General features: G+C 45.8%; 2 protein-coding genes and 2 pseudogenes across 4 annotated transcripts in view; 2 read left to right on the top strand and 2 right to left on the bottom strand.

Moving 5' to 3' along the window:
• Window positions 1-52,922: 52,922 nt before the first annotated feature.
• Window positions 52,923-180,228, top strand: LOC137536195 (transmembrane protein 176B-like). The gene is made up of 6 exons (XM_068258292.1): window positions 52,923-53,141; window positions 57,574-57,687; window positions 75,318-75,374; window positions 88,370-88,624; window positions 134,875-134,991; window positions 179,963-180,228. The coding sequence occupies exons 1-6, from the start codon at window positions 52,935-52,937 to the stop codon at window positions 180,038-180,040; spliced, it is 828 nt and encodes a 275-aa protein (XP_068114393.1). The 5' UTR covers window positions 52,923-52,934; the 3' UTR covers window positions 180,041-180,228.
• On the bottom strand, window positions 173,631-174,807 carry LOC137535788 (zinc finger protein 572-like; annotated as a pseudogene).
• A 67,498-nt stretch (window positions 180,229-247,726) lies between the features above and the next one.
• The window catches only part of LOC137534226 (transmembrane protein 176B-like), a 171,334-nt gene continuing 130,702 nt past the window's right edge, over window positions 247,727-288,358 (top strand). For 2 of the 3 annotated variants that reach the window (XM_068255632.1, XM_068255630.1), the window contains exon 1: window positions 271,565-271,625. The gene's annotated coding sequence lies outside the window, so the exon portion shown is untranslated. Of the gene's footprint in view, window positions 247,804-271,564; window positions 271,626-288,358 lie in introns of those variants that run through there. The other variant, XM_068255631.1, reaches the window with a different exon arrangement.
• Window positions 248,675-265,069, bottom strand: LOC137536775 (piwi-like protein 2; annotated as a pseudogene).

Raw genomic sequence — 288,358 nt, 5'->3', positions numbered from 1 at the left:
TTTATACTGAGGTCATCCAATGGGAGCAGACATGCAGATTCCCACACAGGTGAATAATAATCAGTCACAAGCTGACAGCAGGGAAAGGCAGACAAAGCTATGCAGCTTGCATGGAAAGAGATCAGAACTACCTGAGCTGCAGCACTACTACTTCCAGCAATACCTGCTGCAGCAGCGATCATGACACTTAAACTTTTGTATGGGGAAGCGGGCAGAGGGGGGAGCGCTAGCGGAGGGGGTGGGGGGAATTTCCGACCCCCCCGCGATCGGGGCATGCTCCCCCCTTATGCCTGCGACCCCATAGGGGGGCCGTATTGCGGCATGTTCGGGCGAACAGGGCCCTGTTCGGCCGAACAGGGGCCCTGTTCGGCCCTGTTCGGCGGCCATTCAGTAGTTCGGGGCGAACCCGAACTTAAAAGGCCGAACACCATCAGGTGTTCGGCCGAACTCGAACATCACCCGAACAGGGTGATGTTCTGCAGAACCCGAACAGTGGCGAACACTGTTCGCCCAACACTAACCTCTATCCCCCTGATCACCTGTCAATCACCTGTCAATCACCTGTCAATCACCCGTCAATCACCCATCAATCACCCCCTGTTACTGCCACCCATCAATCAGCCCCTAACCTGCCCCTTGCGGGCAATCTGATCACCCACCCACACCAATAGATCGCCCGCAGATCCGACGTCAGATCACCTCCCAAGTGCAGTGTTTACATCTGTTCTCTACCCTAAACACCCACTAATTACCCATCAATCACCCCCTATCACCACCTGTCACTGTTACCCATCAGATCAGACCCTAATCTGCCCCTTGCGGGCACCCAATCACCCGCCTACACGCTCAGATTGCCCTCAGACCCCCTTATCAATTCGCCAGTGCATTAGTTACATCTGTTCTTCCCTGTAATAACCCACTGATCACCTGTCAATCACCCATCAATCACCCCCTGTCACTGCCACCCATCAATCACCCCCTGGCACTGCCACCCATCAATCAGCCCCTAACCTGCCCCTTGCGGGCAATCTGATCACCCACCCACACCAATAGATCGCCCGCAGATCCGACGTCAGATCACCTCCCAAGTGCAGTGTTTACATCTGTTCTCTACCCTAAACACCCACTATTTACCCATCAATCACCCCCTATCACCACCTGTCACTGTTACCCATCAGATCAGACCCTAATCTGCCCCTTGCGGGCACCCAATCACCCGCCTACATGCTCAGATTGCCCTCAGACCCCCCCTTATCAATTCGCCAGTGCATTAGTTACATCTGCTCTTCCCTGTAATAACCCACTGATCACCTGTCAATCACCCATCAATCACCCCCTGTCACTGCCACCCATCAATCACCCCCTGGCACTGCCACCCATCAATCAGCCCTAACCTGCCCCTTGCGGGCAATCTGATCACCCACCCACACCAATAGATCGCCCGCAGATCCGACGTCAGATCACCTCCCAAGTGCAGTGTTTACATCTGTTCTCTCCTCCAAACACCCACTAATTACCCATCAATCACCCCCTGTCACTGCTATCCATCAGATTAAATCCCTATCTGCCCCTAGGGCACTCAATCACCCGCCCACACCCTCAGAACGCCCTCAGACCCCAGCCCTGATCACCTCGCCAGTGCACTGCTTGCATCTATTCCCCCCTCTAATCACACCTTGAGACACCCATCAATCACCTCCTGTCACCCCCTAGCACTCCTATCCATCAGATCAGGCCCAATACAACCTGTCATCTAAAAGGCCACCCTGCTTATGACCGGTTCCACAAAATTCGCCCCCTTATACACCACCTGTCATCAAAATTTGCAGATGCTTATACCCCTGAACAGTCATTTTGAGACATTTAGTTTCCAGACTACTCACGGTTTTGGGCCCGTAAAATGCCAGGGCGTTATAGGAACCCCACAAGTGACCCCATTTTAGAAAAAAGACACCCCAATGTATTCTGTTAGGTGTATGACGAGTTCATAGAAGATTTTATTTTTTGTCAAAAGTTAGCGAAAATTGATTTTTATTGGTTTTTTTTTCACAAAGTGTCATTTTTCACTAACTTGTGACAAAAAATAAAATCTTCTATGAACTCGCCATACACCTAACGGAATACCTTGGGGTGTCTTCTTTCTAAAATGGGGTCACTTGGGGGGTTCCTATACTGCCCTGGCATTTTAAGGGCCCTAAACCGTGAGGAGTAGTCTAGAAAACAAATGCCTCAAAATGACCTGTGAATAGGACGTTGGGCCCCTTAGCACCTAGGCTGCAAAAAAGTGTCACACATGTGGTATCGCCGTACTCAGGAGAAGTAGTATAATCTCTCTGTAAATGGACAATTGTGTGTAAAAAAAATCAAACAATTGTCATTTACAGAGATATTTCTCCCACCCAGCATGGGTATGTGTAAACATACACCCTAAAACACATTATACTACTTCTCCTGAGTATGGCGGTACCACATGTGTGGCACTTTTTTACACCCTAAGCTAAGGGGCCCAAAGTCCAATGAGTACCTTTAGGATTTGACAGGTCATTTTGCGACATTTGGTTTCAAGACTACTCCTCACGGTTTAGGGCCCCTAAAATGCCAGGGCAGTGTAGGAACCGCACAAATGACCCCATTCTAGAAAGAAGACACCCAAAGGTATTCTGTTAGGAGCATGGTGAGTTCATAGAAGATTTTATTTTTTGTCACAAGTTAGCGGAAAATGACACTTTGTGAAAAAAAAACAATTAAAATCAATTTCCGCTAACTTGTGACAAAAAAATAAAAACTTCTATGAACTCACCATACTCCTAACGGAATACCTTGGGGTGTCTTCTTTCTAAAATGGGGTCATTAGTGGGGTTCCTATACTGCCCTGGCATTTTAGGGGCCCTAAACCGTGAGGAGTAGTCTTGAAACAAAAATGACCTGTGAAATCCTAAAGGTACTCATTGGACTTTGGGCCCCTTAGCGCAGTTAGGGTGCAAAAAAGTGCCACACATGTGGTATCGCCGTACTCGGGAGAAGTAGTATAATGTGTTTTGGGGTGTATTTTTACACATACCCATGCTGGGTGGGAGAAATATCTCTGTAAATGACAATCTTTTGATTTTTTTACACACAATTGTCCATTTACAGAGTTATTTCTCCCACCCAGCATGGGTATGTGTAAAAATACACCCCAAAACACATTGTACTACTTCTCCTGAGTACGGCGATACCACATGTGTGGCACTTTTTTGCACCCTAACTGCGCTAAGGGGCCCAAAGTCCAATGAGTACCTTTAGGATTTCACAGGTCATTTTGAGAAATTTTGTTTCAAGACTACTCCTCACAGTTTAGGGCCCCTAAAATGCCAGGACAGTATAGGAACACCACAAATGACTCCATTTTAGAAAGAAGACACCCCAAGGTATTCTGTTAGTAGTACAGTGAGTTCATAGAAGATTTTATTTTTTGTCACAAGTTAGCGGAAATTGATTTTTATTGTTTTTTTTCACAAGTGTCATTTTCCGCTAACTTGTGACAAAAAATAAAATCTTCTATGAACTCACCGTACTACTAACAGAATACCTTGGGGTGTCTTCTTTCTAAAATGGGGTCATTTGTGGGGTTCCTATACTGTCCTGGCATTTTAGGGGCCCTAAACCGTGAGTAGTAGTCTTGAAACGAAATTTCTAAAAATGACCTGTGAAATCATAAAGGTACTCATTGGACTTTGGGCCCCTTAGCGCAGTTAGGGTGCAAAAAAGTGCCACACATGTGGTATCGCCGTACTCAGGAGAAGTAGTATAATGTGTTTTGGGGTGTATTTTTACACATACCCATGCTGAGTGGGAGAAATCTCTCTGTAAATGGACAATTGTGTGTAAAGAAAATTAAAAAATTGTCATTTACAGAGATATTTCTCCCACCCAGCATCGGTATGTGTAAAAATACACCCCAAAACACATTATACTACTTCTACTGAGTACGGCAATACCACATGTGTGGCACGTTTTTGCACCCTAACTGCGCTAAGGGGCCCAAAGTCCAATGAGCACCTTTAGGCTTTACAGGGGTGCTTACAAATTAGCACCCCCCAAAATTCGAGGACAGTAAACACACCCCACAAATGACCCCATTTTGGAAAGTAGACACTTCAAGGTATTCAGAGAGAGGCATGGTGAGTCCGTGGCAGATTTAATTTTTTTTTTGTCGCAAGTTAGAAGAAATGGAAACTTTTTTTTTTGTCACAAAGTGTCATTTTCCGCTTACTTGTGACAAAAAATAATACCTTCTATGAACTCACTATGCCTCTCAGTGAATACTTTGGGATGTCTTCTTTCCAAAATGGGGTCATTTAGGGGGTATTTATACTATCCTGGAATTCTAGCCCCTCATGAAACATGACAGGGGGTCAGAAAAGTCATAGATGCTTGAAAATGGGAAAATTCACTTTTTGCACCATAGTTTGTAAACGCTATAACTTTTACCCAAACCAATAAATATACACTGAATGGGTTTTTTTTTAATCAAAAACATGTTTGTCCACATTTTTCGCGCTGCATGTATACAGAAATTTTACTTTATTTGAAAAATGTCAGCATAGAAAGTTAAAAAAAATCATTTTTTTGCCAAAATTCATGTCTTTTTTTGATGAATATAATAAAAAGTAAAAATCGTAGCAGCAATCAAATAGCACCAAAAGAAATCTTTATTAGTGACAAGAAAAGGAGCCAAAATTCATTTAGGTGGTAGGTTGTATGAGCGAGCAATAAACCGTGAAAGCTGCAGTGGTCTGAATGGAAAAAAAGTGCCTGGTCCTTAAAGGACTTACGAGGTGACATGTGACATGATGAGATAGACGTGTATGTACAGTGCCTAGCACACAAATAACTATGCTGTGTTCCTTTTTTTCTTTCTTTGCCTGAAAAAGTTAAACATCAAGAATGCAAGTGACAGTTTCTGTCTGGGTCGGGACCGGGTCGGACTGGGTCAGACTATAGCATAACCCTCCCTGATAAGTAATTACAACCATAAAACATTTTTCTGTCAGTAAATGGCTTTTAAGAGCAGAAAAGAGATAAAAAGGATCAATAATTCATAGATTTGAGCTCTAGCATACTTCAATAAAGGTGTCATTGAGCAGAGACAATGGAACAGTAAAAACTTAAAAACTAGGTTTAAATATAAAATAAAACTGTGGGATATCTAAAAACGTCATTTTTAGGAGAAGTAGGATAGATATAATTGTTTTTCTCAAAAGTTTATTTTCACCTCGTAAGTCCTTTAAGGGGGGTAAAGCCCATGGGTGGGGTGGGTTTGGATGCAGTAACGCACAGCATGCTGTCCATTAACCAGGTAACACGTGTCTTTACCGTGGCAGTGAGGCAAAGTTTCATTGTGCTGTATGCCTTACTGTGGTCGCACTGCTGTGGTAAAGTGTGATCCGACTATTCAGCTACGATGTAATCTTGTTCCAATGCAACTGACTTGGTGTGATAAGGCACTAAATGGTATAAACAGGGTTATAGGAGTTATCAGGGAAAGAAAAAAAAGCTTTACTCGCCTGGGGCTTTCTCCAGCCCCTTGCAGCCGATTGTCCCACCGCTCCGCTCTCCGCCGCCATCCCATTCTCCACGCACGGTGCAGAGGCGACCCCAAGGTCATCCTTACTGGCTGCGCCTGCGTGATAGTTCTGCATCTGCGCAGTATGCCGTGGGTAACGTGGCCACGATTGACAGCAGCGCTTCGCGCAGGCGCAGTAAGGACGACCTCGGGGTCGGCCTCTGCACCGTGCATGGAGACCGGGACGGCGGCAGAGAGCGGAGCGGTCAGCGTGGGACAGTTAGCTGCAAGGGGCTGGAGAAAGCCCCAGGTAAGTAAAGCTTTTTTTTTCCCCTGATAACTCCTTTACAGGAGTCATCAAGCAATATTTCCTATTCCCCAATCTACTTACCTGGGGCTTCCTCCAGCCTCTTTTAGCTGACATCTCCCACGCAGCAGCTCTGCTCTCAGCCGCCGGCCTGGGGTCCCTGCACGGTCTCGCCAGGTGTCATCAACTGCACCTGCGCGAGCGCCACTGTCAATCAAGTCCACGTTGGCCAGACTGTACTGCGTGGGCATAGAACTACTGCGCTTGCACAGTACACCCCGTACACGTGGACTTGATTGACAGTGGCACTCACACCGGTGCAGTAGAGGATGACCTTGAGGTTGCTGTCTGCACCGTGCAGGGCCCCCGGGCCAGCAGCTGGGAGCAGAGCTGTGGCGTGGGACAAGTCAGCTTCACGGGGCTGGAGGAAGCCCCAGGTAAGTAGATCAGGGGGTAGGGAATATTGCCTGATAACTTCTTTAAAGGATACCAGAGCTGAAACATAGTAAAAACAGGGGGAGCAGGCATGTATGTTAAGCAGTTCCCTTCTGCATTCTTGATCGCATGCACGGGAGTTATCTGCACATGTGCACAACATAATGGTGACATCATGAGAGGTGAAACATTTGCATCAGGTGCAGAGATTACAGGGTCAGCATGTTTGTTCTGTGTTCACACTAACAGCATGCAGTCAGAGTAGGAAGAGAAGGGAGAGGAGAGCGAGGTGAAGAGGTCATCATTGGGAAAAAAGCAGCCTATTGTGCCGTGGGAGGAGTCTAACAGTGAGTGAGGAGGGGGGAGGCATGAGAGCAGCAGCGTGGGGGAGGGGGGGGCGCATCCTCCCAAGTTTGTCTCAGACAGCAAACCCTAGAGTCTAGAACTGGCCCTGGTTAGGGGCCTTAATGCTATATAGAGGATTTACTAGTCTCCAAGCTAGAGATGCGTTCTGTTGCTATAGAGGGAGGAGGATAGACAGCACACAAGAAGTAAGGATGAAGAACAATGGAGTTGTCTAGTGCTCAGACAAAATGATCTAGCAGTCTAGCAGTGTTTCTCTTGCCCACGCATCAGGGAGGGTCGGGGCTGCTGCACAAACACTAGATCCTCGGCAGAGGGTGGCTTCCTATGGTTGCCTTAGCCAAGAACCATCTAAGGACATAGGGCCCAACCGTCCCGTTTTCGTCGGGACTGTCACGATTTTGGGGGGCTCTCCCGCTATCACGGTATGAGCCCCCCAAGTCCCGGGCAGCAGTGGGCAGTGAGGGTGGGAAAAAAAGTGATCGAGGCGCCAGCCGCTGGTAAGCGGGATGCGGGACGCGTGCATCCCATTACTACCTCCCTCCCTCCCTTGGAATCTGCACCCCCCCGTGTCTCCCCTCTGCTTGCAGAGTGCGCAGCTAAGCGGAGCGTGCTGTGAGCTTACCGGTATCCATGGACACGTACCGATGTCCGGCTTCAATCTGCTTCCTGTGACGTCACAGGAAGCAGGAAGCCAGATGCTGGTACGTGTCCATGGATACCGGTAAGCTGACAGCCCGCTCCGTTTAGCTGCGCACTCTGCAAGCAGAGGGGAGACACAGGGGGGGGGGGGGCAGATTCCAAGGGAGGGAGGGAGGTAGTAATTGGATGCACGCGTCCCGCATACCATTTACCCGCGGCTGGCGCCTCGATCATTTTTTTCTTGCATTGGCACCCTCCTCCCCACTCTCATGGCCATCATCACCCTCCTCTCCACCCACCCACCCACGGACACCCTCCTCCCCACCCACGGACACCCTCCTCCCCATCATATATGGGGGAAATATGTATTAAAAAATCTTTTTTTTTTAATGGTAGGTGTGATTGGGGGGGGGGGGGGGGGCGTGGTTAGGGGTGTGGCCTAAGTGTCCCGATTCCCAGCTTTAAAATGTTGGGAGGTATGTCTAAGGAGTGTACAAGGTTTGAAGCCTAGTAGACTAAAGAGCCTTGCCCCATCATGTCAGAAGATTTAAGGAGGGTTTACACTTGGATAAGGGACAATTGGCCACAATCATACTTAGCAATTTACCCCAGTCATACCCACGTACATACATGGAGTTCTTCCTTCAAAAATGAAAAGATTAAGGAAATGGTATTCCTATTGTCCTTATTCTTTTAAAAGGTAGGCCAAATCAGTTCAGGTCAATTTCTGCATAAGCTGATAGTTCATAGAAGGAGAAATAGTTCACCTTAGTCCATGCAGCACACAGTGTTCAATACTTGAATCCACAGGACCAATGACCGCTTAGTAGATTTCACAACAGTGAGGTCCTCACCAGTGGCGTAACTACAAATTATGGAGCCCGCCAGCGAAACTTTGATGAGGCCGCCTCAATTTTCACACCCTTCCCTTGGTACCCTTCATGGCCTTGGGGCCCATCTCACAAGGGTCATAAAACAAGTGTGGCCATCATGATCTTCACAGCCACAAAAACACCTGATCTGAAGGATGGACCCTGTATCGGAGGAAGGGAAGGTTAGTAGTTGGGGCCCCCTTACAGCTTTGGACCCCCCTGCAATCGCAGAGACTGTTCCCCTGTAGTTACGCCCCTGGTCCTCTCTTTTAGCCATATAGTCAATATGATGACAGTACCTGATACAATCAGGTTCCGGACGGTAGCCTGTATACTCACAAGTTCTTTTAGGTTGGAGCTATAGGTATATTTATATATTTATTTTATGCAAGTGCTGTATATTTCAATGCAATTGATTCTACATTAAGCTATGCTGAAGATGCCTGACATTATAACAAACTACACAAGCCATGAATCACATGATACAGGAAGTGCTATTTAAACCTTCCGCCAACAGAATGACAGCATCCTGAGGAACATAGCCGCTGCTACGGAAACGTGTAAATGCTGCTGTCAAGACATGGGGCCTGATTCACAAAGCGGTGCAAACTGTTTAGCACGGGTGTGCTAAACAGTTAGCACGTGAAGTGCATTTCGCGGACTTTTGCTCGCGCAAAGTGCCGCGATTCGCGCAATCGCGGACTTTTGTGCACGCAATTTGCGCAAAAGTCCGTGAAATGCCCTTCACGTGCTAACTGTTTAGCACACCCGTGCTAAACAGTTTGCACCGCTTTGTGAATCAGGCCCTTGGTGTTCTTACGTTAGTGGGAGTGGGTGGCGCTATCTACAGGATCCAGAGGCTTCCCTCTTCTTAGGTAAGTATGTGTTTTTTGAGACGAGGTCCTCCTCAGGTTCACTTTAACTGTTCCAGCACTCCTCACAGATCTCCATTGTCCCCAGCACCCCCCTCACCTCTCAGGGGCTCTGCAGACTCATATCAACTCCCAGCAGTGGCGTAGCTAAGGAGCTATGTGCCCCGGTGCAAGTTTTTCATTGCGCCCCCCAAGCATTCTACATAACAACTGATAAGGTACACCAAAACTTGCCAAGGACATCCACAGTGTCAGAGTTGCAAGAAGGGGATGGGGAACAGTTTGTTAATGATTATATTCAAAGCATCTATAGAAGTGATTATTACCAGCAAAGGACCAATAGAGAGCTAATACTATGGTTGAGGGTGGGCCCCTCTAGCCAAAGGGTTCCGGTGCGGTCACAACCTCTGCATCCCCTATAGCTATGCCACTGGCCATTACACACCTTAATTCTTCAAAGTAAACAAAGGCTGGCACACCGTGTAAAATATAGCTCTTTATACAACAAATATTTGAAAAAATTACATTTTTTTATTTTTTAAAATAGTTTTTTTAATTTTTTTTAATAAAGAGCTATATTTTTCATGGTGGTACCAGCCTTTGTGGACTTTGTTGCTTGGAAGTCACATTGTACTGTGGTTTGAGGCGTTGGCACACCACACGTCTGTTGTTCATGGCTGCTCCCTTATGTGTGTATCCAGTTCTTCAAAGTAAACCTGAGATGCAAAAGGATACCTACCTGAGGCTTCCTCCAGCCCCCTGTAGTCCATCAGCTCCCTCACCATACTCCCGGACAAATCTGCTGTGCTCCTGTGAAGTCGCTGGGCCACTATACATGTGGAGTCCCAGCTGTGCACTTTACCCAATCGCGCTGTTAAGGTTAGGAGTGTTACAGTCTTAATGAACTACGTAAACCCAAAATACTCCTGGCAGTGAGAGCTTGATTGTGTGGTGTGGGCGGCCAGGAGCACACATCTGCAGTAGGCCCGAATATGGACACCCGTATTGGCCATGGCCAGCTGCTGGACCTGAGCATATAAGTAACTGTGATAGGCGTGACAATACTTTTGGCAGTGTCATAAGTAACCAAGGAGCTTGGGGCCCCAGTGCTAGGTTTACATGGGGCCCCAAGCACTCTATTGTTGTGGAGACCAAAAACCTACCAAGGACAGCTGCAGTATCAGAGAGGTGTAAGTTAGGCCTCTTTTCCACGGACTGTTGATAGGCAGTGAAATGCCTCTCAAACTCTCACAACTGCTTGCTGCTGCCTGGCAACTGCTTGCTGCTGCCTGGTAACTGCTGACTTGCTGCTGCCTGGTAACTGCTCTCTGTTGCCTGGCAACTGCTTGCTGAGCACACAGCCTGTGGAAAAGAGGCCCTGGGAAACAGTTTGTTAAGGATTACCACAATTCAGTGCACATATAGAGGTGTTCATTACCAGCATAGCACCAATAAAAAGCTAATAAGATGGATTACGGAGGGCCCCTAGTGGGCTCCTCTGGTTCAGAGACCCCAGTGCAGTCGCAACCTCCGAATCCCCTATTACTACGTCACGGAGTTTTGGCAATATATGGTGTGTTCAGTACCGTCTATGTACTCCCTTCTAGCCATCTCAGCTGGAGACACAAGACTACATGTTCTAGCAGGAAGACTTCCTCATCAGGCCTGTACATATTAGCAGTAAGTCAGGGCAATTTTTGGGTTCCTGGAGTTGTGAAATAATGCACCAATACACTCCAACTCTTTATAAATTTGAACTATAATTAAAAGAGCAAATACGATCAAATGTACTATTTCTCAGATAATAGTCATAATAAATAAATTGTATATACAGTAATAGCAGTGCTTAGTCCACAAAAAATGAAATAATAAACCAATAAAAAAACAACTTCTTTGTGCTGCTGCAATAAAGCAGTCAATGTATTTTTAACATCTGATTGTGACTGATGTGTACACAAGAATCTTTTATATATAAGCCTGATGTGTAGTTGTTTCACTAGTAGGGATGGTTATTGAGATGCAAATAATTCTGTGTGGATGCAGGTTTATGCAAATTTTGTATGTAAATGTATGCACTCCTTTTACTCTTGAAATCAGTTCATTTGATATATTGTTAAATTTGTGGTTGGTGATTACAAATTAAGTTACACAGTAGAACTATACATATGCACAATGCAGAGCTGTTGTGAATCCACTGAGAATGTTGTGCCTGTTCTGAGGGGCGGGGCTTGAGGCATCATAACTTCTGTGCCTATAGGCTCCCGAGCTGTAAATCCAGCCCTGCCTGCGCTCAAGTCTCCCGCTCGTACTCATAGCAAGTATGTTAAACCGGTCCTACAAGGGCGGAGGTCCTCAAACATTTTTGACACAGCTCAATGGGGTGTGGTCCATCAGGTAGAACACATTCCTCTCATTCTCAGTACATCCTAAACACTAGCATGGATCTGACCCTCCAGGCCTGGAGTTCAACATATGTGAGCTATAGCCTACGTTTAGTTAAAGTGTAATTGTTGGGCATAAAATCAAAAATCGATTCTTTATTTTTATCTGGTAAACAAGTAAAAAGGATGCTAACCAGGCAATCCAAAAGTTAAAATCACTATTACTTTTCTTGTTGATAAATGATCATTCCCCAGTTTACCTGACTCTTATTTGGTACACACAACATTTGGTACACACAAAGGAAGTTGCAGGGCATGCTGGGTTGTCCTTTTTGCTTCTGTACTTTCCCCTCAGACTTAACTAATGCAGCCTGATTGGCTGAAGCCTCTTTCCCTCCTGTTTTGCCCTCTCACACCTCTGTTCCTCTCTGACTGGCCAATATTTATCATGCTGAGACAATGCACTTTCTATAGTGAAGGGCAGGCAATGCATACAAAATCCAGCAGAGGAGAGTAAGGGAGGAAATTACATCAGGATTGGTTTCAAAATAGCCACAGTTAAAATGGGAAATGCTAAGAAGGATTTTCTCTTTTTTATACTGTAGAAAAATCACTAAATCAAAACGTGGAAGTGCAATACATACGTTATGTAAGTAGAGAACGCATTTATCTACTTACTGTATATACTGTATGTGTTTTTTCTGAGATAGTATGGCTGACAGCTCCCCTTTAAAGGGCATTTCTGGTTAGGGTCGGACTGGGACATTAAGGCCCCACCAGGTAAGCTGTAGCCTGGGGCCCCCCACCTGATCCCTTCTCCCCCCCCCCATTTTGGGCTCACATACACATGTAATGTAATGTCAGTTTTGCACTATATATATACATAATTTGGTAGGACATTATATTATGGTAGGGAATAGATTGTGAGCACTTCTGAGGACTGTCCTCAACGGGGGGATGTCCACATGCGGCGCAGCAAACTGGCTGACTGGCAGTTTGCGGACTATATATAAGTGGCAGAGTGCTGTCTGAGAGCGAGCATTCCTTTTGTGTTTGGTAAGTTGAAGGAGTGGTGGGGGGCGAGTGTCATGGAAGAGCTGTGAGAAAAGAGAACTCAATCGCAATCGGTTTGCTGCACCGATTGCCATTGACGTGCCAGATCCGAATCTTATGTTGTGGATACCAGGCAGTCAAGCCTGGGGGTCTCTGTTGTCTTAATAGGTGTTAACAGAGTTCTTTTCATAAGAGCCAAGTATGCTTTCTGATAAGGCCTGTGTGGTTAATTAACTGGAACAAAAGAGTCCCTTGCTAGGGACACTGAGGTGTGAAAGCTCCAGCAGTAAGCCCCAAATGGCAAGTGTTACTGCCTTTTGAAGAGACAGGATAAACTCAGCATGAGACCAGACTGCCTGACTCTGTCAGAAGCAGAGATTAATTGAATGCTGTCTATGATTTTTTTTGCCTATTTACGGAATATAGTATCTAGGATAGTTATGAGAGTTGTATCATTGGGTTTGTAGTGTCTGGCTGAATCTTTTGATACCAGTCTTGAGGGGCAAGGGGTACGCTACAACCAAGTTATTAAACTTCTCAGGAACTGGACCCTCTACCCAAATAAAGTCTGATGTCATAGGAATTGTCATAATCTGAGGAAAATTAATCTGTTATCAGCGCAAATGTGGCATTTATTGGTTTTGAATTACAGCATTTTATATGTTTAAACCTAAATCTCTCTCCAAGGGAATGAACTGTGATTGGTTTGTAAACCGGAGGGGGCTGGCTTTGTTCCACCCCCAAGACTAGCTTCCATAAAACCAGGGTGCATACAGGAAGGGGCAGTCCTCTAAATCCCATCTTTACAAGAGCATGCTGCTGCTAGCCAGAGGACCATGTGGTTAGCGGCCATCTTGTCTGAACTTTGCTCCTGAACTGAAACAAAGGAACTTTACAAGTTTTCCCAGATAGGACATATTTCCATGAACTTAAGTATTTTCTCCCTTTTCATTTTTTTACTGCGCTACTAATGTCTCTATAATTGTTGATTTTAATGATTTTCTGTATATATTAATTATTTATATTGCATTTTTAATAAACGACGCTAACGTCATTTATTTGGTCGGCTACACCTATTATTCAGCAACACAAAACTGAACCCTGGCTTCCGAAGAGTCGCTACTATTGTATATAGCTAGATAAAATAGAGTGTGTTTAACTGTTTTCTATTTGCAGGTCTAGAGTCAGCCAGTCAGTGGGTTGCTCTGTCCCATGGTAACAGAGGTGGTGGCAGTTATACCCTGAAATAGTGTGTTATTTGTATTACCGTAACTCCCAGCCAGGCTCCCTTCTAGTCCCAGCGGTTTCTGCGCACCAATTGCGACCACAGATTACATGGTCTATGTGCTGAAACCGAGTGGAAGGCATTGTGCAGTCTGGCCACTAGGGGGCCTGTGACAGCGAGTTCCTGGTGGTGGCAGCTCCGTGGCTTGCCTGCACCCCCCTATTGTGTTAGATGCTGGTTTGGGGGTCCGAGTACTAGTGGCAGTGCTTGGGACCCCCGCCTGCCATGTGCACTAGTGTTTGCTCAGTGCTGTTACCACACTGCATTCCCTAACAAATTAATTGCACAAAGAATAAGGAATGAAACTCCTGCTGCCCAATACCCAGAAACAGGCCATCAACATCACTTGCCACTCAGTACCTACAAACACAGGCCAGCAACAATTCCTACCACCCAGTACCCACAAACACATGCCAGCTACAACGTCTGCCACCCAGTACCCACAAACAAAGACCAGCAGCAGCTTCCAGTACCCACAAATGCATGCCAGCAACAACTCTTACCACTCAGTAACCACAAACACAGGCCAGCAATAGTTTCTATCACCCAGTACCCAAAAACACAGGCCAGTGGCAGCTCCTACCTCCCAGTACCCACAAACACAGACCAGCAGCAACTCCTGCCCCCCAGTTCGCACAAACACAGGCCAACTGCAACTCCTACCTCCCAGTACCTACAAACACAGGCTAGCAACAACTCCTACCGCCCAGTAGAGATGGCCCAATCGGTTTGCCGACAGACAGTTCCCAGCGGATATCAGCTGTTCGCGTCCACGAGGGGACACAAACACATAGCGCGTTCGACCCTCCTCCTATACCTCATCATTGGGCTAAACCTTGACCCCCTACATCACATTCAGCAGACACATGGCAGCCAATCAGGCTGCACTTACCCACGAACCCCCGCCCCCACATAAAAACACAGCAGCATGTTCTCAGTCTCCGGCTGCTGCTGTAGTGAGAGGAAGGGAGATATTGCTGCAGAGACAGGGACAGTTAGCTAGGCGGTTATTTATTGCTGAAAGCACCCCAAAACAAAAGCCCTTTTGAGGGCTCATATTGTTCTATTGTGATTTTGGGTTTTTTGTGTGTGTGAGACATTGAATAAAGATCAGGCCACAGTCATTGCCGGGCCTTGCAGTTCTACTATCCTGTTTTATCTATTACAAGCCAGCACACTGTCTATCATAAGCTGTGCTTAGCTTGCAACTGTATTTGTGATTAAACATACTATAGGATATCTGTCTGTGTGGGTAAAACACTGCATACATGCCAGGCCACAGTCATTGCTGGGCCTTGCAGTTCTCTTATCCTCTTATATCTATTACAAGCCAGCACACTGTCTATCATAAGCTCTGCTTAGCTTGCAACTGTATTTGTGATTGAATGTACTATAGGTTATCTGTCTGTGTGTGTTAATGTACATAGCCCAGTGATACACACACAGCTTCTGTGTATTTGACACTGATTGTGTGCCTCTTTGTGATTACACACACTGTCTACCACTATTAAATATTGTTAGTAGTACTGCATACCCCCAGTATGGAAAAAATAACAGGCAGAGGCAGAGGAAGAGGAAGGCCACCCCACAGGTCTTTTCGAGGTCGTGCTGGTGTGATTTTGTGCGGCTCTCGACAAAGGCACGTACCCTCAACCCCCAAAATTCTGAAGACATAGTTGACTGGTTAACACAGCGCAACACCTCATCTTCCTCAGCTTCCAGATGGAACCGTGACATATCTTCCTCCTCCTGCTGTGATTCGGGCACCCCACAACTACTTACCACTCAGCCGGCAGCCACCACCACCATCACTACTACTAGTACCACAGCCGCTCCACTTGAGATGTCGCAGGAGTTATTCACACATGTTTGTGGTGAATTTACTGATGCACGAGCATTATTGGTACAAGATGAAGGCGCTAAGGATGTTACACCACCTCATATTTCTCAGTTAGGCGTCACTACACACGTGGATGTGTGTACTTTTTTTTGTAAAAGACATTGACATTTTTTTTTTTTGCAAAAAAAAAATACTTTTTTTAAAATAAATAACAATGCCCAAGCTGGTCCGTTCAGTTGAACGCACATGCAGCACTGGCACAGCTAAGGGCCTTACAGACCTGTTACTGCCCAATCTCGCGTGGCTGCATGGTCGCATAACTATTTAGCATGGTGGAGCTCCAGGGCCTCTGTTATCACTGTATTGTGTTTTCACTATTGCATAGCTCTGTGTCTCTGTGATACTCCACAGACAGACCACTGTCACCGAGGGACTAGGGGGAAGAGGAGACCTTTTTTGTAAACTCAGTGAGGAAGAGGAGATGGCTATCCATCCTTATTCAAATAGAGTCTTTGAGGGAGGGACCCCCATATAAAAATGGTTAAAGGAGAACGACCTGTACTGGGTGGCAATGCTACTGGACCCTCACTGTAAGCAGGAAGTGGCAGAACTGTTAGCGGAGGTCTCACCACTTTTAAACCCCTTAGCTCCTCTTGATGTTTGTATGCCCCTCTTAGTAAGCATACTGTGATGCCCAAGCCCGGTTGAGTGGGATACTCCCACTCAACACATTAACTGTTGCTTGGTTTATTTTATATCGTTATATATAAATCAGTTCTGGAAGAGATGTAGAGCATGATCCCTGGACAGAACAATAAAAACAAAAGGGAAGCCTATTCAAAGCAAGGTAATTGTGTGGGCAATGGGCAAAAAACAATGCCTGTTGTTCCCAACACTTAAAGAAAGATGAGCTTACAATACACACGTATCTGTTTAATAAATCTCTATGCTCCCCCAGAAGCCCCTATCCAAGTAGTTAAAAAAGTCCTGACTCACCTAACTAACTTAAGAGAAGCACAAATCGTTTGGGCAGGTGACTTTAATGTGGCCCCCAACCCATCTTTAGATCGATCCAATAAAGTGAACTCTCACCATCAAACGTGGCACACGCCAGCGCTGCCCCCATCCCCTGCCCTTTTTGCTCTAGTAATAGAGCCATTAGCAGAGAAAATATGAAATTATGTTAATATACAAGGTATCAAAATTGCGGGACATGAATATTAGGCAAATCTTTTTGCGGACGATTTACTCCTGACTCTTGCATCCCCACACACCTCACTACCGAACCTTCTCAACCTGGTTAAACAATTTGGACAACTCTCTGGACTACAACTTAACATTAACAAAACAGAGATACTTCCCATTAATCTTTCAACACCTGTAGCCTCCTTTTTGACTTCCTCACTAGGAGTTTAGCTACAACTAAATTACCTCACCTACCTGGGTATAAAATGTTGTCTAATCCCTCAGAATTTTTTGACCTAAACATAAAACCTATGATAAATAATTTAAAGCTAGACCTGACTAGATGGACCTCCCCCTCGATATCCTGGACAGGACACATCCATGCTATTTGCATGACCCTGTTACCACGAATACTATACCTCTTCCGATCTCTACCTATACCCATTACACAAGCCTCACTAAAGGACATCCAACATGTGTCCAAAGTTATGCAGCCCTCCTGTGCACATAGGCTGCGGAATACGCGCGCGCGCGGCAAGACAGGAGCTTTATGGGAAGCAGAGAGGGATCAGCTGACCCCGCCGGTCAGCTGATCCAGGGCTGGATGCAGATTGGCTGGAGGGGACTGGGCGGCGCTAGCCAGCGCTGCACTATATAACCACTTGTCCCTCAGTCTCACATTGTCTGCCGTTGCAAATGCTTACGTGTTAGCACACAGACCTCAGTCAGATCCTACAGTGTGGTTGAACCAGGACGGACCTGGGAATCCACACTGAGCTAGATTACCTTCTCATGCTATGCAGTTCTATGTTATGCTTTAGACCAGTTCCAGGGTGTTGTGACTACGGACCTCACACCCAAGACTAGGATACTGTGTCAGTTCTATGTTATGCTTTAGACCAGTTCCAGGGTGTTGTGACTACGGACCTCACACCCAAGACTAGGATACTGTGTCAGTTCTATGTTATGCTTTAGACTAGTTCCGGGGTGTTGTAACTACGGACTACACACCCAAGACTAGCACTGTATACCTGTACTTCCTTGGTTCGCCACTAGGCTGTAGTGAGATAGGATCTCACAACCAGATAGGGCAAATCTGTTCATATTAGCAGCAGGGCTTCCTGCAACCAGGCCTAGGTCCCTCTCCTAGGGAGCCTTTGGCCTAAAGGAATTCACCCACGACAAGGGGTGAATTTCCTTCTCCTCACTGCCTCCAGTCTTCCTGGCAGTTCCCTCTCAAAGTGTTACTGTTATCCTGTACACTCGCGTCTCAGGTGTCCAGAGGTTAGACATACCTGGATTATTAGTGATTCTGCAGATCATTCATAATCCGGTGTATATCTGCATTATTGGTGAGTCTGCAGCCCACCAATAATCAGATTCTCTCTGCGTGTTGACACCGATCGTTAAAAAAAACAGCTGAAATCACTCCTTCCTCAACGAACTCCTATATTTGGGAACCCAGATTTTCCCGAGGGTCTGGAGCGGAACTCGTTTCATTGGTGGAAAAGTAATGGCTACTTCCTCCTCAAACACTTTCTGATTGACAACAAGTGCCCATCCTGGCCACAATTCAAAGAAAAGACCTCCTTCCCCCATCAGAGTTTTTCTCAGCAACTCAGCTCTTTCATTTCCTGAGGGCGTTACCTACGCCACTAGCTGGAACTCCTCCAAGGACCCAATTTGAACTCTGGTGTTTATACAAACCCCTTGAAGGAGGCTTAATCTCTTACCTATATTCCATTTTTTTCTCAGCCCTTAGAACCTTCAAAATTAGATGTCATGACAAAATGGGAAACTGACTTGGGCATGACACTTTCCTTAAAACAATGGTCAAATTGTTGCCTATCACTCACAAAAGGAAGTAGCTATTACTCCCACACATCTAAAAATACTACACCGCTCCTACCAAGTCCCAAACAAAAGCCACCATTTTGACTCATCTAAATCTAAATACTGCTTTCGAAACTGTGGTAAGATTGGTACACTTGCTCATACATGGTGGTTTTGCCTGGTCGCTCGGGACTTCTGGGCCCAAATATCAGCCCTTATAAACTCAGCACTTGAAAAGGCACTACCTTCCGATCCACTCCTTCTCCTGCTAGGCCATAAGCCTAAAGGCTGGAAATATCCCCAGCACCGACATGCCCAACACATAGCCAAAGCTGCCAGAATCCATTTAGCCAGGCAATGGCTTCAACTGACTCTTTCTTTAGCCCAAACTAAGGAAATTATTAATGATATACTGTACTTATAAACTAGTGTCTTATTGCAATTGTTAACAACACTACTATACCCTTTACTAATACTTGGCAACCCTGGCTATCCTTGGCCGAAACCCAGAACATAAGACACACGGTATTAACCATATAGTTCTATTTCCATAAGAATTTATGCGCTACCTGGTTGAAGAAACCTCAATTCTGTTTTTTTTTGTTCTCTAAGCATATCATTTTATACCTGGTCCCACTGGGGCAATGTAACGATTGTGGAACTTTCTCTGTGATGAGCGCACAACGCGTGCGCTGATACGGCGGAAATCCTCCACAAGCGTATAATTGCAGGCACCCAGCAAAAGGTGCTACGCACCCGTAGAGGGAAATTCCTGTCGGCAGATGGCGCTGGGGAGTGCAGAGGAACCAATCCTCTGTACCTCCACAAATGCCAGACAGGAATTGTATGAAGCGCAGAACGCAATCGCAAGAGAAGCGATTGCGAATGAGAACGAGCAAAGGGACAGGTTGTATGTGTGTGCGCCAATCTAGTCGCCACCCCGCGACCGCGCACACACAACAGCAGATACGAAACAGAAACGCAACCACAAGAACGGCGATTGCCAGAAGTGACACAAGGCAGATCAGAACAAAAAACGAGGATAGCAAAGGCACAGCAAATCATACAATGAGGAGATACGGAAAATAACAAACGCTAGCTAACCGCGAACACCGCACTCATTCGCAACAGTGCACGCGGTTATGCGCGGTCTCCACGTGATAAGCACAATAGAGACAAGCACGCCTAACTAACCATCGACAGACAAACATGAAACAGAGGACGCGAACGCTTGCTTAACGGTTACCTCACCGAGCGTTCGTAGCAGACAAGACAGACACACGAAAACAGGAACAAGCGAGAGACAGGATCCACAGCACTAGCGAAAAGAGACTAGTTCGATCCAGAGAGGCAGAACAGAAGGATCCACAGCACTAGCACGAAGCGAGTGCGATCCAGGGACAGAGTAACAGAACAGAAGGATCCACAGCACTAGCGCAGGATGCTAGTGCGATCCAGAGAGGCAGAACAGAAGGATCCACAGTACTAGCGCGAAGAGAGTTACGATCCAGGGACAGAGTAACAGAACAGAAGGATCCACAGCACTAGCGCAGGATGCTAGTGCGATCCAGAGAGGCAGAACAGAAGGATCCACAGCACTAGCATGAAGCGAGTGCGATCCAGGGACAGAGTAACAGAACAGAAGGATCCACAGCACTAGCGCAGGATGCTAGTGTGATCCAGAGAGGCAGAACAGAAGAGATAGCTGGTAGCAACCGCTGCACCAGCTATGCTCCAAGAACAGAGATCAGAACGATTTCCGGTCGACCACCGCTGGGACAGGACAATCGCAACAGACAAACAAAACAGATAAACAATCCTAACTGCACTAGGGAAATCTGCCTAGCACAGTTTCCAGGAATTACTCTAAGCTGATCTTCAAACAAAGAGCATGGCTGACACTCTCCAGAGTGTTTCACAGGAAGACTCCTTATGACCAGCCAAGCATTGTGGGACACACATAGTACTTACAGTACACGCCTCCAATGAATGTGGCCAGGCAATTTGCATGACAACGTATGCAAATTCCTCAGCAAGCACAAGCTGCAAAACTGACAGAAGCTCTTCTTTCCAGAGTCCTGCAGCATGCAAACCTAAACAATGGACAAAAAGCTGCCTGCCTGCACAGGCAGCTGAGCAAATCATCACAGTACCCCCCCCCCCCTCCAGGGTCGAATTCCAGACGACCCTCAAAACTGCTATTAGCAACAGACTCAAACTAAAGACTCAAGAAGGTCGGGACAGCCCGACAAGGTCCAATTCCAGAGTCAGTCCACCCGAAACCGACCTCATCGGAAACAGAAGCCACCGAAACATGCCCATCAGTACTACCAGTCTCAGTATAACACCCATCAGGACTGTGAACGCCAGAGAAGAAGCCATCGACACCCTCCAGACAATACCCACCACCTTCCAAGGAACGTCCAAAAATACCAAACCTGCCGCAATACCTGTTCGAAGTGTCCCTTACAACACAAAAGCCACCGTTGATCTTATCTAGGGTACCAAGCAAAATCTCTCCCGGAATCTCCCAAAACCCTTTGGAGCTCTGCAGAGATCCCAAGAGGCCAGAACGCTCACCAGGCTCACATGGAGAACCGCCAAGAACCCCTATGGAACCAATGATTATCCTGGATTCAGAATTACCCAGACACCCATCAAGATCAAGACTTTCCGGGACCACTTCTGGGCATGCGACCAGGCAGGCCATATCAGAGCATGTCTCCACTGAGGAAGCATCTGAGTATGCTGGTAACCGAGGCACACTTGGGCTTTCTGGGTCACAGCGCACATTGGGGTACACCAGCACAGGAGAAACCTCAGGACATGTTGGGGAACTGCCAACCTCAGAGTCCGACACGAGGAAACCAAAACCAGGACCGGGCAGAGAATCATCATTGACTACACATGCATGAAGCTCCATCAGAGCTGCAAAGGTAGTCAGCACAACAGCAATGCCTACTGAAGGGGGCAACACCTCAGAAGGGCTTGGGGGGCAGGAGACATCTCCTACAAGTTCTGCTCCCTTTGGGAGAAACTCGGAGACCTCCAGAACATCAAACAAGACTTCAGGAACATCATTTTTCAAGTTTTCTAAGAAGGATTCTGTACTATCCATGTTACAGGGCAAAACTGGAACTTTATTTTGTGAACAGGGCAGATGTCCCAGGGAAGGTTCCACCATAAACTGAGACTGAATTTCATCATCATGAGCGGAACGTACAGGCATATTTACTGGAACACACACTGACTCCCTAACTTCATTCTCACTGTACCCAGAATTCTGTGTGGCAGTCAAACTAGCTTGTAACTCCAAAAATGCAGAAAAACAGGTGAGTATAGTGGCAATACCTAGACGAGTCTCTAGGGACACTGCAGGAGACTCTAAACAAGGCCATCTTAACTCATCCAGAGTACAGGGTGCAGAATCAGCACTTTCCTCAGAACAAGAAAGGGACTCACAAATGTCAGTGTGATTGGACATCATATTGTTATTCATGGTACAGGGCAGGTTCAGAGAAAGCGTCTCTGAACAAGGCAAAGATGGTTCAGCATCAGATTCGCAAAACCGAAGCGCTGTCTCACTCTTAGATTCGGCTAACAATGTCGAATCCGAGGAATCAGAACGCAAAACCTGCGAATCAAAAATCACTTTAGGTTGTGAAACTGACGCTTCTATAGCGCAAACCTCCGCGATCTGCGGAGCAGACTGCAAGGCATCTAGGACCGAAACGCTGCAGCAACTGTCCCCAGGCAACGGGCCCTTACAGGTGTGAACAGGGTGAGACAGAGACTCATTTGCAGAAGAAATAGCGACATCAACAGGATAAACTTTATTAGGCATATTAATTTTACTTTTGACGCTGCATAGTCGAGAAATTTTCCCCATAGCAGGGTCACAGACGGAAGATCTCAAAGATCTGTTTCTAAATGAAAAAGGATCCCACACATCCTTGAGGAAACCGGCAGACTCATGCCGATCACAATCTGCAGGAACATCCGAGAAACAGGCATCAGATCGCACAGATTCAAAATGCACACTGTCAGGAGAGAATCCTTCAGGATTCGCACAGGAATCAACCACAGCGGCACACTCATTCATTTCAGATTGCACAAAATCAAGACTCTCATGCTTTACCCCAGAAAGGCAGGAACAATCATCCGACAACGATGTCTCTTTATTGGAATCAATTGGTTGGTGTGTGTGCAACTCATCCAAAATCGTTTGCCATACATAGATCACCAGATCCACATCATCCTTGTCACATTCATCGGAATCAATCAGAAGGTACATAGAATCGAGACAAGCATTCAAGACATCTTCGCTTTTTGCGATGTAAATATCACAAAAGGCTTTCCAATCAAAATCAAATTCCTCCAATAAGGCCCCGACATCCCATGAGGCAAATGGAGGTACAAACAGACCAGTATCCAGATAATCTCCATATGGGTGGAGTTCAGGAACAAGAACAGATTTTTTAACTGCTTTAATATAGTGTGCGATCCTACCTATAATAGGATCCACATAAGTTTTGGATTGGGGCAAAAAACCTGGAAACTGAGTAACATCATTATAAACATCATTAGGGAGTGTTTTATTCAGATGCTTGCGTCTTTTAGTTTTTCCCTTTTTTGCAACTTTGCATGTCTGCTGTTTAAAACCTGAAGTGGCAACAGACACATTGAACTGATTGTCACTCTGAAAGGTTTTGCATGGAAGGGAAAGATCAGCTGACTTATCAGCAGCTACACACTCAATCAGAACAGGTGGTAAACCAGGCAGTTTAAACCAGTGAGAGAATATCACTGCAAGAAACTGATACAGATTATCATTCCAGGAATTGATTTTTAACAGATCATACGCCCAGGTGAACAAATCGTCTTTTAAGAGCACATAGGCAAACAGAAGAGCCGACGTGGACGGATCAGAAATCTGAAAGGTGGGATTCAGGCAAAACCTCACACATTCAGAAAGAAATTCCGCCTTGGTCTCTGAATTTAGCCTTTTAAAGCTCTTAAAGACACAGGACCCAAACTCGACAAAATCGTACAACTCAGAAATTCCGTCTACACTGGGGTTTTGGGTTGGGCTGGTCATACTGTAACGATTGTGGAACTTTCTCCGTGATCAGCGCACAACGCGTGCGCTGATACGGCGGAAATCCTCCACAAGTGTATAATTGCAGGCACCCAGAAAAGGTGCTACGCACCCGTAGAGGGAATTTCCTGTCGGCAGATGGCGCTGGGGAGTGCAGAGGAACCAATCCTCTGTACCTCCACAAATGCCAGACAGGAATTGTACGAAGCGCAGAACGCAATCGCAAGAGAAGCGATTGCGAATGAGAACGAGCAAAGGGACAGGTTGTATGTGTGTGCGCCAATCTAGTCGCCACCCCGCGACCGCGCACACACAACAGCAGATACGAAACAGAAACGCAACCGCAAGAACGGCGATTGCCAGAAGTGACACAAGGCAGATCAGAACAGAATACGAGGATAGCAAAGGCACAGCAAATCATACAATGAGGAGATACGGAAAATAACAAACGCTAGCTAACCGCGAACACCACACTCATTCGCAACAGTGCACGCGGTTATGCGCGGTCTCCACGTGATAAGCACAATAGAGACAAGCACGCCTAACTAACCATCGACAGACAAACATGAAACAGAGGATGCGAACGCTTGCTTAACGGTTACTTCACCGAGCGTTCGTAGCAGACAAGACAGACACACGAAAACAGGAACAAGCGAGAGACAGGATCCACAGCACTAGCGAAAAGAGACTAGTGCGATCCAGAGAGGCAGAACAGAAGGATCCACAGCACTAGCGCGAAGCGAGTGCGATCCAGGGACAGAGTAACAGAACAGAAGGATCCACAGCACTAGCGCAGGATGCTAGTGCGATCCAGAGAGGCAGAACAGAAGGATCCACAGCACTAGCGCAAAGCGAGTGCGATCCAGGGACAGAGTAACAGAACAGAAGGATCCACAGCACTAGCGCAGGATGCTAGTGCGATCCAGAGAGGCAGAACAGAAGGATCCACAGCACTAGCGCGAAGCGAGTGCGATCCAGGGACAGAGTAACAGAACAGAAGGCTCCACAGCACTAGCGCAGGATGCTTGTGCGATCCAGAGAGGCAGAACAGAAGAGATAGCTGGTAGCAACCACTGCACCAGCTATGCTCCAAGAACAGAGATCAGAACGATTTCCGGTCGACCACCGCTGGGACAGGACAATTGCAACAGACAAACAAAACAGATAAACAATCCTAACTGCACTAGGGAAATCTGCCTAGCACAGTTTCCAGGAATTACTCTAAGCTGATCTTCAAACAAAGAGCATGGCTGACACTCTCCAGAGTGTTTCACAGGAAGACTCCTTATGACCAGCCAAGCATTGTGGGACACACATAGTACTTATAGTACACGCCTCCAATGAATGTGGCCAGGCAATTTGCATGACAACGTATGCAAATTCCTCAGCAAGCACAAGCTGCAAAACTGACAGAAGCTCTTCTTTCCAGAGTCCTGCAGCATGCAAACCTAAACAATGGTCCAAAAGCTGCCTGCCTGCACAGGCAGCTGAGCAAATCATCACAGGCAAATATAATGCTAGTTATGCATTGTTACTTGCTAAAACTTTAATAGAAGATTTTGAAACTAAAGAAAGATGAGCTTATCACACAGCTGAATGGAAGGCTTATGGTGAAGGAACTGCCCGGACAGGAAAGCCAGCTTGTGTGCATATTTAAATTCAATTCAATTCAAGCACTTTATTGTCATTGTGTAACACAACAAAATTACTTTTTTAAAAAATAATCTTTATTTTCAATCATTTTATAAAATTTTACAAACATTAAAGGATCATAGTTTCAAGTATTAATATACTGTACATGTCCATCAAACAAGAAAAAATTATACAATAGCCGGAAAGCCCCCAAAAAGAGAATAATTAAACGGATAAATTAAAGTTTCCCCCCTTCCCCATGCTTTTAACTCCAAGCTTATAAATTCTTCATATACATAGGGGAGCCTCGACAAAACCTTCTCCTCTCCTCTTCTTCCCTTGATCCTCACATACTCTCTCCTTTCTCAAATGATACTAAGAGAGAGTTCTTTACCGCTGTTATCATACATTCCTCCCCCATCCACCCTTTCATACATCTAACTCCCTTCCATTCTACTCACTTGGCCACACCCATACACACAAGAAAAAAGAAAAAAAACAGCCCGCCAACCCGACACATCCATGCCCTGCTATATCGCTCCCCGGACCTCACCCCCTCCCGCCCCCCCACCAGGCCGTCCGCCCGCTCCCTACCCAGGCCAGAGCCAGGCACGAGCCCGCTCAAAGAAGGTCAAAGCCCAGTCCCCATGCCGGGGGATCTTTCTCCTTTCTCTTCTCTTACCCCCCCCCCCCCCTCATTATAGTATTGTATTGTATTGTATTATTTTCCTAAGATTCTCTAATGGTGGTTTTATATTGGGGTTTCTCTCTAAAATCTAACCATGGAGCCCATGTACTCCTAAATTTATCCACTTGATTATGTATGACATGAGTGAGGTCCTTCATCTCTATTGTCTCCTCTACTTCTCTGATCCAATCCCCAACTGTCGGGGGTGAAGTCGATCTCCATCTCCTAGTGATCAGTATTTTAATAGCATTCAACAGATGTCTTAAGAATGAGTTCTTATATTTCTTAATGCTCCAGCCCGTCTCTTGGAGCAACAGGAAAGCAGGGACTTCTGGAATCTCCCTTCCCACAAGGTCCCCTATAAGCCTTATTATCCCTCTCCAAAAATCCCTTAGAACCTCACATTCCCAGGAGATATGCAATATCGTGCCCCTCTTATGTTTGCACCGCCAGCAGCTAGAGTCGACATTCTGGAAAACTCTATTTAATTTATCCGGGGTCCAACACCATCTGGTAAAAAATGTATAATTGGATTCATGCATTTTAGTTGCAATTGAGGACTTATGTGCAAATAGAGCAATCCTCTTCCAATGCTCCTCTGAGAAGGTCCTAGTCATATCTCTCTCCCATCTAGCTCTAATATCTTCCGCTAGGTCTCGCTTTCCATTCAGCATTTTATAGAATTTGGAGATTATCCCCTTACCTGCTTCCTTCTTTAAACACAAATCCTCAAAGGGAGTAATCTCCCTCGAGAATTCGCTTTTTTTCCCATATGATAACAAGAAGTGGCGAAACCGTATCAACATCCATTCATCCAGTCGCCCTCCTTCTACTTGTGCTGCGACCTCTTGCAGGGGTATCCACTTCCCATCACTAATCAGATGTGAAGCTCTTACCTTCCCCATCTCTCCTCTTCCTGGAGCCCCTCCACCAGAAGAGGCACAGGGTAAATTTGGGTTAACTATTAAAGGGAGAAGTGGAGTTGGCCATGGGGAGAACTTCCCTCTCTCTCTGTATCTATAAAGAATCTCCAAGGTCTTAGCTATAATTGCCCCCACTGGATGCTCTATTTTCCTGCGTCTCTCTATTCATGGGGCATGTCGAAAGGGATATTTCAGGAGTTCCTGCTCCATACTCACCCACTGTTTTGTGTCCCAGAAGTATTATAACCTCCATTTATCGTTCTTCTCCAATCTACACAAATAACAACTCTTCCCACCCCCTAGCCTCTCCTTTAACATAAATACACTGTGAAAAAGAATCCCCAAAATTCAGAAATCCATCTTCTTGTTCTTGACTTCCTCATGTGTATATATTCCAAAACTCAACCAGACTCGTGGATACCTTCCCACCCCCATGCCCCCCCCCCCCCCCGACCAAACCGCCCTCAGCCATAAACCATGAGCGGTTCGGCCAGAGGGGCAGAGAGGGGTAGGAGGACAGCAATCACTTTGCATACCCTCACTTTTAGTGCCCCTCCCCATCCCACCTCAAAAAGTACCCCCATATCCCAATATCCCATCACCCCTCGTTTACAATTATACACATTAATGAAATTATCTTTGTGATTCACTTCTAACTTATTTATTCTCTGCATCTGTGTGTGTGCGTGCAGCATAGCTACCCGCACACACACCGATCCCCCCACCATCTATTAAGACAAAGAAGTCTGGTATGAACCAACACAATAGCATACCCTCACTTATAGTGCCCCTCCCCATCCCACCTTAAAAAATACATCCATATCCCAAACATACACATTGATGAAATTATCCTCGTGATTCACTTCTATCTTATTTATTCTCTGCACCTGTGCATGTGCGTGCAGCATAGTTACCCGCACGTGCACAGATCCCCCAACATCTTTAGGACAAGGAAGTCCATAACACCATAGCGCAAAAAAAAAGAAAAAAAAGGGGGGGGGGGAGGGGAAAGAAGCCGGGGAAAAGGGGAGGGAGAAGGAAAAAAAAAAGGGGGGGGGGACCGCTAGGCTATAACGATAATCAGCAACACCTTTACTAATGGAGATTGTGGCTATTGGCTAAATTATCGCATCTCTTTTTCTTTAAGTACACTACTTTTCCTTCGCCTTCTGAGGCAAACCGGCATATATATTGTCCTGGTTCCAATCTGGGAGGTCAACTTTTCCCAGTTCAAAAGTGTGCAAAAAATATGGCAAGTCTCTAGGGGACCTTAGGCTTGCATGCAATTGTCCCTTCCTCGCCAACAATTGAAATGGGTATCTCCATTTATATATAACCTCTTTTTCCCTCAGAATCGTTAGCAGGGGCCTCAAGGCCTTTCTTTGCACCAAAGTAGTCATTGCCAGGTCCTCCTGATACAATTGAATATGACCTTCTTCATAGTCCAATACTCCAAAATTCCTAGCAGCTCTCATAATCTCTTCCTTCTCTCTGAGGTAATGGATTTTACATATTACATCTTTAGGGAATTCTGAGTCTTTTTTGCCTGCCCTCCCTAATCGGTGGGCCCGGTCAATACATATCTGTGACCCGTCCCTGCCCAAAAGCTTGCCAAATATTGCTTGCAATCACAAACAATGGTCCACATGACAGCCCAGGGGCCCCAGGTCTCTCTCACTCACTGGGGCCCCCAAACCACCATGCGACACCTAGAGGGAAGTGCGGGCCAGCCCTGGACCTCTCACCTCCAGGGAACTCACCCCACCACCTCTAAACTGAATGCTAACTGCAACAAACACAATTGCTAACTTCCAGCTAGAGCAATATCCTGCCTCTACCTGGCCAGCAGACGCCAGTCAGCCAATCAGGTGCACTGTCATACACCCTTTGCCTGCTGTACCATACCTAGCAGGAATTACATAGATTAGCATTCAGGTGGGAGGCTTCGGTTGGACGCAATCGTGAATTGCGTCGTTTACAGGGACGCCCCGTGTAGGCACATCTCCCACACGGTCCCCTCCCTAACCACTCACCTGTCAACCGCATCCTAGAAGCTGCAAAAAATAAATTTAAAATCACAAACACTGGTCCACATGACAGCCCAATATTGCTTGCAGTCAATTCTTCTGCCTTAATTGTCTCCGGCAGGCCCTGTATTCTAGCATTATTTCGCCTACTCCAATTCTGTAAGTCCTCCACTTGGCTCCTAAGGATATAATGCAACCCTTGCTGCTCTTTTGTCCGATCTCTTTCCAATTCCGATTGGCTGATGAGTGTGGGCGTGGCCGAGGGGTCTCCTCCGCTTCTTAAGCCTCCAGGAGTCACTTGCAAACTGTCTGCTGTTGCCATTGCTTCGTGTGAGCACTCAGACCTTAGATAGTTCCGGTGTGCTTTGATCTGGGAGGAAACCGGGGATTTCACACAAGACTAGGATTTATTATTACTATTGTTATTATATTGCTTGATTACCTGTCTATGACTCTGGCTCTCTTCTGACTTCCCTTTCGCTAAACGATTCTGTACTTTAGCCCATCTGATCCTGTTGCTGACTCTGCCTGAAATATCTCTATCCTTTTGCCTGCCGATTTTGTACTGTATCCTCCTGTCTGTTGCCGAACCGATCTGTCTGACCACTCCACTCACCAGTGACCCCTTGTCACTGGTGGGGTTCATTACTGATAGTACCCACCAGCTCCTCTGGTGAGGTTCTGCCAAACTGATCAGTATTACAGTTGCACCAAGCACTATACACTTGCAATTACCGTGTTAGCTATACTTGCATTATTGGTGATTCTGCAGATCACCATATGATCAGGTATAGTGTCTGATTTATTGGTGATACTGCAGATCACACAATAACCAGACTCCTGTTTGCTACACCAATCGTTACAGACAGTCCCTCTTTGGGAACCAAATGACTCTGTCCCTCTTTCCTCCTCATTTTCCCCTTTTTCAGGACTGATGTAAAGGTTTAGGTAAATATATGTATTATATTGTATTCTATTGAAAAATGTGCTTTATTGACTCTAAACTTTTACCCCATCCTTTTAGATTTTTATTTTCCTTATTTTCAAATGTTAATATGAGGATAAATGAATCAGGATAGAAAGGACCAGTGTGGTTTAAATGGTAGCCAGGGGGCTACCACACTTAAAGGGGCACTATGGCTAATGTCTTCTATTTTAATCACTTTAACATAAATATTTGTTTGTGCAGCAATATTATTGACATTTAATGTGGCTGAGTGCTTTTTATTTTTACACTGGTAATATCCATATATTGCTAATGGCACAGCTACAGACACCTATTGTCCGCAGAGTGCGCACTTGAAAAAACGATTGCTGGTTAACACAGCAACGGACAACAATAGGTGTCCGTAGCTGTGCCAGCTTCAACTAAGGGGTCCTCAGCGGGCAGCATGAAAGTATAGAGCCGTGCAGCGCTGGTCTGCGCTGTACGGTGGCTGCACAGGTATCAGTAACTGCACAAAGTGTGCAGTCACAGTTGGAATAACCCTCACTGAGCGGACCAGAGGGGGGGACGGGGACGGCTAAACAGACAAACGTCAGATGCCTCCTACAACATAATAGATTGTGCTGATCTGGCGTCAGTAAGGAAATCTCCCGACGTGACTCATTAGCAATATATGGATATTACCAGTGTAAAAATAAAAAGCACTCAGCCACATTAAATGTCAATAATATTGCTGCACAAACAAATATTTATGTTAAAGTGATTAAAATAGAAGACATCAGCCATAGTGCCCCTCTAAAGAGAATCCAAGGCGGCATGAAAAAAGTACAAAAAAAACATACTACCTGCTCCACGCCACCTCCCGGATGAATCTGCGCCGCTCCCTGCTGCTCTCTATGGCCCCGTTCATCCTCCACAGCTGGTGTAACATCCGATCACCGGTGGAAGAAATCCAAGATGGCCGCGACCTGGAAGTACTTCCTGGGTCACAGCCAGCTTAGCTGCTGACTGGAGGAAGCAAGGTGGAGGTGGGGGAGTAAGGTGGTGGAGGCAGGGGAGCGAGCTGACGGAGACGGGGAGAAAGGTGATTGATGGCTGGAAGGGCAGAAGGAGGGTAGCGACAATCAGATTGTCGCTAGATTGTCTCTAGCTTTGAGGGGGAAACAGCAGAGCCCAGGGGGGACTGACACTAGAAGGACACAGAGGTATGTCATTGGGCAGAGAACATACCTGTGTGTGCTATAATCTATTTACAATCCACCTCGGGTACTCTTTAAAGGAATACTTAAGTCAGCAAAAAAAAATGACTTCTACTCACCCGGGGCTCTCCTCAGCCCCCTGCAGCTGAACGCTGCCCTCGCCGTGTCACTCCGATGCGCCTGGACTCGCCGGTGGGCACTTCTGGTTTGGCCGTCACCGGCCGACAGGCTGGGAACGCGGCTGATTATCCGTGTCCCCGGCCGCAATAGCATTATAGAGGGTGCTATTGCGGCTGGGAACGCGGCTAATCAGCCTCGTTCCCAGCCTGTCGGCCGGTGACGGCCAAACCGGAAGTGCCCGCCGGCGAGTCCAGGCACATCGGAGGGACACGGCGAGGGCATGGTTCAGCTGCAGTGGCTGAGGAGAGCCCCGGGTGAGTAAAAGTCATTTTTTTAGATGACTTAAGTATTGCTTTAAGTGTCCCTCTTTCTGATCTCAAAAAGTTGGGAGGTATGATTACAGATTGTATTAATAAATGAAACTGATTACCGTATATACTCGAGTATAAGCCGACCCGAGTATAAGTCGCCCCCCAACTTTTACCTTAAAAAAACAAGAAAAAATTAGTGTCCCGAGTATAAGCCGAGGGTAGGAAATGCAGGAGCTATAATAAGGTGTAATCAGAGTAGGGAAACAGTTTAAGGAGTATCACTATGCAATGCACATATAGGGGTGGTCATTGGCAGCATAGCATCAACTAAAAGCTAACAAGATGGATGAAGGACTGGTCCAGGGGGCCCATTGCGGTCTCAGTCTCTGCATCCCCTATTGCTAGTTAAATTGGACCTGACTTCTTGCACAGGACAGAAGGAAAACAGAGAAGTGCACATAGTATTTAGAGAGTTTAGCCTTTTTATTTCCCCCCTCATTAGTGTCTAATCACAAGTTGTAAGTTGTCTGTTCCTTGGGTCCTCTGGCTGCCACAGCAGATATGGCAGGTAAGCTCCTTTCCAAGCACAGGCTGTTAGCAATATAGCTGCTTCCATGCATCAGGAAGTAGAAACAGTACAGATAGAAATGACATGCTGAATCCTCAACTCCCCCCCCCCCCCCGCCCCATCCCGCCGGAGTCTTAACTCAGTGCCAGTGTCAACCCCCTCCCCGAGTGCCACCCCTTCATCAAATGCTGGTCAGCTAGTGCAGGCAATTGGTACATTGTGCCAGCGAATTCACCGCAATTGATGTCTCGGATCCCCGTGTCTCCAAACCTCATCCCCTTCGTTGGCATATGCTGCGTGGTGTACAGCCTTCACTCACCCATCCTCCCCGGCAGAGCGGAGCAGCGAAGTATCTGCCTGCTCTCTGTTTCCCCCCTTAGAACGCGCTGATCGGAAATAGCAGGAGCGGGAGCTTTTCACTCACCGTTCCTTGCCGGCAGAATTCCCCTGCATGCCTCTAATGGACTCGCTCCTATGACGTCAGGCAGTGGCGTCTCGCCACTAGAGGGCTTCATAAGAGCGAGTCCATTAGAGGCATGCAGGGGAATTCTGCCGGTGAGGAACGGTGAGTTAAAAAGCTCCCGCTCCTTCTATTTCCGATCAGCGCGTGCTAATGGGGGAAACAGAGAGCAGGCAGATACTTCGCTGCTCCGCTCTGCCGGGGAGAGCGGGTGATTGAAGGCTGTACACCACGCAGCATATGCCAACGAGGGGGATGAGGTTTGGAGACACGGGGATCCGAGACATCAATTGCAGTGCATTTGCCGGCACAATGTACAAATTGCCCGCACTAGCTGACCGGCATTTGATAGAGGGGGCACTCGGGGAGGGGGGGGCACACTGGCACTAAGTTAAGACTCGAGTATAAGCCGAGACCCCCACTTTTGGGACAATTTTTTGGTCCCAAAATTTCGGCTTATACTCGAGTATATACGGTATATACTTACTGTGTGGAGATGTTACCTGGGGGTGAATGGTAGCACATAGGGATGAATGCGTAGATTTTAGCATTCCGACTTCCACATCAGAATTTTGCAATTTCGAGTTGAATGTCAGAATTTGTAATTCACGAACTTCTAACACAAAAATTCTGTGGGTGAAACAATATGAGGTTTGTGTAACGCACAAACATTTTTGTCTAAATTACGGAAAATATCTATTTAGCATATTCAAGAGACATGAGTAACCGATTCTGAATATATTTTGCAAATTGCACTGTAATTGTGGTTAATTTTATGGTAAGTGTGAAAATACTGTATATTCGCAGCAATTTACAATTTTGCAATGCAAACTCAGAATCTGCAAAATTTAGAATTTGTTCAGAATTCTGTGCAGAATTTAGTCAGATTTTGAATTTTGCCATCCCTAGCGGCACACTGATAGCCACAGCAGGAGGCTGAGGTTCTGCCTCTGCCTTGCTATATGGACAGGTTTGTGATTAAGTTGGTGAATGTCAACATTCACAGGTGAGGTAAGAACCAACAAGAAGGTACTGATAGGGACCCAGCAGGGAACCCCAAAATAAACATGCATATAAATTGTAAAATTGTATACCAGGACCCTCACCCACACATCAGCTGCTGGACTTTGGGCACAGTGCTTACATTAGCTATTGCCTTAGCTTGCGCAACTTTACTAAACCTATTAAGTTGGTGACATGGAGTAGTTTTTCCTGCTGGGACCCGATTTCTAACAAGTTAGTGGTCGTGACCAAATTGCCACAAGCAAGGAGTGGCTGTTTGCCTATGAGGCTTCATGGAAAGAGAGAGTGTTACCTGTGTAAATGTATGGCATGTTGGGAAATGCAGTGCACCACCCACATTGTCCTCTCCAGCAGTTTATGAGGGATAGATGTATAGTGCAGGTATCAGCCTCAGGTATACACTGTATAGTGTATAGGGATGTACATTATGGGTGGGGTAGGGTCTAGGGGGGATGTGCATGCGAGTAAGCATCAATAACATATAGGGCTTCATTCATGAAACCGTGATAACTTATATCATGGCCGTTTTTGCATGTATTTTCGCGTTTGCGCGCAATTGAAAATTTGCGCACGCACTTGCGCGTTTTCGTGCACAAACGCGAATTTTCGCACGCAAACAATATCATTTTTACACGCAAACGCAAATTTTAAAGCGAAAACGGTATCGCAAATTCCTGATCGAGCACAAACGCGAAAATGCATGCGAAAATGCCCATGATATGAGTTATCACGGTTTAGTGAATCAAGCCCATAGTGTGAGGTACAGTAAAATAGCACAAGTGTGGCAGTTCGTAAATTATGTTGGCTCGTTACTGGTGCATTAAATGTTGTTTGCTATAGTTTTGGCTTGCTGTGTAGATTGTATGCAATGTCAACCAACCTGCAATAGTGTCACTCAAGCTACTGGACTTAATTAGATCTGTTTTAGGCAATGGAAATTTACATAGAGAGTCAAAAGAGAAGCTCGTCATTACCAACTAATCATATACGGTAACTAATGTGTTTTGTTTTCCGTATTGTTATCCTCCCTGGTGGTATGATTACTTCCAGATTTTAGAGTCTAAAAGCGGTGCAATTGTATCACAAGCTTTTAGACCCTAAAAGTGGGGAAAAAATGAGTTCCAATGAGTTCCGGGCAGCGCTATGGGCTGGATCGGAGACGTCTGACGTCAGGACGTCGGCTGACGTCCATGACGTCATTCCGATCGTCGCCATGGCGACAGGAGAAGCCAATCAGGGGAGCGCGTTATATACGCGTTCCCCTGTTTGCTATTTTTGCCGGCGACGATCGAACTAGAGGGACACATGCGCCCTCTAGTGGAGTTTCATGTAGTTACCACTCTGGTAGCTTTACATGAAAAATAATTTATTTTTTTTTAAAAAATTGGATTTCTGCAATTTTTGCAGAAAAAAATAACCGCCAAGGAGGTTAATGGGTAAAAACATCTTGCAGGCTTACAGTTTGTAGGTTACGGCTCCACCGCGGACAAACAGATCAGCTCGCTCCCACTCTATCTCCCTGCTTCTGGGTGACGTCAATGCAATAGAGCAAGACGCTCTTTTGGTGAGTGTAAGCATGGAGGGGGGGACCTGCTGAACTTCCCCTATAAGGTGGTGGCACTACCCCCAGGTGTGCGACACTGGGTGTTAACCATAGCTTGATCTTAGCAGTATTGGGCACTATGTGCTTTTTATGATTTTACAGGGTAAAGAAGCATGCGCAGTGATTGATGTAAGTATTCTGATAGAGGTGGATTGAACCTCATGTAACTGCGATCCCCTGAGTTTGTGAGTCTGTTATTCCATTGGAGCGCAGTATTTCCCTGGAAAATTTGATACGACTATGGTAGGGATTAGATTGTGAGCTCCTCTGAGGGACAGTTAGTGACAACACTATATTCTCTGTACAACGCTGTGTAAGATGTCGGCGCTATATAAATACTAAGTAATAATAATGTAGGCCAGGTCTGTTTGCTAGTCAAATCAAGTAATCCAGCATCTGTACACTGCTTACTACGCGTCTTTACACGGCTTTAGACTGATCTCCATCAATTTTATCAGCATGTGGGTCTCGTAAAAAAATTTCAGTGAGAAAAAAGTTGCCCATACATAACTCAATTTTTTTGTTCAATTCGATCGTTTTTGGAGCATTGGGAAATCCATTATGTTCCATTCTGCTTGATCGAGCAGGATGCAAAATATTGGTTGATCGGACAATATTTACATGTTTAGATTGACACAGAATGGATTTTTGGTTTCAGAATATGGAGGCACATCATTCAGATCGATTAGTGAAGAAGACTCGCCAGGTTCTCGCTTACAATGTGTGGCCAACTAGTCGATTTACTTTTGATCGTCCACACTGTTTTCAATCACTCATTAAAGTCGATGCCTCAATCTCTTGATGGAAAATCAAGTAATGTATGAGCAACTGAAGTATCAGACTGCATTGTTCTTTTTGGAATAAAAGCTTATCCCCCCCAAAAAACCAAAAAAAACAAATAAAATAAAAAAAAGATGATATGTGTATGAACATAGAAACCATTGCTATTATTACAACAAAACCTTTAAGCCCGGTACACACGTTCAATAATGATTGGCCAACCACTGATCAATTTTACCACCTCCATGTACTATAAGGGTGAACACACCTTGACCAGACGTCCTGCTTTACCCAGGACACGTCCCAAATTCGGGGTTCAGGCAGGGCCGAGGCAGAGGTGAGAGAGGCTCCAGTCTCAGGGCAAAGTGTAGGAGGGGGCGCACAACTCACTCAGCTATCATTCCCCTATTGTGTTTGAAGCAGAGAGAAATAAGAAAAGTGGATACATGGCAGTGACTGCAAGCCAGATAACTAGAGGTTAAGGTGTTGGTGGCCCTGGGGCACCTCTTAGTCTAATAGCAATCAGTGTGTGATGGCTGGGGTGGGAGGGTTGGAGGGGCGCACTTTGGTGTCTCAGCCTTGGGTGCTGGAGGACCTTGTCCTGGCTCTGGGTCCAGGTCCCGCTTTTGTGTGCTGGACATCCCAGACACAGGACTCTGAATCAATGGTCATGTGCCCCGCCTCCCCCACCCTCTTGCTGGGAATACAGTACACGGCTCGATTCTGAGCCATTTAGATGGCTCAATAGATAATTTCCGACATGTCCGATCTCCTGCCCGATCATTTCCCCGCTCGATTCCGCATTGAACACAATGGAAAAAAATAAGAAAAATGAGCGGAAGATAAGAGAATCGCCTGCGGAATTCGAGCGGGGGAATCGATCGAGCGGCAAAATCAAGCCTCGTATGCCCAGCATTAGATTTGCCTCACAAATAGTCAAGCTGCCCGGCACCTTCACTGATGCCGTCACCCGCAACAAGCCAGGCCAGCCACAAGGCAAGTGAAGGAACCTGCTAAGGAGTACAACCGTTGGGCTGCCAGCCCGCCACATGGACACATCCAGCCCAGGGGCAGCAGCCAGAAAGCATGGTACTCAGGTATCCTTTTTGACCTGGCTCACTATCACGGTGAGAGACGTCTCCCCCGGTCCCCCCAACCTCTCATCAATCCCCCACCTAGTGTCACCCCACCTCCCCTCCCAGTGTTACCCTCCCACTCCACTTAGCAGCTCCATCCCACCCCACCAGCACCCAGTGGGGTAAATATTTAAAGGGAAGGTTCAGGGACTATCCGAAAAAAATAAAAATCCGCATCCACTTACCTGGGGCTTCCTCCAGCCCGTGGCAGGCAGGAGGTGCCCTCGGCGCCGCTCCGCAGGCTCCCAGTGGTCTCCGGTGGGGCGCCCGACCTGGCCAGGCCGGCGGCCAGGTCGGGCTCTTCTGCGCTCCAAGGCCCGGGCACTTCTGCGTCCCACGCCGGCGCGCTGACGTCATCGGACGTCCTCCGGGCTGTACTGCGCAGGCGCAGAACTACTGCGCCTGCGCAGTACAGCCCGGAGGACGTCCGATGACGTCAGCGCGCCGGCGTGGGACGCAGAAGTGCCCGACCTGGCCGCCGGCCTGGCCAGGTCGGGCACCCCACCGGAGACCACCGGGAGCCTGCGGAGCGGCGCCGAGGGCACCTCCTGCCTGCCACGGGCTGGAGGAAGCCCCAGGTAAGTGGATGGGGATTTTTATTTTTTTCGGATAGTCCCTGAACCTTCCCTTTAATGCATTTATGTCTGAGGTAACATTATTAGCATTTATTATTATTTTCTATTGTACTTATTAAGCACCAATATATTATGCAGCTCTTAAGATGAGATGATATGTCTCTCCCCTCCTCCTCCTCCACATCTGTGTTTTATATACAGTATGTGGGGTAATGTATGTGCATTTCACATGTGTCGGAGGCACCATTTGCTGCATTTCACATGTTGCTGCATTTCATGTGTGGGAGGTAACATTTACTGGATTTTAACATGTGTGGGAGGTAATGTTTGCCGCCTTTGCTGTTTGCAACATTTCATGTGTCAGAAGTAATGTTTGCCACATTGCATGTGTAGGGGGAATCGTTTGCTGCATTTCATTTTTCGGAGGTAATGTTTGCTTCATTACATGTGTGGGAGGTAACAGTTGTTGCATTTCATGTGTCAGGGTAACAGTTGCTGTATCTACAGTATTATTTGATGGTCATAGTGGCTGAATCATATGCTAATAAATAAATAGTATCACACAGTATACTATCAATAGTAACTCAGATTTATCGTCTGCACATCCATGATTCGAATCTCCCATTTCACCACATCATGGAGAAAACACTGCTTTCTTAAGTGTTTGGGGAACGTTATCTAATTACCTTTAGGGCCCGTTTCCACTAGCCACCACGCGCGGCTGCGAGACGCGCGGTGGCACTTCCTGCTCTCCGGGAAAGCAGACGAATCCCATTAACCGTGCCATGGGATTCGCAGCCTCCCGCGCGAAAACTGTGGCCAGTGTCGGCCGAATCGCTAGGGTAAGCGATTCGGCCGATGGCGCCATAGTTGCCTATGGGAGAGTTTCCCCGCGCGATTTGCCTGCGGGGAAACTCTCCGAATTCGGCCCGGTTTCCGTGCTAGTGGAAACGGGCCCTTAGGGTCACTTTGTCTAATTGTGTTTTGGGAGGAAAATGGTTCACTGCCTTAGGGTTACACCACACTGCACTGACATAACCACCCCTTCCCGTCCCAGGTTGGGCCCCTGAAAAATCTGGTCATGGTGAACAGTGAACAAATATTGAATACTATGAGCAGATTGTCTATGTAAGCTCGCATACCACATGGAGGTAGTAAAATTGGTCAGTGATTAACCAATCATAATTGAAAATGTGTACTACTAAGCTTTAGAATCTTTTAAAATACAAGACACCAAAATTATTGATTTCTGCTGCTAGTTACTTGTCAGCAGCTGTGAGATTGTAAATAGAATTGTTTACAGTCATAGCATAAACTCGAACAACCACATATTTTCCAGGACATAAAATGCAGAGGACGGCTTGATGCTAGGCCGTTTACTTCCTGCTCTTATTGTTATATTCTGAGAGAAGTATTTGATATTGCGGCGCTCCTCCCCTTTTTTCTCTGCTTGTTATTTTATTCGCAGAGCTTGATATCACACAGCCTACAGCACAGACACAGAGGCGTACGTTAAAAAAGGGCGCTGGGAAAAAAGGGCGCGGGGTTTTAAACGATAAACATGGATAACGTTTAAAAATATAATGTACTATATTTCGTTTAAAAATAATGTTTTATAAAGTTATAAATCATTACCATATTTCGCGCCGTATAAGACGCTCCGGAATATAAGACGCACCCAGGTTTAGAGGGCAAAATCCAGGGAAAAAAATAAATAAACTAAACCTGGTGCGTCCATATTTCAGGAGCGTCTTGTACATGACCTCCCCCAAATGGTGTCCTCCTGTCTGCCCCCAGTGTGCTGCTGTCTGCCCCCAGTGTCCTGCTGTCTGCCCCCAGTGTGCTGCTGTCTGCCCCCAGTGTGCTGCTGTCTGTCCCCAGTGTGCTGCTGTCTGCCCCCAGTGTGCTGCTGTCTGCCCCCAGTGTGCTGCTGTCTGCCCCCAGTGTGCTGCTGTCTGCCCCCAGTGTGCTGCTGTCTGCCCCCATGTGTCCTGCTGTCTGCCGGGTCCCCCCTGTGTTTGCTCGCCAGGTCCCCCCTGTGTTTGCTCGCCAGGTCCCCCCTGTGTTTGCTCGCCAGGTCCCCCCTGTGTTTGCTCGCCGGGTCCCCCTGTGTGTGCTCGCCGGGTCCCGCCTGCTTGCCCCCCTCCTCGTGTCCCCCCGTGTGTGTGCCCGGGCCCCCCCTAATTGAGAAGCGGCAGCTGCTTACCTCCTACATCTTGCCCGCGGCGATTGAAAACATCCGGCTTCTGTGGGCGGCTTCCTCTAGTGCCGGCTTGTAATGACGCGTCATCGATGATGCGTCATTACAAGCCGGCACTAGAGGAAGCCGCCCACAGAAGCCGGATGTCTTCAATCGCCACGGGCAAGATGGAGGAGGTAAGAGCTGCCGCTTCTCAATCACAGGGGGGCCCGGGCACACACACGGGGGACACGAGGAGGGGGGCAAGCAGGCGGGAAGGGGGAGACGGCCACAGGAGGATGCACAGGCAGGGAATCCCCGACGGCGGGTTGCGGATCGTATCGGCGGGTGTTTGTAAGTCGGGGATTCCCTGCCTTTGCCGTATAAGACGCAGGGACTTTTTCTCCCCATTTTTTGGGGAGAAAAAGTGCGTCTTATACGGCGAAAAGTACGGTAAATAATGTGCATGAAATTGGCAATTGTGAAAACGTTAATCTTCCGTTTAAAAAGTGAAACGTATAATAACGTTTAAAAAAAAATAGTAAGTAACCCTCCCTGTACCTACCCCTAACCCCTAGACCCCCGTGTTGGTGCCTAAACCTAAGACCCACCTGGTGGTGCCTAAACCTAAGACTCCCCTGGTGGTGCCTAAACCTAAGACCCCCCTGTTGATGCCTAAACCTAAGACCCCCGTGTTGGTGCCTAAACCTAAGACCCCCCTGGTGGTGCCTAAACCTAAGACTCCCCTGGTGGTGCCTAAACCTAAGACCCCCCTGTTGATGCCTAAACCTAAGACCCCCCTGTTGGTGCCTAAACCTAAGACCCCCCTGTTGGTGCCTAAACCTAAGACCCCCCTGGTGGTGCCTAAACCTAAGACCCCCCTGGTGGTGCCTAAACCTAAGACCCCCCTGGTGTTGCCTAAACCTAAGACCCCCCTGGTGGTGCCTAAACCTAAGACCCTCTGTGATAAGCATTAATAATGTGTGAAAAAAATATTGTGCTGTTTTTCGTTTAAAAATAATGTTTTAAAAAAGATTGTACTGTTTTTCGTTTAAAAATAATGTTTAAAAAATGATAAATCATAAAATAATGTGTAATCATGAGAAGCAGTTATAAAACAGTAAAAGTCCCTGGGCGCCGCTTATAAAACGTTATTTTTCTCCGGCGCCCTTTTTTCCTGTCGGGCGCCCATTAAACGATATTTATTATGGGAGTGAATGGCGGCGCCCGATTTGTCCACTTGCCTCAGGCGCCCGAATTTACTGTTACCGACACAGAGCCACAGAGGTAACTGCGTGTGCTAAGAGGTGAGAGTACTTTATGCTGCTATCTGCTCAGTCTTCACTGGAAACCTTATTTGTATTCACTGCTTACTACTCATCCCAGAAGCTACATTGATCTTAGAAGTTGATGTGTGCCTAGCATTGACATCTTTTACTACAAATGTTAGGAAATGATATACACTAATGTATAATTATTGTGTTTAGACTTAATTTGGGCATTTTTAGAATACTAGGCTTAGCTTGGTTTCATATTTCCCCTTTTCAAGGCCATGAATTATTCTGACCAGCTAAATTATTTGTTTCTTAGGGCTGGGACAAGCTAGAGCATTTTTTGCAGCATTTTGGGATCGCTTGGGATCGCTTTCAGTTTGCTAGCGATTTCCCAAATTGCTTTGCCAATGTAAGTGGATGGAGCAGATCCCACCATAGCGATTGCAATTAGGGAAATCGCAAACACAGGACATGCAGCATTTTGGAGTGTTTCCACCCTAATGTATTATTACAATGTAATCGCTTACAAAGCGCGACCACAAATTGCTAGCAATTCCTCCTTCAAAAATCAAAAAGATTAAGAAAATGGTATTCCTATTGTCCTTATTGTTTCAAAAGGTAGGCCAAATCAATTCAGTTCAGTTGTTGCATAAGCAGATACTTTGTAGAGGGAGAAATAGTTCACCTTAATCCAAACAGTGTTCAATACTTCAATCCACCGGACTGATGACCGCTTCGTAGATTTCACAACAGTGAGGTCCTCACCAGTGGCGTAACTACAATTCATAGGGCACACCAGCGAAACTTTGATGAGGCGCCCTCAATGTTCACAACCCGTCCCTTGGTACCCGTCACAAAACAAGTGTGGCCATCATGATCTTCACACCCATGTAACCACAAAAACACCTGATCTGAAGGATGGACCCGTTTAACGGATCAAGTGAAAGTTTGGAGTTGGGGCTCCCCTACAGCTCTGGGACCCCCTGCAGTCACAGGGGCTGCTCCCCTGTTGTTACACACCTGGTCCTCACTTTTAGTCATATAGTTAATATGATGATAGTACCTGCTTAAAAGAAAATAAATATGGCAGCCTCCATATCACTCTTACCTCGGGTGCACTTTAAAAAGGTCAGACCAAGCTGTGATTAAGTCTCTATTAAGATTCTCTGAAGCTAGAGAACCTAAGGTGTCTCTTACACATGGGCTGTCCTGGCGGTTATCACGACTTAGGTTACGTCTGCTTATTATCTTTTATTTGTTTGTTTGTTTTTTTTCCACCATTCACGCATCATTTCTCCAGTGTTCTGAACCATACTGCAACTGCAAAAGTGAAGACGTCAAACTTACAGCTGGAAACCACCTAAAAATCTGTGTTGTATAAAAATGTGCATTTAGGTGTTTCCTGTTACTGAGATACTGGCTACACTGCTTTTTCATGGTTTTTCAGCTTAGGAGAAGCTATAGAACTCCAGACAATTCACCTGGGTTCCTCAGTAGACAAAAGCAGGGTCATACTGGGCCACTGGATTACCGGGTTTTCCCTGGTAGGCCCCGCCCAATGGCGTAGGGATCACCATAGCAATTGCTATGGGGCCTGGATCCCTTAGCCACAACTGGAGGCCCACCTGTCCTGCTGCCTATTTGCTTTTTGTGTCCCAGGCCCAGGCAGGATTGCCAGAGTTACCTCCCCCTCCGGGCCCCCCTCCATTGCAGAGAGGCTGGCAGGTGGAATCGGACTGTTTTTCCATCCGCTGCCTCTGTGCACATTTCCTCAACACTTAGTCTATAGTTCCGGCCTGGCCGAGAATCCTAAATACAAAGAGCAGCACTGGTTGTGGCCACGCCCCTCCCACACATAGCCCCGCCACCTCCTGAGCGGCTGTGTGTAACTCCGCCCCCTTCCTGCCTGTCTTCCCGGTCACAGAATCAGAAGAGCGGGCAGTGGGCCCGAGAATCCAGAATCTCCTCCACCTCATATTCTGGTTCCCCATCAATAACCACATGGGGGTGGGGGGGGGGAGGAATCTGCATAAACCACTGGCTTAATCAAAGTGACATGAAATGATTTTACCCCTTTCATCGTAGCTGGAAGCGCCACCCTATAAGCTACCTCGTTGAACTTTTCAGCAATAGGGTATGGCCCAATGTATTTAGGCCCCAATTTAGCAGAAGGTTGTCTCAGAGCGATGTGCCCTGTAGAGACCCACACCATGTCCCTGGGAGAAAAGCTCCACTCCGTTGAACGTTTCCGATCAGCCTGTCTCTTTTGAACATCAAAGGCCTTTTCCTGATTGATTCTTACCAATGCCCAAATTCTCTTACATGCGTCCTGCCAGGTCTCCAAAGCAGGGAAAAGAGAATTGGTCGTTGGTAATGGACAAAATTTGGGTGATTTCCCCTTAACCACCTGAAACGGAGAAAAACCTGAAGAGGCATTCCGGAGGTTGTTATGAGCAAATTCAGCGAAGGGAAGAAACCTGGCCTATTCATGTTGGGACTCAGCCACATAACAACGCAGGAATTGCTCCAAAGACTGGTTCATCCTCTCGGACTGGCCATTGGTCTGAGGGTGGTAGCCTGAGGAGAAGGACAGGGTCATGCCTAGATGTTGACAGAAAGCTTGCCAGAATTTAGACACAAACTGCACTCCCCTATCCGAAACTATATTAATAGGTATTCCGTGAATACGAAAAATGTGATTAACAAAAAGATCTGCTAACTCCTGAGCTGAAGGGAACTTTTTAAAGGCACGAAATGTACCATTTTACTAAAACGGTCCACGACCACCCAAATCACCGTGTACCCATCAGAAACAGGGAGTTCCCCTACAAAGTCCATGGATATATAGGTCCATGGCTCTGTGGGCATAAGCAGGGATTGCAGAGTTCCTGCTGGTGCCTGTCTCGAGGCCTTGCTACAAGCACAGACCGTGCAGGAACCTACAAACTCCTTGCAATCATTTTTTAACGAAGACCACCATACACTACGAGACAACAACTCTTCAGTCCTACCAATACCAGGATGGCCAGCGTTCTTATGATTATGGAACATATGTAAAATCTGAAGACGCAGATGCAGAGTAACAAATAATACCCCCCCCCCCGGCCTACCCTCAGGAGCATCAGTCTGATAAGACTGCAGTGTGGCAGTCAAGTCTTCCAAGGGTTCAGTAGCAGCAACCACTATTTTGTCTGGCAGGATGTTCACTGGGAGCGAGGGTTGAACTGTCTCAGGTTCAAAACACCGGGATAATGCGTCGGCTTTAATGTTTTTATGCCCAGGTTTGTAAGTAATTATGAACCGGAATCGTGAAAAGAAAAGTGCCCATCTGGCTTGTCTTGGCCTGGGTTGAGCCTCTTTGCTCCTTCGATATATTCCAAATTTTTATAGTCAATGTACACTGTAATTAAGTGTTCTGCCCCCTCCAGCCAATGTCGCCACTCCTCAAATGCCATCTTTATAGCCAACAGCTCTCTGTTACCGATGTCATAGTTCTTTTCTGCTGGCGAGAATTTGCGAGAAAAGAACGCGCATGGATGCAACCGACCCTGTGAACCTGAATACTGAGACAGTACAGCCCCCACTCCAACCTCGGAGGCGTCTACCTCTACAATAAAAGGATGGGTCACGTCCACGTGATGTAAAATGGGAGCGGCACAAAATAGCGTTTTGAGCTGTACAAATGCTCTGCAGGCCTCCTCTGACCAATTGTAAGTATCCGCCCCTTTTTTAGTGAGGTTGGTAAGAGGCGACACCACAGTAGAAAAACCTTTAATACATTTTCTATAATAATTTGCGAATCCTAAAAAACACTGCAAAGCCTTCAACCCCATGGGTTGTGGCCAATACAGAACAGCAGCAACTTTCTTGGGATCCATAGAGAGACCATTTACAGAGATAATGTATCCCAGAAAAGCAACCTCTGACACCTCGAATAAACACTTTTCGAGTTTAGCGTAGAGATGATTCTGTCTCAATTTTTCCAAAACATATTTGACATGCTCTCTATGTTCCCTGAGGTTCTCGGAGAAGCTCAGTATATCATCTAGATATACGACAACAAAGCGACCCAGGACTTCTCTAAATATTTCATTGACAAAGTCTTGAAAGACTGCGGGGGCGTTGCACAACCCTAAGGGCATTACCAAGTATTCATAATGCCCATCGAGTGTGTTGAAGGACGTCTTCCATTCGTCCCCCTGTCTAATTTGAATCAAGTTATATGCCCCTCTCAGGTCCAGTTTGGAGAATATTTGCACCCCAGAAACTTGTGCGAACAAATCATCAATTAGAGGCAAAGGGTAACGGTTAGGAATGGTTATCTTATTCAAGGCTCTATAATCAATACATGGCCTGAGACCACCATCTTTTTTTTGTACAAAAAAGAATCCTGCTCCTGCTGGGGATTTGGACGGATGGATAAACCCTTTATCCAAGTTCTCTTTAATATATTCTTTCATAGCTACCTGCTCTGGACCAGAGAGGTTGTACAGATGCCCCCGGGGAGGCATGGTACCTGGTCTTAAATCAATGGGACAATCAAACTCCCGATGAGGAGGAAGTTTGTCGGCGGCCTTGGGACAAAATACATCGGAAAAATTTACATATGGAGAGGGAACCCCTTCTACCTGAGCCTCAGTGGAGCACAGGGTGACTTTCTCCAAACAAGTATCGTGACAGGCAGGAGACCAAGACAATAAATGCCCAGTGTTCCAATCAATTTGTGGCGAGTGCTGGCGCAACCAAGGGAGCCCCAACACTATTATAGAGGTAGACATCTTTAAAACATAAAATGTCATTTCCTCCTTATGTAATACCCCGATATGACAAGTGAGAGGAGGAGTTTGTGAGAGAGGTTGTTTATTCTGAAGTGGAGAATCATCGATTGCTGTAACATAAATCTGTCTCTTAATGGGAAGAATGGGGATTCCCCACTTAGAGACCAGGTCAAAGTTGATAAAATTAGCGGCAGAGCCAGAGTCAATGAAGGCCTGGGCAGAAAAATCTTGATCCTTCCACGAAATTGTGCATGGCAACAGAATTTTCAAAATTTTAGGAGGTAAAACAGGTTCGCTTACAGTAGTACCTCCGACTAACCCTAGGCAGAGAAGTTTTCCGCCTTCTTGCTGCAGCTCTGCACAAAATGACCTTTCTCCCCACACTATAAACAAAGCCCCTCTTCCCTCCTCTTAGATCTTTCAGCCTCTGACAATCTTGAATGACCAATTTGCATGGGTTCATCCGAGGTAGTCGAAGTCGAGGGACCTGAGGAAACTGTTCTGGAGACAGTACGAGACCTGTTCTGTTTATGGTAACGTACCCTGCGGTCTATCTTAACAGCTAAAGAAATGGCCTCATCAAGTGTTTTGGGTTCAAGGTGGCGAAGCATAATATCCATAACTGACTCAGATAACCCCAAGAGAAAACAATCCAGTAAGGCGTAATGTTCCCACCTAGAAGAAACCGCCCACTTCCGAAACTCAGATGCGTAATCCACTACCGTACCATGTCCCTGACGGAGCCTCTTTAATTTTTTTTCCGCTGTGGCGGCCACATCAGGGTCGTCGTATATGACCGCCATTGCATCAAAGAAAGCCTATACTGTCCCTAAGGCCTCATGATCTACAGGAAGACTGTAGGCCCGGGTTTGTGAGTCCCCACTCAATAGTGTTTTTATGAGGGTTACCAAATGCGTCTCAGAACCTGACGAGACGGGTCTCATTTCAAAATACGAAAAACATCGATTTCTAAAATTACGGAAATAGGACTTATGACCAGAAAAATTTTCAGGTAGAGCCATCTTCGGCTCACGGACCGGTAAGGGAGGCAATAAAGGTACGTCCCTCTGGGATCTAACAGCCTCAGACAGAGTGTTTATCTGAGCCTGCTGAGATTCCATTGCGGCGGTTAACTGCTCAACAGCTACAGTTAACGCCTGGACCTGTGCCTCCATATATATTTTAGGTCTGCTGTTATGTAATGATTGGTAACAGCTCACTAGCACAGGTATCAGAACGGAGGTAACAGCTCAGTAGCACAATGTCAGTGCTTTAATAAGAGTGTGATCACATGTGTTTTAGTGCACAGTAATACAGGAGTACTCCTATGTGATAGCCCTTGATAGTAGGGACTATCACGGGTAGAATGGTCGTACAGGCTAGGTCAAATAACAATACGGTCAGAGGCAGTACCAAATCAACAGACAAGAGAGTAGTGAGGACAAGCCAGAGTCGGTAACAGATCAGATGGACAAAAGTACAGAATCAGGAAGCGAGATCGGAGTTGAGGTCGGACTGAGGTTGGCAACAAACAGATAAGCAAGGTACAGAATCGATAGGCAGTGAGTAGATTCAAGAATACAGGCAAATAGTCATACACAATAATAACAATGGTATTGAATGCTACTGATTACAGCTATCAAAGGTCTGAGCGCTAACACGAAGTATTCGCAACAGCAGACAAAGAAGGACTGACAGATCACTGCTTAAATACCAGTAGGTATTGTCCGGCTCCGCCCGGTGGCTATCCACCAATCAGGAGCGGAGATCCATCCAGCACTGTCAGCTGACCGGCAGGTCAGCTGACTCGCCTGGGCAAAGCGTAAAGGTCCTGTCTCCCTGCGCGCGCATTTGTGTGTTTGGCACTGTGCATATACGTGTCTATCGCATCATGTCACCTTGGGCGTCCTTTAAAGGGCACTTTCTCCTGGTTTCTAATAGCTATAGGAGCTGCCATGTCATTAATACTGAGGTTCCTCTAGCTACCTAATACTTTGGGGCACCAATAGCTACTTAATATTGAGGGTACTAATACTAAGTGGCAAACGTGGCTACCTATGACAGGCAAGGAAAGTAAGGGAAAAGTGACAGCTGGGACAGCCAGCACAGCAGTTTTGTGAGGCTTTGTAGGTTCGTGGAGGGTAAAGTCTAAGGTGGCAGGACATCTGTGCCTATAGGCTCCTGTGAGGTAAATCCGGGACTGTAGATGTACCAGTCTAGCCCTCTCCTCTGCTTCATCTCTGCACTGTCTTACCTGGGAAGAAATCCAGAGAATTGTTGGGCACTGATGAATATGTAGAACGCCAGCATTGCTGGCCCAAACCAGCAAGTTTCCAGCAGGGCCGGGCCGAGGCATAGGCTGGAGAGGCTCCAGCCTCAGGGCGCAGTGTAGGAGGGGGCGCACAATTCATTCAGCTGTCATTCCTAATTGTGTTTGAAGCAGAAATAAATAAAAAAAAGGGGATACATGGCAGTGACTGCCTGTCAGATAACTAGATATTAAGGTGTTGGGGATGTTGTGGGCCCTGTGGCACCTCTTAGTCTAACAGCAATCAGTGTGTGACGGTTGGGGTGGGAGGGATGGAGGGGCGCACTTTGGTGTCTCAGCCATGGGTGCTGGAGGACTTTGTCCCAGCTCTGGTTTCCAGGTATGATGAATAGTCGCTGGATTGTGCCTGAACATGGAGAAGATGTGTACTTCACAAGCTGGGAAGGTGAAGGCCACTCACTGAGCAAACATCCTGTGCAGATGACACTAACCATGTCCATTTATCTTAATTTTCAAGGTGTACTAAACCATAGGGATGGTCGGAATGCCAATTTCCGATTCCGCGGTAAATCCGCATTCCGTCATGTACCGATTACCGATTCCGCATTCCGCTACCAATTTCCGCATTACAAGGCGGAATTTCCGCCGGAAATCGCGGAAATTCCGCCCGATTTTAACATCGATTTTCTCAAAAACTATAAGGTCTTTTTGAAAACTTTATTTTGCATCTTGTTCAGGAGATTCTGTTTAATAAACCCTGAAAATTTGGTGTTTCTAGGACTTACTGGGGATTTGCTATTAACTGCTAAAGTCGGCGGATTTTTACTGTAATGTAAAATGCAGAAAATAGCCAGATGCAGGTTTTCTGCATTTTACATTACAGTAAAAATCCGCCGACTTTAGCGGTTAATAGCAAAGCCCCCTTGAGTCCTAGAAACACCAAATGTTCAGGGTTTATAAAACCGAATCTTGTGAACAAGATGCAAAAAAAAGTTTTCAAAAAGACCTTATAGTTTTTGAGAAAATCGATGTTAAAGTCGGGTGGAATTTCCGCGATTTCCGGCGGAAATTTCCGTGATTTCCGGCGGAAATCCACCTACGGCACTTGCATTACCGATTTCCGCATTCCGATGCGGAAATGCAATTTCCGATCGGAATTTCGGAAATTGCATTTCCGTGGAATCCGAATGAGCATCCCTACTAAACCACTGACTGTCAGCTGGAAGTCAGCTGAGAGGGTTTAGACTTTGCCTTCACTAGTATCATGTGCAATTGACTGCTATGGTAGAATGTCAATAATTTGTGTGCTATCCAATGGTGTATAGAATTTACATGCAATGCCGTAGTGCTTAGCATCGGTGTGTAATGGCGGAGTGTGCAGTGGCACATTGTTTAGATATTATGTGCAACAGCATTGTTAGAATTTGCATAGTGTTTGCATGTTCTGTGTAATAGAACTGCGAGCATCTGCATAGTGTTTGAATTTGTGTTCAATGGCATTTACAGTTTTGTGCACGGTGCCATTGGGATGGCAGTGCTAGTTTTGTTTGATATGGAGAATGTTTATGACTGCATTATGTGTGAAGACAGACATGGCGCAACGTATTACTGTATGTACTAGAATGCAAACTGAGCTTTTTCTTTGTTTATTCTTTTCTCTACAAAATGCCACAAACAAACAGACTCTTGCGTGTTTTCCTTGCAACATCTTGCTACCTGCAATGTCCCCATGACATAAGTTCTGTGACTGGCTCCTCCCCTCTTGCACAGGCAGGCACCACAGAGACATGATGGGTATATTATGGTAGCTTTGGCCTCCGGCTCCCTGCTTTTACTCTTCACACTCCCTGATTTTGTGCATAAGTGCTCTGGCTGCTCTTCCCCATCATGGATGAGCGTATTTAAACTAGCAAGGGTCATGCATGCCTTGTAGAATGAAGTGCCCATGCACAGAGGAATAAGCCATGCATGAGTGGATTGTTCTGCTGGGCATGCGTGGACCTTACTAGTGCATGCCTAGTAGACATGCACTTGTCCACAGCCAGGAGCTCTGCAAGAAGAACAGGGTCCTGTGCCAGAACAGTGGGCACAATAAGGAGCCCGGAAGCCTCTGGACAACCCAAAGAAAGGCTTCCAACTACTGAAGTAAGTATCAACATTTTACTCTCTTCTCCATCACAAGTTTGTTTAAAATATGTTTCTTTCCAGTGACTAGCAGCGTGTGTGGGTCTGTGAAAGCGGCACAGTTTAGTCCGTTTAGACAGGGGTGCTGCCAAGGTTTTTGTCTCCCCAAGCAGCACATAATTTGTGTTGTGCCATCATTCCCCTCCCCCCCCCCCCTTTCACCGAAAGGGAGCAGCAGAGTAATGGGCGTGTCCATGTCATGATGTGAGAGGAGCCAACTGCATCATGCTGTCATGTCAATATGGACCAAAAGTCTCAGGAATAGCATTAAGAATTCAGGCAGTTCTGATAGCAAAAGAAAGGTTATACTCAGTACTAGAAAGACATCTTAATAAAGTTGTGGCAAAAAGCACAAACTACATCCATTTTCTGGTCAGTGTGCTTCTTTTGTTTCATGTATTAGCCCCATCCTAATGTAGGTAGTCTGTACGATCCAGCGCTAAGTCACACTGCTCTCCTCTTAAGCTTAGTGTCTAGTTACCATGGTTCTGGCCCACGCCTAACATGATGACATCATCATGAGAGGCGCTGGCCGGAACTCTGGTAACCAGAAGCTAAGTGGCAGAGGAGACAGGAGCAGTGGGACTCCCACTATGCTCCGCAAATCTGCAGGACAGGAGGGGGCCACAGAGCATCAAGCATAGCCCAATACAGGAGGACCGAGGTCCCTTCAGAGGGTGAAGCCCAAAACAATTGCATAGGTCGCTTGTACCCTTGCACTAGCCCCGTGTTTAGCAGTGCAGCATGCCTCACTACCTGGAAGGGAGCTAGGGAGCATAGAGCTTCCACTTGCCCGGCAACTTTTTTTCTTTCCCAGTAATAAGTGCAGGATCAACCAGGTACTTGTGTTGATACTCTTATTAATGTAAATTTGATGTTTTTAAAGTTTGTGCGGGGTGGGGGGGCTTATTTAAAATCATATTTAGATTACCTAGGAATAGGTAGAAGTGTAGTAGCGAATGTTTCATCTCATTTTGAAAACAAATGTGGCACCACAGTCCATTAGTGATCCTGACATGTATAGCAAATTTGGTGATGGCGGCATGTTTGGAGACTTCAAAGTTAACCCAAGTCAGTGCCATACACTTTCATTAAAAACTTGAACCCACATTTTTTAATATTTTTTTTTCAGCTTTCCAGATCCTGGGCGGTAGCTGAAAAATGTGACGGAAATCAGGAATACTAGAATTCGACCAGTCATTTCTAATTATATATATTGTTTTTTGCTCATTCTCATATGTTTTCCTAGTAGAAAGCTATAATTATCTGGCTTCTTAAGGCTGCCATACACTGGACGATTGCCACCAGATTGACCAACAGATAAATCCCTCTCTGATCGAATCTGATCACAAAGGGATCTATTGGCTGCCCATCTGTAAGGCTTATATTCGAATTGTGCATTGAACTTCACAGGCAGTTTTGTCTGCAAGACCTGCAACCAATGAAAGTGTCACTGCTCAGGAAATTACTGAAATACTGAGACAAGGCATAAATGAATAATCAGAGTTTATTAACCAAGAACAAAAGGAATGTGACCAGCAATGTTAATGGCAACAATATGCAATGATAATTCTCATGCACAGCAATGGCAATAATATGCAATGGTAAAGCTCATGCACAGCAATAGCAAGAATATGCAATGATAATCTCGAACATATACACAAGATGACTCTACAGGCAAATGTATTCAACTTGACATACACATGCCATCTGGAGTATATATAAATAGATCTCCCTGCATAAGGAGTAATGCAGAGCAACCCAGTGTATATATATTATTGTGTGCACAGAGATCCCGGAACTTGGTTTATATATATATATCTATACAGTGGATATTTACAAGAGATAATTTGCAGTACAGAAGGAGCAAGCGAATGGACAGTCATACAGGCAAACATTAACCAGGATATCAAACCAAACAGTGTAGTTGCTAGGCAAAGAATTGTCGAGAGCAAGGATAGAGGTCATACACAGGAAATCAAGAACACAGGATCACAGGATACAAGATACAAGGGCCAGAACTCAGACTAGGAGGGCCAGGTCACAGATACGATGAGCTAGCTCTGGAGTAGTGCTCAGGCTTGGCTTATATCCTTGTGCAAAGCCATCAGGTGATCATCCGAATCTCCTCCCAACAATAGTCTGTAGAGAGCAAGTTCTGGAGGAGTGAGCCCTCTGCTGGCAGGCAGGGAAGCAACATGCTTCAAAGGCTAGTTCATACTGACATCTGCTGGTGAAGAGAGGAAGTTCATGAAGCACTTTCACAGAGATGTCACCAGCAGAGGCAGAGCCTGACACCATCACTGCACACAGTTCTGCCACGGGAATGCAGCGAATCCAAGAAAAATGTAATGCTGAACAGGACTAAATAAGAAAAGCAGGTCAAAAAAGAGACTTCAGAGTTCCTTTAAAAGACATCCAGTGTTTCAATGGTCATAAACACAATAGAAATAAACATGTCTGATTCTGTAGACCACTCCCTACATGCATGCTTTCATATATATTTGTTTTTTACTTTGTTTTGTTGATCCTAGCTCCGTACAAGATGGTGGCGATTAGTACTGTGAATAGTGAGGGCGGAAAGATCTCCTGTGAGACGCCTGAAGGAACGGTCATCAACATCAACATCAATCAGCGCTCCTTCCTGGATTGCATGCTGGATGCTATAAAGACAGTTAAAGTACAGAATAAAGCAAGTGCAGAGAGCAAACCAGCCAGACAGACCGGTTCCGGAATAGCCTTGGGAGTTGGGGTAACTATACTGCTTTTTTTTCATTTCACTTACATTAGTATATTTTTTCCCTGGTTTTTGCCTTCTAAACCTACGTGTCTTATAGTCCAGAGCGTCTTATAGTTATGGCCGGATTTGTACTCTTTACCACCCAAGGCCACTGTCAGCAGCTGCTCACCTCCAGTATAGGTAGCCAGATGACCCCCCCCCCCCCACCTCCAGTATAGGTAGCCAGATGACCCTTCCCCCTCCATCCTCCAATTTAGATAGCCTGTTGCCCGTTGACCATTCCCTCCAGTATAGATAGCCAAATGACCTTTCCACCCCCCCTCTTCAAGTTTAGATAGCCTGATGACCCCTCTTTCTTTCCAGTATAGGTATCCTGATGAACCCTCCTCTCCTTCCCTATAGTGTAAGAAGCCAGATGAGCCTCCTACCCCTTCCGTATAGATAGCCTGATGACCCCCCTCCCTTCAGTATAGGCAGCAAGGTGACCCTTCCCTTCCCCCTAGTATAGCCTGCTGCCCACCCGTCCTTGATCTTGTGGTGTCCTAGGCCATGGCCTATGTGGCCTTGGCTTAAATCCGACCCTGCTTATAGTCTGAAAAATATGGTACACTGAGCAAGGTGAGAAGGCTGTAGTGCTAGTGTGCTGGCCACAAATAAATAATCTCTGAAACCCAGGGGGGGGGGGGGCAGAGTCAGGTGATCAGCTCAGATTAGCTTGTCTTTCTTCCCAGCTTCTCTTTGGCTATGTTTTGTGGGTGATGATGGAATGGGGGAAGAGTTTGGATCTGGGGCGTTTCTAGGGTCCCTGGAGATCGGGGGCACCTGTGGGCACAAGGCGAGAGGGGTATGCGCCGCGGCAAAAAATGGGCGTGGCCATACAGTGAGTGGGCGTAGCCGTGGGTGGGGCCAAATTTACATGAACTTAGCAGCGGTTTAAGCTACAGATAACGGGCCTGCCCATCAAAATATTGGATGGAGCCCCATGTCCTTTATTTAAATAATTGACAATCAGTATAGGCATAGATCAAAGATGTATACGCACATACAATTTTGAATGGTCAATCACTGACCAATTTTACCACCCCCATGCAGTAAGTGGGCCAACAGACAATTAATTTGATGAACAGAGCTAAAATTGGCTAATCAAAATTGTATGTGTGTACCAGGCTTTACAGCTAATACTGTACATACTGAAAGTAGCAGGGATAAGCACACTGCAACTAGTTTACTATCAGTACAGGCACAGAGTAACAGCTTATACAGTACATACTGGAGGTAGCAAAGATCAGCACACACTGCAGCTAGTTTACTATCAGTACAGGCACAGAGTAACAGCGTATACTGTACATACTGGAGGTAGCAAAGATCAGCACATACTGCAGCTAGTTTACTATCAATACAGGGACACAGTAACAGCTTATACTGTACATACTGGAGGCAGCAGAGATCAGCACACACTGCAGCTAGTTTACTATCAGTACAGACACAAAATAACAGCTTATACTGGAGGTAGCAGAGATCAGCACACACTGCAGCTAGTTTACTATCAGTACAGGTACAGAGTAACAGCTTATACTGTACATACTGGAGGTAACAGAGATCAGCACACACTGCAGCTAGTTTAGTATCAGTACAGGCACAGAGTAACAGCTTATACTGTACATACTGGAGGTAGCAGAGATCAGCACACACTGCAGCTAGTTTACTATCAGTACAGGTACAGAGTAACAGCTTATACTGTACATACTGGAGGCAGCAGAGATCAGCACACACTGCAGCTAGTTTATTATCAGTACATGTACAGAGTAACAGCTTATACTGTACATACTGGAGGCAGCAGAGATCAGCACACACTGCAGCTAGTTTAGTATCAGTACAGGCACAGAGTAACAGCTTATACTGTACATACTGGAGGTAGCAGAGATCAGCACACACTGCAGCTAGTTTACTATCAGTAAAGGTACAGAGTAACGGCTTATACTGTACATACTGGAGGTAACAGAGATCAGCACACACTGCAGCTAGTTTAGTATCAGTACAGGTACAGAGTAACGGCTTATACTGTACATACTGGAGGTAACAGAGATCAGCACACACTGCAGCTAGTTTAGTATCAGTACAGGCACAGAGTAACAGCTTATACTGTACATACTGGAGGTAGCAGAGATCAGCACACACTGCAGCTAGTTTACTATCAGTTCAGGCACAGAGTAACAGCTTATACTGTACATACTGGAGGTAGCAGAGATCAGCACACACTGCAGCTATCAGTACAGGCACATAGTAACAGCCTAGGCTGTAATGGGACATGGAGGATGGGGTTCAGGCACAGACACACACAATGGGGCACAGACACACACAATAAGGAATAGAGGATGAAGCGCACGCACACACACACACACACACACATACATACATGGTACATACATACACAATGGGGCACAGAGGCTGGGGCACTGACAGACAGACAGACAGACAGACACACTATACACACACATGCACACACTATACACACACAATATACACACACACACACGCACACACACATACTCACACCACACACATTACACAGAGAACAAGCCTGGCAGAGTAAACAGTACATTACTACCTCCTCCCTGGTCTGGAGTCTGCAGTCTGCCTCGCACGGGGTTAACTAGCTGCCGCTGTCGCGGCTGCATCCTGCCTGTTTCCGGAGTCCGACCTCCAGGCTGGCTCTGACAGTTCTCCCCCTCACTCTCTGCAGCAGAGGCTTCTTCTCAGTCCCTCTCGGTGGCATGCGGATGAACAGCGAGGGTCAGCGGGCACCGGGCGGGCAATTTAAAACTGGCTCCTCCGAGATGTCTCCACTACACGTGCAGGGGGCGGAGCTACTCACGCTCTCTCCAGCCCCCTGCCTATTCATTCAATCTCACGCCCCCTGCCTGGTGCTCCTGATTGGGCAGGACAAGGGGACCAGCAGTGCTTCTGAGCGGCGAGCACCGCCCACAACATGGCGGCTGCCGTATTGTGTAAACGGCGGCCGCGCAAAGTAAAAACATTCGTGGCACTCCTGTTGGGCACCCCAGAGCAGTCATTAGGGGCACCCCAAAGCCATATCCGTGGCACGTGCCACCGATATGTGATATGTGACGCTAGCGACGCGCCTGGTTTGGATAGCTCACAGATTGCTGCTAAATCTATCCAAACTTCATCTGACATTCACACAGAAGTCGGTATTGAAATAAAACAGGTTAAACAAACAAAAAAAAAACCAAGAAAAACCATTAATAATGCTAAAAAGTTTTATGTATAATGCAAATAAAAACTTTGTGCATTGCAAAGCATGACATGGGACTAGGAGGACAGTGTGAGCACAGGGAAAGTGAACTGGTTAAAGGGAACCTGAGATGGGCCATGTGGGTGTATTTGTACTTACCTGGGGCTTCCACCAGCCCCATGAGGTACGTGTGGTCCCTCGCTATGTTCTACGGCCGTTCCTCTCTCTTGTAAATCCCCCCCGGTAATCCAGCAGGCCGCACTCTTCTGCGCATGCACGGCTCGAAACTGTTAAGCCTGATACACACATCCAACTTTGATTGGCCATTCACTGACCAATTTTACCACTTTCATGTAGTATGAGAGCTTACCTACACAACCTGTTCATAAAATTCAAAATCTGTTGACCCTCATTCTACATGGAGGTGGTAAAATTGGCCAGTCATTGGCTAATAAAAATCGGATGTGTGTACCAGGCTTTAGTGTCGGGGTCCTGCAAGGGTCAGTACTAGGTCCAATCCTTGTCAATTCATGTACTAATGATATAGTAGTTGGAGACAGAGTAAGGTTGCCATCTTCGTAGATGGTACAAAATTATTAAGAATTATAAACATTAAGCATGATAGTGACATTTTACAACAGACTGTCAGTATGGCCCTATTAGATAGGGCTTGGACTGGGACTACGGAACCAGATAGCTCATGGTGAATCAGATGGTTTTGGTGCAGGGCAGAGATGCCAGACAGCCGTTTCATGCTATGCACTTCTACGGAGGCTGTAACAGCTGTATCCAGGATCCAGCCTTCGTAGATGCGCATAGCGAGAAACGGCATCTGTGCAGCACACCCACCCACCAAGATCGTACATTGAGCACTTGTATTGGTATGTTTGTGATGTACATTCTTTCACCAGTTTATGATGTAACACAGCAAAAATAAATTTGAATAAATGTGTATTTATGGCTACTTGTCACTGGGAGGCAGTGTGAGACAATAACTGCTTTCAGTTTCTATATCCTCTGCTCTGCAGAGAGAGATCAAAGCATTCCAAAGAATTTACAGCACAATGAGATCTACTGACTGAAGTCAAAAGCAGTGCTCTTATCTCAAACGAACAAACTTTAGCTGCTACAGTAATTGTTCCATTTATGTGAATAATAATGGTATATATTGTATTTATTTTGCTTTAGGCCTCCTTCATCACTTTGGGCTGCATATGTGTTACCCTTTCCACGATACTTGCTGTTACTTCTCCAAACCTGAAAATCGCATATGCAGGGGTTCACTTTTGGGTGGGATTTCCGGTAAGTATCATGTATGGCCAAAGAAAGTAATATAAGCGAGAACAAGAAACCTACACATGTGACTTTCTATGCACTGCAATAACTAAACAGATTTTATGATGCGTCATCGAACTGGCAGTGGCGGCGCCAGGGGGGTGCTTTGGGGTGCTGAAGCACCTCCTAAAAATGTCCAAGCACCCCCCAGCGTGAACTGACTTTCGGCGTCTAATAGACGCCATGTCAGTTCACCGGCAGCAGCAGCCCGCAGCTCCGGCAGCGGCAGAGCAGGGCTACAGTAAAATGGCATCCGAAGCCCTGCTCTGGAGACTTCGAGTCTGCAGTGCAGGGCTTCGGGCACTATTTTCCCGTAGCCCTGCTGCAGAGGATCGTGGGAGCTTTTTTATTTATTAGCAGGTGTATTTTCTGGGCAAATCTGCCACATGATTGAAGTGTTTTCTGGTGAAATCTGCCACATGATTGTGCTTTCTGCAGTGTTGCTCAAATTCGATCCGGATGAAATCCGGATAGTAGCTATTCGGATTTCATCAGGTTAAACTAAAATCACCTGTGCGGGCTGGGCGGGGGCTTAATCTTACCTATCATTACGTCTTTTTCGTCGGTCCCTCGGCACCTCCCACGATGCGCTCCAATCCGGCGTCACGTGACTAAAAACACTTCCTCCTTCCGGGTTGAAGGAGGAAGTGTATAGTCATGTGACGCCGGATTGGACCGCATCGTGGGAGATGCCGAGGGACGGACAAAGAAGACGTCACGATAGGTAAGATTAAACCACCCGCCCAGCCCGCACAGGGGATTGTAGTTTAACCTGATGAAATCCGAATAGCTACTATCCGGATTTCATCCGGATCGGATTTGAGCAACACTGGTTTTCTGGTCAAATCTGCCACATGATTGAAGTGTTTTCTGGTCAAATCTGCCACATAATTGAACGTATGTTCTGGTCAAGTCTGCCACATGATTGTGTTTTCTGGTCAAATCTGCCGACATGATTGAACATGTTTACTGGTCAAATCTGCCACATGATTGAAGTGTTTTCTGGTCAAATATGCCACATGATTGTGTTTTCTGGTCAAATCTGCCACATGATTGAAGTGTTTTCTGGTCAAATCTGCCACATGATTGAACGTATTTTCTGGTCAAGTCATGTGATGCCGGATTGGACCGCATTGTGGGAGGCGCCGAGGGACGGACAAAGAAGACGTCACGATAGGTAAGATTAAACCATCCACCCAGCCCGCACAGGTGATTGTAGTTTAACCTGATGAAATCCGAATAGCTACTATCCGGATTTCATCCGGATCGGATTTGAGCAACACTGGTTTTCTGGTCAAATCTGCTACATGATTGAAGTGTTTTCTGGTCAAATCTGCCACATGATTGAACGTATGTTCTGGTCAAGTCTGCCACATGATTGTGTTTTCTGGTTTTCTGGTCAAATCTGCCGACATGATTGAACGTGTTTACTGGTCAAATCTGCCACATGATTGAAGTGTTTTCTGGTCAAATATGCCACATGATTGTGTTTTCTGGTCAAATCTGCCACGTGATTGAACGTATTTTCTGGTCAAGTCTGCCACATGATTGTGTTTTCTGGCCAAATCTGCCGACATGATTGAACGTGTTTTCTGGTCAAGTCTGACACATGATTGAAGTGTTTTCTGGTCACATCTGCCACATGATTGAACGTGTTTTCTGGTCAAACCTGCCATATGATTGAATGTGTTTTCTGGTCAAATCTGCCCACATTGAACGTGTTTTCTGGTCAAATCTGCCACATGATTGAACGTGTTTTCTGGGCAAATCTGCCGACATGATTGAACGTATTTTCTGGTCAAATCTGCCACATGATTGAGCAGGTTTTCTGGGCAAATCTGCCAACATGGTTGAACGTATTTTCTGGGCAAATCTGCTCACATTACGTGTATTTTCTTGCGAAAACTTGCACAATTATGTGAATTTTCTGGGTAAAGGGTAACCAAAACTTGGGACCACTGTCTTTGTGTTGCACTTTTAAATTACAGTGAGTTCCGCCCTCATCCGGTCATGGCCACACCCATTTTTTTGCCATCGGCTACCCCAGAAGTTGGTACAACACCTGCATAGCACCCCCCCCCCCCCCCAAAAAAAAACCTGGAGCCGCCACTGGAACTGAGCATTGATTAACATTTTTCATTTATCTATCTAAAGATTAACTTATTGAATGTTTTCAAACTCTGAGCTGCAAAAAGGGTGAGTCATCCTGAGGAACAATATAATGTTCTGCCAGGGGGAGCCTGCCTATCTTTAACACAGCAGGAGTGCCTCAAAGGTAACCTGAGATGGTTCACTAGCCTGTATTTATACTTAGATGGGGCTTCCTCCAGCCCCATGAACACTGTAACACTGCAGTAGTACTGCGCAGGTGCAGAACGCTCCAGGGGACGAGAGCATGGCAGGGGCACACGTGTGGCCGAGCCAGGCATGTACAGAAGCCGACGACTGGTGGCGGCTGACCGGATTACCGGGAGTCGTAGCGCCAGTACAGAGGGGCCGAAGAGGGCGGCAAGAGAAGCCACAATGCTCATGAAGCTGGAGGGAGCCCCAGGCAAGTATAAATACGGGCCAGTGCACCACCTCTGGTACACTATAAAGGTTACCTGACCTGAGAGGGATATGGAGGCTGCCATATTTATTTCCTTTTAAACAATAACAGTTGCCTGGTAGAGTTGGGCCGAACCTCCGATTTTAGGTTCGCGAACCGGGTTCGCGAACTTTCGCGGAACGTTCGGTTCGCGTTAAAGTTCGCGAACCGCAATAGACTTCAATGGGGATGCGAACTTTGAAAAAAAAAATTTATGCTGGCCACAAAAGTGATGGAAAAGATGTTTCAAGGGGTCTAACACCTGGAGGGGGGCATGGCGGAGTGGGATACACGCCAAAAGTCCCCGGGAAAAATCTGGATTTGACGCAAAGCAGCGTTTTAAGGGCAGAAATCACATTGAATGCTAAATGACAGGCCTAAAGTGCTTTAAAACATCTTGCATGTGTATACATCAATCAGGTAGTGTAATTAAGGTACTGCTTCACACTGACACACCAAACTCACCGTGTAACGCACCGCAAACAGCTGTTTGTGTAGTGACGGCCGTGCTGGACTGGTGCGCACCATGGCGAGAGTGCAGGTTTTGGTGGCTTTACAGCCCATATGGTCGCCTGGCTGATGTAGCTGAATGACAGAACAGTGACTGTCCAGCTGATCAAATTTGGTCTGACCACAATGAAGCAACGACCTTATTATCTTTTGTGTGCCCCCCGAGACACTCATCTAGGCGCCGGTCATTGCTTCATTGTGATACGCAAGCCCCTTCACCACGGCAAGGTAATGATCACGAAGGGGAATGGGCGCATGTACATGCCTTTTCTTTTGTTGTCGCAGCTGCCCGCAGTGCAGCCAGAAAAATTAGGCAGTCATGTACACGCACCAGAAAAATTATTACAGCGGCCGCTGCTAGCAGCGGCCTAAAAAATTCAGCAATCCGCCTGGAGTCCCGGACCCTGTTGGTGGTGGCGGAGAAGGTAGTCAAGCGGCCTGCAGGCAGACATGCTGTGTGGAGGGACTGGGAGTGACTTAGTCTTCTTGGGGCAGGCCAGGCAGACAGTCACACGGCGTGCAGGCAGAGATGCTGTGTGTGCGGGGACTGACTTAGTCTTGGGGCGGGCAGCAGCCCTCCGGGATCCATGCCTCATTCATTTTGATAAAGGTGAGGTACTTAACACTTTTGTGACTTAGGCGACTTCTCTTCTCAGTGACAATGCCTCCAGCTGCGCTGAAGGTCCTTTCTGACAGGACGCTTGCGGCAGGGCAGGAGAGAAGTTGGATGGCAAATTGGGACAGCTCTGGCCACAGGTCAAGCCTGCGCACCCAGTAGTTCAAGGGTTCCTCATCGCTGTTCACAGCAGTGTCTACATCCACACTTAAGGCCAGGTAGTCGGCTACCTGCCGTTCCAGGCATTGGTGGAGGGTGGATCCGGAAGGGCTACGGCGAGGCGTTGGACTAAAGAACGTCCGCATGTCCGACATCACAATGAGATCGCTGGAGCGTCCTGTCTTTGACTGCGTGGACACGGGAGGAGGATTAGTGGCAGTGGTACCTTGCTGGCGTTGTGCTGTCACATCACCCTTAAAGGCATTGTAAAGCATAGTTGACAGCTGGTTCTGCATGTGCTGCATCCTTTCCACCTTCAGGTGAGTTGGTAACAGGTCCGCCACTTTGTGCCTGTACCGAGGGTTTAGTAGTGTGGCCACCCAGTACAGCTCATTCCCCTTGAGGTTTTTTATACGGGGGTCCCTCAACAGGCAGGACAGCATAAAAGACGAAATCTGCACAAAGTCGGATCCAGTACCCTCCATCTCCTCTTGCTCTTCCTCAGTGACGTCACGTAAGTCAACCTCCTCCCCCCAGCCGCGAACAATACCACGGGAAGGTTGAGCAGCACAAGCCCCCTGCGACGCCTGCTGCGGGTGTTCTCCTGCCGCCGTCCCCTCCTCCTACTTCTCCCCCAAAGAAACACCTTGCTCATCATCCTCTGAGTCTGACTCCTCTTCTGCACATGACTTCTCTTCTTCCTCCTCCTCCCCCCTCTGTGCTGCCGCAGGTGTTGAGGAAACAGCTGGGTCTGATGAAAATTGGTCCCATGCCTGTTCCTGCCGTAACGGTTCCTGGTCACGCTCATTCGCAGCTTCATCCGCCACTCTACGCACAGCACGCTCCAAGAAGTAAGCGTAGGGAATTAAGTCGCTGATGGTGCCCTCACTGCGGCTCACCAGGTTGGTCACCTCCTCAAACGGCCGCATGAGCCTGCATGCATTTTTCATCAGTGTCCAGTTGTCGGGCCAGAACATCCCCATCTTCCCAGACTGTTTCATTCTACTGTAGTTGTAGAGGTACTGGGTGACGGCTTTCTTCTGTTCTAGCAGGCGGGAGAACATGAGCAGGGTCGAATTCCAGCGAGTCGGGCTATCGCAAATGAGGCGTCTCACCAGCATGTTGTTTTTCCGCTGAATTTCCGCAAAGCGTGCCATGGCTGTGTAAGACCGCCTCAAATGCCCACAGAACTTCCTGGCCTGCTTCAGGACATCCGCTAAGCCAGGGTACTTTGCCACAAATCTTTGAACAACTAGATTCATGACATGTGCCATGCAGGGTATGTGTGTCAGCTTCCCCATATGCAAAGCGGCAAGCAGATTGCTGCCGTTGTCGCACACCACGTTGCCTATCTCCAGGTGGTGCGGGGACAGCCACTCATCCACCTGTTTCTTAAGAGCAGCCAGGAGAGCTGCTCCAGTGTGACTCTCCGCTTTGAGACAAGACATGTCTAAGATGGCGTGACACCGTCGTACCTGGCATGCAGCATAGGCCCTGCAGAGCTGGGGCTGTGTAGCTGGAGAGGAGAACTGCCACTCAGCCAAGGAGGAGGAGGACAGCGAAGAGCATGTAGCAGGAGAGGAGGTGGCAGGAGGCCTGCCTGCAAGCCGTGGAGGTGTCACAATTTGGTCCGCTGCGCCCTGCTTGCCATCGTTCACCACCAGGTTGACCCAATGGGCTGTGTACGTAATGTAGCGGCCCTGCCCGTGCTTGGCAGACCAGGCATCCGTGGTCAGGTGTACCCTTGACCCAACGCTCTTCGCAAGAGATGACACCACTTGCCTCTCAACTTCACGGTGCAGTTGGGGTATGGCCTTTCTCGAAAAATAAGTGCGGCCTGGCATCTTCCACTGCGGTGTTCCGATGGCCACAAATTTTCGGAAGGCCTCAGAGTCCACCAGCCGGTATGGTAACAGCTGGCCAGCTAACAGTTCCGCCACGCCAGCTGTCAGACGCCGGGCAAGGGGGTGACTGGCCGAAATTGGCTTCTTCCGCTCAAACATTTCCTTCACGGACACCTGACTGCTGCTGTGGGCAGAGGAGCAGGAAGCGCTCAAGGGCAGAGTCGGAGTGGAGGAGGGTGCCTGTGAAGGTGGAAGGGAGAAAGCGGCAGAAGCAGATGATGCACCTGAAGGAGGAAGAGGAGAAGGAGGGTGACTTTTCTTTTGTGTGCTGCTGCTGCTTTTGCTCAGGTGGCCATCCCATTGCTGTTTGTGCCTTTTCTCCAGGTGCCTTCGTAAGGCACTTGTCCCTACGTGAGTGTTGGCCTTTCCACGGCTCAATTTTTGTTGGCAGAGCGAACAGATGGCTTTGGTCCGATCTGAGGCACACACATTAAAAAATTTCCACACCGCTGAGCCACCCTGGGATGTGGGCACTATGGGGACCTCAGCAGCTGATGCTGAAGGGCAAGTTGGCTGGCTGTACATAGGTGGCGATACATGGTACCGGACACTGCCACCAGCTGTTTCTGACGAAGAGCTGCCCCAGCTTCTTTCAGAAACTTCTCTCCTCCTACTACTCTCTGACTCCCCCTCTGAACTGTCCCCCTCTTCATCTCCTCTATTGGGAACATACAGAGGATCCCTATTATCGTCATCATCGTAATCATCCTGCCCAGCTTCGCTTGCCTCAGACAAATCCAAACATACACCATCAGTAGGTCCTTCATCCTCCTTACATGTTACATCCATAATGTTGCCGCGTAACTCAGACATATGAGCTGGTGAAAATTCATCTGGCTGTAACAACAATGGCTGTGCATCAGTGATTTCAACACTAAATAATTCTTGCGAAGTGTCAAATGCAGCGGAAGTGGTGCTAGTAGTAGCGCTGGTGGCTGAGCAAGATGAGGTGTTCTGTGTCGTTAAATACTCAACCACGTCCTGACAATCTTGGGAGGTGATGGGACGTGCCTTCTTCCGAGCACTGTACTGTGGGCCAGGTCCACACGAAATTACATTTACCCGACCTCGCACAGACCTGCCGGGTGGCCTTCCTCTGGCTCTGGCACTACCTCTTCCTATACCTGTTTTGTCCATATCGGGTATGCACGGAGTGGTATATCACACTGCGTGCACTCACGTAGGTAGGTGGGTTCACTTAACTGCACAGGTATGCGCACTGATGTGGTGGGTTCACTGAACAGAACAGGTATACAGTGGCAGGTTCACAGAACAGGTATGCAGTGGCAGGTTCGCTGAACAGAACAGGTATGCAGTGGCGGGTTCACTGAACAGTACAGGTATACAGTGGCGGGTTCACTGAACACAACAGGTATGCAGTGGCGGGTTCACTGAACAGAACAGGTATACAGTAGCGGGTCCACTGAACAGAACAGGTATGCAGTGGCGGGTTCACTGAACAGTACAGGTATACAGTGGCGGGTTCACTGAACACAACAGGTATGCAGTGGCGGGTTCACTGAACAGAACAGGTATACAGTAGCGGGTCCACTGAACAGAACAGGTATACAGTGGCGGGTTCACTGAACAGAACAGGTATACAGTGGCGGGTTCACTGAACAGAACAGGTATACAGTGGCGGGTTCACTGAACAGAACAGGTATACAGTAGCGGGTCCACTGAACAGAACAGGTATACAGTGGTGGGTTCACAGAACAGGTATGCAGTGGCAGGTTCACTGAACAGAACAGGTATGCAGTGGCGGGTTCACTGAACAGAACAGGTATGCAGTGGCGGGTTCACTGAACAGTACAGGTATACAGTGGCGGGTTCACTGAACACAACAGGTATGCAGTGGCGGGTTCACTGAACAGAACAGGTATACAGTAGCGGGTCCACTGAACAGAACAGGTATGCAGTGGCGGGTTCACTGAACAGTACAGGTATACAGTGGCGGGTTCACTGAACACAACAGGTATGCAGTGGCGGGTTCACTGAACAGAACAGGTATACAGTAGCGGGTCCACTGAACAGAACAGGTATACAGTGGCGGGTTCACTGAACACAACAGGTATACAGTGGCGGGTTCACTGAACAGAACAGGTATACAGTAGCGGGTTCACTGAACAGAACAGGTATACAGTGGCAGGTTCACTGAACAGAACAGGTATGCAGTGGCGGGTTCACTGAACAGTACAGGTATACAGTGGCGGGTTCACTGAACACAACAGGTATACAGTGGCGGGTTCACTGAACACAACAGGTATGCAGTGGCGGGTTCACTGAACACAACAGGTATACAGTGGCGGGTTCACTGAACACAACAGGTATGCAGTGGCGGGTTCACTGAACAGGTATACAGTGGCGGGTTCACTGAACAGAACAGGTATGCAGTGGCGGGTTCACTGAACAGGTATACAGTGGTGGGTTCACTGAACAGAACAGGTATACAGTGGCGGGTTCACTGAACACAACAGGTATGCAGTGGCGGGTTCACTGAACAGGTATACAGTGGCGGGTTCACTGAACAGAACAGGTATACAGTGGCGGGTTTACTGAACACAACAGGTATGCAGTGGCGGGTTCACTGAACAGGTATACAGTGGCGGGTTCACTGAACAGAACAGGTATACAGTGGCGGTTTACTGAACACAACAGGTATGCAGTGGCGGGTTCACTGAACAGGTATACAGTGGCGGGTTCACTGAACAGAACAGGTATACAGTGGCGGGTCCACTGAACAGAACAGGTATGCAGTGGCGGGTTCACAGAACAAGTATGCAGTGGCAGGTTCACTGAACACAACAGGTATGCAGTGGCGGGTTCACTGAACAGGTATACAGTGGCGGGTCCACTGAACATAAAAGGTATGCAGTGGTGGGTTCACTGAACACAACAGGTATGCAGTGGTGGGTTCACTGAACAGGTATGCAGTGGTGGGTTCACAGAACAGGTATGCAGTGGTGGGTTCACAGAACAGGTATGCAGTGGTGGGTTCACAGTACAGGTATGCAGTGGTGGGTTCACAGAACAGGTATGCAGTGGTGGGTTCACAGAACAGGTATACAGTGGCAGGTTCACTGAACAGGTATGCAGTGGGCTCACTGAACAGAACAGGTATGCAGCCAGGAACAAGCTAAGCCTAACTAATCTTTCCCTATGAGAGACAGTCTGCAGCAGCTCGCCCTACTCTCACTAATGCAGGCACACAAGTGACCGTAATGGCCGCCGCTGCCTGCCTTATATAAGGGGGGTGGGGCTCCAGGGGCTAGTGTAGCCTAATTGGCTACACTGGGCCTGCTGACTGTGATGTAGAGGGTCAAAGTTGACCCTCCATGGTGCATTATGGGGCGAACCGAACTTCCGCAAAGGTTCGCCTGCGGGACACGAACGCGAACCATGTATGTTCGCATGGAACCGTTCGCAGGCGAACCGTTCGGCCCAACTCTATTGCCTGGCAGGCCTGCTGATCTTTCATGCATCAGTAGTGTCTGACTCGCAAAAATGCAAGAATGCTTCAAATGCAGTCACACTTCATTCAAACATCGGATCTGCATGCTTGTTCGGGGTCTATATCTAAAGGTGTTTGAGGCAAAAGATCAGAAGAAGCCGTGCAATTTTCATTGTTTAAAAGGAAATAAATATGGAAGCCTTTCAAGTCAGTTGTCCTTTAAAGCAGACCTGTAACTTTAAAGGATACTCTAAAGTCTGTATTAAAATATTGTGATTGGAAGTCTGTTGGAAACAAGACACAAAATGGGGCCTTATATTACAGAAGACATGTCAATCCATTTTATAGAAAAGGAAAAAATCTATTTTCCTTGGGAGTTTGGGAAGCCTAGGTGTGCAATCAGTCTTCCAAAGTGTCTCCTCTGAACTCCAACCAATGTCATTCCTCAGGAGGTAGCTTTCCAAAGCCAGAGGGGTCCCTGATTTCTGATAAGCTTAAATTTCCTTCCACAGCCAGGATTAGACCTATTCTGTAAGGGTAAAGTTTATTTCTGTTTATTCCCTTTATTTTTAAAAGTAAGGGCCTGTGTTATTGTTAATTCTTGTTCTGTTACATAGTAACATACTTAGATGGGTTGAAAAAAGCCATCCGTCCATCAAGTTCAACCAGAAAAAAACACCATTGTGAACCCACACATATTCCAATTTACTATTTTGGTGTACAGTATACTCTTTTATGCCCTGTTCCACCTTTTGAAATATTGTATTTAATAAGTTAGACTTCTGTGTACTAAGTCAAGAATTTGTATTTCCTAGAGAGCGTAGTGTATTGTGATACCGGTGCCTGTATTGTATGCTCAGTTGTGTTTCATTGTTACCTGTGTGAGATTGCATCGTGTGGTCTGTTCTGTGCTCACGTTCTCTAGATCAGCCTTGTACTTCAAATCAGAGTATGTGACCGACTAGTATGTGCCGGAGTGCATACGGTTTGGGGTCAGTGTATGAAATTGTTGTAACTGTCATTTGTGTATGAGGCCGTTGTAACTTCCTCTTTTTAAATTAAAAAAGGCCCATTGGCAGTACTAAAATTGCAGATTTGCCAAAGCAATTTATAAATAAAAAGTTTAAGAAATATGGCAATATCTAAGCATAATGATTATAAAAGCGTTGGGTGGAGCATTGTGATTATTATAGGGTGGCTGATGAGACCTAGTTGTAGTAAACAATACAGTACAATACAATAACATTTGTAAATGCTTTTCTCCCATAGGACTCAAGGACATGTAGTCAGAGGTGGCCTTAGAGTACGCGGGGCCTGGGGCGAGTGTCATATGTGGGGCCTAGAGACATATGCTGTGGATACACACACACACACACACACACACACACACACACACACACACACACACACGCTGTGGAAGCACACACTCTGTATAGGTTAGATAGGTAGGTGCCTCCAGTATAGGTTAGATAGTTAGGTGCCCCACAGTATAGATTAGATAGGTAGGTGCCCTGCAGTATAGATTAGATAGGTGCCTGCAGTAAAGGTTAGATAGGTAGGTGCCCTGCAGTATAGATTAGATAGGTAGGTAGGTGCCCTGCAGTATAGATTAGATAAATCCCTGCAGTATAGATTAGTTAGGTAGGTACCCCGCAGTATATATTAGATAGGTGCCTGCAGTATAGATTAGATAGGTAGGTGCCCTGCAGTACAGATTAGATAGGTGTCTGCAGTATAAATAAGATAGATAGGTGCCAGCCTGCAGTATAGATTAGATAGGAAGGTGCCTGCAGTACAGATTAGCTAGGTAGGTGCCAGCCTGCAGTATAGATTAGATAGGTGCCTGCAGTATAGATTAGATAGGTAGGTGCCCCGCAGTATAGATTAGATAGGTAGGTGCCTGCAGTATAGATTAGATAGGTAGGTGCCTGCAGTATAGATTAGATAGGTAGGTGCCCTGCAGTACAGATTAGATAGGTTGCTGCAGTATAAATTAGATAGATAGGTGCCAGCCTGCAGTATAGATTAGATAGGTGCCTGCAGTATAAATTAGATAGACAGGTGCCAGCCTGCAGTATAGATTAGATAGGAAGGTGCCTGCAGTATAGATTAGATAGGTAGGTTCCCCGCAGTACAGGTTAGATATGAAGGTGGCTGCAGCGGTGGGGAGAGCGGGCATAGTAGTTAAAACTCACGTGTCTTCCTCCGATCCTCACAGCTACCATCTATTTCCTCTCCCAGCATCTGTGTATTGGTAACAGCGCCCCCTGTGGTGAAATGCGGTCACATCATCATAGGGGGCGCTGTTACCAATACACAGATGTTGGGAGAGGAAATAGATCGTAGCTGTGAGGATCGGAAGAAGACACGTGAGTTTTAACTACTATGCCCGCTCTCCCCACCGCTGCAGAGGGTGCGGGGCCTCTTCAGGCGCGGGGCCTGGGGCGGTTGCCCCACTTGCCACCCACAAAGGCCGGCTCTGCATGTAGTGGTTTGCAAAAGTATTCAGCCCCCTTGAAGTTTTCCATATTTTGTCATATTACTGCCACAAACATGAATCAATTTTATTGGAATTCCACGTGAAAGACCAATACAAAGTGGTGTACACGTAAGAAGTGGAACGAAAATCATACATGATTCCAAACATATTTAAAAAAGAATATCTGCAAAGTGGGGTGTGCGTAATTATTATTCAGCCCCCTGAGTCAATACAGCTGCCAGTCTTTTAGAGTATGTCTCTACCAGCTTTGCACATCTAGAGACTGAAATCCTTGCCCATTCTTCTTTGCAAAACAGCTCCAGCTCAGTCAGATTAGATGGACAGCGTTTGTGAACAGCAGTTTTCAGATCTTGCCACAGATTCTCGATTGGATTTAGATCTGGATTTTGACTGGGCCATTCTAACACATGGATATGTTTTGTTTTAAACCATTCCATTGTTGCCCTGGCTTTATGTTTAGGGTCATTGTCCTGCTGGAAGGTGAACCTCCGTCCCAGTCTCAAGTCTTTTGCAGACTCCAAGAGGTTTTCTTCCAACATTGCCCTGTATTTGGCTCCATCCATCTTCCCATCAACTCTGACCAGCTTCCCTGACCCTGCTGAAGAGAAGCACCCCCAGAGCATGATGCGGCCACCACCATATTTGACAGTGGGGATGGTGTGCTCAGAGTGATGTGCAGTGTTAGTTTTCCACCACACATAGCATTTTGCATTTTGGCCAAAAAGTTCCATTTTGCTCTCATCTGACCAGAGCACTTTCTTCCACATGTTTGCTGTGTCCCCCACATGGCTTGTGGCAAACTGTAAACAGGACTTCTTATGCTTTTCTGTTAACAATGGCTTTCTTCTTGTCACTCTTCCATAAAGGCCAACTTTGTGCAGTGCACGACAAATAGTTGTCCTATGGACAGGCTCCCCCACCTAAGCTGTAGATCTCTGCAGCTCATCCAGAGTCACCATGTGTTCTTTGGACTTCATGGTGTTGTTGCTCCCAATATTCTCTTAGACAGCCCCTGAGGCCGTCACAGAGCAGCTGTATTTGTACTGACATTAGATTAAACACAGGTGCACTCTATTTATTCATTAGCACTCATCAGGCAATGCCTATGGGCAACTGACTGCACTCAGACCAAAGGGGGCTAAATAATTACGCACACCCCACTTTGCAGTTATTTATTTGTAAAAAATGTTTGGAATCATGTATGATTAATTTCGTTCCACTTCTCACATGTACCCCACTTTGTATTGGTCTTTCACATGGAATTCCAATAAAATTGATTCATGTTTGTGGCAGTAATATGACAAAATGTGGAAAACTTCAAGGGGGCTGAATACTTTTGCAAACCACTGTAGATATGTCTCAGATTAATGCAAGTTTGCAGGCTGAACTGTGTTTAGGGGAAATAGGTGTTCATAAATGCCAGACTAAACATGTGGTTTTTCAGTTTGGACTTAAAAACTTCCAGGGATGGAGATGTCCTAATTGGGTGTGGCAGAGAGTTCCAAAGTGTAGGGGCAGCATGACAAAAGGCTCTGTCTCCAAAGGTTTTTAGGTGGACTTTGGGGGTGGCCAAGTTATAAAATCCTTATGATCTACGATTGTGTTGGGTGTGATGCAGTTGTAACAACTAGTCCTTCAGGTATCCAGGGCTCAGATTGTACAAGGAATTTAATGTCAATAAGCCAATCTTAAAAAGAATTCTCAATTTTATCGGTAGCCAGTGGAGTGAGCAAAGGGTTGGTGTTATGTGGAAATGGCAGGGTTGTATAGTTAACAGCCTTGCAGCGGCATTCTGTACTAATTGCAGGTGATGCAGTTAGCTTTGCTAGCTCCACATTATCAATGATCCTCAACTTACCGTAAATTCTCTTCCTCTCTTTTTCCCACCTCCTATTATAAAATGTATTTCTACACAATTGACTATTTGCAACAGTCCACACCGTGCTTTGACATAAACGTGAAGAAAACCACGGTCCAGGAACCCACACAGGAATGATATTCCTGCAACTGCCGGTGCTGCACCTCGCTCAGGTCACCTCCCTGAGCAACAAACATGCAAAGAGTGAAGAGGCGGCACACAACTGGCTTTGCTAATTAAAGCAAGTATTGAAAGCGGAGCAACACTACATGTTACGAACCATCACGGTTTTTCCTCAGGTATATAATGAACCAAACAACACAACCTCCATTTATAATAACTCAAAATCACGCCTGTGGTAGGCACTAGCTAGGGGGTGTGGTAGGTAATAGCTAGACATAGGCCACTCCTCGCTATTTCAATGCAAGCACCAATATATTGTGTTTAAATGCAATTGTATACATATTAAATAGTATCAAAAATACAAATTTATGTAACCAAATAAATTTGTATGCAAAAGTTAAAAAAATACATGTTCAGGGGCATTCCACTATGGACTACCCAAATCACTATAATGGACTGACCGTACTCCTAGGGCACTCCAATAAGGCTACCCGTGAACACCAACCTGTAAAAAGAAAGATGAATTGTATGATAGTACACACTAACACATAACCTCATTTGATGATCGAAAAACTCTATGCAAAATTATTATAAAAAGCATTTCCATTGTGTGTGTTCATTCATCCCTATCAGATGTATAACATCCAGACAATTAATCCAGCGGGCTTCTTTTTGAAGCAACAATTTTTCTTTGTCGCCCCCACCAGATTTAGGATCTATGCAATCAAGTACCAACAGCGTAATTGTGGGGCTCTATGTCTGGCCTCACTAAAATGCCTAGACACAGAGGTTTCATATTTGGTCTCTCCTTCCAAAAAATTACCAATAAAACGCTTGTGCTCCTGTATACGTACTCTCACTGCTCGCGTGGTCATACCCACGTACATCATACCGCACTGGCATTTTAATCCGTAGACAACATGTGTGCTGGCACATGAAATTCTCCCCCTGATCTGGATCTGTTTACTTGTATGAGGATGAGAGATGAAATTGCCCCTCACAATTGCTGAGCAAACATTGCAGTTGCAACAGGCAACAGGTACCATCCCTTTGGTGGTTCTGCTTCACTACATTAATGGATGTATCAACTTTTCTGACTATGTTCTGTACTGTTTTGCCTTTTTTGAGAACAGTGGTGATTCCTGGAAAAGTCTCCCAACAGTTTGGTCACTACTCAAAACTGGACACATTTTTTTCACTGTTTTCTTGACCAGCGAAGTGTTGTGTTCAAACTGCATCGCAAAGGGAATTCGCTCAACCTTTGCATTTTCTTTGCGGCCCACCAATAAGTCAGTTCTCTCTACCCTCCCCACTTCCTCCTGTAATCTAACAAAATGATCTCGTTGATATCTTTTGGTCACAAATTTCTCAATTAGTTCCTGCCCAGTTTCTGTATAACCGTCTAATGTGGAACAAATCCTTTTAGCTCTTAAAAATTGACCATTGGGGATAGCTCTTGTGGTATGGGGGTGAGGGTAACTATCTTTCCAAAAAAAGGAAGGGCTTTTTAAACAGCTTGGTGTGCAACCTATCATCCCATTTAACGATGGTAACATCCAGGAAATTCACCGACTCACTGGATGCTTCCATGGAAAACTTGATGGTACTGTGGCCAGTATTAGCCTCAACTACCTTCTCCACCAGAACTCAAATCTGACATACTGAAAAATGTGTTCCTTATATTTCGTATGGTCAAGAAAAAACTTTCTCTCAAGAGACTTAACAAAAATATTTGCTACTGAAGGAGCTACTGACAAGCCTATGCTCACTCCCTGTTTTTGAAAGTAGAAATTACCATAAAATTTAAAGTAATTACACTTCAGAACCAGCTGCAATGCATCAAGGAGAAAATACACCATATTGTTAGATAGATTTGTGCCCAACAAATTAGATTCAACACAACCAATAACCTCATCCTGCGGGATTGCAGTGAAAAGACTCTGTATGTCAAGACTACAAAAAGTCAAATCCACTGGCAAAACGCCAAAGGATTCAATTCTTTGCAAGAGGTCTGTTGTGTCTTTCAAGCAATGAGTAAAAGAACCCACTACTATCTCCTGCAAAAAGCTGTCTATAAAACCAGCTAGAGGGGACAAAATGATTCCCCGGCTGGATACAATTGGGCGCCCCAGGGGTCTCTTAGCCTTTTATGAGTTTTGGGCAGGAGATATAATAAAGGGGTACAGGAATGATCTATAGTCAACGCTTTTGCTATTCGCTGAGTGATAGTTCCATCTTCCACTGCACAGATAAGTAAAAAGTCCACCTTTGTTTTTATTTCCATGGTTGGATCAATTTCACTCAATCTGTAGTGGTCAGCATTACTCAATTGTGAGGGGCAATTCCATCTCTCATCCTCATACAGGTAAGCAGATCCAGATCAGGGGGAGAATTTCATGTGCCAGCACATGTTGTCTATGGATTAAAATGCCCGTGTGGTATGATGTACGTGGGTCAGGGATGGTCGTAGTCAGCCAACTTCGGTACGTTGGCTGACTACGACCATCCCTGACCCACGTACATCATACCACACGGGCATTTTAATCCATAGACAACATGTGCTGGCACATGAAATTCTCCCCCTGATCTGGATCTGGAAAACGCGTAGTTTTACACATTTCGTAGACTACGCGTTAAAATACGCAATTACGCGTAGTGCAAAACGTAGTGTATGCGGATGCTTATGCCAGGATGCAGAAAATGTTACGCATTAATTCCTCTTTAACTGCTTATACTGTGCATTCTTCTATGCGTACATTCCCCTTTTCAATGCGTAAATTTGTACGCATACAATCGCATGCGGAAAATTAGACGCGAGTAACGCATCCGTAGTTCACTACGCATTACACATGTTAACTACTCATAGTGGGCGTAAGCTACGCGTAACAGTACTTCGCTACGCGTACATTCGTAAGCGTAGTTTTGAAACTTCACCTACGAACTACGATGCGTAGATGCAAACTACGAAGCGTAAATTCGCACTGGCGTAGTTTCTGCTCATCCCTGACGTGGGTATGACCACGCGAGCAGTGAGAGTACGTATACAGGAGCACAAGCGTTTTATTGGTAAATTTTTGGAAGGAGAGACCAAATATGAAACCTCTGTGGCTAGGCATTTTAGTGAGGCCAGACACAGAGTCCCACAATTATGCTGTTGGTACTTGATTGCATAGATCCTAAATCTGGTGGGGGCGACAAAGAAAAATTGTTTCTTCAAAAAGAAGCCCACTGGATTAATTATCTGGATGTTATACATCCGAGAGGGATGAATGAACCCACACAATGGAAATGCTTTTTATAATATTTTTGCATAGAGTTTGAGATCATCAAATTAGGTTATGTGTTAGTGTGTACTATCACGCCACTCATCTTTCTTTTTACAGGTTGGTGTTCACGGGTAGCCTTATTGGAGTGCCCTAGGAGTACGGTCAGTCCATTATAGTAATTTGGGTAGCCCATAGTGGAATGCCCCTGACCATGTATTTTTTAACATTTGCATACAAATTTTCTTTGGTTACATAAATTTGTATTTTTGATACTATTTAATATGTATACAATTGCATTTAAACACATTATATTGGTGCTTGCATTGAAATAGCAAGGAGTGGCCTATGTCTAGCTAGTGCCTACCACGCCCCCTATCCAAGGGGCGTGTTTTTTGAGCTATTATAAATGGAGGTTGTGTTGTTTGGTTCATTATACACCTGAGGAAGAACCGTGATGGTTCGTAACGTAGTGTTGCTCCGCTTTCGATACATGCTTTAATTAGCAAAGCCAGTTGTGTGCCGCCTCTTCACTCTTCACATCGTGCTTTGAGTCTCCTGAGAGAAAAGCAGTATCATTTTTTTTTATTATTTCTATTTTCCTAATGTTACTTATTGTCTTGCAGTTCATGGCCTGTGGATTGCTGAATTTTGTGACCTACAAATATCCCAGTGCACTCTGGGTAAGTGTTCTGCATATACATTTACATATACTCTATATGCCATCTTAGTTTCAAAAAAACACCAATGCATTAAAAGAAAAATATCTTGGTTTATGAAACTTCCATATGTCTGTCTGTTTCACACACAAGAAAATTTAGTATACTAGTCCAGTTTAAGAGAAATAATTTCAGGATAGAGTAGGAAAGGTTTGCCCTTATTTCTCTTTTTTGCTTATTCCCAAAGCCCATATTCCCATTGGAAAAAAAAATCCCCAAACTTCCAGTTTCTGAGATTTCCATGACTTAACGTGAACTCTGGTAGTGCCAGGGACAGAAAATTTGAAACCGCAATCTAACATTTGATGAAGCATATGCAATTATATATAATTGTGTGTGTCTGTGTTGAATTCAGCAATCAACATGTTACTTACCTACTCGCTTGAAAACCAGCTAAGTGTCTGAAACCTTAGGACCCCCCCCACGTTAGTTTTTCCCAAAGCCTTGGCAGATCGGCCTCCAGCCCTGCGTCCGCATAATGTGTGAGATCCTCCCTCTCCTCATACGATTTTGTGGGGATAATAGAGGGGTAACAGCCATGACTGGATGGTGAGTTTGAAGGGGTACAGTGTGTTTAAAGACAGAACAGATGAAAAATATGGACGGGGTATGCCTGTTTGTTAAAACTTCTTTAGCACCTTTACATACATACATACAGATAAGTTAATTGGCTTCCCCCCTAATACATACACTACACAATATAGGCATATTAATATGGTAGGGACTAGATTGTGGGCTCCTCTGAGGGACAGTTAGTGACAAGATTATATACTCTGTATAGTGCTGCGGAAGATGTTGGTGCTATATAAATACTTAATAATAATAATAGGGCCCCCATTTGGCCTTAATCCGACTCTTCACCTCACACTACCACTCACATATGCCATACCGGCTTATTAACCTCCCCAGCGGTATGGACAGAAATGTCCATCCATAAAAACATGCTGTGAACAGTATAAACGTGCATACACATCAATACTCTCCTGCACTGTATACTAGACCCTTGCTTGACACATTTTGGCAAGTTACAGGAAAAAAAAGTTTTTTAGAAATACATTTTATCACTTTTTGCAAAGAAATCCTGGGAAAATTGAACGCCGGGGAGGTTAATCCTTTGGTAAGTAAGTGCGTGTTGCAATCAATAGAGATGGCCTGAACGGTTCGCCAGAGAACTTGTTCGCGCAAACATAGCTGAGTTCGAGTTTGCGGTGAACCGCGAACACTTAGCGAGTTCGACCCACCCCCTATACTACATCATTGGGCTAAACGTTGACCCTCTACATCACAGTCAGCAGACACATGGCAGCAAATCAGGCTGCACTCCCTCCTGGAGCCCCCCTCCCCCTTATAAAAGGCAGCAGCGTCGGCAATGTTCTCACTCTGTGTGCTGCTGTATTAGTGAGAGAAGGGAGAGACATTGGAGAGATAGGGAAAGCGATAGTTAAGAGGTCTGTTAGGTTGCTCCTTGCTGATATTTGTTGAAGAAAAGCACCCAAAAACTGCTCTTTTGAGAGCTAATGTTCTTCTGATGTGTTTTTTTTTCTTTTTTGTGTGTGTGTGGCCCACTGACACTGCATATACAGCCCTGTCTGCACAGCTGGCCTTTGCTAATTTCTGTACTGTGCCAGGCCCAGCACATTCAGTGCATACCTGCTACTGCCTCTGTGAGACTGCACTTTGTATTATACCACCAGCAGTCAGGTCAAAAAAGTGTTCAGTACCTCACCTTTATCAAAATGAATGAGGCATGGACTCCAGGTGGATTCCTGATTTTTTAAGGCCGCTGCTTGCAGCGACCGCTAACAAAAACAATAATAATTTTTTCTGGTGCGTGTACATGCCTGCCTAATTTTTCTGCCTGCACTGTGGCTGCAACAACAAAACAAAAGGCATATACATGTGTCATTTCCCCTTCGTTATCATTACCTTGCCACGGTGAAAGAGCTTGCGTATCACAATAAAGCAATGACCGGCTATATGAGTGTGTTGAGGGGCACACCTGACCCAAGATAATAAGGTTGTTGCTTCATTGTGGACGTTGTTCTGTCATTGAGCTACCTCAGCCCGACCATATGGGCTTGAAAACCGCCATCGCCTGCACTCTCGCCATCGTGCACACCAGTCCAGCACGGCCATCACTACACAAACAGCTGTTTGCGGTGCGTTACACAATGAGTTTGGTCTATCAGTGTAAAGCAGGACACTACTTACACTGCTGACCCATGTTTACACACGCAAGATGTTTTCAAGCACTTTAGACCTCCAATTTAGCAATGCAATGTGATTTCTGCCTTTTAGGGATTATAACCCTGCTGTGCGGCAAATCCGTAATTTTCCCCGGGACTTTTGGCTTGTATCCCACTCCACCATGCCCCCCTCCAGGTTTAGACCACTCGAAACATCTTTTCCATCACTTTTGTGGCCAGAAACAGTGTTTGTAGTTTTTCAAGTTCGCCTGCCCATTGAAGTCTATTGTGGTTCGAAAAGTTTGCAGGTTCGCAAACTTTTTCGGAAGTTCGAGTTCGAGGTTCGCAAATTGAAAATCGGAGGTTCGAGCCATCTCTAGCAATCAATTGTAGTTGAAGCCAGGACTTCACAACACCGTGTTACTGCTTAAGATTATGTCAATGGAACAGTCTCACCAACTAGTTGTAACAATGTGCCGGGAGACACAACGTAACACAGAGTAGCAGAGGTGGCTCACAAGGAGTTCAGAGCCAAATAGCAAAAAAACTATGCTAACTAAGCACGGGTGGTCACGCTAAGCACAACCTACTGAAACGTGCTAAACTGACTAGCTAACACAGTAACTGATAAATCTCCGTAGCTCGAATAAAGAAAATAACAACACTGACTAGGATACGTATATATGGGCTATGAACCAATATATAACGTAAGCCACCAAAAACTAGCTGGGCCCGTTAGCACACAGAAGTGTTAGCTACAACGGACACTGGACAAGTGAAGAGCCAGAGAATTTATAGCCAGACCTGGCCACAAAACCCCGCCTCCACAAGAGCGACCAATGAGAAAGAGAGGCGGAGGAATCCTGTGTCAGCTGACAGGATGTCAGCTGACACACTTCCTGAGCCTATAAAGGCTCTTCTAAGAGGCGCGCCCCCGCCCGGCCGGACAGACTGCCAGCAGCCTTCATGAGAGGCACATCTACTGAGGAGCTGGGGATGTACCCGGAAGCAGAGTCCCTGGATCTCCATTGCCGTGTGGACCCGACTTGGTTCGTGACACTAGTAGAACAGCCATGAACACAAACCGTCCAAAGATCCTTAGCCAGCTTGTTCCTGACACAGACCTTGGGTTCCTGCTAGCAATAGCTGCGTGCAGATCCTCACCTATTCACACACCAGCTGAACCAACCAAACCTGGGGTAATGCTTGATTTGGTCATATGAAATGCACAAGTTCAGAAACACTTGGGGAATAGTGATTACAATATGGAAACATTTGACCTGACATTTAACAGAATTACATGCAGAAGAGATTTTTCATTTTCAAACAGATTCTTAAAGTAATGTTAATGAACAAAACTTAATGAATAAAATTAAATTTAAAAACATATTTTTTTACAATGTTAATACTGTGGACAAGTTGAATCACTGTGGGATTTTTTCCCCCTCTGAGTGATCTACTGACATTCTCACTACAGAGTGTTCTGGGACAGAAGGCTGTGTGACATTACGGCCTAGGCTGAGCATCACTGAAAGGGAGGGGTTACATGATACTGAAACAAGGACAATTAATGTAAAATTGGGTGTCCTCAATAAAGTCATTACAGATCCTCTTTAACCACTTAAGCCTATCTGGATGAGTAATTTGCTAAAGGCAAACTGGACGAGCGGTATTATTTCCATGTAGGCGGTTGGGGAAGGGAAGCAAGGCTTCCCCGAACCAATTGCAGTGCCTGTAATGAATGGACATGACCCTGATCGGGGCCATGTCCATTCATAATAAAGAACGTGAATGAAGTATAAAAAAAAAAAAAAAAAGAAACACTTACTGGTAAACCAGGGAGTGTTTCTACCACCATCTACTGGCGAAAAGTTAAATTACACACCACAGATTTTTAACCACTTCCCGACCGCCGTATTGACAATTGGCGGCTGGGAAGTGGACCCCGCAAGGACCGCCGTATTGACAAATGGCGGCGGTCCTTGTAGGGGCATGGGCGGAGCGATCGCGTCATCCATGACGCGATCCTCCGCCGCTGCCTGTCTCCGCTCACCCGCCGCAACATCCCGCCGGCCATACGGAAGCGCCGGCGGGATGTTAACCCCGCGATCGCCGCATACAAAGTGTATAATACACTTTGTAATGTTTACAAAGTGTATTATACATGCTGCCTCCTGCCCTGGTGGTCCCAGTGTCCGAGGGACCACCAGGGCAGGCTGCAGCCACCCTAGTCTGCACCAAGCACACTGATTTCCCCCCCCCTTGCCCCAGAACGCCCACAGCACCCAACAGACCCCCCCCCCCTGCCCACCCCCCAGACCCATGTTTACACCCAATCACCCCCCTAATCACCCATCAATCACTCCCTGTCACTATCTGTCAACGCTATTTTTTTTTTTATCCCCCCTGCCCCCTGCTCCCTCCTGATCACCCCCCACCCCTCAGATTCTCCCCAGACCCCCCCCCCCCCAGACCCCCCCCCCCATGTACTGTATGCATCTATCCCCCCTGATCACCTGTCAATCACCTGTCAATCACCTGTCAATCACCTGTCAATCACCCATCAATCACCCCCTGTCACTGCCACCCATCAATCAGCCCCTAACCTGCCCCTTGCGGGCAATCTGATCACCCACCCACACCAATAGATCGCCCGCAGATCCGACATCAGATCACCACCCAAGCGCAGTGTTTACATCTATTCTCTCCTCTAAACATCCACTAATTACCCATCAATCACCCATCAATCACCCTCTATCACCACCTATCACTGTTACCCATCAGATTAGACCCTAATCTGCCCCTTGCGGGCACCCAATCACCCGCCTACACGCTCAGATTGCCCTCAGACCCCCCCCTTATCAATTCGCCAGGGCATTATTTACATCTGTCCTTCCCTGTGTAATAACCCACTGATCACCTGTCAATCACCTGTCAATCACCCATCAATCACCCCCTGTCACTGCCACCCATCAATCACCCCCTGTCACTGCCACCCATCAATCAGCCCCTAACCTGCCCCTTGCGGGCAATCTGATCACCCACCCACACCAATAGATCGCCCGCAGATCCGACATCAGATCACCTCCCAAGTGCAGTGTTTACATCTATTCTCTACCCTAAACACCCACTAATTACCCATCAATCACCCATCAATCACCCCCTGTCACTGTTACCCATCAGATCAGACCCTAATCTGCCCCTTGCGGGCACCCAATCACCCGCCTACACGCTCAGATTGCCCTCAGACCCCCCCCTTATCAATTCGCCAGTGCAATATTTACATCTGTTCTCCCCTGTAATAACCCACTGATTACCTGTCAATCACCTGTCAATCACCTATCAATCACCCATCAATCACCCCCTGTCACTGCCACCCATCAATCACCCACTGTCACAGCCACCCATCAATCAGCCCCTAACCTGCCCCTTGCGGGCAATCTGATCATCCACCCACACCAATAGATCGCCCGCAGATCCGACGTCCGATCACCTCCCAAGTGCAGTGTTTACATCTGTTCTCTACCCTAAACACCCACTAATTACCCATCAATCACCCCCTGTCACTGCTACCTATCAGATTAGACCCCTATCTGCCCCTAGGGCACTCAATCACCCGCCCACACCCTCAGAACGCCCTCAGACCCCAGCCCTGATCACCTCGCCAGTGCATTGCTTGCATCTATTCCCCCTCTAATCACACCTTGAGACACCCATCAATCACCTCCTGTCACCCCCTAGCACACCTACCCATCACATCAGGCCCTAATTTGCCCCGTGTTGGCTCCTGATCACTTGGCCAAACCCTCAGATCCCCCTCAGACCCCCTTCCGATCACCTCCCCAGTGCATTGATTGCATCTATTTTCCCCTCTAACCACCCCCTGAGACACCCATCAATCACCTCCTGTCACACCCCTAGCACTCCTATCCATCAGATCAGGCCCAATACAACCTGTCATCTAAAAGGTCACCCTGCTTATGACCGGTTCCACAAAATTCGCCCCCTCATAGACCACCTGTCATCAAAATTTGCAGATGCTTATACCCCTGAACAGTCATTTTGAGACATTTGATTTCCAGACTACTCACGGTTTTGGGCCCGTAAAATGCCAGGGCGGTATAAGAACCTCACAAGTGACCCCATTTTAGAAAAAAAGACACCCCAAGGTATTCTGTTAGGTGTATGACGAGTTCATAGAAGATTTTATTTTTTGTCAAAAGTTAGCGGAAATTGATTTTTATTGTTTTTTTTTCACAAAGTGTAATTTTTCACTAACTTGTGACAAAAAATAAAATCTTCTATGAACTCGCCATACACATAACGGAATACCTTGGGGTGTCTTCTTTCTAAAATGGGGTCACTTGTGGGGTTCCTATACTGCCCTGGCATTTTAGGGGCCCTAAACCGTGAGGAGTAGTCTAGAAAACAAATGCCTCAAAATGACCTGTGAATAGGACGTTGGGCCCCTTAGCGCACCTAGGCTGCAAAAAAGTGTCACACATGTGGTACCGCCGTACTCAGGAAAAGTAGTATAATGTGTTTTGGGGTGTATTTTTACACATACCCATGCTGGGTGGGAGAAATCTCTCTGTAAATAGACAATTGTGTGTAAAAAAAATCAAACAATTGTCATTTACAGAGATATTTCTCCCACTTAGCATGGGTATGTGTAAAAATACACCCCAAAACACATTATACTACTTCTCCTGAGTACGGTGGTACCACATGTGTGGCACTTTTTTACACCCTAAGTACGCTAAGGGGCCCAAAGTCCAATGAGTACCTTTAGGATTTCACAGGTCATTTTGCGACATTTGGTTTCAAGACTACTCCTCACGGTTTAGGGCCCCTAAAATGCCAGGGCAGTATAGGAACCCCACAAATGACCCCATTCTAGAAAGAAGACACCCAAAGGTATTCCGTTAGGAGTATGGTGAGTTCATAGAAGATTTTATTTTTTGTCACAAGTTAGCGGAAAATGACACTTTGTGAAAAAAAACAATTAAAATCAATTTCCGCTAACTTGTGACAAAAAGATAAAAACTTCTATGAACTCACCATACTCCTAACGGAATACCTTGGGGTGTCTTCTTTCTAAAATGGGGTCATTAGTGGGGTTCCTATACTGCCCTGGCATTTTAGGGGCCCTAAACCGTGAGGAGTAGTCTTGAAACAAAAATGACCTGTGAAATCCTAAAGGTACTCATTGGACTTTGGGCCCCTTAGCGCAGTTAGGGTGCAAAAAAGTGCCACACATGTGGTACCGCCGTACTCGGGAGAAGTAGTATAATGTGTTTTGGGGTGTATTTTTACACATACCCATGCTGGGTGGGAGAAATACCTCTGTAAATGACAATCTTTTGATTTTTTTTACACACAATTGTCCATTTACAGAGAGATTTCTCCCACCCAGCATGGGTATGTGTAAAAATACACCCCAAAACACATTGTACTACTTCTCCCGAGTACGGCGATACCACATGTGTGGCACTTTTTTGCACCCTAACTGCGCTAAGGGGCCCAAAGTCCAATGAGTACCTTTAGGTTTTCACAGGTCATTTTGAGAATTTTCGTTTCAAGACTACTCCTCACGGTTTAGGGCCCCTAAAATGCCAGGACAGTGTAGGAACCCCACAAATGACTCAATTTTAGAAAGAAGACACCCCAAGGTATTCTGTTAGTAGTACGGTGAGTTCATAGAAGATTTTATTTTTTGTCACAAGTTAGCGGAAATTGATTTTTATTGGGTTTTTTCACAAAGTGTCATTTTCCGCTAACTTGTGACAAAAAATAAAATCTTCTATGAACTCACCATACTCTTAACGGAATACCTTGGGATGTCTTGTTTCTAAAATGGGGTCATTTGTGGGGTTCCTATACTGTCCTGGCATTTTAGGGGCCCTAAACCGTGAGGAGTAGTCTTGAAACAAAATTTCTCAAAATGACCTGTGAAATCCTAAAGGTACTCATTGGACTTTGGGCCCCTTAGCGCATTTAGGGTGCAAAAAAGTGCCACACATGTGGTATCGCCGTACTCAGGAGAAGTAGTATAATGTGTTTTGGGGTGTATTTTTACACATACCCATGCTGAGTGGGAGAAATCTCTCTGTAAATGGACAATTGTGTGTAAAAAAAATGAAAAAATTGTCATTCACAGAGATATTTCTCCCACCCAGCATCGGCATGTGTAAAAATACACCCCAAAACACATTATACTACTTCTACTGAGTACGGCAATACCACATGTGTGGCACTTTTTTGCAGCCTAACTGCGCTAAGGGGCCCAAAGTCCAATGAGCACCTTTAGGCTTTACAGGGGTGCTTACAAATTAGCACCCCCCAAAATGCGAGGACAGTAAATACACCCCACAAATGACCCTATTTTGGAAAGTAGACACTTCAAGGTATTCAGAGAGGGGCATGGTGAGTCCGTGGCAGATTTCATTTTTTTTTGTCGCAAGTTAGAAGAAATGGAAACTTTTTTTTTTTTGTCAGAAAGTGTCATTTTCCGCTTACTTGTGACAAAAAATAATATCTTCTATGAACTCACTATGCCTCTCAGTGAATACTTTGGGATGTCTTCTTTCCAAAATGGGGTCATTTGGGGGGTATTTATACTATCCTGGAATTCTAGCACCCCATGAAACATGACAGGGGGTCAGAAAAGTCATAGATGCTTGAAAATGGGAAAATTCACTTTTTGCACCATAGCTTGTAAACGCTATAACTTTTACCCAAACCAATAAATATACACTGAATGGGTTTTTTTTAATCAAAAACATGTTTTTCCACATTTTTCGCGCCGCATGTATACAGAAATTTTACTTTATTTGAAAAATGTCAGCACAGAAAGTAAAAAAAAAATAATTTTTTTGCCAAAATTCATGTCTTTTTTGATGAATATAATAAAAAGTAAAAATCGCAGCAGCAATCAAATAGCACCAAAAGAAAGCTTTATTAGTGACAAGAAAAGGAGCCAAAATTCATTTAGGTGGTAGGTTGTATGAGCGAGCAATAAACCGTGAAAGCTGCAGTGGTCTGAATGGAAAAAAAGTGCCTGGTCCTTAAGGGGGTTAAAGCCCACGGTCCTCAAGTGGTTAATTTAAAAGATTATATCATTAATCCCTTCCAAAGCCCCCACCTCAGTTACCAAGCAAATAGATGGAAAAAAAATAGTAAAAAAAAAGAAAATCCATAAATAGTTGACTTAGGGACTCTTTTTTTTTTTAGTATGTATGTCATGAGGGTATATTACTGAGATTTTAGTACATAAGGGCTTACAATTGATCGGACAAAAAAAAAAAAAAACAGAAAAATATACCTTTATTTCCAAATAATGTATTGACACCATACATTGTACTAGACCCTTAATTTAAATGTTGTGATAGTCGGGACTAATGGACAGATACAATGTGTAGGTTTCATTTATAGTAGCATTGCTTATTTTAAAACTATAGGGGGTGGAATTGGAGAAATAGTGTATTTTTTCTTTTTTTTCTTGTGTATTTGCATAAATGCATAAAATGCATAGAAAATAAAGTAATTACTGGAAACAAGTATCGCCCTCAAAAAGTTTAATTTGTGGCAAAAAAAGAAGATATAGATCATTTCCGTGTGATGAGAAATGATAAAGTTATTGGCGAATGAATGGGAGGAGCACTGACAGGGGAAAATTGCCTCCGTCCTGAAGGTGAAACACCTGAGGGCTGAAGTGGTTAAGGAGTATTGTAGTATATGCATTTTTATGAAAACAAAATCTCTTGAGAATGAAAAAAGTCCACTATAGATAGGTCGATAAACATGTCTTGAGCAGGATTGTAAAAGTGGTGCATTTGGGGCCCTAAAGCATAAGGGAAAAGGATCTGCATTAAAGACATATACTGTATATATTGTAATAGAAACTATAAAACATAAATCAGACTAGCATAAGTGAAAGCTAATAAAGTCTACTACACAGGATTTCCAAAAGATGGGGAAGAGAACTTGGTTGAGGATATTTAATGCATGCTTTTGTTTATGTTTACCAAGGAGATGCCTTTGCTTTATTCTATATATTCTACTATTGGATTACCCAGTGCCCAATAGTAGAATATTTTTTACTTAACAAATATTCTACTAGTGGCTATCCGCCGCACCCAAATTACAGCTGCGCCCTTTTTATCTAAATGTCTATGTACACATGAAGGCATGTCTAACTAAAATTCAGATGTGTAAGGTAAATTGCTAAATGGAAGGGATTGCAAGGGCAAAAAGAACACAAACCCTGTAAGCAGTTAATTGTAGTAAAGATAAACAAAAAAACAGTGCATCACAGGTACACTAAGGGTAAAATTAAAAAAGTACCATATTTTTAGGATTATAAACGCACTTTTTCTACCCCAGAAGTGGGAAGAAGAAGTCCCTGTGAGAGGAGAGGGAGTGGAGGAGGACACAAAGGGGGGACACGGAGGAGGACACAAAGGGGGGGACATGGATGAGGACACCGAAGGGGACAGGAGGAGGACACCAGGGGGGAAAGGAGGAGGACCCAAGGGGGACAGGATGAGGACGCCAGGGGGGAAAGGAAGAGGACACCAGGGGGGCAGGAGGAGGACACAAAGGGGACAGGAGAAGAACACCAAGGGGGACAGGAGGAGGTCACAAGGGGGACAGGAGGAGGACACCAAGGGGGACAGGAGGAGGTCACAAGGGGGACAGGAGGAGGACACCAAGGGGGAAAGGAGGAGGACACAAGGGGGACAGGAGGAGGTCACCAAGGGGACAGGAGGAGGACACCAAGGTGGACAGGAGGAGGATGCAATAATTGGGGGGAGAACATCTACTGGACCATAGACACACCAAGTTTAGTACAATTTTTAATTTTTCCCCTGGTTTTTGTCCTCTAAAACTAGGTGCATCTTCTAGTTCGGAGTGTCTTGTTAAAATATCTAAAAAAAAATCATTGTATACAAACAACCCCCCACAAGTTAAAAAGTCTTAACTAGGACTACACCCATTACATGATGGGATACAGCCCACTAGGTGTAAAGAGAGTAGTGGGTGGCTTGCTGTGATGCCAGGACTAAAAGTACACCTGAACCAGTCAGGCTTTAGTCCGAAACACCTGATCTGCTTGCTTGTTCAGGGTCTATGTTTAAGGCAGAGGATCAAAAAGACAGTCGGGCAATCTGCATTGTTTAAAAGGAAATAAATATGTCAGCCTCCATATTCCATTTTAGTTCAGGTGTACTTAAAGTTGTAATGATGGTAAATGAAAAGTTCACAAAACTCAAACACTGATATATAGTATAGTAATTAATCAAAATAAATACAATAAAGTTCAGTCCATAGCAATGTAAGCTGCAGCAGCAAAGCAGCCTAACCAATTGCCAAGTAAGCAAGCAATTAATAATTGCACAATGTAGCACAATGTCCATCAAGCCTGCAATAAGCAAAAGTCTAAGTAATTGTCAGCAATGTAAAGCGCTATGCCTGGGAATGCAAAGCTGTGTGGAGAGGTAGAAATACATACAGTATATTTCACCCACTCTCAGTGAAGTATTTAGCCTCTCCCCCCTCTGCTCCAGGACACCTATTGCAAGGGCCGGATTTGTACTCTCTACTGCCCATGGCCACTGTCACCAGCTGCCCCCCTTCAGTATAGGTAGCGAGATGGCCCCTCCCCCTTCTCTCCAGTATAGGTAGCCAGATGGCTCCCTTAAATCCCTCCTTTTCCCACCCCCCCTTTTAGTACAGGTAGCCAGCATGCCTTCACCCCGCAGCAGCCATCAGTGCTACACGTTTATCCACTCGTGCAGAATCTTCCTCTTCCTTTCCGTCTCCAATGCTGCCCAAGTCCATAGCCGTCGGCCATAAACTATGCAAACTTGCACAGAGAGCAAGATGGCTGCTGCACAGGCGACTAGCAGCAGAGTACGGAGGTCAGGCGCTCGCCTGATCTCCCTGCATTGCAGCATTAGCAAGCTTGAAAATGCTGCACCAGTTTAGCCTGCTGCTTTGGTGCCCTTGCTCCTGTGGTGCCCTAGGGCATGGCCTAGGTGGCCTTGGCTTAAATCCCGCCTGCCTATTGCTGACTAGAATTTGAGCTGAGCCAGGCAAAAGATCTGAGGCAGTGATCCAACATCTCAAGCCCAGCCAGGGCCGGCCCGCCCATGAGGCGGGGTGAAACTTTTGCCTCAGGCGGCACTTCTGGGGGGGCGGCACCCGCCCGTCCGTGTGTGGGGGGGGCCGCCTGAGCTGGAGGGGATAGCGGGCAGGAAGGGGGTATTGGGCCTACCGGCGGGGAGGGGGGTCGGACCCCCCCCTCCCTCGCCTGGGTCCCCCGTCCTCCGCTCCCCTCCAGCTTTAAAAAGTTCCTTGCTGGCTGCAGCTATATGTAAGAGGCAACGGGCGGGGATTACTCACCTCTTCCTCGTTCCAGGTCAGCGTGCGCTCCACTGACGTCACTTCCTGCTACGCTACGCTGCAGGAAGTGACGTCAGTGGAGCGCACGCTGGCCTGGAACGATTTCTTTGAAAGTTGCCTCAGGCGGCAAAAAGTCTAGGGCCGGGCCTGAGCCCAGCTATAGGTAAACTTGACATCTTCCTGATTTGGAACTGTGTTCCAGTGCCATAAGTGGAAGCAAGCATTGTGAGTGGCCAGTTTTAGCCACTGGAAGGAGTATTGGTTGCCATGTTGGGTGTTCCACCTGCTTGTTTTTGTTTTGTTTTTTTAAATGTAACACAAACCTTTGTGTGTATTCTATTTATATGTATTTATATTTTCTTGTAGGGAACTTTTTCCTTCATTTCACTGATGGTTAGCCTGGCAGTTTCCATTACTGGCATGGTCTTCTCAGTTGATGACATTAATAGCTTTAGGTGGAGCAACAACCTGGTACCAAAGTGTAAGAACGTTCTGGAAAGCATGAAACCCAATTATGACCGATATTACTATGGGTACAGAACAACACAACCCCCCAGATACTATCCTGATTCTACCAACTGGAGCCTTTGGGAGTGTGAAAGAGGATTTGAACAATACAAGGTATGAGGTGTGTGTGTGGCGTACGTACAAAAAGGGCGCCTGGACAAAAAGGGCGCGGGGTGTAAACTCTAAATAATAATTAATCATTAATAGGGTTTATAAAAATAGTGTGCTATATTTCGTTTACAAATAATGTTTAACAAAATTATAAATCATTAAATAATGTTTATGAAATCGGAAATTGTGAAAACGTTAATCTTCCCTGTTTCAAAAGTTAAACTTATAATTACGTTTATAAAAAAAATAATAATATATGTTTAATTGTTATAATTGTATATTATTGTGAATAACCTTCATTTATGGTTTGTTCTTATAATAAAATCTGAAAATATTGTTTATAAGATGATATAAATATAACTACGTTCGTAATAAGTGTTGTAATACATTAGTAATTATTACTAAAATTTTACTAAAACTATCCCTACTCTTAAACAGAACCCTCCCTGTACCTATCCCTAACCCCTAGACTCCCCTGTTGGTGCCTAAACCTAAGACCCCCCTGTTGGTGCCTAAACCTAAGACCCCCCTGTTGGTGCCTAAACCTAAGACCCCCCTGTTGGTGCCTAAACCTAAGACCCCCCTGTTGGTGCCTAAACCTAAGACCCCCCTGTTGGTGCCTAAACCTAAGACCCCCCTATTGGTGCCTAAACCTAAGACCCCCCCTGTTGTTGCCTAAGTACCCCTCCCTGTACCTACCCCTAACCCCTAGACCCCCCTATTGGTGCCTAAACCTAAGACCCCCCTGTTGGTGCCTAAACCTAAGACCCCCTTTATTATGTGGATAATAATGTTTTACTAATTGTGCATGCAAAAAATATTTTGCAATTTACGTTACGTACTGATCGCTTTATTTTGTGAATAATAATGTTTTACAAACAGTAAGGGATAAAACTTTAAATAATGTTTTAATTATTTAAATAAGATAAATATGTTTAGAATTTTCATAAACGTTATTCGGCACGGGTGCATTTTATAAACGTAAATCACCACAAGTTCAGTTATAAATCATTAAACATCTCCGGGCGCCGTTTGTAAACTTTATTTAGCTCCTGGCGCCGTTTGTAAACTTTATTTAGCTCCGGCGCCCTTTTTTCCTACTCGGCGCCCATTAAACGCTATTTATTATGGGAGTGAATGGCGGCGCCCTTTTTGTCCACTAGCGGCCTGCGCCCTTTTTTCCCAGCTCCGTGTGTGTGTGTGTTTGTGTATGCCCTATAGCTGTAAAGAAAAAAAAAACACACATAGATCCAGCAGTGCCGTAGCTAAGGAGCTTTGGCCCCCGATGCAAGTTTTATGTTTGACCATCCAAGCACTCTATACATAACAATTGATGTGGCACACCAAAAGCTGCCAATGGCAACTACAGTGTCAGAGGTGCAAGGAGGGGATGGGGAACTGTTTGTTAATGATTGCTACTATTCAAAGTATCTATAGAAGTGATTATTATAAACACAGAACCAATAGACAGCCAATACTGCAGATGAGAGAGGGCCCTTCGGGGCCTCTGGCCAGTGACGGCTCCAGGAAATTTTTTTAGGGGGTGCTATGCAGGTGCTGGACCAATTTCCGGGGGAGCTGACGACCTGGCAAAAAATGGGTGTGGCTACAACCTGCGTGCCGCGCCGAAAAAATGGGCGTGGTCATGACCGGATGAGGGCGGGGCTAACAGTAATTTAAAGTGAACCCAGGGTGAGAGTGATATGGTGGCTGCCATATTTATTTCCTTTTAAACAGTACTAGTTGCCTGGCAGCCCTGCTGATCTATTTGGCTGTAGTAGTGAACTGAATTACACCAGAAACAAGCCATGCAGCTAATCTTGTCAGTTCTGACAATATTGTCAGAAACCCCTGACCTGCTGCATGCTTGTTCAGGGTCTATGGTTGAAAGAATAAGAGGCAGAGGACCAGCACGGCAGCCAGGCAACTGGTATTGCTTAAAAGGAGATAAATATGGCAGCCTCAATATTATTCTCACCTCGGGTTCCCTTTAAAAGTGCAACGCAAAGACAGAGGGCCCAAGTTTTGGTGACCCTTTTCCCAGAAAATTCACATAATTGTGCAGGTTTTCTCAAGAAAATACACGTAATGTGAGCAGATTTTAACAAAAAACACGTCCAATGACCCCAATATGCACAATCGTTATCAGATATGGCCCCAATATGCACAATCGTTATCAGATATGGCCCCAATATGCACAATCGTGATCAGATATGGCCCCAATATGCACAATCGTTATCAGATATGGCCCCAATATGCACAATCGTTATCAGATATGGCCCCAATATGCACAATCGTTATCAGATATGGCCCCAATATGCACAATCGTTATCAGATATGGCCCCAATATGCACAATCGTTATCAGATATGGCCCCAATATGCACAATCGTTATCAGATATGGCCCCAATATGCACAATCGTTATCAGATATGGCCCCAATATGCACAATCGTTATCAGATATGGCCCCAATATGCACAATCGTTATCAGATATGGCCCCAATATGCACAATCGTTATCAGATATGGCCCCAATATGCACAATCGGTAGCAGATATGGCCCCAATATGCACAATCGGTAGCAGATATGGTCCCAATATGCACAATCGGTAGCAGATATGGTCCCAATATGCACAATCGGTAGCAGATATGGTCCCAATATGCACAATCGGTAGCAGATATGGTCCCAATATGCACAATCGGTGGCAGATATGGTCCCAATATGCACAATCGGTGGCAGATATGGTCCCAATATGCACAATCGGTGGCAGATATGGTCCCAATATGCACAATCGGTAGCAGATATGGCCCCAATATGCACAATCGGTAGCAGATATGACCCCAATATGCACAATCCGTAGCAGAAATGACCCCAATACGCACAATCGGTAGCAGATATGACCCCAATATGCACAATCGGTAGCAGATATGACCCCAATATGCACAATCGGTAGCAGATATGACCCCAATATGCACAATCGGTAGCAGATATGACTCCAATATGCACAATCCGTAGCAGATATGACTCCAATATGCACAATCCGTAGCAGATATGACCCCAATATGCACAATCGGTAGCAGAAATGACCCCAATATGCACAATCGGTAGCAGAAATGACCCCAATATGCACAATCGGTAGCAGAAATGACCCCAATATGCACAATCGGTAGCAGAAATGACCCCAATATGCACAATCGGTAGCAGAAATGACCCCAATATGCACAATCGGTAGCAGAAATGACCCCAATATGCACAATCCGTAGCAGATATGACCCCAATATGCACAATCCGTAGCAGATATGACCCCAATATGCACAATCAGCATCACCTGAAAAAGAAAAGAAAAACCCATTTACTCACCTACAGCCAGAAGACCTTCTTTCCCGACCTCCTGTCCCGAGTCCCGACCTCATTGTGGCGCGCAGCGCCCGCGCGCCCACGATCCTCTTCCTTCCCGACGTCACGACAAGACTTCCTGCCTGCATGCAGAGAGCAGGGCTACGGGAAAATGGCCGCCCGAAGCCATGCACTGCAGACTCGAAGTCTGCAGAACAGGGCTCCGGGCGGCCATCTTACCGTAGCCCTGCCTGCTGCTCCGTGCTGCCGCTGTGTGAACTGACTTGGCGTCTTTTAGACGCCTGAAGTCAGTTCACTCCAGGGGGTGCTTTGGGGGTGCTTGGACAATTCTAGGGGGTGCTCGAGCACCCCCAATCACCCCCCTGGCGCCGCCCCTGCCTCTGGCCCAAGGGCCCCGATGCGGTCGCAACCTCTAGAACCCCTATTGCTATGCCCCTGAGATCCAGGCACATTGCCTCAAGTTAAGACATTTAAATACGTTATAAGGGAGGTGTTAAAGAGGGCGTGACCAACAAAATCAGCGCTAGGAGACTGATGACGGAGCGCCGTCATTCAAGCGGGGATGCGCGAACAATCCCGTGCAATATCTGCCCCCAGGACTTGGCGTTGAGCGGTCCTGGGGCTGCCGCCACGTTTACACCAATTAGCATAGAGCAGTCGGAAAGAAGTTAAGGTGTTGGGGGGGTTGGTCTAATAGCAATCAGTGTGTGATGGCTGGCGTTGGAGGGATGGAGGGGCGCACTTTGGTGTCTCAGCCTTGGGTGCTGGAGGACCTTGTCTCGGCTCTGATGTGTAGCCACAAAACATTGGCTCTGGAGTATCAAAGGGAGGGATGGTTAGTGTTAGAAACTGTTCTAAATCACCTTGCTTCGACACCATCAACTTCTTATAGTTGCGTCTCACAGACTGTGAGATAACTTGACTCTCAACACAGCAAGCAGGAGATAGACTTTCCTCAGGCTTCTTCAATATTTACGTTATTTATTCAGGAAACAGAAATACAGATAGATACCATTCATCATATCCTAACAAGCAAAGCAGATCTTCATGTTGCGTTACAAGCTTCTTGATTAGACTTCCTGCTGAAGTCAATCAGGTGGACGACGTCCTGGTGGTGTGGTCGGGTACTGACCATGAGTTTGACTCATTTATGAGATATTTGAATATCAATGAAATCAATATGGAATTTACTGCAGAGTTAAGCCAGACAGAGGTCACGTTTTTAGATCTAAGACTGGTTGTTCAGGACGACGGGATCCATAGCAAGGGCTATAGAAAACCGACAGCCACAAACGCAATTTTACATGCCAATAGCTTCCACCCGAAACATGTACTTAGGGCAATCCCATATGGACAATATTTAAGATTAAGAAGGAATAACAAGAAAGAGTCAGATTTCGACCGACAGGCAGACGAGATGACAGTAAGGTTCATTAACAGAGGCTACGACTCTGTCCAATTAGAAACAGCTAGACAGCGGGCCAAAGAGCAGGACAGACTTGATCTGTTAAACCCCAAAATAAGAAAGGACTCAGATACAAAAAGGATGACTTTTTCATTTGACTACACTCCTCTGGCGGACAAGGTTAGAAGGACGGTTTTTAGACACTGGGATGTTATCATGAAAGACGCGGACCTGTCGAGAAAAGTGGGAGGCTTGCCGCGAGTAGCTTTCAGGCGGGCACCCACCCTGAGGAACATGCTCACCCGAAGCGAGTTCATTTCCCCCAGGAAAACAAACTGGTTGAATAGAAATATTCCAAAAGGGAACTTCAGGTGTGGGCATTGTGTCCATTGTCCCCACATGCTGCTCCAGAGGAGCACACAGGTGGGGAAGGAGATATTCCAGGCCAAGGCTTTCTTTTCTTGTATCACTGACTATGTCGTTTATGTTATGTTCTGCCCGTGTGGCCGATATTATATAGGCCAAACAACTCGCCCGTTAAAGGTTAGAATAGGAGAACATTTAAGCTCGGTGAAATCCGGAAAAAGTGGGACAAGATTGGTGACACATATGCATGAGGCACATGGGGGAAACGGTAGAGGCCTAAGGTTTGCTGTTTTGGAAAGAGTTGAACCACAGAGACGTGGAGGCGATAGAGAGAAAATGCTACTAAGGAGAGAGACATGGCTGATTTTGCAAACTAATGCAATGGGCCCCCTAGGTTTAAATGATAAGATAGAACTCTCATGCATGTTAGACCCCTGAGATGCCCCTTTAGAAGAACCCTGACCCTTAAGAAAAATCATCCCCTTCTTTTTCCCCCCTCCCCCAGTGTCAATATGTGTGGCTTTTATGGATTGTATCAAATATAGAATTATAGATTGAAATCACTTAAGGGATATTGAGACCCTTTTCCTCTTTTCCTCCCTTTCCATCCACCCCTCCCCTTTTGTCCTGGATGTGATGGCGCTGTCGCGCAATGTTCCCCGCATCCCCGATAAAATGTGGCCAGTAATTTACATAGTGATGTTTAGGCATATTGGGATAATGGGCCTTCCGGGACATTTATAACTGTTTGGTCTCCATCCTTCTCTCACTCCGCTCCGGCTTGTATTGATTTTAGTCACTGTGTGGAATTGTGGTTACACTTTACATTGTGCACTAATTGTATCGGCCGCAAGATGGCGCTTGGTTCATGGGTGTGCATGAACTAAGGGACCAGGAGGTATGTACCGTTTGGACATACCTGGAGGTGGTAACACTTCCGCATATGCGCTGAACAGGGTGGCGTGTCGTATAGGGATACGCCGCAACCGGCAGACTTGAAGTGTAAATTTTTGCTTTTTGGTCTGTCATGCGACCTGTAGGTCGCATCTGTTGTGCGTCACTGGTTCCCGCATGCGCACTGTGAGCCAGGCCCTCTCTGCCAGCCGACCAATCACCTCCGAGGATGGGCGCCGTCGCGCGACCGGAAGGGGCGGGGCTTTTCCCCGTCATATGCCGGTCCCGCTTCGGCTGCCTTTCTTGTGGAACGCAGCGTGACCAAGCGTCCTGGTGGACGCGAAACGGCCGTCGCCGACCCTTCTACAGCCCTGAGCACCCACCTCCAACCCACTCCACATACGCCATGGAATACCAGGTGACAACTATTTGACTTTGTACACTGTACACTGCACAAGCGTTTTTACAATAAACAAGCTGAATGACGGATGGTGCCCAGATCTGCTTCTTGTTCACAATGGATACATGATTGCTTTCTTCTTGCCATATATGTGAGGCACACGTCAGTGGCTGAGTATCAAATAGTGCAAGATATCGTTACAAGCAGGAGTTTTTGGGATATAACTATTCTCAACCCACAGATCCTTCCTGATCATAGCAGGAGTGCCACACTCACTTTCTCTTTTGACAACATTGGCGTCTTTTAGACGCCTGAAGTCAGTTCACTCCAGGGGGTGCTTTGGGGGTGCTTGGACAATTCTAGGGGGTGCTCGAGCACCCCCAAGCACCCCCCTGGCGCCGCCCCTGCCTCTGGCCCAAGGGCCCCGATGCGGTCGCAACCTCTAGAACCCCTATTGCTATGCCCCTGAGATCCAGGCACATTGCCTCAAGTTAAGACATTTAAATACGTTATAAGGGAGGTGTTAAAGAGGGCGTGGCCAACAAAATCAGCGCTAGGAGACTGATGACGGAGCGCCGTCATTCAAGTGGGGATGCGCGAACAATCCCGTGCAATATCTGCCCCCAGGACTTGGCGTTGAGCGGTCCTGGGGCTGCCGCCACGTTTACACCAATTAGCATAGAGCAGTCGGAAAGAAGTTAAGGTGTTGGGGGGGTTGGTCTAATAGCAATCAGTGTGTGATGGCTGGCGTTGGAGGGATGGAGGGGCGCACTTTGGTGTCTCAGCCTTGGGTGCTGGAGGACCTTGTCTCGGCTCTGATGTGTAGCCACAAAACATTGGCTCTGGAGTATCAAAGGGAGGGATGGTTAGTGTTAGAAACTGTTCTAAATCACCTTGCTTCGACACCATCAACTTCTTATAGTTGCGTCTCACAGACTGTGAGATAACTTGACTCTCAACACAGCAAGCAGGAGATAGACTTTCCTCAGGCTTCTTCAATATTTATGTTATTTATTCAGGAAACAGAAATACAGATAGATACCGTTCATCATATCCTAACAAGCAAAGCAGATCTTCATGTTGCGTTACAAGCTTCTTGATTAGACTTCCTGCTGAAGTCAATCAGGTACCTTCTTTCTAACCTATGTTACACTAGACTACCTATGTACAGCATACATCATATCAGATTACAGAAAGGAATGAACATACTTAGAGGTCCCAGTCAGCCTTGCGAGCTAGTGCGAAAGTAAGAAGCAGAGTGAGCTCCCATAGCTCACTCAGGCTTTAATACCGACTAGGAAAGAGTTAAATATGACATCATCTTCGCCATCCCCTAGATCAGACTATTGGTGGACCCACTCGTGGTGTCATCCTACACACCTACTCGATTAATATTCAATGAGGCATTTGACATACATACAGGAATGTGGATATTTACAAAACATGGCTGATGTTTATTGTTCTAGTGCCGGTACATGCCCAGGTCAGGGAGACCTGTGGCCTTGTCCATAGAACAGCTTCTTGGTATGTTCTAGTTCTGCTGACAGAACTGCAGATTTTCTCTCTAAGAGAAAATCCCCTTAAAGGGCAGGTCTGCTCCTCAAGCCTTTTTGACTAACTCAGTCCAAATAACTGAGGCCTACTTAAATTATAACAGTTAGAACAGTTAGATCGCCACCGCTCCACGCAGATTAGTCGCTACCCGCCACGTTAGAGGGGGCCCCCCAGACCCCATGCGCAGCCTGGCCAATCACCACCAGGCTGCGCTAAGGGGTGGATCGGGACTCCCCCAGACGCCATGACATCGATGACGTCATCCTGATCGTCGCCATGGTGACGGGGGAAGCCAAACTGGAAATCCCGTTCTGATCGCTGGAGGTGATCATAAGTAGTAGGTGGATGCCGCTGCACAGCGGCTATCATGTACAGGGGGTTGCAAAAGTATTCGTCCCCCTTGAAGTTTTCCACATTTTGTCATATTACTGCCACAAACATGAATCAATTTTATTGGAATTCCACATGAAAGACCAACACAAAGTGGTGTACATATGAGAAGTGGAACGAAAATCACACATGATTACAAACATTTTTTTACAAATAAATAACTGCAAAGTGGTGTGTGCATAATTATTCGGGCCCCTTTGATCTGAGTGCAGTCAGTTGCCTATAGACATTGCCTGTTGAGTGCTAATGACTAAATAGAGTGCACCTGTGTGTAATCTAATGTCAGTACAAATACAGCTGCTCTGTGAGGGCCTCAGAGGTTGTCTGAGGCCCAGTGCACACCAAAACCGCTAGCAGATCGTCAAAACGCTAGCAGTTTTGGGAGCAGAGAGCCGATATTTGCTGGGTGCACACCGAGCGGATTTTGTATGTGATCCGCCGGCTGCATCCGCATCAGCATCCGCGTGGCTAATGTATCTCTATGGGCTGGTGCACACCGGCGGTTTGAGGTTTTAAGCAAACCGCAAACGTGCAGCAAGAGGCATGTTTGCGGCTTGCTAAAAACCTCAAACCGCCGGTGTGCACCAGCCCATAGAGATACATTAGCCACGCGGATTTTCAAGCGGATGCGGCTGGCGGATCCTCCTAGTGTGCACTGGGCCTAAGAGAATATTGGGAGCAAAACACTGTGAAGTCCAAAGAACACACAAGACAGGTCAGGGATCAAGTTATTGAGAAATTTAAAGCAGGCTTAGGCTACAAAAAGATTTCCAAAGCCTTAACCATCCCACGGAGCACTGTTCAAGCGATCATTCAGAAATGGAAGGAGTATGGCACAACTGTAAACCTACCAAGACAAGGCCGTCCACCTAAACTCACAGGCCGAACAAGGAGAGCGCTGATCAGAAATGTAGTCAAGAGGCCCATGGTGACTCTGGACGAGCTGCAGAGATCTACAGCTCAGGTGGGAGACTCTGTCCATAGGACAACTATTAGTCATGCACTGTACAAAGTTGGCCTTTATGGAAGAGTGGCAAGAAGAAAGGCATTGTTAACAGAAAGCATAAGAAGTCCCGTTTGCAGTTTGCCACAAGCCATGTGGGGGACACAGCAACCATGTGGAAGAAGGTGCTCTGGTCAGATGAGACCAAAATGGAAATTTTTGGCCAAAATGCAAAATGCTATATTTGGTGGTATACTAACACTGCACATCACTCTGAACACACGATCCCCACTGTCAAATATGGTGGTGGCAGCATCATGCTCGGGGGGTTCATCTCTTCAGCAGGGACAGGGAAGCTGGTCAGAGTTGATGGGAAGATGGATGGAGCCAAATACAGGGCAAACTTGGAAGAAAACCTCTTGGAGACTGCAAAAGACTTGAGACTGGGGAGAAGGTTCACCTTCCAGCAGGACAATGACCCTAAACATAAAGCCAGGGCAACAATGGAATGGTTTAAAACAAAACATATCTATGTGTTAGAATGGCCCAGTCAAAGTCCAGATCTAAATCCAATCGAGAATATGTGGCAAGATCTGAAAACTACTGTTCACAAACGCTGTCCATCTAATCTGACTGAGCTGGAGCTGTTTTGCAAAGAAGAATGGGCAAGGATTTCAGTCTTTAGATGTGGAAAGCTGGTAGAGACATACCCTAAAAGACTGGCAGCTGTAATTGCAGCAAAAGGTGGTTCTACAAAGTATTGACTCAGGGGGCTGAATAATTACGCACACCCCACTTTGCAGTTATATATTTGTAAAAAAAAATTTGAATGATGTATGATTTTCGATCCACTTCTCACGTGTACACCACTTTGTATTGGTCTTTCACGTGGAATTCCAATAAAATTGATGCATGTTTGTGGCAGTAATGTGACAAAATGTGGAAAACTTCAAGGGGGCCAAATACTTTTTCAACCCACTGTAGCTAGTGCTAGGCTAGCTACATGATTTAAAAAAAAAATTAAAAAGTGTTGCGCCACCATCCTGGCGGTTTTAATAGACCACCAGGGAGGTAAAGGGAACCTAAACTGAGATGGATATTGATTTTTCCTTTTACAATAATACCAGTTGCTTGACTCTCCTGCTGATCCTGAATCTCTAACACAGCCCCTCAACAAGCATGCAGATCAGGTGCTCTGACTGAAGTCAGACTGGATTAGCTGCATGCTTGTTTCAGGTGTGTGATTCAGCCACTACTGATCAGCAGAACTGACAAGCAACTGGTATTGTTTAAAAGGAAACATCCATATCCCTCTTAGTTAAGGTTTCCTTTAAGGCCTCTTTTCCACGGACTGTTGATAAGCAGTGAAATGCCTCTCAAACTCTCAAACCACTTACTGTTGCCTGGTAACTGCTTGTTGCTGCCTGGTAACTGCTCACTGCTGCTAGGTAACTACTTGTTGAGCACACAGTTCAACAGTCCGTGGAAAAGAGGCCCAAATTTGCCATGCAGCAGCCTAGTTAGAATTTTTTATTTTAATTTTTCTTCCCTTGCTTTCAATCAACTGAGCCTTCCCTAATGACTCCACAAGCTCCAACATCTCAACCAAAATCAACCAGGGGCCGTACCACACCGCCAAAACCAGGTCTTTGGGGATTACCACATTAGTACGCAGTAATCCCCTTCTGGCGATTCAATGACATGCGCAGAAGCGAATTGCTAAAATGCACGACGTGAAAAACTGCAACTGCACCGCAGTCATTGTGATTTATCCCCTAGACTTACATTGCCCTGCGGTAGGAATGCGTAAAATGCAGCGCATGCCAGTGTGAAAGGCCCCTGAGGTGTAAGGGAGCCTGCCTTTACAACCTAGGTTCTCAATGTGTGGTACGCATACCCCAGGGGGTACTTCCAGGGGCGGCTCAAGGAAATTTTTTTAGGGGGTGCTATGCAGGTGCTGGATCTTTTCTAGGGGCAGCTGTGTGGAAAAATCAGGGGTGTGGCCAAAACAGGGGCGTGGCCAAAAGGGGCGTATGCACTGGAAAGCGGGCATGTATAGGTAATAAAGTTGCCCCAGTATAGGTAGTGTTGTTCCCCAGTATAAGTAGCATAGCTGCCCCAGTATAGGTAGTATAGTTGTCCCAGTATAGGTAGTATAGCTGCCCCAGTATAGATAATATAACTGCCCCAGTATGGGTAGTATAGCTGCCCAAGTATAGATAGTATAGCTGCCCCAGCATAGGTAGTATAGCTGCCCCAGCATAGGTAGTATAGCTGCCCCAGCATAGGTAGTATAGTTGCCCCAGTATGGGTAGTATAGTTGCCCCAGTATGGGTAGTATAGTTGCCCCAGTATGGGTAGTATAGCTGCCCCAGCATAGGTAGTATAGCTGCCCCAGCATAGGTAGTATAGCTTCCCCAGCGTAGGTAGTATAGCTGCCCCAGTATGGGCAGTATAGATGCCCCAATATGAGTAGTATAGCTGCTCCAGTATAGGTAGTGTAGCTGCCCCAGTATGGGTAGTAAAGATGCCCCAGTATGGTTAGTATAGCTGCCCCAGCATAGGTAGTATAGCTGCCCCGGTGTAGGTAGTAGATCTGCCCCACTGTAGGTAATGTAGCTGCCCCAGTGTAGGTAGTAGATCTGCCCCAGTATGGTTAGTATAGCTGCCCCAGCATAGGTAGTATAGGTGCCCCAGTGTAGGTAGTATAGCTGCCCCAGTATAGGTAGTGTAGCTGCCCCAGTAAGGGTAGTATAGATGCCCCAGTATGGTTAGTATAGCTTCCCCAGCATAGGTAGTATAGTTTCCCCAGTGTAGGTAGTAGATCTGCCCCAGTGTAGGTAATGTAGCTGCCCCAGCTTGCTCCCCCCTCTGTTCCCACGGCCGCCGCTCGTGTACCCTTCTGAGCTGGCGGCCGCTACCTCTATGCCCATTCCCGCCGCCGCCTCCTCTCCTGCATCATTCTCCTGCTTCTACCCGCCTCCTCTCCCTCTGTAGTAAGATAGCTACAAGAAATGTGGACATCGGCGGCCATTTTCTTGTAGCACTACAGGAGCAGGGAGAGAGAGCAGGGTGGCGAGCGGCTGCCGGTGCGGGTGCTCAGGGGGTGCTTTGACTTTTTTGGGGGGTGCTTCATCACCTCAAAGCACCCCCTGGCGCCGCCCATGGGTACTTCTGATGGTTCCGGGGGGTTCTCGGGCTTGATATACTTAACCAAGAATAACAAATTTAGAGCTTTAGAAAATGATAAGTCTTATTAAAACAACTCCAAATTAGTGTTTTAGTTAATTAAAAACAACAGTGAGGCCTCGTTCACATTGCGTTCCAATCGCATGGCCGTTCGCGTTGGCCAGTTTTTGACGCTGTTTTTTTTTTTCAATTCCCGGCCATTTCTGTGCGCTGGGCGTTTTTGCTAAGTGTTTTTCTAAATGGTTTTCGGGAGCGGTTCTTTTAATTCACTCCCTGACACAAGTCAGGAAGTGAGCTCTTTGATCCGGAAAAGAACAAATACAATGTATTTATTCTTAAAAACGCGAATGCAATCGCTCCACAACGCGATTTTGTGAGCGTTTTGCATTTTTCCTATACCTTCCATTGAGGATGAATCGCCTCAAAAATGGCTCATGCAACGCTTTTCTGAGCAGATTGGAAACGAATCGCTCAGGTGTGAACTCTCTCATAGAGAATCATTGCACACACATTTTTAGGGCGATTATGAAAATCGCCTATGCTTGAAAAAAGGGCAAAAACACCCTTAGTGTGAACGAGCCCTGAGGCCTTGTTCACATTGCGCTCCGATCGAGTTAGCGTTCGCGTTGGACGTTGTTTTCAATTTTTTTTTTTAGCGATTTGCGGTGCTTGGGTGGGCAATGCGTTTTTGTTAAAAGTGTTTTATTAAGCGATTTTCCCGAGTATTTTCTTAATTCACTTCCTGCCGCAAGTCACGAAGTGAACTGTTTGATCTGGAAAAGAATAAACAATACAATGTATTTATTCTTAAAAACGCGAATGCAATCGCTGCACAAAGCGATTTTGTGAGCGTTTTGCATTTTTCCTATACTTTCCATTGAGGATGAATCACCTCAAAAATGGCCCATGCAACGCTTTTCTGAGCGGATCGGAAACGAACCGCTCAGGTGTGAACTCTGTCATAGAGAATCATTGCGCACACATTTTTTTCTACTTTTTTTTAAGCGATTTGCGGCGCTTGGGTGGGCAATGCGTTTTTGTTAAAAGCGATTCTCCCGAGCGGTTTGTAAATTCACTCCCTGACGCAAGTCAGGAAGTGAACTGTTTGATATGGAAAAGAATACATACAATGTATTTATTCTTAAAAACACGAACGCAATTGCTGCACAAAGCGATTTTGTGAGCGTTTTGTGTTTTTCCTATACCTTCCATTGAGGCAAAATCGCATCAAAAATGGCCCATGTAGCGCAAATCGGAACGGCAAGCGAACGGAATGCTCCAAAGAGAACTATCTCATTGGAAAGCATGGTGGCAGCACTTTCAGGGCGATTTTGAAAAAGGCGTCTCTAGTGTGAAGGAGTCCTAAATGCTTGTACATCATTTAGAACCAATTATGATGTATTACGATTAAATATATATTTGTCAAGGGGTACTTGTGATAATGTTTACTATGTTAGGGGGTACTTGGTGAGTATAGGGTTTTTAAAATGGTACATACCAATAAAATGTTCAGAAACACTACTTTAGAACATAAAGGAAGGATTGCGCTGCGCCCACACCAGTAGCTGCAGACTCTGTAAAAGGATCCCAAACCTCAATTAAAAATAGTAGTAAATGATAACAGAAAGCGCTGCTGTTAGGACAGGTGGTAGAAAATCTTTATAAATAAGCTTGATAACTTTTATTGATAAAATCAACCTGAAGCTGACAACCTGTATCTGGCTTCTCAAAGAAATGCTGATAGCATAAAAACAACATTAAAATTTGCTGTAACAGGTGTATACACCCGTTAGAGCAGTATATGCACATATACTAAAAAGGACTGAAAAGATGCTTGCAAGCCTTGGCAAATGATTAAAGTGCACCTAGTGCTGGAGTTCCAGATGATAGCCTCAGTCAGGTGTATATCCCTCCATAGACTTGAATATGTTTCACTTGGTAACGATCATGGGGAACCTCAAAATAATAATGATGTTACTTCCTCAATGATGATAAAAGATAGGTGGAATAGCATGTAGTAGCTATTCCAATCAGGGATTCAGCACATACCTATCTCTGCATGCCCTCCCAAGAATCAATTACAAATTAACACCTCTCTGGCTCTACTCTTAAAATCCTTCGGGATACTCAGGAAATGCAGAAGGGGGCGGAGAGGTAGTGGATCCAAGTATAAAAAACATATTTGCCCTCAGAAAAGCTTAATCACAGCTACACTCTGCAATGCCAGATCGATAAATAATAAGACTGCAACTATACATGACCTAATAGAGCTCTCTGATTTGACCTTTTTGACAGAGACCTGGCTTGGGAAGCATGCAGGCCCAACTCTTGAAGCAACCGTGCCGGCCAATTATTCAATCTTGCACTGTGAGAGACAAGTCGGCAAGGGTGGGGGGGTTGCCATATGCTTCAGATCCTCCTTGAACATAAGGCCCCTGCCCATAGGCCCCACTGAAACCTTTGAATGTATTGCAGCTCAACTGTCAGCAGAAGTAAACATCAACATATTGCTCATATACCGCCCCCCAAAAAATGGTCCAGCCTTTCTTAAGGAAATATCTGAACTCTTATCCTGCGTAACAGTGGAACACCCTAGATGGATCATCCTGGGAGACTTCAATGCATGGGTGGATGATCACGACTCCCAGCTAGGAAGTGAACTACTTCTCATAATGAATGAACTGGGTTTCTCTCAGGCTATCAACCTCCCCACCCATACGAAAGGGCACACTCTGGATCTTATATTTCATTCCGGACTTTTAATATCACACATGGATATAAACCCAGTGGTATGGTCAGACCACCACACCATCCACTTCTCTCTGACAGCACCAGCGATAAAACACAGAGGGAAAGAACTCATAAAATACCGTTCACTGAAAGATGTCTCACCCCAGCACGTTCAGAATATCCTCAACTTCGACGCATTAACCAATCATTGCGCAGACCCAGACTCCATGGTCCTGATTTACAACCATGCAGTGTCATCTGCCTATGACGCCCTCGCTCCAGTTCGCATCAAACGATCTACACCACTTCACCATGCACGGTGGTTTGACAGCTCACTAAAGGACCTAAAGAAAGAAGTGCGCAGACTAGAAAGGAAGTGGCGAAAATCTCAGAATTCAAAAGATAAACACACCCCTGTCTCTCACCGGGAAAGCTACCAAAATGCGATCACCAAGAAAAAATCCTCCTACCTATCACAGGAGATCGCAAAGGCCGCCAACAGACCAGCCCAACTATTCCGCACAGTTGATAGACTATGTAATCCATCCTGTCTAAAACCCACTATAACTCCCTCAAAGGAGCTATGTGAGAAATTTGCCTGCTACTTTGCTGACAAAGTATCTTCTATTCGGTCTCTCATTCAGTCCACAGCACCCAAGACTCATGCAACTAATGGAAATAGCTGCAAAAACAACCTAACACCCTGGACTGATTTCAAAAGTATTAGTGAGGAAGAGATCTCAGACACCCTCTGTCGTCTCCACCAGACAACCTGCGACCTGGACCCTGGACCAACTAAACATATGCTGAAATGCCCTGACCTGCTTGGTCCAGCATTTCACAAAATAGTAAATTGCTCTCTGCAAGCAGGGAGGTTTCCTACCTCTCTAAAAGAAGGAATCATCAAGCCCCTTCTCAAAAAACCTTCCATGGATCCAGATGCTATGAGCAGCTACAGACCTGTCTCCAACCTCCCCTTCTTAGGTAAAGTTATTGAAAAGGCTGTCTATCTGCAACTTGAAACCAGGCTGTCAGTAAACAACATCCTGGACCCTCTACAATCTGGCTTTAAGAAACACCACAGCTGCGAAACAGCCCTCATCCAAGTCTGCAACGATCTGCTCATGGCAAGGGACAGAGGGGAATGCTCCATCCTAATCCTGTTGGATCTCTCAGCTGCTTTTGATACAGTTGACCATGAAATCCTGCTTAACAGACTGCAGGAGTACTGTGGCATCAGTGGATCAGTCCTCCAGTGGTTCAGATCATTCCTGACTGACAGAACACAGAGAGTATCCCTAGGACCTATAATGTCCAAACCTGCACCTCTACAATTCGGAGTGCCACAAGGATCAATCCTATCCCCTCTGCTGTTTGCAATCTACATGTTGCCACTCGGTACACTTATCCAACGACATGGCCTGACGTACCACTGCTACGCCGATGACACACAGTTATACCTGTCCTTCAAACCTGGTGGAACAGACCCTACCCCAAAAATAAACTCTTGCTTAGCTGAGCTTCAGGCATGGATGAATGATAACTGGTTGAAACTGAATGCTGACAAAACTGAGGTCCTGTTTGTCCAAAGCCAGTGCTCGCCATCAAAACAGCTCTATCCTAAAGCAACACCAATCAGGATTGGGAATTCAGACATAAACAGCTCCAACCTTGTGCGCAGCCTTGGCGTACTAATCGATGGGGAATTGAGTTTCAGAAACCAAATTTCATCTGTAGTTAAATCTTCCTTCTTTCATCTGAAGAACATTGCAAAGATTAAACATCTGATTCCCCCAGAGGATCTTCAAACCCTAGTCCACGCCTTCATCACATCACGGCTGGACTACTGCAATGCCCTTTATGCTGGCCTCCCCAAAAAGGACTTGCGTCGCCTGCAATTAGTGCAGAATGCTGCTGCCAGATTGCTAACAAACCAGCCTCGCCACTGTCACATTACACCGATCCTTCGCTCACTGCACTGGCTACCAGTAGAATGGAGAATACTCTTCAAGATTGGACTGCTGACATTCAAATCCCTGCACAATCTGGGCCCTGGATACATGAAGGACTTGCTGAAGCTGCACCACACCTCTCACAACCTCAGATCAGCAAGTTCTATAAACTTGGTCACTCCCAGAGTGCACCTCAAAAAATCTGGAGACAGAGCCTTCTGTCATGCTGCCCCTACTCTTTGGAACTCCCTACCACACCCAGTAAAGACAGCACCATCCCTGGAGCTATTCAAATCCAGACTGAAAAGCCACCTGTTTAGCCTGGCATTTCCAGATTTATAAAATTCTTCCACTGTACCACGATGGTCAGAGCCATGCTTATGCGCTTTGAGTCCCACGGGAGAAAAGCGCTTTACAAATGTTATTTGTTGTTGTTGTTGTTGTTATCATCATTGAGGAAGTAACATCATTATTATTTTGAGGTTCCCCATGATCGTTACCAAGTGAAACATATTCAAGTCTATGGAGGGATATACACCTGACTGAGGCTATCATCTGGAACTCCAGCACTAGGTGCACTTTAACCTCCTGAGCGGTATGGACGAGCTCAGCTCGTCCATCACCGCCGGAGGCTGCCGCTCAGGCCCTGCTGGGCCGATTTTCTTCAAATAAAGTGCAGCACACGCAGCCGGCACTTTGCCAGCCGCGTGTGCTGCCTGATCGCCGCCGCTCTGCGGCGATTCGCCGCGAGCAGCGGCGAAAGAGGGCCCCCCTAGCCGCCTGAGCCCTGCGCAGCCGGAACAAAAAGTTCCGGCCAGCGCTAAGGGCTGGATCGGAGGCGGCTGACGTCAGGACGTCGGCTGACGTCCATGACGTCACTCCGCTCGTCGCTATGGCGACGATCTAAGCAAAACAAGGAAGGCCGCTCATTGCGGCCTTCCTTGTTTATTCTGGGCGCCGGAGGCGATCGGAAGAACGCCTCCGGAGCGCCCTCTAGTGGGCTTTCATGCAGCCAACTTTCAGTTGGCTGCATGAAATAGTTTTTTTTTAATTAAAAAAAAACCCTCCCGCAGCCTCCCTGGCGATCTCAATAGAACGCCGGGGAGGTTAATCATTTGCCAAGGCTTGCAAGCATCTTTTCAGTCCTTTTTAGTATATGTGCATATACTGCTCTAACGGGTGTATACACCTGTTACAGCAATTTTAATGTTGTTTTTATGCTATCAGCATTTCTTTGAGAAGCCAGATACAGGTTGTCAGCTTCAGGTTGATTTTATCAATAAAAGTTATCAAGCTTATTTATAAAGATTTTCTACCACCTGTCCTAACAGCAGCGCTTTCTGTTATCATTTACTACTACTTTAGAACATGCCGAAATTCAAGGAACACTATCGATTAACATCTTTTTTTAACCTGGGATTGAGAGAGTTCCTGAAGTGCTGGTAAATAACGAAGTATACAATTCACTTGCTTATCTCTTGTTTACTGTGTCAAATTCCTTTCACTCTAAGGGCTGGTTCAGACGGACGTTTGGAGGCGTTGCGTTTGCTGGCGTCGCGTTCAGCAGCGTTCGTGTGCGTTTGGATGCGGTCGCGTTTTTTCTTCCCCTAGGGGGACATTAGCCGTCACGGTTAACCTCCCCTGGAAGCTACATGTAGCTTCCAGGGGCTCCTTGAACGCCAGGGAAAATCGGGACCCAAACGCTGCGTTTGTGTAAACGCGCTTGAAAGCTTGGTACAAACGCTCCCATTCACTTGAATGGGAGCGTTTAACACCAAGCCCTGAACGCTGGCTGTAAACGCTCTGCAAGCGTCCGTCTGAACCAGCCCTAACTGAAGGCAAGTCTGCTCTAATCTGATGGAGAATGAACAATGAGGGGAGGGGGGGGGGGATTCCCTCACAGTGCATCTGTTAATCCTGTGTCACACCTCAGCAAGTGGTTTGCCCAGGGCAACCCATCAGATCAGGACCTTGACTACAAAAAATGTTTACCTTCCAGGACCTTTAGATGTTCCCGTGCCATCTGGTGGCTGGATTCTGCTATGCATCCCTGTGGGCAGGTGAGCTCACTTCCTGCATAATGTTTTAAAAGCACTTCCTGGTCTCAGGCCTAGTTGCCTGAGCATCAGGTTTCCCGAGTCCCTGTTCCCTGTGTCATAAAAGACTTTCCCTTATAAACTGATATCCTGGCAATCCTTTGACTATCCGTTTGACCTACGTTCCTGTACCTCACCTGTTTGAGGCTGATTTCCTGTTAACGGACTCTTGGCTTATCCCTAACTACGTCTACTGTCTGTTGTACCTGTACCTTGCATCGGATTATCCAGTCGCACTCAGCAGTCACCTTCGGGCGCACCCACCTGGACTCCAGGGCTGTGCCCATCCGGCCACACAGAGGATTCACTCATACCAGGTACGTGACAGTATGCTTAGTCCATGAATCCCACTGAGGTGCCACTGCTGGACTCTTTGTGAGATTTGGTTCTCCGAGTGCAGCAACAACAGACTCAGCAGGACCTCGATATGCAATGTTTGCAAAGATTGTCTGACCGTTTGGATCAGATGCAACCTGTTCAAGTGTCAGTTCCTGCTGCTGCTCCTCCACCTGTAAATCTTCCCGCTTCCATGTTGCAGATTCCTATGCCTCAACGCTATAACAGGGATCCCAAGCTCTGCAGGAGATTCCTAAATCAATGCGAGATCCAGTTTGAATTTCAATCTGGGAACTTTCCTTCTGATCGCATTAAAACTGCATTTGTGATTTATTTGATTACTGGTGATGCATTAGCCTCCCCATTATGGAAGAAAGGAGATTCCATTGTACAAAATTATGCATTGTTTCAGCAAAACTTTTGTAAAGTGGTTGATGAGCTACATCTGCAGGCTGCAGCTTCTAATATCCTTCAGCTTCAGCAAGGTGATTTGTCTGTTGACCAGTATGCTGTTCATTTCAGAACTCTAGCCCTGGAACTAGCATGGAACAACTAGCATGGAACAATGATGCACTAGTAGCTGTCTTCTGGCAAGGACTTTCTGGCCGTATTAAAGATGAACTTGCAGCCCAGGATCTTCCTGCATCTGTGGAAGATCTGATCTCTCTCTGCATTAAAATCGACCTTCACCTCCAAGAAAGAGCACAGGAGCGACGTTGCACACAGCGTTCCGTCCGACTGGCTCCCAACTTTCAGCATCCCATTGTCCCTGCAGAGGAACCTATGCTGATTGATCGCACTAAGCTCTCCTAGGAGGAAAGGACTTCTCGTCTGGCTAAAGGTCAGTCTTTGTATTGAGGAGGGGCTGGTCACTTTAAGAACAATTGTCCTAAAAAAGCACCCAAACTCCAGAGCCTAGGGCAACCGGGAGAGGGTTCCCTAGGCAGAAAATCTTCCTCTCCCCCCAAGAAAATTACTTATCCTGTGTCCATCCAGCATAAAGACATTGTTTTGGACTGATGCTTTCCTTGACTCGGGCTGAGTTGTCTCCAGATATAAAGTTCCAGTAGTACCTCTGCAAAAAAAACTCTTGTCTCTGTTGTTAATGGCACAGTCATTCCTGGTAGTATTTGTACTGTCACCATAGGCATGAGGTTGTGTATATCCTTTGTCACTGAGACCCAAGCAATGTCTGACTACATCAAAGAAAACCTAGAAAGAGGCTTTATCCGCCCATCTGCCTCCCTGGCAGGAGCTGTTTTTTTCTTTGTTACCAAGAAAGATTGATATTTGAGACCCTGCATTGACTATCGTGGTCTAAATAAAATCACTGTGAAGAATAAGTGCCCCCTGCCTTTAATATCTGAACTGTTTGATCATCTTGAGGGGGCTAGGATTTTCTCTAAGCTTGATCTGCGTGGGGCCTATAACCTCATTCGTATCAGAGAGGGGGATGAATGGAAAACTGCTTTCAGCACGAGAGATGGCCATTATGAGTCATGCCCTTCGGACTTTGCAATGCTCCTGCAGTATTCCAAAACTTTGTAAATTATATTTTCCTGGGACTTGTTATACAAAGGTGTTGTTGTTTACCTTGATTATATTCTTATCTAACACACAATTGGAGAAACTCACTCCCAAACAGTTAGGAGGGGGGCAGATGAGAGGGAATATCCTGCACGCTGGTGCCCCCTGCTGGTCATATAGCCATTGTCTATATGCAACTGAAGCCCTCTCCAACTAATTGGCTGACTTGCTCAGCTTCTGCTTGATTATCACTGCAAGCTAGGTGTATTATGTGTGCACTTCTCATTGGCTTATAAGCAGCCTGCAGGCTTTATAAAGCAGCAGAGAACTGCCAAATTATCAAGGATTACTCTTCCATTGTAGCTCCACTTACAGCTCTCACCAAAAAGGACAACAACTGCAAGTCCTGGTCACCAGAAGCTATACAGGCCTTTACTTGCAGGCATGCTCATCCGGATTCTGGATATCCGGATTATTGAACTTTTTTCGGTATCCGACCTCGGATCCGGATTCCGGATAGCTGGGTAAATCCGGAATGCACTATCCGAGCTAACTCGGATACCTATTTGGAATCCGGAATCCGATCGGATGCTTAGATTGGGTATCCGAATCTGGATAGTGTAACCATGGAGATGATGTCCATGACATCATTGAGCCAATCAGAGGGCTCCCAGCCAACGCCCTAGCAACCAATCACAGAGGGCCAGCCCCTCCTGTATATAAGGCGGGTGCCATTATGAGAAATCTCGTCCTTGCTTGTGACTGCTCATTGAGTGACATCTCCAGTGGCGTTGGCTATGCAAGTGCTGTATTACAGTTAAAAACCTAGCATTTTGAGTGCGATAAACACCTGTACTACACTATTATTTTATTGTTTTTTAGTTAGCTAGCTTGTGTAATTGTTTGATTTCAGTCAGTGACAGTCAGACTCTGTGCTGCAGCAGCTGCTAGTTAGGTCCTGTGTGCGCGCAGGCCAGGCCTGCTGCTGGCCTGCTATTAGCCTTAGCTTCAGTATAGGTTAGGGAATAGGATTACTATGTTATTGTGTAGTTAGTACTGCAGTGCTAGTTAGTTGTTAGAGTAGTTCTGTGTTAGCTTACTATAAATTACTGCAGTGCTGCTTTGCTGAGCAGTGTCAGTGTGTCTTCTCCTCTGATGTCTGTCACTCTATGCTGATTTTCTTTAAAGTCCAACCCCGATTTTAATAAAGTACACGTACCCCACATCATCTGGTGACATTGTCACATATCTTGTACTATGTCTACTGGCACTGGCAGCCGGGGAAGGGCATGCAAGGCCAAGAGGAGAGGGAGCAACATTGCCGCCACCGTCAGCAGTTCTGCCACGTCAGTGTCCATTCCGCCACTAGCCATCCAGCTGTTCCGGGGAGTCACGCTGCAGAGGCGCAGCAGCGTGTAGTGGCCATTTTCCAGCAGGATCGGCGGCGCAAATTGGAGGAGAAAGAAGCTGAGCCTGTGATGCAGCTGATGATGGATGAGCAGGACACCACCAGCTCTACAACAGAGACCTCCACCACCACCAGCACTCCTGTTCGCAGGAGCAGCAGGAGCCGCCCAGCAGGGCATGGGGACTCGTCGGTCATCATGTCGGCCCCAGCGGGCAACCAGTCCTCAGTGGTCTCCTCTGTTCCCTCCTCCACTTCCCGTGCAAGCAAGAAACACCACCAGACCCTTTTGAGCGAGTCCTTCCTCGTCAGGGCTCAGCCTCCTGGCAGCCGTCCCATCCGCCAGCTGAGCGGCTTGCTTGCACGGGCCATGTCCTGCCAGCTCCTCCAATACTCATTAGTGCAGTAGGGGAACCAGATGCATGCGCTCCTGCAGTGTGTAGCGCCGGATTGGCCAATCCCCAGCCGGCACTACTTCTCACAACACTATCAATAGCTGCATCTACCTCCTCCTCCTGCTGCTGCTGTCTGTGTTACCCACCGCCAGGGTCCACACACAACTATATCTTCTGCTGCCAGTCTGCCACTGCCACCAGCTATTATGCCACTGCATCTTCCTACTCCTCCTGCTGTGTCAGTCTTTCTTACCCACCGCCAGCCACACAGAACAAATCTTCTGCTGCCAGTATGCCACCAGCTATTAAGCCACTACAATACCTGTATTTTGTTGAAAAAAAAATATATAATTTTTTGAGATGTCTGGGCTAAAAACTTTGATGTCCCAGTTGTGTATTGGACATAATGTGGGCTTCACAACCGCTGTCTGGAACCTCCTGATGTTAATTTACAGCCATTTCTTTTTCTTATTATTATACCTCCCCACATAAACCATTTCTGTTTTTTAAAAAAAAAAAACAAGATGCTTCATGCATCATTTACTATAAAAGATGTTTTGGAAGCAATTTAAAGGCCATTTCCGATTTTTAATCCGGATATCCGGATTTACCCGGATAATGGGTTCAGATATCCGGATCGACTCGGATACCTGAACGGTTTGAATTCGGATATCCGATCGGATCCGGATTTCTAGCTATCCGGATCCGGATCAATTCTGATTTCAAAAAGAAGTATCCGAGCAACACTATAGTTGTTCAAAGGAAGCTTTTTCAGCTGCACCTATCCTACAGCATCCAGACACAACTCAACCCTTATTCCTTGAAGTTGATGCATCAGCTGTTGGAGTTGGAGCTGTGCTTTCCCAGAAAAGTGCTTCTGGTGAGTTTCGCCCCTTCGGCTTCTTTTCTAAAAAATTTGCTCCTGCAGAGAAGAATTACTCCATAGGAGATTGTGAACTATTGGCAGTGAAGTTGGCCTTGGAAGAGTGTGCCACCTACTTGATGGGGCCTGCTTTCCTGTGACCATTTACACTGACCACAAGAATCTGCAATACCTCCAGTCAGCTCAGAGACTTAATGCTCGCCAAGCCAGATGGGCACTGTACTTTTCCAGGTTTGACTTCACGCTCACCTACCATCCTGGTTCTAAGAACACCAAAGCAGATGCTCTGTCCCGGTCCTTTGACACTGAGGATCTAGAATCCGCACCTGCACACATTATCGAACCATCTCGAAATTGTGCCTGCTGCCCCAGTCCATGTCAATCAAGTACCTCCGGGTAAGACTTTTGTTCCGAAGTCCTTACGGCAACGTAACTTGTCCTGGGGACATACTTCCAAACTGGTGGGTCACCTAGGTGTCCGCAGGACTTCTGAGTTCATATCCCGCAGTTATTGGTGACCTTCTCTAAAACAAGATGTTAATGATTATATTTCTGATTGCTCCCTGTGTGCCCAGAATAAGACTCCTAGGAGGGCACCTTTCTGGTCCTTTGCTCCCTCTGCCTAGTCCAGAAGTACCTTGGACTCATATTTCAATAGACTTTATCACTGATCTACCACCTTCCAATGGTCACTCGGTAGTCTGGGTGGTAGTAGATCGATTTTCTAAAATGGCTCATTTTGTCCCTTTGAAACAGTTACCTTCTGCTCCAGAAATGGCTAAAATCTTTTTTTCATGAGTTTTTTCGACTTCATGGCCTTCCAGCATATAATGTGTGTCGAGATTTCCATATGACGAAATAACGTTTTTCCGATAAACTGAACTGCGCATGATCAAATACAAATAAAACCTAATTAATTTCCTTCCCCTAAGGTACAGAAGACAAAGACTTTTTTAATATATGGTGATTCTAGTTAACATAGGTGCATTTATTATTTAGAAATATATATATGGCTTATTTTAATATAACTTGTAATGCTGAATTGCATTGTCTGTGGCTATAAGGTGAGGTTAGCTATGAATAACAGGCAGTCAGCTGATGTGCTATGCACAATAGGTAACACAGTTACCTTGCTAGGACAAACAATTGCCAAACAAGAGGAGTCTGAAAATAATGAAAGAGACAAACCTTAACTAGCTTTTGTTTGTAAATGAACCAGTTTTTGTGTGCAATTGCTCAAACCCCTTTGTGTTGAATGACTACACCTTAATCCAAGTAAAGCCAGATGTCCTCATTGTGAAGGGTAGACAGTGTCAGCTGAGAAAAACAGGTTCCTTAGTTAATAGATAGACCAAGCTAGGATGAGTCACTAAACATCAACATGGTATAGCACAATATGAATTCCAATTAAAATAATTAATGGATAGAGGTATAAAACTCTGCTGACATTTATAAGATGTTATAAAGAGAAATCCATGGTAATTTTTAAATATGGCACTATGATTTTCGATCAAATCCAATCTATCTTAAATATGGTAGAAACTGTCATTGTGTAATAAAACATAACCAGTGATTCCATCAAGGTCAGCCATCCATAGAGGAATTATACCATTGATTTATCCACTATGAGTGATAAATAATAAAACACAATGTTTTGAGTTTTTGTCAAATATCCCCTTAAAAATGCGATTAGTTAGCCAACAGCACCTCCAGAGGATGAAATCCAGTAGTACACTTGGGTTAAAGATTAGTTATAGGAAACTCCCACTGATCACTCCCACTGCCTTGTGATAGGCTGGAAGATTTAATCCCCTGGGCAGGACCATAGGTAGTGAGGGGAATAAGATGAGAGGGGTCATTCAATGAGGGATGATCAGACCATCAGCAGATCTGAGCAGACCAGAACATTAGGGATCCATGCCATCTGAATGATCGCAAGCAGCCACGCCTAAAGGAATACGCCCCAGAGGCCATCTTGGTGACTATACTTGAACCCAGTTATAAATTTTTCTTTTTAGTCATATGGCTTATCACAGCACGAATATCTGAACTTTTGATTTATTGACAATTGTCTTTCTTAGTTTATAGTCATTTATAGCCAAAGGGAGTGGGCTCTTCCAGTGCACAGGAATTGCCCTTTCCATATATTTGATAAAACCCATTCAGTGGGAATTTTTTTTCTTTAGATAAACACAATCAATCGTTCAAGAATCGCTGACTGTGAATGCCATAACTTGTTTTGGATAAAAGCGCTAGATATTTCAAGCTACCTCCAAGTATTGATATTTTGATATTTTGCCGCAGTATGTGCAGGCCACGCCTAGCAAGGTTTAGGATGACTCAATAGATATTTTATTCCAAAATTATATATATGTTACCCGCTTGCTCTGTGTAGTAACACAGGCCAGCGGAGGTTAGAGTGCAGACAGAGGGAAAATTCCTGTCATTTATAGTTAATTGCATATCCATTGTGGGGCAACGCCCAGTCGTTATATCCACTGAGTCATCCTAAATTTGTCATATTGAATGGTATAGCTGACATCAGCCATTTTATTTTGACTGCGCAATTTTGATTTTGGACTGTGCCATTTTGATTTTAATAGCAGCCATTTTGATTTTGATAGCCGCCATTTTGTTTTTGATAGCTGCCATCTTGTTTTTAATAGCAGCCATTTTTGATTTTGATAGCAGCCATTTTGTCTCCAGGAATCCTGTGATAAATTGATTGACATGGCCGGTGGCCATATTTGATGAGTCATAACTCTGCATTGTATTTGAATTGACTGCTATTGGTTTAAGTTTTTGCTTATTGATAAATGAGTATAATAACATTTTGATGTTTTACTGAAATTGTATAATCCAGCTCATTGTAGAAATAACCTTATGAGTCTTGTGTTAAATCAAAAGTGCAATTTTATATTGTTTTGATATTGTAATATTTATTTGATATTGAATTGATATTTTTACAAGTTGGTCTACGTTTATTTACATGTTTAAACCAGTACTGTAAAACCTCGAAAAACGAACTCATATAGTTAGGCGTGTGTTTGTATTGTTAGCTCCTCCCATTTTTTTCAGGAGCATTACATTTTTGATTTTATATTTATTTTTTTACGATTAATACAAACATTGACAAAACGCCCGACATAAGATTGGAGGCCCCAGCGAGATTCGTTTACTTTCCCTTACTGGTTTAAACAGTGTAAAAACGTTTTATTGAGCTGATTTTATTGCATTGGCTGTTGAATCATGAATGCTGCAGATAATGATTCAGGACTCCAGATGGAACGGTTATTCCGGAAGATTACTGAATTCATATTTATACAGCTAAAATATAATGAGGAAGTAGATGACTGGATAGACAAAATGAGGAAATGTATCAGACAGGAAATTGATTGTATATTTAAGTCTCAAGGTACATTTGATCATTATCTATCATGTATGACCACAATAACTTCAGAATCCGATCTGAAGAAAAGGTTGTTAGGTTCCCTACCTCCTGTGTTATATGGGTTATTAGAAGTAAATATCCTTTCACAATCTAGAAAAAAAGACATTGTACAGTGGAGATCTCAATTGCAAGAAACGGAGGAAAACGTCCAATCGTTGACCTCTCAGTTACATGATATGGAATCAAGTATTCAGGTTATGAGGGCTGATAGAGACCAATTGATGATTGATGTGTCAGACAGGGAAGCAGCGATCAAAAGTCTGGAAAAAGACGCTGAACGAAATCGTGAAGCACATCACAGACTTAAACAGGATTTTGAAGAACTACAACAGCAGTACTTCAAAATCAAACAGGCAGGTAGATTCGATAGATCATCCAGCCCTTGCCCGCCAGTACTCACTCCATATGACCCAAAATGGCAAGGCATGTTGGATCGTATGGAGGCGGTATGTAAAACTATGAATACCATGATAGATGACAGTACAAGGGTCCCTAAAGATCGACATTTGGATTCCTCTCCAGAGAGAGATATGCAAATGAGGGCCCCTAGGTATGACGATTCCCATAAAGGTAACGACTCCCTTGCTGATATTGATTCAGATGAATTTGAGGCTGATGAAAGAAAGCGAGAATCCAGCCCTATCCCAAGAAGGGGGAAAGGTACGTATAAAGGGGATTCAAATAGGGGAAATAATCAGTACCCCCAAGAAAAACAGAGCTTGGCCAGCATCATAAAATTCTTAAACACCGCTGTGCCAAAGTTCACTAAAAAGGGTTCAGCGCAAATAGCATCCCACATGGAGTTGTATGAATCCACTATGGACTCTTTAAATCTGTCTGAAGCAGACAGAATCAGATTTCTCCCATGGGTTTTTGATGATAGATACTGCCACTATTTCACTTCATTTAAGGAGCGGGGTATCATTAGATGGCAAGCAGTTTCACACGAAGTGAAACTTGAGTTTGGGCCGTATCGCATTAACTCAGAAGCTAAACGAGATGTGTATCGACTTACTTGTCGACCCGATCAGAGCCCCCGAGAATTCCTTTCCGTGCTAAAAAACTCTTACAGTTTAGCATATCGGAATCCTAACTGAGAGTCTCTTGATTTTAAACAGGCATATTACGATGCATTGCCTACCCAAATAAAGTTAAGCATGGCCAATGAGTTAGACTTCGGAAACTCCCTAGAGAAAATGGTTACCTCAGCGACACTGCTGTTCAACATCAGTGGGAGTTCCAATGTAAGTGGGAGAAACAACAAAAAGTACCCAGAGCGCAGAGTAGAAGAAACCAAAGTGAAAGCGGACCTAAACCTTGAATCCCAGCAGAAGAAAATACCTCCTGCAAAAGTACCTATCCAGCAGGGCCAAAGACAGCAACAAAATCCAAATCAAAATAGGCCCCCAAATCCTAAAGGGTCAGATAGGGATAGCTCAGGCTCTGGAAACCAGGACTACCGTCCTCGGTTTAATCGCAGGTATCAAGGATACCAGGGTTACCAAGGAAACCAGGGTAGCCAGGGGTACAGAGGTTACCAGGGATATAGAGAACCCAGGCGCGGAGCTAGGGGGGGTCGGGGTAGGACAAGTGCCCCGGGGCGCCTGGTCCCCAAGGGCGCCCTCCGCCTGGCTGAGCTGCGGGGGTTTTTTTTGTTTTGTTTTCGGCGGGTGAGGGGAGCAGCGCAGAGAAGAGGGAGAGCTGTGCGGACGGTGGGGAAGGGGGGCCATCTCCCCCCTCCTTCCCTCACCTTAGGTGCTCTCTCCCTTCCTCGCTGTCCCCTCCAATGTCCGGGTGGCTGGCAGCGGCGGGCGGAACTCACCTCCGTCTCGCTCCAGCGCCGGCCGGAAGTTCGGGTGCGCAGCCGCTGCTCTGGTCTGGACCAGACCAGAGTAGTGGCAGATCCATCTGGCGCTGCGACGAGACGGAGGTAAGTTCCGCCCGCCGCTGCCAGCCACCCGGACATTGGAGGGGAGAGCGAGGAAGGGAGAGCAGCTCTTCTCTGCGCTGCTCCCCTCCTGCTGGGGAGGGGGACACCTGACCTGGCTACCTACTCTGGGCACATATACCCCTGGCTACCTACTCTGGGCACATATACCCCTGGCTACCTACTCTGGGCACATATACCCCTGGCTACCTACTCTGGGCACATATACCCCTGGCTACCTACTCTGGGCACATATACCCCTGGCTACCTACTCTGGGCACATATACCCCTGGCTACCTACTCTGGGCACATATACCCCTGCCTACATATACTGGGCATATACCCCTGGCTACCTACTCTGGGCACATATACCCCTGGCTACCTACTCTGGGCACATATACCCCTGGCTACCTACTCTGGGCACATATACCCCTGGCTACCTACTCTGGGCACATATACCCCTGCCTACATATACTGGGCATATACCCCTGGCTACCTACTCTGGGCACATATACCCCTGGCTACCTACTCTGGGCACATATACCCCTGGCTACCTACTCTGGGCACATACCCCTGGCTACCTACTCTGGGCACATATACCCCTGGCTACATATATTGGGCACATATACCCCTAACTACATATACTGGGCATATACCCCTGGCTACCTACTCTGGGCACATATACCCCTGCCTACATATACTGGGCATATACCCCTGGCTACCTACTCTGGGCACATATACCCCTGGCTACCTACTCTGGGCACATATACCCCTGGCTACCTACTCTGGGTACATACCCCTGGCTACCTACTCTGGGCACATATACCCCTGGCTTCATATATTGGGCACATATACCCCTAACTACATATACTGGGCATATACCCCTGGCTACCTACTCTGGGCACATATACCCCTGCCTACATATACTGGACATATACCCCTGGCTACCTACTCTGGGCACATATACCCCTGGCTACCTACTCTGGGCACATATACCCCTGCCTACATATACTGGGCATATACCCCTGGCTACCTACTCTGGGCACATATACCCCTGTCTACATATACTGGGCATATACCCCTGGCTACCTACTCTGGGCACATATACCCCTGGCTACCTACTCTGGGTACATATACCCCTGGCTACCTACTCTGGGCACATACCCCTGGCTACCTACTCTGGGCACATATACCCCTGGCTACGTATATTGGGCACATATACCCCTAACTACATATACTGGGCATATACCCCTGGCTACCTACTCTGGGCACATATACCCCTGGCTACCTACTCTGGGCACATATACCCCTGGCTACCTACTCTGGGCACATATACCCCTGCCTACATATACTGGGCACATTATACCCCTAACTACATATACTGGGTACATATACCCCTGGCTACATATACTGGGCATATATACCCCTGGCTACATATACTGGGCACATATACCTCTGGCTACATATACTGGGGACACATACTCCTGCCTACATATACTGGGCACATATACCCCTGGCTACCTGTTCTGGGGACATCTCTACCCCTGGCTACCAGTTCTGGGGACATCTATACCGCTGGCCACCTATTCTGGGGACACCTATAGACCTGGGGCTACCTATTTTTGGGGAACCACTGCTGTCAGATTGAGTGTATTTTCTGGAACTGCTGCCAGGTGAGAGGTGTCTACCATATTAAGGGGGCATTCTGCCTATTTATGTGAAATGCTGTCTATTTATGTGCCTCATGACTGCTAAATTTGTCTTGTTGGGGGCCTCATAGTTACTGAATTTGTCCTGTTGGGGGCCTCATGATTTGTTGGGGGCCTCAAGATCGCTGAATTTGTCTTGTTAGGGGCCTCATGATTGCTGAATTTGTCTTGTTAGGGGCCTCATGATTGCTGAATTTGTCTTGTTGGGGGCCTCAGGATTGCTAAATTTGTCTTGTTGGGGGCCTCATGATTGCTGAGTTGGTCATGTTGGGGGCCTCATGTTTGCTCATGATTGCGGAATTTGTCTTGATGGGGGGGGGGGGCTCATGATTGCTGAATTTGTCTTGGAACATGCTGGAAGGTACATACTGAGGGAGGGTGGGTGAGCGTGAGCCTGCTAACCTCCATGTACATTTGAAGGGGCGTGACCAAATGTGGAGCACCCATAACCACGCCCACATTTGGTCACGAACCTTCACCTTAGGGGGCGCATTAATAGTCTTTGTCCCCGGGCGCTGAAAACCCTAGCTACGCCTCTGAGAGAACCCCAGGGGTACAGGCGTCCCCAAGGATATAGACGGTGGGATAACCGACCCAGGCAGCAGTGGGAAAGGAGACAGGGCCCACCTAATTCACCTAGGGGTAGATCACCACCTAACTCACCTAGGAGTGGATCACCCGCAGGGAACAGAAATGATCCCCGGAACCAGAACCCTCGCCGACCTAACAGGTTTGATCAGCTTGTCGATCAAGTGAACAAACTAAGTGACATGATGGGTAAGTTGGCTCAGGGATCTGCAGGAAGACAGCATGAGGATTTTTTAGCTGGGGAGGCAGGGCCCAGCTCTGCCAACTAAAGGAAACCGAGATAAATCACTGTACGGAAATGGATATGGCAGTACTAAATACGAGTAATGAAAATGATGTGCAATGTACCGACCTACCCCAGGTCGAGGAAGGGAAGTCTAATGTTCTTGATATTTCACCACAAATGGGTGATATTATGTCATTTGAGCCAGAGCGTGAAGTACCCTCTGTTCAGATTGTCCCATTGGTAGAATCCATGGGAACCCAAATGCCTTGCAGGCGGAATCAGGAGGAACAAATTCCTAATACCCTGACGCTGCAGAGAGATAATTCTCTGAAACAACAAATGGAAAAACATTCCAATTTTCTTTGCAATCTTGAACAGGTAGATGGCCGGTATTTTATCGATACCCATCTACAAGATGGATGTATCGGACCGATCCCAGGTTTACTGGATACCGGTTCCCAGGTTACTATTCTGTCTTTTAACTATTACCAGCAGATCTTGGATTCATCACAAAGGAAGCCAAGATTAAAAGCCTTTGACGGTACGCTGATAAGCGTTGGTGGTAATAGTTTACAAGTAAAAGGCACATCCTGGCTGACATACAAGATCGGTAAAAAGGTCATTAAACATCCAACTTTGATTGTTGATCTTCCATATGATAGATTGATCATTGGAATCGATCTGCTCAAACGACTAAATTCCATAATTGACTTCATTAATGAAGCAATATGGGCTCAAGTCAATACTCCAATTGATTTTGAGCGCTCCAGCAATGCACAGTCGTAACGCAGCTGCCATATGATTGAGGAAAGGCCTAACTCTGTTGAAATCCATTTCCGAAACAGTCAGATACCAGAAGTCACTATCCTGAAAAACGGTAAACCCGAACAAAATATTGATACATCTTTCCATATCATAAATATCCAAAAGGATAAAATTGATAAAATAATTCTGGAGGATGATGTACTAACTATTTCCCTTAAAGGGGGAAGTCAGGAAGTGGCAGGCATAACCAGCCATACACAGGCATTGGTTGAAATCGAGAAAATCAATGATACTGTGCTGGTTCCCGTGCAGGTAAATAATATTGCTCGGGTAAAATATGCCAAGTTGGATCTCAAACCTGAGGCCAGCTACATAAGCCTAGGACTGCTGAAGCAGGTTACAGACCCTCAGATAATCAAATTCATTTCCAGACAGGAATGGATCCACGATCTGGATAACGATAACCAGAGTCATAATGTGATTGCAAAATGCATCTTATCTGTGTCTCTAGGAAACAAATCTGCAAAACATGTCTTCAGTGTGTTAAAGGAACCACAGTACCAAATGTACTTAGGAAACGACATTATTCACCGATTTGCCATACAGGTTGATCTGGTCAATGATATTCTGTGGTCCAGATTATCCGGAAACCCAGAGGAATTCCAGGATAGAGAACAAGCCTTGAGATGGGGACAGCGAATACCATATGCAGTGGATATCACTGTCGCTGAAAAAGTAAAAATCCCTGAAGGTTGCAAATCATTTCTTTTACCCATTCGAGTAAAGAAGGGTCAAAAGATGAGAAATGCAGATGCATTGATTTGTCTATCCAATCGGATGCAACAATTGGGGTTAAAGGTAAAACCAATTCCCCTAATAAATATTCATCAGGAACCATTATATATGGTCATGCAAAACATGAACCCTCATAGTATCACGTTACAGGAGGATACAATGATTGGCTTAGCCATTGACTCAGAATATTATACTTTTGGATTCCAAAATGAAGTCATTGGATTAATACCTGATGAATATTTGACAGAAGAACAAATAGTGGACCAACAATATTTCTCAACACCTGAAGGATTATTCAGCATACACTCTATTTATCCTTTCAGTTCTGAGGAAGGTACATGTCATGTCGAGGAAACATCATTGATTTTTAACCATGAGATCAATGAAAGTGAGTATCAATCACTCCAGCAGGGTAAGGATCAAGCATGTTACACCCCAAATGACTTAACTAATAGGCTTGAAGAAGCTTATGAGGTAGGTCAACCTGAGATTTTCCCAGAATTTCAGGAACGGGTAGAAGAACAACTCTCTATAGCTGATGGATGTTCTAATGAATCAGAACGACAGCAGCTAAGGCAACTATTCTGGGATTTCCAGGACATGTTTGCCAAGGACTCTTATGACTGTGGGGAAACTAACCTACATGTTACGAGAATCCTGACTGATCCAGATGCACCCCCTGTGTTTATCAAACAATATCGACTTCCATTAGCAGCCTACGAGTCACTATCGGAAATCGTTAAGAACCTGGAAAAGAAAGGTATTATCCGACCAGTACACAGTTCCTTCAATCATCCAGTACTCGGAGTTCTTAAACCAAATGGTCAGTTCCATCTATGCTCAGACTTGAGACAGTTAAACAAACGTGTCTACATGTCTGGTTGGCCCGTACCATACATTGACCAATGCTTGGCGCAAATCCAGGGATCTAAAATATTCACAGCCCTTGACTGCGCACAAGGATATTGGACAATTAAAGTGGATGAAAGGGATCAATACAAACTGGCATTTACGTTCGGTAATAGACAATTTGCGTGGACCCGTACGCCTTTCGGATACATCAACGCAGGCCACGAATTTGCTGTGTTCATGCACAAAGCAATGCCTGATGCAGCTGAACGAGGTACCCTAACTTATGTCGATGATATCCTTATAAAAAGTACAATCTTTGAGGAACATATTTCAGAGTTGAGATATGTATTAAATCAGCTAAAAGAAGCAGGTGTTAAGCTTTCCCTACAGAAAGCTCAATGGTGCCGATCTAAGGTAAATTTCCTAGGACATGAAATTACTGCAGAAGGAATTAATCCACAGAAAAAGAAAGTAGAAGCAATCAAAAATACAAGGTCCCCCACAAATCTCAAGGAACTGAGATCATTCCTGGGGATGATGAATTATTCTCGCAAGTTCATAGATAACTATGCTGAGATTACAAAACTGCTATTGCAGCTGCTAAAGAAAGGAGTACAATGGGAATGGAATGAGTGCCATGAACAAGCTGTATCTGAGCTTAAAACAAAACTCATACAGGCCCCATGCCTTGCTTATCCTGAAGGTGGTAAACCCTTCTATGTTGAAACAGGTTTTACCGACAAGAGTGTAAGTGCAGTTCTTTTCCAAAAGCAAGAAAGACTGAATAAAATAATTGCTTATGCCAGTAAATCACTATCACCAGTTGAAATCAAATTTAATAATTGCGAGAAGGCATTATTAGCAACTGTGTGGGCTTTGCAATATTTCAGAAGTTTTATTCAAGGGGAAAAGATCATTGTAGAAACTGCACACCAATCACTACAATATTTACAAAGTGATCAAATAAAAGAAGGGAACCTGTCAAACAGCAGGATAACTGCATGGACAATGTCCCTAATGGGATGGCCATTGGAAATCAAATATAAACACGATACTAAAAACCCAGTTGCTCAAGGATTAGCTGAACTCCATGATTGCACCCATGTGGAACGTAAAGATGAGACACCAGAAAATGATTTTCTGGAAGAGCAATCTTTATCTCCATATAAATCCTATGAAGAAGAGTACTGCAAATCACTACCATGTGCATATGTGGACGGCTGTTCTTTTCACACAGAAGGAGATGAAAAGATGCTGGTTGCAGGTATCGGTATCGTATGGAATAACATATTCCCAGAGATATCTGCGGGATACAAAATTGGTCCCAAAAGTAGCCAGGTCGCAGAACTTGCTGCCGTGTATAAAGCTATACAAATGGCTATCGAACATGATCTTAAGGAGTTTGTTTTGATAACAGATTCTGAATATGTTCGGAACAGTTTTGTGGAATATTTTCCCAGTTGGAAAAGAACTAGCATGACAAGGAGTAACAAAAAGCCAGTCAAACATGGTAAATTGTTCTGTAAAATCGATGAGCTTGTTAATACCCACGGTCTTACCATTTATTGGAAAAAGGTAAGGGGTCATTCAAAACACCCTGGCGCTGATAAAGATGGGAACGATTTAGCAGATTCCCTCGCTAAGAAAGCGGCCATTGATGGTGAGATCTTCGATATCAATGACCTCATGGGAACTATCGAAGTAAATGTCACCACTAGGGGGCAGGCCCAAAAAGAGTCTCAACCCAGTGTGGCAATGTGGAATCAAGATTCTCCTAGTGAGGATCTCATTACAAGCCAAAAGGGGGATCCCATTATTGGTTTGTTTTATAAACATATTGAAAGTCCACAGGATTATCCCATCACCGTGGAAGACTGCAGTGACAACGAAGAATTACGTATTCTGATGAAAGGTGTGTCACAATTTTCATTACAGGATGGATTGCTAATACGAACCTTGAAAAACGGTATTACGCAATGGGTAGTACCCGCAGCATATCGGGGTCTGATGTTGCAACATGCTCATGATGCCCCGACTGCTGGTCATCGAGGAGAGAAAATAACGTATGAGTTATTAAGGGACTACGCTTACTGGCCACACATGTTACAGGATGTCAGGACATATTGCCAAGGGTGCTTGATATGCCCTCAATTCCAGCCACAAGGTCCCACTCACAGGGCACCGCTGATGAAAAGAGGCATAGCCATGCCATGGTCAGACATCCAGATAGATTTCATTGGACCAGTAACAACGTCCTCAAAAGGAAATCGATACATGTTGACTGTAACGTGTTTATTTACTAAGTGGGTAGAATGTCTACCAAGTAAAACATGCAGTTCTAGTGTGTGCGCATCACTGCTCATTAACCACATATTTTCCCGATTTGGTCTTCCCCAGCGCATCGAATCCGATCGCGGAAGTCACTTCACCAGTGAAGTAATGACCAAAATGTGGGAAATCCTAGGGGTAAAACGAAAGCTCCACATAGCTTACCGACCAGCCTCTAGTGGTGGAGTGGAGCGTTACAATCAATCTATTGTAAATATCCTGAAAAAATTTGTTAGCGAATCAGGTAAAGACTGGGACGTCAAGCTGCCACTAGTTCTTATGGCTATTAGAGCTACTCCAAGCGCAACAACCAAACTTTCTCCATTTGAGATGCTCACAGGTAGAAAGATGGTGTTACCCCAGCATTTGCTTTACAAGACCTCAGATCACAACTTAAAGAGAACCAGAGATGAAGCAACCTCATGTATTTTACCTTATAAATCAGTGGGAACATGACAGTAAACACCTAATCTGCTCTTTGTTACATTGTTCTCTGTTTAATTTGCCTGTTATCACCTCTAAGATAAGAATCCCGACTAAGCAGTCGGTCTGGCTTTGCTACAGAATGATTATAGCTGAGACTGTGTTCTTTGCTGTCTTCAAGTCCAAGCCTGCCCCCTGCTGGCTTTGCTCAGGAATCATTATAGCTGAGTCATTATATCAAAGCCAGACTCAATGCTCAGTCCGGGATTCTTATCTCAGCTAGATAACAGACACTTTTAGCAGTGAGGATGGAACAGAGAGCATGGTAAATGTTTTCTCTAATGTTCCCACTGATTTCTATGGTAAAATACACAAGGGTGCTTCGTCTCTGGTTCACTTTAATGAATGCGACTACTGCACATCAATACGTGGAGAACTTACGTAAGCACCTCCAGCATGCATTCGCATTTGCTCAAAGAAACATTGAAAAAGCCGCAGTCAGTACGAAAACGTACTATGACCTCAAAACTACGCAAAAGGAGTATCAGATTGATGACAAAGTTTATCTGTATAATTTTGCCAGAGACCAGGTAAAGGAAAAGAAATTCCTCCCTTCATGGAAAGGTCCATATCCAATTACCGATAAATTGTCTCCTGTGGTTTATAAGGTTAAAGAGACTCCGTAACAAAAATTGCATCCTGTTTTTTATCATCCTACAAGTTCCAAAAGCTATTCTAATGTGTTCTGGCTTACTGCAGCACTTTGTACTATCACAGTCTCTGTAATAAATCAACTTCTCTCTCTCTTGTCAGACTTGTCAGCCTGTGTCTGGAAGGCTGCCAAGTTCTTCAGTGTTGTGGTTCTGCTATGAACTCCCCCTTCCAGGCCCCTCTATGCACACTGCCTGTGTGTTATTTAGATTAGAGCAGCTTCTCTCTTCTCTCTTATCTTTTACAAGCTGGATAAATCGTCCTCTGAGCTGGCTGGGCTTTCACATAGTGAGGAATTACAGACAAGGGCAAAGCTGTTTGCAGGAAGAAAAGAGCAGCCTGAAACTTCAGTGCATGGGGGAAAGAAACACACAAATGATCTCTTTAGATTCAAAAGGAAGGGTGTATACAGCCTGCTTGTGTATGGATGTATTTTCTATGTGTGGACATACTGTACATCAACCTACTTCCTGTTTTGGTGGCCATTTTGTTTGTTTATAAACAAACTTTTTAAAACTGTTTTTAACCACTTTTAATGTGGCGGGGAGCGGCGAAATTGTGACAGAGGGTAATAGGAGATGTCCCCTAACGCACTGGTATGTTTACTTTTGTGCGATTTTAACAATACAGATTCTCTTTAAGATCCCAAAGGGGGATGACTTTGTTGAGAAATGGGTGCATATTAATCAACTGCGCATATGTCACCCTAGCTCACAGCTACAGAGAATTGAGCAATCTTGAAATGTGTGCTAACAAATTATTTTTCTCCTGACAGGTATACCTAATGATGTATTTAATATCTACTAGACACAAAGATTTCATACCGGCGCAAAGATGCCCCACCTGATGATTACCATCCTTTACGCAGTCCTAATCTTGGGGAAGAGTGCCGAGCCACGAGTGATGCCAGATTCAGCATCCGTGATGTTACCGGATACAGCGGAGTTCATCATGACCAGATAGATGTTCCTATCGTAGAGGGTCCAGATGAGCCTAAACCCGCGATGTGTCATTGAATGACGAGCTGATGTATACGAGGTCCATTTGATGGAGATGCAAGTCTGATACCTGTTGCACGCCAGATACTCACAGGAGTGAGTTGTTCAAATCTTGAAGCAGATCCGGAAAATCCTTTTGTTTAAGCCGAAGACCAAAGCAGTCTATCGCTGTTACAATCGCTGTTTGCTACCTTTGCAGCAAGAGGAAACCTGTTTGTTTACTGCCGGAGTGTCATTTGCCAAGTTTATTTTTCTTGAAGCGTGAAACATGAACTTCAATGTGATGAAGACAATGTTTTAAAGTCCATTTCCCTCTGAACTTGGATTACAATACAAAACATGAAGTTTTGTTCGCAACGCGTTCCCACAGGAATGAAGCAAACGAAAAAACGTTTAATAATCCTTGTTGTTATTTCCAGAAAGTTCACACTTTGTGAAACATTATGAAAAAAAGGGGGATGTGTCGAGATTTCCATATGACGAAATAACGTTTTTCCGATAAACTGAACTGCGCATGATCAAATACAAATAAAACCTAATTAATTTCCTTCCCCTAAGGTACAGAAGACAAAGACTTTTTAATATATGGTGATTCTAGTTAACATAGGTGCATTTATTATTTAGAAATATATATATGGCTTATTTTAATATAACTTGTAATGCTGAATTGCATTGTCTGTGGCTATAAGGTGAGGTTAGCTATGAATAACAGGCAGTCAGCTGATGTGCTATGCACAATAGGTAACACAGTTACCTTGCTAGGACAAACAATTGCCAAACAAGAGGAGTCTGAAAATAATGAAAGAGACAAACCTTAACTAGCTTTTGTTTGTAAATGAACCAGTTTTTGTGTGCAATTGCTCAAACCCCTTTGTGTTGAATGACTACACCTTAATCCAAGTAAAGCCAGATGTCCTCATTGTGAAGGGTAGACAGTGTCAGCTGAGAAAAACAGGTTCCTTAGTTAATAGATAGACCAAGCTAGGATGAGTCACTAAACATCAACATGGTATAGCACAATATGAATTCCAATTAAAATAATTAATGGATAGAGGTATAAAACTCTGCTGACATTTATAAGATGTTATAAAGAGAAATCCATGGTAATTTTTAAATATGGCACTATGATTTTCGATCAAATCCAATCTATCTTAAATATGGTAGAAACTGTCATTGTGTAATAAAACATAACCAGTGATTCCATCAAGGTCAGCCATCCATAGAGGAATTATACCATTGATTTATCCACTATGAGTGATAAATAATAAAACACAATGTTTTGAGTTTTTGTCAAATATCCCCTTAAAAATGCGATTAGTTAGCCAACAGCACCTCCAGAGGATGAAATCCAGTAGTACACTTGGGTTAAAGATTAGTTATAGGAAACTCCCACTGATCACTCCCACTGCCTTGTGATAGGCTGGAAGATTTAATCCCCTGGGCAGGACCATAGGTAGTGAGGGGAATAAGATGAGAGGGGTCATTCAATGAGGGATGATCAGACCATCAGCAGATCTGAGCAGACCAGAACATTAGGGATCCATGCCATCTGAATGATCGCAAGCAGCCACGCCTAAAGGAATACGCCCCAGAGGCCATCTTGGTGACTATACTTGAACCCAGTTATAAATTTTTCTTTTTAGTCATATGGCTTATCACAGCACGAATATCTGAACTTTTGATTTATTGACAATTGTCTTTCTTAGTTTATAGTCATTTATAGCCAAAGGGAGTGGGCTCTTCCAGTGCACAGGAATTGCCCTTTCCATATATTTGATAAAACCCATTCAGTGGGAATTTTTTTTCTTTAGATAAACACAATCAATCGTTCAAGAATCGCTGACTGTGAATGCCATAACTTGTTTTGGATAAAAGCGCTAGATATTTCAAGCTACCTCCAAGTATTGATATTTTGATATTTTGCCGCAGTATGTGCAGGCCACGCCTAGCAAGGTTTAGGATGACTCAATAGATATTTTATTCCAAAATTATATATATGTTACCCGCTTGCTCTGTGTAGTAACACAGGCCAGCGGAGCTTAAAGTGCAGACAGAGGGAAAATTCCTGTCATTTATAGTTAATTGCATATCCATTGTGGGGCAACGCCCAGTCGTTATATCCACTGAGTCATCCTAAATTTGTCATATTGAATGGTATAGCTGACATCAGCCATTTTATTTTGACTGCACAATTTTGATTTTGGACTGCGCCATTTTGATTTTAATAGCAGCCATTTTGATTTTGATAGCCGCCATTTTGTTTTTGATAGCTGCCATCTTGTTTTTAATAGCAGCCATTTTTGATTTTGATAGCAGCCATTTTGTCTCCAGGAATCCTGTGATAAATTGATTGACATGGCCGGTGGCCATATTTGATGAGTCATAACTCTGCATTGTATTTGAATTGACTGCTATTGGTTTAAGTTTTTGCTTATTGATAAATGAGTATAATAACATTTTGATGTTTTACTGAAATTGTATAATCCAGCTCATTGTAGAAATAACCTTATGAGTCTTGTGTTAAATCAAAAGTGCAATTTTATATTGTTTTGATATTGTAATATTTATTTGATATTAAATTGATATTTTTACAAGTTGGTCTACGTTTATTTACATGTTTAAACCAGTACTGTAAAACCTCGAAAAACGAACTCATATAGTTAGGCGTGTGTTTGTATTGTTAGCTCCTCCCATTTTTTTCAGGAGCATTACATTTTTGATTTTATATTTATTTTTTTACGATTAATACAAACATTGACAAAACGCCCGACATGTGTCTGACAGAGGAGTGCAATTTACACCTCCCTTCTGGAAGGCTTTGTCATCTCCTGGACGTTAATGTGAACTTTTCTTCTGCATATCACCCTTAGTCCAATGAACAAACAGAAAGAGTAAGGCCCGGTTCACATTAGCGTTTTTCTGCGGAGCCGGCCGTAAGGATCCGGCCATCAGGATCAGGAAAAATTGTCAGTTTTTACAGCCAGTGTGCTGTAAACTGTCAGTTTTCTATTTGTGTTACTATGTAGCTGCAAAACCTTCTGTGTCTATTCCGCTGAGCAAAATGGTCCGGAAAATTGGGTCCTGCAGCATTTTTCGTCCGCTCAGCGGAACGGACCACGGAACCGTACGGCCGGTTCCGTTGGCAAACGCTAATGTGAACCTGGCCAAAATCAAGTCTTGGAACAATTTCTACGCTTCTTAATTTTTCCGACAGGATAACTGGACTGATCTGCTTCTTTGGGCCGCGTTTGCACATAACAATCACTTCTTGGAGTCCACTGGTCTCAGTCCTTTTTTCATTACTTATGGACTTCTTAGGATACCTCTTCCAGTTTCTTCAAAGTCTGATGTTCCAGCTGCATCTTCTATCAGAGCTGATCTGCAGCAAGTCTGGGAACTTGCACAAAAAGCTCTTGCCAAAGCATCTGCTCGCCATAAGAAATTGGCTGACAAAAAGAGGACTTCTGCCCCACAGTTTTCTCCTGGGGAAAAGGTTTGGCTTTCAACGATGCATATTCGTCTCCAGGTTCCCACTGCCAAACTTGCTCCTCATTACATAGGTCATTTTTCTGTTCTGGCTCGCATTAATCCTGTCACCTATAAGCTCAAGTTTCCTCCTTCCCTCTGGATCCACAATTCTTTCCATGTTTTCCTTCTCAAGCCGGTTGTCTTGAACCGTTATACTAAAAAGACTTCTCCCCCTGGTCCAGTCTCCACAGAGGAGTACGAGGTGGAGCAGATCCTGGGCTTTAGATTCCACAGAGGCTAGTACCTTATACACTGGAAGGGCTATGGTCCTGAAGAATGCTCTTGTGCTCCTGAAAATGATTTGCATGCTTCCCAGCTTCGTAAAGACTTCCGCATTAAGTTCCCCAAGAAACCTGGAGGGGAGCTTCTGGAGGGGGGCCATATGAGGGGGGTACTGTCACACCTTAGCAAGTGGTTGCCCGGGGAAACCATCAGCTCAGGACCATAGGATTGAGAGAGTTCCTGAAGTGCTGGTAAATAATGAAGTATACACTTCACTTGCTTATCTCTTTTGTTTACTGTAATAAATTCCTTTCACTTTAACTGAAGGAAAGTCTGCTCTAATCTGATGGGAGAGTGAACAATGAGGGGAGGGGGAATTCCCTCACAGTGCATCTGCTAACCCTTTGGCACACTTCAGCAAGTGATTGCCCGTGGCAACCCATCAGCTCAGGACCTTGATTACAGAAATATTTACCCTTCCAGGACCTTTAGACGTTCCAGCACCATCTAGTGGCTGGTTTCTGCTATGCATCCCTGTGGGCAGGTGAGCTCACTTCCTGCATAATGTTTTATAAGCACTTCCTGGTCTCAGGCCTAGTTGTCTGAGCATCAGGTTTCCTGAGTACTTGTTCCCTGTGTCCTAAGAGACTTTCCCTTATGAACTGATATCCTGGCTTTGATCCTTGGCAATCCTTTGACTATCCGTTTTACTTACGTTCCTATACCTTACCTGTTTCGGACTGATTTCCTGTTAACGGACTCCTGGCTTATCCCTGACTATGTTTACTGTCTGTTGTACCTGTACCCTGAATCGGATTTCCGGACACACTCAGCAGTTGCCTTCGGGTGCACCCACCTAGACTCCAGGGCTGTGCCCATCCGGCCACACAGAGGATTCACGCATCACACAGGTACGTGACACCCTGTGTGTGAGAGAAAGCTCTCAGCAGCTGCCTGTGTCCTGTGTCTCTGACTGAAGTGTCTGAAGAGAGCAAAGGAAGTGTAACTTGTTATAAACATTTGTAATTGTCTGTGACTCCACAGCTTTTCATATTTTGTTTGCTTTCTGAGAAAAATACTCTGTACTCTGATATGCAGAGTCCTCTGATATGCAAAAAAACAACACTGGCTGTGCACTGAAGCAGGCACCCCTTTTAAGAATGTTTGGTTCCAATACAACTAAATCCTACACACAATGAATTAAAGCTTTTGATTCTGATATTTAACATGAAAAGTAGGAAATGTTTACACAGCTACTTAGACATTATTTGTACATTGTCATTTTAGAACACTTGGTTTGCTAATGTTCCTTTAAGAAGAACTGCAATTCACACCCATTGCACATCTGAAACCCACCCAGAAACATCGCAAATTTTAAATGTTTTTTTTACTTTCATTACAATGATGTGGGAAGATTTTTACTCATTTATTCACCTAGTTTGGTAAATAGGATCTTATGAATAGAGAAGTTCCATGAGATGCAAATAATTTTCTCTTCAAATTTATATGCAGCTTGAAATTGGACCATTCAAGAATATCTTCCTGTCAATTTTTTTGTGTGTGTGCGAGTTCAAGCTGCAGAACATTTATGTGACATTAGAATAAAAGGAGAAATAATTTGCATCTCATTGATCATTCCTACTTAAAGAGAGTCTGAAGCGAGAATAGATCTCGCTTCAGACCTCATATATAGCAGGGGCACGTGTGCCCCTGCTAAAACGCAGCTATCCCGCGGCTTAACGGGGGTCCCTGTCCCCCCAAACCCCCTCCGTAATGCGGGGGAGCGCTTCCTGGTTGGGGCAGGGCTAACCGCCGCAGCCCTGCCCCACGCGCGTCTGTCAGCGCGTATCTCCGCCTCTCCCCCGCCCCTCTCAGTCTTCCTTCACTGAGAGGGGCGGGGGAGAGGCGGCGATGCGCGTCTGATAGAAGCGACTGGAGGCAGGGCTGCAGCCGTTAGCCCTGCCTCCAGGAAGAAGATTACCAGCGACCATTTTCCGACCAACTTTTGCGGGGGGTGGGTTGGGGGTGAAGGGACCCCCGTTTAGCCGTGGGATAGCGGTGTTTTAGCAGGGGCACACGTGCCCCTGCTATATATGAGAGCTGAAGCGAGATTTAGTCTCGCTTCAGTGTCTCTTTAAGGCAGGGTGCACACATAACATAACGTGAAATTCTGCGTTTTATATCAAGTGTTATGTTAATGTTGTGTGCGTTTTTGCTCCATTTTTATCGCATTTTTGCTGCATTTGCACTTTTTACCACGGATGTGTTTTTCAAGCGTCTTGCGTGCGTTTTAATGCGTTGGCGGTTTGCATATACAAAATGCACATGCCTTTTGTGTGCGTTTTTCATGCGTTTTCACATTTACATTAAGGCAAATCACTAGGAAGACAACAGGAAGCGGAAATACATAAAAAAAATTGGAGAGGGGGGGGGAAACGCATATAAGAACGCATGGAAAACGCATAAAAAACAAATACCATTGCATTCCCATTGACTTTCATTATGTGCGTTTTTGCTGCGTCCATGAATATTGTGCAACAAAACCTGCATTTTCTAAAACGCATATGCGTTTTTTATATTTGTTTTCTCCTGCAGCTCATAGACTTTAATTAGCGGCAAAAACGCAGCATTTTACGCAACGCTAGCGTTTCTGCTATGTGTGCACCTAGGCTGAAAGTCTTACCACTATCATAAACGTACAACTTTACTTTTTTTTTCATTATAATTTTCAACTCACCATTTTCATATAAGAGTGGACTGTGAGTGAACTGAAAATCATAAATGTTTTTATGTACAAATGTTTTAAGATGGTGTATACAAAATAAACTTTAAAAAGTACTGCAGTGACACTACTATATGCTTTTCTGATTCTTTGTTTGACTTTGTTTGTTCTATTTATAGTGCTGGTCACTGTTTGGTTTCTATCGCTCTGCGATCGCGGTTTTCTGTACGTTATTTTTCACATTCGTTAGCGATATTCTGTATTGTGGTGAAATATATAATGTAATTAACCACTTGCCGACCGCACACTGATACCGTGCGGCGGCAAAGTGGTAGCTGGAGGACCAGCGACGCAGATCTGCGTCGCCAGGTGCCTCCCTAATTAATCAGGAAAGGCCGCTCGCGCGAGCGGCCGTTTCCTGTAAGATCACGGAGCGGGTTTCCGTGAATAGCCTGCGAGCCGCTGATTGCGGCTTGCAGACTAAATGTAAACGTAGGAGACACATGTCTCCTTTGTTTACATTGTACGGCGCTGCTGCACAGCAGCGCCGTAAGGCAGATCGGCGATCCCCGGCCAATCAGCGGCCGGGGATCGCCGCCATGTGACAGGGGACAGCCTGTCACTGGCTGCACAGGCCGGATAGCGTCCTGTGCAGCCCCGATCACTGGGGGGGAGCAGGTAGGAGAGGGAGGGGGAATTTCGCCGCGGAGGGGGGCTTTGAGGTGCCCCCCCCGCAACACCCAGGCAGGCAGAAGAGATCAGACCCCCCCTGCACATCATCCCCATAGGGGGGAAAAAAGGGGGGGCAATCTGATCTCTCTGCCTGCTACCTGATCTGTGCTGGGGGCTGCAGAGCACACTTAGCACAGATCACTAAAAACAGCGTTGGTCCTTAAGGGGGGGTAAAGGGTGGGTCATCAAGTGGTTAAGGACGCATACATCATGCGGAAAAAGCAGAAAGTTGTTCCATTTTAAAACACGGAAACAGAACGTGAACGAATGCAGAAGACTTTTGATTCACGAGCGAGCCATTGGCTTTAATGGTGACAGCTCTGGTGCACGTTTGGCTGCATGCGTGAATCTAACAAATGTGTTCCATACCTTGGAGATATGTCACATTAATAAATAGATCAGTATGAATGCCATGTAGTACCTGACCTCCTGTATTTCCTCTCTTTTATGCACAGACATTTCTGTATGGGATAGTCATCCTTTCCTTACTCATAACAATCTGGGGTGTCTGCCTCTCATCTGTAACTCTGGGCTACAGACTGAAAGAGATGGTCTATGCCTGCAAATGTCAGGTAAGTCATGGTAGATTTTCACACATGCATGTTACATAAGGAAGCACCGAGATAAGTGATGGCCAGAAATTACGCCTATGCATAATTACACATTGTAATTCGCAAGTACAGCATGTAATCATATTTGCGGATTGCAGTTATTGATTTGTAAAAAATGTTTGGAATCATGTATGATTTTCGTTCCACTTCTCACTTGTACACCACTTTGTATTGGTCCTTCATGTGGAATTCCAATAAAATTGATTCATGTTTGTGGCAGTAATGTGACAAAATGTGGAAAACTTCAAGGGGGCCGAATATTTTTGCAAGCCACTGTATGTATTTCATTTTCAACAATACCAGTTGCTTGGCAGCCCTGCAGGTCTATTTGGCTGCAGTAGTGTCTGAATAAGGCCCAGTGCACACCAAAAACCTCTAGCAGATCTGCAAAACGTAAGAGGTTTTTGAAGCAGATTTCAGAGTGATTCTAGGCATGGTTAGAGACGTTTTCTAAACATGCCTAGCATTGTTTGGAGCGTTTTTGTGTAGCAGATTACAAATATTGTTACAGTAAAAGCTGTTACTGAACAGCTTCTGTAACAAAAATGCCTGGAAAACTGCTCTGATCTAGCGTTTTTCAGAGCAGTTTTCCACTTTCCTATACTTTAACATTCTAAAAAATGCTGCAGCCCCTGAGTTTGCGTTTGTGGAAAAAAACGAGCCGCTCTTGTGTGCACCAGCCCATTCCCTTTCATTAGCCAAGCGGTTTTCCCCCTGCAATCGTTTTAAAAAACGCTCCAGAACCGCTCTGGTGTGCACCAGACCTAACACCAGAAACAATCATGCAGCTAATCTTGTCAGATCTGACAATATTGTCAGAAACACCTGATCTGCTTATGCTTGTTCAGGGTCTATGGCTAAGGCTGGTTTCACAGTGGGACGTTACAGGCGCACGTTAGAGCAGCCTGTAACGCACCCCACCACACAGCAATGAAAAATCAATGGGCTGTTCACAGTGCCCACATTGCGTTACTCAGTAACGCTGCGCCATAACAGAACGTACTGCATGCAGTGCTTTATAAGCGGCAGAGCCAAGTTAGACTGCTTGCACATGCGCTGTAATGTTGGGGAGGAGCGGAGAGCGGCCAGGCACATGGCTAATTAATATTCACTGCACGTTGTGACGTGCAGTGTTTACTTCCTGGAGCGGCCGCTCTGTGCGGCGATTGGCCGGGTGGGACCACGTGATGCCGCATACGTCCAAGAGTGCGCATCACGGCATCACGGACGCCAGAGTGAGCTGCACAACGCGGCTCACTCTGACGTCCACCTTAGAGAGCACCAGGCGTTGCGTTAGGGGCACATTATGCGACCATAAAATCCCCTAAAACGCAACGTCCTGGTGTGAAACCAGCCTAAAAGTTTTAGAGGTAAAGGGATCAGCAGGATAGCCAGGCAACTGGTATTGCTTAAAGAGACACTGAAGCAGAAAAAAAAAAGATGATATAATGAATTGGTTGTGTTGTACAGATAATTACTGGAACATTAGTAGCAAAGAAAATATTCTCATATTTTTATTTTCTGTTATATAGATTTTTTATAACATTGCATCATTCTCTAATATTTGCAGTTTACACACTACTCAGCATTCGAAATGATTTTACAGAGCAGGCTAATGTACTTTTGTACCCTTCTCTGCAGAAAAAAAAAGAAAATACAACTGACAGTTGAGATAAAAAGCTTCAGAAGACAGAGCTTTCTGTGACTTTGAAAGTCGTGGAGCTCAATGGCTCTTTTGCATAGATAACAACTGGAGTTTCTTAATGCTTCCTTTACTGGAAACAGTGCTAGACTTATGTCTCTGCTCCTAGTGTTTTATTTTTTAGCTGTTCTACACATACAAATCGTATCATTATTATTATTTTTTTGCTTCAGTGTCTCTTTAAAAGGAAATAAATATGACAGCCTCCACATCCCTCACACTAGAGTTGTCCTTTAAGGTTTAAACCACTGGCAACAAAAGTGAGTAGAGCCCTAAGTGAAGAATGTCAAAATTGTGCCTAAAATGTCAATATTTTGTGTGTCCATCGTTATTTTCCAGCACTGCCTTAATGCTCTTGGAGTTAGAGTTTACTGGAGCCTCACAGGCCACTGGAATCCTCTTCCACCCCTCCATGATGAAGCTGGTGGATGTTTGAGACCTTGCACTCCTCCACCTTCCATTTTGAGGATGCCCTACTGTAGATACTAAATAGGGTTTAGGTCTAGAAACAAGCTTGGTCAGTCCAGCGCCTTAACCCTCAGTTTCTTTATATGGGCAGTAGTCATCTTGGAAGTGTGCTTGGAGTTGTTATTTTGGAATACTGCCCTGCGGCCCAGTTTCTGGAGGGAGGTGATCATGCTCTGCTTCATTTTGTCACAGTACATGTTGGCATTCATGGTTCCCTCAATGAACTGTAGCTCCCCAGTGCTGGCAGCACTTATGTAGTCCCAAACTATGACACTCCCACCAGCATGCTTGACTGTAGGCAAGACACACTTGTCTTTGTGCTCCTCACCTTTTTGCTGCCACACATACTTGACAGTGACACCACCTGAACCAAATAAATAATATAATAATCTTGGTCTCATCAGACCACAGAACATGGTTCCAGTAATCCGTGCCCTTAGTCTGCTTGTCTTATTCAGCAAACTGTTTGGAGGTGTTCATGCTGCCAACACTCATACGTCAATTTGCAGAAGATAACCTCTGGATATGATGCTGAGCACGTGCACTCCACTTCTTTCATTGACCATGGTGAAACCTGTTCTGAGTTAAACCTGTCTTGTTAAACCACTGCATGGTCTTGGCCACCATGCTGCAGCTCAGTTTCAGGGTGTTGGCAATATGATGGCTATAAGCCTAGGCCAACTTTATATAGAGCAACAATTTTTTTTTCTCCCTCTCAGAAAGTTCTCTGCCATGAGGTGCCATGTTGAGCTTCCAGTGACTATTATAAGGGCTCATTTCTATGGGCAGTGGAACGGTGTGTTCAGCAAGCAGTTGCCAGGCAGCAGTGAGCAGTTGCTAGGTAGCAGCAAGTAGTTGTGAGAGTAGATATGGAATTGAAGCCATAAAACACTTTTCTGGCAGTAAATGACTTTTGAGAACAGGAAAGAGATAAAAAGGGTCAATAGTTCATAGATTTCAGCTCTGACATACTTCAGTGAATGTGTCATTGAGAAGAAGCAATGAAACAGTAAAAACTTAAAAGTAGATTTAGATATAAAATAAAACTGTGGAATATCGAAAAAAAAAGTCATATTTAGAAGGAGGAGGGCAGATACAATTGTTTAGCTCATTAGTTTATTTTCACCTCAGATGTCCTTTAAGTTAATAATATGTCTAAATATAAATAAGGTAGTTTAAATAACAGGTTATAGGTGGCGCTTGTGGATTTACCAAACAAGTACAAGAGCAAAAATCTTCTTGTACTGGCCTGCTGCTTCCACACTATGTTGGGGTACCCCTCACCCCAACGACGCACAAAAGAAATTTTCAACAAATATTTTTATTTTTATTTTCCTGATGAAGACTATAATTATAATGTTGTCGAAACATGTTAATTTTTAAGGGTGGATGTGTATGTTTATGGGGGTATGATTCTCTGCACATTTGGATTGGTCTTTAACCATTCGGGGTGATGGTATCACTATTCCATTACATTGGAAATACATACCCCTTCTTTGGAACTACTGACCAGTCTATGTATCTTTTCCATATGAACTTATAGATGAATAGAGTGTAGTTTATATAACCGCTCTTATTTGATACAGTGGCTAGAAAGTGTGATGGTTAGGGGCTCTGTCTCTGACATGGGAGACCTGGGTTCAAACCTTGGCTCTTCCTAATCCAGTGAGCATACAAATACTGGAGCTATTATCTTTCATATGCACTTGACACTTCGATATATGGGTGTCTAAGTGTTAGACTGCTGTTCATTTGCAAAGATTATACTCTACCCCCATTGTTATGTTATATGTTGTTGGTGGGTGTGCAGGCCCATTCACACATTATGTCACTGTTATAATGCACTATTGAGCACCTTTTTTATTTTTTATTTTCCCGATGAAGACTATAATTATAATGTTGTCGAAACATGTCGATTTTTAAGGGTGGATGTGTATGTTTATGGGGGTATGACTCTCTGCACATTTGGATTGGTCTTTAACCATTCAGAGTGATGGTATCACTATTCCATTACATTGGAAATACATACCCCTTCTTTGGAACTACTGACCAGTCTATGTATGTTTTCCATATGAACTTATAGATGAATAGAGTGTAGTTTATATAACCGCTCTTATTTGATACAGTGGCTAGATAGTGTGATGGTTAGGGGCTCTGTTTCTGACATGGGAGACCGGCGCTCTTCCTAATCCAGTGAGCATACAAATTCTGGAACTATTATCTTTCTTATGCACTTGACACTTCGAAATATGGGTGTCTAAGTGTGAGACCGCTGAGACCGGTAGATTGCCAGCCCATTCATACTTTGATTCATTAAAATAACATTAATAAAAGTTATATTTTAGTTATTATAGTTACCGGTTAGGAGGGGCTTTGTATCAGGGACTGTGGTTCAGTCCCAGTGTTTTGCTGTCATTTACCCAATCCTAGTTCTCTTAGTACAGTGTTTGTAACTATGCTGAACCCCATTATCCAGTATCTAAACGACTCGGTCAATCTGAATAAGTGAATTATCTGCACACATACACTCACTGGTCACTTTATTATTTACAACTTGCTAGTAACAGCTTAGACCCCCTTTTGCCTTCAGAACTACATCAATGAAACATTTGTTAAGAGATTTTAGTCCATATTGACATGTAGCATCATGCAGTTGTTTCAGATTTGTCAACTGTACATCCATGATGCATATCTTCTGTTCCATCATATCTCGGAGGTTCTCTGTTACAACAAGTGTGAAGCGAAAAAGAAAAAACAGATACTCACCTAAAGATAGGGAAGGCTCTGGTTCCTATAGAGCACATGTGTCAAACTCTGGCCCGCGGGCCAAATTTGAAAACTTGGCCCGCCACTGCTTTTTTAATTAACATTAACTGTGGCCCGCGGCGCTTTAAAACTTGGCCCGCCACCTGATTGTGCGGGCCAATGAAAACTTGCACCAGCTTGCGGCTCCGCTCATAAACTCCACCCACCTCCTCCTCGTATTAGTAGAGATAGAGCACTATGCTCTATCACTCTCTTGCTCCGCCCACTGACAGCTCTTCCTTCCTACTCCCGACATGTTACAGCTGACCACGCGGTGTGAGAAGCTCTGTCAGCTAAATTGGTAAGAGCGGCGGGGCATATGTTGAGCAAGTGCTTGCTGGGGAACTGTAGGCGGGGAGATCTGTGTGTGCTGGGGAACTGTAGGCGGGGGGATCTGTGTGCTGGGGAACTGTAGGCTGGGGGATCTGTGTGTGCTGGGGAACTGTAGGCTGGGGGATCGGTGTGTGCTGGGGAACTGTAGGCTGGGGCATCTGTGTCCTGGGGGATCTGTGTGCTGTCTGTATGCTGGGGGATCTGAGTGCGGTGTAATCTGTGTGCTGTCTGTATGCTGGGGGATCTGAGTGCGGTGTAATCTGTGTGCTGTCTGTATGCTGGGGGATCTGAGTGCTGTGGAATCTGTGTGCTGTATGTATGCTGAGGGATCTGTGTGCTGTTTTTGAGCTGGGGGAATCTGTGGGCTGGGGGAATCTGTGGGCTGTGCAATCTGTGTGCTGTCTGTATGCTGGGGGATCTGTGTTCTGTTTGTGAGCTGGGGGAATCTGTGGGCTGGGGGAATCTGTGGGGTGTGGAATCTGTGTGCTGTCTGTATGCTGGGGGATCTGTGTGCTGGGAATCTGAGTGCTGTCTGTATGCTGGGGATCTGTGTGCTGGGAATCTGAGTGCTGTCTGTATGCTGGGGATCTGTGTGCTGGGGGGATCTGAATGCTGTCTGTGTGCTGGGGGAATCTGTGGGCTGTGGAATCTGTGTGCTTTCTGTATGCTGGGGGATCTGTGTGCTGGGGGATCTGAGTGCTGTCTGTATGCTGGGGATCTGTGTCCTGGGGGATCTGAGTGCTGTCTGTGGGCTGGGGAATCTGTGGGCTGGGGAATCAGTGAGCTCAGTGGCGGACATACGGCCGTGCAGGCCGTGCCGCCGCACGAGGGCCCCTGAAGTTCCGTTTTCTTCAGGTGCCCATTAAGTATTTTTTTTTTTTTTTTTTTTTTATTATTTTATTCCCCGGGGGGCCCCCCGATTCCTATCCTCCCTCCCTCCCTCACCTCGGGGGGCCCCCCTCCCGATATGCGCGGCGGGAGAGCGAGCGAGCGAGCGGCAAATGCAGGAAGTCTTCAGGGCTCTCCAGGCATCCGCTAGAGGCCCAGCCGCTGAGTCTCCAATATGTCTCCAGTTGGAGACATATTGGAGACTCAGCGGCTGGGCCTCTAGCGGATGCCTGGAGAGCCCTGAAGACTTCCTGCATTTGCCGCTCGCTCTCCCGCCGCGCATATCGGGAGGGGGCCCCCCGAGGTGAGGAAGGAAGGGAGGGAGGGAGGATAGGAGTCGGGCCCCCCACCCGGATAGCTACCCACCCGGCTACCTAACCACCTACCCACCCGGCTACCTACCTACCCACCCACCAGGCTTCCTACCTACCCACCCGACTACCTAACCACCCACCAGGCTTCCTACCTACCTACCCACCCGGCTACCTACCCACCCACCAGGCTTCCTACCTAACCACCCACCTAACTACCTAACCACCCACCCGGCTACCTACCCACCCACCAGGCTTCCTACCTAACCACCCACCCGGCTACCTACCCACCCGGCTACCTACCCACCCGGCTACCTACCTACCTACCCACCCGGCTACCTACCTACCTAACCACCCACCCGGCTACCTACCTAACCACCCACCCGGCTACCTACCTAACCACCCACCCGGCTACCTACCGGGCTAGTTACCAACCCACCCACCAGGCTACCTACCCACCCACCCGGCTACCTACCTAACCACCCACCCGGCTACCTACCTAACCACCCACCCGGCTACCTACCGGGCTAGTTACCAACCCACCCACCAGGCTACCTACCCACCCACCCGGCTACCCACCCACCCACCAGGCTACCTACCTACCTACCCACCCGGCTACCTACCTAACCACCCACCCGGCTACCTACCTAACCACCCACCCGGCTACCTACCGGGCTAGTTACCAACCCACCCACCAGGCTACCTACCCACCCACCAGGCTACCTACCTACCCACCCACCCACCAGGCTACCTACCCACCCACCAGGCTTCCTACCTACCCACCCGGCTACCTACCTAACCACTCACCCGGCTACCTACCTACCCACCCACCCGGCTACCCACCCACCAGGCTTCCTACCTACCTACCCACCCGGCTACCTACCTAACCACCCACCCGGCTACCTACCGGGCTAGTTACCAACCCACCCACCAGGCTACCTACCCACCCACCAGGCTACCCACCCACCCACCAGGCTACCTACCTAACCACCCACCCGGCTACCTACCTAACCACCCACCCGGCTACCTACCTAACCACCCACCCGGCTACCTACCGGGCTAGTTACCAACCCACCCACCAGGCTACCTACCTAACCACCCACCCGGCTACCTACCGGGCTAGTTACCAACCCACCCACCAGGCTACCTACCCACCCACCAGGCTACCCACCCACCCACCAGGCTACCTACCTAACCACCCACCCACCAGGCTACCTACCTAACCACCCACCCGGCTACCTACCTAACCACCCACCCGGCTACCTACCGGGCTAGTTACCAACCCACCCACCAGGCTACCTACCTACCCACCCACCAGGCTACCTACCTAACCACCCACCCGGCTACCTACCGGGCTAGTTACCAACCCACCCACCAGGCTACCTACCTACCCACCCACCGGGCTACCTACCTACCTACCTAGTTACCCACCCACCCACCAGGCTACCTACCTACCTACCCACCCACCCACCCACTCACCCACCCACTAACCCACCCACTAGGCTACCTATCCACCCAACCACCCATGGGAGCTGCGCGCCGGATGGAGGCTGGGACAGGAGGTCTGCTGCTGCAGGTGAGTAAATGTTTTTGTTTTATTTATATTAGCAGGTGTATGTTCTGGGCAGGTCTGCCACATGATTGCATGTATTTTCTGGGCATATCTGCCGACATGATTGCACGTATTTTCTGGGCATATCTGCCGACTTGTTTGCACGTATTTTCTGGGCATATCTGCCGACTTGATTGCATGTATTTTCTGGGCATATCTGCCGACTTGATTGCATGTATTTTCTGGGCATATCTGCCGACTTGTTTGCACGTATTTTCTGGGCATATCTGCCGACTTGATTGCATGTATTTTCTGGGCATATCTGCCGACTTGATTGCATGTATTTTCTGGGCATATCTGCCGACTTGATTGCATGTATTTTCTGGGCATATCTGCCGACATGATTGCACGTATTTTCTGGGCATATCTGCCGACATGATTGCACGTATTTTCTGGGCATATATGTGTATTTTCTTGAGAAAACCTGCACAATTATGTGAATTTTCTGGGGAAAGGGTCACCAAAACTTGGGCCCACTGTCTTTGCGTTGCACTTTTCAAGGGAACCTGAGGTGAGAATAATATTGAGGCTGACATATTTCTCTCCTTTTAAGCAATACCAGTTGCCTGGCTGCCGTGCTGGTCCTCTGCCTCTTATTCTTTCAACCATAGACCCTGAACAAGCATGCAGCAGGTCAGGGGTTTCTGACAATATTGTCAGAACTGAGAAGATTAGCTGCATGCTTGTTGCTGGTGTAATTCAGTTTATTACTGCAGCCAAATAGATCAGCAGGGCCGCCAGGCAACTAGTATTGTTTAAAAGGAAATAAACCCTCACCCCGGGTTCGCTTTAAGTTACAGTTAGCTCCGCCCTCATCCGGTCATTGCCACGCCCATTTTTTGCCTATCCACTATTTTTTGCAGGTTGTAGCCACGCCCATATTTTGCCGCGGCGCGCTAAGCGCCGCAGGTCATAGGGGGCCCACAATTACAATTTTGCACAGGGGCCCACTGCTGGCTGTGTCCGCCACTGAGTGAGCTGTTTGTGTGCTGGGGGATCTGTGTGCTGGGGGATCTGTGTGCAGTCTGTGGGCTGGGGAATCAGTGAGCTGTTTGTGTGCTGGGGGATCTGTGTGCTGGGGAATCTGTGTGCAGTCTGTATGCTGGGGGATCTGTGTGCTGGGGAATCTGTGTGCAGTCTGTGTGCTGGGGGATCTGTGTGCTGGGGAATCTGTGTGCAGTCTGTGTGCTGGGGGATCTGTGTGCTGGGGAATCTGTGTGCAGTCTGTATGCTGGGGGATCTGTGTGCTGGGGAATATGTGTGCAGTCTGTATGCTGGGGGATCTGTGTGCTGGGGGATCTGTGTGCTGGGGAATCTGTGTGCAGTCTGTATGCTGGGGGATCTGTGTGCTGTCTGTGTGCTAGGAAATCTGTGTGCTGGAGAATCTGTGTGCTGGGGAATCTGTGTGCTGTCTGTATGCTAGGATAGCTGTGTGCTGGGGAATCTGTGTGCTAGGGAATCTGTGGGCTGTTTGTGTGCTGGAGGATCTCTGTGTGCTGGGGGATCTCTGTGTGCTGGGAGATCTGTTTGTGCTGGGGGATCTGTTTGTGCTGGGGGACTGGGGGATCTGTTTGTGCTGGGGGATCTGTTTGTGCTGGGGGATCTGTTTGTGCTGGGGGATTTGTGTTTGCTGGGGGATTTGTGTTTGCTGGGGGATTTGTGTGTGCTAGGGGATCTGTGTGTGCTGGGGAACTGCTGACATATTTAAAAGGTGCTGCGGACACATGTGGGGATAGATTTAGAGGAGCTGGGCCGGGTGGGCTCACAAGTTTTACTTTGCTGGTCACCTTCTGCAGCATATTCATAGCTGCTGGGCACCTCAGGCGACGTTTGGTAATTTGCTGGGCACCAGGGCCGCATTTAGTGAGGTGCTGGACACATGTGGCAGCATGTTAAGAGGTGCCACATGCTCGGAACGCGTCTGTACAAAAAGGGCGTCTGGAAAAAAGGGCGCGGGGTGTAGCCGAAATAATAAGATTTAATATAAACGTATAATCACGATAAATAGAATGTAAAATAAAAGTTTCGGGAAAATAAGAAAAAGTAAACGATAAAGAAGAGTTATAATATCGTTTATAACAACAAACGAGTATTGTAACGCATATTTTACATTTGTACTTTTTAGTTTGTCAAACAACTAAAATGAACGGCAACACAGATGGCAAAACCGCCTATAACGTTTATAAGGTGTTGTACGGTTTTATAGTTTACACCGTTATAACGATATATAAGACTTCTAATTTTGTAAGCTAATAAAACCGTACCCTATATGTTAACGATGTTCTACCAATAGTTTAGTGCAAAACCATAGTTTAAAGTACCAATTGAGTTTATTAGCGGCTTTATAATTTGTAAACTAAAATTTCCAAAACCATTTGTAGCCGGTTTTCAAGGAATTTAAACACTAAATAACGCAAACAGTTTAACCGGTGATAGCCGGTAATTTAACAAACGAGTTGTTGTAAACTCTTACTTGCGTATACATTCATGTGAAGGAAATGGACCACTATAACAAAAACCTTAATTATGTTTTAAAGTTTTAACGGAAAAAACAGAGTAAATTGAGGTATTATTTACCGGTCAATACTTCGTTTATATTTTTCAACGTAATTTAATCGCTGTTTCATTCATCCTAAATTATAGTTATTTGTTTTACTAATGGCGGACCATAACGGCTATATTGTTGTGCACTGTTGCAGTCTATATAATACTTTTTTAAACGTTAAGTTTTGAAGCAAAAAGTATGTCTTATTTCTGTTTGTAGCTGTAAGGGATATATTACGTTTGTATACATAGAACTTAAACCGGGCACTATATATTGGAAACGTTTGGCGATGTTTATTGTTTAAACGGTATTCTTCGCACATCAATGTCGGTTTATGTAAAATCATTGCCTAATGTCTACATACCGATCGATTTCTATACTACATCTACGGTTTGTCACTTTGCGGCCAATGCGATTGTTTAAACCATGTAACGATGTTTATAGTAAATGTAAGAATGGTTGCAGTTTATATTTTCCCATTTACATCATGTAGTCTTCGCTATCCACTTTTTGTAACCTTGATATACAGATGGAATGAAGATCTTACATCATTCCAAAGCACATGGAAGCATGAATTACCATTGACATAAAAAAAGTATATTTGTTTTTTTTTGTCTCTGCCCCTTTACGATTTTGAACCCCAGTTAGCCAGTGCTCCACTGTACCAGCTTTGAGGCACATGCTACGCAGTAGAAGAATGGCATGAAGTAGAATTTTTTTCCTTTGAAATCTAGCCAAAAATTCTGTGTTGGAGTTGTAGGCTCCACCCTTTTTCTGGAATATTAGTTCCAGTCAACCAGTGAAAAACTATGCAAGTTTGACCCTTGTATTAACAGTGTAACAATGCATGCAGTTTATATGTTCCCTGGGAAATTTATGTTTGGCTTCACTCCCTTTTTGTAACCTTGACACATACCGTAGTCACACCATGACAAAGTGTTTTAGCTTTTAGCTTCCATGCATCAACAAAGTTTGAATGTAAGCAGTTTATCCACCAAATCAAATTGACTGGCTGTTTATGGCCATGCCCCTTTAATGAATGTGTACCCCATTCACCCAATGACTGACTGCACCAAGTTTGTGTCAGCATTGAGTTTGTTACCTCGGCATCAGGGATCGTTGTGTCTGCCGCGCCCGCGTCTGACGTCTCTGTGCAGCTCGATGTGTCCTCTCGCTTATCTCCTCCCAGCAGTACATGTTTATCCAATGTACACTATAGTAGTTTACCGCACTTGAGCACCAGGAGACAGGATGTTTATGCGCTGATGATGCGGGTCAGCTCAACTGCCAGTGGTCTTCCTATGTTTGATCCTGCAGGACCCCGGGGATTCACATGTAGCTTAGGAGATTATTACATTACTGTATTCTTTATAGTAATTACTGTATTGGGCATCAACCTTGCCTTAACCCTTGACTACTCTTTTTCCTCCTTATTATGTACTTTGCCTATCTGATCTGTAGCCGACTGTAACCTTGAACTGTGAATCAGATTTCTCCTGTTGATTTTGTACGTTTGCCCATTTGAACTCACCCTGACCCGTTTTTTTTTTTTTTTATAGTACGCTGTTGTCTGATGATTCTATCATGCTGCTTACCGACCCGTTACAGACCTAGCCTGTACGACATCTCAGTACTTTTTATTATAGCCCTATCCACTAAAACTGTTGTGTATTGAAAATACATTTTCATTTCTACTTTGGCGAGCGAATTATATAACTTTTTGTCCAATAACCCTGAATGGTGTGTAACATTAAGGCCGAAATTTGAAGAAGTTGTTGACGCAAACATTTTTTTTTACGAAAACCTTTAATGAAAACTGCATAAAAAACAGACATTTCCAAAGTAGACTGCAAACTTCATCAATCTTATCAACCAACTAGTATCCTCAAAAACACTTTGATGTTGTAGTGCAAAGTATGTTTTGAAGAATAATGCAAAAATGCATACAGGCATACCTTTCTCGATCAACATATTACATAAAAACTTATAACTAGAACCTGAAACCACTAAATATTTCGCACACTCAAATTAACTCCTTTTTTTTGGTTTTTTATACGTCTTGATTCTTGTGATAATGCTGTGGTGGTGAATTATGTTTGGATGTACAGGTAAGTGTAACCCATTAGCATTGTTTATTTATGTTTGTCAAAGCAAACAGAAGACTAAATAATCAAATCTGTACATGTTGTAGTCATGTCATGTGCTACCAGGGTCTCCGACAGAATTAAAATCTACCACGAACTTCTTTGTTTACTGTCAATTGTTTCGTAACATTATGATCCCTCAACATACTTATCAACTCAGAAAAAGAACCTTCTTTATCCAAACTAGATTTATCCGTTCATTAATATGAAAAGCAGGAAAGTAACATGTTGTATTGATATTCATATAGCCTTTTCACTAGAGTAAATGAGCATAGGGTGTCAAAAATACGTGGGACGATATTTAGTAGTTTGGAAAGATAAAAGTGTATGTCACAATGAACATGAAAGGATACTTGCTGAAGGACAAATGCCTGTAATCAATGAATTGTTAACCCTCCAACAGTAGATATATCTACTATAATGTATAACTTTGATTTAGTGTGATTGCCCTTTTATTTAAGTTATATCACTGACACCTGTGAACGGCTGTACCTGCATTAGCTTTGAGGGACTTTGGTAATGAAAATTTTATAATAGGTCGAGGCAGGTGATGTGTAATCAAAATATTTTTTTTCATATCCCTGCTCTCCCTAACAACTCAACAAACTTTACAATGCTGGTTCACCTGCTACCCATCTTGCTGTTCATATCCATACCACATAAGAATCCCAGCTCTCGGTAACAAATCAGGCGTAGAGGGAGTGAGCTGTCATTGCAATTAAACAGTACTCCTCCATCCATTTCCTGTGTTTTTTCCCTCAGGAGTAGTGAAATGCTTTTTAATGATCAGGTTCATGCGTTGTAAACAACAACTTTGCAATGTCTCGCTTCATGCATTGTTACAAACAGCTTTTTAAATTGCTGGTTTATGCCGAATAAAGAAACGCTTTTCACTTAGTTTGTTCCTACAGTTTGCATAAACTCTTAGTAATTGGCATTTTCTCCCCTTGATTCATGAGTTCCATTAAAAATCATTTCTATACACCACATGAATGGAGGGGATAACTGGTTGACAGAAAAGCGTTTCATTACAGTACATGAACAGATCAATTTCAAAGCGGAACTTTACAGTGTATTAACCTGCTTGTTACAATGCGGTTCAGTACGCCAAAGACAGCACACGCCAGGGAATGGTTGGAGGCTAACTGTATAATTGCGCTGCCAGTTGACTCCCTCTACGCCTGCACTCTGAATGTGTGCAGGGGTCCTTCTCAGGTATGCTAATGAAGGGGAAGATGGGCAGCAGATGAACGAGTATTTGAAATTATTATTAGTAATTTGGTAGAGCAGGGCCATGCAATTTTTTATCATTTCTTTATACCTGACAAGGCTCCCCCAAATCTAATTTATCAATTTAAAAAGGCCATGTTCGGTAATGCAGTGAAGTTTGTACATAGGCTACACTGATATATGTTAAACAAAAAGTCCATAACCCATACCGAAAAAATATATGTGTGTGTGTGTGTGTGTGTGTATGTATATATAATATATATATCTATATATATATATATATATATATATATATATATATATATATATATATATATTTATATATGTATGTATGTATGTATTTATATATACATGTATATGTATGTAAGTATATATGTATATATGTTTGGATATATGTATATGTATGTATATATGTATGTATATGTATATATGTATGTTTGTATATGTATGTATTTATGTATGTATGTATATATTTATATGTATGTATGTATGTATTTATTTTTATGTATATAGACATATACATATATATATATATATATATATATATATATATATATATATATATATATATATATATATATATATATATATATATATATACGTACATACACATATATAAACGTACATACACACACATATACATACATACATACATACACACACACACACACATATAAATACATACATACATACATATATACATACAAACACATATACATACATACATACACACACATATACATACATACATACATACATACATACACACACACACACATATACATAAATACATACACACACATATACATACATACATACATACATACATACATAAACACACATATACATACACACACATATACATAGATACATACACACATACATACATACACAGACATATACATACAAACATACACACACTCACATACATACATACACACACATACATACATATATACACACACATACACACACACACACACACACACACATTACATATATGTACAGTTTGATGGTTTCCAATTAAACGATTTGTGGTAGTCCTCCCTTGCAAGCTACACTAATTCTTTGAAATACAACGATAAATGTGTGGTGCATCTAGAACTGTAGACGTTACAATTGAATTTTTGTAATATTCATTTTGAAATAGTATCCTTGTGAAACGTGTCCCATTAACCTTGTGATAATTTCTTCATACATGTATATTCTTTTGTGTTTAACTTTTATATGTAAAACATGTTTAAAGGAGTTCTTTTGCGCAAAAAGTAGGCAGTTAAAAAATGTGACAGATGACAGGTTTTGAGCCAGTCCATCTTTATAAGGGGGATTCTCCGGGCGTTTTTTGTTTTCAACAGCATTTCATGACCAACAGTTGCAAACTTTAACTGACATAATAGTGTGCAAGTGATTTGGGAGTCCGGCTGGTATCTTGCTATTTTTGCAGTTAAACTGTTGTTCAGGAAATGCTGTTAAAAACAAAGAAAGCCCTGAGAATCCCCCTTAAAAAGATGGACTGGCCCAAAACCTGTCATCTGTCACATTTTGTAACTGCCTACTTTTTTAGCAAAAGAACACCTATAAACTGCAATATTTCTGGTTTTCTTCACAACCAACAAACATGCCCTCCCCCTTACCTCATCAATAATTTTTTATTGACCATTGCCAAAATATGTAAAGTATTTCAAATGTGTAAACTTCAGGTTTGCCTCATGCAATGTAACTAAAACCTTTTTAAGAATCAGAACTCGATGAATCGGTTCGTGTTTTCCTTTGCTTACGATGTTTTTTCTTTTTTTTCTTTTTATTCATGCTTTCAAAGGCTGTCAGCATTAATTTTTGATTTTCCACCATTTCCCTTTGACTCTCAGCCATGACCGTTAGTAATTTGAGAGTGTTTTGAGTTCCCTCCAAAATATTGTTCATGAACATTGTATCTCTTTTGTCATCTAGTTTTTGGCCAATTTTGTCAAGATGTTCACTCATTCTCAGCATGGTCTGTCCTATCCCTACCGTGTTCCTACCCAAAACAGTTCCACTTTGAACACTCATGCCACACTCACTCTCCTCAGTGACATCATGTAAGTGTAAGTCAAATGTAGATGGAATTGGGTCATTTACATCACACAAGGAATCATTGTCCAATTCGTCCTCAGGTCTACTTTGTCTGCTATCCAGGGTACAGTTGCTGTGAGTATGAGCACGATTAATGTGCCTTGTCTTCAATAAATTGTCAGCCACACTATTTGCACTATCTAGCACATTTGTGTAAGAAGGTTGCTGTGATTCCATTCTTGTCCCTGCTCTCTCATTTACTTCTCCTCCTGCATTACCCCCTGTGACATGCTCATTTGCATTTAAAGTTTCAACCCTGTTGTCCAGCACATTTGTGGCCTTTCTCTTACTGTTCACAATTCTACATTGTTCAGACAGATTATGATTATGACAACAATTGTTAGATAAGTCCACATTTGTGTTATGTACATTGACACTTGCATTTCTTTGGTTACTATTCAAACATACAGTGTTTCTCACGCTACGATTGTCTGAGTAGCTGCTTTGTGGACACTGAGTTTGCAAGGCACTGCGTACTCCGCCATTATTTGTACCTCTTTCCTCAACATCAGGTTGATCATCAGTTCTGTTACATTCAACCTGTTGTCTTTGTTCGACGTAGGAGAGGTTTTGACTTGAGCTATGGTAGGTTCCTGTTTCGTTATCTCTTGATAACCCTTGTTTTCTTTTCTTTTTTGCTGCAAGAAACAAAGCAGTGGTTGTTATATTTTATTTCTTGTTTTTCGTTAACAGTTACATGATAATAGCAATCAAATCATGAATACAGCTGTATGTGATATAATTAAATATATATTAACTATTTTTTGCTTTCTGTGTACACAGTTGTAATATGCAATCATTTGTAAATGGTCACAAAATCACAATACATCCTGTATGCATGGCCGGATTTCAGCCTAGCCAACCTAGGCTGGGGCCTAGGGAGCCTGAAAGAGCAAGGGCGGATTTCACCCTTCCAGAGACTGCTAGACTGCAGTATAGTCCTGTCTGTGTGCTTTGGAGGGTGTCCTGTGCAGCCAGCCACACTGATCCGCGCAAGCCCATCTTCTGAGTTTGACGCACATAGCTGGGGTCATCCGCGGACAGCCCGTACTGGCAGTCGGTGATGTAAGGAGGCAGTGGGAGGTGATGATGCACCAAGCTGTTTACATTGACGTGTATGCCTGCAGCCTGTCACTCACCGAGTCCTCCCCCCCTCTATTCTCTCTGTCTTTACGGAGCTCTGTGTTCCAATTCCACGCCCCCTCCCTCTGCGGGCTGCTTGTCATACACAAGCAGCCTCTGCCGGGAGATTCCATTCGCAGTGAGGCTGGAGTTGCTATCAGTGTTAAATAAGCGGAAAAGCTATCACAGCCAAGTAGCAGCACTTATAAAGCTATCTACTATGAGCTGCAATAAAGATATGTTAACCAACAGGAGGGATGGTGGCTGCAGCTAATTGACTGTTTTTACCCCCTGTATTTCCAACACAAACTCTGTAGCTGATACTGCAATTATTTTTCTCCTCTATCTACACTTTCCTCCCCAACACATGCTGTATTTTACGCTCCACACTATTGCATCTTGTGTTCTCTTTTCTATTCTATCTTACAGTCTGTAACCCCCTCAAACATCTTATGCAGCATTTTACCGAGTACAAATTCATGTTACTGACTGTCCTCCGAGGATCTCACAATCTAATCCTACCATTTCATAGTGTAATGTCCTACCATATTTTTTATTTATATAACATTAACATCTCTTGCTGCATGTTTCAGACTACATAGCCACATGTCACTGAGCCATAAGTTGATTTAAGCGCACTAATCTGTCCTAATTATATTGTCAATTTTGTAGCATTAGCCAAGCTTGCCAAAGGGCCTAGCTTTTATGCCACATTTGCATTGGGCCTTGCTTTTCCTGTGACAGCAGGACTGCAATAAATCGGGACAGCGGTGTTGCATGTTATGCTAGCCTTGTCTCAGATACAGCGAAGTATACAGTCAATTAACAGCATGCATCACTGTTACTGAGATCGTGAGCATTTAGTAGTAACACACCGCATGTAGTATGTTACTATACCGCAACCTGGTATACCGCAACGCAACAGCAAGAATTTAAATATAGGTGGGCTAACACACCACTGTGAATGTGTCCCTAATCTACACTAAGCATATTTATGTTACATTTTCCTAACTTAAGATATGCCAGATCTATGAGTTTCCATAAGCACCCCCTTCCCTATGTCTTGATAACCCTATGTAAACCTGCACTGTAATCAGGGGGCGACTGGAGATAGTGGGCCTAGGGTGGTAAAAAATAATAATCCAGCTTTGCCTGCCTGTATTTGTATCTTTAGTCCTTCATACTAAAACCATACACCAAGTAATACAATTAAAAACATTAATGTACAAAAATATTTGTGGTGTATTGATCGAAGACGTGATTGCATTTTGATTTTAAAATTAATCCTACAAATCCATTTGTGAACTCCACATATCTAGGAATACTAAGAACAAACCGTGCTATACACAAGTGTAGGTAGCATATTGAGGTACATAACATGTACACACAGAATATAATCAATGGTATATTATTAGGGTTGCGGCAATGTTTTGTGAAAGTTTGTAATGATCACATAATCTGAGAGTCAGCATACAATACTATAGCCTATGTTGCTATAGTATGTCACCAAGTCTCTACTCCCACACTATATTTTGATTGAAATTACTGTAATGACTTGTTAGCTGGTTAGTGTTCGAAGATTGAATGCAATGCATGTCTGAAGTGACCTTTTTGAACTAACATGATTAATTTGTCACGAAATTCCATGCCTGTCTCCCTTCTATCCCCATTGATTTGTGATAAGGAAGTTAAGGTTTGTGGATGCGCAATGTACAAAGCAGTGTGGCTTTAGAATTGTTAAATCTGAGTTCTACTGACTTTTAATTACAAGTTATGTCTTTGTAATACAGTGTTAGCTGCAGGGCTGTGGAGTCAGTCGGAAAAAAAACCGACTACAACTCCTCATTTTAGGATTCCACCGACTCCTCGACTCCAACTACTCTAATTTGCATATTAAAATGTTGTTGATTTAAAGTATGTAACGTGAAATTAGTCTCTTAACTGCCAATGCTTATTAATTTCATAAGACAACTGAAGTGAGAAGGATATGTACACTACAATATTTATTCACTTTTGACTAAAAATAGTCCTTTGGAACATTACTTGTAAAAGGTACAAACCTGAATAAAGGACATCTATCTGGCCCTAGGCAATGTAAGTGTGGGTACATGTAAGAATGATGTGCAGGTACTATGCAGGGGAATGAGGGGATTATTCCTCTATTACACATTCTTCATGCCCAATGTACACAAGGGTTATGGTTGATAAGCAACACCTCTGTGTTCGATTAGCACAACATTCTCAGGGGATTCCCTTCAGCTCTGTGTGGAGTACATATGTAGAATATAGTACTACTGTGTAACGACGTAAACTTGAGCCAGATGAAAATAAAGTTTAATACATACCTGGGGCTTGCGCCAGCCGCCTTCAGGATAATCAGTCCCTCGTTGTCCTCCTCCACCGCCTGGATCTTCTGCTATGAGTCCAGATATTTAAAGAGAACCAGAGGTCTGTTTAAAGAATGTTATCTGCATACACAGGCTGGATCTGCCTATACAGCCCAGCCTCTGTTGCTATCCCAAACCCCCCTACGGTCCCCCTGCACTCTGCAATCACCCATAAATCACAGACATGCTGTGCGGCTTTGTTTACATCTGTAGTGTCAGTCTCGGCTGCTCCCCCGCCTCCGGCACAGCTCAAGTCCATGCCCCCATCCCTTCCCTCCAAACACCAGGGAGGGTAGGGATGCAGGCGGGGACCGGAGTTCTGCAGGAGGCGGGGATAGCATCAGACTGACACTATAGAGATAAACACAGCCAGCTCTGACAAGCTGTTTGCCTCAGTATGCAGATAGCATTCTTCAAAGCCACCTCGGGTTCTCTTTAAGCCAGTGTGGCGTAGTGCGCATGTACACACTCCGCCGGCAGGATCGTACTACAGCTGCGCAGCATGACTGCGAAGGTGCATAATGTTCCTGGTTGTGGGAGCTGCACGTGGCTGTACTGCGCTGAATGGCTTAATTAACAGGACTCATTGGAGAAGATCCAGGTGGCGGAGGATGAAAGCGAGGGACTGATTGTCCTGAAGTGGCCTGGAGGAAGCACCAGCTATGTATCAAACTTAACTTTTCATCCTTCTCAATTATCATTGAATTGTTAGTCACCAAATCAAATTTTAACAACATTTAAAATTATTGGATTTTATAATTAAACCAAATGCATAATTTTTTTTTTATCCTATCTGGCCGTCTTTGGTTCAATTTAAGGGGAGTGAAGGCTCTGATGTAGAGACTTCTGTCTCCTCTGTCTGTGATCTCTATCCTTTTATTGGTCCACACCCCCTCTTACTGTTTATGACCTCTTGCTTTAAACTCTTATTTTTACATTGCCTTATGATTTGGTACATTTGCAAATCTGATCTGTTAACAACCTCTGGTTGTCTATAGACTTTTATTCTTGACTCACAATTCAGTACCTCAGTAATCATGATCTTATGCTGACCTATGCCTGCACGACCTCAATCCCACCAGTGGTCCTTTTAAACTGTGGGGCTGTACCTACGAGGTGTCTGTGTATACCCTCTGTTATAGTTTGCAGTAACCAGCTGTTTGTATCCGGAAATGTAATACTAACATCAGCTAAGTTCTGAACCATGCAGTGATCATCATTATAGTCTGCGTATAGGTAATACTGTAGTTTTACGTTAACGTGCTTCTTTTGCTTCATTATAGATAAAACATCCTTACTCAACACAAATATTGTTATTTCTTCAGGCGCACAGTGATATGACATACAAGTAGTACATTGTCTAGGGACATACAGCGGGTTGCAAAAAGTATTTGTCCCCCTTGAAGTTTTCCACATTTTGTTCCATTACTGCCACAAAACGTAATCCATTTTATTGGAATTCAACATGAAAGAGTAACACAAAGTAGTGTACACATGAGAAGTGGAACCAAAATCATACATGCTTACACACATTGTTAACTAACAAATAATTACAAAGTTGTGTGTGCATTATTATACTGCCTTCTTTGAATGCAGTCAGTTGCCTATAGACATTGCCTGATGAGTGCTAAATACTAAATGTACTGCACCTGTCTGTAATCTAAACTCAGCACAAATACAGCTGCTGTGTGCGGGCCACAGAGGTTTCCTAAGAGAATATTGAGAGCAACAACACCGTTAAGTCCAAAGAAAACACAAGACAGTTCAGGGATCTTTTTTTTTTAGGAATGTAAAGCAGGCTTAAACTACAAAAAGATTTCCAAATCCTTGAACATCACACAGAGCACTGTTCAAGCGATCATTCAAAAATGAAAGGAGTATGGCACAACTGTGCACCTAACAAGAAAAGGCCATCCTCCTAAAATCACAGGTCAAACAAGGATAGTGCTGATCAGAAATGCCGTGAAGAGGACCATGGTCACTATGGATGAGCTGCAGAGATCTACAGTTTAGCTGGTAGAATCTGTCCAGAGGACAACTATAAGTCATGCACTATACAAATGTGGCCTTTATCCAGAAAGCTGGTAGAGACATACCCTAAAAGACTTGAAGCTGTAATTTCAGCAACAGGTGGTTCAATTAAGCATTGACTCAGGGGGCACAATACTTAAGTACACCACACTTTGTAGTTATTGTCGTGAAACAAATGTTGACAATGATTTCTGATGTTTGTTACACGTATCACCTGGACAACACTTTCTATTGGTCATTCTCGTAGAATTTCAATAAAATGGAAGCATGTTTGTGGCAGTAATGTGTCAAAAGGTTTAAAACTTCAAAGTTGGAAGAATACTTTGGAAAGGCACTGTTTGTTATTACTTACATCTTCTTCGACCAAGATGAGGGTAACGCATAATAGATTCACGGACCACCTCTTGCCAGGGATTGTAGTACGTTTTTTCTTTTTTCTCTTTGGACATCATAATGCGCACTATCCTTCGGCAGTCCTGAAATCTTCTTTGGCAATTATATGGCTGTCTATTGTTTCTGCTTATATTCGATACCTGAAATTAACATACAAATGTCAATAAATGATTTGAAAAGAGAAACAAAATGTGTCATGATAGGACATGACAAGTGAGGTGACATTGATGTTGAGTCTGCCATATTTATTTTACTTTAAGCAATGTAATTGTTGACCTCCTGGTCAACCTCTGCCTCTAATATTGTACAGCTATACACACAGGCTATAGAATTGTCCCACATTTTATTCAGCAAAGATATCCCTGGAATTGATATACACCTGTCTCGCAACTGAACGGAGCATCCCCCTGGACGATGATCCATTCAATTAAAGTTGTCTATTGTCGCTAGTCAGCAGTGACTGTGCACTGTGGACTAGTGATTGAGGGTGCGACAGCTGTGGCGGTCAATACTCAAAATCAATAGTCTGTGGACAGCTCCAGCTACAGTTCTTGGTGGAAGCATTATACAGTTGTCGGTCTTGTTACAGAAACACATGCGTGACATGTGTTTGCTGGCAGTATTGTGCACCGTATGTATTGCCCATAACAATTTTTTCAGGAAGAAGCATACAGTGTGTATGACAGCACTGTCATATATGACAAGCCTTTTGTAATTTATGTTTATAATCTTAATCAGATGTCAATACAGATGCATAGATCATCAGGGCTGCCAGTCTACATTGATGGTTTCTAGAAAACGAATAAAAAAAAAAAAAAACATAGTTAAGTTCACCTTCAAGGATACATTGAACTGTAGAAATAAAACAGGTTGTAAATTAAATTTCTCCTGAAGATTATAGAACACCAATCATTGGAAGCATGTGTGCATACAACATTTATGAACCAAAGCCAAGACAAACGTATCTCACCTGCTGTTTCAATATGTAGTTAGAACAGCTCTGCCTCTATACACGTCAATGTGACGTGGAAACAACCTCTCTCCGAACAACTCTCTTTAAATGTAAATGACTTGTGCCTTGTTGGTTGTTGTAGAAGCGTTGATTGCCGTGCATATTAGCAGAAGTCTATTCCTACATCTAAATTGTCGGTTGGAATATTGGCATGTTTATAACCCCCTAAATTAATAAAGTGTACAAAAAAAAAGTTTAGTTACAAACATGCCAATCTGTGTTTTACATTACACACACGTTTGCTTGCGTGAGTAATGGTTCAAATGTTGTGAATTTTTTAGAACATGTCAATACCTATAATAATAGTCTCATGTATTTATTTCACTCCAATGCACATACAGTAGGAGATGATATCTCTCAATACAAGATCTCACCAGTTCTGTTAGGTATCATTTGAAACTACACTAAGTGTAATTTTGCGGTTGAAATAGCTAACCTTACTTACCTTGCACATTATTGCTTGACAAAGAGGAACATCACTCAAGGTAAGTCAGTATTGTACTACACAGGTGTAAGTTAAAGTCAATATAAACATTAAAACACAGTAAGAATAAATGTACTGTAAACGGTCATTAATAATCATACAAGAAAAATTTCAATCAACCTACCTTTTCTGAAATATTCTTCCACATGGAGCGTTTCTTCTTCATCAGTATGAAATTTTTGTCTCTCTTGATCAGGAAAGCATAGTCCTTACAAACCATGTCGCATAATGCAACGTTTTCAATCATTGTGAATTTGAGCATCCGTTTTTTTCGAACACTACATTCTGATGTACTTACTTCTTCATTTTGCTCCTCTTCATTCTCCTCTAATGTGTGATTTGAGTGGCTGGTATCTACTTCATTTCGTGCATGAATACTAAGATCCTGTGGTTGCTCATCTGTACCATATTCCTCAGTGGTTAATGCTTCCAATGTCACGCTTTCAGTAGGTAAAATATCATTCATATTAGATCTTTCAACATGAACCATGCCATTTGACACATTGACATCACAGTGACTAGAAGCATTATCATCATCTACTTCAACTCCAGCAAGGTCGCCACTATGGTCATTCTCTGAAGTAATATTGTCATGTGCTTCTGCATCCACTACAATTGCTGTACTTTGTAGATTGACTACATATTCTGTGCAGTTCACTTCATTTGGAACGCCTTCACATACTAAACCCACTTCACCAGCTTCACCTTCACCTTCACCTTCACCTTCAATATGTTCAGATGCATTGTCTTCGGATTGTTCGTCATTACTCTCATGATTGTTTGCATCTTCCACTATATCAGAAAACTCATCATCATACTCTTTATCCTCATCCTCACTGCTAACCTCCACTTCAGAACCGTTCAAGTCGTCCGGATTAGTGTTTTCATCAATTACTAAAGTGTTGGTCAAAATGTCGCTATCAGAGTTGACATTGTCATTGTCGCCCTCCACAGTTAAATCAACCGCTTTCTCAGTGGAATCCTGTTCTGCAGGTGCATCACTAGCGCTTTGAGCTAGGCCTGTACAAGCTGGGCTTGGCATAGAGACCGGTTGGGCCTCTGCTGAGGCTTCATTCTCACACGCCTCTAAAACCAGGGTGAACATTTGATTGTCATCAGTACAATCGTGAACTTTGTTAATGTCAGCATCGTCATTGAGCTCTGCCTGTGCGGACTGGGTATTATCTGCATTGATTTCTTGGGCCGCAACTTTGCTAACACTAGCCTGCTTAGTCTTTCGTTTACCGGTCCGCTGTTTGGTGGTCCCTGACGCAGTTGACGGTAGTATCTTACACTCCTCGCATCCACAAAAGCGGTGTTTACGATTCCGGGTGGGCCGTCCGCGTACCCTGGCCGGCATTCTTGGATGTGCGTCACAACTGTTCCTCCTGGCGTGCCACCACCCTGCTGCGTTGCGCACTAGACTGAACTCTCGCGATATTACAGAAATACTCAGCCCCCTTTTGGCGCCAGAGCGTGCAACGCACGTACGCACCCTGTTAAGATTTCCTACACGGGCGGTTAAAAAATAGGCGCGCTACTTTTGCGCGGTAAATGTTCAAAAATGTATATTTATGTTAATTGTGACAAAGGCGGGAATCAGTTCTATTGGTCAATTTTAATAAACACTAAAAGCTAGATTACTACTGGTCGCATGCTAATATGTCATAACTTCTCTGAGCCAATCAATGTGGACAGAGCTGATTGAGGACTACACTATCCAATAAATGATAACTTCAAGTTTCATAAAAACACTGGTCTTGCTAAGGTTGGCATTGCTAAGTTTGACAGGTGAATAGTTGCAGAACTTCATCCGTGGAGCACTACCGAGTGAGTAAAATTAATGACTTGTCATGATGAAGATATATTATACGATATTGTATAATAACTGTACAATGGAAAAATAAGATGTACGGCCACATAAGCATACAATCATTCACATATATTTAAAAAATCGTGTAGGTTAACATTTAGGCATTCATGATTGTAACTGCACAGATTTATTAACCTAGTAATCTCCCCTGTTTTGTAAAATCTTCGTGTTTTTTAACTATCTTTTTCATAGTGATTTGCTGTCAGATGTATTTGAAATATCAACATTCGCGGCAATAGGGAGTCTTTTATGTTCAAAATACATTCCAGGAGAATCATAAAAAGCATTAAAAAGTTCATGTAGAATAATACAATGCACATTTACAGGCTGGTTATGCGTTCACAGCCTACAATCACTTACTTTGTACCGCACCTACTCTATCAAAAAAACTGAAAAATCACTGAAGCGCTGCATACATAAAGCTTCTCCCTGCGGGCTGATATTAAATCTGTCACATCCATCTGACACTTCACAGGATTGTGTGTGTTGGGGGTGGTTCCGTGGTTGAGCGGATAAATTTGCTAATACAGATCTAAAAATTCGGAAACGGTATGTGTCTGCAGCACCACTGTGATTTATGGCTCATTAAAGAGAGCAGGGTGGATTTAGCAACTTCAGGACCACCGTTTTTTTAACCCTTTACCACATACGCCTTTTTTACAACACGAGCAGTGCCGCTGTAACGGTTCATTACTGGTTCTTCCAACCTACTATGTAAATGAAAATGTAAACACTATTTTTCATGTGAATACCACAGCTGTGTGTTCGTGCTATTTGATTGCTGCTGATATTTAAAGGGACACTGTAGGGGGTCGGGGGAAAATGAGTTGAACTTAACCGGGGCTTCTAATGGTCCCCCACAGACATCCTGTGCCCTCCCCAATGCTCTGGCCCCGCCTCTGGTTAATTTCTGGAATTTAAGACTTTAAAGTCTGAAAACCACTGCGCCTGCGTTACCGTCTCATCACTACCGCTGATGGCACCAGGAGCGTACTACGCAGGCCCAGTATGGTCTGTGCCTGAACAGTGCACTCCTGGTGACATCAGGGTAAGCGAGGACACGGCAACGCAGAAGCAGTGGTTTTCAGACTGTAAAGCTTGAAATTCCAGAAGTTAACCGGAGGCGGGGCCGGAGCATCGGAGAGTGGCTGCACGGGCACAGGATGCCTGCGTGGAACCATTATAAGCCCCGAGTAACTTCAACTCATTTTCACCCAACCCACCTACAGTATCCCTTTAAAACCTCTTTTTTGAAATTATTCCAAAACTACAGGATTTTCTAAAAAATTAAGTTTGTATTTACATCATGTGCTGACTTTTTCAGGAAAAGAGTCAAATTTCGGTAGACATTATGTTCAAAATGTGTTGAGCTACATGTGTTTAAAAAAAAAAAAAATACAGTATATATGTATTAATTTTGCACAAGTTACAGCGTTTACAAAGTATGGTTACAAACAGGGCTGTGGAGTCGGAGTCGTGGAGTCGGGCAATTTTGGGTGCCTGGAGTCGGAGTCTGAGTCGGGAAAAAATGCACCGACTCCGACTCCTAATGAATTTGTAACTGTAATTAAAATAGAAAATATGATAAAATGTTCTATTTCTCAGATAACAGTCATTATAAATAATAAATATATACAGTATATATACAGTAATAGCTGTGCTTAGTCCACAAAAATGAAATCAACCAATCAAAATTAGTTACTTGTGCTGCTTCAATAAAGCAGTCCCCGTATTTTTAAGGTCAGATATACACATCTGATTGTGACTGTATATTTGATGTGTACACAGGAATCTCTTATATATACTAAATAACATCTATGCTGTAAGAATAAAGCCTGATGTGTAGCTGTGTCACTAATAGAGATGGTCAATGAGATGTAAATAATTCTGCACTGATGCTGATTTATGCAAATGTATGCACTCCCTTTGCTGATGAAATCAAATAATTTGATATGTTGTTAAAATTTGGTTTGGTGACTACAAATTAAAGGTTACCTGAGACGGATGAAAAGTAAAGTTTTATACATACCTGGGGCTTCCTCCAGCCCCCTTCAGGCTAATCAGTCCCTCGCTGTCCTCCACCACCCGGATCTTCTGCTATGAGTCCTGGTAATTCAGCCAGTCAGCGCTGTCCGGCCGCATGCCGCTCCCACAGCCAGGAACATTCTGCACCTGCGCAATAGTGGTGCACTGGTGTAGTATGCTCCTGGCGGCGGAGTGTGTGCATGCGCACTACGCCCGACTGGCTCAAGTACCTGGACTCATAGCAGAAGATCCAGGTGGTGGAGGAGGACAACGAGGGACTGATTATCCTGAATGCGGCTGGAGGAAGCCCCAGGTATGTATAAAACTTTAATTTCATCTGTCTCAGGTTTACTTTGTTACACAGTAGTACTATACTCTACATATGCACTCTCCACAGAGCTACAGGGAATCCACTGAGAAAGCTGTGCACATTGAACACAGAGGTGTTGTCTGTCACCCATAAACCTTGTTCAGATTGTGCATGAAGAATGTGTAATAGAGGAAGAATCTCCTCATTCCCCTGCAGAGTACCTGCACATCATTCTTACATGTACCCACACTTACATTGCCTAGGGCCTGATAGATGTTCTTTGTTCCGGTTTGTACCTTTTACAGGTACTCTTACCAAGGACTAGTTTTAGTCTGAAGGGAATAAATATAGTAGTCTACATATCCTTCTCACTTCAGTCGTCTTGTAAAATTCCTAAGCGTTGGCAGTTAAGAGACGAATTTCATGTTACATACTTTTAATCAACAAAATTTTAATATGCAAATTAGAGGAGTCGGAGTCGAGGAGTCGGAGTCTGAGTCGGTGGAATCCTAAACTGAGGAGTCGGAGTCGTAGTCGGTGGATTTTTGGACCGACTCCACAGCCCTGGTTACAAAAGTGGATTATTATATTTTTTATCATCTTTGACTTTTCTTAACACAATTAATGTTTTAGGAGCTGCTCACAATTCATGATAGTATACCCCACAATGAACCAATTTTTAAAAGAAGTCATGCCAAAGTATTCCCTGAGAGGCATCGTAAATTAGTATGAATATTATATTTTTAATTCAATACACGAGGTGTAAAAAATGCAGTTAAAAGGTGATGAATTTAGTTAAGGGGTTACATGCTATGCTCCTTTCCTCCACAGCTTCTCCGTTCGTCCATAGCGATACTTACCGAGCCGCACGCCTGACCACAGCTGTACAACTTGTAGTCCTTGGGAGCGCCATATAGTGACGGTTGACCAGACGCCAATCCTGCCTTCTCAGAGGTGAGTGCGCTTTTTGCCTTGTCTTCCCTCCTGACAGGTGGCTGAGAAAGAAGGATGATTGTGACATGCTATGCTCCTGTCCTCCACAGCTTCTCCCATCGTCCATAGCGGCACTTGCCGAGTCGCACGCCTGACCACAGCTGTACAACTTGCAGTCCTTGGGAGCGCCATATAGTGACGGTTGACCAGACGCCAATCCGGCCTTCTCAGCGGTGAGTGCGCTTTTTGCCTTGTCTTCCCTCCTGACAGGTGGCTGAGAAAGAAGGATGATTGTGACATGCTATGCTCCTGTCCTCCACAGCTTCTCCCATCGTCCATAGCGGCACTTGCCGAGTCGCACGCCTGACCACAGCTGTACAACTTGCAGTCCTTGGGAGCGCCATATAGTGACGGTTGACCAGACGCCAATCCGGCCTTCTCAGAGGTGAGTGCGCTTTTTGCCTTGTCTTCCCTCCTGACAGGTGGCTGAGAAAGAAGGATGATTGTGACATGCTATGCTCCTGTCCTCCACAGCTTCTCCCATCGTCCATAGCGGCACTTGCCGAGTCGCACGCCTGACCACAGCTGTACAACTTGCAGTCCTTGGGAGCGCCATATAGTGACGGTTGACCAGACGCCAATCCGGCCTTCTCAGAGGTGAGTGCGCTTTTTGCCTTGTCTTCCCTCCTGACAGGTGGCTGAGAAAGAAGGATGATTGTGACATGCTATGCTCCTGTCCTCCACAGCTTCTCCCATCGTCCATAGCGGCACTTGCCGAGTCGCACGCCTGACCACAGCTGTACAACTTGCAGTCCTTGGGAGCGCCATATAGTGACGGTTGACCAGACGCCAATCCGGCCTTCTCAGCGGTGAGTGCACCTTGACTATATTTATTACATTAATATGCAGTCAATAGCAAGCAATTCATCTATTTTTAATTTTTTGGGGTGGATATAAAATGAGCTCAATTAATTTTTTAACGATTTTCTCTTGTTTGATCATTTACAGATTACTATACTATCTATTCCACAAGAAAATAGTACTGTATATACTAAGGAACTGCGTAACTCCCTACCATACAACTTGTTCCGTAGAATTTGAAGTAAGTAGTAGAATTGATATTTGAGATGTTCACAATACTCTGTAGCACTTTAACACACACAATTAAAATAACAACACTACTAAGCGACATTGATACAAAATAACAATGAAGATAAGTAATAAACATATAGACACGGCTGTCCATGCCAGGCACATAAACATTTTCATACTCCCCCCAAAAAAAAAAAGAAGTTGACAGTAGTACTAATTACGAATACAGATTTAACTAACTCCAATTTTTAAAAATACTGTCAATAAGTAAGGTAAAATCTGACATTGGCAAACTACTGTAATATCCAAATATTCATATATTTTAACAAAGGTTAATTCAACAAAATAAAGTATATATTAAAAAATCAAAACACATACCATTTGATAACACAGGAGAAAATTAATAACAGTTTTTTAGAACATTCAAGGAAACCTTAAAAATTATAATAGAAATCGACATGAATATTTGAAATATATACAAACTACAAATTGGGTTAACTTAAATGTTAAACATTTATAACAGTTCCTATACCAATAAAATTACATAATATACAGATCTGAAAATATTTAAAGCGTTGGAGATCAATTTTATACAACCATTACTTATAATTTAACATTGCTCTTTCAACAGATATCCAACACTCCATCAACCACAACTTGTCCGTGAATTGTGCCTTTTTACAAATAAAGCCCGTGTACTCCAGCAGTGTGTACCATCCCAAGCAAGAACAGTTCTTGAATTAACACAGCGTAAGACACATCTATGGAACAAGTGTCTTCTGGAATGGTAACTATCATTGTTAAAATTGACAAAATATACTGTTAGTGTTGGCAGCATAGGTTGTACTTTTTATATAAAAAAAAAAAAAATTATATATTTACAGTTGTGTCCAGATGAATTTAAGAATAGTAAAGAACCTTACACAGGTTTTAACTTTTAAGAACTACGGGTTGTTTCAACGTCCCATCCTTCACTCGCTAATTCAGCCGTGTGTACAGTCCATTCTTCGAGCTTAAAGGGAAAATTAAGTCAAACCAATAAAAAAAAATTTGACTCACCTGTGCCTTGCAATAGCCCAATGCCGCTGTCCAGTGCCATCGCCATCTCAATCCGATCCTCCTGGCCCCGCCAGCAGCCACTTCCTGTTTCGGTGACAGGAGCTGAAAGGCTGGGGACGCAAGTGATTCTTCACGTTCCTGGCCTCAATAGCGGTATGTATGCTGCTATAGCATATATCATATACCATAAAGCAGCATAGAGGGTGCTAATGTGTCTGTGAACGCAAATATTCACTCGAGTCCCCAGCCTGTAGGCTCCTGTCACCGACACAGGAAGTGGCTGATGGTGGGGCCAGGAGGATCTGAGGGAGCCGGCGAGGGCACTTGAAAGATGCAGGGGGCTATTGGAAGCCCTAGGTTAGTCAAACTCAATTTTTTTTAAATTAAGTGTCCCTTTAAGCCAGGCAAATGGTTCAAGACCTATGTTATCACCCGACAGACGGACTGTACATAAACACGGTTTGGTGGGCTCCCGAATGAACGAGGGGGTATTATAACAACACATCGTTGTAAAAAAAAAAACTTGTGTATGGCCATTAAAAGCCGATTCTCTTGTATTAAATTAGTTATTTATAGAAAAGGTAACAGTGATTACTTACACAATTAAAAAAGGAAAAGCAGGAATAACCAAACATAGTTTTTGGATAATAATTTTTTACAGGATAATTTCTGCAGGCAAACTTCCTCTGTGTGTTTTTTTTTGTAGTACATGTGAGTGTGGAAATTGAAAACAACTTTAGGCAGGTAATTAATTGCTTTAAGCCTGCTTACATTCAGGGACGTTACAGGTGCACGTTACGGCGCCTGTAACGCTCCCCCAACACACAGCAATGTAACTCAAGTGGGCTGTTCACACAGCCCAGGTTGCGTTACATGTAACGCTGCACGTTATCAGGAAACTGCAGCATGCTACGGCGTTACAGCGGCTATAGCCGCGTTACACTTTTTCAACATGCGCAGCGGGTGGCGGACAGGAGGCGGGGAGAGCCGCCTAAAGTAGACGCACACATGGATACTTAATATTCACTGCACTAGCGCCCACTGATTGGCCGACAGGACCAGGTGATGCGTGGTATCTTGCTCCGCATCACGTGGTCCAGCCGGACAATCAGCACCACTCTGGAAGACCTTATAGGGATTGTGCCGGCTAACGCGGCTCACTGTACCGTACGCTCTTGAAGCACAAAACGTTGTGTTAGGTGCACGTTATGCGACCTTAACGTGGCAACTAACACAAAGTCTTGGTGTGCAAGTCGCCTAAGAGGAGATAGCATGTGAGGGGAAAGATGATAGACATATGTCAACATATGTAAATTGCAACTGTTATCTATGTATGCTGATTTAGGTAGCACCTTCACACAATTTTATGAACCTTGTAGACAGAGTAGTGTAAAAATAATGTTGTTTGTAAATGTGACTTAAATGAAAATAAACTACGTCTGTATCAAAAAATTTATAACAAAATTAATATAAACTGTGCAGAGAACTGAAGACAATGCTTCTAAGAGTTCATATACTTTTTTGAGATCCTAACTTAAAATGTGTGTGGGTCCAGTGTCAATTGTACTACTAAACTTATCTGAAAGGGAATAAAGTTAATCAATAATTAGCATTTTAAACACAACAAGAAATAAATGGTGTCTTGCTTTCAAATATCAAAAGCCATACTTAAAGTGAACATAAACTTTGAAAATCTACTCAACAGAATAGAAAAGGATTGGGGTTTTAACAGTTTCAATCCATCAGAACTTAGATTTTATAAAGTCAGCATGAATGTTTTACAGCATTTTAATGTAAGCTCCTCACACCAAAGGAAACTGCCTGTCCTTTTTTGCCTTTATGGTCTGCAAAGCTTAATGGGATTTCCAATGTTGTTGTTCATGTTGACTAACAAATTACAGGGGTGATCATTACACGGGACAATTTTCACAGGTATACATTGTATTTTGTAATTTTTTTTTGGGGGGGGGGGGGGGAGAGATTACTAAAATCACTAACCATCTCAGTAACTTGTATTTTATACACCAAAAAAAGTTAAAAAATCATTTTGCAAAAGTACTTCTTATTATACAGCACAACAAACATCAGTTTTTCCAAGACCGTACAATTGGATCTCGAGGTTATATTTATAAATCTACTTATGCTATGTAACATGGACAAGCTAAGTGTTTGATTATAAAAATTATTTCATACATGCTGAACACGTACTTTGTTACAGGCCGCATCTCGACAGAGTACGACCATTACAAGCAACAAGGGAAAACCAAAACTTGACCACGATGGCTACCTATACGTCTTTGACAGAAGGAGTCATGACGGTCAAGTTGCTTTCTGGCGATGTATTAGAAAAAACAAAGACCCACCTTGCTTGGGACGTTTACACACTGATGTAAGCACAGGAAAAGTTGTAGGTATTCTTCGCAAACACAATCATGGACAAAATGTTGGCCTGGTGGAGGTATCTCGAGTTAGGTGTACCATCAAGGAAAAAGCAATATGCTCACAGGGTGGCCCTTCCACAATTATTAATTTGGCCCTTCAGAATGTTGAACCCGCAGTCATAGATTCTTTACCGCCGAGGGACTGTTTACGTCATTTGGTCCAGAATGTTAGGAAACGAGTTATGTCACACCCTTGTGGTCCAAAGTCTCTAGCTGACCTCATCATACCGGATAAATACAGATTTTACTCTGTGTCAGACCTACAGACTGTGCCATTTCTCCTTTATGACTCTGGACCTAATGACGAACATAGAATTCTGATTTTTGGCAACAGTGCAAACGCTGCTTGGATCCAACATGTCAAGTATTTGTACGGGGATGGAACTTTTAAAATTTCACCCCAATTATTCAAGCAAGTTTTTGCACTGGTGGGAAAAAGAGAAGACTATGTTCTCCCTCTGCTGTACTGCTTGCTGCCAAACAAAAGTCAAGCGACTTATAAAAAAATGTTTGAAGCAATCCACCAATTGTGGCCTATGCTGAACCCTGAGTATTATTCCACGGACTATGAAGTTGCAGCCATTAATGCATTCAAAGCAGTCTTCCCCTCCTGCAGCATTAATGGTTGTTTCTTTCATTTGACGCGGAATATAAAAAAACAATTGGACAACCGGGGACTTTGTCCGAGGTATTCTTCGGACCCAGAGCTCGCTATTCATGCTCGCATGATAGCAGCTCTGGCATTTGTCCCGCCTCCAGATTTGGAGGCGGCAGTGGATGCCATCAAATATGACCTCAAAGAGGAGATTCGGCCAATACTCAGCTGGTTCAGTCGAGTCTACATTGGAATCTGTGGGAGACGCCTTCGTAAACCGATCTTTCCTCCCTCCCTGTGGTCGGTATATGAACGCACTCTGACAGACATGGACCGCACAAACAATTACGTGGAAGCAGCTCATCGTCGCCTGCGTTCGGAGCTAGACATGGAACACCCGAGCATATGGCGTTTCGTTGATGGTATACTGAAGGTGCAGAAAGGGAGAGATTTACAATATGCACAGTTTTTGAGAGGAGAATCTGCACCAAACAAAAAACAAAAATACATGGATTATGATGAAAAATTGAAAAGAATTGTTGGGCAGTACCAACAGAGAACATTTTGGGAATACTTAAGAGGGGTGGCTCTCAATGTAGAGTTGGATTAAATTATTGGCAAATTAAGTAAATCTTGGTCATAATCCTTGTATTCGAGATACAGTCTGGATATTCATTAGGCCATTTTCATCACAACCACTTTTTGAGTGAGATATTGGTTGTCTGTACAATACCAAACACTGTCCTGTAAACGTTTTTGCAGCGATTACATATAAATGTAAGCTGCTGTAAACCTCCATGCTAACACCTTATATAAAATATCTTTATTTTTAAAGGGCATTATATCACAGCAGCCCTATTGCTTACAAACATAACGCAGTGATGCACTTCAAACCACAATAATCTGTACGCATTAGGAAATTACATGAACAACCTTCCTCAAAACTACTGCCGTCAGCCTCTACAATCTTTATGTAGTAACAACTCATGCAGCTTGTACCCACACTGTAATTCCATGAAGAAACAGTAATGTATGAAAGTGCAAAAGCTGTAAAAGGAGGTGAACTTGGCTAGATTAGTTCACACACAATAGAAAATTATCAGAGATTTTCTATTTTTAAACTACAGGCACTGAAAATCTGATTTCAGAAGTGCACATTGAACAGTTGAACAGGAAAAATGTTGTGCATGCAACACAACTTTCTCTTAAAAACACTGTAACACAGTGTATACACTACGAAATTGAAAGACAAGCTGTTTTGTAAATGACTATCAGTACAAGTGTTTAATTATGAAATAAACTTTTCAGGACATTTGTTACAGTTATATTCAAATGTAACATGGGAATTAGATCAATGATCATACACTCAATAATTAAGTTTCATTTACAACGGTACTAAAGTAAGTTGGAAAAACTATTTTGAATGCAATACACTGATTTAAGCATTGAAATATCAATCAATGTGGACAGTTTTGCAAAACAATGTGACATTTCAAACAATAATTGACGATCCCCAACTTTTTTGGGGGGGAAAGACATTGTAATGGTGAATTGTAAGCCAATCTACAACATCTATAAATTATTATTGAAAAAAGCTGACAAACATTATTTATATACAAGTACCATGAAGGAACAATATATGTTCAATAATGTAAAAGATTACATTATATGGTCAATACGGTTAAAGGCCTAGGAATTGGTAAAGAGTACAGTTCGGAAAAAAATGAGAATACTTTTACATGTATTGAAAAAATATTCCTTCTTAAAGGTTTTAGTAAATGCCTTAGTACACTACATTGGTACATATCACTCAAACGTTGAATCAGTATGATTTCATTGTTATTATTCGAAGTAGTTTATTTCAGAATTTATTTAAATTCCTCTGCAATAATTGATGCCTACGTTTATCTACATAAACGGAAAGTGTGACTACAATTTCCTACATACCAAGACGTCAAAGCTGAAATTCAATCAGTATACGTATTAAAAGACATGTTCCAAAGTGCAAAACATACAATGTGGTCCATTTTAAACAATGAAAATGATGGTGGGTCACGCTTCCACATTTTCACATTTCTAATCTCTTTATTTACAACCAAAAAAAAAAAAAAGTTTTCAGCTACCGTGTTGCAGGCTATTCGCAAAGTTCAGTGCTGGTGTAACATAAAAATGACACCTTCATAGTTGCCCTAAGCGGAAAAAATTTAAACACTAGCCGCGCAGCCACTATACATTGCCGAAGGCAAAGTGGCAGTGCCAGGAACACGTAACGCACATTGGAGTTGGATCCTGGGACTCTGCCGGCCCAGGGATCGCACATCCACCGGAATTAGGATACGCACGCACGCAACGATATAACGCCAAGAAAACAGAAGCGCAGGCGGGATGTTACCACTCCATCTGCCGCATACAAAGCCTATAATACGGTTTGTATTCTATACAAAACGTATTACACAGGCTGCCTCCTGCCCTGGTTGTACCAGTGTCCGAGGGACCAGCAGGGCAGGCTGCAGCCACCCTACTTTTCACCAAAGCACATTGATTTCCCCCCCCCCCACACTTTCCCTCGGATAGCCCACAACACCACTCACATCGACCACCCACAACACTGTTTGCACCCAATCAACCATCAATCACTCACTCTCACTATCTGTCAAGGCTAATTTTTTTTATTAGGTCCAAAACTGCACACTGGGGGCTCATGATGAACATCCCACCACTCAGATTCTACCCAGCCCCCCCCCCCGGTGTACTATAGGCATCGATCCCCCTGTAATAACCCACTGATCATCTGTCAATCACCAGTCAATCACCCCCTGTCACTGCCACCCATCAATCAGCCCCTAACCTGGCCCTTGCATAAAATCTGATCAACCACCAACACCATCAAATCGCCCGCAGATCGGACATCTGATGACCCCCAAAGTTCATTGCTTACATCCATTCTATCCTCTAAACACCCACTAATTACAAATCAATCACACATCCATCACACCCTATCAACACCTGTCACTGTTATCCATCAGATTACACCCTAATCTACCCCCTTGCAGGAACCAAATCAACCGCGCACACACTCAGATTGCACTCAGCACCCCCCCACCCTTATAAATTCACCAGTGCATTATTTGAATATGTTCTTCCCTGTAATATCCCACTGATCACCTGTCAATCACCCATAAATCATCCCCCGGTCACAGCCACCCATCAATCACCCCCTGTCACTGACAACCATCAATCAGGCCCTAAACGGCCCCTTACGGGCAATGGGATCACCCACCAACACCATCCGATCGCCCACAAACCAGCCATCAGATCACATCCCAAGTGCATTATTTACATCGATTCTCTCCTCTAAAAACCCACTAATTAACCATCAACCACCCCCTCTCACCACCGGTCACTACTACAAATTACATCAGACACCTATCTGCCCCTATGGCACGCAATCACCCGGCCACACCCTCACAACACTCTCAGACCACAGCCCTGATCACCTCACCAGTGAATTGCTTACATCTATTCGCCCCTGTAATCGCAACTTGAGACATGCATCAATCACCTGTCACCAAGTGTCACCCACTACCACACCTGCCCATCGCATCAGGCCTTAATTTGACACGTGTGGGCTCATGATCACTCGGACAAACCATCAGATCCCCCTCATACCCACTTCCAATCACCTCCACATTGCATTTATTGCCTATATTTTCAACTCTAATCAACCCCTGAGATAAACATAAATCAACTCCTCTTGTTGTATGACGAGTTCACAGAAGATTTTATTTTTAGTTAGCGGAAAATTGGTTTTTATTGATTTGTTCACAAAGTGTAATTTTCCACTAACTTTTAACTATAGATGGGCACAACGGTTCGCCGGCGAACTTGTTCGTGCTAACTTCGGTGGTTTGCGTTTGCGAACTTTCGCAACCTGTGGCAGAAGTTCTGGTTCACCCCATAATGCACCCTGAGGTGTCAACTTACATCCTCTACATCACAGTCAGCAGGCCCAGTGTAGCCAATTAGGCTACACTAGCCCCTGGAGCCACTCCACACCCTAATAAAAGGCAGGCAGCGGCCATTACGCTCACTCGTGTGCCTGTGTTAGTGAGAGTAGCTGCTGCTGACTGTATCTCATAGGGAAAGATTAGTTAGGCTTAACTTCTTCCTGGCTGCATACCTGTTCTGTGAACCCACCACTGCATACCTGTACTGTGAACCCACCACTGCATACCTGTTCAGTGAACCCGCCACTGCATACCTGTTCTGTGAACCTACCACTGCATACCTGTTCTGTGAACACACCACTGCGTACATGTTGTGTGAACCCACCACTGCGTACCTGTTCTGTGAACCCACCACTGCGTACCTGTTCTGTGAACCCACCACTGGGTACCTGTTCTGTGAACCCGCCACTGGGTACCTGTTCTGTGAACCCGCCAATGCATACCTGTTCAGTGAACCTACCACTGAATACGTATACTGTTCACTGAACCCGCCACTGCATACCTGTTCTGTTCAGTGAACACGCCTCTGTTCAAAACATTTCCCACCCTCAGCACATGAATACGGCTTCTCACCAGTGTGAGATCTCATGTCTGATAAGGTTTCATTTCTCTCCAAAACATTTCCCACCCTCAGCACATGAATACGGCTTCTCACCAGTGTGAGATCTCTCATGTCTGATAAGGTTTCATTTCTCTCCAAAATATTTCCCACCCTCAGCACATGAATACGGCTTCTCACCAGTGTGAGATCTCTCATGTCTGATAAGGTTTACTTTCTCTCCAAAACATTTCCCACCCTCAGCACATGAATACGGCTTCTCACCAGTGTGAGATCTCTCATGTCTGATAAGGTTTCATTTCTCTCCAAAATATTTCCCACCCTCAGCACATGAATACGGTTTATCACCAGTGTGAGATCTCTCATGTCTGATAAGGTTTACTTTATGTCCAAAACATTTCCCACCCTCAGCACATGAATACGGCTTCTCACCAGTGTGAGATCTCTCATGTCTGATAAGGTTTCATTTCTCTCCAAAACATTTCCCACCCTCAGCACATGAATACGGCTTCTCACCAGTGTGAGATCTCTCATGTCTGATAAGGTTTACTTTATGTCCAAAACATTTCCCACCCTCAGCACATGAATACGGCTTCTCACCAGTGTGAGATCTCTCATGTCTGATAAGGTTTACTTTCTCTCCAAAACATTTCCCACCCTCAGCACATGAATACGGCTTCTCACCAGTGTGAGATCTCTCATGTCTGATAAGGTTTCATTTCTCTCCAAAACATTTCCCACCCTCAGCACATGAATACGGCTTCTCACCAGTGTGAGATCTCTCATGTCTGATAAGGTTTACTTTCTTTTCAAAAGATTTCCCACCATCAGCACATGAATACGGCTTCTCACCAGTGTGAGATCTCTCATGTCTGATAAGGTTTACTTTATGTCCAAAACATTTCCCACCCTCAGCACATGAATACGGCTTCTCACCAGTGTGAGATCTCTCATGTCTGATAAGGTTTACTTTATCTCCAAAACATTTCCCACCCTCAGCACATGAATACGGCTTCTCACCGGTGTGATCTCTCATGTATGACAAGGCCTCGTTTCTCTTTAAAACATTTCCCACACTCAGCACATGAATAGCACTTCTCTACTGTGTGAGATCTCTCATGCTTGACATGGCTTCCTTCCTGCACAAAAAATTTCACACACTCAGCACACGAAAATGGCTTTTCAACACTCTGAGATCTCTCATGCCTTACAAGATGTGATTTCCATACAAAACATTTCCCACATGTGGAACAGGAATGAGACCCTCCAGCAGGGGAAGAGCTCTGCTGGGTATAGGGGCCCATGATGGTTAGACAGGTGAGGGGAGTCTGGTAGAATATTTGGGGTTACCAGGATATCTGCACCAGGATATCTGCAGGAGACTCTTGTCCAATGACATCATCATCCGTTATACAGTCTGTGGATACAGAGAGACAAGTCTCTGAGAGGTTCCTGATGACGGGACTCCACCCTGTTTTGCTCTCTGTAACAGTTTCCTCCTCTTTATTTGTCCTCATCATGTCACCCTCCTCCACAGACTGCTGACCACTCCTCACATATGTCTCCTCTTCTTCCTCTTTACTTGTCCTCATATCACCTTCCTCCACAGACTGCTGATCACTGCTCACATACATCTCTTCACAGAACAGGTATGCAGTGGCGGGTTCACTGAACATAACAGCTATGCAGTGGCGGGTTCAATGAACAGTACAGGTATGCAGTGGTGGGTTCAACTGTTCTGTTCAGTCCATGGAAGATTTCTTTTTTTTTTTGTCACAGGTTAGCAGATATGAAAACTTTTCGTTTTTTTTTCTCTTAGTGTCTTTTTACACTAACTTGTGACAAATAAAAAAAAAAATTCAATGAAGTCACCATGACTCTAACTGAATACTTTGGTATATCTTCATTTAAAAATGGGGTCATTTCAGGGTTTTTTAGACTATATTTGAATTGTAGCACCTCATGATACATGACAGGTGCTTGGAAAAGGTGGTTTTAGATGGACAGTACGCGAAACATATTTCCAAACAATTATTTATTTGGATTGGAAGGTTAAACATGACATAGTATTTAAATAATTAACTTCAAAACTGTTTCCATACTGTTACTGGTAACGGTACGCTGTGTACAGTGCTAGAAAACTGGAATCACATACAAAATTTACAAAAATCTCATCTCTGACTTCATGTAACTGTACATTGTTTCATACATTGAGTGGTGATTAACATGAGTATTTATTCTTCTACATTAACAAATTGTCATTTCTGAATTCATTTCAATCTTCTGTGTTTAATGAATAAAACATTTTGAACAACTGAACCATTTATTAATAAGATTTGTAAAAATACAATTTGTTATTGTTTTCATGTTATTTCTTTAATGTAATAAATATTAAATTATTGCAACTATTACTGTGGGTTATTTTTCTCTTTTGTACATAAAGGTCAGAATTAAGAGTGCTTTTTGAAAAACTTTGATTAACATTGAAAAAAAACAGGAACGCCACAAGACAACAATTGACGTAAAGTACGGGGGATCTAATTTACGTGCAGTTGCGCGCCCGCTGCACGCGCAACTCATTCTACGGGGGGGGGGGGGGGTTTAAACTATGCGCTCTCATCAGTCTCCAGGTGGCTAATGACGCTCGGAAGACTATTACACAACAAAATTGCTATCTATTTACACATTGCAGCACTACTACAAACAGCACCCTAGGGGACAAAAAGCACTACTATAAACAGCAGCGCTGCACTGGGGACAGACGTGTGACCCGTATGTCCCCGTAGGGGACAAGATAACGATCTGCAGCCAATGACTAAGCGTGATAGGCTGCCTGAGAGGGAGGGAAGATGGCTGGGGCTGCCTGGGGGAGGGAGGGAAGATGGCTGGAGGAGGCAGGGGACAATTTGAAGACTATCTCAGACAATCAATGTGATAGGCTGCCTGACAAAGGGAGGGTAGGAAGATGGCAGGGGGAGGCAGAGGAAAGGAAAGTATTACATAGCTATACTACTTACCATTTACAATTTTAGAAAATACATAATGGGAACATACAAAAAAATAATTAAAAAATATAACGGTGTCAATATACCTAACACATGACATACATAGGTAACCCAAAATTTAGCTGGTTAACTTCATGAATGGTATTGGAGGGATTATAAAGCTATTACCTTCATTTTACTTTACGTATCACATAAATTTACATAACTGTAGATAGCCATTCATGCATTAGTTAAGATTAGATGAACGGATAATTATTATTAATTAATCATAGGCATAGGCTTCCACAATCGATATTTCACTATAGTAGGCAAATAAAGGGTTGTTCATAGTCGGAATTTTAAATATCCCTTAAATAATGTTTTTCTTTATAAGCTGTTTTAAGAATGTAAACTTTCGCTGTATGCAACGGGTTTGTTTGCAGCCGTTAGGTGCCTCAAATATAACTAAACGCGATCTAACTGTTACATCTTTACCACGACAATTGAGTTTTGTAATACAGCAAAACGTAGTACACGCTTAATATATGTAATGGTTAGGTATTGGCTTCAACAAAAAAAAAAAATAAGGTTTAAAAAATATAATTTTTATTATCGGTTGTTTCCAAACCGTTCACTACGTTTATTTGTTACGCCCGCAATAAAGGTTTGCATTTTTACGAGAGATATGGTTTATATTTTACTAACCACTACATCTTTTACTCTACTTTGCTATAGTTTACAGAAGACTACGTTATTTTTGCGGTTTATATTTAAACGAACAGTTGGGATGTAATAATGTAGCCGTCGTCTGTAAATTATATTGGTAGTTAAAATACACTGATTTATAGTTTATATTTTGCTATGCAAAAGTACAGTGCTAATTGTTATAGCCTTTCATTTGCTGTTAAGGGTTCTAACCGAAGGACATGTGGTAACCTCTGTTAGCGATATAGTGCAGTTGACGCTATTAAATACTTTCCGTGTAGACGTAGTTGGAATCATGTGTTGTTTATAGTGTTTATGATGTTAAGCGCTATTGTCCATAGGAAATAATGAGGAATTGTAAACGGTTATATTAGTAGAATGTTATATGTAAGCGGAAAATAGTGTTTTGCGCCCTTTTTTCCTAGCGGGCGCAGTGTAAGCGATAATTAACATTGCTCTCTATGGCGGCGCCCTTATAGTCCATGAGCGGCATGCGCCCTTTTTTACTATCTCGGCTCGGAACGCCTTCTTGAGAGTTACTGGGGCCGCATTGTGCTGGCTACCTATACTGGGGTACCTGCTATGCCTGACAACTTGTACTGGGGCACTTATCTATGCCTAGCTACCTATACTGGGGCAACTGTTATGCCTGGCTACCTATACTGGGGCACCTAGTATGTCTGGCTACCTATACTGGAACACCTATCTATGCCTGGCTACCTATATTAGGGGACATGCTATACCTGGCTACCTCTACTGGGGCACCTATCTATTCTTGGCTACCTATACTGGGGCACCTGCTATGCCTAGCTACCTATTCTGGGGCACCTATGCCTGGATAACCTATACAGGGGGCACCTATGCCTAGCTATCTATACTGGAGGCACCTATTCATTACCACCTATACTGGGGGCAACTGTACCTGGCTTCCAATACAGGTGTCACCTATACCTGGCTACCTACCTTCAATGAGGTTTTTTGTTTTTTTTTGTCGCACCGCGGCATTAACATGCAGTGCAAATTGTGGGTGTTGTGTGATCATTCCAAATGGGCGGGGAGGGGGATATGACTGTCGGCCCTCGACCTGGTCTAAGTTTTAAATTTCGGCCCTCCTTCTATTTGAGTTTGACACCCCTGCTATAGAGCCTTCCCCTTCTCCTCAAAGTTTGGAGAGTGACGGATGTGTGGAAGGGCATTCCAGAGGAGGGGTGAAGCACATGAAAAATCTTGTATACGTGAATGTGAGGAGGTGATTCTACAGGAGGACAAAAGAAGGTCATGTGCAGATCTGAGATTACAATTGGGTTGGTATCTGGAAACTAATGAGGAGATGTACAGGGGGAGAGATTGTAGAGTACTTTTTAGGCCAGGGTTAAGTGTTTGAACTGGATCTTCTGGTTAATTGGTAGCCAATGAAAAGCTTGACAGAGGAGCAGCAGCAGCACCTCCTTGGCTTTTTTTATTGTTGGAAGTGCCTCATCAAGTTTTTATTACTTTTGGACTTTCAAAGTGATGTCTGACTTTTTCTTAAAGAACATCCGAGGCCACAAAATAAATGTAGTTTTCCTTACCGGAGGCTTTTTCCAGCCTCTAGAAGTCATGTGTGTCCTTCACCGCATTTTCATTTGTGTCCTTAGTATTATACAGCTTGACAAAAGCAGCAATGTTTTGTTGAGAATGGGTAGAAGCAAAGCATTAATAAATGGATGTTATACGTCTGGCTTTTCAGTTTTATGGTGACATCATATTTAAAGGGACTCCGAGCAGTGCAGAAACTATGGAAAGATGCATATCATTTTAAAGCTCTCTTTCTCCTCTTTCCAATGATATATAAACCACCACCCTACGCAGTGGCGTAGCTAAGGAGCTGTGGGCCCCGATGCAAGTTTTACAATGGGGCCCCCCAGGCACTCTATACATAACAATTGATACGGCGCACCAAAACCTGACAATGGCAACTACAGTGTCAGAGGTGCAAGAAGGGGATGGGGAAGAGCTTGTTAATGATTACCACTACTCAATGTATATATAGAAGTGATTATTATGAGCACAGGACCAATAGAGAGCGAATACTGTAGTTGAGGGAGGGCCCTTCGGGGCCCCTCTGGCCCAAGGGCCCCGATGCGGTCGCTACCGCTGCACCCCCTATTGCTACGCCCCTGACCCTACGTCTTTTAGTTTTCGCTATTTTCACGATTGAAATTGCCGCGACCGCGATTTCGATCACGAAAATAGAGAAAACTAAAAGGTGTAGGGCAACGATTTAGGTGTCGTCAGAAAGAGGAGAAAGAGAGCTTTAAAATTATATCCATCAAGCCATAGTTATATTGTATTACACAGGACGACACTTTCCCCAGTGTCAGCAGCTCCATTATGCTGAATGCAGCTGCTGACTTTGACAAAAAGTCGCCCTGTGTAATACAATATAACTATGGCTTGATGGATATCATTTTAAAGCTCTCTTTCTCCTCTTTCTGACGACACCTACATCGTTGCCCTACGCCTTTTAGTTTTCTCTATTTTCGCGATCGAAATTGCGGCCGCAGCAATTTCAATCGCGAAAATAGCGAAAACTAAAAGGCGTAGGGTGGCGGTTTATATATCATTGGAAAGAGGAGAAAGAGAGCTTTAAAATGATGTGCATCTTTCCATAGTTTCTGCACTGCTCGGAGTCCCTTTAATAATCATACAGAACTTATATCTGTACTATAAAATGCTAGTGAGCAAAAACCATTAACCTGTATTTTCCGGGCATGTTTCCATTTTACAGAAAGCTGAAGGAGAGAATGAAGACACAGATGAACCCATGTTGCCACCAAACCCTGTTGGTGACGTCTTTGTTGCCTAAGGGCCACCGGTCTTCTCTGAACACAGCCCACACTTCTCATCCATCTTCTTCAATCTTGCACACTATAGAGTGCCCTCTCCTGCTTGATTATCTTAGTAAAATATTACAGCATAAGAGTGACCTTATGCTGCTGGAATAAAAATGCAAAGCGTAGTAATAGGAATGGTTAATTAAGAGCAAATCTATGTATAAACATGTTTAACCAATTATGAACTCTTATTGATTAGACATAATTGAATGTATTTTTTAAAGTGACTGCTAAGTGCAGGAATATTGCAGGGGTTCCCTCCGGTGAAATGGGCCTCAGTTGGTGGGGGGAAAAAGCACTTTCATGACTCCTCTATAGATAAGCAGTTCAGTAATAAAAGAACATCATGATAGTGAGGATGTTTAATAAAGAGCCCTATTATAGGTGAGAACTATAATTGTGGGAACTATAATGAGAATGACTAACACAGGTTACTGTAATAGAGAGTACTATAGAGAAGGAACATGGAATGGGGGCTAAACAAGGAGACTGTTACAGTTTAAAACAGTAACACAGTAGTTCCCTTTTCACCCTATTTGGAAGGTTCCTCTAGGGTGAAAAGTTTAAGACTGGCTTAGCGGGTCACTACATATCTACCTGGTAGTTAGGCTGCACATAAAACACTTTTAGTATCATTACAGTGGTGATTGCTGACACAAACTGGCCTCTACTGAACCACAGCATATCTCCATAGTCACATGAGCACCCAATTAAGAACTACCTGGTAACATTATTGGTGTAGAGGTTATCAAATCACCAGTGTAGTCAGTGAGGGTTTGGTTTTTGATGAAGGAAAGTGGCAGAGCAAGCAGAGGTGTGGAGTGAGCCAGGAGCAGACCTGTTAGGCAAGATAGGGTATCTGGGTCTCCAAACCAGGAAGTCCCATCAAATAGCAGGGTTTGGCAAAACTTACTTTGTGGCAATAGCTTACACTGCTGAGGTGGTTAGGCTGTATAAAGTAGAGCTTTGACACCAGTTTACTTATATACTGCTATAATTGCTTAAACGATCATCGTATTATAATTAGTCATGTAATGCTCCTTCTTGGTCTAATGTGAGGGGCAAGAGTCTGTCATCCCTCAAGCTTAACTGTTCATCTATGCCAGGTGTAGGGAACCTATGGCTCAGGAGCCATATGTGGCTCTTTTGATGGCTACATCTGGCTCTCAGACAAATCAGTAGGGGTTGGTTCACTAAGCTACACTGCTTAAGCAGCGCAGCTTAGGGTGGCAGCACAAATTACATTTTCAAAGTAGGCAACTGCTGTAGCATGCACTACTATCATACTCACGCTAACCTAAAACATATGGCTGCTCCAATTGTTCCACTATAGGCCCTGTCAGGTCCCGTGACTTTGTAAGATGAGATCCCTGCACTTTGATTGGCCCAATAGGCTGTCTGTCACTTGACAGGCAGCCTATTGGACTAAAGTGCGGGGATCTCATCCTACAAAGTGAAGCAACCCCAAGTCAGCAGACTAATTGTACAAGCTGTTAAGCTAGGTACACACGGAGCGATGTTACTTATCAATCGAGCTGCTGATGCGGCTCGATTGATAAGATCCGACAGGTCCGATCTCGCCGCCACTCGATTCCCTGCGAGTGGACAACAGCGGGGAATCGATCTGAAGATAAGCGGCGCCGGCGGGGACGAGCAGGTATCAAATCCGACGCACGCGCGGATGAGCAGGGACGCGGCAGGTATGCGCGGGCAGGCACGTGCACAGGTGGGTGCTCTGGGTGCCCAGGCACCCCCCTTTTTAAAATCTTCCCAAAAAAGCCCCTCTCGCTGCGCAAAATAAGCTCCGCCCCCGACCGTGATAAGCCCCGCCCACCCGAGGGAAGCTCCGCCCCCACCTGGGACACTTTCAAGTGAAGAGGCCAAGACAGAAATCCTAGTGTGGCATACTGACCTCTCCCTCCACCTAGGACCCATACTGAACTCTCCCTCCCCAGCACCCATAGTGACCTCTCCCTCCACCTAGTACCCATATTGACCTTTCCCTCCCCATTACCCATAGTGACCTCTCCCTCCACCTAATACCCAGTGACCACTCCCTCCCCCAGCACTCACAGTGACCTCTCCCTCCACCTAGGACCCATATTGACCTCTCCCTCCCCAGTACCCATAGTGACCACTCCCTCCACCTAGTACCCAGTGACCTCTCCCTTCACCTAGGACCCATAGTGACCTTTCCCTCCCCAGTACCCACAGTGACATCTCCCTTCACCTAGCAATCACAGTGACCTCTCCCTCCACCTAGGACCCATACTGACCTCTCCCTCCCCCAGCACCCATAGTGACCTCTCCCTCCACCTAGTACCCAGTGACCTCTCCCTCCACCTAGGACCCATATTGACCTCTCCCTCCACCTAGGACCCATATTGACCTCTCCCTCCCCAGTGCCCATAGTGACCTGTCCCTCCACTTAGTACCCAGTAACCTCTCCCACCACCTAGGACCCATACTGACCTCTCCCTCCCCAGTACCCACAGTGACATCTCCCTTCACCTTTCACCCACAGTGACCTCTCCCTACCCAGCTCCCACAGTGACCTTTCCCTCCATCTAGCACCCACAGTGACCTCTCCCTCCCCAGCACCTACAGTGACTTTTGCCTCCACCTAGCACCCACAGTGACCTCTCCTTCCTGAGCACCCATAGTGACCTCTCCCTCCACCTAGCACCCACAGTGACCTCTCCCTCCCCCAGCACCCACAGTGACCTATCACTCCCCCAGCACCCACAGTGATTTCTCCCTCCCCCAGTGGCTACCCTCCTGTCCCCTGCAGCACCCACAGGGACGTCCAATCCCAAAAGCAGCACCTACAGTGACCTCTCCCATTGCCAGCTCCCACAGTGGCCTCTCCCAACACCCAGCATCCACTCCTTCCTCCAGTAACCACACTGACTTCTCACAGCACCCACAGTGACCTCCCCTTCCTCCAGCACCCATACTGATCTCTTCCTTCCACAGCACCCACAGTAGCCTACCCTTCCCCCAGCACCCGCACAGACCTCTACCTCCCTTAGCAGCAACTATGCCATTCATAGCAGCACCCAAAGTGACCTCCCACCCCCTGCACCCACAATAACCTCTACCTCCCAAGACCCACAGTGATCTCCCCCAATGGACCCACAGTGACTTCCCTTTCCTCCAGCACCCATACTGACCTCTACCTTCCACAGCACCCACAGTTACTTCTCCCCCCAGCAACCACACTGACCTACCCTTTCCCCAGCAACCACACTGACCTCTACCTTCCCTAGCAGCAACTATGCCATTCATAGCAGTACCCACAGTGATCTCCTACCCCCTGCACCCACAGCAATCCCACCAATATTCAGCTCCCACATACATTACACTCAACCAGTAACCCCCACTATAGCAAGCACCCAGTACTTGCACCGAGCACCCTGCACCCAATACTCACATCCGGCCTCAATATGGCACTTAGACTAGTACTTGCATCAAACAGCCACATGAAACCCAATACCTGCACCCCTTCACCCTATAGCTAGCACCCAGTACTCACACCTACATGGCACAGTACTTGCACCCAGCCCCAACATGGCACCCACTACTCACGCCTGCACACAGCCTCCACATGGCACCCACTATCTGCACCCACATAACTAGTACTAGCACTCAAAGTACCTGCACTCAGAACCCACATGACACAATGCCCAACCATAGCTAGCACCCAGGCATGGCACCAAGTATTTGCATCTATGTGATACCCAGTACCTGCACCCAACACCCACATGTTTCATCTGCAGTAGTTCCAGTTGCACTAAGCCTCCACTTGGTGGCCAGCACCCACACCAAATACTCACATATGACATCCAGTACTTGCACCCAGAACTCACAAGGGACTGAGTACCTGCAATCAACATCTACATGATGGTTGATAAACACCCATACAGTCAGAATCCACATGACACCCTGTGCCAGCACCCAGAACCCACATGGCACCCTCATCTGCCTTTAGCACCCACATGACAACAAATACCCCACTAGCCAGCACCCATCACCCATATGTCACCATGTACTCGCTCCCAGTACCCACTTGGCACTTCGCATTTGCACCTAAGACCCACATACCCCCATATTCAACACGCACATGGCACAGTACTCAAACATCACCAAGTTCCAAAGCCATTATATGCACCTAGTACCCGTCCATGGCCAGCACCCAAATAGCACCCAGTACCCATCCTTAGTCCGAACCCATATGAGACTCAGTACTCTCCAATGTCACACATCCAGACCACACATGGCACTCCCTACTCACTCATGTCCAACACTCACATGGCTCCCTGTACCAATTAGCACTCACATGGCACCCACTATTGTTTATCACCATCTGCTACTCATTCAGCACCCAATACTGCATAGCACCCACTGCACATATACACCGAATACAAACTAGACCTTGGTACCCAAAGCAGCTTGATACAGACTTTACTGCTAACTTGCACTTAGCACCGGTTAGTGAATCAAGCCCCAAGTATCTGCACCCAGGCCTAAAACACACCTGCACACAGCTTCCACATGGCCCCCGCTATCTGCACCAAGCACCTACTTAACCCGTACCCGCACCCAAAGTACCTGCATTCAAAACCCATGTGATGCCCAAAGCCCACCCATAGCCTGCACCCAGTACAGGCATGGCGCCAAGTATTCACACCCATGTCACATCCAGTACCTGCACCCAGCATCCACATGACATCCAGTACATGCACCCAGATCTTACATGGCACTAAGTATTTGCAATCAACACCCGCATGAAACTCGATACCCAACCATTGCCAGAACCCACATGACACTCAGCACTTACACCCAGAACTCACATGGCACTAAGTACTTTCAATCAACACCCGCATGGCACTCGATACCCAACCATAGCCAGAACCCACATGACACTCAGTACTTACACCCAGAACCCACATGGCACCCAGCATCTGCATTCTGCAGCATGACAATCAATACCCCCTAGCCAAAAAAACGAGGTGGGGGGGGGGGCATGCGGGGGAAGGCATTGCCAGGCCCCTTTTTTAAATTTGAGCATCCCCCACTTAAGGACCCTCTGCACGGCCCTGTGCGCGGGGATGCGGAAGAGGCGATCCATCGGCTAATCGAGCCGCCGGATCGCTCCGTCTAGATTATGTTTTAGTCAGTATTTCTCCTGTCTGGCTCTCGAGGAAATTGCTGATGTTGCTGAAACCAAAGAGAAGCTGAAGACGTGTCTGACACTTCCGCTGCTCGGTGGATCAACCGTATACACATCACTATTGCAACATGGCCCTCTGCTGCGCATGCGCACTGTTCCTGTTTGAAAAATATTGTATGGCTTTCACAGAATTACATTTGAAAATATGTGGCGTATATTTCAGCCAAAAAGGTTCCTGACCCCTGATCTATGCTGTAGTAAAGTTAAGCTACCACCTTGTATTTTACATGCATTAGGGAGTGGGTGAATACCAAATGGAACCCAGGAGACAGAGCTGCCATTTTTGAAACGTAGACTATTTTCTCTGTAGATTACACAAGTAGCCAGAATGGGCTGCACAGGTTGTGGAAAAATTCTGCGGGATGTTTATGACTTTTTTAAAAGGATTTTTCTTTTTGGGGTTAACTTTAAAGCTTGCTTTAAGCATTTTTTTTTACTGTGTTCAATAAAAGATACCGCTCTTTATGAATGTCTTTCACATTATTTTACCCAACCTTAAGGGCCCTTTTACACTTAATCAGTTGCTCTCAGTTATAACTGACTTTTCAAAGTAAGTCCCATGTTTTCCTATGGCACCTTTCACACTTAACGCTTTTAACTGAAATCTTTTTCCCAATGCACTGCTATGGAAAAAACGCGTACTAACGCACACTAACGCACACTAACGCATACCAACTGATTAAGTGTAAAAGGACCCTAAGGGTTCTACATAAACTTTGAATTAAGTGTATGACTACACATGAATTATGCAGCCTTGCTTACCTTTCCCATTATCTCGGCTTTACACAATCATGAACAAGTGAGTTAAAACAAGATGACAAGTCCAACTATTCTTCTCAAAACAAACAAAAAAAAAGTCCATCTGCTAACATGTACTGACCACATCCTTCCCCAGCCATGCACTGACTCAAGGGTGTAACTTCAGTGGCCCAAGCCCCCAGCAGAACTATCATGGTGGGGCTTAGCGCCATACCGGACGGTAGTGGCAAGTTGTTCCACATCCCCCTCCTCTTCCTCTGAGCATCTGCGCACTGAGTGCTGAGATCCTCCACCTACCGATGCATGTCATGCAGGAGACCAGATGCAGCATGGACTAGGTAAATATAACATTGCTTGCTGTGCTCAATCTGCACAGGAAGAGGGGGGGGGGGGTAGAGGGCAGGCCACTAAAGTCCCACCCCCTCACAGGGGGCTATTGTTACACCATTGCACTGACTAACACTGGTGTTGAGGTTATATGATGATGTGGGTTGAGTGTGTAGTTTGATTTCCACCACCATGTAAGAAACAGGGTCATAATCAAATATTTTGACATGTTAAAGGCTCTACAACACTTAAAGGGCCCGTTTCCACTAGAGCGAATCTGCATGCGTTTCCTGCATGCAGATTCGCATAGCCAATACAAGTGCATGGGCATGTATCCACCTGTCAGGATTTCTGAGGGTTTTTCTGTGCAGAAAAAATCTGCATGGCAGAGCCATCAGAATTCGAACACCGCATACCGCTATGCGATTCACATACAATGTATTTAATAGGAAATTCGCATGCGTTTTTGGTATGCAAATTTTCATGCGAATTCGCATACGATTTCGCATAGAAACAATGGAAAAGCACACAGGCACTGACATGGTTAAATTCGCATACATAGTCATCCATGCGAATTCGCATAAAAATTTGCATACAACCGCATGCAAAATTCGCATCCGCATGCGATTTTTTTCTGCGACGATTCCCACCACACAAGTGGAAACGGGCCCTTGGGTGTTACTCTCCCAAATCTCCTGGGAGGGGGGGGGCATAGGCAAACGCAGGGGGATTAAAGCTGCCCAGAATCCCCCCTTAGACCAGGCCGGTGCAGTGTCTGGGGACAGGCACAAGTTGAGACATCAGAATATCTGCAGGCATCCTGCAGCTCACAGCACTGCCCCCTTTCTTTCCCTGCTGCAGTTGACATTGGATGAAGCAGAAGCATGTGTACAGAGCATGGAGCAGCAGTGTGTGTACAGAGCATGGAGAAGCAGTGTGTGTACAGAGCATGAAGCAGCAGCATGTGTACAGAGCATGGAGCAGCAGTGTGTGTACAGAGCATGGAGCAGCAGCGTGTGTACAGAGCATGGAGCAGCAGTGTGTGCAGAGCATGGGGCAGCAGCATGTGTACACAGCATGGAGCAGCAGTGTGTGTACAGAGCATGGGGCAGCAGCGTGTGTACAGAGCATGGAGCAGCAGTGTGTGTACAGAGCATGGGGCAGCAGTGTGTGTACAGAGCATGGGGCAGCAGCGTGTGTACAGAGCATGGGGCAGAAGCGTCTGTACAGAGCATGGAGCAGCTCAAGGGAACTTAACAGAGTCAGGTATGAGCACAGTCCTCTGCCCCTGCTGGATGAATGTTTCACATTCCCCTTCATTATTAACGTAAACTGTCCTCAGTATCTGTATCCAGACTGCTCCAGATCAATCCCGTTCAATCGGTTGGATGGGAAATTGCATTATGTGTACCCAGCATGATGTCCTACCATATTATTATACTGTATTGTGCACGGCTGAGGGAGACCTTTCAGGAATCCCTAACTTGAAAATCCTGGGTTTTGCCCCTGAGTAACAACAATGTTGTGAACAGGCTGCCGAAGCCATCAGCGATTAATTGTGGCTCCCTACTGCTCACTGTGCGGAAGAAAGAGGTTCTGTACAGCAACCTGGGAAAGAAGTGTGCGGTGAGTGCAGTGTGGGCACCCCAGCTCCTCTTGCTGGCTGACTGTATGAGGAGAGAGTGGGCAGATGGCTCGGGCATTAGATGGCTGATAGTAGTGGTCATACTATTAGTGGGGGGCAGCGATTAGCAACATGCAGGCTTCTGTCAGTCAGGCACTGAGTGATAGCTCTATTATTAGACAACAATGAAGTATGAATAAGATCCCACCCTCCAACTTAGATGTGCTGATGGAAGTGCTCCTGTCCTGACAGCAGATCCTTCTAATTCTCACCTGTGCTAGCAGCACATTGCTAATACTGGAAGCCCCCATGCATTCTCTGCTACAGCAGGTGGGTCACTGTCCCTCCTAGTCTACTGCTATGCAGTATCAGTGCTGTTACTACACTACATTCCCTAACAAATTAATTGCACAAAGAATAAAGACTGAAACTCCTGGCGCCCAATACCCAGAAACAGACCACCAGCATCGCCTACCACCCAGTACCCACAAACACATGCCAGCAACAACTCCTACCACCCAGTACTCACAAACACAGGCAAGCAACAACTCCTACCACCCAGTACCCACAAATACATGTCAGCAACAACTCCTACCACCCAGTACTCACAAACACATGCCAGCAACAACTCCTGCCACCCAGTACCCACAAACACAGGCCAGCAACAACTCCTACCACCCAGTGCCCACAAACACAGGCCAGCAACAACTCCTACCACCCAGTGCCCACAAACACATGCCAGTAACAACTCCTACCACCCAGTACCCACAAACACATGCCAGCAACAACTCCTGCCACCCAGTACCCACAAACACATGCCAGCAACAACTCCTGCCACCCAGTACCCACAAACACATGCCAGCAGTAGCTTCTACTACCCAGTACCCAAAACCACAGGCAGGCGGTGGGTCCTACCTCCCAGTGCCCACAAACACAGACCAGCAGCAACTCCTGCCTCCCAGTTCCCACAAACACAGGCTAGTAACAACTCCTAACGCCCAGTACCCACAAACACAGACCAGCAACAACTCCTACCACCCATTACCCACAAACACAGACCAGCAACAACTCCTACCACCCAGTACTCACAAACACAGGCCAGCAAAAACTCCTACCACCCAGTACTCACAAACACAGGCCAGCAACAACTCCTACCACCCAGTACTCACAAACACAGGCCAGCAAAAACTCCTACCACCCAGTACTCACAAACACAGGCCAGCAACAACTCCTACCACCCATTACCCACAAACACAGACCAGCAACAACTCCTACCACCCAGTACTCACAAACACAGGCCAGCAAAAACTCCTACCACCCAGTACTCACAAACACAGGCCAGCAACAACTCCTACCACCCAGTGCCCACAAACACAGGCCAGCAACAACTCCCACCACCCAGTACCCACAAACACAGACCAGCAACAACTCCTACCACCCAGTACTCACAAACACAGGCAAGCAACAACTACTACCACCCAGTACCCACAAACACATGCCAGCAACAACTCCTACCACCCAGTACTCACACACACAGGCCAGCAAAAACTCCCCAGTGCCCACAAACACATGCCAGAAAAAACTCCTACCACCCAGTACCCACAAACACATGCCAGCAATAACTCCTGTGCTTAGCTTGCAACTGTATTTGTGATTGAACGTACTATAGGATATTTGTCTGTGTGTGTTAAAGTACACAGCCCAGTGATACATACACACAGCTGCTGTGTATTTGACACTGATTGTGTACCTCTTTGTGATTACACATAGTCTACCACTATTGAATATTGTTAGTAGTACTGCATACCCCCAATATGGTAAAAAAATTACAGGCAGATGCAGAGAAAGAAGCAGGCCACCCCACACGTACCCTCAACCCCCAAAATTCTGAGGACATAGTTGACTGGTTAACACAGTGCAACACCTAATTTTCCTCAGCTTCCGGATGGAACCGTGATATATCTTCCTCCTCCTGCTCTGATTCGGGCACCCAACAACTACTTACCAATCAGCCGGCAGCAACCACCACCACCACTACTATTAGCACCACAGCCGTTCCACTTGAGATGTCGCAGGAGTTGTTCACACATTGTTGTGGTGAAATTACTGATGCACAAGCATTATTGGTACAAGATGAAGGCGCTAAGGATGTTACACCACCTCACATGTCTCAGTTAGGCGTCACTACACACATGGCTCTGTGTATATATATTTTTTAAATACAGTGACATTTTTTTGACCCAGTACCCACAAATACATGTCAGCAACAACTCCTACCACCCAGTACTCACAAACACATGCCAGCAACAACTCCTACCACCCAGTGCCCACAAACACATGCCAGCAACAACTCCCACCACCCAGTACTCACAAACACAGGCCAGCAACAACTCCTACCACCCAGTGCCCACAAACACATGCCAGCAACAACTCCTACCACCCAGTACCCACAAACACATGCCAGGAACCACTCCTGCCACCCAGTACCCACAAACACATGCCAGCAACAACTCCTACTACCCAGTACCCACAAACACATGCCAGCAACAACTCCTACCACCCAGTACCCACAAACACATGCCAGGAACCACTCCTGCCACCCAGTACTCACAAACACATGCCAGCAACAACTCCTGCCACCCAGTACCCACAAACACAGGCCAGCAACAACTCCTACCACCCAGTGCCCACAAACACAGGCCAGCAACAACTCCTACCACCCAGTGCCCACAAACACATGCCAGTAACAACTCCTACCACCCAGTACCCACAAACACATGCCAGCAACAACTCCTGCCACCCAGTACCCACAAACACATGCCAGCAACAACTCCTGCCACCCAGTACCCACAAACACATGCCAGCAGTAGCTTCTACTACCCAGTACCCAAAACCACAGGCAGGCGGTGGGTCCTACCTCCCAGTGCCCACAAACACAGACCAGCAGCAACTCCTGCCTCCCAGTTCCCACAAACACAGGCTAGTAACAACTCCTAACGCCCAGTACCCACAAACACAGACCAGCAACAACTCCTACCACCCATTACCCACAAACACAGACCAGCAACAACTCCTACCACCCAGTACTCACAAACACAGGCCAGCAAAAACTCCTACCACCCAGTACTCACAAACACAGGCCAGCAACAACTCCTACCACCCAGTACTCACAAACACAGGCCAGCAAAAACTCCTACCACCCAGTACTCACAAACACAGGCCAGCAACAACTCCTACCACCCATTACCCACAAACACAGACCAGCAACAACTCCTACCACCCAGTACTCACAAACACAGGCCAGCAAAAACTCCTACCACCCAGTACTCACAAACACAGGCCAGCAACAACTCCTACCACCCAGTGCCCACAAACACAGGCCAGCAACAACTCCCACCACCCAGTACCCACAAACACAGACCAGCAACAACTCCTACCACCCAGTACTCACAAACACAGGCAAGCAACAACTACTACCACCCAGTACCCACAAACACATGCCAGCAACAACTCCTACCACCCAGTACTCACACACACAGGCCAGCAAAAACTCCCCAGTGCCCACAAACACATGCCAGAAAAAACTCCTACCACCCAGTACCCACAAACACATGCCAGCAATAACTCCTGTGCTTAGCTTGCAACTGTATTTGTGATTGAACGTACTATAGGATATTTGTCTGTGTGTGTTAAAGTACACAGCCCAGTGATACATACACACAGCTGCTGTGTATTTGACACTGATTGTGTACCTCTTTGTGATTACACATAGTCTACCACTATTGAATATTGTTAGTAGTACTGCATACCCCCAATATGGTAAAAAAATTACAGGCAGATGCAGAGAAAGAAGCAGGCCACCCCACACGTACCCTCAACCCCCAAAATTCTGAGGACATAGTTGACTGGTTAACACAGTGCAACACCTAATTTTCCTCAGCTTCCGGATGGAACCGTGATATATCTTCCTCCTCCTGCTCTGATTCGGGCACCCAACAACTACTTACCAATCAGCCGGCAGCAACCACCACCACCACTACTATTAGCACCACAGCCGTTCCACTTGAGATGTCGCAGGAGTTGTTCACACATTGTTGTGGTGAAATTACTGATGCACAAGCATTATTGGTACAAGATGAAGGCGCTAAGGATGTTACACCACCTCACATGTCTCAGTTAGGCGTCACTACACACATGGCTCTGTGTATATATATTTTTTAAATACAGTGACATTTTTTTGACCCAGTACCCACAAATACATGTCAGCAACAACTCCTACCACCCAGTACTCACAAACACATGCCAGCAACAACTCCTACCACCCAGTGCCCACAAACACATGCCAGCAACAACTCCCACCACCCAGTACTCACAAACACAGGCCAGCAACAACTCCTACCACCCAGTGCCCACAAACACATGCCAGCAACAACTCCTACCACCCAGTACCCACAAACACATGCCAGGAACCACTCCTGCCACCCAGTACCCACAAACACATGCCAGCAACAACTCCTACTACCCAGTACCCACAAACACATGCCAGCAACTACTCCTGCCACCCAGTACCCACAAACACATGCCAGCAACAACTCCTGCCACCCAGTACCCACAAACACATGCCAGCAGTAGCTTCTACTACCCAGTACCCACAACCACAGGCAGGCGGTGGGTCCTACCTCCCAGTGCCCACGAACACAGACCAGCAGCAACTCCTGCCTCCCAGTTCCCACAAACACAGGCCAGCTGCAACTCCTACCTCCCAGTACCCACAAACACAGGCCAGCAACAACTCCTAACGCCCAGTACCCACAAACACAGACCAGCAACAACTCCTACGAACTAGTACTCACAAACACAGGCCAGCAACCACTCATACCACCCAGTACTCACAAACACATGCCAGCAACAACTCCTACCACCCAGTGCCCACAAACACATGCCAGCAACAACTCCTACCACCCAGTACTCACAAACAGGCCAGCAACAACTCCTACCACCCAGTGCCCACAAACACATGCCAGCAACAACTCCTACCACCCAGTACCCACAAACACATGCCAGGAACAACTCCTGCCACCCAGTACCCACAAATACATGCCAGCAACAACTCCTACTACCCAGTACCGACAAACACATGCCAGCAACAACTCCTGCCACCCAGTACCCACAAACACATGCCAGCAACAACTCCTGCCACCCAGTACCCACAAACACATGCCAGCAGTAGCTTCTACTACCCAGTACCCACAACCACAGGCAGGCGGTGGGTCCTACCTCCCAGTGCCCACAAACACAGACCAGCAGCAACTCCTGCCTCCCAGTTCCCACAAACACAGGCCAGCTGCAACTCCTACCTCCCAGTACCCACAAACACAGGCTAGCAACAACTCCTAACGCCCAGTACCCACAAACACAGACCAGCAACAACTCCTACCACCCAGTACTCACAAACACAGGCCAGCAACAACTCCTACCAACTAGTACTCACAAACACAGGCCAACAACCACTCATACCACCCAGTACTCACAAACACATGCCAGCAACAACTCTTACCACCCAGTACCCACAAACACATGCCTGCATCAACTGCTACCACCCAGTACTCACAAACACAGGCCAGCAACAACTCCTACCACCCAGTACTCACAAACACAGGCCAGCAACAACTCCTACCACCCAGTACCCACAAACACATGCCAGCAACAACTCCTACCACCCAGTACTCACAAACACAGGCCAGCAAAAACTCCTACCACCCAGTACCCACAAACACATGCCAGCAACAACTCCTACCACCCAGTACCCACAAACACATGCCAGCAACAACTCCTGCCACCCAGTACCCACAAACACATGCCAGCAACCACTCCTACCACCCAGTACCCACAAACACATGCCAGCAACAACTCCTGCCACCCAGTACCCACAAACACATGCCAGCAACAACTCCTACCACCCAGTACCCACAAACACAGACCAGCAAAAACTCCTACCCACCCAGTACCCACAAACACATGCCAGCAACAACTCCTACCCACCCAGTACCCACAAACACATGCCAGCAGTAGCTTCTACTACCCAGTACCCAAAACCACAGGCAGGCTGTGGGTCCTACCTCCCAGTGCCCACAAACACAGACCAGCAGCAACTCCTGCCTCCCAGTTCCCACAAACACAGGCTAGCAACAACTCCTAACGCCCAGTAGAGATGGCCCGAGCGGTTTGCTGGTGGACTGTTCCTAGCGGATATCAACTGTTTGCGTCCGCACAGTCATTGCTGGGCCTTGCACTTCTACTATCCTCTTCTATCTAATACAAGCCAGCACATTGTCTATCATAAGCTGTGCTTAGCTTGCAACTGTATTTGTGATTGAACGTTCTATAGGATATTTGTCTGTGTGTGTTAAAGTACACAGCCCAGTGATACATACACACAGCTGCTGTGTATTTGACACTGATTGTGTACCTCTTTGTGATTACACATAGTCTACCACTATTGAATATTGTTAGTGGTACTGCATACCCTTAATATGGAAAAAAATCACAGGCAGAGGCAGAGAAAGATGCAGGCCACCCCGCACGTACCCTCAACCCCCAAAATTCTGAGGACATAGTTGACTGGTTAACACAGTGCAACAACTAATTTTCCTCAGCTTCTGGATGGAACCGTGATATATCTTCCTCCTCCTGCTCTGATTTGGGCACCCAACAACTACTTACCACTCAGCCGGCAGCCACCACCACTATTACTAGCATCACAGCCGCTCCACTTGAGATGTCGCAGGAGTTGTTCACACATTGTTGTGGTGAATTTACTGATGCACGAGCATTATTGGTACAAGATGAAGGCGCTAAGGATGTTACACCACCTCACATGTCTCAGTTAGGCGTCACTACACACATGGCTCTGTGTATATTTTTTTTTTTTTTGCAAAAAAAGAATACTTTTTTTTAAAAATAACAACGCCAAAGCTGGTCCATTCAGTTGAGCGCACATGCAGCACCGGCACGCTAAGGGCCTTACAGACCTGTTACCACCCAATCTCGCGTAGCTGCATGGTCACATAACTAGTTAGCATGGTGGATCTCCAGGGCCTTTGTTATCACTGTATTGTGTTTGCACAATTGCATAGCTCTGTGTCTGTGTGATACTCCTCAGACAGAACACTGTCACTGAGGGACTGGGGGGAGGAGGAGACCTTTTGTGAACTCAGTGAGGAAGAGTAGCTGGCTATCTCGGCATCCATCCTTGTTCAAATAGGGTCTATCATGCTGTCCTGCCTGTTGAGGGAGGGACCCCCATATAAAAATGGATTAACAACCTGTACTGGGTGGCAACGCTACTGGACCCTCGCTGTAAGCAGAGAGTGGTGGAACTGTTAGCGAAAGGTCTCACCACTTTTAAACACCTTAGCTCCTCTTGATGTTTGTATGCCCCTCTTAGTAAGTATACTGTGATGCCCAAGCCCGGTTAAGTGGGATACTCCCACTCAACATATTAACTGTTGTTTGGTTCATTTTGTATCGTTATATATAAATCAGTTTTGGAAGAGATCTAGAGCATGATCCCTGGACAGTACAATAAAAACAAAAGGGAAGCCTATTCAAAGCAAGGTAATTGTGTGGGCAATGGGCAAAAAACGATGCCGGTTGTTCCCAACACTTAAAGAAAGATGAGATTATCACACAGCCGAATGGAAAGCTCATGGTGAAGGAACTGCCCGGACAGGGAAGCCAGCTTGTGGGCATATTTGCAGGGTGATAACAATAACAATAACATTTCTATAGTGCTTTTCTCCCTGGGGACTCAAAGCGCTGCGACTCTGCATTATGCAGTCTCAAAGGCTAGGGAAAAGAGGTGAGCTTTTAGCCTTTTTTTAAAGCTGTCCACAGAAGGAGCCTCTCGTACTGATTGTGGAAGTGAGTTCCATAGAGTAGGGGCTGCATAGAAAAAGGCCCGAGCACCAAATGTTAAGTGTATCCTGGGAATAACCAGCTTCATCTTGTTGACAGAGCGGAGGGTGCGTGGAGGGGCATAAAGTTCCAATAGATCCGCTATGTATTTGGGTCCCATGTGGTTTAGAGCCTTGAATGTCAGCAGGCAGATCTTCAAATTGATTCTCCATTTTACTGGCAACCAGTGAAGAGTTTGCAGTACTGGGGTGATGTGTGAGCTGCGGGGGGCATTGGCTAGGAGTCTGGCTGCAGCATTCTGTACTAATTGTAAGGGGCGCAGAACCTTATCTGTAGATCCGATGAACAGGGCATTGCAGTAGTCTAGGCGGGAGGATACAAATGCATGAATCAGGGTAGGTAGGTCTTCAGCTGGGATAAGGTGTTTGATTTTCGCTATATTTCTTAGATGGAAGAAGGAAGACTTGACGACAGTTGATACCTGCTGTCTGAGTTTTAGATTTCCATCCATCGCACAGAGTCTTTATACTGTACGGTATCTCCCCCAATTGCTAGTTTGAGGTGGTGAGCGTTTTAAACTTTATCCATCATGTGTGGACCACCTACCACCAACACCTCTGTTTTGTCAGAGTTCAGCCTCAGCCAGCTGGTGTTCATCTATTTTTGTAAATCCACTAGACACACATTTATGGATGCTGATGGGTCTTGAGTGCCAGGCTTGAAGGACAGATACAGTTGTGTGTCATCTGCATAACAATGGTATCCTAGGCCATAGTTCTGGATTATTTTGCCCAGTGGGAGCATGTAGACTGCAAAGAGTAATGGTGATAGTACAGAACCCTGTGGAACTCCATAGGCAAGTGGCACTGAATTAGAGTAGTGTGTGCCCAGACATACTTGCTGTGTCCTGCCTGCCAGATAGGAAGGTCTTAAACCAGCTGAGAACAGTACCCTTTAGGCCACACTAATTCTTCAGTCGCTGGATAAGTATTTCATGATCCACAGTATCCAATTCTGCAGACAAGTCAAGAAGAATCAGAATTGAGCAATCACCCTTGTCCCTTGCAGTAAGTAGATCATTCATTATTCGGACTAATGCCGTTTCAGTGCTGTGCCTTTTCCTGAATCCTGACTGAAAAGTATCAAAGATGTTGTTATCTGTAAGCCTGGCTTCTAGCTGGTTGGCGACTGCTTTCTCGATAACTTTTGATAGGAATGGTAAGTTCGCAACAGGTCTGTAGTTGGTCACAGAATCAGGATCTAGTGATGGTTTCTTCAAGAGGGGTTTTATGATTGCATTCTTTAGTTCTCCTGGGAAAAGTCCACTTTGCAAGGAGCACTGAGTGATTTTGTGAAGTGCTGGCCTGATCAGCTCTGTGCACTGCATTAAGGATCCAGTTGGGCCAGGATCCAGGTCGCAGGTAGTGGGGCGGAGACTATGAATGAGAATTCCAAAATCTTCTTCACTCAGAGTGTCAAAGACTTGCCATGGTGGTACGTTAGTAGGCATATGCAAAGTCCAGTGGTCAATTGATGTTGTTGGTGTAATGCTAGCACGGATGGCAGACACCTTGTTTGTGAAGAAGGCAGAGAATTTTTCACACCTTTGCCTGGAGAATGTGGTTGGGCTTTTAGGCACTCAGATAGTACCAGGCCAGTTCCAGTACATGTGGCACAATTTGAAAGTCAACCTTTGTAGATGGTCAGGGTTGAGGTTTGCAGTGTTCATCATTACATATATAGTGGGAAAGGCACATCCTTGCCTGACATGGTGGGAGAGCAGGAAGAAATCCACCCAAACGCGGTTGGTGATGGTGAAAGTGTGGTCCACAATGGTATCGAGAGCAGGGGTGACAAATCCTCCGGACACGGAGCAGTACAGATTGGTGCTGATCCTTTTCTGCACTACGATGACAATTATTCGAGGGGAATAATTTTCAAAAGTACCAAAGCAGGTTTGTAACTGCGGGATCTCATAATTCTGCACTGTGCTGAGCTGTCCATCTGACACTCCATATCGGGATACCACAATCTTCTCTGGCAGCGCACGACTTACCTCGTAGTATTTCTGGAGAGCGGCCACAAGGTACAGCTTCAATGTGAAAGCTAAAAGACTACACAGGAGTAAAGATGGCCCAGCCTTGGAGAACTCATGGAGAAGCACATGATCAGTTTGATCAGCTGATAGATTTGTAAGCCTCTGATTTGCTGTGATTACTTCCTGGTTTAACACATGATCATAACTAGTGTTGGGCGAACACCTAGATGTTCGGGTTCGCGAACATTCGCCGAACATCGCCGCGATGTTCGGGTGTTCGAGCCGAACTCCGAACATAATGGAAGTCAATGGAGACCCAAACTTTCGTGCTTTGTAAAGCTTCCTTACATGCTACATACCCCAAATTTGCAGGGTATGTGCACCTTGGGAGTGGGTACAAGAGGAAAAAAAATTAGCAAAAAGAGCTTATAGTTTTTGAGAAAATCGATTTTAAAGTTTCAAAGGGAAAACTGTCTTTTGATTGTGGGAAATGTCTGTTTTCTTTGCACAGGTAACATGCTTTTTGTCGGCATGCAGTCATAAATGTAATACATATAAGAGGTTCCAGGAAAAGGGACCGGTAACACTAACCCAGCAGCAGCACACGTGATGGAACCGGAGGAGGGTGGCGCAGGAGGAGAAGGCCACGCTTTGAGACACAACAACCCAGGCCTTGCATGAGGACAAGAAGCGTGCGGATAGCAATTTGCGTTTTGTCGCCATGCAGTCATAAACTTACTACAGATGAGAGGTTCAATAAACAGGGACCGGAAACGCTAACCCATCACAGATGTTCATTGTTCATGTTACTTGGTTGGGGTCCGGGAGTGTTGCGTAGTCGTTTCCAATCCAGGATTGATTCATTTTAATTTGAGTCAGACGGTCTGCATTTTCTGTGGAGAGGCGGATACGCCGATCTGTGACGATGCCTCCGGCAGCACTAAAACAGCGTTCCGACATAACGCTGGCTGCCGGGCAAGCCAGCACCTCTATTGCGTACATTGCCAGTTTGTGCCAGGTGTCTAGCTTCGATACCCAATAGTTGAAGGGTGCAGATGGATTGTTCAACACAGCTATGCCATCTGACATGTAGTCCTTGACCATCTTCTCCAGGCGATCGGTGTTGAAGGTGGATCTGCACGCTTGCTGCTCTGTGTGCTGCTGCATGGGTGTCAGAAAATGTTCCCACTCCAAGGACACTGCCGATACCATTCCCTTTTGGGCACTAGCTGCGGCTTGTGTTGTTTGCTGCCCTCCTGGTCGTCCTGGGTTTGCGGAAGTCAGTCTGTCGGCGTACAACTGGCTAGAGGAGGGGGAGGATGTCAATCTCCTCTTTAAAGTCTCCACAAGGGCCTGCTGGTATTCTTCCATTTTGACCTGTCGGACTCTTTCTTCAAGCAGTTTTGGAACATTGTGTTTGTACCGTGGATCCAGAAGGGTATAAACCCAGTAATTGGTGTTGTCCAGAATGCGCACAATGCCTGGGTCGCGTTCAATGCAGTCCTAGGCCGAAGAGGTCATAGCCTAGGGTCACAAAAACCTGTTTATTTGGGCTATTTCAATGGTAGTGATGGTGACGTACATAAATCTCAGCCATGGCCGTTAGCAACGTCTGAATTTCACGAAATGTCTCATGCAGGTAGAAGACATATTGTTAGACTTGGATTCCAAAGATGGGGTCCCTACATCTCTGCAAACCAGAGTTACAGGGGTCCAAAATTGGTAAAATCCCCAATAGACTTTCATTGCCTCCCTATTTCACTTTCCAAAATCTCACATCTTTTCAAAGGGCAATGGCTCAGCAGTACCAAATTTTCTAGCATTGTAGGGACCCTTAGGGGGAACATGACTGGTGAGTTTCGGGCCCCTAGGCCAAAGAGGTCATAGCCTAGGGTCACAAAAACCTGTTTATTTGGGCTATTTCAATGGTAGTGATGGTGACGTACATAAATCTCAGCTATGGCCGTTAGCAACGTCTGAATTTCACGAAATGTCTCATGCAGGTAGAAGACATATTGTTAGACTTGGATTCCAAAGATGGGGTCCCTACATCTCTGCAAACTAGAGTTACAGGGGTCCAAAATTGGTAAAATCCCCCATAGACTTTCATTGCCTCCCTATTTCACTTTCCAAAATCTCACATCTTTTCAAAGGGCAATGGCTCAGCAGTACCAAATTTTCTAGCATTGTAGGGACCCTTAGGGGGAACATGACTGGTGAGTTTCGGGCCCCTAGGCCAAAGAGGTCATAGCCTAGGGTCACAAAAACCTGTTTATTTGGGCTATTTCAATGGTAGTGATGGTGACGTACATAAATCTCAGCTATGGCCGTTAGCAACATCTGAATTTCACGAAATGTCTCATGCAGGTAGAAGACATATTGTTAGACTTGGATTCCAAAGATGGGGTCCCTACATCTCTGCAAACCAGAGTTACAGGGCTCCAAAATTGGTAAAATCCCCCATAGGCTTTTATTGGGCCTACTCTTTACCGTTCCAAAATCTCACACCATTTCAAAGGGCAATGGCTCAGCAGTGGCAAAACTCACCAGTCATGATCCCCCTAAGGGTCCCTACAATGCTAGAAAATTTGGTACTGCTGAGCCATTGCCCTTTGAAAAGATGTGAGATTTTGGAAAGTGAAATAGGGAGGCAATGAAAGTCTATGGGGGATTTTACCAATTTTGGAGCCCTGTAACTCTGGTTTGCAGAGATGTAGGGACCCCATCTTTGGAATCCAAGTCTAACAATATGTCTTCTACCTGCATGAGACATTTCGTGAAATTCAGACGTTGCTAACGGCCATGGCTGAGATTTATGTACGTCACCATCACTACCATTGAAATAGCCCAAATAAACAGGTTTTTGTGACCCTAGGCTATGACCTCTTTGGCCTAGGGGCCCGAAACTCACCAGTCATGTTCCCCCTAAGGGTCCCTACAATGCTAGAAAATTTGGTACTGCTGAGCCATTGCCCTTTGAAAAGATGTGAGATTTTGGAAAGTGAAATAGGGAGGCAATGAAAGTCTATGGGGGATTTTACCAATTTTGGACCCCTGTAACTCTGGTTTGCAGAGATGTAGGGACCCCATCTTTGGAATCCAAGTCTAACAATATGTCTTCTACCTGCATGAGACATTTCGTGAGATTCAGACTTTGCTAACGGCCATTGCTGAGATTTATGTACGCCACCATCACTACCATTGAAATAGCCCAAATAAACAGGTTTTTGTGACCCTAGGCTATGACCTCTTCGGCCTAGGGGCCCGAAACTCACCAGTCATGTTCCCCCTAAGGGTCCCTATAATGCTAGAAAATTTGGTACTGCTGAGCCATTGCCCTTTGAAAAGATGTGAGATTTTGGAAAGTGAAATAGGGAGGCAATGAAATCCTATGGGGGATTTTACCAATTTTGGACCCCTGTAACTCTGGTTTGCAGAGATGTAGGGACCCCATCTTTGGAATCCAAGTCTAACAATATGTCTTCTACCTGCATGAGACATTTCGTGAGATTCAGACTTTGCTAACGGCCATTGCTGCGATTTATGTACGTCACCATCACTACCATTGAAATAGCCCAAATAAACAGGTTTTTGTGACCCTAGGCTATGACCTCTTTGGCCTAGGGGCCCGAAACTCACCAGTCATGTTCCCCCTAAGGGTCCCTACAATGCTAGAAAATTTGCCACTGCTGAGTAATTGCCCTTTGAAAAGATGTGAGATTTTGGAACTGTAAATAGGAGGCCCAATGAAAGCCTATGGGGGATTTTACCAAATTTGGAGCCCTGTAACTCTGGTTTGCAGAGATGTAGGGAACCCATCTTTGGAGCCCAAGTCTAACAATATGTCTTCTACCTGCATGAGACATTTCGTGAGATTCAGACGTTGCTAACGGCCATTGCTGCGATTTATGTACGTCAGACTCGCCACCATTGAAATTGCCCAAATAAACAGGTTTTGTGACCCTAGGCTATGACCTCTTCGGCCTAGGACTGCATTGAACGCGACCCACGCATTGTGCGCATTCTGGACAACACCAATTACTGGGTTTATACCCTTCTGGATCCACGGTACAAACACAATGTTCCAAAACTGCTTGAAGAAAGAGCCAGACAGGTCAAAATGGAAGAATACCAGCAGGCCCTTGTGGAGACTTTAGAGAGGAGATTGACATCCTCCCCCTCCTCTAGCCAGTTGTACGCCGACAGACTGACTTCCGCAAACCCAGGACGACCAGGAGGGCAGCAAACAACACAAGCCGCAGCTAGTGCCCAAAAGGGAATGGTATCGGCAGTGTCCTTGGAGTGGGAAAATTTTCTGACACCCATGCAGCAGCACACAGAACAGCAAGCGTGCAGATCCACCTCCAACACCGATCGCCTGGAGAAGATGGTCAAGGACTACATGTCAGATGGCGTAGCTGTGTTGAACAATCCATCTGCACCCTTCAACTATTGGGTATCGAAGCTAGACACCTGGCACAAACTGGCAATGTACGCAATAGAGGTGCTGGCTTGCCCGGCAGCCAGCGTTATGTCGGAACGCTGTTTCAGTGCTGCCGGAGGCATCGTCACAGATCGGCGGCGTATCCGCCTCTCCACAGAAAATGCAGACCGTCTGACTCAAATTAAAATGAATCAATCCTGGATTGGAAACGACTACGCAACACTCCCGGACCCCAACCAAGTAACATGAACAATGAACATCTGTGATGGGTTAGCGTTTCCGGTCCCTGTTTATTGAACCTCTCATCTGTATTACATTTATGACTGCATGGCGACAAAATGCAAATTGCTATCCGCACGCTTCTTGTCCTCATGCAAGGCCTGGGTTGTTGTGTCTCAAAGCGTGGCCTTCTCCTCCTGCGCCACCCTCCTCCTGTTCCATCATGTGTGCTGCTGCTGGGTTAGCGTTACCGGTCCCTTTTCCTGGAACCTCTTATATGTATTACATTTATGACTGCATGCCGACAAAAAGCATGTTACCTGTGCAAAGAAAACAGACATTTCCCGCATTTAAAAGACAGTTTTCCCTTTGAAACTTTAAAATCGATTTTCTCAAAAACTATAAGCTCTTTTTGCGAAAAAAATTTTTCCTCTTGTACCCACTCCCAAGGTGCACATACCCTGTAAATTTGGGGTATGTAGCATGTAAGGAGGCTTTACAAAGCACAAAAGTTCGGGTCCCCATTGACTTCCATTATGTTCGGAGTTCGGGTCGAACACCCGAACATCGCGGCCATGTTCGGCCTGTTCGGCCCGAACCCGAACATCTAGATGTTCGCCCAACACACTGAAATCGAGAAAGCGCATCTGCTACGTCATTCTCAGTTTCAGGTAGATGCGCCGCATGTATATACATATTCAACCGTAAGCAGACCAGAACCAAATACCTTAATAGGCGAACTACTGGCATAGAAGAAGCCGACACTTTGTTAATGGCCATAACCACCCCCAAATGATCGCAGTAAAACTTAATTTTCTTGTTAGCCAACCGGGGGCCCCATATTACTACCGCCACCACTATGGGAAAAAGCTCTAGAAGCAGCAGGTTCTTTCTGAAACCCGCTCGTTTCCAGTTGTCAGGCCACTCGGCTGCACTCCAGCTACCTGCAAAAAATGCCCCATACCCATGAGAGCCAGCTGCATATGTGAAAAGCTCCAGGTCATGATGCAAAACACTGTCCTCCATCCAAACTGACTGACCATTTAACCCAGAAAGGAAAACTCACCACATTTGCAAATCTTCCCTATGCTCCCTGCACAAGCGCACCCGATGATGTGGGCAGGACACTCCCGAAGTTGCCATTGCCAGCTTCCTGCACAGGATTCGTCCCATGGGGATAATCCTGTACGCACAATTTAATTTTCCGAGCAATGATTGGAGCACGCGCAATGTGACTTTCTTGTGTGACAATACCTCCTCAATTACTGACTGCAAATCTTCTACCTTATCCAAAGGCAACCGGCATTCCATTGCCACTGTATCTATGACTATGCCTAAAAATCTGATCTCTGTCTGAGGTCCTTCAGTTTTCTCTTCAGCTAACGGGATGCCGAAGCTCGCATGGTCGCCAAGAAGTAATGACATGTTGTGGAATCGCTTTTACCCATGAACAAAAAATCATCCAGGTAGTGTATTACTGAACCCTCCCCAGACTCATCCTTCACCACCCATTCTATGAAAGAGCTAAACTTTTCAAAGTAAGAGCAGGAGATGGAGCAACCCATGGGAAGGCAACAATCAACATAATAATTGTCATTCCAAAAACAGCCCAGCATATGGAAACTCTCATTATGCACAGGGAGCAAGCGAAAAGCTGACTCCACGTCCGTCTTGGCAAGCAATGCGCCCTGGCCCAAACGCCTTACCCACCGCACTGTCACATCAAAAGACGTGTAAGCCACCGTTGAATTCCCCGGGTCAATGCCGTCATTCACGGACCTGCCCTTGGGGAGTGACAAGTGGGGGATAAGGTGAAAGGATCCCGGCTCCTTCTTGGGTACAATGCCTAATGGGGAAACAACCAGATCCTCAAGAGGAGCCATTCGTCCCAACCTAACCTCTTTTTCCAATTTTAGCGAAACCACCTTTTCGTGACCCGACACAGATTTCAGATTCTGAAAAGGTGGGGAGGAGCGAAAGGCTCCCGAACTAGGGATACGAAAACCCTCTGCAAAACATTGACATAAAAATTGTGCAGTTTCGGCATCTGGGTATCTGTTTAAGTACCATTCCATCCTTTGAAGCATCACTGGAGTCATCCCTTTTTCCGGAAGGCTCCCTACCCCTGCTCTTGTTCTGTTTGTAGTAACGGGACCCTGGATGTCCCACCCCACAGCTGGCACATTTGTGCTTAAAGCAACAGGAGGACCTAAATTTGCACGAAGAATCATTGAACTTCCAACAGACTCCCGGGCGTTTATTGGCTAGCTGCCCCGGACTGCCGGCGCTGCTGCCCGCCCCCACCCCCTGAAAGGACTGAGAACTCTAGTGGGAATCATAAGTTTCATACAGAGGATGACATCCTTGTAATCCCACCTAATCTCTGGTCGCACTGCCTTCCGCTGCCGGAACGCCTCATCATAACGGAGCCACGAATTGCCTCCGTAAGACCGGTAAGCTTCCCCGATGCTGTCCTGGTAACCAAACAAAGCCGAACAACATTCCGGCTGTTTTTGCCTATCAATATAGCAAAGGCTTGCGACCAGTTTTGGTGAGTCCGCGGTATAAGCCTATACCGCCTGCGCTCTTCCTCCTCCTTCTTGCTCTCATCTGGCTTTCCCCTATCTAAGTTAAACTTGGAAAGCTGTAACTAAGAAAAAATCTCAACGTATTCACCCCGCCAGATTTTTTCTTTTACCTCTTTCTTCAAATGCGTGCCCAATGGAGCTTCAAGGCAAAGGTACAACTCACTCTTCGTTGAGTCAGATAGCCTGACTGTGTCCACCTCCTTTTGCACTTCTGTAGCGGCTTCCCCAGGGACTGCAGTGGCGACTGCCACTAAAGGAGCTGCCCCTAACATTGTTGACACTAATGGCGCCCCAGTGGGCAAGGGAGGTGCAACTGTGGGTATTAATTGCGCTGCAACCGCAGGAGTCATCCAGGCCGTTGCGGGGGACACTACGTTAGCTACGCTAGCCCCCTGCAACACATCCCGAATCCCCATAAGGAGTGTGTTCACAAAAGACAATGCCGGTGTAACTGCATTGTCCCTTGTAGCTTGTGTAGTCACTAACCCACTAGCATTAGGTGATACTAAACCACCATTACCTGGAACATTGTAAACAATAGCAAGATAGGAAGAAAGTTAATTAAATTTGCCTCACCTGGCTGCACCGGACGTCCGTCCCGACCAGCTAAACCCATGGATAGATCCGAACTCCCTCCGTCGGGCTCCTCCTCCGAATGAGATGATGCCCCTTCATTGGGCGACTCATTGCCACGTCCTGAATGAGTGGCGGGAGCGATAGGCACCAATCCGCTCTGTCTGTCAGATGATCTGCTGCTGGATGATGATTGATTACTCCGTGCACCCAGCCGCTGCTCTCTCTGCTACTGGAGCCATGAACCTGTGAGTGGGCTTTTCCCTTTTTCTGGGCCACCTTGGCTCCCTTCCCTTTTCCCCTTGCCTGCTGCTGAGAAACTCTGGCCTGCACCTGGCTTGGCACTCCGTGGCTAAAACGGGTCCTGAAGAACTCTGAGGCCCCTGCCGTTTTCCTGACCGTGGGGCCGGGGCCGCATTGCTGGGGCCTGCCTGCGCAGGCTCTTGGACATCCTCAAGAGCCCCACCGTCTGTATCGCTGTGCCCAGTCTCACCTGCTGCTCCTGATGTCGCTGCCTCTCCCGATCCGATCGTCGCTGCTGTAGGCGGCTGGCCCTTGCAGGAATTCGCTGGCTGCTTTGGGTTGGGTGCTGGAAGGGTTTGAATGGGACTCCCTGAGCGCCGATTAGGCCGCGGAGATGCGGCAGGACTCAGCCTGTCGGGCGTGCGAGTCACTCGTGCACTGGCGCGGGGGCAGGTCCGCCTCCCATCATGGCCACCATCTGGATCGAGACCCACTGTGGTCCCCGCAATTCCACCTCTGACCTCACCAGCCGGAGCAACTCCTCCACTGTGTCCGCCATGGTGCAGTAAAAAAAAACCCCGGAGCAGAAACACGTCCTGCCGCCTTGCTGTCCCTGCGCGTCTGCCCCTTGCCAACGTCACTTCCTCCTGATGTCACTTCCTCCGCTACACTTCCTCCATGCCTCCTCTCACTCGCCCACGCTATGAAAGCGTGTTAACCCGGCCACCTCCTGGAGCCCCAACCCCTCACAATTAACCCCTTCACAGACAATCTAGCTCCTATCATGGGGCCCTACACTCCATGTGCTGCGCTATTTCGCTACAGGCCGATCTGGTGCATATGTGTGAGATCTGAGAGGCAGAGAAGGAGATAAATAGGATAGAAGGGTGGGCCAAAAGGGTGAAACAGGCGTGTTTTATGGGCACAGCAAAATCTATTCTTCCATACCGCTCTGATAAACAGGTAGACAAGGAGAGCTGACCAATTCACCTAGGGAGAGTTGACCAATCCAAGCAGTCAGTCGCCGACGCCTATATACTGTTAAATACTGGCTACCACATACAGTACAGAACCAGTATCTATTAATACATAGCACCAGTAAATTATTATTTTTTTATTTTTGTGTGCGTTAGAAGAGAGGTAGTCTTATACGAAGAGTATATCCCAAACTCTATATTTTAACAGAAAAAGTTGGGGGGGTCGTCTTATACGCCCAGTCATTTTATATGCCGGAATATACGGTAATCAAAAAAAAATTCAGCCCTTTAGGGATTATAACCCTACTCTGCATCAAATATGTAATTTTCCAAGGGACTTTTGGCATGTATCCCACACCGGCATGCCCCCCTCCGGGTGTGAGACCCCTTGAAACAAGTTTTCCATCACTTTTGTGACCAGAAATAGTCCCTGTATGTGTTAAAATTCATCTGCTTATTGAAGTCTAGGGTGGTTCTCCCGGTTCGCACAAACTCGAACTTTTGTTCGCGAACCCAAAATCAGATGTTTGGGCAATCTCTACTTGTTTTATTATTTGCATAGCTTAATATCACACAGCCTACAGCACCAACACAGTAATGCTGGGTACACACGTTGCGATTTCCCGCGCGATCCGCAGTATCGATTTGATCGATTTGATTACTTCCAAAATGTTTGATCGGGTTTCGATAGATACAGCCGTCGATTTTGCATACTTTATATCTCTTACAGAGACAACGATACTGCGTGTACTGAGGTAAGAGTACTTTCTCCTGCTTTCGACTTGGTCGGCAGTGGAAAACTCACTTGCACTGCTTACTAGTCATCACAGTAGGCTACATATATCTTAAAACTATTTGACGTGTGATAGAACAGACATATTTTACTTCATTGACATAGCCCCCAACTATCCCTCTTTTGGAGGGACAGTCCCTCTTTGGGAACCAAATGACTCTGTCCCTCTTTCCTCCTCATTTACCCCTCTTTCAGGACTGATGTACAGGTTTAGGTAAATATATGTATTTTTTCTATTGAAAAATGTGGTTTATTGATGCTAAATTTTCCCCCCATCCTTTTAGATTGTTATTTTTCTTATTTTCAAATGTTAATACAAGGGAAAATGAACCAGGATAGAAAGGACCAGTGTGGTTTAAATGCTAAAACTACATATTTTTCTTATGAGATTTGTATAGTATGTGTGACTAGGGGGTGTCGGGGCGTGGTTAGAGGTGTGGTGGGGGGGGTGGGGGGTGGATTAAAGAGAACCCAAGGCGGCATGAAAAAAGTTAAAAAAATATATACTACTTGCTCCATGCCACCTCCCAGATGAATCTGCGCCGCTCCCAGCCCCTCCCCATGGGCACCCAAAGTACTGATTTCTGCTTCTAGTCAGAGCTGGATCATCCACAAGGAATTCTAGGCGGCTGCCTAGGGCCTGGAGACAATCAAGGGCCCGGTGGATGCTAGCCGCCACCAAATCTAACAAAAAAAGCTAGGTGACCATTAGCGCTGGGCAAAAAGTGTTATCTTTTAGGGCCCCATTTTGTCTTAATCCTTTTCTGCTGTAAGTTACTTGTCAGCAGCTGAGATATTGTTTCCATTCAGCCATCAGATAGCAAATGCATAAACTCCAACAACCACATATTTTTCAGGCCTTCAAATGCAGAGGAGGACAAGCTTGATGCTAGGCCGTTTACTTTGGTTGATGACGTTAAGGAGACGCTGCTAATCTAGGGCTTACTGATGCGTACATCAAAAAAGGGCGTTGGGAAAAAAGGGCGCGTGGTGTAAACGATAAGCAGTATTATCGTTTATAAAAATATTGTGTCGAATTTCGTTTACAAATAGTGTTTTAAGAATTTATAAATCATTAAATAATGTGTATGAAATCAGCAATTCTTAAAACGTTAATCGTCCCTGTTTCTAAACTGAAACTTATAATTACGTTTGTTAAAAAAACAGTAATATTTGTTTAAACATTATAATTATATATTGTTATGAATAATCTTGATTTATTGTTTATTATTATAATAAAATGTGAAAATATTGTTTATAACAATGATATTAATATAAGTACATTCATAATAACTGTTGATTAGTATTATTAAAATTGTACTAAAATTATACCTAACCCTACTCTCACACAGAACCCTCCCTGTACCTATCCCTAACCCCTAGACCTCTTGGTGGTGCCTAAACCTAAGACCCCCCTGGTGGTGCCTAAACCTAAGACCCTCCTGGTGGTGCCTAAACCTAAGACCCCCCTGGGGGTGCCTAAACCTAAGACCCCCCTGGTGGTGCCTAAACCTAAGACCCCCTATGGATAATAATGTTTTACAAACATTAATAAATAAAAAATTTAAACACAAAAATTTAAATATTTTTTTTGGGTGGATAATAATGTTTTAGAAATGTTTTACAAATAGTGATTGTAAAAAATATATTGCAATTTACGTTACGTACTGATCGTTTTATTTTGTGAATAATAATGTTTTACAAACAGTAAGGGTTAAAATGTTAAATAATGTTTTAATTAAATAGGATAAATATGTTTAGTATTTTTATAAACGTTATTCGTCATGGGCTCATTTTCTAAACCGTTTGTAAAACGTTAATAATCTCCGGCGCCCTTTTTTCCCTGTTCGGCGCCCATTAAACGATATTTATAATGGGAGTGAATGGGGCGCCCTTTTTGTCCACTTGTCTCATGCGCCCAAATCTGCTTCCCTTACTGATACCTCACCAGCACTCCTCCATTTCCTTCTCTGCTTGTTTTATTATTTGCATAGCGTGATATCACACAGCCTACAGTAGAGATGGGAAGTTTGGATCTTTTCAATGATCCGGATGATTCGAATCGGATCATTGAAAAGATCCGGATCTTTGATCCGAATCTCGGATCATTTTACTACCGAAGCATTCGGGGGTGAAATGAATAGCAGGACAGGTCTTTCCCTGCTGTGGACAGGAGAAGGGGATGGGGGTGGACACACAGAGAAGGGGAGAAGATGGACAGAGGGCAGGGAGTGGACAGAGATGGGAGGAGGGACGAGCAGAGAGCAGAAATGTTTGTTTGCACACAATACCCACATGCTGCAATCATATGCTTTACATATATTTCACCTATATGTTCATCTGTGTACTTTGAAAGCAAACGTCGCACAGTGAAAGAAAGCATTCTCTAAAGCATTCCCAGAAGTGAAGTGCAGCTGTTTAGAGCAGTGCAGGAGGATCATATTGCACAGCAATCACAGTGCCTGCAAAGTTACTGAGCTGTGCTGAGCTGAGCCAAAAGCTTCCAATGTGTTCACTGTGCACAACTACGGAACAGACAGCCTATAATGAGCAGCACGTTATAGCCAGTATGTGTGCTCTACACATATCTGGCTGTGGCACCCATGTCCCCTCTCTCTCATCTACCTGTCCCTGGCGCCCCTCCAACAGAGCGATCCATCTCTGCTCTGCTTCCAGGACCCCGCTGCCCGCTGAGAGGGGGCGTGTCACTCCTGGCCCCGCCCCTTTTGCGATCTGAATCACTCATTTTGATGATTCGGATGATTCCACTCACAAAATAGATTCGGATCAAAGATCCGAATCGTTCATGATCCGGACAACACTAGCCTACAGCATAGACACAGTTATGGAGACAACGTTACTGCGTGTGCTGAGGTAAGAGCACTTTCTCCTGCTATCTACTCCATCTGCAGGGGAAATCTTACTTGCACTGCTTACTAGTCATCACAGTAGGCTACAATTATCTTAGAAGTTGACATCTTTCATCCTCTTTCAGGACTGACGTATAGGCTTATGTAAATATATGTATTTTTCTATTGAAAAAATGTGTTTCATTAACTCTAAACTTTTTTCCCATCCTTTTAGATTGTTATTTTTCTTATTTTGAAATGTTAATATGAGGGAAATGAACCAGGATAGAAAGAACCATTGTGGTTTGAATGATAAAACTACATATTCTTCGTATGAGATTTGTATAGTATGTGTTACTAGGGGGTGTCAGGGATGTGGTTAGAAGTGTGGTAGGGGGTGGCTTAATTAGAATCCCAGGCGGCATGAAAAAAAGGAAAACCAAAAAAATATTACCTGCTCCACGCCACCTCCCGGCTGAATCCGCGCCATTCCACGCCGCTCTCCATGGCCTCGTACATCCTCCAAAGCAGGTGTAACTTCCGATCACCGGCAGAGGAAATCCAAGATGGCTGATTGGAGGAAGCAAGATGGTGTAGGCGAGGGAGCGAGCTGACGGAGGTGGTGGAGCAAAGTGATTGATGGCTGGAAAGGTAAATGGAGGCTAGCGGCAATCAGAACATACCTCTGTGTGCTATAATCTATTTACAATCCACCTTGGGTACTTTAAAGAGGAGCTGTTAGGTATAAGGTCTCAGAGAAAATAAACACATATATCAGTAGCTAAAGATTGGCTGTACTTACATTACATATGCATTTCACTGTCCACGTTTGGATTTCACAGAATTTGTATATAGTATATGCAGAGATAGATGCTCCTGACAGCTCATGGCAGGCTCCATGTTTTTCTGTCAAATGTGTCGTCATGTCCTGCCTGCTTCCTGATCACAGAAAAGCTGGTACTAAATAACACTACTGTGCAGTGAATATTAATGAGCCATGTGGCTAGGAACAATAGCTGACTCCTGCAGTGTACTCTGCCCCGAGATTTATCAGTGCTACGCGCTGGACTGATTAGAAGCTGCTGTAACGTCTCATTAGCAGCCGAGGGGAGGGCCCCAGAATGCTTTGCAGTTTAGTATGCGGCTTGCGTCCTTATGGGTCTATAACAGCCTTTAAGATAAGCACACATCAAAGGTAACTGAGATTTTTATCTTCACTAATGGCTTTTGGGCTTCCTTCTAAACTGTTTAACACAGGAGAATAGAGGTTTAAATTAGCTTCTGCAGCCTGACAGTTACTCTTTAAGTGTCCCTCTTCAGAATCTCAAAAAGTTGGGAGGTATGATTACAGATTGTGTTAATAAATGAAATTGATAATATAATTACTGTGTAGAGATGTTACCTGGGAGTGAATGGTTGCACATAGGGGGTGAGTGCGAAGATTTTGCAGCATTCTGACCTCCAGAATTTTGCAATTGAACGTCAGAATTCGGATTTCACAAACTTCTAACACAGAAATTCTGAACGTTAAACAAAATGTGGTTTGTGTAACGCACAAATATTTTTTGTCTTAATTGCATAAAATTTATATTTAGCAGCATGTTCAACAGACATGAGTGCGCAAAACTTTAAATGCAGAATGGTAACCCATTGTGAACTTATGTTACAAATTTCATTGTAACCGTGGTTAAAGGGGCTCCAAGCAGTAACTCAATTCAAAATCTGAACTTACCTGGGGCTTTCTCCAGCCCACCGTAGGTCGGGAGGTCCCTCGACGTCCATCTGGCTCTTCTCCCAGGCCTTGGTCAGAAATGGCTTCCCGGCAGCTACCGACGACACTGGGCCCGGTGTCGTGCTCCTTCTTCCTGAAAGATGACGTCAGTCGTCACCACGCCAGCTGCCTCGCGTCATCACGGCGGCCGGCGTGACAGTACTGCGCATGCGTGATTAAACCGAGCATGCACAGTACTGTTACGCCGGCCGCCGTGATGACGCGAGGCGGCCGGTGTGGTGACGACTGACGTCATCTCTCAGGAAGAAGGAGCCTGACACTCGGGCCCAGTGTCGCCAGGAGCCACCGGGGAGCCATTTCTGCCCAAGGCCTGGGAGAAGAGCCAGATGGATGCCGAGGGACCTCCCGACCTACGGTGGGCTGGAGAAAGCCCCAGGTAAGTTCAGATTTTGAATTGAGTTACTGCTCGGGGTCCCATTAATCTTATGATCAGTGTGAAAATATATTTGCAGCAATTTACAATTTTGCAATGAAAACTCAAAATTTGGAATTTGGTCAAAATTCTGTGCAGAATTTAGTCAGATTTTGCATTTTGCAATTATGGCCATCCCTAGTAGCACACTGAAAGCTACAGCAGGAGGCTGAGGTTCTGCCACTGACCTGCTATAGGGTAAGGCATGCAATTAAGTTGGTGAGTGTCAACATTCACAGGTGAGGTGAGAACGAACAGGAAGGTTGTCCTGAAATGGAAATGGAGGTGTAAAATGTAGGGAGGAAGTCTAGTTGAGGTGACCCAGCTGGAAACCAGCTCAATGGCTGCTCCCTGATCTCAACAATTTGGTCACAACCAGTTATTTGTAAGAAATAGGGGACCCAGCAGGGAACCCCAAAATAAACTTGCATATAACCTCTAAAATTGTATACCAGGACCCTCACCCACGCATCAGCTGCTGGACTTTGGGCAGGGGCAAACCCAGGATTTTCAATGGAGGGATTCCTGAAAGGTCTCCCTCAGCCATGTACAATACAGTATAATAATATGGTAGGACATCATGCTGGGTACACACAATGCAATTTCCCGTCCGACTGAGAGGATCTGACAATTATTTCCTAAATGTCCGATCTGCTCCCGATCGACAACAGGATTGATCAGGAGCAGTCTGGAAACAGATAATAATGAGGACAGCCAACATTGCTAATGAAGGGGAAAGTGAAGCATTCACACAGCAGGCCACAGGACTGTGCTCATACCTGACTCTGTTAAGTTCCCCAGAGCTGCTCCATGTTCTGTACACACACTGCTGCTCCATCCAAAGTTAACTGTAGCAGATACAGAAAGGGGGCAGTGCTGTCAGCTGCAGGACACCTGCAGATATTCTGGTGTCTCAACTTGTGCCTGTCCCCAGACACTGCACTGGCCCTGGTCTGAGGGGGGATTCTAAACAGCTGTAATTTCCCCCCCTGCGTTTGCCTATGTTGGGCACAGTGCTTACTTCAGCTACTGCATTAGCTTGAGCAACTTTACTAGACCTATTCAGTTGGTGACATGAAGTAGTTTTTCCTGCTGGGACCCGATTTCTAACAAATTAGTGGTCGTGACCAGATTGTCACGAGCAAGGAGTGGCTATTTGCCAAATATGATTTAATATTCCAAGAAAAAGTGGAACAGTGCAGAACGTAATATATACAAAAGATTTACAAAAACAAAGTAAAAATTACAAAGTATAAGAAACAAAGATACACACAAAAATATTTGCTTACCAAAATAAACGGGAATCTAGACAGAAGAACCTTGAACTTGGTTTTGTGGACGGACACAGTTCATGATTGGCTCAGGAGTCCACCTAGCTCAGCTACCGTCAGGAGCGGACTGATGTTAGGTATAGTGGTGCTCAAATACCCCTTTTTAAAATTCGAGTTTGGTCGAATTCGAATAGTAAATTATTCGAGGTCAGTCGAATATTCGAGTCGAATAAATTTTACTATTCGATTCGACCTCGGACTTCGAGCTCACTATTCGAGTCGGTATTCGAGCTCATTATTCGAGCTGACTATTCGAATTGGCCTTAAATAGCTTCCCAACACTTGTTTTGAGGGTTAATGATGCAAGAAACATATTTTTTTCCAAGTGACAACAGCAAGTGATTATGTGGGGATGTTCCTTTAAAAAAAAAAAAAGGTGAAAAGAGAAGTTGTGTCCAGAATTTTGTTCAGTACTGTATATACTTCTTCTTCTTCTTCTTCTTTATCTTCTATATCTTCTTCTTCTTCTTCTATATCTTCTTCTTCTTCTTCATCTTCTTCTTCTTCTTCTTCATCTTCTTCATCTTCATCTTCTTCATCTTCATCTTCTTCATCTTCTTCATCTTCATCTTCTTCATCTTCTTCTTCATCTTCTTCATCTTCTTCATCTTCATCTTCATCTTCTTCATCTTCTTCTTCATCTTCTTCATCTTCATCTTCTTCATCTTCTTCTTCTTCTTCTTCTTCTTCATCTTCTTCTTCATCTTCTTCATCTTCTTCTTCATCTTCTTCATCTTCATCTTCTTCATCTTCTTCTTCATCTTCTTCATCTTCTTCTTCTTCTTCTTATTCATCTTCTTCATCTTCTTCTTCTTCTTCTTCATCTTCTTTATCTTCATCTTCTTCTATATCGTCTTCTTCGTCACTTATTTCTCTTTTCATTTTTTTTTTTTTTAAAGAAATGCAGCTATTTTTGAGCGTAACAACAAATAGCTGGTGGCGCACGCATGTTGGAAGCGCCATTGTATGTGCTCCCTGGCAGTGGAAACACACAGACAGCAGGAGGTAAATTTAGCAGCAGGAGGAGGAGGATGAGTGTGTGGCAGCATGCAGTCAATGAGGCAGGCAGCGTGACATAATAGCCCTGGTACCTAGCGGTGATACCATGGCTGTAAATAAACACAACAGGAGGTCCCAGACAGCGGTCGTGCAGCCCACATTGTGTCCAATACACAACTGGGACAACACAGTTTTCAACCCGGGCACCTCAGAAAAATTAAACCTTTTTTTGTAATGGTTTTGTAGTTTTGGTTTTACAACCAATTACACAGATATATAGCTATTTTTTGACGTAATAGCTGGTGGCAGAGTGGCAGCAGAAGGTAAATCTGTGTACCCTGGCGGTGGGAAACACAGACAGACAGCAGCAGCAGCAGGAGGAGGAATGGAGGAGAGTAATTATGTGAGCAGCTATTGTTTGACGTAATAGCTGGTGGCAGTGTGGCAGCAGAAGGTAATTCTGTGTACCCTGGCAGTGGGAAACACAGACAGACAGCAGCAGCAGGAGGAATGGAGGAGTAGTGTGAGTGTGGCAGCAGGTAGGCAGCGTGACATAATAGCCCTGGTACCTAGCGGTGATACCAGGGCCGTAAATAAACACAACAGCTGGTCCCAGACAGCGGTCGTGCAGCCCACATTGTGTCCAATACACAACTGGGACAACACAGTTTTCAACCCGGGCACCTCAGAAAAATTAAACCTTTTTTTGTAATGGTTTTGTAGTTTTGGTTTTACAACCAATTACACAGATATATAGCTATTTTTTGACGTAATAGCTGGTGGCAGAGTGGCAGCAGAAGGTAAATCTGTGTACCCTGGCGGTGGGAAACACAGACAGACAGCAGCAGCAGCAGGAGGAGGAATGGAGGAGAGTAATTATGTGAGCAGCTATTGTTTGACGTAATAGCTGGTGGCAGTGTGGCAGCAGAAGGTAATTCTGTGTACCCTGGCAGTGGGAAACACAGACAGACAGCAGCAGCAGGAGGAATGGAGGAGTAGTGTGAGTGTGGCAGCAGGTAGGCAGCGTGACATAATAGCCCTGGTACCTAGCGGTGATACCAGGGCCGTAAATAAACACAACAGGAGGTCCCAGACAGCGGTCGTGCAGCCCACATTGTGTCCAATACACAACTGGGACAACACAGTTTTCAACCCGGGCACCTCAGAAAAATTAAACCTTTTTTTTTTTTTAATGGTTTTTTGGTTTTTGGTTTTACAACCAATTTAGCTATTTTTGGACGTAATAGCTGGTGGCAGAGTGGCAGCAGAAGAAGGTAATTCTGTGTACCCTGGCAGTGGGAAACACAGACAGACAGCAGCAGCAGGAGGAGGAATGGAGGAGTAGGCGAGCAGCTATTGTTTGACGTAATAGCTGGTGGCAGAGTGGCAGCAGAAGGTAAATCATCTGTGTACCCTGGCAGTGGGAAACACAGACAGACAGCAGCAGCAGCAGCAGGAGGAGGTATGGAGGAGCAGTGTGAGTGTGGCAGCAGGTAGGCAGCGTGACATAATAGCCCTGGTACCTAGCGGTGATACCAGGGCCGTAAATAAACACAACAGGAGGTCCCAGACAGCGGTCGTGCAGCCCACATTGTGTCCAATACACAACTGGAACAACACAGTTTTCAACCCGGGCACCTCAGAAAAATTAAACCTTTTTTTTTTTTAATGGTTTGTTTGGTTTCGGTTTTGCAACCAATATAGCTATTGTTTGACGTAATAGCTGGTGGCAGAGTGGCAGCAGAAGAAGGTCATTCTGTGTACCCTGGCAGTGGGAAACACAGACAGACAGCAGAAGGGCAGTACACAGCAGCCCACTGTAGGTGTAAAATGTGTGGCTGCAGGCGACGTAATAGTCAAAGTGAACCAGGCTGGCTTAGTGAGCAGGAGCCAGGAGGTGGTAAAGGGTGGTAAGGCACATTAACGATGGTTCCGGCAGCCAGTTCATGTCCCCCTCTCGCCGACAACAGGGGCCAGGAACTCGCCTTCCACCCACGCCTGGTTCATCTTGAGAAACGTCAGTCTGTCCACAGACTTGTGAGACAGACGTGAGCGTTTCTCGGTGACCACGCCACCAGCTGCACTGAAGCAGCGCTCGGACAGCACGCTGGAAGGGGGGCAGGACAGCACTTCCAGGGCGTACTGCGCTAGCTCGCTCCAGATCTCCATGCGCTTGACCCAATACTCCATGGGATCAACAGGGGCATCGCTGTCAAGCCCGCTGTACGACCCCATGTAGTCAGCCACCATGCGGGTCAGGCGCTGGCTGTGACCGGAGGAGGATGCTGCTGCATGCATCTCCTCTCTAGTCACTGCTGCCGGAGCCTCTACAGTCCTGTAGAGCTCGTGGCTGAGAGACAGCAGGTCTGTGGGGCGCTTGCTGCTGCTGGATGCAGGCACCTGCTGCTGCCTCTGTGCTGGCTGCTGGACAGTGGGGGTGGAAGGCTGGGGGAAGGCTTCCTCCAAGCGCTCAACAAGGGCCTGCTGCAAGCTCCTTATTTGTTGCGCTGGGTCTCCTCCTGCAGGCGGCAGGAACTGGCTCAACTTCCCCTTGAGGCGTGGGTCCAACATCATGCTGATCCAGATGTCCTCCCTCTGCTTCATCTGGATCACCCTGGGGTCCCTGCGCAGGCACGCCAGCATGTGCGCTGCCATTGGGAAGAGGCGGGCCACGTCTGCTGGCACATCGACGTCAGTGCTGTCCTCATCCTCCTCCTCTGCCGCCTCATCCTCTCTCCACCCCCGCACCAACTCAGCTGCGCTGTGCTGATCCCCCTCATCAGCAGCCAGGTCAGGGACCTCCACCAAGTCCTCCTCCTCCTCCCCCTCAGAGGTGGACTGCGCAGCTGGTTGCCGCTCCTGCTGGTCCAAGGCTGCCGCTCCCTGTTCCAGCAAACCATCGAGGGCCCTGTTCAGCAGAGAAACCAGGGGCACCCACTCGCAGACCATAGCATGGTCCCTGCTCACCATGTTTGTGGCCTGCAGGAAGGGAGCCAGCACAAAGCACACCTGCTGCATGTGCCTCCAGTCATCATCGGGGACGATGGACGGGATGTTGCTGGTCTTGTCCCTTCTCCGAGCTGCGGAAACAGTGGCCAGGGCAAGGTACTGGTTGACAGCGTGCCTCTGTTCAACCAGACGCTCCAACATCGCCAGGGTGGAGTTCCAGCGAGTCGGAACGTCAATGATCAGCCGATGGCGTGGCAGATCCAGCTCCTTTTGCACGTCTTCCAGGCTCGCACAGGCTGCAGCCGAGCGCCGGAAGTGACGCACAACATTCCTTGCCGTTTCCAGCAGTTCGCCCATCCCCTGGTAGGTGCGCAGGAACTTCTGCACCACCAGGTTCAGCACGTGGGCAAGACAGGGGATGTGGGTCAGGTTTCCCCTGTCTATGGCAGCAACCAGATTGGCCCCATTGTCGGACACCACCTCTCCGACTCTGAGGCCTCTGGGGGTCAGCCAAATCCTCTCCTGCTCCTGGAGTTTGGCCAACACGTGGGCTGCCGTCAGCTTGGTCTTGCCAAGGCTGACCAAGTGCAGCAGCGCTTGGCAGTGGCGGGCCTTCACGCTGCTGCTGAGGCGGGGGGTTTGGCCAGGTGTGGCGGAGGATGGCAGAGGATCGGAGGAACCCGCTGCAGTTCCCCTGACCCTGCGGGGTGGCACCACCCACTGTGTTGCTGCTGCTGCTGCTGCTGTGCCCGCTGCTGCTCTCCCATCCTCACCCCCTTCCACCAAGCTGACCCAGTGGACAGTGAAGGACAGGTAGCGGCCTGTCCCGAAGCGGCTGCTCCAGGAGTCCATGGTGACGTGGACCCTTTCACCAACCGCGTGCTCCAGCCCTCGCTCCACATTGGCCATCACAAAGCGGTGCAGTGCTGGAATGGCCTTGCGGGAGAAAAAGTGTCTGCTGGGGAGCTGCCAGTCTGGGGCTGCACAAGCAAGCAGCGCCCGCATGTCGCTCCCCTCCTGCACGAGCGTGTACGGCAGGAGTTGGGAGCACATGGCCCGTGCCAGCAAGCCGTTCAGCTGCCGCACGCGACGGCTGCTGGGAGGCAGAGCCCTAACCACCCCCTGGAAGGACTCGCTCAAAAGGCTCTGGCGTGGCCTTTTGCTGACACGGGAATCACCAGACACAGCGGAGGAGGCCACTGAGGACTGGCTGCCAGAACAGGCCTCAGTGTCGGCGGCAGGAGTTGCAGAGGGGGGAGGAGCAGTGCGTTTCCGCACTCCTGCTGGTGCTGCTGGAGGAGCAGGAGGGCGGGTGGCTGCTGTTGCTGCTGCTGAAGGCTGTGCAGTGATGGGTGTGGTGCCACTGCCAGCACCAGATGCCTTCAGCCTCTGGAACTCCTCATGCTGGTGGAAATGTTTAGCCGCAAGGTGGTTGATCAGCGAGCTGGTGCTGAACTTTAAGGGGTCTGCACCTCTGCTCAACTTCCGCTGACAGTGGTTGCAAGTGGCGTACTTGCTGTACACAGTGGGCATGGTGAAAAAGCGCCAGATTGGTGACAGAAACATCCCCCTACGGCATGGAAGCGCTGCTGCCTGTCTCCCTGTGGTGGTTGGGGGGGGGGCTTGGGTGCGGCTGGTGGTGGTACTGGCTGATGCTGCTGCTGCTGCTGCTGAGCCTGAGACACCAGCAGGCTGTGGGTCGCTGCCAATGCTTGCAATGATGCGCCTCCTTGCAAGGCCCACAAGCGCATCCTCCTCCTCCTCCGAGCTGCTGAGGACGACATCCCCTGGAGGTGGTGGCACCCAGTCTCTGTCTGTCACCGGGTCATCATCATCCTCCCCCTCCTGAAACATGTCCTGCTGGGATGAGGACCCCCCAAACTCCTCTCCTGATGCATGGATGGGCTGCTTGACTGTCGCCACAGTCTTGCTGTCCAATCCCTCATCCCCCAAAGTGCCCATCAGCATCTCCTCCTCAAAATCGCCAACAACAGCAGACAATTGACTCATCATGCCTGGGGTCAAAAGAGTGCTGAATGAGAGGTTGGCGACTGACGGTGAACTGGCCTCCTCCCCAGACCCTGCTGGGCGGCTGCTGCGAACAGGGGTGGTGGTGGTGGTGGTGGTGAGGGTGGAGGCCTCGGATGCAGAGCTGATGGCGGGCTGCTCATCCTCCGTCATGAGTTGCACCACAGTGTCTGCATCCTTTTCCTCAATGGGACGTTTCCGACCCGGCTGGAGGAAAATCGGAGCAGGTGCTACACGCTGCTGCTGCTGTGTCTCTGCAGCGTGAGTTGCAGATGCTCCTGCTGGGCGGCGCCCAAGGCGTCCACGGCCAGTGGCTATGGGAGGAATGTTAGCCACTGACGCTGCTGCTGCTGCTGCTGCGGAACTGTGCATGGTGGCGCGCCCGCGGCCGCGGCTTGCCACAATGCTGCTCCCTCTCCTCCTGATTCCCTTGCTGCCCTTCCCCTTGCCCAAACCGCGTTGGCTGCCACTTCCAGACATCTTCAATGTTTTGGGCGTATAGACAAAAGTTTTTTAAAAGGGCGGGTGAAAAGTGGGGTACTTTAATGGAGTGGGTTGGTTGGTGAGGTGACTGAGTGAGTGTCCCCTAGTACAGTAAGTAAGTAGTAACAGTCAGGAAGTACAACTAGCAGTTACAATAATCAGTAGTAATCACAAGTAAATTTAGTGTGTGTACACTCAGACAGTGAGTGCACGCAGGCAGGAGCTAGTAGCCTATGAACACAGTGACTGAGTGTCCTAGACTCCTAGTACAGTAAGAGTAAGTAGTAGCAGTAAGAAGAACTAACTAATTACAATAATCAATCAGCGATCAGAAGGAAATGGAGTGTGGGTGTGTGTACACTCAGACACTGAGTGCACGCACGCAGGAGCTAGTAGCCTATGAACACAGTGACTGAGTGTCCTAGACTCCTAGTACAGTAAGAGTAAGTAATAACAGTAAGTAGAACTAACTAATTACAATAATCAATCAGCGATCAGAAGGAAATGGAGTGTGGGTGTGTGTACACTCAGACAGTGAGTGCACGCACGCAGGAGCTAGTAGCCTATGAACACAGTGACTGAGTGTCCTAGACTCCTAGTACAGTAAGAGTAAGTAGTAACAGTAAGAAGAACTAACTAATTACAATAATCAATCAGCGATCAGAAGGAAATGGAGTGTGGGTGTGTGTACACTCAGACACTGAGTGCACGCACGCAGGAGCTAGTAGCCTATGAACACAGTGACTGAGTGTCCTAGACTCCTAGTACAGTAAGAGTAAGTAATAACAGTAAGTAGAACTAACTAATTACAATAATCAATCAGCGATCAGAAGGAAATGGAGTGTGGGTGTGTGTACACTCAGACAGTGAGTGCACGCACGCAGGAGCTAGTAGCCTATGAACACAGTGACTGAGTGTCCTAGACTCCTAGTACAGTAAGAGTAAGTAATAACAGTAAGTAGAACTAACTAATTACAATAATCAATCAGCGATCAGAAGGAAATGGAGTGTGGGTGTGTGTACACTCAGACAGTGAGTGCACGCACGCAGGAGCTAGTAGCCTATGAACACAGTGACTGAGTGTCCTAGACTCCTAGTACAGTAAGAGTAAGTAATAACAGTAAGTAGAACTAACTAATTACAATAATCAATCAGCGATCAGAAGGAAATGGAGTGTGGGTGTGTGTACACTCAGATAGTGAGTGCACGCACGCAGGAGCTAGTAGCCTATGAACACAGTGACTGAGTGTCCTAGACTCCTAGTACAGTAAGAGTAAGTAGTAACAGTAAGAAGAACTAACTAATTACAATAATCAATTAGCGATCAGAAGGAAATGGAGTGTGGGTGTGTGTACACTCAGACAGTGAGTGCACGCACGCAGCAGCTAGTAGCCTATGAACACAGTGACTGAGTGTCCTAGACTCCTAGTACAGTAAGAGTAAGTAATAACAGTAAGTAGAACTAACTAATTACAATAATCAATCAGCGATCAGAAGGAAATGGAGTGTGGGTGTGTGTACACTCAGACAGTGAGTGCACGCACGCAGGAGCTAGTAGCCTATGAACACAGTGACTGAGTGTCCTAGACTCCTAGTACAGTAAGAGTAAGTAGTAACAGTAAGAAGAACTAACTAATTACAATAATCAATCAGCGATCAGAAGGAAATGGAGTGTGGGTGTGTGAACACTCAGACAGTGAGTGCACGCAGGCAGGAGCTAGTAGCCTATGAACACAGTGACTGAGTGTCCTAGACTCCTAGTACAGTAAGAGTAAGTAGTAACACCAGTAAGTAGAACTAACTAATTACAATAATCAATCAGCGATCAGAAGGAAATGGAGTGTGGGTGTGTGTACACTCAGACAGTGAGTGCACGCAGGCAGGAGCTAGTAGCCTATGAACACAGTGACTCAGTGTCCTAGACTCCTAGTACAGTAAGAGTGAGTAAGTACAAGTAGTAACAGTAAGTAGAACTAACTAATTACAATAATCAATCAGCGATCAGAAGGAAATAGAGTGTGTGTTGTGTGTGTACACTCAGACAGTGAGTGCGCACACGCAGGAGGTAGTAGTAGCCTATATGAACAGTGACAGTGAGTGTCCCTACGGGTACAGTAAGAGTAAGTAGTAAGTAAGTACAACTAACAATAATCAAACAGTAATGAGAAGGAAATAGAGTGTGTGTACACACAGAAAGTGAGTGAGTGCACACACGCAGGAGCTAGCTAGTAGCCTATAAACAGTGACAGTCAGTGAGTGTCCTACTCCTAGTACAGTATAACTACAATACTATTAGTAAAGGACAGCAGAAATACTGGTATAGAATATGAGAGAAATAAACAGAGGACAGCTGCCCACAGAGGCAAGGCCCCCCTGAGGCCTAAACCTGTAAGCTTGCAGCAGCTGCCTGTCTCTAATGTAACACACAAGCTACTAACTAAAATACAATGTCTATCTAACTAACAACAATATAGGTGTATATGGCAGGTGTAGGTGAGCAAAAACGCTAGGTAAATGACCACAATAGAGCACTTGCTAAGCCAAAGCACAAAGGAGCAACTCTCTCTCTGTACAAGTCTCAGGCAAGCATGGAGAAACGGAACATGGCGGCCGCTATTTATAGGGTAGGGGCTGGCCAGGGTCCCCCTCTGTGATTGGCTGCCGTCAGAGGGCCTGGGAGCCCTCTGATTGGCTCTAAGGACATCAATCTGGGCTATGACGCTATTCGAGCTCGGTACCGAGCTCGAATAGCGCCGGGTGGCTCGAATAGCTCGAATAGTGAATGGGCTATTCGAGTGTACTCGGATAGCCCATTCGAATAGCTCCAGCTATTCGGAGCTCGAATACCGAGCTCGAATAGCTGAAAAAGAGCTCGAATATTCGAACTACTCGAATATTCGAGCTCTGCTGAGCACCACTGGTTAGGTATCTGCCCTTGCCTTTTATGCTGGGAGATATGCCTTGAGGCTGCAAGCCCGTTTGGAAGGTGTGGGGGGAACACGATTTAATTAAATTTCCAGACATTTCCCATCTACCCATAGATCTAATTTTTATAGGTAAAATTGTATTTTAACACACACATCAAAAGACTCCTGGCTGGCCTAGAGTTCTTTAACATTCCAGCAGGCTGTCCTATGTAAATTCCGGGCTCCTGTCCTGGTTTGATCTGGATCAAAGCCCACTGCAGCCAGTCCAGGTGTGAATTCTGGACAATGTCTGGCTAATAATCTAATTACCCGTTTCCTTGTTATAGGCACTCTAGACTTCCCTACTACAAGTTACAGGTGACACGAGCTCCAAAGCAAAATACACATATGAGACAGTATTTCATAGCAGACCAAAGGTAAGGACATGGCTGGCTGTTGGCCTAATTAGCCATTTCCTTGCTGGAGGCTAGCAAACCAATTTAGCATTTCCTGCTCCTACTAGTCACAAAAGTTCACCTTTAGATGCAAATGTACTATTTCCAGGCAACAACTATGTCATAGCCATTAGTATATGTGAAACTCCGCTCACAACCTCCAACCGCCGACAGTGCAGGAAACCGCGCTGCTCCGACCCAAAGTACAAGGCTGTAGAAAGTGAGTTCCGCACAATGTCGGTAGGGTCAAACCGGCTTTATTAAATCAAACACATAAAGGCTAAAATCCAACACCACACGCTGACATGTTTCGGACGTTACACGTCCTTAATCATAGCATAGATGCAAGTGAACAAGGGTGGTCTTTAAGTAAAGTGGCACCACACCCGGTAACACATGCTCAAGACTCCACCCTCACAAAGAAGTGTATCATAAAAGGTTGGGGAATACCCCAATCAATATAGTTAGGATAAAAACATATACAAAGTATAAATACATATGATTAAATACGTTGCAAGAAAGCCACAGCAATAAATATGGCATGAAATAACACAGTACTGTGTGCATTATACAAAACAAACCAAAGTAAAGATTAAAGCAAAACAGGAACGCTACTACTATCAGGTAACTGAGTGTAGGTCCCATCTAGCATTAAGGCCTCTTGGTGAGCATGTCCCTAACTGGAAAATCCAATATGCTTCTCGAGTTAGGGCAAGTTTGTAGACGTCACCTCCTCTCAATGGTCTGCTGACACGCTCAATGCCCTGAAATGAAAAAGAGGACATATCCCCTAAGTGGACCGATCTAAAATGCTTGGCCACATTGGATATCTCCAAAGTAAGCCAGCCAGCCCCCCTATAATGTTCACCTATCCGTTGTCTGAGGTGTCGAGTAGTACACCCCACATATTGTATCTGACATGAAGAACATGAAATAAGGTAGACAACGGACTTTGTATGACAATTTATGTATTGTTTGATAGGAAAAGTTTTCCCATTGGAAAAGGAAATAACAGATCGAGTGGAATTATAAACACCACAGTAGTTACAGGTGGAAAAATTGCATCTGTAGGAACCAAGGGTAGTTAACCAACACGGTCGCTGAGTACTGCTGAAAAACAAACTGGGGGACAAAATGCTCCCCAATGTAGGGGCATTTCTACTAGCAAAACTGACCCCCTGTTTGAGAATCACATTAAGGGCTTGATTCACAAAGCGGTGCTAACCTACTTAGCACGTCTAAAGTCTTTAGACTCGCTAACCAGGGTGCTAAGTAGGTTAGCACCGGATTTCTCAATTAGATCGCGCGCTAACTTTGCGCGTGTAAAGTGTTACGCGCGCTATGTCCCATAGGCTTTAATGGGCACTTCGCGCGGTGCGCCCTGCGCTCTGTGCAGTACGCGCGTAAAGTTTTACGCGCATAAAGTTTTGCGCGCGTAAAGTTTTATGCGCGAAAAGCTTGTTTAGACGTGCTAAGGGGGTTTTCACAGGCGTGCTAACAGTTAGCACCGCTTTGTGAATCAAGCCCTAAGAGTGTCATCAGCATGCAATACTGGCAGACATCTTTTGACAATCTGTGTAACCTGTCTGTACTCCTGGCTATATGTGGTCACAAACACTGTGTCCTTATTAGATCGTGAACGTATCCCACGAGAACTGGGATGTAAAAGTTCATCTCTAGTTCTCATAAGGGCCTGTCTCCTCCCCCTCTGTATCATCCAATTGGAGTACCCACATTCCGCAAGACGAGAGCCTACAGTGTCCAACTCCACCCCAAGGACCGAGACATCAGAGCAATTCCTGCGAAATCGAATGGACTCACCCACCGGAACCGCTCGGATAGTGTGAAACGGATGACAGCTATTTGCTCTCAGGGTGGAGTTGCCACTGCAGGGTTTGCGGTATGTACTGGAGACCACAGAGGCTAGAACGGAGCCACCCCTAAGAGTAAGGTCGAGGTAATTAACCTCTATGGACGACCATTGAAAGGTGAAAACAAGATTCAGAGTGTTAATGTTAAGGAAGTCGACAAACTTCACGGCCTCGTCGTGCGTGCCGTCCCAGACAACCAACAGGTCATCTATGTACTTGCCGTACCACACAATATGACTCGAAAAAATGTTGGAATCACTAAACAAGTGGAGCTCCTCCCACCAACCCATGTATAGGTTGGCAAGTGAGGGAGAACATTTTGCACCCATCGATGCTCCACAGCGTTGTAAATAAAAATCAGAGTCAGATACTGGACGGCACGCCCGACGAAGAACTGAAGGTCATCCGAGAAAGCAATATATCTGGCCATATGAAAATCTAAAGCTTCCAATGCTAAAGAATGAGGGATGCATGAATATAAGGATTTTACATCAATAGCAATCCAACTATAATTATCCCGCCATTGAAAATGCTGTAGACTACTAAGCACATGCTTGGTGTCTCGTATGTAACCCGGAAGACGTCACACTAAGGGTTGTAGGTGTTCATCTACCCAATTTCCCAGGCGTTCCCCCAGAGAACCAATGCCGGCCACAATCGGCCTGCCCTCCGGGGGAAAGCCCTGTTTGTGGATCTTGGGCAGATGATGAAACACTGGAGTAATGCGAGATGGAATGGCCAGATATTGTGCTAAACGCTTGGAAATCACTCCCAAGCATTCGCCAAAAGACAAAAGAGAACGCAACGGATTATCAAATTCAGAAGTAGGGTCGCCTTGCAGAGGAGAGTAGGTGGCCGCATCATGGAGCCTGCTTCTCGGCAGAGGAAAGATTACCATGAGAATTAGAAATGCCAGTGGTGGCAAGCTCAAGTAATTCCCTCTCTATAGTCTCTTGAAAAGCATCCACGGGAGGGCTATGAGCAGCCAAAGGATAGAAATCTGGGTTGCGGAAATGTTCTTCATGTCAGATACAATATGTGGGGTGTACTAATCGACACCTCAGACAACGGATAGGTGAACATTATAGGGGGGCTGGCTGGCTTTAGTGGTGCTCGGATGTGCCTCATCCACGAATTCGGCAATCCGCGTGGTTGCAAAAAAAAATCCGCATTCGGCCCCGCCGCATGCGGATTTTCGTCCGCGTCCACGCAACCACGCGGATTTTCTGCCGTGAATGGCGTAATCACGCGTGGATTCCCGCCCGGAGGCGGAATTTCTTTTAACGTTAATAACAAAGCCCCCATACATGCTACAATCCCCCAAATTGCATGGATTATCGAGGTGATAAGGGGCAACATAACTTCAACATAAAAAATTCCCAAAAAAATTCTTTTTTTTTTAATGGCTTTTAAAGACAAATCACCACTGTAAATAAGGCTATTAATTGGTAATGCTTGGTTTTAAAAAGGGATATACGCGTTAAGCAATCAAAGAGGTGAAGGCGAGTTCCAATGGCACTTGGCGGCGAAGGTACCCCTGGAGGAGGATGAGGCCCCAGAGAGGTTTTTGTAATTTTTTTTTTTTTTTTTTTTTGCAGCAGTTAGCAATGACATCGCAGCAGAGTTGTCAGTGGACACGGGCAGTGTGAACGCAGAGTGCAGTGGTGGTAGCGACTTGAATCAGGAGAAGGACTATGCGGGCGGTCAGTTCAGCAGCACAGAAGGACCACGGCAACATACTGGTAGTAGTAGTAGGAGGAGGACAATGCGGGCGGTCAGTTCAGCAGCAGCAGCACAGAAGGACCATGCCAACATACTGGTGGTACTAGTAGCAGCACAGCGTTATAGTGCTGGCCAAAAAATTAAATGCACCCGGTGACCCGGGCAGTGTGAACGCAGACAGAGTACATTGGTGGAAGCGACTGATTCAGGAGGAGGAGGACAATGCGGGCGGTCAGTTCAGCAGCAGCAGCACAGAAGGACCATGGCAACATACTGGTGGTAGTAGTAGCAGCACAGCGTCATAGTGCTGGCCAAAAAATTAAATGCACCCGGTGACCCGGGCAGTGATAACGCAGACAGAGTGCATTGGTGGTACCATGGTAGCGACTGAGTCAGGAGGAGGAGGAGGACAAAGCGGGCGTTCAGTTCAGCAGCAGCAGCAGCACAGAAGGACCATGGCAACATACTGGTGGTAGTAGTAGTAGCACAGCGTCATAGTGCTGGCCAAAAAATTAAATGCACCCAGTGACCCGGGCAGTGTGAACGCAGAGTGTAGTAGCGACTGAGTCAGGAGGACAAAGCGGGCGGTCAGTTCAGCAGCTCTGAAGGAGGACCATGGCAACTTACTGGTAGTAGTACCATAACACCAAAAAATTAACCAAGGTAGGCACTAGGCAGGTAGTAACTGTCTTTATAAAGGCAGGCATAGTTAACAACAGCACATGCAGCAGCCACTTCATGTCCCTCTGTGTCCGACAATAGGGGCCAGGAACTCACCTTCCACCCAAGCCTGGTTGATTTTCAGGAAGGTGAGTTTGTCCACAGAGGCGTGGGAGAGCCGAGAGCGCTTCTCTGTGACCACGCCACCGGCCGCACTAAAGCATCTCTCTGAGAGGACACTGGAAGGAGGGCAGGATAGGAGTTCCAGGGCGTACTGGGAAAGCTCGCTCCAGATGTCCAGTCTCTTGACCCAGTACTCCAAGGGGTCCATGGGGCTGTCGGTGTCATTGAGCCCGCTGGATGACCCCATATAGTCAGACACCATGGTGGTCAGTCGTTGCTTGTGCTGGTTGGTGGTGGATGCTGTGGTGGGCACCTCTGTTCTGGGCTGCTGCACTGCATACCGGCTCTTGCTTAGGCTCTTCAGGTCTCCGGGGGGCGCCACTTGCTGCTGCTGCTGCTGGTGGTTGTTGTTGTGCTGCTAGTGGCAATGGCAGGCACCTCTTGCTGGCTTGGCAGAGCAGTTACAGTGGGGGTGGAAGGCTGGGGGAATGCTTCCAGTAGTCTGCGCACAAGGGCCTCCTTCAACTCCCTTGTGCGTTGCTCGGTGGTGGATGGCGTCATGAAGTCTCCCAGCTTCCCCTTCAGACGGGGATCAAGCATCAAGGTAATCCAGATGTCCTCCCTTGAACGCATCTGGATCACCCGGGGGTCCCTGCGAAGGCAGCGCAACATGTGCACAGCCATGGGAAACAAGTGGGCCCTGCCAGCAAGATCTTTCTCGTCTTTGCCATTGTCCCATAACGCATGCCTGTCCTCTTCCTGTGCCATGTCGTTGTCCTACTCAAACCGCCATCCACGTACAACGCCTGCTGCACTCTGCTCCTTCTCCTCCTCCTCATTCAGGTTAGGGACCTCCAACTCTTCCACTACCTGCTGTGAGCCCTCCTCTGAGCTGGACTGTGCTGCCATCTGCTCCTGTTCTTCCAACTGCCTCAGGGCTTCATCCCCACGCTCAATTAAATTGTCCATTGCCTGCTCTAGTAGACTAACCAAGGGCACCCACTGGCACACAGAGGCCCGCTCCTCACTGACCATCTTGGTTGCCTCCAGGAAGGGACTCAGCACCAGGCATACTTGCTGCATCAGTGTCCACTGAGTGGCAGTAATCATGGGGACTTGCTGGTTGCTGGGGACACTTGGGTCTAGCATGTAGGCCCTAAGAGCCAGCCTGTGCTGACACAGCCGCTCCAACATGGCCAGAGTCAAATTCCAGCGAACTGGCATGTCGATTATCAGCCGGTGTTGTGGCCTTCCATACTGCTGCTGTAAGGTGGACAAGAGTGCAGAGGCAGTGGCTGACAGGCGGAAAAAGCGTACCACCGCCCGGGCATCCTGCAGCAGCTCACTCATCCCCTGGTAGGTGCGCAAAAAGCGCTGCACCACAAGATTGAGCACGTGGGCCAAGCAGGGGATGTGCCGGAGGTTTCCCTGCTGCACTGCTGCCACCAGGTTGGCCCCGTTATCGGCTGCCACATACCCCACTTCCAGGCCTCTGGGGGTCAGCCACCTCCGCTCCTGCTTCCTGAGGGCGGCCAGGACGTTGGTGGCCGTAAGCCTCTCCTTCCCCAGGGTCACCAATTTTAAAAGAGCTTGGCAGTGCCGAGGCTTGGCGCTGCTGCTGCCGAGGCGGGCTTGTTTTCCGGGTGCAGAGGGAGTGTCGTGACAGGACCCTTCTGCATCCCCCCTGATCCCGCGTGGTGGCACCACTAGCTGGGCTGATGCGCTCTTGTCCTCCCTCCCTTCCATCAGTGTCACCCAGTGGGCCGTAAAGGACAGGTAGCGACCTGTCCCAAATCTGCTACTCCACGAGTCCATGGTCACGTGGACCCGCTTGCCCACAGAGTAGTCCAGGGAACGGGCCACGTTTTCCACCGCAAACTTGTGGAATGCTGGGATCGCGCTCCTACTGAAATAGTGGCGACTGGGGACTTGCCACTCGGGGATGCCAAATTGGAGCAGCGTCCGCATGGCGCTCCCCTCCTGCACCAGGGAGTAGGGAAGCAGCTGTGATGCCATGGCTTGGGCCAGCAAGCCATTTAGTTTGCGGATCCGCCTGTGGCTTGGAGGCAGAGGCTTGGTCAGACCCTGAAAGGTGTCGCTCAGCAGGGTCTGACGACGCTGGGATGCAGGGGAGACAGAGGAGAAAGACGACCACTGGCTGCCAGCCTCAATGTCTGTGTCCTGAGTAGCCGAGGTGGAAGAGCGCTTGCGTGCTACTACTGCTGCTGCTGTGGGGGATTCACGACCCTGAGGGAGGGATGATGCTGCTGCGCTGGTGGGCCTTCTGCTCTCAGGAACCCCTGCCAGCAGTGCCTGCTTCCTCTTAAACTCCGCATACTCGCGGCAGTGGCGGCTTCTCAGGTGGCCCTGGAGGGATGAGGTACCCATCTTGCTCAGACTTTTCCCACGGCTCAATCTTTTGCTGCATAACCTGCACACCGCATACCTTTTGTCATCAGTACATTCCTCAAAGCAATCCCACACTGGTGACTTTAATTTACTGCGGCCCCCACTAGCAGAGGGTGCAGCGGAACAATGTGTGGTAGTAGTTGCCGGGGGTTGCATGGTGGTGGTGCCGGCTGAAGCAGTGTCCTGTGACTGTCTACTTCCTCCACGCCCACTGCTGCCGATGCCCCTGCCCCTGCCTGACATATGGCGATATCCTTGCCTAGGCCGAGGTGACTCGTCATCCTGCTCTGACCATTCTTCCCCGGACTCAGCAGGCTGCACATAGTTAGGGTCCACAACGTCGTCATCATCAGCAGCATCATCATAATCCAGCTCTTCCTCTGACTCCCCCGCCTCCTCTTCTGTCCCTACATCCCCAGACACAGACCCCTCTTCTTCATCACCAGAACTCAACAACGCTTGTGATTGTGGCCCGATCTCAATCTCTGCCACATCAGTCCCCAGTAAGTCCTGAGCTTCTTGCATCAGCAGGTTCCCAGATGCCGGACTGAGGGACAGAACGCTGTCATCCTGGGAGGGCTGCTGACCAGTGGGTGCTGGGGTGGATGTCACAACAAGCGTGGGACGTTGGCTGCTGCTGCTGCTGCTTGGAGTGGTGCTCACAGTAGAGGTCTGGGAGGAAGTCATAATGTCCATGAGTACGTCAGGTTCCATTTGCTCAACCACCACACGGGGACCAGAAACTTTAAAATATTTGGACAATGGCGTCCGCTGACTCGGCCCAGGCTTTGCTGCCCCCCTTTCTGCTGCATCATGACCACGTACAGCTGGGCGTCCTCTCCCTGGACGTGGAGCAGTCCCAGAAGTGGCTGAGGCAATTGAACTCCCTTTCCTCTCACCCCGCGAAACCCTGCCAGACATGTTGCTAATAATGAATCACTGGATGCAGTGGGCACAGTACAAGGTCACTGAAGGATGCAGTGGGCACAGCAGTGGGCACTGGATATACAACTAGGTCACTGAAGGATGCAGCAGTGGGCACAGTACAAGGTCACTGAAGGATGCAGTGGGCACAGCAGTGGGCACTGGATATACAACTAGGTCACTGAAGGATGCAGTGGGCACAGTACAAGGTCACTGAAGGATGCAGTGGGTACAGCAGTGGGCACTGGATATACAACTAGGTCACTGAAGGATGCAGTGGGCACAGCAGTGGGCACTGGATATACAACTAGGTCACTGAAGGATGCAGTGGGCACAGTACAAGGTCACTGAAGGATGCAGTGGGCACAGCAGTGGGCACTGGATATACAACTAGGTCACTGAAGGATGCAGTGGGCACAGTACAAGGTCACTGAAGGATGCAGTGGGCACAGCAGTGGGCACTGGATATACAACTAGGTCACTGAAGGATGCAGTGGGCACAGTACAAGGTCACTGAAGGATGCAGTGGGCACAGCAGTGGGCACTGGATATACAACTAGGTCACTGAAGGATGCAGTGGGCACAGTACAAGGTCACTGAAGGATGCAGTGGGCACAGCAGTGGGCACTGGATATACAACTAGGTCACTGAAGGATGCAGTGGGCACACAAGGATGTCACACTGTGTAATGAGATGCTTATATGCCAGCGAGCGAGCAGTGGGCACTGGGCACGGCACGAGCTCACTGACAGAATGAATGAACAGCGCTGGCAGAGAGTGGCGGTGCCGGCGGTGTGACTGGCTGCCTGCAAATAGTACAAGTGAAGTGTATAACTGTCACTGAAATAATATACAAGTGTGTAATGAGATGCTTATATGCCAGCGAGCGAGCGAGCAGTGGGCACTGGGCACGGCACAAGGTCACTGACAGAATGAATGAAAAGCGCTGGCAGAGAGTGGCGGTACCGGCGGTGTGACTGGCTGCCTGCAAATAGTACAAGTGAAGTGTATAACTGTCACTGAAATAATATACAAGTGTGTAATGAGATGCTTATATGCCAGCGAGCGAGCGAGCAGTGGGCACTGGGCACGGCACAAGGTCACTGACAGAATGAATGAACAGCGCTGGCAGAGAGTGGCGGCGCCGGCGGTGTGACTGGCTGCCTGCAAATAGTACAAGTGTATAACTGTCACTGGAATATACAAGTGAACACTGCAGCTGCACTAACCTGCCTGCCTGCACTACACACAGATAATCCCCACTCCCACTACACTGACTACACTGCAGCACTGAACCTGCCTGCACTACACACAGTTAAATAATCACTAGACTCCCACACTCCCACTACACTACACTGACTACAACTAACTACAGCAATCACTCACTGACTAGCTAACTGTGTACAGTATTAGAGCAGTGTTAGCAAAAAAAAGCTTTGTTTTTAACACAATAAATGCACTTGCTCAAACAACAATGGCCTGGAGATAATCCTCCCAGCACCACAGTCTAGCAAGGACAGAGCTTTTCATCATGGCCGCCACTTTATATTCAGGAGGGGAGGGCATAGCTCCCCTCCTGTGATTGGTTGCTAGGGCCAGGCTGGGGCCCTCTGATTGGCCTGCAATGTGTCACTTCCGCATAGTTTGACGCATTTCCGCTAACCACGACTTCAGCGCCGGGTTTCACGAGCGTGAATGCGGATTTCTGTCCGCATTCACGCGAAGCCGAAGCAGATTTTTGTGGTTGAAAATCTATTCACGGCTTAGCGTGTCCGAGGCGGAATGCGTCAAAATGGTCGTGAATCCACGCGTAAGCGTGATCACGACCTGGCGGTGAGCACTACTGGCTGGCTTACTTTGGAGATATCCAATGTGGCCAAGCATTTTAGATCGGTCCACTTAGGGGAAATGTCCTCTTTTTCATTTCAGGGCATTGAGCGTGTCAGCAGACCCTTGAGAGGAGGTGACGTCTACAAACGTCTCCTCACTCGAGAAGCATATTGGATTTTCCAGTTAGGGACACGCTCACCAAGCGGCCTTAATGCTAGATGGGACCTACACTCAGTTACCTGATAGTAGTACCGTTCCTGTTTTGCTTTAATCATTACTTTGGTTTGTTTTGTATAATGCACACAGTACTGTGTTATTTCATGCCATATTTATTGCTGTGGCTTTCTTGCAACATATTTAATCATATGTATTATTTATACTTTGTATATGTTTTTATCCTAACTATATTGATTGGGGTATTCCCCAACCTTTTATGATACACTTCTTTGTGAGGGTGGAGTCTTGAGCATGTGTTACCGGGTGTGGTGCCACTTTACTTAAAGACCACCCTTGTTCACTTGCATCTATGCTATGATTAAGGACGTGTAACATCCGAAACATGTCAGCGTGTGGTGTTGGATTTTAGCCTTTATGTGTTTGATTTAATAAAGCCGGTTTGATCCTACCGACATTGTGCAGAACTTACTTTCTATGTCATAGCCCCACACATGTGAGGTAGACAAACAAGATGGAGGCTACCTTAGATACTAATCAAAAATGGCCACCATGTTATGCATATTACCGTACATATCATCATCACCACATATATCATAACACCTGCCCTTTTCAAGATGGCGTATGGCAGACGATTCCCACCAATCGTCTTGCCAGCACCTACACTGTCAGCCTGGCCTGGTGGGGTAACTCCTTAGCCTTCTCAGGAGGATTCCCCACCTGGCAGTTAGCTCCAAGCGACACGACTGGAAAGCTAGGCCAGGTTGCTGCAATGTGTCATTGCCCCCGGCAACCTGACGTAACCAACCAGGGGGATGAGGGTCAGTGACTCCCATGAATTTGCGACCATAGACACAGTGCCGCAGCTGGTGAAGGGTCTCGACAGTCACTACGCGCACTTTCTCTATAGTGGCAGGAGCTACCTCTCTGTCCCTTTGGGGAACGATTATCTGCCTGTCTGCCTCCTCCACTTCAGATGGCTCCAAGGGAATAACTTCCCAGAACCCTCTCTGCCTGCCCCTCCCAGCTGGTGACCTGCTGGCCAGATCCCTGAGCTCTTCCCGGCTGCTGTCAAATCGAACAGCCCCAGAGAGCTCAGTGCTGCCTGTCACACACGCCATGGAGGCTGCAAACTGAGAGGCTCCTAGGCCCTCAGTGGCAGGTTCCGAAGCAGACACTGCTGACCCGGCAACATCTGCCCCCTCAGTGGACAGTCCCTCTGCTGTAGACCCGCTAGCGCTGCTGGTTACCACTGCAGCTGAGGGAGTGTCCGCATTACACATATCAATGCTCATTACATTATATTTGATCTCAAAATCATCTGAAGGGGAAGGATCTGGCCATCTGCCCCTTCAGTGGGCAGTTCATCTGCTGCAGACCAGCGAACACTGCTGGTTATTCCTGCAGCTGATGGAGAGTCCACATGACACATAGCATTGGGTAGTACATCACATATGACTTCAGCATTATCTGTATTACACACTTCGCTGTTCAGCACTGCACAGGTGACATCAACAGTTCCCGCATTGATTGTATCAATAGTCCGTGCGTCAAATGACATCATTAGAGTCTGCCTTCTCTGTATCAGCATGTCCCACTCCAGGCCTAGGCACTGAAGCCTTACTAGGGCTGGCTCCTAGTACACAGTCCTTATCCCCTGGAGCCTCACCAGCACCCCCCATTTGCAAAGAGTTATCACACAGTACCTTACATTGTGGCGAACATTACGGAAAGTCGTGCGCAATTGCCAACGACTTGCGTAATGGTGCAGCCCATTACTGTCAGTCCTGTGTAGAGTGAAACAATACCTTTCCTTTTGCTCTTCTCACTGAAAGCAAAAGCCCCTCACCCACATCCTGTGTCAGATCAGCAAAGAATTTCACACCTAGCATGACTTCCCGGGTAAAGCCATTTGCTGCACAGCTCATGTCCCAGAAACTAGATTCAACCAGTAAGATAAGAGATTCCCTCCAAACTCATAGACTCAAACAAAGGAAACTTTAATATATTAATAATTCAAAATAGGTTTGGCACAGAAAGACAAAAATTACATTTTCGGATACCCATAAAGCAGTTATATCATTCACCTGAATTACAATTTTCTAACTGTAAGGAATCAGTAGAGAAACGGCTTTATCCGGCCTGCGTAGAGCGAATGCGATAGAATAGGCATGTGTAGCCTCATTTGATACAGGGTCGCAGGCCGCTTATGAATATATCCTCGGATTTGCAATGCGCCAATCTGTGGCGGAGTCACACAGAGAATTCATAAGTGTTACATTTTTTGCTCTGAGTCTGGGGGTCGGGAACCTGCTGATTAGGGCCTTAAACACACCTACTTTCCAGGTAGTGAAAGCCCAAAACTCAGGTCCTATAAAAGTGGGGCGTGACCAAACCCGCCCAGTTCTCCAAATTCCATCGACCAGGAAAGTCCATGCAGGCATTCAAGGAGAACCGACGCCTGCTGTGTTCAAGGACTCTTAACATTAATGCCTACTTTTAAACTGGACTCTGTTTCTTCATTCTCCAAATGGACTGCAGCCATAACTAAGTAAGAACTTTCTAATTTTACCCCTTTATTTTTAAGCTTCGTGATATATGTTAATTGGTGTATATAACTGTATGTAATGCATTTTTGTTATTAAACGTTTAAAAATCGTTTAGCGGTTATGACCTGTTGCTGAACATACACAATCGTACCTATTTTCCTGAAATCGCTACCCTGTGTTTAACAGAAGTGTGCCTTTATAACTCGTATGCGAGAACCCGGCCCAGATATAACGATCTGACCCCGGTTCCTGCATACTGCTAAGGGTTAATAGAGCGTTCTCGAAGTCCTAGTATAATTACAGTAGCAGGCTGTTTAACCCGCTTGGTGGCAGATCTTTGAATTGTAGGTGTGGTGAGTCCTTTGGCATCTGAACGCTCCCTCCACGAGTCAGTTCATCAAATTGCAAAGTCGGGTTACCCTTCGTGATGAGCAAAATTACCGTGTGAGAGGATTTCTGACGCTGATCGATTGACCCCATCCGCAGACCGGCCTTGCGGTCTGTGACATACATGAGTCCGGGACTCCGGGTGGGGATGCAGGCTTCACAGGGTTTAGATTAGGCTCATAACGGGCTACTAACCGTCCCAGGTCAGTACCCAACAGAACGATTGTGGGGATGGCATCATTAACCCTAACTTCTTTCATTCCGCTGCTGGCCCCCCAATCCAGGTGGACCAATGCGGTGGGTATGGCTGGAGTGACACCCCCTGACACAAATCCTCTTCCTATGAATATACTGCTGAGTCACTTCTGCTCCAGTGTCTCTCAGCCCAGTGGCAACTGTACCCCCGACCATGACAAGCTGCAGATTTTCTGCGTAGCTAGTGGCATTCCTGGTAGCACACATGGTGGATTAGAAACTAAAATTTATCGAAAGCCCACATCCACGAATTCACTGCTTGCGTGGGAGAGTCACCACCCAATTCCTTTGAAAAAGGGCATCCCAAAAGGACAATATATGAGAGCTAGAAGAAACTGCTCTAATGAAGTGGATTTTAATAATGAGTGTAGAACCCTAAAAAATAGGTTCAGGGAAAGGGGGTATCCAATCCCCGTAATTGAAGAAGCATACAATCAAGTGAAGGATATTGCAAGGGAGGACCTCCTTATACCAAAAGAAAAACAGGGGGATACACAGGCTGGCAAAATGCGAATTGTTAGCACTTTCTCCCAGGATTCAGAGGAAATCAAAAAAATTGTGAAAAAACACTGGACTGTCCTCGAATTGGACACCCAGTTAAAGGAGATTCTTCCAAATACCCCAATGTTTACGTACAGGAGGGGCAGAAATATTGGAGACCAATTTGTCCATTCTTTTCTACCAGTAACAAACAAACCAATAAAGAAAACATGGCTTGAAAAACCATTGAACGGCATGTATAAATGCGGACGCTGTAAAGCATGCATTAATGTAAAAACATGTAAGGAATTCATAGCCCCAAAGGATGGAAGACCCTACCAAATATTGGATTTTTTCAAATGTGAGACGGAAGGGGTGATATACGGGATTGAATGCCCATGTCCCCTCCTGTATATAGGAGAAACAACAAGACAGGTGAAACAGAGAATCTTAGAACACTTGGGCAATATTAGGAACCCGAAAAATACTCCCGTGTCGAGACACTTTAGAGAGGTACATGGTGGAGATGAGAGATGCTTAAAAATTTTTGTTGTACAACAATGGAAAATGGGCCCTAGAGGTGGTAATCTAGATTTAAAGCTGCGTCAATTGGAGGCAAAGTGGATCTATCGTCTGGGAATTATGAGCCCCAATGGTCTAAATGAAGGGTTTACATATACTCCCTTTATCTGATTTGAGAAGTGGTTCACATATAGATTGGATGTGTGCATTATAAGTCAACATCTCTGTATAATAACAAATAACCGAAGTAAAATTCCCCCCATTTTTTGGGGGGGTTTCTGCATTACCCATATACTGATATCTATCATTACAGTGACACCGGAGATACATACTTACCTGCCTGGATGTGCAGACATGGGATCATTCGCGTCATCTATATGCAGATTGACTACCTTGTCTATGGATGGGGATGTCCCTAATATGATATATTTGATTTATAGATGTGTCCAATCCTCAGTTGCCCGATGTGGTTCCTTGTCTGTGACATATGCATATTATGGTTTTGTCTCTATATAATCACAAGACAATGTGTCCATTTACCTTTCATATATATTTTCATCTCTTTACCCCTATATGTGTGTAGGGTAAATACTACTGAATAGATTACAACACATAAATGTTTTAACATAGTTTATTGGATAGATTGTGACACCGAGACGCCCCAAAAGTTTATTGAATATATATATTAAACACACATTTGACTGCGAATATATTATTGCAAGAACAATACTGATTTTCTTTCCTTTATCGGCAGTGGGATGCATTTTTATATACTTACCATAGTATGTCATTCTTGCTTATGTATGTGCTTATTTGATATATATATATATATATATATATATATAAAAGTGCTTGTGGGCGAAACAACTTATGATGTCACAGAATCTATATATACTTGAGTACATCCACCTAATATAATCTTTGGATGTATATATGGTTTTAAATACTTACCAAGTGATCATGTGTTTTTGTAACTATATATTTAACCTGAGGTGGTGAATGGAGATTTATCAGTAATCGGTAGTACGACTTCTCCACGTGTAAATATAGCAAGGACTAATGTACTCTATAATATCTCATCAGAAATATGGTGAGTGGAGAACTACTGATTATTGGTATCGGATACGGAGACCCTACCCTTCCGTAAACACAACTAAGAGGTTGCCAGGACAACAGCGTTGCAGACGCTAGGCCACGCCCCCTCTCCTCCGCTTGTGTCTCCGCATAATACTGATAGTGGTAAGACGCCGCATACAAAAGAGGAGGGTAGGATACGAGGAGAAATGGCCACATGCTTCCCCTTATCCAATAGGGGAGCGTGTAAGGGAATACTCAGCTCACACTGTGAAACATCTACACGGAGAGGCCATGTGACGTTAGATCACATGCTCTCCTCTGACCAATAGCTGATCTCTAATGGTAATCTATGGGAAAGACCGCTGAATTCAGCGTTTTCAACTTTGGAAGAGGATAGGGTCTCTGTCCTATCACGGATCGGATATACAGGTGATAATGCACACACCATATCCTTTGTGAACAGCGGGGGACTTATAAAAGGCTTATTTGAAGATACATGGCAAGAGATGCCAAAGCTAATTTAACCAATGCCTGTAGAGCTCTTATGAATGACAATCAATATAACCAATAGGAGGATGTCTTAGAATGGGGGGTATGACCTACTAGACCCCACCCACTCCTCAAGGTATATAAGTAAGGCTGTGAGACAGCCTCATTTGATTGCTGACCTTGCTAGGGAGCAGAGCTCCCATTTCTTTTGTTTTATTCATGATTTGTAAATAGCTGTGTGTACTTTCTATTATGCACTTAGCACCCTAAGCACTTTAGTACTCTAGCCCTGACGACGGCTCCCCTTTTTAAGGAGCCGAAACATGTCGGTTTAGGTGGAGGGTTTTTCTTCATTTAGAAGTAGCTCAGCACATGTAATTTTAGCGCCTAGTATTGGGGTAGATAAGAATTGACTACCAAACATGGTTTAGTCCTTCTTTATTTATACTTGGTCTCCAAAACAACTCAACTAGGTTAATGTGAATTTAATCATGAATAGTAGATAAAGATTTTAGATAATAAATTAAAAGTTATATTTTAGGTGGTCTTGTATAAGGTCGTTAAAGTGTGTAAAATGGTAGCACACAACACAGCTTGGACTTTACTGGGGTTTGGGGCCTCACTGGATTTTTGGGCCTCCCTCTTCCTCTCTGGGCAAGTCACGCTGATATGACCCACCTTGTCACATACAAAGCATTTCCAGGTGTCAGTGTTTGGTGGCTGGAATCCAGGAGACGGCGGTGCTTGTCTCTCTGGGTGATTGGTGAAGCAGGTTTAGCAATCTGTTCCCCCCTCCAGCTGGGTGCAGTAGTCCTCCGGGACTCGGATGCTCGATGAGCTGTGTAGGAATTTGCAATTTCAGCAGGCTCATCCACTGTCTTTGGCTCTCGATCCAGCACAAAGAACTGGACCTCAGCAGGACAAGTGTGTAGGAACTGGTCCTTGATCATCAGTTCCTGCAGGGCATCGAAGGTTTTGACTGACAGTCCTGTTAACCACTGCTGGAAGGCAGTGCGCAGGTTGCAAGCATGATCCAGGTAACTGTCATTAGGACATCGCTGTACTGTCCTGAAACGTTTGCGATACACCTCAGGTGTGAGGTGATATCGCTTAATGATGGCTTGCTTAATCGCCTCAAAGTCCACTTCTTTCTTCCGGGGAAGCCTCACAAAGGCTTCCAGGGCCTTGCCTCTCAGCCACTCAGCAACCCATACTGATGACAAGTCCTTTCAAACCCCTGTAAGAAAGTGTCTATATCAGAGTCTTTGTCCATAGCGGGGAACATATCTAGGGGGATTCTGTGGACTCACTCACCTTTACATTCTGCGGGTCCAGCAGACCGGTTCTGCTGCTGAAGTTTAGCCAGCTCCAGCTGGTGTCGCTGTTCAGCTCCTTCCCTCTTGGCTTGCCAATGTTCCAGGATCAGCTTTAGGCGCAGTTCGGGATCAGTCGAGCCCAGTAGCTGTAGATCAGCTTTCAGAGATGTCATCTCCGTGTTCAGTGGATCATCCAGGACATCGTCTCCACTCGCATCCTGTGGCGGGAGCGATTCATCCTTTGATGTGTTGTGAGCTGCATCTGCTGGCGTTGGAGCACGGGCTTGCTCTGCCTCATCATACTCCTCGAGGGCACGAACTAACTGCTCCTTAGTCTGGCCTCTCACCGTCTCGATGCCTCTGTGCTCACACAGGTTGAGTAAGTCATTTTGATTCGGTTTCTTATAGCTGGTTGCTTTTTGAGCCATCGTATTGCCAAATAAAAAGAAAAAGGGGGGAGGGAAAACAAAATGCCAAGTGTGTACCTTTGTGAAAAAAAAAAAAAAGGTATATAGATTCTGCACTGAGTAGACTTCTGTAGGCTAGTCGCTTCTAACTGCTTCCAGCCTTTAGTACTCAGAATAGAGAGCTAAACTGCGTACTAATGTACTAAACGTTCCCACCACTGCCAGCCAATTATGTCAGGAACCGGCCCCACGGCACGTCTGCAGATACGGTTCCCGACTGGGGGTTAGATTAGATCGCGAGGGGAGCAGCCTTATTCAAGCTAACACAAGGCTGTCACCCCTCAAAAACAATTCTTACTGCCACCACTAGCTGCTGCTAGACACTTCAACAATTCCCACTCTGCTGTCGAGTGGCCTGCATGCAGTCCACGTTTTCGTATTTGGGTCAGCTTTGCGCTTTAGGCCAAATACGGGAACGCCACACACACAATATAATCACACAGTAGCAAGGCACAATCCCAGCAGTACAATCAGGCACTGAACTTGTAACGCAAATTACACGGCAATCTCTCTCTAGGCTATGAGCTGCTTTAGTACATCAGAAGTCAAGCTTATTAAACAAATATGTAATATTCCAGGAAAAAGTGGAACAGTGCAGAACGTAATATATACAAAAGATTTACAAAAACAAAGTAAAAAATACAAAGTATAAGAAACAAAGATACAAACAAGGATATTTGCTTGTCAAAATAAACGGGAATCAATATAGAAGAACCTTGAACTTGATTTTGTGGACAGACACAGTTCTGATTGGCTCAGGAGTCCACCTAGCTCAGCTGCCATCAGGAGCGGACTGATTTTAGGTATTTGCCCCTGCCTTTTATGCTGGGAGATATGCCTTGAGGCTGCAAGCCCATTTGGAAGGGGGGGGACTAGTTTTAATTAAATTTCCAGACATTTACCATCTCCCCATAGATCTAATTTTCATAGGTAAAATTGTATTTAACACACACATCAAAAGACTTCTGAGTAAGGGCTTCCTGGCTGTCCTAGAGTTCTTTAACATTCCAGCAGGCTGTCCTATGTAAATTCCGGGCTCCTGTCCTGGTTTGATCTACATCAAAGCACACTGCAGCCAGTCCAGGTGTGAATTCTGGACAATGGCTGGCTAATAATCTAATTACCCGTTTTCTTGTTTATAGGCATTCTAAACTTCCCTACTACAAGTTACAGGTGACACGAGCTCCAAAGCAAAATACACATATGAGACAGTATTTTATAGCAGGCCAAAGGTAAGAACATGGCTGGCTGTTTGCCTAATTAACCATTTCCTTGCTGGAGGCTAGCAAACCAATTCAGCATTTCCTGCTCCTACTATTCACAAGAGTTCACCTTTAGATGCAAATGTGCTATTTCCAGGTGACAACTATGTCATAGCCCCACACATGTGAGGTAGACAAACAAGATTGAGGCTACCTTAGATACTAATCAAAAATGGCCACCATGTTCTGCATATTACCGTGTAAGAAAACGCGGAAAAGCCGCCGCGTGTACTGACAGCAAGGCGGCTGATTCCGCGTCCAACACGGCGGTCTGCACGCGGAAGCATGCATCTAGTGACATGGCAGAACGCAGAAAAGCCGCCGCATGTACTGATAGCAAGGCGGCTGGTTCCGCGTCCAGCGCGGCGGTTTGCACTTTGCACGCAGCAGCGTGCAGCTGGGGTGGCTGAGCCTGTTAGTTCACATAGGTTTAGGAATACACGCGCGCACACTGAAAGGCAGAACTTTTATGATAGCCAAGGGGGGATCAGATAGTCTCCAGATCAGTCAGTGACATCCACCTCCAGGTGTCACTCACTCTCTGGTCCTTCCTACCTTCAGCCTGACTCCACCCCTTGGAGAGTCTCAGGCTGCTGGAAGGTTTCTGTACTCTCTATAGCAGTACTTCCTGTACTGCCTAGGGCCACCTGCTCTTCAGGTGGGTTACTCTAAGTCATACTGTTACACCAAACACTCACTATATACATATTTAGAGGTGTCCAGAGGTTAGCACTATATCTGTATTATTGGTGATACTGCAGATCACCAATAATCAGATTCTCTCTGCGAGCTGACACCGATCGTTACATACCATATATATCATCATCACCACATATATCATCACACATGCAACTTTAAAAGGGGGTACATATATTTTTTTTAAGCATAAATACATGTCATTAAGATGCCTTAAGTGAAACAGAACATCTAAATGGGGTGGAAGGTTGTTAGCGGAGATCAGAATCCTTGTTTACACTATGTTACAAGACCTGGGAGTTGGACGGTCCCAGAGGCATCGTAAATTCTGAGTTCACAAGTTTAGCTATATAGGCTGAGAAAGTGTTTGGCATTAAATATCCTCAGTCTCATACCAATATAAAAAGTTTTTATCCTTGTTCAAGCCTTTATCCACTGCTTTGAACCAATTTATACATTTTGTTTCTGCTATTAATCGATCATTTGACGTTTTGAAGCCACCCTTCAGGGCAGTGACACAAAGATCATACATGCTGTGTCCATTGGAACAAAAGTGCGTAGCAACTGGGAGTTCAGATTTGGCATCGTTAATAGTGTGCCTGTGTCCATTCATACGCTTGCGCAGAGTTTGTCCAGTTTCTCTCACGTACATAACATTGGGGCATTTAGCCAGGGGCGTAACAATAGGCCCTGCAGCGCCTGCGCCCGCGGGGGGCCCGGCCCCCCCCTGGGGCCCGCTCGGGGCCGTTTTTTGGGGGCTGGAGGGGTGGCAGCATGAGGGGAAAGCCTTGCCCACAGTCGGCGGGGAGAGGGGAAGTTCCCCCCTCTCCCTCACCTCGGGGCTCTCCCCTCTGCGCTCCCCTCCAGCTAGTGAACGTGTGTGGGCAGCGAGCAGCAGCGGCGGCAGGATACATACCTTCTTCCTTGCGTTCCATCGCCGCCTTCTTGCTCTAGCGGCTGACGTCACTTCCGCTTCCGGAGGGGAGCGCAGAGGGGAGAGCCCCGAGGTGAGGGAGGGGGGGGAACTTCCCCTCTCCCCGCCGACTGTGGGCAAGGCTTTCCCCTCATGCTGCCACCCCTCCAGCACCCAAAAAACGGCCACGAGCGGGCCCCGGGGGGGGGGGGCGCTCTGAAATTCTGCAGGGGGGCCCGGTGGGGCTTAGTTACGCCCCTGCATTTAGCGCACATGATCAGATATACCAGATTGGTGGATCCACAGGAAAATGTGCCCTGTACTCTGTACTCCTGTTGTGAACCTGGTATCGTTAACCTGTCAGTGGAGTAAATGTGTCTGCAGGTCCCACACCTTTTTTGTCGGCAGGGTGATGTTCCGTTTTGTTGTGGCCTATTCAAAGAACTCCTGACAATCATCTGTTTCAGATTGTGAGGTTGCCGATATGACAAGAATGGAGGTTTAGGGAATATCTTCCATAGTCTGTGATCCTTGTGCAAAATGGGATGAAGTTCCTTAGCAATCCTCCTTAAGATTTCCAGGTGTGGGTTGTAGGTGACAACCAAAGGGACACAATACTCTTTCTGGTTTTGCTTATATTTCAGAAGTTCAGTCCTGGGGATGATGTTGGCTTTCCTGATTTGGGCCTCAGTCATAGATAGACTGTAACCTTGTTTAATGAAAGTGTTCTTAAGATGATCTAGGTGCTTGTCTCTGTCCATCCTGTCAGAACAAATCCGTTTGTTCCTTATAGCCTGGCTGTAAATTATAGAGTTCTTAATGTGCTTGGGATGAAAACTGTCATATCTTTGGTATGTGGGACGATCTGTAGGTTTGCGATACACAGACGTTTGTAGGTTGGCACCCCTGATGTATATGGTGGTGTCCAGAAAGTCAATTTCTGTGTGAGAGTAGGTAAGTTTCAATTTGATTGTAGGATGGAAGGCATTGAAGTTCCTGTGGAACTGGAGAAGATCATCCTCACTTGCGGACCAGATGATTAAAATATCATCAATGAAGCGGAAGTAGGCCATGGGTTTTATGTGACATGCATTGAGGTATTCCTCTTCAATTTTGGCCATGAAGAGATTTGCATACTGTGGTGCAAATCGTGAACCAATTGCCATGCCCATCTGCTGTAAATAGAGGTCCTGTACAAAAGTGAAATAATTATGAGTGAGAATGAATTTGATCAGTCCAGCAATAGGCTTTACTGGTATGCCCTGACCCTGAAGATATTTACGACAGGCCGCAATACCATCATCATGGGGATGTTCCAACGGACACAGCATGTATGATCTTTGTGTAACTGCCCTGAATGGTGGCTTCAAAATGTCAAGTGATTGGTTAATAGCAGAAACAAAATGTATAAACTGGTTTAAAGCAGTGGATAAAGGCTTGAATAAGGACAAAAACTTTTTTATATTGGTATGAGGCTGAGGATATTTAATGCCAAACACTTTCTCAGCCTATATAGCTAAACTTGTGAACTCAGAATTTACGATGCCTCTGGGACAGTCCAACTCCCAGGTCTGGTAACATGGTGTAAACAAGGATTCTTATCTCCGCTAAAAACCTTCCACCCCATTTAGATGTTCTGTTTCACTTAAGGCATCTTAATGACAGGTACCGTATTTTTCGGACTATAAGACGCTCCGGACCATAAGACGCACCTAGATTTAAAACACAAAAATCAGGGAAAAAAATATAAAACTAGGTGCATCTATGGTGCAGGAGCATCTTGTGGAGCTCCCCCCACCCAAGCAGTCTTCTGTTATTCTTTTGACCCCCCAATAATTTCCTTCTCCCAGTTACAGTTGTTATACCCTAATTGAAGCTAGAACAGGAGGTTTGTGTTGCAATATAACTGCAATGTGGAGAACCCCATTGAAGAACAACACTCCAGTGGCCTGCACCTAGGACTACAACCTATGGAAATCAATCACAAGACCAAAAAGCTTGCAAAGACAGCATTTCAAAAACAGCCAGTGCACAGCTAGCACAAACAATCAGCATTCTTAACAGTACTCACATCCATTTTGTGTCCTTATAGTAATTATAGGTCTTCACCTGGCCATTCAATTGCAGCCACCAGGCAGGGTTATGAAGAGGTGGGCACCCAGCTAGTGTCTGTTAACTTTTATCCAGGAGGAAGGTGCATTTGGCAACAGCAGCAGGGGACCAAATAGAAGCCCATCAGATCACGTATAGAGGCTTGGCGAGCCATTAGCGGCAGCCACGAGAGAGGTATTCAACTGTGGCGCCGCTGTTCACCTCCGCCATGCAGCTCCGCCCTCCACTTCCTTGTACGTCCGGGCACGGGAGCCTGAGGATAGCGGCGAGGCTGAGAATACTGTAGCAAGTTTTCATTTCATGCCGCGATGCCCGCTGCCTATCTACTGCTATAATGGTGATCGGAGGGAGACAGGAAGTTGGGCAGCTGATGTAATAAAGCGCTGAGGCTGTTATCAAGATCTGTATCGGGCTTACCGTAATTGCCTGTCCGCTGCCTATTTGCTTCTACTGTATGTCGGGTGAAGTGAGAGAGGAAGCCGGGCGGCTCTTAGTAGCGTGCGAGCCGGCTCAAAGCAGCGTGCGAGCCGGTTCATAGCAGCGTGCGAGCCGGTTCATAGCAGCGTGCGAGCCGGTTCATAGCAGCGTGCGAGCCGGTTCATAGCAGCGTGCGAGCCAGCTATGAGCCGCCCGGCTTCCTCTCTCACTTCACCCGACATAGCAACAGATAAACAGCGGGCAGGCAATTACGGTAAGCCCGATACAGATCTTGATAACAGCCTCAGCGCTCTGCTATTACATCAGCTGCCCAACTACCTGTCTCCCTCCGATCACCATTATAGCAGTAGATAGGCAGCGGGCATCGCGGCATGCAATTAAAACTTGCTACAGTATTCTCAGCCTCGCCGCTATCCTCAGGCTCCTCCACATGCTGGTAAATTACCGCAGGGATTACTGGGGGAGGGTGGAAGAGACAGCTGCACTGGCCAAAATATGTAGCATTCGGACTATAAGACGCACTCACTTTTCACCCCCAAATTTGGGGGAGAAAAAGTGCGTCTTATAGTCCGAAAAATACGGTATTTATGCTTGAAAAAAATCTATGTACCCCCTTTTGATGTTGCATGTATAAAGCTGTCTGTACCATCAGCCTGCAAGCATACAGGATTGTAAGCCTGACGAAGGCTGCAAAGCCGAAAGCTCGCTTATTCTTATTCTTTTTAGTTAGCCAATAAATGGTATCATCCTGATTTAAAACTTCTTGCTTTTACTGATGGCTAGCATGGTACAATACCCTACTTCATTTCTACAGTGACCACTGTTAGGTCACGAATAAATCTTTGATCATTTCATCAGTGTCTGGTGGATTTCACTCAGCCGAGTGCATCAGCTAGCATAAACTCGAACAACCACATATTTTCCAGGACATGAAATGCAGAGGAGGGCAAGCATTTCGGCCGTTTACTTCCTGCTCTTGTTGTTATATTCTGAGAGAAGTTTTTGATATAGCGGAGCTCCTCCCCTTTTTTCTCTGCTTGTTACTTTATTCTCAGAGCTTTATATCACACAACCTACAGCACAGACACAGAGATACAGAGGTAACTGCGTGTGCTAAGAGGTGAGAGTACTTACTGCTATCTGCTCGGTCTTCACTGGAAAACTTATTTGCGTTCACTGCTTACTAGACGTCAAAGAGAAGCTACATTGATCTTAGAAGTTGATGTGTGTCTAGCATAGACATCTTTTACTACAGATGTTATTAAATGATATACATGACGGTATGATTATTGTGTTTAGATTTAATCCGGGCATTTAGAATACTAGGCTTTGCTTGGTTTCATGTTTCTGTGCCTCCCAAATGCATTGCCCCTTTTCAAGGCCGTGAATGATTTCGACCAGCTGAATTTTGTTTCTTAGGGCTGCGACCAGCTAGAGCATTTTTGGCAGCGTTTTGGGATCACTTGGCATCACTTTTAGTTTGCTTGTGATTTCTCAAATCGCTTCGCCAATATTAGTGGATGGAGCAGATCACAATAGAGTGATTGCGATTAGCGAAATCGCAATTGCAGGACGTGCAGCATTTTGGGAGTGTTTCCACTCTAATGTATTGGATAGGGGCAGGGAAATTGCTTACAAAGCGCTACCACAAATTGCTAGTAATTGCACTTTGTAGTGGGTTCCAGGCCTTACTGTTGTTTGTTGGTGCTGAAACTTTTTGTGTTCCAAAATCCCAAGTTTACACACCTTTGTTGGTTGTTGCATAGGGCACCCTGTTGTAAGAAGCATGCAGTGTAAGGGCCCCTCCCTATGCACTGCGATGATATTCCTATTAGGCTTTAAACATAGAGTGGGGTGGGTTTGGATGCAGTAGTGCACAGCATGCTGTCCATTAACCAGGTAACACGTGTCTTTACCGTGGCAGTGAAGCATAGTTTTTTTGTGCTGTATGCCTTACTGTGGTCGCACTGCAGTGCTAAAGTGTGATCCGACTATTCAGCTACGATGTAATCTGGTTCCAATGCAATTGACTTGGTGTGATAAGGCCCTAAACGGTATAAACACGGTTAAAGAAGTTATCAGGGAGAGAAAAAAAAAGCTTTACTCACCTGGGGCTTTCTCCAGCCCCTTGCAGCCGACTGTCCCACGCTGACCGCTCCGCTCTCCGCTGCCATCCTGGTCTCCACGCACGGTGCAGAGGCGACCCTGAGGTCGTAGTTCTGCGTCTGCGCAGTATGCCGCGGGCAATGTGGCCATGATTGACAGCGGCGCTTCACGCAGGTGCAGTAAGGACGACCTCGGGGTTGGCCTCTGCACCATCAGCAGAGACCGGGACGGCGGCAGAGAACGGAGCGGTCAGCGTGGGACAGTTAGTTGCAAGGGGCTGGAGAAAGCCCCAGGTAAGTAAAGCTTTTTTTTCCCCCTGATAACTCCTTTACAGGAGTCATCAAGCAATATTTCCTATTCCCCAATCTCCTTACCTGGGGCTTCCTCCAGCCCCTTTCAGCTGACATGTCCCACGCCGCAGCTCTGCTCTCAGCCGCCGGCCTGGGGTCCCTGCACGGTGTCTCGCCAGGCGTCATCAACTGCACCTGCGCGAGCCCCACTGTCAATCAAGTCCACATTGGCCAGACTGTACTGCGTGGGCATAGAACTACTACGCCTGCGCAGTACACCCCGTACACGTGGACTTGATTGATAGTGGCACTCGCACCGGTGCAGTAGAGGATGACCTCAAGGTTGCTGTCTGCACCGTGCGGGGCTCCCGGGCCAGCAGCTGGGAGCAGAGCTGCGGCTTGGGACAAGTCAGCTGCACGAGGCTGGAGGAAGCCCCAGGTAAGTAGATCAGGGGGTAGGGAATATTGCTTGATGACTCCTTTAAAGGATACCAGAGCTGAAACATGTATGTTAAGCAGTTCGCTTCCGCATTTTTGATCGCATGCACGGGAGTTATCTGCACATGTGCACAACATAATGGTGACATCATGAGAGGTAAAACATTTGCATCAGGCGCAGAGATTACAGGGTCAGCATGTTTGTTCTGTGTTCACATTAACAGCATGCTGTCAGAGTAGGAAGAGAAGGGAGAGGAGAGCAAGGTGAAGAGGTCATCATTGGGAAAAAGCAGCCTATTGTGCCGTGGGAGGAGTCTAACAGTGAGTGAGGAGGGGGGAGGCAAGAGAGCAGCAGCATGGGGGAGGGGGGGCACATCCTCCCAAATTTGCCTCAGGCAGAAAAACCTAGAGTCTAGAACTGGCCCTGGTTAGGGGCCTTAATGCTATATAGAGGATTTACTAGTCTCCAAGCTGGAGATGTGTTCTGTTGCTATAGAGGCAGGAGGATAGACAGCACACAAGAAGTAAGGATGAAGAACAATGGAGTTGTCTAGTGCTCAGACAAAATGATCTAGCAGTCTAGCAGTGTTTCTCTTGCCCACGCATCAGGGAGGGTCGGGGCTGCTGCACAAACACTAGATCCTCGGCAGAAGGTGGCTCCCTATGGTTGCCAAGAACCATCTAAGGAGTGTACAAGGTTTGAAGCTTAGTAGACTAAAGAGCCTTGTCCCATCATGTCAGAAGAGGGTTTACACTTGGATAAGGGACAATTGGCCACATCCATACTTAGCAATTTACCCCAGTCATACCCACATACATACATGGAGTTCTTCCTTCAAAAATGAAAAAGATTAAGTAAATGGTATTCCTATTGTCCTTATTCTTTTAAAAGGTAGGCTAAATCAATTCAGTTCGATTTCTGCATAAGCTGATAGTTCATAGAAGGAGAAATAGTTCACCTTAGTCCATGCAGCACACAGTGTTCAATACTTAAATACACAGGACCAATGACCGCTTAGTAGATTTCACAACAGTGAGGTCCTCACCAGTGGCGTAACTACAAATTATGGGGCCCGCCAGTGAAACTTTGATGTGGCCGCCTCAATTTTCACACCCCTTCCCTTGGTACCCTTCATGGCCTTGGAGCCCATCTCACAAGGGTCATAAAACAAGTGTGGCCATCATAATCTTCACACCCATGAGGGTGTAGACACAAAAACACCTGATCTGAAGGATGGACCCTGTATCGGAGGAAGGTAAGGTTAGTAGTTGGGGCCCCCTTACAGCTTTGGACCCCCCTGCAATCGCAGAGACTTTTCCCCTGTAGTTACGTCATTAGGGCTTGTAAATACAGCCCCCCGATTCGGACAGAGTGGAAGACTTCTAATTATGCGGTAGATGCCTTCTAGCAAGAGTCATTACGTATTTATCAATCTATGGGCAGGAGAAGAGGTAGAGGTAGAGCTATTCCCCAACAGGGCCACAGTAGGATCGACTGGTAAGTCTACACCAAGAATTTGAGAAAGTGTATGAAATATTTGAGTCCAATAAGATTGAGCTATTGGACAGGCCCACCAGGTGTGCCAAAGATCTCCCCTATCTCCACAACCTCTATAACACAGCTCTGAATGTGAAGAATCAAAATTATGTATCCTCGCTGGAGTATAATACTGCATATCCTGTGCAATAGCTTTATGGAGGTTTTAATTGAGGAGTAGTGGAGGCTGTTTTTAATCAAAGTGGCACAACAATGGGCCCACCTGCTCTCAGATAGTGTAATACCACAGTCTCTTTCCCAGTCAAGCTGAAATTTGAATTTATCATTGGAAGGTGTTTTTGATAGAATAGCATAAGTATCAGAGATTAGACCTCTATCCAGGGGGTTATTTTTACACCTAGATTCAAAAGAGGTATACATCAAGATAGAGATATCTTTAGTTAGATTATATAAATAGGAAAAAAATTGAGAGGCTCTATCTCTTTTCTGCAGAGGTACATTTCTATCAATACAAAACTGACCAACTGAAACTTAAATGAAGTTGTACATTTTCCTACAGTATGAAATAATTTATCTCTCCACCACTGATATCGTTGTGGATGGAGGCCAGGGGGAAAGTCAGGGTTGCCAAAGATATGACACATACAGCTGGCTTGAGATTGCATATTGTATAAGAACCTACATTTAGACCAGAGACTAAGGACTTGAGCTGACAAGGGTGAGAGTTTTCTAATATTTTGGAGCGGTATTTTAATTGGCCACATTGCCCCCTGCATCGTGATAGGTGATAAAAGCTGAGACTCGATATCCACTCATAGAGGGGCCCGAATATTGCCATTAACCACAGCCAATTGGGAGATTCTGGCAGCCTTATAATAATTAACTAGGAGAGGGAGATTTAAACCTCCAAAGTCTTTAATCCTTGCTAAGATAAGGTATTTGATCCTGGGCTTGCAAATCTGCCAGATAAAAGTCTATCTTTTTTTGCAAAAAACAAAGGGGGCCAATTTTAATTGAAATTGGGAGTGCTCTGAATAAGTATAAAAGACGGGGTAATAAAGTCATCTTAAGTGAGTTGGCTCTTCCCAGTAAAGACAGAGGAAATGTGGACCAAACATTAAGATTGTGGCAAGGAAATGAGGAGCGCTACTTAAAAACAGATATGTGCCTACCTGCGAGAGAGTGCAAGCACCACTTGTGGGGTAAAATACACACCTAGCGTACACATGACCTGTCCACCACCGGAGGATGTTGGTTTCCTATAACAGCTTGCATGCAACTTGTTAAGTACTTGTCCCTCCCACTGCGGAGAAGTCATCCTCGATGGGAGGGGACCTAACACTAACTAAATCCTGACATATGCATATGCATAGCCTGGGTGCGCCACCAAGTAAAATTGAAAATTGCACAAAAGGTGGATCAGCGCATCACCAGGTCGCCTCCGAATGGCCTCCTATCAGAGGTGCGCTGAGCCCCCCAGAAACTCCAAACGCACCTTGAACCCAAACAGAAGCTCTGCATATACACCAATAGCACAGGATCATGATCTGACCATGTGCTTAAAAGATGTCTTGAATATGCTAGAGATGGAATACATGAGGAGGATACCAGTATAAGATCCAGCCGGGAGTATGAATTATGTGGTGAAGAAAAGAAGGTCTATGCCCTCTTTGCCCCATTGTACTCCCTCCAGGTGTCAGATAAAGAGTGTGGTTTATAAAGATCAGTAAAAAAAAATCTTATTTTTTTTTGTGCTATAGAATCTCTAGAAAGGTTGGATCTATCTATGGAGTCATTAGGTGCAATATTAAAATCGCCCAACCATATTAAAGAATCGAATTTAAGGGTCAACAAGATATCTGAGATCTTAGTAAGTGTTTGAAGTGGCTGGTTTGGTGGTGCATACACATTCACTATACACAGTATCTTGGATTCATACATGCCCAAAATAATGGAGTATGTACCCGACTCGTCATTAATATGAGATTGTATGTCTACTGGAAAATTGTCAGAAAAAAGGGTTATCACTTCTCTGCTTCTTTTCTTATAAGAAGACATATACAGTAGAACCTCCTATAATGCTTGTGGAAGTGTTTTGGCTTTTGGGGTAGACTGAGGAGAAAAATGGGTTTCCTGGATACTCAAAATGGGAGGGTCAGTTAGGTAGCCGGGTGGGAGGGTGGGCAGTTAGGTAGCTGGGTGGGAGGGTAGGCAGTTAGGTAGCAGGGTGGGAGGGTAGTTAGGTAGCCGGGTGGGAGGGTAGGCAGTTAGGTAGCTGGGTGGGAAGGTAGGCAGTTAGGTTGCCGGGTGGAAGGGTAGTTAGGTAGCCGGGTGGGAGGGTAGGCAGTTAGGTAGCCGGGTGGGAGGGTAGTTAGGTATCCGGGTGGGAGGGTAGGCAGTTAGGCAGCTGGGTGGGAGGGTAGTTAGGTAGCCGGGTGGGAGGGTAGGCAGTTAGGTAGCCGGGTGGGAGGGTAGGCAGTTAGGCAGCCGTGTGGGAGGGTAGGCAGTTAGGTAGCCTGGTGGGAGGGTGGGCAGTTAGGTATCCGGGTGGGAGGGTAGGCAGTTAGGTAGCCAGGTGGGAGGGTGGCAGTTAGGTAGCCGGGTGGGAGGGTAGGCAGTTAGGTATCCGGGTGGGAGGGTAGGCAGTTATGCAGCCGGGTGGGAGGGTAGTTGGGTAGCCGGGTGGGAGGGTAGGCAGTTAGGTAGCCGGGTGGGAGGGTAGGCAGTTAGGTATCCAGGTGGGAGGGTAGGCAGTTAGGTATCCGGGTGGGAGGGTAGGCAGTTAGGTAGCTGGGTGGGAGGGTAAGCAGTTAGGTAGCCTGGTGGGAGGGTAGTTAGGTAGCCGGGTAGGGGGGTAGGCAGTTAGGTAGCTGGGTGGGAGGGTAGGCAGTTAGGTTGCCCGGTGGGAGGGTAGTTAGGTAGCCGGGTGGGAGGGTAGGCAGTTAGGTATCCGGGTGGGAGGGTAGTTAGGTATCCGGGTGGGAAGGTAGGCAGTTAGGCAGCCAGGTGGGAGGGTAGTTAGGTAGCCGGGTGGGAGGGTAGGCAGTTAGGTATCCGGGTGGGAGGGTAGGCAGTTAGGTAGCCGGGTGGGAGGGTAGGCAGTTAGGTAGCCGGGTGGGGGGGTAGGCAGTTAGGTAGCCGGGTGGGAAGGTAGGCAGTTATGCAACTGGGTGGGAGGGTAGTTAGGTAGCCGGGTGGGAGGGTAGGCAGTTAGGTAGCCGGGTGGGAAGGTAGGCAGTTAGGTATCCGGGTGGGAGGGTAGGCAGTTAGGTAGCCGGGTGGGAGGGTAGGCAGTTAGGTAGCCGGGTGGGAGGGTAGGCAGTTAGGCAGCCGGGTGGGAGGGTAGTTAGGTAGCCGGGTGGGAGGGTACACAGTTAGGTAGCCGGGTGGGAGGGTAGGCAGTTAGGTAGCCGGGTGGGAGGGTAGGCAGTTATGCAGCCGGGTGGGAGGGTAGTTAGGTAGCCGGGTGGGAGGGTAGGCAGTTAGGTAGCCGGGTGGGAAGGTAGGCAGTTAGGTATCCGGGTGGGAGGGTAGGCAGTTAGGTAGCCGGGTGGAAGGGTAGGCAGTTAGGTAGCCGGGTGGGAGGGTAGGCAGTTAGGTAGCCGGGTGGGAGGGTAGGCAGTTAGGCAGCCGGGTGGGAGGGTAGTTAGGTAGCCGGGTGGGAGGGTACACAGTTAGGTAGCCGGGTGGGAGGGTAGGCAGTTAGGTAGCCGGGTGGGAGGGTAGGTAGATGGGTAGTTTAGTGGGGTAGGGGCCCAACTCCTATCCTCCCTGCCTCACCTCGGGGGTCCCACCTACTTTTATGAGCGGCGGGAGAGCGGCATATACAGCAGGCTCCGGCGGGGTAATCAGACACTAGATGTCCAGCTGCCTCCCGGGCTACGGTGTCTCCTCTGTATGCTGCTCGCAATAAACCAGGAAGCAGTGCGAGCAGCATACAGAGGAGACACCGTAGCCCGGGAGGCAGCTGAACATCTAGCATCTGATTACCCTGCCGGAGCCTGCTGTGTATGCCGCTCTCCCACCGCTCATAAAAGGAGGGGGGCCCTCGAGGTGAGGGAGGGGGGGCCCGGGCCAGCATTATTATAATTTAAAAAAAAAATCCTCTCTCAGCTGCGGGCTCCCTGTGACGTAGGGCTGCCGCATGCCCCATAGCAATGGCTATGGTTGCTATACCGATTGCTACGCCGCTGGTATAGTTACAGTACAAGATACACCACCAGGGAGTGGTTAGAGGTAGGCACCACCAGGGGGGTCTAGGGGTTAGGGATAGGTACAGGGAGGGTTCTGTGTGAGAGTAAAGTTAGGTATAGTTACAGCACAATATATGTAATAAATACAATTTATTAAATTATGTATATTAAACAAAGAGGGGGGGTCTAGGGCTTAGGGATAGGGAGAGATCTGTGTGAGCCTACAGTTAGGTATAATTGCAGTAAAATATCTGTAAAATCTACCATTGTATTACTATGCTTAAAGAGGAACTCCAGTGAAAATAATGTAGTAAAAAAAGTGCGTCATTTTTTTACCATAATTATGTATAAATGATTTAGTCAGTGTTTGCTCATTGTAAAATCTTTCCTCTCCCTAATTTACATTCTGACATTTATTACATGGTGACATTTTTACTGTGGGCAGGTTATATAGCTGCTCCTAGCTGTTTTGGCTGTTACAGACAGCTCTAAACGCGTACGTTAAAAAGGGGCGCTGGGAAAAAAGGGCGCCGGGTTTTTAACGATAAGAATGGATAACGTTTAAAAAATATTGTACTGTTTTTCGTTTAAAATTAATGGTTTTTAAAGTTATAATTCATTAAATAATGTGCATTAAATCGGCAATTGTAAAAACGTTAATCTTTCGTTTAAATAGTGAACCGTATAATAACGTTTAAAAAAAAATTACTAAGTAACCCTCCCTGTACCTACCCCTAACCCCTAGACCCCCCTGTTGATGCCTAAACCTAAGACCCCCCCTGTTGGTGCCTAAGTAACCCTCCCTGTACCTACCCCTAACCCCTAGACCCCCCTGTTAGTGCCTAAACCTAAGACCCCCCTGTTGGTGCCTAAACCTAAGACCCCCCTGTTAGTGCCTAAACCTAAGACCCCCCTGTTGGTGCCTAAACCTAAGACCCCCCTGTTGGTGCCTAAACCTAAGACCCCCTGTTGGTGCCTAAACCTAAGACCCCCCTGTTGGTGCCTAAACCTAAGACCCCCCTTTTGGTGCCTAAACCTAAGACCCCCTGTTGGTGCCTAAACCTAAGACCCCCCTGTTGGTGCCTAAACCTAAGACCCCCCTGTTGGTTTTTTCGTTTAAAAATAATGTTAAAAAAAAATGTACTGTTTTTCGTTTAAAAATAATGTTTGAAAAAAAATATTGTACTGTTTTTCGTTTAAAAATAAAATTTAAAAATGTATAAATCATTAAATAATGTGTAATCATGAGAAACAGTAATAAAACATTAAGTCTCCGGGCGCCGCTTTTAAAACGTTATTTTTCTCCGGCGCCCTTTTTTCCTATCGGGCGCCCATTAAACGATATTTATTATAGGAGTGAATGGCGGCGCCCGATTTGTCCACTAGCCTCAGGCGCCCGAATTTACTGTTTCCGCTCTAAACAGCCATTTCCTGTCTGTGAACATTGTTACATTGTGGCAGTTTGCCCAGAGTACCGCGGTACTCAGAGCTTCTTGTGGGAGGGGTTTCAACACAAAATCAGTCATACAGCGCCCCTGATGGTCTGTTTGTGAAAATCATTATATTTCTCATGTAAAAGTGGGTATCAGCTACTGATTGGGATAAAGTTCAATTCTAGGTTGGAGTTTCTCTTTAATACAAGTGTAAATATCGTTTTTTGTTATAGACGCTATTTTGCCATTTAATTTTTGTTTATTTAATCTATTTAGCACTACATTTTCTTTTACAAGCTATAAAAAAAATTATTGTTTTACATTACAACCTATAATTTCGGCTATATCCGGCGCCCCTTTTCCAGGCGCCCTTTTTTTATACACACCCTGTTACAACTGAATATGCACTCCTTCATAGTCCAATACTCCAACATTCCTAGCAGCTCTCATAATCTCTTCCTTCTCTCTGAAGTAATGGATTTTACATATTACATCTTTAGGGAATTCAGAGTCTTTTTTGCCTGCCCTCCCTAATCGATGGGCCCGGTCAATACATATCTGTGACCCGTCCCTGCCCTAAAGCTTGCCAAATATTGCTTGCAGTTTAGAGGTCAATTCTTCAGCCTTAATTGTCTCCGGCAGGCCCTGTATTCTAACATTATTTCGCCTACTACAATTCTGTAAGTCCTCCACTTGGCTCCTAAGGATATAATGCAACCCTTACTGCTCTTTTGTCCGATCTCTCAGTTTATCCACCTTCAGTCTAAGGGCTGCTACCTCACCTTCCACTTCCACTATGTTCTGTGACACAGCCCCCATCTCCCCTCTTACCGCCTCTATTTCGCTTTAGTGGAGTCCAGAATCGTTACTGTCTGTGTTTCAAGATCTGCTTTAGTTGGCATCTCATGTAGGTAGGCCCATATATCTTTCAATTTCTATACTTGTGCCTGTGTCAAGCTCGGCGAGCTGTCTGCAGATTAAGTCTCCGGGGTCTCCCCCTGTCTCCCCCGCGCTGGTGATGTAGCTGAGAAGAATTTAGTCATTCAGGCTTGTGGCTGCTTCGGAGTATTAGCATTATTGGTCTTTTTTTATTTTTCCCAGTCATCTTTATCTGCCACCACCTTCGTATTAGTTAATGCTGTTTGCAGGACTCACAGTCCTTACTCTTTGCTGCTCTTCAGGGGTCTAGGAGAACACCACCTAGGCCCGTCTGCAGGTGTCTTCAGTTCCAAGTGCCGCGGGCTAAGCTCAGCAGGAGTACCGCTAATCACTCGCAGCTCGTCTCCGTGTTCTATAGCTCCCCCCTCTCTCAACTTCCACAGTCTCGTCTTCTGTACGGAGTGCCTGAGGGATCAGCTGGTCTTGCTGCAGGTCCGCCCATTTTCTCTGGTGCCACCGTTCTCACACAGGCGATAATCGGGGCCTCTGCTCTCTGACCAGCAGACCTATTCGCTCTGTAATGCCGTCAAGTCACCCGCTTCAGCCCACGGTCTCCATAAAATGCAAGAGCCTCGTCGCATGGAGCCCTCACACCGCCATATTTAACCACGCCCCCCAAAGGTCGACAGGTAGTCAACAATGAAATTACTTTTCATGACAACCCCACGGTGCATATAGGGAACATAGTGATAGTAACAAAGGTAGGAAGCGAATAAATTATACAAGTATGCCAGGTATTACAGATATTTAATTTGCAGGGTGCTGGCATTTGGATGCTACCAGGCCAGTTCCAGTACATGTGGCACAATTTTACGTGACAGTTAAAAATGGCGCACAGTGCCAGGGGAATGAAAACGGCGCCGCATAGACTTACATTATATAACGCTATTTAGCGTTATAAGTGTAAAAAAAATGGCGCAGGCATCGTGCCTTACACTTATAACGCTAAATAGCGTTATAAGTCTTAAAAAATGCAGAGGGCAGAGGGGATCAAGAGGGGGGGGGGGGGGGGGGAAGGCAGCGGACACTGGAGGGAATAGGAATCGGGGGAGGATGTGTGCAATATGCATACATTATCTTGTCCCGGCCGTCGATCGCTCCTTCCCTCCGCTCCTTCACTTCTTCCATTAGTTTGCTGTAGCCGGCCAATCACCATGTGGTTTCAGTCCCCGCATAGTGATTTGCTGGCTGCAGGACTACAAGCAAACAAATGGAAGAAATGAAGGAGCGGAGGGAAGGAGTGATCGGCGGCCGGGACAAGGTAATGTATGCATATTGCTCCAGGGGTCTAGTCCTGGGAAAAGAGGTGAGTGGACTTACCTGGAAAACTCCTGCGCGCCAAAATGGGCGTGGTCAAGCACAATGTGGGCGTGGTCACGGGTGGGGCCAAATATACATGACCTTAGCAGTGATGTAAAAGGTCTGCCGGGGAAGTTTGAGCTCTGCCGTAGTGTATCCCCCCAAAATAGGGGCATTTCACCAAAAAGACACATAATCTGGTAGAAGTTCCTCCAAAATACAGATAATATGCCAGTGGTTCCCCCAAAATAGACAATGTGGCAGCAGCAGTTCCCCCAACATACACATAATTTGGAAGCAGTTCCCCAAAATACGCGAAACCTGGCAGCGGATCACCCAAATTACACGTAACACCCAAAATACATATAATCTGGCAGCAGTGGTCCCCCAAACATACACAACCTGGCAGCAGTTCCCCAAAAAACGCGTAATCTGGCAGAAGCCGTTCCCCTAACATACACATAATCTGGCAGCTGTTCCCCAAAATAAATAACAGCGGTTCCACAAAAATACAGATAATCTGACAGCGGTTCCCCCAAAATAGGTACCCTCAGCATAGGTAGCCAGGTCTATAGGTGTCCCCAGTATAAGTAGCCATGAGTATAGTAGTCCCCAGTATATGTAGCCAGAGGTATATGTGCCTAGTATATGTAGCCAGGGGTGTATGTCCCCAGTATATGTAGCCAGGGGTATACGTGCCCAGTATATGTAGCCAGGGGTGTATGTCCCAGTATATGTAGCCAGGGGTATATGTGCCCAGTATATGTAGCCAGGGGTATGTGTCCCCAGTATATGTAGCCAGGGGTATGTGTCCACAGTATATGTAGCCAGGGGTATATGTGCCCAGTATATGTAGGCAGGGGTATACATGTCCAGTATATGTAGCCAGGGGTATATGTGCCCAGTATATGTAGACAGGGGGTATATGTGCCCAGTATATGTAGCCAGGGGTATATGTGCCCAGTATATGTAGCCAGGGATATATGTGCCAGTATATGTAGGCAGGGGTATATGTCCCAGTATATGTAGGCAGGGGTATATGTGCCCAGTATATGTAGCCAGGGGTATATGTCCCAGTATATGTAGCCAGAGGTATATGTGCCCCAGTATATGTAGGCAGGTGTATATGTGCCCAGTATATGTAGTCAGGGGGTATATGTGCCCAGTATATGTAGCCAGGGGTATATGTGCCCAGTATATGTAGGCAGGGGTATATGTCCCAGTATATGTAGGCAGGGGTATATGTGCCCAGTATATGTAGCCAAGGGTATATGTGCCCAGTATATGTAGGCAGGGGTATATGTACCCAGTATATGTAGGCAGGGGTATATGTGCCCAGTATATGTAGTCAGGGGTATATGTGCCCAGTATATGTAGCCAGGGGTATATGTCCCCAGTATATGTAGCCAGGGGTATGTGTGCCAGTATATGTAGTCAGGGGTATATGCCCCAGTATATGTAGCCAGGGGTATATGTGCCCAGTATATGTAGCCAGGGGTATGTGTCCCCAGTATATGTAGCCAGGGAGTATGTGTCCCCAATATATGTAGCCAGGGGTATATGTGCCCAGAATATGTAGGCAGGGGTATACGTGCCCAGTATACATAGCTGGGGTATATGTGCCCAGTATATGTAGGCAGGGGGTATATGTGCCCAGTATATGTAGCCAGGGGTAGATGTGCCCAGTATATGTAGCCAGGGATATATGTGCCAGTATATGTAGGCAGGGGTATATGTCCCAGTATATGTAGGCAGGGGTATATGTGCCCAGTATGTGTAGGCAGGGGTATATGTGCCCAGTATATGTAGCCAGGGGTATATGTCCCAGTATATGTAGCCAGAGGTATTTGTGCCCCAGTATATGTAGCCAGAGGTATATGTGCCCTAGTATATGTAGTCAGGGGGTATATGTCCCCAGTATATGTAGTCAGGGGGAGGGGGTATATGTGGCCAGTATATGTAGTCAGGGGGTATATATGCCCAGTATATGTAGCCAGGGGTATATGTCCCCAGTATATGTAGCCAGGAGTATACGTGCCCAGTATATGTAGTCAGGGGGTATATGTGCCCAGTATATGTAGCCAGGGGTATATGTCCCCAGAATAGGCAGTCAGGTGTCCCCCCAGCATGAGGGGAGCAGCGGAGTGGAAGGAGAGTGTGAGCAGCGGTGGAGAAGGGGGGCCATTCCCCCCCCCCCCTTCCCTCACCTTAGGGCTCTCCTTCCCTCGCTCTCCCCTCCAGAAGTAATGTGCGGGCAGCCGGCAGCGGGCGGGACTTACCTCTCCTCATTCGGGCGCCGGATCTGCGTGCCGCTGCTCTGGACCAGACCAGTCTAGCGGCAGTGGAGTGCTCGTGCCGGAACGAGGAGAGGTAAGTCCCGCCCGCTGCCGGCTACCCGCACATTACCTTTGGAGGGGAGGGCGAGGGAAGGAGAGCCCTAAGGTGAGGGAAGGGGGGGATGGCCCCCCTTCTCCACCGCTGCTCACAGCTTTCCTTCCACTGCGCTGCTCCCCTGAGTCCCCTCCACACACCCATGCCAGCCTTGCCAGGGTGGACGGCATCCACCCTCAGGAAATAGTAAGTGGACGCCGTCCACCCGCGTCCACGCCCCACTCAACCCCTGTATTGCACACATCCTCCCCCCCGATGCCTATTCCCTCCAGTGTCCCGCTGCCTCTCTCCCCCGACCCCCGCTGCCTATACTAGCCAGCCTCCTGCATTTTTTAATGGCGCACCGTTCCACAATAAATGTATCATAAAACGCTATTTACCGTTTTAATGTATTTCCATTAAAATGGTAAATTGCGTTTTATGATACAGTTATCGGCAGAACGGTGTGCCATTTTTCTCCCTGCGCCATTTTTAGATGTACCCCAATTTGAAAGTCAACCGTTGTAGATGGTCAGGGCTGAGGATTGCAGTGTTCATCATTACATATATAGTGAGTGGGAATGGCACATCCTTGCCTGACATGGTGGGAGAGCAGGAAGAAATACACCCGGTTGCGCTTGGTGATGGTGACAGTATGGTCCACGACGGTACTGGGAGTAGGGGTGACAAATGCTCCGGACACGGAGCAGTAGAGATTGGTGCTGATCCTTTTCTGAAATACAATGACAATTATGCGAGGGGAATAACTTTCAAAAGTACCAAAGCAGGTCTGTAACTTCGGGATCTCATATTTCTGCACTGTGCTGAACTGTCTAGAGCAGTGTTCCCCAACCCTGTCCTCAAGGCCCACCAACAGTGCATGTTTTGTAGAAATCCAGAGAGGTAGTTAATTTGCTCTGCTGAGACACTAATTACCTCACCTGTGAATGTTTGTGGTTTTCTGCAAAACGTGCACTGTTGGTGGGCCTTGAGGACAGGGTTGGGGAACTCTGGTCTAGAGGACTACATTCGCCATTCCACGCCACCCTTTAGATTGTAAGCAGGGTCCTCCATTCCCTAGTGTAATCTACAGGATCGTGTGCTCCTGTCCTATGACAGCCTGTACTTGTATTACTGGGCCTACCTAACCAGCCCATATTGCATGATCATGTATTTTACAATTTGCATGTATAATTTTGCTCTATGTTGTATAACCTTGTTATGTCTGTAATCCTTGTATCATTGTAAATATTTATTGTCAAGTGCTGCGTAATATGTTGGCGCTTTATAAATACAATAAATAATAATAATAACTGTCCATCTGACTCTCCATATCGGTACACCACAATCTTCTCTGGCAGCGCATGACTTACCTCGTAGTATTTCTGGAGAGCGGCCACAAGGTACAGCTTCAAGCCATCCATAATCTCCTGATATGGAAGCTGAAAGATTACACCGGAGTAACAGCAGGTCAGGCAAGAATTTATGCTGGCCACAAAGCCTCTCACTGAACAGGAACTCTGGCCGGCATTATGGTAGATCCATTCCGATCACCATCACATTTTTCAGGGGAATGTCCACTCCCCACTCCAACTCGGTACATCACAATCTTCTCTAGCAGCGCATGTTTTACCTCGTAGTATTTCTGGAGAGCAGCCACAAGGTACAGCTTCAAGCCATCCATAATCTCCTGATGTGGAAGCTGAAAGATTACACTGGAGTAGCAGCAGGTCAGGCAAGAATTTATGTTGGCCACAAAGCCTATCACTGAACAGCAACTCCAGCCTGCATCATGGTAGATTCATTCCGATCACCATCACATTTTTCAGAGGAATGTCCACTCCCTACAGCTCTCCTTCAAGCTTACAATTTTTCTGCATCTAATTTTTCTGTGTGATGCTTCTCAGTTTTGTTGGATTAGAGATTGCTTTTCATTCACACCTTGAGAAGGCACAGGTGTTTGTACACAGCACAAGTTCTTTATGGCACCGTACAGGTCAGCGCCCGTCGGCAGGTATTAGCTCTGGAATTACCACAGTTATCAAAGTATAATATCAGGAAAAAAAAACTTGTAGAATGTTATAAAAAAACTTTTCAATTTTCAATTAATCAAAAAAAAAAAGTCTGTCCTTTAGGGATTATACCCCTGCTCTGCATCAAATACGTAATTTTCCTAGTGACTTTTGGCATGTATCCCACTCTGGCATGCCCCCCTCCAGGTGTGAGACCCCTTGAAACAAGTTTTCCATCACTTTTGTAGCCAGATATAGTTCCTGTATGTTTTAACCTAAACGTTAACTCTAAACTTTTACCCCATCCTTTTAGATTGTTATTTTCCTTATTTTCAAATGGTAATATGAGGGAACATGAATCAGGATAGAAAGAACCAGTGTGGTTTGAATGATAAAACTACATATTCTTCTTATGAGAGTTATATAGTATGTGTGACTAGAGGGTGTCGGGGGCATGGTTAGACGTGTGGTAGCCAGGGGCTACCACACTTAAAGAGAACCCAAGGCCGCATGAAAAAAGTAAAAAAAAAACAAAAACATACTACCTGCTCCATGCCATCTCCTGGATGAATCTGAGCTGCTCCCCACTGCTCTCTATGGCCCCGTTCATCCTCCACAGCTGGTGTAACATCTGATCACCGGTGGAAGAAATCCAAGATGGCCGCGACCTGGAAGTACTTTTGTATTTATTAAGCACCAACATAGTATGCAGCTCTTAAAATGAGTTGATATGTCTCTCCCCTCCTCCTCCTCCACATCTGTGTTTTATATACAGTATGTGGGGTGATGTATGTGCATTTCACATGTGTTGGAAGCACCGTTTGCTGCATTTCACATGTTGCTGCATTTCATGTGTGGGAGGTAACATTTACTGGATTTTAATATGTGTGGGAGGTAATGTTTGCTGCCTTTGCTGTTTGCAACATTTCGTGTGTCAGAAGTAATGTTTGCCACATTGCATGTGTTGGGGGAATCGTTTGCTGCATTTCATTTTTCGGAGGTAATGTTTGCTTCATTACATGTGTGGGAGGTAACAGTTGTTGCATTTCATGTGCCAGGGTAACAGTTGTTGTATCTACAGTATTATTTGATGGTCACAGTGGCTGAATCATATGCTAATAAATAAATAGTATCACACAGTTTCTGCAGATTTATCGTCTGCACATCCATGATGCAAATCTCCCATTTCACCACATCATGGAGAAAACACTGCTTTCTTAAAGAGACTCTGAAATGAGAATAAATCTCGCTTCAGAGCTCATAGTTAGCAGGGGCACGTGTGCCCCTGCTAAACCGCCGCAATAGCGCCGCTAAACGGGGGTCCCTTCACCCCCAAACCCCCCACTGCGACACTTGGTCGCAGACTTGGTCGCTCCTGGAGGCAGGGCTAATGACTGCAGCCCTGCCTCCAGTCACGTCTATCAGCGGCGCATCGCCGCCTCTCCCCCGCCCCTCTCAGTGAAGGAAGACTGAGAGGGGCGGGGGAGAGGCGGAGATAGGCGCTGACAGACGCGCGTGGGGCAGGGCTGCGGCAGTTAGCCCTGCCCCAACCAGGAAGCGCTCCCCCGCATTACGGAGGGGATTTGGGGGAACACGTGCCCCTGCTATGTATGAGGTCTGAAGCGAGATTTATTCTCGCTTCAGACTCTCTTCAAGTGTTAGGGGAACGTTATCTAATTACCTTTAGGGTCACTTTGCCTAATTGTGTTTTGGGAGGAAATGGGTTCACTGCCTCAGGGTTACACCACGCTGCACTGACATAACCACCCCTTCCCGTCCCAGGTTGGGCCCCCGAAAAATCTGGTCATGGTGAACAGTGAACAAATATTGAATACTGTGAGCAGATTGTCTATGTAAGCTCACATACCACATGGAGGTAGTAAATTTGGTCAGTGATTAACCAATCATAATTGAAAGTGTGTACTAAGCTTTAGAATCCTATAAAATACAAGACACCAAAATTATTGATTTCTGCTGCTAGTTACTTGTCAGCAGCTGTGAGATTGTAAATAGAATGAAAAGGGCCAATATGTCTAATAATAGGCCCTACATGGGACTGTGGTAACCTGGGTTTAGCTAGATAGCCAGTTCAATTTCCCCCCTGTGAGGTAGCTAGTTCCTGATTAGCTGAAAGATTGCTGCAGTAAGGTGGTACTATGGCAGGGAATGTGATTGGTCGGCAATACTGGCAGGTAAAGTTCTGCCAGGTGTTGCTGGGGGCATACATTGTTGCATCATCCAATGGGGAGCAACTTCTGTGTATAAAAAGAAGGTCCGTCGCCTGTATTCTGCCAGTGTACCAGAGCGGTCTGGGTGAGCTTGAGCTTGTAGTACTTGAGCTTGTATTACGTTGCTCCCCAGCCGCAATGGACATTGTGAGGCTTCTGGCTTCAAGAGCCGAAGAACCCGGGGGACTGGAGATGCTGGCGAGATGTCTCCAGCTGGCAGAAGAGGAGCGGCGAGTCGGCGCGGAAGAGGGAAGAGCCACTAACCTGCCGGCGAAGAGGCTCCGGAAGAAGCGCAGGTCCTACTCGCCGGATGCCCCCAGCGGCAACTCATCCAGGATCGGCGGAGGGAAGGCATCGGCGGTTGGAGCGGCGGCGAAGAAGAGGAAGCCCCCCGGCAGTGATCGGCAGTCTGGAGCAACATGCGGGGTCCCCTCGGCAGCGGCGGTGAAGATGATCTCGTCAGAAGCCCGCCCCTCCGCGGCATCCTCCGCGCCGACCAACCCGGGATCTGAAGAGGCGTGTTCTGCGGCTGGATTTGAATTTCCAGCCAATCCGGCGCCGGCAGTCCTCGAGGGGCGGAGCCATGCAGCGGAGGAGGTTCGGGCTTCCACTTCTAGGGCCAGCTGTAGCTCCGCCCACTTTCCAGCGACCAATCAGGTGGCCGCCGACTCTTCCGACCACTCCTCTGATGATGACGACGACGAGGGGGCGGCTCAGGCAGAAAACGACCATCCGGTCGCATCAACCAGCGGTGGGAGCGAGCGTACGCAGGCCTGCGCCGCTGACGTATCGTTGCCAGGGCATCCTGGGACGCTTGTGTCGGCGGCAGCTGGCGGTGCATCGCAGCTCCATGCTGGGGGGACACAGGAGCAGCGCTCTGCTCAGCACAGCGAAGGGGTCGGGCAGCAAGCCTCTGCTCCAGCATCCACTGCAGGAGGCAGTAAGTATGCCGACTCTAATGCAATTAACTCTTTGATGTCTGCTCTATTGTGTGCTCTTCAGAAGAACAGTAACCCTTGCAATGCTGATAGTGTATGGATTGATAAAAATGTCTCTGCTAATACTTCAGTCTCTGCTAATTCAGCTAACCCTTTGTTTCCTTCAGCTAATCCTTCCTTTCCTCCCCTTCCTCCTGCTCTTCCTGCTCATGCTGCTCCTGTTATTCCTTTAAGAAAGTCTGGCATTTCCGAGTCAGTATATAAAGAACAGATGTCATGTGAGCTATCCCCATTAGGTTTTCATCTATCACCTAGTGTCAAGGAAAAAATTTGGCAAGGGGAGTTTATCGATTTATTGTCGCTGCTTCCTAGTTCAAAAGAATTTTTAAAGCAGGACAAAAGGGAGGACAAATCTGAGGATGATTGCAGGCGGCCTGTTCCGCGATCATTGCACAATTGGTTACAGGCATTTTGCATATATGCTAGCGTTATGGGTGAACGTCATCCAGAGCAGTGTCCGCAAATGTTCCAATACTTAGATACAATTCTTGAAGCATATAAAGCGTACGGCGGTTTTGGTTGGTACACGTACGATGAGAATTTTAGACAAAAGTTATCTATCTACCCAGGTACAAAATGGGGTTCAAAAGACGTGGGCCTATGGCTCACTTTAATGATGTCACCAAAAGTTTCAAATGTTAAGCAATCCGCTTCAAATTCAGGTTCTAATTACAAGAAAGGCGTTTGCTACGCTTTCAACGACGGGCAGTGCAAGTGGCCCGGTTCATGTAAATATCGCCACGAATGCGGTTTTTGCGCCGGGTCTCATCCTATTTCGAGATGCTTCAAGAAAGCAGCTTCAGTGACACAATCAGGCTCTAAGGAGCTTTTTCTTAAAAGCTCCCACTCCAGTGAGGCTGGCAAGAATGTTGCCGTGGCTCAAAATTTACCCCGACAGGGAGAAGGCTGTTCTTCTAACTAATGGCTTTGACTATGGTTTTAATCTCCCGGTATTTTCAGGTCAGGGTTGTTATATGGTTGACAATTTAAAATCAATTCAGACACATTTTCACATAGCAAAAGAGAAGATTGACAAAGAATTGCTTGAAGGTAGGATAGCTGGTCCTTTCCCGTCACCTCCTTTTGTAAATTTCCGCCTGTCACCATTAGGTATTGTTCCGAAAAAGGAGCCGGGCGCCTTTCGGCTCATCCACCATTTATCTTATCCTAGTGGTAGTTCTCTTAATGATGAAATTTCCAGTGATCTCTCATCAGTTTGTTATACTTCTTTTGATAGAGCTCTGGAGTTGCTCCGGCCCCTAGGTCGTCATGCCCTTTTAGCGAAAGCGGATATTAAATCCGCTTTTCGTTTGTTACCAATACATCCCTCAGCTTTCAGTTCGCTAGGTTTTCATTTAGCCAACCAATTCTATTTTGATAAATGCCTACCGATGGGGTGCTCGCTCTCATGTACTTATTTCGAGAGTTTTTCCTCCTTTTTAGAGTGGGTTGTGCAGCTTATTTCAGGTTATGATTACCTAATTCACTACCTAGATGATTTCTTATTCTTGGGCCCAGCATCCTCAGACATTTGCCAAAAACTTTTAACAGTTTTTTCAGTTATTTGCAAAGATTTTGGTATCCCTCTGGCAGTGGAAAAAACTGTATATCCCTGTACCTGCATTGAATTTTTAGGTATTACCATTGATTCAAACAGAATGGAATTTCGCCTGCCAGAAGCAAAATTGATTAAAATTAAATCCCTGATCTGTTCTTTTTTACGCAAGAAGAAGGTATTACTGAAAGAAATACAATCCCTTCTAGGTACCTTAGCATTCGCCACTAGAATTATGCCCATGGGCCGTGTGTTTTCGCGTAGGTTGGCCATGTCAGTAAAGGGTTTAAAATCCCCTTTTTCCCATGTACGCTTGACTGCTGATTTAAAGGAAGATTTATTAGTCTGGTCCAATTTTTTAGATACTTACAATGGGCGCTCCCTCTGGCAAGATGATTTTAGAACGAACTCTGAGTTAAATTTCTTCACTGATGCTTCCGGCAGCGTCGGCTGCGGAGCATTTTTTAATGACAATTGGTTCTGTGCCAGGTGGCCTTCTGAATGGCTTCAGAAGGAGGTGACGGGAAACATTGTGCTTTTAGAACTATTCCCAGTTGTAGCAGCCGTTTATATCTGGGGAGACCAATTTGTTGGGAAAAGAATCTTAGTGCAAACTGACAATAAGGGAGTGGTTTATGCAATCAACTCTCTCTCTTCCAAATCCCCACTGGTTGTCCGTTTGCTGCGACTATTAGTTTTATATTCTCTCAAATTCAATATCTGGTTAAAAGCACAACATGTCCCAGGAATATCAAATGATATCGCGGATGCTCTGTCCCGATTTCAGATGCAGAGATTCCAGTCGTTGGCCCCCACAGCACGATCCGTAGGGGAAGAAGTACCAAAATTTCTCTGGAATCTGATATGGAGTTAATTGGCTCACGAATACAACAATCAGTCTCTATAGCGACTTGGAGGTCTTACTCAGGCGCTTGGAGGGATTGGATTGCTTTCATTCGAGCTTTAGGTATTGAAGAGCTTCAGGTGTCAGAAGGTTTAGTTCTACATTATGTCTCAGCATGTATTAAAAAAAGTCTGTCGCATTCTCATATTGTGAAGTCATTGGCCGGTATTTCATTCTTTTTGAAGCTATTTAATCTTCCTGCTTGTAATTCTTATTTTTCAGTTAAGCAGGTGTTAAAAGGACACAAGCGTTTCTCGTCTAAACCTGATGGCAGGCATCCAATCTCCCTGCATGTTTTATCCCAGCTATTTGATACTACTGCAATAGTTTGCTATTCCAATTATGAGTCCCTGCTTTTTCGCTGTGCGTTTTGTTTTATGTTTTTTGCAGCTCTTCGGGTGTCTGAGTTGATCGCTCGATCTTCGACCGGCGGTGGCGGACTACTGTATGAGAATGTGATTTTATCTACAAAAAAGGTGGGAATTTTCTTGCAATCCTCCAAAACGGATCAGCTGAGAAAAGGTTGTACGATTGAGCTAAATGCATGGGAAGGGAATAAGTTGTGCCCTCTTCAGAATCTGCTTAATTTCCTTCGGGTTAGAGGCAATGCCACGGGTACATTATTGAGGCATGCGGATGGCTCTGCCTTATCCACGTACCAATTCACCTCTGTTTTGGAACGTTGTGTAAGGGCTGCAGGGCTGAGTAATTACAAACTAACATCTCATTCTTTTCGTATCGGGGCTGCCACAGAAGCTGCCAGGTTGGGTCTTTCTGAAAGTGTTATTAAGAAAATGGGTAGATGGAAGTCAGGAGCTTTCAAGCTCTATATTCGCCCTTAATGCTATTTATATTTTTCAGGTTCAAAGTCGGTGACATGGATAGTGGGTCACTCCTATGTTTTTTGGGCCCACAACAGAGCGTTTAGAAGATGCTATTCTACCAACCTGAACTTGGATCCATCAAAGTTTTTAATCTTGTGGCATGGAGTAAGAGGGATGGTTTGGTCTCAATTAAAAGAGGTTATTTTCGAGTTGTTTAATGTGTGGCCTGCTCCAGATGTTTTGATAATCCACTTGGGTGGGAACGACATTGGCAAAATCAAGTCCCTGGAACTTTATTTTAACATCAGGGATGATCTTGCCATGTTGTCATCATTTTCAAAGAAAACAACTATTGTGTTTTCTGAGATCGTCCCTAGGTGGTTATGGTTACAGCCTTCTTATCTGCTCCCCTGTGAGAAGATCAGACGGCGTTTAAATCACAAATTGGAAAAATTCCTTCCATGCATCGGAGGGTTTTCTTTTAGGCACATTGATTTGGAGGGTGGTCCCTTAGGCCTATATAGGCAGGATTTAGTGCACTTAAGTGATGTCGGTCTCGACATCTTCAATTGGAACCTCCAGTGCTGCATTGAAAGAGCCGTTGGTGGGGTGCCAGGCTAGGTTTGCCTGGCTGGTGGGGTCCTACTGGAAGTTATTTAAAGTTTTCGTGGTCCGAACCGTATTGGTGGACCATTATAATGAACGTTGTTATATATATATATATACTTTTACTTATTAAAGTTTTTACATTTTAAATAAAGTTATTTCTGGACCTCAACCTTTTTTATTATTTAAGTTAATCAATAAAGATGGCCACGGCCTTAAACGCCACGCCTGGAGTGTTCTTTGTTTTCTTTACAAATGTATATTTAGAAGTTTAAGTATATATTTAGCAGTGTTTCCTTCAGTTCCATGAAAAGGGCCAATATGTCTAATAATAGGCCCTACATGGGACTGTGGTAACCTGGGTTTAGCTAGATAGCCAGTTCAATTTCCCCCCTGTGAGGTAGCTAGTTCCTGATTGGCTGAAAGATTGCTGCAGTAAGGTGGTACTATGGCAGGGAATGTGATTGGTCGGCAATACTGGCAGGTAAAGTTCTGCCAGGTGTTGCTGGGGGCATACATTGTTGCATCATCCAATGGGGAGCAACTTCTGTGTATAAAAAGAAGGTCCGTCGCCTGTATTCTGCCAGTGTACCAGAGCGGTCTGGGTGAGCTTCCCGCCCACCACTCCCCCCCTTTTTTCCTTACAACTGACATCGTCGTGGTCAAGTCTTTATTGATCAAGGTCTCGCCTGCCGGCGTGGTCAAACTTAGAGTTGGGGTCCTACTGGAAGTTATTTAAAGTTTTCGTGGTCCGAACCGTATTGGTGGACCATTATAATGAACGTTGTTATATATATATATATATATATATACTTTTACTTATTAAAGTTTTTACATTTTAAATAAAGTAATTTTTGGACCTCAACCTTTTTTATTATTTAAGTTAATCAATAAAGATGGCCACGGCCTTAAACGCCACGCCTGGAGTGTTCTTTGTTTTCTTTACAAATGTATATTTAGAAGTTTAAGTATATATTTAGCAGTGTTTCCTTCAGTTCCATTGTTTCCAGTCAGCCATCAGCTAGCCTAAACTTGAACAACCACATATTTTCCAGGATAAAAAATGCAGAGGAGGGCTTGATGCTAGGCCGTTTACTTCCTGCTCTTGTCGTTATATTCTGAGAGAAGTATTTGGTATAGCGGCGCTCCTCCCCTTTTTTCTCTGCTTGTTATTTTATTTGCAGTGCTTGATATCACACAACCTACAGCACAGCTACAGAGACACAGAGGTAACTGCGTGTGCTACGAGGTGAGAGTACTTTATGCTGCTATCTGCTCAGTCTTCACTGGAAACCTTATTTGCATTCACTGCTTACTAGACATCACCAGGGCCGGATTTGTACTTTTCACTGCCCAAGGCCAACTATACCGTCTGTTTGGTTGTTATCTCTGTGTGCCCCAATGAGAATTCTACTTACATTCCCTTATTGGATGTCAGTTGTCACAGATGACTATTTTAGTAATATGCGTATAGATTATAATTTATGTTTTCCTTAAAGTGGAATATAACCCTGCATTTCAACTTTGCTCTAAAACATTATTTACAGTATATTATATGCAACCATCATTTTTTTTTTTTACTAGACCAGCATTGGAAGGGTTACACAGGGCTTTAAAGTTCCTGGAGATTTCTGCAGACGCATCCGAAGCTGACATAGATACATTTTGTTTACATAAAGTGTTGAATGTGACTCACTCTCTCTCACTGAGAAGGAGCTGGAGGACAGCCAAAGAGTGTGTAACATTTCTCAATAGATACATTTAACTAAATAGAATTTATCTATCTGAGCTTCTGCATATCTCTCCACGGAACTTTAAACCTCTGTGTTTAACCCTTCCAATGCTGGTCTAGTAAAAAAAAAATGCTTTTTGCATATAATATGCTGTAAACAGGGCCGGATTTACAGTTCAGGAGCCTATAGGCACAGAAGTTTTGGCGCCCTAAGCTCCGCCCTCAGCGCAGGCCACACCCTCTTTTTGACACGAAGAATTTCCGTCCCTCCAACCCCTAATAAGCAAGGCCGGTGTAAAGTTTAATCCCCAGAAACTATGGGGGGAGGGGGGGGAGTTGGGGTGTTGCCTCTTTTCCACCATGTAAATAGCAGAGCACAAATACCTTTTCAAAGTCTGAGTTCTCTGCTCTCCTGTTCACTATATCCATTCAGCGTGCAGCAATGTTCCTACATAGGCTCCCAGTGTCACATGATATGCATTTGGGACCCTGATGGAGAAACGCAGCTGCTCCCTGAATGGCGGCATTGAAGAAAAGACAAGAGGACCTGGAGTTGGTATTTATGCTTTGCTACTTGGATGTGGGGAAAGAGGTGGGCACCCTCAGTCATCAGGCCCCTCTGTAGTCACAGGAATAGTGGGTGCTATAAATTCATCATTGCCTGTCTGCGAGCTAGTAACACCTGCTTCTTATTAAACCTGACTGTGGCCTAGGCAACAATCCCCTTACCTGTCTTTAGAAAGTACAGGGTGGTGCATGAAAGACCAACCCAACTGCCTGTCATGAGTGTGGGTATACAAGCAAACGCTGGCTGGTCTGTACCTGTGCGCCTCTTCCCTGCCATAAGTGTCCTTTTATTGAAGCCTGTATCAGCTGCATTTGCATATGAGAGCATACAGCAGCAAATACAGGCGTCACATGCTTCAAGAAAGTCGGATTGGGCCACACACAACTGGGATTAAGCGAGACGTGCTTGGGGACCGGCCAGCGTCTGCCCATTAACTTGCACATGTGACAGGTAGCAGGGCCGGTCTTTTGCACCACCCTATATATAGCCCGCATGCAGCCTAGACAAGCCACCCCCCCCCCCTCCATTAAGCCTACCTTCTATGGACTCTCCCCTCCCACACTTAACTGAGGAAAAAAAATGGCCAGTTACTTACCTGGGGCTTCTTTCAGTCCCTGGTCCCTCACCATCATTCAGCACTGTGACGTTCCTCCGCTGTCCCTCTATAAAAAGCTGGGCGGGTAGCCCAGTCGCTGGCTACCGCACATGCATGGAACTCACTTCCCTGATCGCGCACCCATAGCCGGGATCGACCCTGTGCGGGCCAGAGTGGCTGAGCGGTGCAGTGCGGAATGACAGCGAGGACCAAGAAGGACTTAAGAGGTTGGAAAAAGCCCCAGGTAAGTAACTGGCCTCTTTTTTTCTTTTTTTTTTTCCTTTACAGTGAGAGGACATCCGAGGTGAACATCAAAATCTATTTTTTACTTACCTGGGGCTTCTTCCAGCCCTGAAGAGCGGTCTCAGTCTCTCTCCACAGCCCGGGCCTCCTAGGTGTCCCTGTTGGCCATCCGCAATTATGCCGACCTGCTGGCAGGTAGGATCTTCTGCGTCCACGTGATCTGGCGAATACTGCGCCTGCGCACAACTACTGTACGGTGCAGTACACGCCAGATGACATGGACATGAGGGCACGAGTGTCCGCGCAGGTGTAGAAGAGCTGAGCCGGCAGGTCACGATCCTTACGGCTAGCCAGCAGGGACACCTAGGAGGACAGGGGCTGTGGAGAGGGACTGAGACTGCTCTTCAGGGCTGGAAGAAGCCCCAGGTGAGTAAAAAATAGATATTGCTGCTCACTTCGGAAGTACTTTAAAGTTTCCTTTAAAAACACATACACACACACACTCTGAGACACGCACACTGACACATACACACTCTGAGACACACATACTGACACACACTCTGAGCCACTCACACACAGAGCCACTCACACAGAGCCACTCACACTGGCACACACTGACACATACACACTCTGAGACACACATACTGACACACACTCTAAACCACTCACACAGAGCCACTCACACTGACATATACACACTGAGACACACACACACACACACACACACACACACACACACACACACACATACACTGAGACACACATACTGACACACAATCTGAGCCACTCACACAGAGCCACTCACACTGATACACACTGACACATACACACACACACTGACACATACACAAACACATACACACAAACACATGCACTGAGACACACATACTGACACACACCCTGCGCCACTCACACTGACACATACACACTCTGACACACACACACACACTGAACCACACACACTGACACACAATCTGAGACACACACTGACACATACACACAGACACACTCTGAGACACACACTGACACAGACACGTCTGAGACACACACTGACACATACATGAATATATTCACACATACATACACTCTCCCTCCCTGCAGACAATCCAGCAGCTAGCTAAGTAAAGTTGAAGAAATACTACACCAGGTGCAGCTTTGATCTTCCTTCCCAGCGGCAGCAGGTTACTATCTCCCTCCTGGAACCACTGAAGCACGAAGCCCTTTTCAAGCTTGAAGAAGTCCACTCCGAATTCCAGGGAGGGAGACAACAGCATCCTCTACTACGTCTCAGCAAACATACTCGCTTACCTATCTCCCGACAGCTGAAGTCCGAAGTGTGCACGCCCCGCCCCCTTCTCTCTTCGCAGGGGTCAGATGTACTGCAGTGACTGATGATGAGCAGGAACACAGCAGGCGGATATAGAGCGGGGCGGAAGTACTGGGTGGCTGAGCGCAGTTGTGACCAGCGGGCCTATGCAGATTGACGCAAGAGCGCTGACAATGCCATTGCGTGTAGGACAGTTGCAATTGAAAACATAAGTGATGCACTACTACCCTGCCGCCTTTGTAGCACATGGCGCCTGTAGGCACGTGCCTACAGTGCCTAGTGGTAAATCCGGCCCTGGCTGTAAATAATGTTTTAGAGCAAAGTTGAAATGCAGGGTTATATTCCGCTTTAAGAACTTTTATGTTATGTTTGTTATCTCATTAATGATGGAACCATTGTGTCACCATGAGAGCTAGGCTGAAGAGTACCTGCAGGATAGAGCTTACAGGGCTGCTCCCCTGTTGTTACGTACCTGGTCCTCACTTTTAGTCATATAGTCAATATGATGATAGTACCTGCTTAAAAAGAAATAAATATGGCAGCCTCCATATCACTCTTACCTCGGGTGCACTTTAAAAAGGTCAGACCAAGCTGTGATTAAGTCTCTATTAACCCTCCTGGCGGTATAAAAAATTCCGCCAGTAGGGAGCGCAGCAGTTTTTTTTTTATTTTTTATTTTTTTTTTATATCATGTAGCGAGCCTAGGGCTCGCTACATGATAGCCGCTGCTCAGCGGCATCCCCCCGCCCGCTTCGATTGCCTTCGGTGATCTCCGATCAGGAAATCCCGTTCAAAGAACGGGATTTCCTGGAGGGCTTCCCCCGTCGCCATGGCGACGGGGCGGGATGACGTCACCGACGTCACCAAAGTCAGGACGTCATTGGAAGTCCCGAACCACCCCTCAGCGCTGTCTGGCACTGATTGGCCAGGCAGCGCACGGGGTCTGGGGGGGGGGGGCGTGCGGCGCGACGGATAGCGGCGATCGTGCGCGGGGCGGCGGCGAACAGTGTGCTGACGCAGCTAGCAAAGTGCTAGCTGCGTGCAGCAAAAAAAAATTAAATAAATCGGCCTAGTAGGGCCGGAGAAAACCTCCTGCGCGGCTTACCCCGAACTACGTTCGGGGTTACCGCCAAGGAGGTTAAGATTCTCTGAAGCTAGAGAACCTAAGTTGTCTCTTACACATGGGCTGTCCTGGTGGTTACCACGACTTACGTTACGTCTGCTTAATATCTTTTATTTGTTAGTTTATTTTTTTCCAATATTCACATATCATTTCTCCAGTGTTCTGAACCATACTGCAACTGCTAAAGTGAAGGCGTCAAACTTACAGCTGGAAACCTCCTAAAAATCTGTGTTATATAAAAATGTGCATTTAGGTGTTTCCTGTTACTGAGATACTAGCTACACTGCTTTTTCATGGTTTTCCAGCTTAGGAGAAGCTATAGAACTCCAGACAATTCACCTAGGTTCCTCAGTAGACAAAAGCAGGGTCATACCGGGCCACCGGATTACCGGGTTTTCCCCTGGTAGGCCCCGCCCAGTGGCGTAGGGATCACCATAGCAATTGCTATGGGGCCTGGATCCCTTAGTCACAACTGGGGGCCCACCTGTCCTGCAGCCTATTTGCTTTTTGTGTCCCAGGCCCAGGCAGGATTGCCAGAGTTACCCCCCCCCCCCTTCCTGGGCCCCCCTCCATTGCAGAGAGGCTGGCAGGTGGAATCAGACTATTTTTCCATCCGCTGCCTCTCTGCACATTTCCCCGACACGTAGTCTATAGTTCCAGCCTGGCCCAGAAGCCGGAACACAAAGAGCAGCACTGGTTGTGTCCCCGCCCCTCCCTCACGTAGCCCGCCCCTTGGCTGTGCATGTAGCTCCACCCCCCTCCTGCCTGTCTTCCCGGTCACAGAATCAGAAGGGTGGGCAGTGGGGCACAGCGGCAGCATGAATGGAATTTGACTGAGAGAGGAGCTGGGTCAGAAGAGGAGTCTCCTGCGGGTGAATAAATGTCTTTTTTTTTTTACAGGGGCAGCAGCCACCAGGGCTATTGGAGGAACTAATGGGAGGGGCGGGGGAGCCTGGTGAACCATTGCCACATTACAATTATTTTCTTGTAAGACGCTGCCCACATTACGATTAATTTCTGGTGAAACATTGCAGCATTACGATTGTTTTCTGGTGAAACATTGCGGCATTACGATTGTTTTCTGGTGAAAGATTGTGGCATTACGATTGTTTTCTGGTGAAACATTGCAGCATTACGATTGTTTTCTGGTGAAAGATTGCGGCATTACGATTGTTTTCTGGTGAAAGATTGTGGCATTACGATTGTTTTCTGGTGAAAGATTGTGGCATTACGATTGTTTTCTGGTGAAAGATTGCGGCATTACGATTGTTTTCTGGTGAAAGATTGCGGCATTACGATTGTTTTCTGGTGAAAGATTGTAGCATTACGATGGTTTTCTGGTGAAAGATTTTGGCATTACAATTGTTTTCTGCTGAAAGATTGCGACATTACAATTGTTTTCTGGAGAAAGATTGCAGAATTACAATTATTTCATGGTCAAATGCTGCCGCAATACAATTATTTTCTAATGTCATTAGGGTGGGAGGTCTAGGAGGGGTGTGGGGATGGTGGAGTAAAAGGTCCTGGAAGGGTGTTTGGGTGAGAGGTGTGTGGGGTGGGAGGTCTGGGAGGAGGGGGGGCCCGTAAATTACCCAGACGCGGGACAGGACGGCTGCTTGGGGCTTGCAGAAGCCCCAGGTAAGCCCCCAGCAAGTTAAACAGTTTGTTTTAAAACTAACTTCAGTACTGCTTTAAGCCTGGTACACACCATTCAATTTCCAGTCTGATCGATGGGTTGGATTAATAATTTCTGACAGATCCAATCAACTCCCAATCAATAACTCGATTGTTTTTGCGCAGTTATCAATCGGGAGCTGATTGGACCTGTAATGATCAATTTGAAATGGCAAGGAATTGCATGGTGTGTACCAGACTTTAGTTTTATGCTGAAAAGAGCCATATGGTGTAGCAAGTGTCAAAGTGTACCTGAGACGGGGAAAAAAGTTACTTTTCCTTTATCCTGAGCTTGTTCCAGCCCCCCAGGGCTGGTTCTAATAACAATGGGGCCCCTGGACAAGATTAGCCCCGGGGCCCCCCAATAGACACCCCCCAAACAAAAATCGGCAGTAGGGACTCTGAGGCAGGGGCTGGCACCATCTGGCTCAGCTGAAGACTCTGCAGGGGCACCCGGGAACAACAGTTAAGTTGGGGGGGAGACACCTTGGGGGCCCCTACAGGATCTGGAGCCCTAGGGCAATTGCCTCCTTTCCCTCTATGGTAGCGCCGGCCCTGCAGCCCCCATAGTCTTTCAGGTCCCTCAGTGTCTTGTGGGTACCTTGTGTTGTGTCACTGTCTCCAAAATTAAAGTCTGCAACTGGCAGTGTCACGGATTACAGCCCATGCACTGTACTGTCCTTGCGTCTCCTCAGTCGCACTCCCATAGCTGGGAGTGTTCTGCACATGCACAGTTAGTAAAGACTTGGAAATGCACATGAGCAAAACGCTCCTGGCTACGGGAGTGCATTTAAGGAGGTGCGCAGCTGGGACAGCGCATGCGCCAGAGTGCGTGACCCAATCACATTGCGGACTCTAATTGGGATGAAAGGAGGGACCCGGAGAACGCAGAGTGACCTCAATGACTGCACAGGGCTGGAAGAAGCCCAGGTAAGTAAAACTCAACTAATTTCCCCTGTCTCAGGTATACTTTAACTGGGTCACCCATTGTACTATAGTTTATACCTTCTAAGGCAGACCATTTGCATATCATCAATTCCAAGTTAATCCGCTGCGCTCAGCAAGGTAATGTCACCAGAAAGAAAGTTCGCTATGCCACCAATGAGTGCTGCTCCTTGTTTACTTTGGGATCAATGTAAACGTTACTGGAAAAAACAGAAGGAAAAAAAGGGGGAGAGGAGCGCTCTCTGGTGCATTAACTTCTTTAATTATACTTCCTGCACAAGGATGCAAATAAAACACGTACAATGTTCAATATGAATAAAAACTCATCATGATTATGTTGTATCACCGTGTCCCAGTTGTTACATCACCGATCTGGTCGCCTCCACACTATGGCCGGTAGTTGTGGGTGATCTACGGAATCCGGACACACCAGCGGGGTTTGGAACACAGGATTCTATGGTAGTTGCCCTGCGCCTAGGACGTCATGACGCGTTTCGGCGTTCCACGCCTTCGTCAGATGACGTCAAGGCGCAGGGGATTGAATTAAAAAGGCTTGGTGTTGCCTGGCAACCGAGCGGGCGCATGTATGGCGGCCGCGTCGGATCAAAATGATAGCATTTGTTTGATTTCCAGACGGACACACTTACGGCGGCCGTGTAGGATCAGGCTGACTATACGTGTCAAGCCTGTAGTGTATGGGGTTGCCTAGCAACATCCATGAGCTAACTGGATTACTACGCTCCTATGGCTAGGCTGATACATTAAAAAGTACCACAAAAGATTTTTTATATATGTCACAAACTGGACATATCAAAATTTGGCAAACTTGCTCTGGTCCAGATGTATGACGTTGGGGAAACTCTTGTGAATGAATTCATTTACCATCCAATCAAAAGCTAGAGGTTGGCCCGCAAAGGTGAAAAGGGCTGTAGCGCATGTATATGCATATAGAATGTAGCGTAGACAACGGTAACGCTACATGCAAATACATGCATGCTGATTAGAGGGTTATAGTGGGGAAAGGATACACTTGCTGCAACAAATATAAATAAAAATAAACTGAGAGTAAAAAATGAAAATAAAAAATGAAAAGATAATATGCTCACAGAATTGTTGTGAACTAAGTGGCCATTTGGCGGGCATGTGTCAAGTTGGAATAATGACTTATCCTTAAAATGAAAGATGAATTATATATTAAATGATAGCTATAAACTATCCTATATGGGGAGTGAATTAATTATGGTGGAGGATCTCACCTAAGACCGCCGGAATTGCGTGTAACAAATTGGACACGATTGTAGTATTGTCACAGCACAATCAATACCACAAAGAGGAATTATATACATATCAATAAAAATGCAATAGGATAAAAACAGAATTAAGAATAAAATAACTAGAATATTATATAAAAAATATATACTATATAAATATCACTTTTAAAAATAATGATCAAAACTAATTTACATAATGGGTTTCTACCTCTTGCGGGACTATATGGGTTCACACAGAGAAGAATGACAGAGGGACCCATACAATAAGTACTATAAATAAGGGATAGATAATTGTAAATATGCACACAGGCTGCTGTGGGAGCTGTAAGAACAGCCCGTGTGCATTGATTCCACATCTTAATCCATACACCAGAGGGGGGATCTTAGACACCATTATAACGTGCACCATTGTGCCTAGCTAGAACTAACCAATTGTCTAGGGATGTTAGACATAAAACGACCAATGGAAGGAAATCATGTATATTCCACAGGCCGGTGTGCAAGATGTTTACAGTACATCTATATACTATCACATGTATGTAGGTTGACATAGATGTATAGGTGGATACCCATATGGTAAGGGGAATTTTCGAAAGAAATACACCACCTGAGGGAAGGTGGAGGGAGGGGGGGGGGGTTCACTTATTTCCTGTCTCTGTTACTATACCTAAAAATCATAAATAAGTTAGATATAGGTAGCTACTTCTAGGCCTTCATTGAGTCCTACAGGGGTCAATGAGTTCAACCTAAAGATCCAGTATGTCTCTCTTTCACATAATCTTTTGTAACGTAGACCTTTGTTGGTATCTTTTTTAATATTTTCAATTCCCATGATCTTCAGGCTGTCAGGCCGTCCTTCATGAGTTTCTGTAAAATGCCTCGGGACAGAGTGTTTAATGCTCCCGCCTTGTATGTTTCTTTTATGTTCCCCTAACCGTTGCCGTAGAGGTCTGGTTGTCCTTCCGACGTAGTATTTAAAAGGGCACCCACAAGTTAGAATATACACTACAAAGGAGGACTCACAGTTGATGAAATCTTTTACTTGGATGATGTTACCTTCGCTATCTGTAATCTGAGAAGTACGGTGTTGGATGTATGAACAGCATCCGCAACGCTTCTTACTACATTTAAAGTTGCCTTTGAGTTGTGGGAACAGGGTTAGTGATGCACCATTGTTAACTTGGTTACGATTTTTTATGTTACTTGGAGCCAGTCTGTTTTTAATGGACCTTGCTTTTTTAAAAATTACTTCTGGTTTTTCTGGTAAAACTTTCTTCAACCAGGGGTCCTGTAATACTATATGCCAGTTCTTTTTTACAATGTCCTTTATTGTTCGTGCACTATTATTATAATTAGTAACAAAGACAGGGCCTCCAGTACTGCCAGTTTGGGGCCTAGCGGCACTAGATGTCCTGCCTCCTTTCCTGTCATTACACGTATTCCTAGTATTATCATAGGTCTTAAATTGTGCAGCCACCGCAGTGATGTGTTTCTCTTTATACCCTTTCTGTATGAATTTATTAGCTAAGATTTTACTTTGCTCGTCATAGTCCTTATTTAAAGAGCAATTCCTCCGCAAACGGCAGAACTGGCTTTTGGGTATGTTCTGTATCCATCTTGGATGATGGCAGCTTGAAACGTGTAGATAAGAGTTTCCTGCGGTGGGCTTAAAATGCGTTTTGGACAATATCTGCTGACTTGTGTTATCTGACATTAGCATAAGATCCAGGAAGACTATACTCTCCTTGTTTATCACATGTGTGAAGGACAGGTTGAACTTATTATTATTACAATGTTTCACAAAGTGATTGTACTCCTCTTCGGAGGAAGGCTATCATTGGGCCTCATTAGATGTAACAGCATTATACACATGTATACCTCACGAGATGGGCCTAGAAGCCACTAGATACTTCCTTGGAGTATATCAGGAACTGCCGCCAGAACAAATAAACTTTTTGATGGACTTACTTAAGTTCGCTCTAACCCACAATCATTTTTCTTTTATGGACATGATATTTCTACAAACCTGTGGTACATCGATGGGAGCAGGATTTGCCCCGAGCTTCGCCAACCTCTTTATGGCCTACTGGGAAAAGATGCACATCTGGGGCCATAATCCCTTTAAAAAGAATCTCGTGTTTTACACGAGATTCATAGATGACATTCTAATAATATGGGACGGCACCGAAGAGGAGTACAATCACTTTGTGAAACATTGTAATAATAATAAGTTCAACCTGTCCTTCACACATGTGATAAACAAGGAGAGTATAGTCTTCCTGGATCTTATGCTAATGTCAGATAACACAAGTCAGCAGATATTGTCCAAAACGCATTTTAAGCCCACCGCAGGAAACTCTTATCTACACGTTTCAAGCTGCCATCATCCAAGATGGATACAGAACATACCCAAAAGCCAGTTCTGCCGTTTGCGGAGGAATTGCTCTTTAAATAAGGACTATGACGAGCAAAGTAAAATCTTAGCTAATAAATTCATACAGAAAGGGTATAAAGAGAAACACATCACTGCGGTGGCTGCACAATTTAAGACCTATGATAATACTAGGAATACGTGTAATGACAGGAAAGGAGGCAGGACATCTAGTGCCGCTAGGCCCCAAACTGGCAGTACTGGAGGCCCTGTCTTTGTTACTAATTATAATAATAGTGCACGAACAATAAAGGACATTGTAAAAAAGAACTGGCATATAGTATTACAGGACCCCTGGTTGAAGAAAGTTTTACCAGAAAAACCAGAAGTAATTTTTAAAAAAGCAAGGTCCATTAAAAACAGACTGGCTCCAAGTAACATAAAAAATCGTAACCAAGTTAACAATGGTGCATCACTAACCCTGTTCCCACAACTCAAAGGCAACTTTAAATGTAGTAAGAAGCGTTGCGGATGCTGTTCATACATCCAACACCGTACTTCTCAGATTACAGATAGCGAAGGTAACATCATCCAAGTAAAAGATTTCATCAACTGTGAGTCCTCCTTTGTAGTGTATATTCTAACTTGTGGGTGCCCTTTTAAATACTACGTCGGAAGGACAACCAGACCTCTACGGCAACGGTTAGGGGAACATAAAAGAAACATACAAGGCGGGAGCATTAAACACTCTGTCCCGAGGCATTTTACAGAAACTCATGAAGGACGGCCTGACAGCCTGAAGATCATGGGAATTGAAAATATTAAAAAAGATACCAACAAAGGTCTACGTTACAAAAGATTATGTGAAAGAGAGACATACTGGATCTTTAGGTTGAACTCATTGACCCCTGTAGGACTCAATGAAGGCCTAGAAGTAGCTACCTATATCTAACTTATTTATGATTTTTAGGTATAGTAACAGAGACAGGAAATAAGTGAACCCCCCCCCCCCCTCCCTCCACCTTCCCTCAGGTGGTGTATTTCTTTCGAAAATTCCCCTTACCATATGGGTATCCACCTATACATCTATGTCAACCTACATACATGTGATAGTATATAGATGTACTGTAAACATCTTGCACACCGGCCTGTGGAATATACATGATTTCCTTCCATTGGTCGTTTTATGTCTAACATCCCTAGACAATTGGTTAGTTCTAGCTAGGCACAATGGTGCACGTTATAATGGTGTCTAAGATCCCCCCTCTGGTGTATGGATTAAGATGTGGAATCAATGCACACGGGCTGTTCTTACAGCTCCCACAGCAGCCTGTGTGCATATTTACAATTATCTATCCCTTATTTATAGTACTTATTGTATGGGTCCCTCTGTCATTCTTCTCTGTGTGAACCCATATAGTCCCGCAAGAGGTAGAAACCCATTATGTAAATTAGTTTTGATCATTATTTTTAAAAGTGATATTTATATAGTATATATTTTTTATATAATATTCTAGTTATTTTATTCTTAATTCTGTTTTTATCCTATTGCATTTTTATTGATATGTATATAATTCCTCTTTGTGGTATTGATTGTGCTGTGACAATACTACAATCGTGTCCAATTTGTTACACGCAATTCCGGCGGTCTTAGGTGAGATCCTCCACCATAATTAATTCACTCCCCATATAGGATAGTTTATAGCTATCATTTAATATATAATTCATCTTTCATTTTAAGGATAAGTCATTATTCCAACTTGACACATGCCCGCCAAATGGCCACTTAGTTCACAACAATTCTGTGAGCATATTATCTTTTCATTTTTTATTTTCATTTTTTACTCTCAGTTTATTTTTATTTATATTTGTTGCAGCAAGTGTATCCTTTCCCCACTATAACCCTCTAATCAGCATGCATGTATTTGCATGTAGCGTTACCGTTGTCTACGCTACATTCTATATGCATATACATGCGCTACAGCCCTTTTCACCTTTGCGGGCCAACCTCTAGCTTTTGATTGGATGGTAAATGAATTCATTCACAAGAGTTTCCCCAACGTCATACATCTGGACCAGAGCAAGTTTGCCAAATTTTGATATGTCCAGTTTGTGACATATATAAAAAATCTTTTGTGGTACTTTTTAATGTATCAGCCTAGCCATAGGAGCGTAGTAATCCAGTTAGCTCATGGATGTTGCTAGGCAACCCCATACACTACAGGCTTGACACGTATAGTCAGCCTGATCCTACACGGCCGCCGTAAGTGTGTCCGTCTGGAAATCAAACAAATGCTATCATTTTGATCCGACGCGGCCGCCATACATGCGCCCGCTCGGTTGCCAGGCAACACCAAGCCTTTTTAATTCAATCCCCTGCGCCTTGACGTCATCTGACGAAGGCGTGGAACGCCGAAACGCGTCATGACGTCCTAGGCGCAGGGCAACTACCATAGAATCCTGTGTTCCAAACCCCGCTGGTGTGTCCGGATTCCGTAGATCACCCACAACTACCGGCCATAGTGTGGAGGCGACCAGATCGGTGATGTAACAACTGGGACACGGTGATACAACATAATCATGATGAGTTTTTATTCATATTGAACATTGTACGTGTTTTATTTGCATCCTTGTGCAGGAAGTATAATTAAAGAAGTTAATGCACCAGAGAGCGCTCCTCTCCCCCTTTTTTTCCTTCCATTTGCATATCATACAGAATACCTCTTATTAATTTTACTGTATGTGTAATAGTCAAATGAAGTGATGCTAAATATTTGCTTAATTATTTGCTAATGGGTGCAACATGAGAGAGAACGAGAATGAATGCTAATTATGGGGGGCAGATAGTGACAGAAATCTGGCCCTGTATCTGACTGATTGATTGCTGTCACTGTCAGAATGGAGAAGCCAGTGACAAGCAGCATAGAAGCAGCAGGTGAGGCACGAAGGGGGTCTGTCGGGTGGAGTCTTTTACAGCCAGGAAAGAATGTGTGTGTTAGGGCTTGTTTCCACTTGCGCCGCACGCGTCTGTGAGACGCGCGGCAGCACTAACAAGACTAACAATCTGCCTGGTGCTGCTAAAACAAAAAGGTTCTCTTCTCCACATTGCAACTACCATATCTCTCTTCACATGATCCATTCCTGCCCTACAGCAATTCACATGGTCTTTACAGTACATGCCAGATCCATGTGATTGGGGGGGGGGGGGGGGATGGTGTAAAATGACTTATACTTACCCATCTTTGAGCCCCCTTGAGTCTGTCAGCACCCTCAGTGTCTATACGTTACCCTCCATTCTGCGGCTATCGGCCCAGTAGTCGTGGACTACTGCGCAAACACGGCACTGGAAATATACCTCCTCAATCATGCTTCATTGCCAGGAATGTTCTGTGCCTGATCAGTTTAGGCTTGTACCTGTGCATGCTCCTGACTCTGGGAGCACGATTGTGGAGACTCTGGGGCAGTGCATGCGCAATAGTCCCAACTGAGCTGAGTCGTGGACTTTACCAGGGCTGACAGCGGCAGAACAGAGGGGACCGGATGGACACCAAGGAGTTGATGGACCACAGGGACTGGAATAAGCCCCCGGTAATTATAATGCCTATTCTTACCCTGATGACAGGCTGAAGGGGTTAAGGACCACTAGACACCAGGGAACTGTATGGGGAAGAAGGACCACTAGACTCCAGGGAACTGTATAGGGGAGGAGGGCACAACATACCAGGGAACTTTATAGGGCAGGGAGGAGGTCCACTAGACACTAGGGAACTGTATAGGGGAGGAAGTACCACTAGACTCCAGGGAACTGTATAGGGCAGGGAGGAGGTTCAATAGACACCAGGGGTCTGTAAAGGAAGGAACTCTAGACTCCAGGGAACTGTACAGGGAAGAAAGGACCACTAGACTCCAGGGAACTATACAGGGGAGGAAGGACCACTAGACACCAGGGAACTATATAGGGGAGGAAGGATCACTAGACTCCGGGGAACTATACAGGGGAGGAAGGATCACTAGACTCTGGGGAACTATACAGGGGAGGAAAGATAACTAGACTCCAGGGAACTGTATAGGGGAGGAAGGATAACTAGACTCCGGGGAACTATACAGGGGAGGAAGGATCACTAGACTCCGGGGAACAATACAGGGGAGGAAGGATAACTAGACTCCAGGGAACTGTATAAGGGAGGAAGGATCACTAGACTCCGGGGAAACTATACAGGGGAGGAAGGATCACTAGACTCCGGGGAACTATACAGGGGAGGAAGGACCACTAGACTCCAGGGAACTATACAGGGGAGGAAGGACCACTAGACTCCGGGGAACTATACAGGGGAGGAAGGATCACTAGACTCCAGGGAACTATACAGGGGAGGAAGGACCACTAGACTCCAGGGAACTGTATAGGGCAGGAAAGACTACTAGACTCCAGGGAACTATACAGGGGAGGAAGGATCACTAGACTCCGGGGAACTATACAGGGGAGGAAGGACCACTAGACTCCAGGGAACTATACAGGGGAGGAAGGACCACTAGACTCCAGGGAACTATACAGGGGAGAAAGGATCACTAGACTCCAGGGAACTATACAGGGGAGGAAGGATCACTAGACTCCGGGGAAACTATACAGGGGAGGAAGGATCACTAGACTCCGGGGAACTATACAGGGGAGGAAGGACCACTAGACTCCAGGGAACTATACAGGGGAGGAAGGACCACTAGACTCCGGGGAACTATACAGGGGAGGAAGGATCACTAGACTCCAGGGAACTATACAGGGGAGGAAGGACCACTAGACTCCAGGGAACTGTATAGGGGAGGAAAGACTACTAGACTCCAGGGAACTATACAGGGGAGGAAGGATCACTAGACTCCGGGGAACTATACAGGGGAGGAAGGACCACTAGACTCCAGGGAACTATACAGGGGAGGAAGGACCACAAGACTCCAGGGAACTGTATAGGGGAGGAAAGACTACTAGACTCCAGGGAACTATACAGGGGAGAAAGGACCACTAGACTCCAGGGAACTATACAGGGGAGGAAGGATAACTTGACTCCGGGGAACTATACAGGGGAGGAAGGATCACTAGACTCCAGGGAACTATACAGGGGAGGAAGGACCACTAGACTCCAGGGAACTATACAGGGGAGGAAGGACCACTAGACTCCAGGGAACTGTATAGGGGAGGAAAGACTACTAGACTCCAGGAACTATACAGGGTAGTACTTCCCCCTTACCATCAGTGGTCGCCCGGGAGAGTGTTGGTGGTGCCTGCCCTGCTGCCTCAACTGCCGGGGATTTAGGCGGTCTGAATACCGATGTGTCCCCCGGAGTGAGGGTGGGCAGTGGGGTGGACTCTGCCGATGCTGGGGCTGTGTTGGGTGATGGGGGTGAGATATCTGAGGCTGTAATGGCTTCTCGGAGCATGCTGATGATGGCCCCTCTCATGCTCAAACCTCTGGGGTGGCAGTGACTGTGTCCCCTAAGGATTGTGCAGCTGGTGTGGCGGGTGAAAAAGATGCTGTGGAAGGTGCCCAGGAGAAGTCTTTTGCCTTACCTGAATCGATGGAGGTTGCCCAAGATGACTTCGGTGGCTTGAATGCTGGCTCGAAGACGCCAAGTGAACCTCCGCCTGCTGAGCAGTGGAGGTGGGCCGAACGGTTTGCCGGTGAACGGTTCCAGGCGAACCTCGGGTGGTTCGCCTTCGCTGGCGAAGACGAACTTTCCCGGAAGTTCGATTCACCCCATAATGCTCTATGAGGGTCACCTTTGACCCTCTACATCACAGTCAGCAGGCACATTGTAGCCAATCCCCCCTTATATAAGGCAGGCTCCGGCGGCCATTACACTCACTCGTGTGCCTGCAAATAGACAGAATAGGGCGAGCTGCTGCAGACTTGTTCTCCTAGGGACAGATTAGTCAGGCTCTTGGCTTGTGAACTTGCTCCTGGCAGAATCTAATTGCTTAAATAGCACCCCTCATTCAACAGCTCTTTTCAGAGCTAATCCTTCCTGTTGTGTATTTTTTTTTTATGTGTGTCAAACTGACACTTGTGTTGCTTAGACAGCATTGCTAATTCATACTGTGTGTGTGCCACTGCCAGCAGCCCAGCCAGCAGCAGCACATTCAGTA

This window comes from Hyperolius riggenbachi, chromosome 10, assembly GCF_040937935.1.
Source record: "Hyperolius riggenbachi isolate aHypRig1 chromosome 10, aHypRig1.pri, whole genome shotgun sequence".
NCBI classification, from domain to species: domain Eukaryota; kingdom Metazoa; phylum Chordata; class Amphibia; order Anura; family Hyperoliidae; genus Hyperolius; species Hyperolius riggenbachi.
Note: the sequence above shows the minus strand (reverse complement) of the source record. Positions and strands in the feature narration are given on the sequence as shown.

Bases quoted from the DNA above. Each gene is read 5' to 3' on its own strand.
- LOC137536195 (XM_068258292.1), top strand. From the start codon at position 52,935: ATGGTGGCGATTAGTACTGTGAATAGTGAGGGCGGAAAGATCTCCTGT. The intron at 53,142-57,573 runs GTAACTATACTG...ATTTTGCTTTAG, and splicing joins GAATAGCCTTGGGAGTTGGG to GCCTCCTTCATCACTTTGGG. The intron at 57,688-75,317 runs GTAAGTATCATG...ATTGTCTTGCAG, and splicing joins ACTTTTGGGTGGGATTTCCG to TTCATGGCCTGTGGATTGCT.